General features: G+C 40.4%; 4 protein-coding genes across 17 annotated transcripts in view; 1 reads left to right on the top strand and 3 right to left on the bottom strand.

Annotated features, from left to right (window-relative positions):
* The window catches only part of LRBA (LPS responsive beige-like anchor protein), a 409,424-nt gene extending 365,979 nt beyond the window's left edge, over positions 1-43,445 (bottom strand). For all 5 annotated transcript variants that reach the window (XM_071807989.1, XM_071807991.1, XM_071807990.1 and 2 more), the window contains exons 1-5: positions 43,230-43,445; positions 4,847-5,078; positions 4,613-4,713; positions 2,301-2,396; positions 90-211 (exon numbers count right to left, since the gene is read on the bottom strand). In XM_071807989.1, coding sequence (XP_071664090.1) covers positions 90-211; positions 2,301-2,396; positions 4,613-4,713; positions 4,847-5,078; positions 43,230-43,445 — 767 coding nt within the window. The remainder of the gene's footprint in view (positions 1-89; positions 212-2,300; positions 2,397-4,612; positions 4,714-4,846; positions 5,079-43,229) is intronic.
* Positions 43,446-63,013: 19,568 nt separating this feature from the next.
* LOC139827830 (uncharacterized) lies at positions 63,014-75,585 on the bottom strand. 3 transcript variants are annotated; one of them, XM_071807988.1, is made up of 3 exons: positions 75,451-75,585; positions 70,674-70,823; positions 63,014-68,055 (listed from the first exon to the last, which is right to left on the bottom strand). In XM_071807988.1, the coding sequence occupies exon 3, from the start codon at positions 66,702-66,704 to the stop codon at positions 64,716-64,718; it is 1,989 nt and encodes a 662-aa protein (XP_071664089.1). In that variant the 5' UTR covers positions 66,705-68,055; positions 70,674-70,823; positions 75,451-75,585; the 3' UTR covers positions 63,014-64,715. The 3 variants fall into 3 exon arrangements, with proteins under 3 accessions (XP_071664089.1, XP_071664087.1, XP_071664086.1); XM_071807986.1 differs by lacking the exon at positions 75,451-75,585 and having other exon boundaries at positions 63,014-69,839; positions 70,674-71,012; XM_071807985.1 differs by lacking the exon at positions 75,451-75,585 and having other exon boundaries at positions 70,674-71,012.
* Positions 75,586-78,459: 2,874 nt separating this feature from the next.
* Positions 78,460-97,675, top strand: PPM1K (protein phosphatase, Mg2+/Mn2+ dependent 1K). The gene is made up of 7 exons (XM_065836072.2): positions 78,460-78,577; positions 81,311-81,804; positions 82,357-82,457; positions 89,630-89,795; positions 90,313-90,457; positions 91,527-91,661; positions 92,120-97,675. Exons 2-7 carry the CDS (start codon positions 81,365-81,367, stop codon positions 92,249-92,251), a joined length of 1,119 nt encoding a protein of 372 aa, XP_065692144.1. The 5' UTR covers positions 78,460-78,577; positions 81,311-81,364; the 3' UTR covers positions 92,252-97,675.
* Positions 97,676-101,613: 3,938 nt separating this feature from the next.
* On the bottom strand, positions 101,614-270,075 carry WDFY3 (WD repeat and FYVE domain containing 3). Of its 8 annotated transcripts, none has more exons than XM_065837921.2 (67): positions 269,679-269,817; positions 238,901-238,995; positions 220,031-220,241; positions 213,987-214,110; positions 205,109-205,218; positions 203,902-204,063; positions 202,181-202,373; positions 199,193-199,379; positions 195,717-195,883; positions 192,511-192,978; positions 191,036-191,134; positions 186,936-187,129; positions 184,359-184,816; positions 182,673-182,756; positions 177,901-178,078; positions 176,604-176,818; positions 175,193-175,305; positions 172,950-173,181; positions 170,220-170,320; positions 168,860-169,078; positions 165,865-166,046; positions 164,270-164,501; positions 161,263-161,423; positions 160,126-160,237; positions 159,548-159,738; positions 157,957-158,109; positions 155,662-155,735; positions 155,398-155,559; positions 154,258-154,352; positions 152,653-152,773; positions 150,753-150,970; positions 148,133-148,368; positions 146,761-146,895; positions 144,630-144,809; positions 142,375-142,608; positions 140,296-140,395; positions 138,614-138,774; positions 137,836-138,065; positions 136,910-137,019; positions 135,908-136,090; positions 133,889-134,046; positions 132,443-132,520; positions 131,291-131,518; positions 130,425-130,478; positions 127,878-128,046; positions 127,473-127,636; positions 126,553-126,701; positions 126,177-126,297; positions 125,712-125,797; positions 125,275-125,355; positions 124,673-124,727; positions 124,198-124,317; positions 123,235-123,352; positions 121,951-122,057; positions 120,989-121,142; positions 119,119-119,210; positions 118,580-118,792; positions 115,378-115,525; positions 113,514-113,668; positions 112,905-113,063; positions 111,221-111,400; positions 109,928-110,110; positions 108,970-109,066; positions 107,591-107,920; positions 106,599-106,710; positions 106,053-106,250; positions 101,614-105,255 (listed from the first exon to the last, which is right to left on the bottom strand). In XM_065837921.2, exons 3-67 carry the CDS (start codon positions 220,208-220,210, stop codon positions 105,135-105,137), a joined length of 10,584 nt encoding a protein of 3,527 aa, XP_065693993.1. In that variant the 5' UTR covers positions 220,211-220,241; positions 238,901-238,995; positions 269,679-269,817; the 3' UTR covers positions 101,614-105,134. The 8 variants fall into 8 exon arrangements, with proteins under 8 accessions (XP_065693993.1, XP_071664084.1, XP_071664085.1 ...); XM_071807983.1 differs by lacking the exon at positions 269,679-269,817 and adding an exon at positions 269,016-269,083; XM_071807984.1 differs by lacking the exon at positions 238,901-238,995 and having other exon boundaries at positions 269,679-270,075.
* Positions 270,076-288,358: the final 18,283 nt, after the last annotated feature.

Raw genomic sequence — 288,358 nt, 5'->3', positions numbered from 1 at the left:
AAAATCAGCACATACACAGATGGAAACAGAAATCATTGAACAATTAAGAGAAACTGAGCATCAGAAATACTGTTTTACATAATACTCACCAATATAAGTAAGGCTTATCTTTATCCACATTGATATTATTTACAGGATCCAATCTTAGCCAAGTGTGGAAAGTAAATCCATTCTGGTAGGGCCACTTGGCTATAGGAGGTAAGGCAATAGCCTGAAGGAAGCAAAAAGATATTCATGTAGAAAGATCAAGATCACAATAATAAGAACATACAGCTTAAGATATACACTACAAATGTATACAGATGTACAGATACATACTACCAATGTGTACACTACAAGTGTGTACAGTTTCTCAGTCTATACTAAAAACAATCTGACCTAACCTCTATGCTTTTTTGTACTCCATCATTAAAATATTACATTAATCTAAATATTTAAAAACTGGACTTCATATCTCTAAGAATATTATTAATAGTAACATATACTCCAAAAATTAAATGCTTCAGTGGAAGCCTTACAGCATAAGCACTCAAAATGCAAATTCACATTGATTTGGTTTTGTGGTAACCTGACAGAATAATCAGATTTATAAACTTATTTTCATACAGTGCTGGCATTCAGGAAGAAAACTGACTATGAAAAAAAGCTGGCCACAAAAAAGAGAATCATACACATCCCACTTAACAGATTCTTTTCTCTATTTAAACTCACATCTATGTAGCTTTCCAGTTAGAATATGACAGACTTATAAACTTCCTTAAAGGAAAGGTATTAATTGCCACCAGCCAAAATCCTAATAACAAACACTGTGTTAATGTTAGTTTAAAAGCTCTTAAGTTATAAATTGTATGGTGGGGCCATTTGTTTCAAACAGTTGTGCTTTGTTATGTGGGTTTTTTGTTTGATTGTGTTTTGGTTTGTTTTGCTTTTTTTTTTTAACATTACTATCAACTTTCCACTATTTTGCTGCACAGATTTGCAATACTCCCGTAACCTCTGATCAAAGATTCTGTAAGGATGATCAATATCCAAAACCAAAAAACATCAAAGAACTTGAATGCCACCAGACTCCTCATTATATCCCCATGCTCCATTCAGCTATCCCTATCCAAACAAAACACTAAATCCTTCTCTATACCAATAACTATATAACTAATCAGTCTGCACGTCTTTGAGCCCAGCTTTCGGGAACTGGTAGCACTGTGATTTGGTTAAACTCACAATTGGTGTTGGAGAAATTACATCAAATACTTACTTTCCAACACTTAATTTAAAAATAAAGAATATTCACAGTGAGGTTAGTGACACACCACAATATCACATATGGTTCAAGCATTCAACACAATTATCAGAAGTTAAATCCAAACACAGCACACAAATAGCCAAAACACCTGTCTGTCTACTGCCAAGTTCTGTTGTATGTGATAAACATGCAAATGCAACGGTATTTTTCTAGTAGTTTGCGCTTTTCCGTCTCAAGTTTTCATTCCTAAAAAATACATTGTCATCAAGTTGGTCAAATTTAATCACCAAGGCAGAAAGGCAATGGGTTTATGTGAAAAAAACTGGAAAGAGTGATCTGATAAACCTTATTCTGAATTAAGCATGGAGTTTCAACATACTATTTCATCCTATGATTTTAGAAGCAAAATTGTTGATTTTTTAAAAAATTTCTACAGAAGATTCTGTGCAGCATTTGCCAACCAACTATTTAAATTCTTTTTCAGGTGACCACCACAGAAGTTAAAAATTAATCAAATAACCTAAACAATTATGAAAAGACTAGTCATTGATAAATTTAATGTTCTCTAAGTATTTGTCAACCTATACATGTCCAGAATACATATTTTCTCAGAGAATTCTTATAAACAATACATGTTATTCACATCATCTGATTATTAAAAGAACTAACAAATTGTAGAAGTATGGCCACTTTAGTTCAACACTTCCCATAGTTTCACTAGCAAAGGTTTCTAGATGCGAGGTGTTCTCACATATACTGGACACTAACACAAGCACCATTGGTATGAAAAATGGGAGATCTAACTAAAACAGTCTAAAAAAAACCCCCCAAAAGTCTCATTTATGTCTGTTCTTTATTTATTAGTATTCGTGCTTCCATTGCAACAATGCATGTTTATTATAAGCATGTTTTAGTCACAACACAGGTGTCAGAGAAAAAATTCTGTTGAAACTATGTCTATGACAATGGTAGATGAGACAAAAGAACACTACAAATTAAAATAACCAATGGTAGTAATAGAATAACAAACAAACAGAAACTTAAAATATCTACGTACTGCAGCACTTTTTCCTGGGAAGTTGAAGAAGGCATCAGGTCCATATTTCTGAGGCATGTGTTTTAACACAGACAATAACTTCCCAGCATGTGGTGGCTGCCAAAGAGAATTATTACACTTGTAAATAAATAAAACACACCTATACGAAAGAAAAGACTATATACACAATAAACAAATTTTGATACGTTTTAAAGCTTTGCACATGGTTGAGTAATACTCTGCTGAGACACTTAGCATTTTCAATAAACAACAAAGAGTCACACATCACACAGTAGGCACACTGAAATACAATTAACTGGGTAAGTAAATTAAGGACGTAAAGGCCACAACCACTTTCATCCAGCGTAAACTGAACTTATCCTGAATGCTGGTTCCTCCCTCTGTCTGTTCATTCCCATCAGTGTTACCGCTTGTGTGCATTTGCAGTGAGCTAAAGAAAACAAACTGATCCAGCTGAAAACTAACTTAGAAAACACAAAGGCAAACCAATTTTCAGTTACAGCAGGTTTGGATTGTAGCTGTGTGAAACCTGTGCCAGCACAAAGGAGATGGGGATTACCTAGCAAAACGGAGAGAGAGGACAGGGAAGACAGGACTGTTTTCATCAGGACTACAATCAAATACTAGATTAAAGTGTCTTTGGTTATATATATCCCTTCACAGAAGTCCACGCAGAAAGATTCAAGTCTTGAGGCCAATGTGGAGCCCCTAAATTGAGTGCTCTGTTAGTATGAATACTTAACACTTCCCCACCACCACCCTAATTCTCCATGTAATACTCAGCAACTATAAACTCCAAACCAAGTGCATGAGCTCACAACCACAGAAGTACTGCAAACAGTGGTCGTAGCAAAAGAACAATTTTGTGCGTCTTCTTTTACTCTATAACTTTCCTGTGGATATGTTCTTAAACTACAATTTTACACTTCTGATCTTTTCCTGAAAGTGCCTTTTTCCCCTTCTGTAAGCAGCCACCCTCTGAAAACTAAGCATGGTACGATATGTTACAAATATTTCAAATGTACCCACGTTATAGTCAGATAAACAGTGTTTCATGAATCTGAATTAAACTTGAGGAGGAAACACTGAGAACTGTTCAGATGTCTTCAGCACTATAGAATTCAACTAGGTAATCTGTGTTGTAGCCAAATACTTTGTATCTTTACAGCACTGCTGATTTTAAGATTTATGGAGCTGTGCAACTCCTTAGCAATGCAACTGTGGCATTTTTCTCTTCCTTTCCCCTATATTTAGTCCCTAATAAAGAAAGGAAATTAAATGCAAATAGCAGAGAGACAGGAAATGAGAAAGTTAATGTTACAGAGACAACTTTAATTCGTCTGTGCTTAAATATACTCTGTGTGTTCAATTATTAAGTTTAAACCCTAAATAGAATATTTTTATGTGAGCAATTTAAGACCTCCAAAGCTATTTAAGGGGTCTTTTAAAATTTGGTATATTGCTTGTGCATACTGGTTTTTATATTGAATACATTTTAAAAACTTATTTTAAGTCAATGAAGACACTGTGCTGGCTTTTCTCTACATTAGGCAGAGTATTTAGAGATAACAGAAGCTGAATTAAAATTCAAAGCAGGTAAAAAACAATTTTAAAAATAGTTCCCGATTCCACCAAAACAACAATTTTGTGTTAAAGAAAACTCATCTGCTGGCCTCTACATCATACCAAATTTTATTTCAGGGAAAGAAGTTCTCAACAGTAAACGGAGATCCTATTCTCCCCTTCTAGTTCACACAGGAACAGGGGAAACACATTACCATTTCTCAGCTGGAGCTTATTTCTTTCATTTCAATTTCTGCCACAAGTTCTCACTTCCCTAACTAGTTAATTTTATTCAGTCTTCAGGTAAAGAACAACACTGTGAAAACAAAAACACACTGAACTGCCTATGCAGACAATTTTTATTTATTTCTCTCGTCTGACTTCAAAAAAAAAAAAAAAAATTAATCCTTTTTCCTTTCATTTCCTATAACAGAAGCTACAAAATATAAAAATTTACATAAAAACACTTGGTTAGAGTCACCATATTATTCCCAGGTGTTCTAAAAGACCAATCCAGTCCACAGATCCAGGAGGACATCTAATTTTATCACTATTCTACTCTGTATTTCAGTTGCTTTCAAGTAAAAATATTCATTGATGTAATACTGGAAAGCATCCTGCATTTTTTGGTACATTTAGAATTTGTTTATCATAGAGACTATCAAACAGCCTTTAACTCGTGAACATTAGGAAAAATAAAAACATTTCAAAACATTATAAAATCGTTTCAGTTTTGTGTTTTCTTTTACCCATCTCCCTTTTTCTCCTTGAAGCTTGCTGAAGAATAACTTCAGCTCTCGAACTGTCAAGTTATAGCTAGCCAACACACCCAGCATATCCACCAAGAGATCTGAAAAGGAAAAGAACAACATAATTGCTTAATAAAATGCAATGACAGATTTCTATCCCTTAATTAATACATATTTCCATGAGATTTTACATAAAGGAACACAGTTTGAGTCACATACTAGGTGAAATCATACCTGCAATCATGTTGTCAGCTCTGTCAATCCTCTTGAGCACTTGTTCAACTAGCCCCACTTCTGTGCATGCTTGTAGATTGCGTATACTTTTCTTCAAGATTGCTGTAAACATGCTCCACACCTCAGCCTGACAGGTGACATCACACTTGTCCAGCAAGTCCACCATGCAGGTGATGCCCTCTACTTCTTGGATGATAAAGTTCATTTCCAAGTCAAACTGGCCTCCAACAAGCTTTCAGACAAAAGATTAAAAAAAACCTTAAGACAATTTTATCAAAGTACCATTTCACATTTAAAGTGATTCATTCTGCAAGAAGAAATCTATGAAAGACAAGCTAAAAAACCCATAACGAGGCAAATATCAGTATATCAAGTCCTATTATACCTCTGTTTCAAGATCTGTAACTTCAAAAAAGCTGCTTCTATGGTATAACCTACTATCAGAGAATTGCTGCAGAAGAATATTTGGGTATTTTAAGATACAGATGTCCTGAGCTGCCCCACAGGACCAAGTGAGTGTTCTGAGACAGGTGAGAGAGCCAAGTCAGCTAAGGTACCTTACATAGCCTGGAGTGGCCCTAAAAGCTTTCCTTTGCATGTGCTTAGCACTCCTCAAATAAGAGGGCAATTCTAGCCAAAAAAAGCTGATACACATCAGAAATATTGTAACTTATATACACATAAGAGTCATTCTTGAGATGCTGAATAAATCTGGTTAAGTATTAACTGCCAGTTTCACTAGTAGCCACAGGTACTAAAAGGAAGCAAAGGCTTGCTGTAATTGCATGAATGTGAAAGAGCAACACCATGAAGCCTTTGGCTGTGCTTTGGGTAAGACACTTAAAACCTGTAATATTTCAGGTCTCCTAGATGCAGGCTTTGTTTGAATGTACACCGAGTAACTAATCACATAACCGCCAAGGAGGTGGAGGCGGGAAGGAAATAACCTACTTTATTCTCATTTGTGTATTCAAAATAAAAATTCCAGTTCAAGGAAAGATGGATTGTACTAACCTAACTCCTCTACCTCAATTCCCATCTTCCACATTTTAAACTTCTCTTGGACTTTAGAACTGTATTAAACTTAAAAATGTGCCATTCTTTCCAAAACGCTGATTATGTATCAGCATACAAATAGAAATTCAGATAGCTTTGACTCAAATTATGAAAATGGACTCATGATCCAAAGTATTTCTGCTCATTCTCAGTTCTACAAGTTTTTCTAAAAGACACTATTTCTGTCCAACGCCATGTTCCTTTCACAGGTTTTGACCAGTAAGAGCTTCAGTACTGTCACTTGTTGGGAGTCATACCATGTCAAAACTGCCCCAAAATGCACATACTAACTTGTTTTCATATTAGCTCCAACAGCTTCTCTCCACAAGTCAGGATCTGAAGATAACCTTACCCAACAGAATGGAATATATGTTCTTCATTAACTACTGAAATTACCATACGTTTTCCTCAAGTGTCTAAATCTTGTCACTTTGAAGAAGCAATCTTTGGTCTTCTGGGCATAAATCAGTGACACCAGCCACCACAAGAAGCAGAGAAAGTTACTGCTTTTATGACAGAATAGACAATGTCTCATGGCAACTATTTCTAAACAGTAATTTACACTTTTCCATTTTCTCCACTCTTGGTCATGAAAAATAATTATGCAATTTAGTATCAGATGCTTCCTTAATATCTAGAGAACCTGCAGGAACTGAATGGAAAGACTTGAATTATATTCCCAGCTTCTCTATATCAACTCACGCTGTCAACTCAAACAAATCTATCAAATCATTATCATCCTCCAAGCCTCAGTTTTCCCCTTCCACAAGATGAAGCAGAGGGCTACCTTGAAAAAGCTCAGTAAGGTAAAATTCAAGGGATAACGCTGAGCAGAATGGAGTAATGTGGAATTATCACAAAACAAATGCAAAGAAAAAAGTACACCCTCCTTAAAAAAAAATTAACTAAACATTTGAAAACATAAAATACAGAACTAATATTACACTTTATTTTACACTAAATTTATCATCCTTTACAAAATGGAGGTATTCCTCAAGAAGCCTCCCCTCTTGCTCACCGTCAAGGTAAGAAACAAAGAAAATACTGCATTTCATGTACAGACAGAATAGCTGAAGGTTAAATTCTAGCCACAAAACACCTGCTAATTCTGAACAAGAAATTCAACTCTTCATGCATTTGGTTTTAACTAATCAGTCAACCATCAATTATCACACCAAAACCATATACGGTAACTAGAGGTGACCTTACCTTCACCCTATAGTCTACACCACCAATCTTTCATTTTTGGCTAGATACACCATTACCAGTAACCACCCATCCAGGAAGCTGTCAAATTAGGTTTCCAATCTAATCTGCAAACATACACATTTCAGCAAGTACCTTCTGGAAATACTATGCTCTGGTAGAAATAATTACTATTTTAACATTCCCTTTAAGGGGGACAAAAATTTTGACAGATAGAGCAATATACCGAAGGCACAGTGCAGCTGATGTACTATATATATGCATACCCATTAGATACACATAAGCACAGACACCCCCACAGTATGTCATATTAACCCTTTCTAATGGTGATTTGAAACTGATCAACCTTCAAAACACAAATTTGTTTCCAATGACAGGGATCATAATCCAGGTCCATGCACTGGTTAGTTATTATCTGAGCTGCAGTAATGGCTGTGCACAGCAAAATGTAATCTTCCCAAATGTCACAGTAAGTTATGAATATCTGAGCAGCTTAATGCACCTTACTAGCCATGAAGTGTGAGAATGTAATCTTATTACCTTTTTTATGGTTGTATTTTTTTGAATAATGTAGCCTTTGAACTGATGTATAGTCTTTCCTTGCACTTTAGCATGATTTGGTCTCCTATGACGCACAGTACATTTTTCAAAGTTCTCCAATTCAACGTATTTTAAGTCCTACACTGAGCTGCATAAACAATCTTTATAGCAACCTACAGGGTAGCATAACATTTTCTTTCTTCGGCATGTAGAATTAAGTATAAGCTTATAGGAATGGTTTTAAAGGGCAGTATTCAAAGTGTTCAAATATATCCTCACAAATTTTACATTTTGCCAGTTATATATACCTTTGAAAAATACATAAGCCAAAACAATAGTTCAGGCATTTTGGTAAAATGTTTCTACATTTAGTTGATAGAGAACAGGAAAATACTTTATCGCAGTTCTTAACTACACTTAGAGTGCGGGTTTTTTTTCTCTTAGAGAGTCAAACTAATGTGAAGCCACCGTAAGAGCTCTAATTCCAAGTATAAAATAGCACTGCATCACCTGAAAATCAAAACAAAAAGCCAATTTAAACATACGAAACCTCTCAATGAACATTTCACCTAACATAAAATGGGAGAAGTGATCCAAGACATAAGAGTTGGTGCACTCCTTTCTTGAGCAACTACCAAACCACAGTATACAGAAAACAGAACAAAGCGAAGCTCCGCTTTCCTGAAAGATCATGATCTAGATTATTAGTCTCATTTAAAGTCATTTCTCCCAGTGGCAGACAAAATATTTCAAAAGTTTGTAAGAAAATGTGAGGAAAAGATTTGGGAAGTATAAGAACTACAGTCTCTTTAGGGCAAGGATGTCACAAGATCACAAATGATCCCAAGCCAGTCAAATTCCCCGAAGGTACACAATAAACAGTAAAGGCAACACCGTGGTACACATCCTGGGTGTGATAAAAAGTTGGTTCTGATTTGGAAAGGCCCCTAAAGATCAGAAGAAAAAGATGAGGAAAAAGAATAACTCATACATACTAATTTGCAGGAATCCACTCTCTGCCCGCCACTTTTCCATGCAGTCTTTGCTACCACTAACACAACACTTGGAGGTGTGAACATATTAAAATATAAGTCCTAAGAGAAGATTTGGTAGGAAAACCTGTTGATAGTTTGGATAAGTACATCAAATAGTAACATTAGCACGAATGTCAAGTCAATGAAATCAGGACAAACAAGGCTCAGGCCCAGAGAGGTTATAGGGAGGTGAGAAAAGGACAGAGAAAGCCTGGATGTCAACCTTTTTGTCTTGCAACTGTATCAACCATAATGCAATCAGAAAAATTAGATGAAGCACAAAGAACTGTGAGAAGACCCACTTATGAAAGGCAGGGCCATAATATCGAGCAACATGCAGACATTTTAAAGCCATTTGCCAACTTAGTAGTAGCTCAAAATTTAAAGTAACATGAGATCACAAATACACAAGTGATCAGTGACTCTTCCACAGAAAGACTGACTTTACTCCACCCATCCAGCCTCTTCTGTAAGCACCTTCTTTAACCTTGCTCCAACTTTGGACTTGCCTTCTTCCATGTTTGAAAAACCCAAACAAACAAAACACACACACACAGACAAACAAAACAAAACAAACAAACAAAAAAAGACAAAGAGCAAACAGATATTTCTTGAGCAGAACACCACTAACATTTCCTGCTGGTTTCTCAGGCTGAAGTCATCAGTTTCCCCCCATCCAACACTACCCAACAGTGACACCACAAAAAAAGAGAATACTAACGGTACTCATCCCCTCTGCTTTCTAGGGAAAAAGGAGAGTAAGAAAAAAAAAAGTACACTTTCTTCTTAACTAGCTGTTTTCTCTCCTGTTGCCAAGTTCCTAACAAAGCCTACAGCTTCATTTACATGGCAGGTAAGAAAGGTCAGTTTTAAAGTAGTCATACAAATAGTGGCATTGCACAACAACATCACACCCACCCACTTCACCCTTGATGCTTTCACATGATTCTGTTCAATAGTGTTACTAATAATGATCAAAGCTGGATTATTCAGGAAAAATCATTCCCGTTGCTTTCCTTCCTAGGTATTTAACATGAATGTTCTGTATTAAATTTCTTCAGGTCTGTCTCTCATTTGGAAAGCTGCCTACAAGTAAATTTAACAAGCACTCATGAGGTGTTAGGAGTCTACTACTGCCACCTAATGTTGGATTTGAAACGGTTAGCCCGGCATTCCACATTTTTAATATAGTATCTCAGCACTGTATAATTCTCTTCCTCCACAAGGCAGCTTTATATCAGCAGCTTATACCTCATGCCCTGTCACAACAAAGAAGAAATATGTATCTCCAGGAAATAAAGACTGGATAAGATTTCAAATTAGCAGAAAAGTTTACATTTAAGTACTGGTTTATATATAATAAAACCAGATTTTATCCAACTTCACAATTGCTAACTACAGGAGGCATATATTTAACACAATTTACATAGGAAAGAGTAACAACCAGGTCTTATCCAGTTAATCTGAGACATAAACCAGTTCATTAAAACTTTTATTTAATAAGGCACCAAGCTACGTCTTTGTACCCATTAAAATGACTCTCTTAGTCGAAACAACAAACATTAAAAAAAGCACAATCCTTCTCCATGTAGGTACAACGCATCTGAAGCATCCTTACGGTGGTGACATTTACCCATAGGTTTCTCCTTCCCAACAGAATGGCAAGGGGTGGGGGAACAAAACAAACAAACCAAAAAACCACACCACCAGTTTTAAAAGATAACTATGTTGTAATCAATGACACCATATTTACCCTAGTAAACAATCTAATATTTTTACTCTGCTTGCAAGTCAAATTAGTTTACTACAACATTAGTCCAGTTCACAGTGTGTAGGTGCAGCCCGAGTGCAAAGAGAGCAATGTAGGAAACAATTAGCTGTACATAATGTTTTTAAACACTGGGGCAAGGGGGGCAGCACTATGACAGCACACAGACAAGTCCAATATTAGGAATTCTACCCTCATCCCAATCTTTACTGACCTATCAAGAGGTGGGACAACTGACAGAAAAAGGACCACCCAGAACATGACACAAAATAGGACTGTTAAGGGCCCAGGAAATCTGATACAGACCAAAGAGAGGATACACCCAGCAAACCTGTGGGCCTTTTGACAAGTTTGGCTACAACAGGTCTTTATCACTTTGGAGAAGAAAAGAAGAGACTGTGTAAAACTGATTCTCTACAGGCTTTTGCCTGAAGCACCACAGCGAGCACAGAGGTCTTTTGGTCCTGAGGAGGCTGTGCAACTGCAAGCTTTATTTCAAATCCCTGAGGAAACAAAGTGTATACTAAGCTGATTTTTTGAAAATCAAACAATTTCAAGACAAAACTGAATTTCAGCATACTTCAAATAGTGGCTAAAGGCATATGTAAAATAACTGGTGGTTTTCTGAGTTTAGCTTATACTACAGATCTTCATTGATATTAAAATAGATATAGATTCTATCTAAATCCAGAAGAAATTAATGTCTTTCCAGATTCTATATTAATAGCATTAAATTCTGCTTTTGTTTAAATTAACTTTTTTCAGTGTATCTTAACCTGTGATACCATTTAAGATATACAAGAAAGATAAAACTCCAGGAGATGGTTTAATAATATGCAAATTTGTAGCTCCATAGAGGAGATGAAGTATCTTAAATCTTTACATCACATCAGATTCATATCTGCATTGAAAGCAAATAAATCATTTAAACCATGATACAGAGAACCTTTTTAAATTTGCATTTATCCACAGTAAATACTGCCATGTTCTTTAATAGCTTGCTAGTGCAATCTTAGCAAACTAATGATTTATGGTTGTGACATTTTAAAAATCAGAAATCTGTCATTTTATGACAGCCAGTAGAAAGTCAGCTCGAGTTACAGTACTCTGGATTGAAACACAAATATGTGAAACACACAGAGCAAAGCACTGTACCACATTGTCCATTTCATTATCCCAGCACTTCCCTTCTTACCTACACTTCTAAAAGTTACCCAACATTTTCATTTGAATTTACAAGACTCTTTAAAAAAATAAAATAAAACAAAAACAACAACAACAAACGAACATGAAGCACCCCACATTTTTTCAGGATCCAGACACATGTAACTTTTCACCAAGTGCATAACTTTTTCTAGTCTGGAAATATCACGCATCAGCAAACAAAACCAATCTGCTGTACACTGAGAGAAATAGACTAACCAGCTGCACAGATCTGCACTCTGTCCTGGCTTAATCCTTCCCCTCAAGGAAGGAGCCCAAAGGAAATAATTTCTAATATGATATGAATCGCCAACAAGTCCAGAGTGAGGAACAAACCATACAGTCAGGATGACTTTACAGAAAATACCCTGCCTGACCCTACCTCCATCCATCAGGAGACTCACATTGTATGCCACAGACAGAAGCAAATTCATTCAGCCCATAGTCCAAATCAGAAACAAAAACAAAACCAACAACTACACAGCAGTAAAACCACACCCGAGCAAACATAATGGTAAGTGTACATACACTTAAAAATAAATGCCCACACAGAAGTTAGACAAGTAGGTTAAAATGAGCAAAGTAGATTGACTTCTACTGCCAGAGAACAAACACAATCCTCTCTTGCAACAAGTGAAAGAAAAAATATTCAAGTCTAAAAATACATTCAGATACTCCTAAAAAAATAAATCACTTATCTGAAACAGACTTTCTTGTCGTTACATTTTTTTTCTAATCTGCTAACTATAATAATAACAACAGCTAGTGCTTCTTTAAAGTTACTTAAAGATACAAGATTACCAAAAAAAATCTGTTTTCCTTCTAACTGGTGCGCAAAGACTGAAACAATGATTTAATAAGAAAACATTTTAAGACTCTTCCTTTAAACCTTTCGTTTTTGCAATTATTCATATAATTAATTATTGAATTTATTTCAATTTGACAAGGAATCACAGGTGTAGTAACCCCCTTCCAATTAGAAATTAGTACAAATAGTTACATGATTATTCTTATGTATACCACATATACTAAACAGGAATATTTCCAAAAATATATATACACCTACAACAGGTTACTAATGTACAGTAATATATTTGACCTTCTGAAAATTGCAGCTTCTTAAATTAATAAAACTCGTCAAAATTGTAAAGTACATAATTCTCAAAGTCTCCCAGTGCATCCAAAGCGAGGTACATGCACCCCAAGCGTACACAAGACAATCCTCTGGGGTGTGGAAAGAAAATATTTTTTGTATCATTAATAAATAGAACTAAAAATTAAAAATAGCTTTTATCTTTCACCCTTTTTAATTTCTATTTTCGTATGGTTTATAATGTGCACCATATTGATACATGCATATAATTTATCAATAAATAGTTATACATTTCTTGGGGGTGCACGCTCATTTTTTTTACTGATGGGGTGTGTAATCAAAAGTTTTTGAAGACCACTGCCTTAGATGATAGAGAACAGACAATATATCCTAGTATTTCTCTACAGAAACAACTGTCTGGTATTTTACAGTGGATTGAGGGGCGATGGAAAGGAAGCCAACACTATACAGAATCCAAAGTTTGCATTCTGAAAATCCTATACAAGCAATCTTTCACATAACTTTGTAACTTTTGACTTAAATTGGATGTCCACTTCATAATACTTGCAAAGTACGCTATTAAAAAATAGCATTAACCATGGAATTTTAGAGTAAAACAAGGTTATGAGTTTATTCTAGGAAACCTGTTTGAAAGTGTTTTGCAAGCTTGTAGAGACTAAAGGATAACACCTACAAGTAAGGGGAGAATTGTATAAGAATAGCAAAGAATGACCTTACAAGAGGACTAAAATGAAGCTCAAAAAGCCAAGAGAGAATACAAGATGAAGTTATCAGTTTACTTATAAAGCTCTGGCGGGTTTTATCAGATTTAGGAATCATAACGTTAAGTCTTTCCTCTCCGACTATAAGTTGCAGCCATCATATAGCACATGCTAGAAGCAAATGTGTGCCAGCTCCTCAACTGCCACATTTCATAGCTCAGCAGATTAACTGCAAAAAATGTCAGCACAGCTTAAGGCACCGGGTTACAAAGTCCAACAGAAACCAAGAACCAGCACATCTGTTGGTCATTTCTGACACTGCCTCGATCCAGAACAACTGGAAAACCCACACTTGCCTCCTCGGAATTGGCAGAGATTGCTGCCACAGCTGAAGCAGAGATGGTTAAGAGTTTGGATGTAAGAAATACTAAATGTCATCCTACAAGAAGGATAACACTCAGCTTTTCCTATTGCCAATTTTGATTTGCTATAGCTATGATCAACATGAGAAAACCATGCAGACAATCCTGGCTAGAAGAGTGCCCAGTATATGTAACAGCCCTTCATTTATTCTTACCAAGAAATTACTTACCTTTCACCTTCCAGTTCCACTCCCCTGCCCCTCCCAAATATGCCACTACATTGTTTATAGTTTATAAAACATATATTACTGGAAGTCAGTGTATTAAGTACATTAAAATAATAAGTATCTTAAAGAAGGAAGGCATGTGACTCAAGTGGTATATCAAAACGATTAAGAGACTAATTTTCTTACCAAACAGTAAATCTGTAAAACTTGAGTGAGCTCTAAGACCCAGTACCAGCACTGTTGCTCAGCTCCTCTTTTCGATCTAAGCCATATCCACACGCAAGAAGTCTTGCCAGCACATCCACACTGCTCACAAGGGCAATCCAACCTACTACAGTCACAAATATGCTCAGATGGCCTCCATCCACCTGAGCTTTTGTAACAAGAGTGCCAGTGCTAAACTGATTCTTCTAACTACACTACAAGAAAAAGTTGCCTTTGTGAGAACAGATACACCAGTAATGCCTCCGCTACTAGCACATTTTTTTCTTTTATTTATTTAAATTACCACAGCCATACTGAAAGCAAGGACACAAATGTGGGTTTGCTACTTACTGTTTGTTACAAGTGACTTACATTTCTGTTTGCAAATACTTTTTAAAGCATTTTTCTCTCCCTGATTTACCACAGCACTGTTTTCTGTTTGGCTGGAGTTTTTTTCCCCAGTGCAGAAGCTCCTACTATTACTCAAAGCCTCTGCCCTGCCTTGATTCGCATCTGTCCCTTTTCTCAGCATATAGGCAATGACTGAATGGAAATTGTCTCCAAGGTATAGTCACTACAGTAGACATTGGAGGGGAAAAGAAAAGAAAACAAAACAAAGATAAAAACCACACCAAAAAAAAACAACCAAACAAAAAAAAAACCACACACACACACCACACCAAGACAAAGACTACTAGTGTTGCATATACTATCACTATTCCCTACAAATATATCCTCTTGGTTTTCCACTTACATTGTCCCTGCTTTCCTCCCAGTATTTCTAATAAATTCCAGTTGTTCTTTTGATCACCCTGTATAGCAATTATTTTCCCCTTTCCACAGAAAACAATATAATTCTGACTTAGCTATGTATTTAGCTATACAACATCTGCCTATATGTTTAGCTAAGCAGCTCTACCCATCCAGTGCACACCATGGTTTCGCAATTCCTCGGAGAGAGCCACCTCCAACACAGGCTAGTCTGCAAACTGCTTACGCAACATGCCATATGCACAGAGGAGAATTATGTTATGGTCACACTCATTTTAACAGTTGAGCAGAGCTGCATTTGAAGTTAGACCCGAAAAGCCAAAAGCATCCTCAATTAATGCAATGGTAAACTAACCATTTAGCAACAACCAACTGTTAGACAAAAGGGTTTTGAATTACAGACTGAAATAAGCATTTAGCCAGTGAAGCCAGCATTTGCTAAGGCATGGCCTCTGATAGTCTTAAAATACTTTTTTAAACATCAAATTCAACCAATTTCTCAAAAACTCTGAGAAAAAAGCAGCACCAATGAAATTCTCGTTCCTTCATCATCAGTACTGTCATGTCATGTATTCAAACTTCTAAGGCAAAAAGGTTTGTTCTGAATTTACTACACCCATAAGGATTTATGACTTAGAAGGATGCTTAAACACCTTCCCTACACACAAATATGTGAATCAAAACTAAATTATTATCCATGAGTGATAATACACATAACCTGAAGAAAGCTACATTCAAATAACACCGGAGTATGTGAAATAGTGTTTCTTAAAACACTGTTTTCTCCATGAAAAATGTGACTAAGTGAACAACAAACCTTGCTTCAGTTAGACAGTGAAGGAAAGAACACCAGCCACTAGGAAAGGCTACTCAACACACAAAGAAAGTATCATTATAAAAGGAGAGGTTAATGTCATCAAAACAAAGAACAGTATAATCTTTTAGCAAAATCTTCTATTTCATTCCATATCCAAAATATTTTCCCTTTTTTCTTTAGTATTAACAGCCACTGTAGTCCTGCATAATTTATTTCAAATTCTGTCAGTAGTAAAAACCTACAATAAAAGAACAAGTAACCATCTTCCTAGTTTCTTAAAATTTGTCCGTCCTATAAAAATTACATTTATTTACTAAAATAGGTTTCAAAGCAAACACTTACTATAGTCATGGGTTCTGAGACTGAAAGGGTAAGTTCAGAACTCATAAATTAAAACATTTGGAAATGATAGAGCACTGCAATATTTTTCATCTAAAACAAATAGAAAAATATCTTCAGCTTATACATAAACCTTTTCATTTCAGTTCTAAACTTGGAGATTCAGTGAAGCCTCTAATAGAGGAGTTATTTTGTTTTCCTTCCTTGTACTGGTACATTTTATCTAGACATAAAAGTTTTGCAGAGCAACTTCAGCACTATGAAGAATCGCAGATGCACTCCTTCAACGTTTATCAAATCAAGGTCTTAGTAACAATATATTCTGTGGCCTTCCACACATGTAAATATTTACTTACAAAAGAAAGATATTTCCCAGCGCAACAACAGAAGTAATTACCACAAAAATCATGAGGCAAGAAACAAGTTTAAACTGTGGTCTCTTAGGTGTGAAGCCAAGGACTAGCACAAGTATCTCCATTAACTCACTGCAAATACCAGAATGTCTTGAAATTCATGAACACATGTGCCTTTAAGAGGACCAGAGGAAAGAAGGAAAACAAACAAAAAACACACCAACACACACCATACAAACACAAAACAGAGAACACAAGCCTTTAATCTTAAAGCTTTCTTTCCCTTTCAGTCTACACATTACCTTTTGTTCCCATTTAACAAAGCCAAAGGAGCATTAATTACTGTCTGCCCTAGTAAAAACACTGGTGTCTACCTACATACTCTTCTAAATAACTCAAGATACTTTTCCAAGTAGAAAGGCAACATCAAAATGGTAGCTGCAACTTCATTGTATTAAATTACCATTAGTTATACCAACTTTATCTAGACACTAAACTTAAGTGTTTTGGGGTTTTTTTGACAATCATTTAGACATATGGCACTGTTCCAAAACTCCAGAGTTGTTATAGCATGCACATTTCTGTGTAAGGCACATCCAAATCCACTAGGATTCTTTCACACTACACATTAGTCCAACTTAAAGTACATTTCTCTACTCCCCCTAATAGTGCAACAAAGTATACAGCTCACAGGAGCCGTAGTTTTTTCACTCCTCTGTTTCTGCACAGAAAATATATGCTGGGGGAAAGTCATTTGATCAGTACTATTTCTGTTGCAATTCTGGAATTAAGAAAATTCTTCCCAGAGCCAAGACAAATGCAAAAAGAAGCTTCCTGAAACTTACAATTCCACCTTTTTTTCCACCACTTTGGGAAGAAAACCCCAATTACAGGGGGGGAAACAATGTTGCTAACCGAAACTGATGCCATCATTGCCACATTTCCCGCTCATCACTGACTGAATTATGAACCTGTCCAAGAAAACAGCCCTGGTTTCCTGCCATAATACCCAGGAAACACCTGAAGACCCAACAGCTCTTGGACTCTTCAGCTCTGAAAGAGCTGCAACCCTTCTGAACTCCCAACCAGCTCCTCTGAAACCCACAATTCAGAACTGCGGATTGCCTGGGCTGGCACAAAATTATCAGTGGTAACCCTGTCAGGTTGTCATCACACACTTTCTCTAAATCGAAACATCTTTTTTTGTCAGAAAAGCCAATTCATCAATGGTTTGCTTTATTATAAGATTCCAAAGCAAAACAGTGAAAATAACACGAGAGGTTGTTGCATTATTTGAAGCTTAATTTCTATGCTGTAAAAGTGAAAGAATCCAGCGTCTCATCTCTAATACTACTGACAAAATTTAAAATACGTACAGCAGAAATCAGCTATTGCAGCAATCAATCTTTTTTCAAGCTACACAATATCCTGTTGTAGGGAGGTATTATCAAAAGTACTTGTTTTTACAAAGTAAGGATGGTTTAAGATGCTTAAAAAAACCAACCTACATCAAGCTTGAGAGATTCCACACACAAAATAAGCTGAAGTACAGCTATCCAGCTCTGCTACCAATGCTAGTTCTTTTGTACAAGTGATCAGCTCTAACTTTTATTTATGCAATTAAACTGCAATACAACAGCAACCTGAGTAACTGAAAAAAATAATCACTTTGTGCCATAAAGATTTAAAAGCGGAAATTAGCAAATTCCACGTAGTGTTCTCCCCCATCCCCACAATAACGGTAAGAAGCTTCATTCCATATCCAAATTCCTTTAAATTTTTAAGCAGAAGGTGTATGTGCCATTGTGTTTCAAACTTCTATTGCCAATACCAAGTTAGGTACATTTAATTACATATTCCCCTTCCTCTTTTTATAACATTCATCTTTTGACTTTCGTCATGTCTCGACACAGTGTTAATTTATTAATAGTAAATAAGAGAATTTAAAGGAGATATCAACAGATTATTAGTGGAGTGTCATGTGGTCAAATCCACAGAGACGTTTTTGGTCTTGTTTTGTTTTTAAATACTGATTAAAAAATACTGTACCAGCAAGGAGGAATACAAATTGCAGAAAATAAGTTTGAAGAAGAAAACATGAACCTGATTCATTTGCACACTGTTTGAGATGTAGGGAAAACCACAAGTTCTTTAAATAGGTTTTCTTAAAAAAGAGTCAGTTTAATTTATATAGATGACATAATCAGGATGTAGTACATGAACAATTGATACTACCAGCGCACTATGAACCTCTTTATACCCACATTTGTTTTCCCCTGTTATAAGAATTTATTCACAGTTTATCAGAAAAATATTTTTGGACTCTAAAAAGCACATTTGCTCCTATTTCATATATTTCTTAGAAGTCACAGTTACTCATGTCGCTTAACATCATGTATTTTAAACAGTCAGAAAATTCTGCCATTTGAGTTAAACTGATGAAAAACGTTATTTAATTGGTAGTGAAAGAGCTCCAATCACTTATTCCACACCTGCTTAACTTGATCCCTCCAAAAACTAGACAGGTTTGAAATCAAACCCGTAGATCAGATGTCTTCTCTAATTCTCAAAAAAAGAATTAATGCTGACAGATGAGTACAGGCATAGTGGTTGGAATAGCAAGTTAGCTGCTGTTTCGAAGAGTAACAAAACATTAAATTTCAGGACACTGCCTTCAAAAATTAGTTACTTTTAGTAATGTAATAATTCATTTTAAGTAGCTGATTAAGAAAAATCTTCTGTTGTAACTAGGATAACATGGTTTCACAAGTGGCAAACAGGATGGGACTGTTTAAAACCTACTTTCATCTCAACCACAACATAACATGTATTTTTTTCTTTCAAATGTTTGAATCAGAGAAAAAAGTAGTTTGCAGCATAAAGCAAAACCCACGCAGGTAATTCAGTAGTCATTTCAGTCCCTAGCAGTTATCTTAATGTACAATAAACAGAAAATGCAAATTAGGTATTCACAATCCCACAAAATATAAGACTTTGTCTTAAGTTTTATCCTTAGCAAATTTAAAACTTCTAGTGTCAGTTCAGTATTGATTACAGACCCAAAAGTTCATATACAAGCATTTTCTTAATTGTGAAACAAACAAGCATTGATGCAAGCAATCCTGTGTAAGCAGTGTTGCATTCTAAGTTGTGTAGTATTCCAAGCCATAAAACATTTATTTCCCCAGAAATACAATTACTGTCTTTCTAGAAGTGTTATATATTGCAAGACCTCTGGCTTTCTCTACACTCTCCTATGAAAATGAAAATACTGATTCCTGGGGAACTGCACTTCATTCTCTGCAAACATACTTTATTGAAATTGTTCAAGAGATTTGTACTTATCAAGAAATAGCATCTGATGGGAGATGAGTTTGGTTGTTCTGCGCTATGAAATAAAAATACTTTTTGGAATAAAAACAATTATTGTAATAGTCATTTTTAACAATGTCAAAGTTGTTTATCTTCAAAATTTGTGGGTTTACCATATGAATTGTAGGCCCACGTTGTCTTCACTCCTACTGGCCCTACTTCTAGCTGACCTGTCTTTTTCTGACACCAATACAATAATCTCCAGAATTTCTTTTGTAGTCTGTTTTGACTCATTCCATAATCAGCAACTTCCCTGAAGCCATGCAGCATTACTTCAAGTTAAATGAAACATTGCAAAACATAATATTTCAATTTAGTTTTCCCTAACAAAAATTTAATCAGAAATTTTCTAAACTTCCTTTCATAGGACTTTTTTTCCTCCACTTGAAATTGTCTGACCTAGAACTGGCACAGCTTGCCACAAACAAAAGCTAAAGTACTTACATAAAGTTGTTTGGTTTGGGGTTTGGTTTTGTTTTGGTTTTTTTTAAGAATTAGAAGTATAATGATATACAAGACTGAAGAGCTGGTAGACAGGAAAACTTGTCAAGAAGTGAAGGAGAAGACAAAATCAAGTCTGAAGACACAAAGAAAAAGGCATTATATTTAAAGGGAGAACAAATCAAATAAGAATTAGACTTTCATCTCAGTGAAACAATATGTTGAGAAGAATAAATGTGAAAGCAAACTCCCTAGGTTCCTCGGAGAGAAGGAAGGTGTGCAGGACACAAAAGGGTTTCAGGGAGCAATGCCGGAGTCAGAAGAGCAGAAATTAAGACTGTTCCTATGGAGAGTTATCTTCTGTTTGTACCTCTCCCTGGCTTCCTCTTCGTCATACACTGGTACTTACTACTCATAGCTTCAATCAGTTTTTCCATACATGTTCTTACAGCAGTAGTCTCCTTTTATAGGCCGGTTTGATCAGTGCCAAGTAAGATTGAAAAAATATTTCTTCTTACCCCTCCTTTTCTTCCTTAAATCATATCTAATCTTCAAACACCACTCATTCACATGCATTATAATCTCAATACAGATCATTTCAGCATCGATAAACAAATAATAAAGCTGCTTCTTTCACCATCAGCATTATCACCAAGTTGAAAATAGTCAGAAAGACCTCCTTGCTCACCTCTCCCAGCCTCCAGTAATTACTATGCAATGCATTGTCTTGGACTGTAATTTCGCATCATTCTAAACTCTTTGTCCTGGCCATTTCAGCATACCCAGAATATATGCAAATCCTTCTGTTCCAGGTGAAGTTAAACATTCCAAAATGATACCTTTTAATCCCATTTTTCCAAAGGAAATTCTGCCAGAACCCCCCCCTTTTTTTTCCCCCATTAAAAAAGAAAAAAAAAAAAAGGAAGAAAACCTAATTTTGAGTTGGTACTTGTGTTTAGTTTCCTCCAAGTACAATGCTGCATCCACTTCTGATTTTGACTCCATTTTCTGCCAAGGTGCTTTTCTCAAGCACTTTAATATCTTCTGTTCTATGCTGTCCTAATACTGCTTTCAGCAGTCAGTGACAGAACAGAACATACAAGCAATCATAAGCTGAGATTCTCATTTGGTCAAAGCTATAATGATGGTGGGGAGGGAAGTCTACAAAACACACAAAAGAAACATTGTTCATAGCGACATTCACAGAATTTGGAAGGCAAAAGAAGCTTCAAGAAGAAACAGATTTTCCCTGTGCTCTTGGTCTGATCTAATTGCAACAGCCTGTACAAAGACAATCTTTGTACACAGTAAATCTCTGGATATCTCTGCTAGATAAAATCATCAAGTTTAAATCTGTCCTCATTTTCAGAAGTCTGTAATCTCTACTAGTAATACTCCGCAGATACTTTATTTATGAGTTGTCTTAGTTCAGCCAACTACAACAGTGGTGCTAGCTACTTCATTCAACCAACTCTTGTTTTCACACCCATTTATCAATATTGGTAGCTCCTTCGTTGGGTGTTCAGCTATGTCAGTTGTGTCCTCTGCCAGATCTCCCCCATGCTCCCCCAGACCATTCAGTTTACTACACTCCAAAAACAAGAAAGAACAGTCTGAAACAGAACATAAAATAACACATCTGGCTTTACTGTGCTGCGGCCCACTATTTCTGTAACCTTACTTCAGAAAGACATTTACTCTAATCTCTTCCTCTTATTTTGCTTTTCTCCCCATCTTGCGTCTAAAATTACGCTGTGCACACTTGAAAAACAACACCAGAGCTTCTAACACTGTGATTCTAGCTCACAAGAAGGAATATCCTCCCTGCCTTAGTTAAAAAGAGTTCAATATTTCTCCCAAGGCCCATGGTTCTGTGTTGCTTGTTATATGCTGTATGCACAAATCAGGTGGAAAACATAAACAAATCAAACTAATGAAAATCCCACCGAAAGAAACTACTGAACAGAACACACCAATGTGGATTAGCAGCAGAATGCTTTCTATAAAGAAAACTTCCATAGATCTTTGAGAAAAGCAGAAGGAAATAAAGCAGCACAAATAGGATATATGTCTAAAATAATTTTTATCCTTTTTTTATTTAGAAAACTCATTTTTAAGAAACAAAAATTAAGTGGTGATCTATAATTTGTGTAAATTAGCATCAAATAAATCTTCCCAAAGATGAGCAGGGATATCAAGACTGTTTTCAAAGCACACTTAAAAATTGTATAGTATGTGTATTAATTCAAGATACTGTCAGTTGGTTTTTTGTTCTCTTTCTTAGACACACAGCAATGCTAACCACTGCATTCTTACTTATACAGCAGAGATCTGCTGCTGCACAAAAACAAGACTGATGAGCACCATCTCATGGGCATCTCAGGTAACAGATTTTGAATATAAAATAGAACTTTGTGAAGTCTTCAGTATATGGATGTGTCTTCCAAAATAAAGACATTGAAATTGAATGACACACAAGCATAATTTCAAAGTTTCAGATACTTAGATGTGTAAATACATGGTAAGTTAAGGACTTTTCTAAAAATCAGTCACTGCACATACATCTGACAGGAACTTTGTCACATCCACACAGAAAGAATTTTAGAAGTATTTAGACACCCAAAATAAGCATTTAGAAGTAGTTATGTTCATACAAATAAACCCCCCAGCCTGAAGAATCCACTGTCTTGCATAGGGAGTCTAAAACAAGTGTTTAAAAATAGGATGAGAACAGTACCCACAGAACTCTTTTTTTCTCTTTTAAGACCTCATGTAGTTGAACAAATAATTTTAAAAACACGACTGCATACTTCTTTTCAACTTCACCGTACTCTAACAGGTTGTTTACATTTGTTCCTGTAGATCCTAGGATGACTAAAACACAACTTCTTAGAAACAGTCTTATGCACCACATTACTTAGAATACTTGAAATCTGACAATACAGTTCCTCTGTGACCTGAAATTTTACCCAGTAATACTAATACCTCCAAGAGAACATCCCTATTCACTTGTCTACTGGTTCAGGTTACAAAGACCCTCCTGTTGTAGCACATATATTTTGTTCTTTCTTCAGTTAATCAAAAAGTTTAATACTGTAAACTTGCATTTACCAAATATTGGGATCAGTAAAACAAAACCAAATATATTAACCTTGTTAAGCACATTTATGATAGCTAAAAGTTTGGTCATTATGGTTTCTGTAAGATTTATTGGTAAAACATCTTGTAACAGTCACAGTCAAACTGGTTTTACTCCTTTGAGCACTAGTTTTCACCAGCCCTACACATCAAATGAAACTTTGATTATTGTTTTTTGTTTATTGGCTATGACTAGCAAACAACAAACAAAACAAACAAAATATTAATCACAGCATTTTAAGCATCACTGTGGAAATGAAATTAGAGTGAATGCATATTCTCTTAGCACATACGAGGCTGCTCCTGGCAAAGCACGCCACGACAAAAACTAGATCATTATTTCTTTATTTTTTCAAAGATATAAAGCACCATCGTGTCCCTCCCTGCCCTGAACACAATCTAATCTAGCTCTGGGAAAAGCATTAATTAGAACAGCATGGTCTGCAAGTAGAAGAGAAGGCCACATCTCTCCAGCCAGGCACTGTATTGTGTCACTTGTCTGCACCACCTTTGCAATCATTTCACAGCAGCGGAGGGTCAAAGCAGATCTAATATTTCAGATGCAGATCAGAATGACTCCATGTAATCCTGCTGAGCAAACCCTGCAACGTTTCCTTGGCTTCCTTCCAAAACTCACTACAGTGATCTCTATGCACAGCCTTCGCCAGACTGAAGCTCAGCCAACTCCCATTCACTATATATTACTAAATTAGCCAGTCCAGATCCTCTGAAAATGATACGAAGGAGGATAATGCGTTATAAATTCCTGTACCAAATTTGTCACCACATCATTCTCTGTGAAACTATCAGGATCAAAACAGATGCCTTTTCCCAAATTCACTTTGACCAGGACAAGTGTTTAAACTCTCAATCAGTTGAAATAATTATCTTAGTTATGACAGTAGCCAAGATATAGCAACCCACCTGCAGAAATTCACCTCAAAAAAACTACATTGGGTCATCAACCCTACTTATCAACAAGGGTTAAGTGCCTGGCAACAAATATTTCAGCTTCATCCCGAGATTCACATCTCATAAAAAAGTTAACAGTAGGGCAAGACATATTTTGTATGAAGAGCATAATTATCACAACCAAGACACTTTACAACATCTGTCTGCTCCTGATCCAGTCAGGTCCGTATCAGTTCAAATGTTATATCACCCAGGTTTCCTGGCAAAAATGAAAGATTACTGTAAGGCCAAACACACAAATTAAAGTTCCGTTCACTGTATCCAGCTAATTCTAACATCTTTGTTTGCAATCAAAGTTGATGCAATATTTTTTGTATTATTTCGCAAAACCTCAAAAGTCTAACAAAATAATACACTGGGTTTAAAAAGCAAAATTTAGTTAGTCTACAAGGTTGAGCTGCACTCCGTAAGACTCAATGGCACTTGAATTAGTAGTACATTTCCAAAATCTTCAGAAATCCAGCATTAAGAAAAAAGAAAACACAAACACCCTGCAACTGTTTCTGATAAGAGGTGTTAAGTTTTTGTATTGTTAACTTACTGTCACTCAAACCTAAATGACTGTGTGCTTATTGGCAATTGTTCTAAGCTGTCTCCCAATCTGCTTTATGAAAATTTATTATTTACACTTAGTCTGTAGACTAACTACATAAAATACTAGTTGGCCTTATAGATAACGTTATGCGGAAGGTCCCATTAGCAGATTGATTGCTTGACCTTATAATCTATACTTGACAGTCTTTCAAGTAAAGCTTTTATTGGCAACTGTAAATTTTTAAACACTATTCCAAGTTAAGCCTTTCACTATCTGAATTTTAAGAAGACTGTTGCTCTTCTCTCAAACACTTGTGTCTTGGGTTTTAGCACTTTACATATTTGACTGGTCAACTATTAAAACACACCACTTCCTGCCTCATATCTTTTTATTTCAACCACCACGATTATGTCACAAAATATTAATACTATGCTTCTAACTTGTACCATGCTGCTTCAATGGAAATCTAGTAACTGGTTTTGTGATACAATATCATAGTTCTCTTACACTTCTATGTACCATAAATAAAAAAATCCATAAGCATGCCTATAGACAGTATATGTGTGCAACACTAGAGAAAAAAAGACTGGCATCATATGCAAGAATAGTATTTTATAGAAGACCAAAAACTGAGACATGAATCAAAAGGACTAGAAAAACAGAACTGAGGTGACACTTCAGAAAAATGTAAAGAAACAAATCTGTGAGTGAACAATAAAAAAAATATACACAGAAGAGGTGAGAGGAACAGGAAGCCCAGCAATAACTCATGCAAAATTATCTAAGCAGAGAAATAGACATCAAAAGTATACAGCTCTGCATTCCTACATCTTTACAATGTAGCCTTCTCAAACTGAATTACAGGCTTTCGCTAACAAGGCAAGCTTAAACAAAAAGCTAAAAAATACCCACAAAACAAACTATATAAGTCTTTATCTTAAATTCATAAAGTTTGAAAATAAATACTTCCAAGTGTAAATTGGTTTGACTTATTGTGCACTAAGCACATTACAGATAGCGTTTATACACTCCACTGCAATCCTAACTCAAGCTGTTCTCTAAATGTAAACATCCCTATTGTGTTTTCCAGATTTAGTTAATATAAAACCTCTCATGTCCTCCTACTGGCATTACAGGTGAGCATACAATTTGTATTACAGAACACTTCACTTTTTGTAACTGCAAAATGAAGCAAGAAATACAAATATAGTTTTTGGCATAACCACCACATTATTTCAGCTCTGTCAACTGCTAAATGAAAAACAGCAAGGAAAAAACCCTGCCTTTATTTACTCAAACACTTGCAGTAAGTGCAACAAGGTCTTGAAAATCCAATTGAAACTTATAAACCCAAAATTTTCTGCAACACCCTTACAATGTTTGGAAAGTAAGGTATTTTCTGCCTAGCAAAGTCTCCATTTTCATTCTAAAATTTATGATATAGCTGACACTCCTAATTACTATTTATTTAAGACTGAACTATGCAGTGTGAGTGAAGCAGATTAGTATTTTATCCACAATAAGCCCTCTTCAAGGGAGTAAGTCTAAGGAGGCACGCGGTTGCCTCATGTATGACTATTTTGGCCATACAATTGTAGTGTTTTTATTTTATACGTTGACATCACTACTTGAGCATGTTTATATCGTAAAATTGTAGCATTACACACTTACTTTCAAAAATTCAGGTTGGTTTTGCTTTGGTTTTAACACACGTAAACTGAAACACTGAAGAAAGTCATCCCATTTCCAACATTGGGGAAATATGACAGTGGATGGAAGATGAGAGGAAAAATAAAAAGAAATCTCTACAGCCTTTTCTTTCAAGAGAATTATTTTTAATATCTATTTTCTTCAAGTATAATTTTCAAAAGGAGTGGAATTGTCTGTTTTCTGTTTATTATCGCACTTTTTCTCACAAAGCATTCAGCACAGAATACAACACTCCCTTAAGAAACAGTTCTTATTTCAAGATGAACCCAAAATTCATTTCATCCTTGTTGCCATTCACTCATTTTCTTTCATGTGCAGTGCTGTTTTGGGCAGAACTTCTACCTCAACACAGCCGGTCAATCACAGATCTGGAATACGAAAGGCTATTGTGATACAAATAAAGACACAATTATTCATAATTTTAAAAGTACTTCAATATAAAAATTTAAATGCTCTTCTTCCCTTCCTCACGCAAATTTTGAGTCAAGAGACACAAAAGGGACTTGTGGAACACATTTATCTTCAGCACAGTCACATCCTAATTTAACATTTAAGGAAACGTTCAGGAAGGAAAGTAAAAGTTATAGAAAGAAGAAATTCAAGTTACACTTATTTGTAGCCTTATCCAAGTATAAAGTCATACTATGACAAGCTACTATCAGTTTCTTACATTTGTACAACGCAATTTACAGACAAGCCAGAAAACTGCTTTCAGCATCTAGAAAAATACTAACAAATAAGTATTTGACTGTAACACTGACAAAAGAATATTAATAACTATTCTATTCCAGTGAATCCGATCAGCTCAGAGGTCTCTTTTTTATCAAGGGAAACAAAGCTTTATGAAGAAATCAAAATTACTTTAAATGTAATTGCCAATCTACTCCATTACTGAATCACAAGGATCTTGCTGAATGTCACCACCCTTCAAACTCAAAAGGTCACATTAAGCAAGGTTCTCTTTTTGTTTTAAACATTTCCCATTAAGACAACTAACTAGAGAGCTGAGTGCTATATTATTCACCTAGTTTCTTAAATAGTCTGTGTGTTGCTTGCAAAACTTTGGAGCTAATTAAGCAGTTTAACTGTGGAGACTGATAAAACTCCCGATGCCCCTGGAGTAAAGAACAATCATCACAGCAGTTCTCTCGCCTTCTGTAGGTGGGCACTCCTGGCAAAGAGGAGAGGCTGCAGCAAAGGAGAGCTAAAGCAACAACACAGCTCTTTACTGAGCAGAAAATACAGATAAAATAGACAGTAACAACGTTCTCTCAGAGAAAACTTACCAGTGGCAATCACTTCAGTGCCACCATTGTTCTGCACTGAGAACCAAAGAGGAAAGCAGAAGGTTATGGAAAATAAAGCTACAGATAAAAACCCCTCTCCATGCAAGTCTTGAATTCCTAAAATATTACCTACTCATTTGCTCAGCGAGCAGTTTTAATTTAACTGTGTTTATCCTCCACATCTATTATACTATAACTGTGTTACACACGGCACTACAGATGGTGCTAAATGACTCTAGGTAATCAGAAGAATGCTCTTGTGAGATAACAACATTTAGGAAGTGATAAAATTAGATTCCTTTTTCTTGTTATGTTCCAGTACCACTTCTCACTGTGTTTAATACAAAAGTGATTTCAGATTTACAGAGCAGTAGAACCCCAAAGTATGTGAAGTCAGTCATATAAAAAACAATAAAAGACTGTTAATAAACTGGGAGATGCATCCATTCAAGGGAGAATTTTAAAGAGTTTGATGAGGAGACAGGAGTAAATTTATCTGCTTACACATCCTATTACTCAAAAAATTAATAATAGTTTTTATTCATGCTGCATAAGACTGTCATATTTATGAAACAATCCAATTTACATATTTCAACATTTAACATACATTGGGTCTATGATTCACCCTACTAGCATTAGTTCTTTCCATCAAATGCAGAAGCAGATTCTCATAAACTTAAGGTCATTATCTCATGGGACAAGAGTTTTTAATTTTTTCAAATTACAAGCAATAGTCCAGTGACTAGTTTAAGGAGTTTTACACATTTGGGGCAATAATACAAAAGCTCTTGTTTCTAGCCTCAAGTGGTTGTTGGCGGTTACCATGCCATCTGCAGTGATGGCAGTGACAACAGCTGCACCCATAGCAAAGCAAGCCAGATACTTCAAATTGTAACACATCTGTGCTCCTTCAGGCATCATCTTTCACACTCGGTGTTTGCTGCACAAAACCAGGCAACTTATAGATTTGTCCACAACGGATCTCTGCCTCATGTAATGTGTAGGAACTTCAAAGAGCTTTAGCTGAAAATAACCATACATTTCTAACTTTAGATTTGGAAACCTGTCCTTAACAAGAATTTTCATTTCTATCTTGGGATCTTCCTCAATTCAAAGCTGCTTCTTCAGTACATACATTTCAGAGAACCAGCAGATAAAATAGCTAAGCAATTCCCACTGTTGTTTTTAAATAGGATCACCTCAGCATCTTCAACATGCTTTCTTTAGTTGTTCTTTGTATTGAAAAATAATTACTACTATTATTATTTCTACTGCTATGTGTTATTCTTCTTTTTTTTTTTTAAATAAAATATACGTGTTGCATTCATACACCTGCTATTATTTGGTTTCAAGCAAGTATTCCACTGAACTTCTAGCATTAATTGACTTCATGTTTCAGGACCCTGTGCTTCAGAACCTCTACTTGATCTCCAAGTAGCAAGCACAGTATAATGCACTGGGCTGAGAGTGGGAAACCCAATATGATTGTCCTCCCTTTCAAGCTCCCAACTCCATTTCCTGGGTACATGATCCCACCCAGCAGAAAACACACACCTGCTGCGGCTCTGAAAGTAGCAAGAGTCTGTGTGCCAGAAGAGTTTATTTGAACAAAGACTGAAGCCACATGTCCTTGGGGCACAGCAGCATACAGCAGCTGCAAAAAGTAAGTAGAACTTCAGAGAAAAGCATTTAAGATTGCTTAAAATGAAAGACATAAGGTAATCTTAATGTATAAATCACTGACTCTTGAGAATAACTTTTAAATTACTTTAACATCTTTTCTAGTTTTCATTTTTAAATCCTGAAATTTCATCTCAAGGAACTAAGCTGATTCTTCCTCATTTTCAGAGCTTAGTCCTGAAGGTTTGTAATTTAACCCAAGTGATACACTCCAGAAGAAGTAAAGATTCCATTGACTTACATCTGAACCAGTTCACAGGGAAAAGACAATGAACATAAAATATATTTATGATTATATCTCAAAGAGGAGTATGCTACAACTTTATAATACCAAACGCAATGACTGTATAAATACCTTACTGGTTCACAGCACGAGAACATGGAACCACATCAAACAGAGATCCTGACTACAGTATTGCCTATAACAAAGCATTGCCTGGGGTGGGGGGGGGGGTGGGGAAAAAAAAAAAAAAAGCAGCAGCAAAGCACTCAGGTAACTAATATTTAATTAATATAGTTACCATCCATACATTTCATTATTGTGTTTGCTTTGACACCACAGTTAACATAATCAAGAACAGTTGGCTTGCATGTCGGTAACAGACAATAGCTCCTCTTAGCCAAACTATTAACATTTTTAAACAAAGGCATCTTGGCCTTCAAAATTCTGGATTAAGTTTGAAGTTCAGGCATCTTTTATAGAGGAATTTGCACATACAGTTACTGCAATTGAGAAATCATTTCTGCTGCTTGGATCCCATCATTTTAGTGATCAATATCTGGTTTAAGAATCCATATGTGCTTTCAAGCATTATTTCCAACGCACACAGTAAGGTCACAAGCCAACAAACCCATGTAGAGGTATCCTTGAGGTACAAGACTCCTAGACAAAGTTGAGCTTCATATATGTAGGCAATAGATCTACAGGAAATACTAAAGTTGACTTAGAAGTTGTGAAATTGAGTACTCAGCTGGAACAAGAATATAAATAAGTATTTAGAGCTATTCACCTCCTTCTCCGTATACGTACCTTCAATGGGAAATTGAAGTGCCAGCGTCTGACTAGTCCTGTTGCGATTAATATGCAACATGACTACACTGAAATGCATGGAAATATTCTGTTCAGGATGATACTGAACTTCAACTACCAGAGCAGGGACTTAAATAGGAATGAGCCATGAAATTCTCATTAAACCCTACACATGAGTTAGTAACAGCTACAGGACTAATATATAGTGTCACACTTGAGAGTAAACAAAAACATAGATACTGAACAACACATGACAGCGACAGTACAAGTCAAAATACACTAAAAGAATTCTCCTTCCCCCTGCCTCCAAATGTAAGTTTAGCTTAAATTTCTGGTACTCTGTGTACTTCAGAGTGATACTTCCCATAGAAATTAACAAACAATCCAAAGATTTGACAGTCAGGATTTGATTTCAAGTTTGAATTTGAAACAAATGATTAAAGTGTTCATTTGTGATGCTATTTTAAAACAATTTCTTTGGGCAAAAATAAGTCACTACTCTAAAATTTTACCTCTACCTCCATCCACATGACTGGAATTGAAAGAAATCCCAACAACTCTTCGCAAATCTAATTAAAAACCCCTACAGCCATGCACATCTTTAAATTGCTAGGAACAGCAGCAAAGGCATCAAGATTAACTTCGTTCTCAAGTGATATGTATCCAGCTTTCCAGGCTTCTCAATTTAATACATAAAATGTAGCTAAGGGAAAGCCTGAACTGACAAGTTTCCTTGCTACAGTTATCTACATCATCTAACAATGTGAAAATTATTTTCTCCCCCCCCCCCTTTTTTTTTTTTTGCTTCTCTCAAGATAGGACACAGAGGTACTAAGCACACTCTTAAACCAAAATCTAGTTGGAAATGGAGGTATCCCTTTTCTACAAAATAACAGTACCGTGCAGAAGCAAAAAAACACAAGATTTTGTCATCTTTTGCCAGCCAGCTCTGGTGATCTTTGTCACCGGATGTTAAGGAAGCTTCTTTTCCCTAAGTTTCCCATAGTAGAGACGCAGGCACAGAATCTAGAAATTATTCTAAAATTCAACAGGCTAAGGCAGTCTATTCCGTAACACTGGACAAACCCCTCTATCTGAAGATAATTCACCTTCCAGGAAGGAAATCAGGATTCTGTACACCATACATAAAACTTGATTAAAGCCTTAACACATGAGCAAGAAATACACTGTTTTTCACCTCCAAACATTTCCTGTCATCTATAAGTGACTAGAGAACCTTATTCAAACACCTTAATGACAAGGTCTGAGACTTGCTCCCTTCTGTGCCTTCTCTCCATACCCATGAATCTGGCATTCTTTGATGCATATGAGCGGAGTCTTCACTGAGGACAAGTTGGAAATGTCCCCTTACAAGGCCCTTGTAACACCATGGCTATGCCCTCCTGACAAATGGCAATTTGAATCCTTTCCTATTAAGGATAGAAAGCAGGGTGACTTTCATTTCCTGCACAGGTGAGACTTTACTAAGCCAGCAAAATCCCCAAAGATCGATCAACATTTCACTTCAAAAGTAGTACACAGGAAGGGCACAAGTCTCAGATGAGTCATGGAATAAATATCTCCCCAAAGGCAATACCCCTGCCAATCAGCTGATCCACAGCCACGGGGGCATTCTCAGCTTGCCAGCCCATTGCAGAACCCAGACAGTGCTCGGGACTCACTCCTGCAGCCCTGGACAAAGGCAGCAGGTCATGGAAAAGGGCAGCGGGAGCACAGAAAAGACAAAGCAGTGTCCTGGTATAAGGTGAAACAGTAGACAATCTAGCACAGCACAAGGTCAGGACCTTACTTCTGAGGAAGAAATGGGCAAGAAAACAATGCAATCTTTTCCCCATGAGCATTTCCTAATTTGCATAAAGACGGGAAGCTGCTGAGACACTTGATAGTTGAGTTGGGCACCACTGCTAAATCAAGAAAATAATGTTAAGAACACCATAGCTCCAGAAGGTGACCCTTGGCTGGAGATCACTTTTTGCAATCCTGATTGAAATATCCATTCCCAGCATCTCAGTGTTCTCCCACTCTATAACATCAGCAATATATTAAACATACATAGCTTCCCATCTCACATTAGCTATTCTGAAATGCATCCAAAAAGCACAGTTAAAGTTGCTCAGTTTCATACTCTAGATACCTTAAAGTCAGGCACCTAAATTATACACTTCAACCAAAATCTACAGTACAACTAAACTCCCATTGCGGGGTGGGGAGTGAAGCTTGCAAGTTCTCTTCAGTCAACTTCACAACCAAAACTACAGACAAATCACATGCTTAGTTTCAAGAAAAACATTAGCAGAAGGCAGATGCTGACTGGACTGATAGTTTCCATTTGTTTACTTAACAGTCATGTACCATTACCAACATTAGTCATTTGGTTCCTATTCTCCCCCAACTGCATTGTTCTAAGGCTTATCAGCAATCCTACCTCTGTATCATTAGCCTTTTCTTTTAGCTTATATCTATGATTCTGCATAAAGGACCTTTTGTTTGTTTGCTTTGTTTTTAAGCACTACTTGCTTCCAAGGTCTACCTGAATCAATAATCTCGCAAGAAACAATTGTCCTTAGTAATGCAGTTTTAGCCCCAAGAAGTGCAAACAGCATAACTTAAAGATTTCTCTAATAATGGACTACTAAAACTTAGAAGTCACAGGTTCTGCAAAGCCTCTATTCAGCAATTTTACGGCAACAGGGTTTACCTTATTCTACCAAAGAGCTCCCCAGCCATCCCCATCCCAATCATATTTGGGAAAACAACCAGTGTAATTCCCACCAAAACTGGCACAATTTGATGAAGGAATAAATTTGTGAGACATCAAGCAACCATTCCACACCCTGGATTCCATAACTGCATGCTTCCCAATTCACTGTAGGTCACTACTGGTTTTCTTGCTGCTCTTTTATAAAGAAACTGATCTCCAGTTGCAGTGACCATCTCAGCTGCTCCTTACTGGTGCCTCTAGCCTTTTAGCATCCCCAAAAGAGAAAAAAAAATAAGCTACAGGTCACCCTACGCACTGTTACTGTTTTACAGGGCTAGTCCAGTATAAGACTATAAATTCAGACTATCTAAGTGGAGCAAACAGAACAGACTTTATTCATTTATTTCTGCAACTTCTGTCCACACCACAGAAAACAACTGCTGATGACAAAGCAGGGCAGGGGAGTAGACATGAATACACACAACACACCCCCTTAGAACAGATGGGTCCTAAGCAGTTACTCTGATTTCAGTTTTCAGTTACAAAGGAAAGTTAAGCCAGTAGCTCTACATGTTGCTTTTTTCAGTTGCCTCAACAAAATAGAACAGGTTTTTGCCTAAACAACTCACTCCCAACTTTTCAGTCACACCAAAACAAATCTATTTGAATTTGCTGTATAATGCATATGAAACTTTTTGGTTTGATGTATGTAGAATACAAAAACATCAAGAGAACTACTCATATGCAGGCTGTAGTAAAAACACTTGCAGCTCAAACTCACAGAGCACTTTACAGGAGGCAACACAGCACGTCCTATTCCCACTAGCTATTCTCACTTAAATATCAACTCAAGGCAGCTATTAACAAGAAAATCATGCCTGGGATGTAGCTCCTCCCAGATCCCCAGTTATTACTAGAGGAATCCAGTGCAATGGAAGGCATTAGGTTTTCTTCTCTACAAATCAGATTCTATTTAAAAACAACTTATGCCTACTTGTGAAGCTTTGGAATCTAAAGCATTGTAGAAATGCAAACCCTTCGCAAATTACAACAAGCTTCCAGTATCAGCACAAAGACTAGTGTCTCCGGAGAAGGTACAATTGCAACTGCTCATGCAGGATCATTATTTAGTGAATTTGATTACAGCAATTGTGCAAGGATGCATCTCGATTGCTATCTGCTCTAAAGATGGAGCACTGCATACTGGAAACTGCAGTCTCCACTGGCCAGACATGGAATTAAAAAAGCAGGTGGCAAGAGTATCCTGTTTTATGCAAATTAATTAGAGCCCTCAGATTCCTGGCAAATGGCCAGAGCTCAAAGACAAGGAAGTCTGAAGGCTTCCCAGAAAGGCGGGGCGGGGGGGGGAAGATAAGAAAAAAAAGGAAAAAAAACCACAAACAACAAACAAACAAACAAAACCCCCTAGGTTTCGAACAGGCAATAATACACTCTAGTACAATGCCAAGTTTAACAGAAAAATCCAGAATCAGTTAAAGCAGAAATGTAATCTAAATCAGGACATTAGTAATTAGGTCAAGCTAATACCAAAAACCATCATGCGAAACAGTATGAAGAGGCCAGCAAGGCCTCTAGGGGCTGGAGAAGACACTTGAATGGCTGAAAGTTAGCTAACTGTAATTAGTGATTATGAAAAAAAAAACTTTCTTCCATATTGACCTATTTAAAATAAATAGAAGTTCTTTAAAAAGATACGTGTAAATTTAATGCATGCAAAACTGAATTACACAGAAAAGATTCTTAAAGGGTTTTATACACAGAAACACTGAAGGCAGTAAGTAGCTATTTCACATCTAATGATTTAACTGTAGAGCTTATTTAATCTGTGCAACAGATTAAAGCTTCCTCCTTAAGGTTCATAAAGCATTTATAGCTTCTGTCTTTATGCAGTCCTTTAAGTTACCAATTTACCTAGTTAAAAAAAAAAAGTCAGAACACTATGTCAAGTGGGACACAGTTCAGCACCAGTGCAGGTTCCCCGACAGGTGGTAAAACAAATATACACATGGCAAAAAGAAACCACAGTGAAAGCCCATTGTTATCCTTCATCAGACTTGAAATCTCAACACACACACAAAAACAGTCACGCTTGACAATTCTCAGAAGACTGGGACATCTCAGCAAAATTAAGCATCTGACTGTGCAATTGACTAGCCACTAAGTAACGAACACCATACCAAACCAACACTGCCTTAAAAAAGAATTAAGTAACTTCCTCATCTCTAATTTTACTCAACCTCCAGTATTCATCCAATACAGCCACCTCAAAAACCTTCTCTTTACTCATACCCCTCTTAAATCTGTGCACTTTGATTCATTCCTCCCTTAATCTCTTTCAACACACATGAATAATTATCTATTTTTATCTCACTCTGCAGCAAAGTCCAGCCTCTATAACAACCTTAACATGCCACCCACCTACTTCTCTGATGCTTTTCACTAATTTCATTCTATTCCCTAATCCGCAAATGCTTTTACTGAGCCAGTCCATATGGCCATGACTTCACTGTGTGATCTGCACTGCTGGGTCAGGCCAGTGGTCCATCTAACCCAGTCCTGTCCGACAGAAATGGTACAAAGTACGATTTAAAATACTATTTAGAGAGAGCAAAGCAACCACAACAGATACCGGACTCTCCCTCCTTTGTTACAGGACATCAACTAGAAAAATCCATCATTGAACTGATGCATTCCTTTCTAAAGGGAAATTCTAAAGTATGCTACAAATACACGTTAAACAGGCTTACCTGTAGAACAGACTGCTAATTAAAAACTGTCTATCAAATATTGCATTATTAGGACACGATCAGTGTAAATGTCTGGTTCAGCCTTGCTTTCTCAGTTTTATTTTACATCTGTACAGAGCCTACTGATGGGAGCACAAAATGCCAACAGTTCTGAAAAACACAGCACATGTCATGCACAGACACTTGAAACTTTAGATTGGTCAGGCAAAGCTCTAAAAATTGGCAAGTTAGAGGAAGAGTGAGAAAAACTAAACACTATCCTGTGTGATCTTAAGATTTTGTCTTCCATATTTTGTCCTCCTACAGTTTGTTTTTTAAGTTGCAGTCACAGAAGTGAGTTGATACCATGGTCAAAGTACAAATTAGCTCTTCTTCAGAATCTAGACAATTTTCTTCTAAATCATCAGCATGTCTAATTCAAGACCGTCACCAACTCCTCACTTACTTCATTCCACGCATTTCTTAACTAACCACAAAAATTCCCTAAATCCTTACACTTACTATGCAGAGTGATATTTTATTTTCACTAGCTACAAAGTGATTTCCAAATTGCACCAATACCTGGAAAAAAACTACTACATATCACTTCAATAGTAAGTGTATCCATAACTACTCAGAATATATTTTAAGAAGATAGAGGTCTGTAATTCTGACTTTAAGTGAAGCACAAGTGACTCCCATTACTCAACAATTCTGAGCTAGGTAACATCTGGCGAAAGACATCTCTTAGCCTCACTTAGTCTGCTAAACTTACCAAAATAATCTTTTACTGTTACCAGATCCCAAAGTAGATGTCTTCAATGCATGAAGATGACTTGGAATCAAGGAATCTAAATTCATTCATCAAAATCGGCACAAGCCTCCCACTGCAAAGGGACCAGCAAGAAGTAAGTTTGCACCTGGTGCACTTTTCATAAAGGATGTTGAGGCAGACTGGGCAGCGTTACAGATCTTTTGCTGAATTCCACTTATTCACCATGAGTAAAACCATGCATGATCACTACGACAGCTGACTGTCCAATTTACTATGACTTTTTTTAAAAAGCTACGAGCTTGACCCAGCTAAAGCCACAGACTTACCTTATCATCTATATTGCAAATGGACAGAACTGACTGAACTGGGGTAACTGTAGCCAGAGGTGTACTTACTGGGAACCTACCAGGAAAGACTATATATTAAGAAATGCACAGTATTCTGTGATGCTCTAGAAATTATTTGGTTACTCTCACTTGCCATCAGCATTTATAAGTTTATATAGAAAGTAAATCCTAGCATTCTCTAGAAACATATAGTAAGGTAGTGAAAACTTTAACACTGCCTTATTACTACTGTAATACATGTAACTATATCTGCATTAGTTTTGAGGGTTTTCTACAAGAAGGTACATGCAAAAAAAAAAGCCTGTGACCAGAGACAAAAGAAAGAGGAATTTCTACTTCATAAAATCCATTATACTAGTGTTTCAGAAGCATTCATACCAAATTAGAAACCTGTTGTGTATCAGCAGGTGATGCCATTAGCTTTCAATATGAATAATTCTAAACAGTTTATGGAGCAGAAACCACGACAATGGAGAAATTAAAAAAAAGAGCAGAGGGCACACCAGCAGCAGGTAAACAATTGGTAGTCCTGACATCTTTCGCAGATTTGTTCTGTAAAAAACCTAAGTGGGGTTGAAGAAGAAGGGGAAGAAGAAAAAAGCAAACAGCATGAATTTTAAAAAGGTAAGATTATTTTTTTTTGTTTGTGGTCTTAATAAAGTCTGGCAAAAGTGAGAGAGATGACAAGTTTTAAAGTAATTTTAGTCTTTGCTCCTCTGATCTTGTTATTTTCTCTCCAACGGTGATAAAAAGTAAGATTTTGTTCTCATCTGCACTTTGTCACTAAGGAAACTTGGTGAGGACATCATAATCCATGGGCAGAATCAGAAGAAACAGCATATTCTCCTCACCAAAAAGACAGACAGAGCATTAAAAGAAAAGAAAAAAAAAAAAAAAAAAAAACAACAAACAAACAAAAAACCACAAATAAATAAAATAAAGTCTTTGCAACACAGACTGATAAAAAAAAATGGAACCAAAACAAATACACTAACCTATATTATAGTCAACAGAACAATTAGAAGTGCTAAAGCTTTTTAAAACAAAACTGGACTAGAGCAAAGCATAGCATTTCCTTAGAGCAGGAAGTCCAGAATATCTGTTGTCTCTATATACCAGTCAACTTGAGACCTGAGTAAATTCTGGTATGAAGTCTCCAAACTTAATTATACCAACACCACAGAAACAGACAGCAGTTGTACAGTCATCTGCTTGAAGCATAGCAGAGTTTTGCCAGAATATCCATTTCCCACTGCAAGCCTAAAGCAGCAGTTAACCCCTGCACATACAGCATCCATTATGGACAAAACACTTGTCAGTGACAGTCCCCTGCTACTGAAAGGCAAGGATATCCAGTGAGCTAAGTTTTATATATGAACAAGAAACTTGCAATAACTTGGAAAGAAGACAACCTTGACATATGACACAAGACAAGCCCATTTAGAACAGAGTAGACCAGAAGCTCCACCCAGAATTTTAATCTAGAAAAAATTCTGAACAGCCTCCTAAGTTTCCTGTGCAGGTTGCATAATCTTCAGAACAGAATTAATTCTCTACACCTGAAAACTTAAGATCCTAAAAACCTTCTCTGACCTTCGTAGCACAATACTGTAACCAATTATATATCTACATGTTTTTAAGTTTTGCCAATCGCTGAACTATTGCTACTACTCTAACCAAAAGTTTCTACATCAGTAGGACATTGACTTGTCTTACTGTTTTACCATGAAAAACATATAGCTATTTTAAATTAGTAACAGATACCACTGTAAAGAATTTATTTTTCCGTTCTACCATCTTCTCCTACTGGGAAGTTTCTTTTATTTTAATAAACTAAAGGGATGGGCGGAAGCAGATGTGAGGTCATGAACAGGGATCCACCTGATTTGTATACAAAGGAAATTAATGGAGTTATTACTGCCCAAAGACAATTAAAAGTATAATTCACAATGCATGACCCATAGTTTAGCTTACTGTCTCTCAGAAAAATAATGGAACAGATTAATACTTGAACTAGAAAGTGTTTTCAAAGTTTATCAGAGAATAAACTTATTTAAAGTCAGTATTTTCCTTCTCCATTTCAAGAAGTGCTGAAATACACAAAGCCTTTTCTAACATGGGCTGGAAAACTAGTTTTTCAGAGAATATTAACCAAAACCAAACACATCAGTCTGAGTATTTCTATGAGTAGAATTTCCAAAGACAATAAAGTGAGACTATTAGGTTTCTGCCACATGCTAGAAGCAAGCTCACTAAGTGCTCTGTTATACTGCTGGACAGAGAAGAATGTTACGGGTGGTTCTCAGCTCCAAGATACAACACTGCTGGACTGAACAAGTTATTTGCTCAAGTATCCAGGACTACAGAAGCTTTTATTTACTTAATAAGCAGGAGGTCAATTACTGTGCACTTTAGATTTTTGACTTTCTGGTCTTTCACATACAAAGCATGACTATCTCTTAAATCATTAAAGATGAGGAACATCAAGACGGCACCTTAGCTTTCTCTTTACTCTTCCTCACAAAGAAATTCACCATAACCTGCATATACTGCAGCAAGCTGGTACAGCATAATTAAAAACAACATGTTTGCTCAAGAAATAAAAATGAGGTCAGCTAACCTCTGTTTTCTAAGGAGAAACTTTTCACATTTGAGGGTGGTTATGCTATGAAGAATAAGCATCCTTTCTACACAGATCTGCCCAGCCCTTCTTCCACTGTGGTCTGAAGATGTCACACTTCAGCGATGAAAAATCCCCCAAATACCATACGTCTCCTCCTTTCAAAGTACAAGAAGTGAGCAAGCTGATTTCTGCTAACACTGCTGAAGTAGTGCAGTTATGAGTCACCAAACTGAATTAAACCCAATAGGAGAGGCTACACTGGGCTTAACCCCATTAGTAACAACATATCACAGCATGAATTTCATACATACATAAGTAAACTCGCTCCAAAAGCTATTGGGAAACAAACTATCACAAAAGCCATAGCCAAGAATTACTTTTTCATATAAAAGTTAAATCTTTCCTGCATGCACACACAGAAAAACAAGTACACCATTGCTAAACAATATTTCACACGCCTTAAATTCCAATCAGTGTGATTTCAGAGGTATTAATCGACAAAACAAACTACTGAATGGAGGCAGAACTCAATGCCAGACAGATGAGTATTGTTTGCAGGAACATCTTGTATCTCAGAAAACTATATTAAAAAGTCAGCTTAACAGTTTTCACACACACAAAAAAAAAAAAAAAAAAAAAAAAAAAACTCAAGAAAATAGATGCTTTTTGTAACAAAAACTGTTAGTTTTCTGGTTTGTTTGACTTTTTCAAGCATCCTAGTTTTAGTAAAACCACAGAACACCAAGGCATTACCTCCTTCCAAATTAGTCACCACTAGTTGATATGCTTTCCTGGGACTCAGAAAACCTAAGGGACTTATTTTTTTTTATATCGCTCAAAAATTTGGATTGTATTCTCACATAACCCAGGTAAAGTGTCTTGACTATCAAACTACTGGTTGTTTCATGATAGCTATCAACTGACTAGTTCTGCTTTCATTATGTGTGGTGTAAGACCATGAACTTTAGCATCCCACATCGCAGGCAGGTGTGCTGGAATGGTTGAGGAATCTTCTCAGACAGGTCAGGGATGTCATTTCACTTGCAGAAAAAGTGAAAACACAGTTTCAAGAATTTCTAGGGTCAGAAACTCTTCCCTGCTTCTAACCAGGAAGTGATGATCCAGGAGAATGCAGTCCACAGGTCAAATTCTTCAGACCTCTTAAATCTAAAATTGATGATTCTCTGAATCAAGTTGAATTTTTGATTCCTCTCTTGTCCAAAATGAAGCAAAAACGGAATCCCAGAATCAAGGAGCTTTTACAGTTTTAATTATTGTGCTGAACATACGTGCTGCTTTTGGATGGGGTAGAGTTAATTTTCTTCATAGTAGCTAGTAGGGGGCTACACTTTGGATTTGTGCTGGAAACAGTGTTTTAGTTACCACTGAGCAGCACTTACACAGATTCAAGGCCTCTTCTGCTTCTCGCACCTGTGAGGACACAGCTGTGACAGCTGACCCCAACTGACCAAAGGGATGTTCCATGCCATATGACACCATATGCAGCAACAGAAACGCCAGGGGAAAAAAGAAGGGGGGCCTTCAGAGTTACAGCACTTGTCTTCCCAAGTAACCATTACACCTGATGTAGTTCTGCTGTCCTGGAGATGGCTGAACACCTGCCTGCCCATGGGCTGTAGTGAATTAATCCCTTGGTTTGGTTTGCTTTGCCTGTGTGGCTTTCACTTTACCTGTTAAACTGTCTTTATCTCAACCCACGAGTTTGCTCACTTTTACCCTCCAGATTCTCTCCCCCAACCCACTGGAGAGAAGTGAGCGAGCAGCTGTGTGGGACTTAGTTACCAGTTAAACCACGACAACCTCTTTCCACTGCTGCCGTAAAATACACTTCCAGTACACCACTCAGAAGACCATGCTAGAAACAAAGTACAATTTAACACACTCATGAACAACTTCCCCTCACATAAGTGTCCTAAATCATAAACTATTTGCTGGAATTTCCTTTTGAACCTCACATGCACATATCTGAGCACTGGTTTTTGTTAAGGACAATTGTTGAGTGTGCTCTAAGTAACTTAAATCACTTTCTCATACTTGAAGCACCCATGAAAACTCTATTCTGCACTTCATTTTTGCCTGTACTGCAATTCCTCTCCATTGAGACTTCCATCCAAACAATTTAAAGCATTACATTCTGTTAATACAAAAATATTCCAAAAATAAACATTTCTCATTACCCAGGAAGATAGCATAAAAAAAATACTAAACAGACACAGCACACATAAACATTTAGTGACCAATAAAACTTGCATGTAGCAAAGAATGCTACTAAAAAAATAACTGAAATGCAAACAACATTTAAAAAGCAGTAAGTCTTTTGCACGGACTTTCCTTGTTATTGAGCTTCATATCATGACATGCTTTCACTTCCTGGTTTGTCAGAAACCACACTGTTTTAAAGTCAAAGGTGCTCACTAAAAGGAAGAAGGAGGAATGGTGAGTATTTTTAGAGATGTTTTGAGACCTCTGATAATAGCAGAGTGTCTTTGTAAACTTAAAGATAGTTTTTCTCCTAACGTTTGGTCTCCTTCAGCAAGCAAACACTAACAACTTGCCTGACTGTTTTAAATATGGCCCAAAAAGTTAAACAGTAAATATTATGCATGCAGCTTCAGCAGGAAAAGTTGCATCCTCAATTTTTAGTGAGATCTGTTATGAAGCATTGAATATATTCATACTGCATTCAAAAAAATAGTAGCTAACTACCTAATTCTTTAACAAAAAAGGACATTGAAACCAAGTTCTGCTCTTCTCAATAAGCAAAGTAAAGCATTTGAATGAACTGCTCACTGACACCCCCACTCCCAGCAGACAGAACATGGAAGTTCTGCCTATTTCCAAAGCAAATAAAAATAAAGGGACATAAACATCTCAACAGGAAAAGTTGTTTTGGCTTAAAACAACGTGTGTGCGTGTGTGTGTGTGTTTTGATGACAGTTTAAGTTACTAAATCGACAGTTAACTTTCTTGCTGTGTACACCTGTTGAATGTTTAAACATAACAATACACTTCTGAATTATAAATAAAGCAACAATTTCTCTGAGGCAAACTAAGGAGGATGCTGTTGAGAGCTGCTTCAAGTTTAAATAGATATATATGCATAAGCTCATATGCTATATCTTCAGCTTTTGTGATCCAAAAGTAAAAGGAACCTAGCTGAAATCAAGTGCAAAGTAAGTATAAACATGTAAAAAATACTGACAGTAAAATAACATTTAAAAAACCATGGGATTCTTCTGCACATATATGCTGGGTTTTCCTCTCATGCCCAAAAAAGCAGCCAGCTTACCAGATTAAATACAGTGTCAACTATGTCTTTGTTGGATACTTCTCCAACTTCCACCAGTCCCGTCAGCACCGCGAATTTCATCTTGATCCCTCGGATGGGCACTCCTGGATTCAAAGGCTGCCGCACACTTCCCCCTTCAGCAGTGTTTCCTTCTTTCCCTGCTCCTCCTCCATCATCACCTGTTGGCTGAACAACTTGTTTGCCTTCACTCGCCATGCTGAGCGCACTTCAGGTGACGGCCCGTAACGCCAGCAGGACGCTCCCCGCTCCGGGAAGAGGGTGAAGACTTGGGAAGGGCGCCGGCTGCCCACTCCTCCCCTTCGGTTCCCGAGGAAACCCGTGTCCGACGGGGGCGGGAGGACGCGCCCTCGGGAGTCCCAGCTCCGTCCTCGGCAGGAGGCGACTGTCAGCAGCTCTCTGCCCTCACGCAGGTATTCACAAGCCCTGAAGGACAACCGGAGATATTTTTGAACTCGCCGGGCGCTCCCCAACCAGCCCAGCCCGCGGGTCCCCGCTCCGGCCCGGCTCCTCATCCCCCGCGGAGCCGCCTCAGGGAGAGCCCCGCACCCCAGCGCGGCCCGGGGGGGTTCATTGTTAATTTTTTTTAATTATTTTTCTAAAGGCAATACGCTCCTCCTTCCCGAGCCGACTCCTTGTCTGCCGCCTCTCCGGCTCCTGCCCTTGTTCCGCCACCCCGGCTGCGGGCGCGGACAGGTGCAGCGACCCGCCGCCCCGCAAGTTCGCCACTCACCGCTGGCAGCCGCGGAGGGGGCGCGGGCTGCTCTGACGCCCAGCTCCGCGGTGGGGAAAGGCGCCCGCTCCGCCGCGCTCGCCGGCTGCGCAGCGCCCGACCGCCCCTCTCTCCGGAAGGCGCCTGAAGTTTCAGCCGCTTCACGCCGCGATCCTGATCAGCACCCTCTCTTCCTGCCGGCGCTGCCGCTCTCTGCCGCCATGACAGCGCTGAGCCCCCGGAGCGCTGCCGGCCGAGGAGCCGTGCGCCTGCGCGGACGGGGCGCGGGCGGGGCGGGTCCGCCGCCGCGCGGGGAAGGGGGGTGCGGGTGCGCCGCCGGCTCGCGCGCGCCCAGGTGCGCCCAGGTGAGCGGCGCGTGCGCGTGAGCGGGGCAAAGGCGGGAACGCCCTGTGCCCCTCGTCTCGCGCTCCGTCCTCCCTCCCGCGCATCGCGGAGCGGGCGGGCTGAGGCGGCCGGGGCCCGGCCGCGGGGTGCAGCTCACAGAGTCACAGAATCAATGTTGGGGGTCGGAAGGGACGTCGAAAGATCATCCAGTCCAATCCCCATGCCGAAGCAGGAGCACCTAGATGAGGCTACACAGGAAGGTGACTAGGTGGGTTTTGAATGTCCCCAGAGAAGGAGACTCCACAACCCCCCTGGGCAGCCTGTTCCAGTGTTCTGTCACCCGCACCATGAAAAAGTTTCCTCTCAAATTTAAGTGGAGCCTCCTGTGTTCCAGTTTGCACCCATTACCCCTGGTCCTATCATTGGTTGTCATCAAGAAGAGCCTGGCTCCATCCTCCTGACACCCACCCTTCACATATTTATAAACATTAATGAGGCCTCCCCTCAGTCTCCTCCAGATTGAAGAGACGGCTCCCTCAGCCTTTCCTCATAAGGTGGATACTCCACTCCCTTAATCATCTTCATTACTTTGTGCTGGACTCTCTCCGGCAGTTTCCTGTCTTTCTTGAACTGAGGGGCCCAGAACTGGACCCCTGCCTCCTCCAGTCCCCTCTTCCCGTGACCCTCATGGGACCTGCCGTTGAGGGGAACGAGTAACAGCCGGTCAGACTGCCAACGGAAACTCAAGTTGGATGCATGCTGTAGGGGAACGGGTCACTGGATGCAGGAGCTGTAACTGCTATTGCGTGCACACATTTGCATATGCAGATTGGTACCTAAATCTGCCATTAGCAACCTCCACATAAAACTACAGGTCCTGCTTCCTGGTAGCTGCAAAGCACAAGAATTGGTGCCCTTTCTGTGCTTCCTTTGAAGGTGACTTGAGCTACAACTACACGCGTAGATGTACGTTACCTCAGGCACAAAGAACCTTCTAAATGAACCCATTTCTCTGACATCAATCTGAATATCTGGTAATAAAGAATTTATCAGGGTCCACCCCTCGGAACTCTTCATTCACACAGTCTTGAACTCTGCACTTTTAACGAAGCTGCTGGTGTTGGTAAGGATTATACATCCTGCTGAAGGACTGCAGGGTCTTGGACCAGCAGGTTAACAGACACAAGTGCATGAGTTTTACTCACAAGATGTCACAAAAACATGACAGCATCAAAGATTTCCAAAGGAAGGATCGTTTCAGGGATGCAGGCATAACTTGCACATAGTTATATATAAATAATGTATATTTCAATGATTCACAAAAATGCTTAGCATCCTCTCTGATATAAAAAGCGGTTATTTAGCTAATTCTGTAGACAGAAAGGAGACTAATCTTTAAATGGGCAACAGTTTCTGTGTTTTGAAATCTGGCTCCAGTGAAAACTCCAAAAAGGCCAGTGGGTATTTTGTCTGGGAAATAAAAATTGCACCTTATTCTTGACACTGCACCATGTTTGGGACAGAATTGCTGGCATGTGCGCTGCCCTGGCAGTGTTTACACAAAAAAGGTACAAACAAAATCAAACCACAGTTTTTTTTTCTGGAAAATGGCTTTCTAAAGTCACATGCAATGTCCCTGATAAGCAAGAATTTAAAAGATTGTAATTATTAAAAATTATCTATTATTCTGACTGGATACATAATTATTAAATAATATTTTAGTTTGTCTGTGGACTGATTTGGGAATGCCACACTTTGTGCATCTTGGTATCTAATTTCCCGTAGTTTGGGGGCAAAAAATAAAAGCCACACTGGAACATGTTTCAATATAATGCTTGTTCCATTCGCTTCCCGTGTAATTTTCTTACACTGTGACATTTATCTATAGAATGTAAGTCAATACTAGAACAGTTCATAGCCACCTTCCTGCTTGAAATTCCAAGTCCTAAGAAAGGAATAAACTCTCTTTCTCTTTTCTTTCTTTCCCTGTCTCCCTTAGTTACACACATACATTATTAGGAAGAGATGATAATCTCTAATTTGAGTAGCAAACATTTGCAGTTTCTTGCTCAAAATTAGAAATGTTTAGAACTGTAATGCTGACATGTTCAGTCTCTATGAAGCCACAGCAAGTTTGTGTGGTTATAATCCTGATAATTTAATCTTTGAGTTTCCTGATGCCAGTGTTCTTATGCATGGCTTAGATTTCTCACACCTATTGCTTGGGCTTCCTTGTCTTTCTGTAAGTCACCTGTAGTTTCCTATTGTCTTCCCTCTTACAAGTAAGATATAATATTTTTTTGAGCCTTTAAACTGATAAAGTACACATGCTCTCCCATCAGTTTTACCTACCTGCTTTTAAGTATTCCCTGACTCTACAGTTGGCCTTCAAGCTCTTCATCAAGCTCTCTGCCACCAGGCAAAAGCAAAAACAAAATAATGTTTGGAATTTTTTCTGTACCTGGTGACTGGGAGCATGAGTTCTATTTGTAGGCTCTCCCATTATCTGTGCAGAATGCAACATTCATTGTTAATCTTCTATCTTCTTTTTTGTTTTAACATCACATTAGAAATCAAATAAATACAATAAAATGAATTGCTAAAATCCAGCTTAATGGATTTCAGATGTTTTCATCCAAACTTCATAAGCCAATAGCCAGAAAATCCAGTTTGCCACTGAGGACAGCACAGTCACAGTGAATCCTGTCAGATCTTCCTATATTTTCTTACAGATAAATAAATAGTAATGGACTAGTCTTGATTGTTAAAGGCAACGAGATAGGTGCATCCATCAACGTAGGTAACATTCGGCAGACATTCAGTTTAAAGTTCCAAAAACAAGTGTTTTAATTTGATTTTTTTCAGCCCAATAAGAGAAACAGTAAATTCTCCAGGTGATCTGTTCTGCATTTAGGCTGATTTTATGTTCAAGTAACCATGGTAGTTGTCAAAAACCCAATACACAGGGTTCGGAGAAATAGACTACATTAAATGAAAAGTTACTTAAAGTGTATCTGAAAATTGGGAGTAAACCTTGTCTTAAGCCTTTGCCCTGAGCTTCCCAAGAGTGACTACAAATCTAAAACTGATTCTGCCTTCCCCAGCCAAAGGTGAAGAGTTGACCTAAGGGAATAAAAAAAGACAGCTTTTTCTTTAAAAAAAAACACCCAAAGGAAGATCAAAAAGCATGGATTAAAAAATTAATTTAAACCCAAGATGGGAAATGAACTCAATAAAATTTTATGGAAAGTACCACTAACGTAATTCCTACAGGATAAGAAAGCAAGTGTCCATAATAATTCATAACTTCCTTCTGCTTACATAGTCTGGCTAAATTGATGTGTTCAGTTCTGTTTGGGTTTTGGGGGACCTCGTGACACCCAGCAATGTCAGAAAATGTTTTTAATGAAGTACATCTTTAGCAATAAAATCCTCTGCCTTTAAGCAAAAAGCAGAAAGAAATAATATATCCTTTTATAACTTCTTATGACAAAATGCTCCTTGATCTTGAGCACTGGATGAGAGCAAACAGCCTCAGGTTATGCCAGTGGAGCTTTACATTGGATATTAGGAAAAATTTCTTCATGGAAAGGGTTGTTGGGCATTGGAACAGGCTGCCCAGGGAAGTGGCTGAGTCACCATCCCTGGAGGTGTTTAAAAGATGTGGCACTGAGGGACTTGGTTCAATGGTAGACTTAACAGTGTTACGTTAGCAGCTGGACTCGATGAACTTAAAGGTCTTTTCCAACCAAAATGATGCTATAATTCTATGAATAACAGCTCTTTAAAAATCCTTGGCTAGAAATTAAAACTCAAATAAAAGAACTGCTTATAAATACTGTTGACCTTAAATATGAGAGGTCCTCTCTTTCTACAGAGAACATAATACAGGGTTGCTCTTCAACAAGAGCAACACAAAGCAGCAGTGATTTCAAATTGGATCCATCCTTTTGAAACACCCTGTACTTAAAGAGAGCAGTGTAATCCCAAAAGAAAGATTAGCCTTACCTAAAGAGGAAGTTTTCTTTTGATTAGGTGTGAAGGTTTTTGCGGTATGTATTAGATGGTATTTTTTATATATATATATATATATATATATATATATTCGCACTTCAGTGCATTTTTATAATGTAGAATTTTACATTTTTAGAATGTATTTTTTTAAACGCATATGGTGAATTTTACTTCTGCTTGGAAGTGTAATTAGTGTCTCTCTTCATTTTTCTGCATCGCTTCTTCTTGATTGGTGGATTGCTGCTAGCATTGTTTTTAAAAGCAGTGAGTTAACAAATTCATGCTTAATGTGTCTCAGCTAGGTGGCATTAGAAAATGCATTTCCATTCTCTAAGGAAATTATTCTGATACTGAGCCAAATAAGCTGGTTTAGCTCATTTCTTTTGTTCCTTTAGCTTAGAAAGGATCTTCAAAATGTCATTATAATTCCTTACAATACCCAAGCCATGTCAGGAAATATCTCATCCCCATTAAAGGAAATACGAACTTTTACCAGAGAAAATTCTGAATAAACTTAGGAAACAACTCATTATGCACTATTTTTAATAAGCACTCCTTACTTTTCCTTTTGAGTCATACAGCCTTAGTGTGTTAGCCTTTTTTTCCACTCCCTCGTTTGTACTAAAAGATGTAACTGTTGATGTGGAAGTCCTCACAAGAATCCAGTTTCTCGCAGCACTGTAAGACACATTTACTTTGTTTTCTGCTTTGCTAATAAACCCTATGCTGTGTCAGTTTGGGCAAAACAAAGGTGGATGACACAAGCGTACAGAAGACAAAACGGACCATGTTTCTTCACAAAAGTCTTATTCACCAAAATCCAAATTCAATGCCATATTCAGGTACCTGTAGTCTTGCAGAGCGTGCTGGAGAGAGGTGGCTGTCAGCCTGCACTTGCTGTGAGCTTTTGGAAGCAACTGTGCCCATCCACCTCCTTATACCCAGCTTGCGCTGCTGTCAGTTCTCGCCTGCGCTTCAAACTAAGCAGCCAAACCTGGGTTTACTATTTAAAACACAGGAGTTGAATGCACAAAGTCCAAAAGAAGCAAAAGACTTCAAAATAACTGCATGTTAGAGTTCTGAGTGGGATTATGAGAGGTTTTCTGCGTAAAACTCTAGCATGATCTCAGAGGATGTTTTGAAATCCCCACAAATCACTTCTCACAGAGGCTAGATTAAGACGCGTGGAGTAAATGCAGTTATGGGCCTGTGATACATCACATAAAGGAATGAGTAACAAAAACTTGAAACACCATCATCTCTGAGAATTCATACTGTGTTGGTTTTCCTTCTTTTTAAATAGCTTTTCTAGATTTTGGATGTTGTATTAATTTTGGCTCACCTGAAACTTTCATAACTACTAACTAATCAACTTTTTTGGTTTTTATTATCTCATTTTCTTTTCAGTATAGCTCCCCATGAAGAGATATTTGTGTGGGATACAAACGGAGGAGACTTTGTTAGAAGGAAAAAATATTCATAGGGGCCTGTGTGTAAGAGAATGAGCAGGAAAAGGAAGAGGAGGTGATCCTCATGTTGCAAAAGGAAGGAGAGGGGTTGTATGAAAACAGTGAGGTGAATTAACAGAGAGCTGAACAGCAGAAAGTGAAAGAAATGGGTCCTAAGCAACCGTTTTAATAGAATCAAGGCTCAGTGGCAAGCACTCCATAAAGAGCAGTTAAGAATCAAGGGAATCAGTGAGTTTTAGGAACAGAATGAAAACAGATAGTAAAGAATTAGAAGGTTGCAGCCCTTACCAGGCTTTTCCAAACTGCAGCATCTTTCATCAGAATATTATAATAGCCTTGTACTGAGGAACATCCTGTTACTTATTCGCTCACTTTAAGAAATCACAATAGACTGAGGTGACCAAGGACTGTCTGAATAGATTAGCTGTACTGTTTTGTGTATCAAGACACTCAAACCAACTACTTTGCAAGGCAGTCAGGTTCTGGAAGGCAATTGCTTACTCTTAAGGCAATGTGCGAGTTAGTGTTTCCTGAAGATCCAACTCTTCTGCCTAATCCTTTCTGTATTATCCCCTACATCCTATTCCCACTACATCTATGAAACCCGAGATCCACTACTGATCGAATTACTCCAATTAGCACCAACTGAAACAAAAAAATAATCATAACTCCACCTTAAAATGTTGAACAACTAACTGACTCTGGGGAAAATACGAGCTTCAGAGAAAATCTGGAATCTGGCAGCAGACGTTGGCCCTATATTAGTACGTGGTAAAACTTTGACTGAACTTATGAAATAAATTGAGGAAAGGGAGATCTAAATAATCTCCACCACATTATGTCCATCTTGGTTTGGTAACTCTTGACCAGATGGTCATACATTCGTAAGCGGTGCTACTGATGTTATAGCAATTAATTCATTGGAAATGCCAATATGGAACACAAAGCCAGTCACCACTATTACTTAGATGAATACTCTCTGTGAAATTTATTTTCTTTATGTTAATAAGAGGTGAATTGTGGGACAAGTCAATTGAGCTGTGTAGTGACTTAAACTTGATGTCAAATTTTCACCCCAAACTGTTGATAGTAACGTTACTAATAAAAGCTAGAACTTTACACCTCTGCAGCTGCCAGCCACCTACTCACCTAAGAGATAAACTGACCTGTTTCTGCTGATGAGGATTAGCCACCATTATGGAAACTATTGATTTGCATATGTACAGATAAATTAAATTAAACTTGTAATATGCTATTGTACTTTATTTAAAAAAAAAAAAATCAGCAGCATATTAGCACCTGGAAAGCTTGCAAAACTACATCAGCCAATTCCCTCAGGACTCTGGGCTGCATCTCATCAGGTCCCATAGATTTATACATGTTCTGTTCCTTGGGTGGTCACGAAGTTGATCTTGTCTTTCATTTGGGAGAGACAGTACCTGTTTTGCAGTTCATCCACTCGAGAGGTGTGGGAAGAGAGCTTGCCAGTGAAGACTGAGGCAAAAAAGTAGCTGAGCACCTCAGCCATCTTCTTATCTGTTGTTACCAGTTTGCTAGTCTTGTTCATGAGTGGAGAGGGGTGGATATGCTTTCTTTGACCTTCCTTTTCTGACTGAAACACCTGTAGGAGTCCTTCTAATTATTCTTCGCATCCTTTGCAGAGTTCAGCTCCAGCCACACCTTGGCCTTCCTGACCCCATCCCTGCACAAGTGGGCAGTGTCCCTGTACTCTTCCCAGAACATTTGTCTCTGCTTCCACCACCTGTGTGTTTCCTTCTTGCCCGTCAGTTTGACCAGCAGGCAGTGACTAAGCCATGCTGATCTCTTGCCTTCCTTTCTTGATTTCTTACATGTGGGGACTGGGAACTGTTGTACTCTATGGAAAGCATCCCTAAACATCTGGCAGCTCTGTTCTGCTCCCTTGTTCCCAAGGGCAGTTTCCCAGGGGATCCTATTGACTAACTCCTTGAAGAGCTGGAATTTTGCTTTCCTAAAATTCATGGTCCTGACTTCACACTTTGCCTCACCCACATCCCTCAGGACTGAGAACTCCACCAGTGCATGACTGCTGCAGCCCAGGCTGCCTCCAGTCTTGATGTCGCTGACTGGCTCACTTGCACTGGTGCCCGTCAGGTCCAGTATTGGGTGCCAGAGCACTGGCACAGGCTGCCCAGAGAGGTTGTGGAGTCTCCTTCCCTGGAGACATTCAAAATAGAATAGAATTTTCAATACTCAGAGATGCAGAGAGAACCATTCACAAAACCTCTACGCTGGACTTCCGGAGGGCAGATTTTTGCCTATTCAGAAGTCTAGTTCAGAGCATACCCTGGGAAACAATGCTTAAAAACAAGGGGGCCCAGGAGGGTTGGATATGCTTCAAGCAGTAGGTTTTGAGTGCACAGGAACAGGCTATACCAGTGTGCCGAAAGGCTAGCCGGCGGGGAAGACAACCAGCTTGGCTAAACAGGGAGATTCTGAAGGAAATCAGAAATAAAAAGAGACTTTACTGACTGTGGAAAAAAGGGCTGGCTACTTATGAAGAATTTATGGAAATAGCTAGATCATGCAGAAAAAAAAATCAGGGAAGCAAAAGTGCAATTTGAAGTTAATTTGGCCAGTTCTGTCAGGGATAATAAAAAGTCCTTCTTCAAATATGTTAATAACAAAAGGAGGGGCAAGGAAAACCTCCATTCTCTGTTGGACTTTGAGGGAAATGCAGTTAACAAAGATGAGGAGAAAGCTGAGGTACTTAATACCTACTTTGCCTCAGTTTTTACCGGTAAGACAGGTGGCCCTCCGGACAACTGATCTCTGGAGGTGGTTGACAGAGATAGGAAGCCAAATAGACCCCTTGTATTCCAGGAGGAAATAGTTGGTGACTTACTGAGCCATCTGGATCCTCACAAGTCTATGGGACCAGGTGGGATCCATCCTAGGGTGATGAGGGAGCTAGCAGAAGAGCTCGCCAAGCCGCTCTCCATCATCTTCCAACAGTCCTGGCTCACTGGGGAGGTCCCATATGACTGGAAATTGGCCAGTGTTACCCCAATCCACAAAAAGGGCTGCAAAGCTGACCCTGGCAACTACAGGCCTATCAGCCTGACCTCGGTACCTGACAGGGTTATGGAGCAGATCATCCTGAATGGAATCACACAACACCTTCAGGATGGACAAGGGATCAGACCCAGCCAGCATGGGTTTAGGAGGGGCAGGTCCTGTCTGACCAACCTGATCTCCTTTTATGATCAGGTTACCCACCTGACGGATGAGGGGAAAGCCGTGAATGTGGTCTATCTGGACTTCAGCAAAGCCTTTGACACTGTCTCCCATAATATACTCCTGCAAAAGCTGGTAGCCCGTGGCTTGGACATGTGTACTTTCTGCTGGGTTAAGAACTGGCTGGAGGGCTGGGTCCAGAGAGTGCTGGTGAATGGGGCTGCATGCAGCTGGTGGCCAGTCACTAGTGGTGTCCCTCAGGGGTCAGTGTTGGGTCCAGTCCTGTTTAACATCTTTATTGACGATTTAGATGAGGGGATTGAGACCATCATCAGCAAATTTGCTGATGACACCAAGTTGGGAGGGAGTGTTGACCTGCGGGAAGGCAGGAGGGCTCTGCAGAGGGATCTGGATAGACTGGAAAAATGGGCTGATTCCAATGGGATGAAGTTCAGCAAGGCCAAGTGCCGGGTGCTGCACTTAGGCCACAACAACCCCCTGCAGCGCTCCAGGCTGGGCACAGAGTGGCTGGAGAGCAGTCAGGCAGAAAGGGACCTGGGGGTACTGATTGACAGGAAGCTCAACATGAGCCAACAGTGTGCCCAGGTGGCCAAGAAGGCCAATGGTATCCCGTCCTGTATCAAAAATAGCGTGGTCAGCAGGACAAGGGAAGTGATCCTTCCCCTGTACTCTGCATTGGTGAGGCCACACCTGGAGTACTGTGTTCAGTTCTGGGCCCCTCAGTTCAGGAAAGATATTGAAGTGCTGGAGTGGGTCCAGAGAAGAGCAACACGACTGGTGAAGGGACTTGAACATAAGACCTATGGGGAGAGGCTGAGGGAGCTGGGGTTGTTTAGTCTGGAGAAGAGGAAGCTTAGAGGTGACCTCATCACTCTCTATAACTACCTGAAGGGAAGTGATAGCCAGGTGGGGATTGGTCTCTTCTCCCAGGCAGTTAGCAATAGGACAAGGGGGCATGGGCTTAAACTCTGCCAGGGGAAATTTAGGCTGGATATTTGAAAGAAATTCTTTCCAGAGAGAGTGGTCAGGCATTGGAATGGCCTGCCCAGGGAGGTGGTGGACTCGCTGTCCCTGGAGGTTTTTAAACTGAGATTGGACATGGCACTTAGTGCCATGCTCTAGTAAACGGACTAGAGTTGGGCCAAGGGTTGGACTCGATGATCTCCGAGGTCTTTTCCAACCCAGTCGATTCTGTGATTCTGTGATTCAGTGAAAAGCCACCTGGACACATTCCTGTGCAATCTGCTCTGTGACCCTGCTTTAGCAGATGGGTGGGACTAGATGATCTCCAGAGGTTCCTTCCAACCCCAGCCATTCTGTGATTCTATGAAAAATTCCAAGCCAGACTCTGATATGCTGCAGCCACATTGTCCCAATTGAGTATCTAAAATTATCCTTCGTTACTGTTATCTACTGCAGAGTTTCACATATGTACTTGAAGATCGTTTCGCTGCACTGGTACTACAATCCTGATAAATTCAAAAAGACCTCAAAGACCCAGAGTTTTTTCATCTAGTGCTTCTCATAAATCCTAAATTCACAGACAAATTTTCAAGTGAAAACATAGCTGGGAGACTTTGTTTTTAAAATTCTTGTCTGGAAGGCTAGAAAGTTCTTCAGTAGGATTGTTTTAATCAAGGATCTGCATCACATGAAGCTGTACACTTCAGCGAAAAATGCAAAGGAGGTGGTAGTGCAATCGAAGGAGGAAAAAAACAGTAGGGGGTTAGCAAGGCACATGTTATTTTCTTTATTTCTAGTCCATTTAGGCATGGCCATTTTTCATACAGGAGAAGAGAGATACGAGAATGTTGCAGAAATTATTGCACAACTATGATTATTTTAACAGCCGGGTAGGCACTGGAAATCTTTAGGTGGAGCTCCACAATTGGTGGCATATGGCAGTGGTGGCACACGGACCATTGCCGAGCAGACGCCATCCAGAAGAGAGCCAAGAGCTGCTGCTGCTGTGATGGTGCTTTTCCACAGCAACTTCAGCTGTTGCGCTTCCTCCTCCTTGGGCCTGGCCAGGCTCCCCAGAGCTCACTGCCAGAGCTCTGTGCAGGTATGTGCTGAATCCTCCTTCCCTTATCATCGCCTGGGTGATCCGCTTCCAGATACCTCCTGTATCCAAGGGAAAACTAAAAATCTAGACCATTCCAAATGCCGTACCTTGGTAATTCTGGGGTAAAATCATTATGCCCAAGGTGAGTTTTTTTCCAAGTATAGTTAATGTTGCACTATGATAATATTTTTTATTATTCTTAATTGAGACTCTTGCCTGTTTTGAATTATAATTTTTTTAAATTACTCTATCAAATTCACCACTCCTGGGTAGCCTTTATCATAAAAAAGCTAGCTTTCTTCTTCATGTTTCCATTCCTTTGTTATGTTCTTATGAGCCTGCAAATCTGTAAGCACTTTTCGCCATTTGCAGCCCAATGTGGGGAGGGCAGGATGTTTATAAGTACCTGGAATTCCAAAGAATTCATTTTATATTTTAGTTCTTATTATTACCACTTAAGCATAACGACAACATCCATCCAGTTAAAAGTTCAGTTTCATTAGAAATGGCGCTTTTTTTTCAGTGAACCATTGCTAATCAAAAAATGTATGAGCAATGCTTTCATAAGTAAAAAAAAATATACTCTCCTAAGTAAAACAAAATAAAAAATGGAGAGTGAACAACTTTCTGTTCTAACGTGGCCATCTGTCATTTATAAAGACATCACCCCATTAACCTGTCTAATCAACTCCATTCTTTTTTCAAAGTTTGTTCAGTAAGTTTATGAGGAGACATGGACGTTCTCTTGATTAAATCTGTTGTAAAACGGCCTCCCTGGTGTTCTGCTTTGTGTGCGTTTACACATATAAAGGTAATTACAAGTACGTATCACTACTGTAAATTCCATGCTTGTCATATTACAGTATGTGACATTTTCATTTCCTCCTGGTGAAAAAGAAATCTGATATTTTCTGTTCGAGCAATAGTGACCAATTAGAACTTGTTATTATTAATGTTTGTCCTACAGTGCTCCAAGTCAAGAGGTGGTTTCCTTCTAGGTAGTTGAATTTATAATGTGGAAAAAAGGGGCTTGACACGTTGCTATACCACCTTCAACCATTCCCTCTCAAGCCTGGTTATTCCTCAATGAACTGGGACATCCCCATGGAAAACCCACAATGTAGGGAAGAAAATTACTGAGTTCAGGTTTGAAGTGGAGAATTCAAATAACTGATTATCCTCAGCAGAAATTTTTGAGTTCTGTGTCTGACCTTTCTTCCCTGACATTTTCCTTTTAACGCAGGGATCAGAGCCTAGTGCTCTCATGAGCGAACGCAGCTCTGCAGAAGTCAGAGTCAGTTAAGTTGCACCAGTTCTTACACAATGTGGTCAGCTGTCATCACTGGGATTTCTTCAGTGCCTCCCCCAGTAACGGGGAAACTGTGGGAGACTGACCATCTGAAGAACTGCCCAGGAATTAATTCAAATAACTGCGCTGGACCTTGGAACCACAATAGCAAACTCTTAATCATACACAAAGTTTATCTAAGTAGTTGAAATACTGAATATGTGTTAAATGCTTCCCCAGTCACTTACCTAAGCTCCGCATAGGTTATATTTGATAAAATGCCAGTTTTATCAATGCCAATTCAGCATTTGGATAAATGTTTTGTTGCCTGATTCTTCTTTTATTTAAAATAAAATACATACCCTCCAATCCTGAGGACTAGATTTACACACATGGAGATTTTTTTCTAAAGGCCCTTTGATGATGATGGGAAGGATGTTTAGAGGATGACTGACCACTTGGTTTGAGAACCAAATCTCTTTACATGCTGTTACACACTGCCGAGAGAGGCTGTGGAGTCCCAGGCCTTGAAAATTTAAAAAACTTGAATGTGTAAGATCCTAAAGGACCTGACTGAACGTTGAGACTAGATGTACTTCAAACAGGAAGCTGAAGGAGATGACCTCTTTAGGTCCTTTCCAACCTAAATTACTCAGTGCCTGTATATTCTTCACAAAATCACAAGTCATACAGGCCAACCTGGGCCAGTCTGCTCAGGGCACTGTCCTTCTGAGTTTTTAGTATCTCTACAGAAACACAACTTGCAATTTTAACTTAGACATATGCATTCAACCTAATTTAAACTTAATCCCTGCTGTTTCCTTTCTGGCAGTCTCTCTTTTTGAATTGTGTGAAAGTTACATACCATTATGTGGGTTTCTTTCTTTGAGGAGATGTCAAAAGCATGGATGTAGTCAAAGCAGAATCTGCATTGTCATGAGGATTTTAAAGAAAGAATCAATTAACAGATTAATTTAATGTGGGCTAAAATTGTTTTTCTAACAGACGAGAGGCTACCTTTCAGTTGTTTCATTTTATATGTATATGCAGCTTATAAAAGTATAATGTGATATTTTGAAATGAGAGATACATCTGGATATTGTTAAAAATGGTCTCATTTTGAACACCGATACTTATAAAAAAAGAGGTTTATAAATATTTCCTGATATCCAGTCACATCAAGGGAAAAAACTCCTGTGTGTCAGCATAATGGAAAACACATAATATGATAATAAGAGAGATTTTCTACAATATTCACTGCACTTTTTGTTCAACAAGTTATATCAATGGATCTAAAAATATACTCAGGCAACGGAGGTGAGGACTTCTTGATGGTACTTCCTGTAAAATATTTCTGTAATTTCCTTGTTAGGGTAACACTTTATTGTAGACTTGAGCCCAGGCCTATTGAAATGGACTGAGGTATCTTTAGTTAGAACATGGTATTTAGCTGAGACCGATTCAAAGCAGAAGGGCTAGATACAGAAATAAAGGTTTACATGTTCTAGCAGTGCAGCTGGACTGGTTTTGATGACAATGCCATGGATGTTTTTTTGCCCTCTTTTCTTTTTGAGTACACTTCCAGTAGAATAGAAAGGGTACTTACTGATTTCAGAAGGATGTCTCTTTTTCAACTTAATTTGGTATCTTAAAAATATACAAAATTAGAATACATTATACCATTTAGTTGCATATAACCTCATTGTTTGGATTTATAAATATTGTAAATCAGAGTCTTGCTTAAAGAAGAGAGCAAAAACTGAATAAAGGGTTGGGGATTCAGCTGTAGAAAATAATGGTAAGTATCCACACATTTTAGAGGCTTGAATCCCAGTGTTACAAGAGCATGAATGTTGTTTGGGACTAGATATGGTCTAATTCTAGTAATAAGTAATAATTTTCTGCTTTTTGAAAAAGACTTTTCCACTAAGATTATGACTGCCAGATTTCCTACACCATTTGCTACCCCCAAATATTTCAGAGGCTCCCATCATCTTAATACAAGTTGTAAAAGGGATGACTTGGCCCTGGGACCACATATGCACCAGTTACTATGACACTTCCGACAGCTGGTAGTCTGAAGATCACAATTTGGAAACCCTTACGTGAAGCAAATAACTGTTCATTTAACTGGCAACATTGTAAAATTATACAGCAAGACATTCATGATCCTGGAGATGAAACTTGTTACTCTTTAAATAATGCTTTACACTGAAATATTTATTCCTTGGAGGGGGGAAAAAATCACAAAAATATTTTTATTTAACTGTGGTATCTATCTTCCGTATTTTCAACATATCCGCCTAGTACAACTGATGATTGGGTAAACAGAAATTCAGCCATATGCCTTTCAGACAAAAACTTTTAAAGTCACATTTCCTTAATTTTAAATGGGTGATGGATAAAACACATGACAAAAGTCAGGTTTTTCTGCCAAATACAGCATAGTGGAAACCCACTTGTATAATGAAGTGTTAACTATGTCATGCTTTTGCAGAATGATTTAAAGTGTGATTCCACCATCAAGAGACTGAAAAAAATAAAAAAAGGAAAACAGGGCTCCACAGTGTCTCAGTAATTTCAGCACAAGACATGCTGAGTTTGCAAAGAAAAAAGGTGGGAATGTTTGGTTTGGGAATTTTCCCCCTCCTAGTTTCCAGTCCTGCAAGCTCCCCCTTTGGGCTTTTTACATCTCATGCATCACAAGCTGGAATAAATTATCATCAGATTAAATTGCATGATTAACAATAACTGAGTTGGCAGCAGAGGAAGAGAGACTTTAACCTGCACCATAGGCAAATTTGGTTGGAAATATAATAATTGATAAAGAAAACAGCCAATCACCTCACTAAGGCACTTCTACAAAATAAACTTGTATAGAAGAATCAGAGCTTTAAGAAAAGCAAAATAATGAGATAAATCAAGCTTGTATAAAAACACTCATGATATCCCAGCTTCAGGAAAACTTACTACAGTCAGAAAATTACCATTTTTATGGATAAATTTCAGGCTGTTTTCTATAGCACCAGGAAAAAATCAAGATAATTGAGAAACACATAAATAAAATTTTGTTAATCAATTACTTGCTTAACAAAAAAAAGAGAATAGGGAATTTAAACAAACAGCTTGTGGTTTACTTTCCCGGTAAGGTAGGATCAAAGGGAAATTTGCAAATAGTGTGTATGACATGTGCTTTATGGCAACTAAAATAAAAGGGAAGATTGCTTTTTCACATCTAGAAAGAATAATTTTCCTAATTTAGATGCTAAGTAAGATGGGATAATTCCTTCCTCAAACTTGACTACATAAATAAGTTATACAAGAATAGTTATTTTGTTACACAGTATATTCATAAATATTAAACAGACAAAAAAAAATCTCAGTTACAGAAAGCAACAAAAGCTAGTGAGGTCTCTTGACTTTTCCTTTTATTAAAATAAATCAGTTGTCTTGCTTGGCCTCTTACAAATAATTTCTGTCCAGCAGTTGAACATGTTTAAAGAAATTGACTACATAGATCTTCCAAAGAAAGGGAGGTCCAACATTGCAGTCAATTTTTTTTGAGAAAGTATATTGGTTTTAATCTGGTAGGTTAAAAAGTGTATGCTAAATAAAGCATGGTTTCTGTTGGTTACTTGATAATAGTTTGTATGGTCTTTGTATATATATATAAAGCAGATTCTATAAAAGAGTCTGTTTTGGTAGGAACTGGTAATTTCCACTGGTGGTTTAAAAAAAAAAAAAGGTAACCTAAGATTAAATTTCTTAGGATCACTTAAAAATCTTTGACACATGTAGCAAGAAGAAAATGTTGTTAAAAGGACTATAACTGACATAGAATTAAAATAAATCCATTTTGTTTTGACTGGAAAACTGAAAGGACAAGACCGAGCAAGACTCTCATGCCTTTTTTTGAAATCAAATGGTCATATCCTGAAGAGTTGACTGAGCTGTAGACTATCAGCTCTTCTTTACTTTACAAGTGCCCTTCATTCCATCTGCACTGTGTGATAAGGATAGTGACTTCTCCTTTCTTTTAACCTGTAGAAAGATCCCTGGACTGATTTGATTTAGGGAAGCTGAGAACAGGCAAGTTTCTGATACTTATACTGTCCTTATCGTATGTAAAAATCAGTAGAAAATAGTATTACAGAATCCCTTCATGTTGAGAAAACTGATTGCAAAGGCCAGTAATGTTGAGTGGTAGAGACAAAAATCTCGAAACTGAAGTAGTTTCTTGGGAAATGGAGAAAGCTAGAGAAGACAGGAGATGTTGTATCCTCTACATTTCCAAAGATTTACAGGGAGTCTCAGAAAGTGTCCTGGCTCCTAAATTATGAAAACACATTTATTACTCAGTGGGAATTGCAATCCCTTACATAAGGAGGCAAATACTCCCTTGTCCCACAAAGCCTTCCTGCTGCAAATAGAGGTGCCAGACCTGCATAATTAAAGGCTTTCCACATGTCTTTTAAATCCAGTTCTAGTATGGACGGACATGTCTTTCATAACCAGTTCTGGCCACAGGAGATTATTTTGTTTTACACGGTGGATGTGTAAACCACGTTGCACAGCTCCCCACCTCCTCTTCTGACTCCTGCCAGTTGCCAGGCATCTCCCTCGGGGGCCAGTGTGACGGGATAGTGGACAGAAACTTAAAGCGTCTGGTGAAGGCACCTTGCTTGGGCTGGTAGCAAAGTCTAGTGATCCCCTCTCCTCAGCACTGGTGAGGCCACACCTGGAAAACCGTGGTTCAGCTTTGGCCAGAGGTGGGTCTGTCTGGCAGCTGCTGGAACTGGCTCCATCCCACATGGGGCAGCTCTTGGTGTCTTCTCACCGCCGCCACCCCTGCAGTACCGCCTCTACCAAAACCTGGACACTTATACCCGGTACGGAAACACGGAAAGATAATTTAAAAATCGAGAGGGTACAAGAAACACATGCACGAATTAAAAAATAAGGACATTGAACCGGATGGAGAGGTAGAAAGAAATTTTAAAATGTGACAGGCACAAACGCGGAGCGGGAGGAATTTAAACAATCGGACAGGAGCCGCCGGACAAGCCAGATGCTGCGGTGCAGCCCCTCGGCCACCAGGAGGCGGCAGCAGCGCGCACCGCTCGGGCGGCGCTTGCCCGGGAGCGGCCCGGGCGCCGCCGCCGTTCCGCGCTGTGCCCGCCCCACGCCGGCCGCCAGCACCGGCCCTCTCCGCGCACCCGGGCCGGCAGCAGCCTGTCCTACCGGACAGCAAGCACCGTCGCCTTTCCGGGCGGAGGCACCGCCAGGGCTCGGTCGCCAGACGGCAGCACTGAGCGGCGCAGTCTCTCTCGGGGCGCTGCCGCGCCGTTTTCCGCGGGCAGAGGCGCGGCGAGGAGCCCACGGAAATCCACACGGAACCGGCGGCGAAAATGCATCTCGCCCCGCGGCGGCAGCAAACACTGCGCCTGGCCGCCCGGTATCTAAGTCCACGAAAACGGTACGTCCCGGCAGGCAGCATGGCCGCCCCAAGGACTACAGCTCCCGGCACGTCGCGGGCCGCAGCCTCTCCCGCGACCGAGCCGCCGCGACTCCGGCTCCCCGCCCGCCACCACCGCCGCCGGAAGCCCCGCCGAGCCCCGAGCGCAGCTCAGCACGGCGAAGGAGCGCCTCGGCACCCCTGCTCGAGAGCGGAGGAGAGGATTGGACACGGGTCCTTAATGGCAACAAGTTAAACTGCGAGAGGCCCCAGACTATCCTCCTTAAGCCTTGTTTAAACCTTCATTTGGGGAAGTGCGTTGTTAATGAGAACTGAGGTGCGGAGCCAGCTCCAGCGCCCACAATGTATGACGTTAAATGACAATTGATGCTATTTCGTCACCTCCTCGTGGCAGGGAAAACTTCCAGGAGCCCGAGGCCTAGATAGGAGGAGAGAGGAACAAAGTGTCTGCAGTCACAGGTGTCACAGTGGTGGCATAGTTCAGGTGCACCACTGGTATCTCTGCTGGGCAGCATTAAGTAAATGCAGCCTGATCTCTTGGGAAGAAAGATGCTGGGTTTTGTCCTGCGCTAGTGCGTTACAGAGGAAGCTTGCTGTGGCAGAGCAGGGAGGCACTGCAGAAAAGCAGCATCATGACTATTCATTCTTTACCTAAGCAAGACAGACAAGCATTACATAGCTAAATGTAGTTCTTACATGGTAATTACTCTGACATATTTAAGTCAACTTACTATTACAGTGTTAGTCCTCTTCCCATCTAAGGCATTGAAAAACCCCTGTTGCTACTACAGTGTAATCAAATGCTTTACAAACTGGTGCTTGCTACAGAAGCACACCACACCACTGCAGGAACAGCACAGTGTTGTTCCCATCCGGTTATTTTACTCACTGGGGGGTTCTGTTCACCTTTCTTCCATAAAAGCAGCCAGTGTGCTGTCCAAGCCACTTTTTGGGGCTTACTACAGCTCTCTTGCCTTCATGAGCCAGCTGTGTTGCGATGTGGTGTTTGCTTTTGCAGGGTCTTTTCAATAAAAGGAAAATACTTTTTAATACAAGTTGGTGCAACAGAGATTGCAATGCGACTTATTTAACTGGCATGTATGTCACATTACACGACTGTCGCTTTATCCATGCGAGCCACGGAACCTGACACACCAATATGATGTTCACAGAGTTCGCTTTATTGTCGGACCGGGTTAGGTTGTAACTCGTGTTATACAATAACATGATAGGCTGCATGTACTGTCCACGGGCTCTGCACGCATGTGTCCGGCGATTGCTCACTCATTATTACCTTCTAATGGTGCTCCTTTAGTCTCTTTTGTCTCTGGCTTCACCTCTCAGCCAGGCTGGTGACAACCCCATCCCCCTGGGGCGGGGGGGGGCTCTGCCACTACATCTCCCCCTCTTTTATTTAATATTAACAATACGCCGTATCATGCTTTAAATACAGTGTGAAATACAGGGTAAGAACATTAAGGCTAATACAATTACAATTAACAAGAACAAACCTGTTTTCAATATTCCTTTTAACCAAACAAGGCATTCACCCCAAAAAACCCAATATCTTCTGTTATTTTCTTGTTCTGCAAATCTTCTGTCAAGTTCAAACAACACATACAATCAAACTCTTCATAACTGTGAACATGTCCAATAACAAAAAATTAATTGCTGCTCTGTTTTACAAAGTGGTATTCTCAACATTGGCTACATTCGTTGCTTAAAGTGATAACATGTCTGAGGTTAAGGGTTGTCATCACTGCAATCGGTTTCTTCTCTTGTTAGCTAGCCAAGGTCTCACCCACTTTGCTGGGATACATGAATTTTTGTGGTTACCTGTAGAAACACAAGCATATCCCCTTCCCCAGGTTATTAGTGACATAGGACCTTCCCATTGTTGTGTTGTCGGATTAAACACACTAACCTTAGGCACATTTTCGGAAAAATCTTTGACATTTTTGATATGGTGCATAACAACCGGTTCCATTTCAGTTTCACTTTTAGGATTAAGCCAGTTCAGCACATACAATGCCTTCATCAATACCTCTTCTGGGCTCACACCAATTCCCCCTTGTTTTTTCAAAACAGACAAAAGATTTTTTAATGCACGGTGTGCACGCTCAATAATTGCTTGGCCAGTAGAATTATAAGGGATTCCAAACAGGTGTTGTACCTTCCACTGGGTCAGGAAGGCTGCAAGTCTGTCAGAGTGGTATGCAGGACCATTATCTGTTTTGATTTGTGTAGGGACACCCATGACAGCAAAGGCTTGTAGTAAATGATGTTTTACTGCCTTTGCATTTGCTGAGGTCAAGGCTGTAGCCCACAGCAGTCTTGAACAGGTATCTATGGAGACATGAATGTACTTTTGTCTGCCAAATGGTGCAAATTCAGTAATATCAGTTTGCCATAACTGACCTGGCTGCAAGCCCCGAGGATTTACTCCCTTTTGTTGGAGAGGGACTATGCGGGCACAATCAGGACAAGCTGCAATAATGGCTCGAGCTTGTTCCTTTGTAATTGTAAACTGCTTTCAGAGTGCTGCTGAGGATTGATGAAAGAATTCGTGAGCTTGTCTGACTTGTTCAAAAGGGGATATATCTGCTACTGCCACAAGTTTGTCTATAATGCTGTTTCCCTCTACTAGACCACCTGGTATGTTAGTATGGCTTTTTATATGCATGATAAATACTGGTGCTGTCCTATAATCTAATACGTTCCACAAATCTAACAATGCTTCAAACAATAAGGAATTGGAAACTCGCTGCAAAAGTGCTCTATGTATTCTTTGTACAATTCCCACAACATAAAGAGAATCTGTTACCAGATTAACTGGAGAGTTATGCCATTTTTGCAATGCTGCTAAGCATATTGAGGGCAGTTTCTTTTAATATGTCCTGTCTGTTTGCAAGTAAAACATGCTAGGCCACAAGAAGAAGGGCTTCCACCTTTCATTGCAGGCTTACGTGCTGCAGCCAAGGCCGCAGCGTGGGCTTGAGCATGTATTTTTGCTTTTTCTACCTCCTGTTGCATAATTGGTACCTGTGTGCAAGCTTCCACCATCTCTGCTAAAGAAGCAGTTTTTCCCAAACCGGCTAATATCTGTTGGCATTGGGTGTTTGCATTCATCATAGCCAAATCTTTCCCCACAGCAGCTTTTGCCTCTGGAGTCACGTTAGGAGAGGCATCTATCACTTCTTTTAAACGATCCACAAATGTCATATATGGTTCCCCAGGATCCCACTCTATTGTAGAATAGGGTGGCACAGGGTTACCTCTATTTGGCAATTCTTTCACTGCCGCCAAGGCAAGCCCTTGCGTTTGCTGCAAAATCCTTGGATGAAGTGCTGCCTGAGTAGCACCATCCGCATATTGCCCACGACCCAGTAACTGGTCCATGCTAGCTAACCGCAACGGATCATCAGCTGGTAAACGAACATTTTCTAATACTGCCAATTCCACTTTCCCCTGCCACGTGTCCAAGAACAGCAAATACCCCGTTGGAGGAAGCAATAACTCTATCAATGCCCTAATATCTGTTTGAGTTAGTACTTGCCCCTTGAAAAATGAATTGATTAGCTGCATCACATGCTTATTATCCATACCATATTGCATAACTGCACTTTGCAACTGCTTAACCGTTTTCCAATCAAAAGGCGACCACTGCCTTTGTCCTCTATTATCTATGTGCACTGGCATTGCTGTAATACTACCAGGTGACATGATCCCTTCAATAGTTGCATCTCTGATTACCCCTTGCCAACGTTGCCCTGCATTATAAGAATGATCTCGAGGAATATCTCTACCCTGATGCACAGGGGCAGCACCCAAATTATCATTATTATCACTGCTATACAATTCCCTTGTGTTTCCCTGTGGATCAGTAAGTCGACGCATATTTGCAAACCGATCTACTAACCCAGTCTCCAGCCCTTTTCCATATCGCACTCTCAAATATTCATCTGCTTCTCTTACAGACCACATCCCATCTTCAACACATTGTCTAGCCCATTTTTGTATTTGCTCCCTTTTGATACGGAGCTCCTCGGGAGCGAGGTCTAATTCCACCCCCTCCCTTTCCTGTTTTCCCCGTTTTTCACATTCCCTGCCAATTGCCTCCAGCCCGTCCTTAATTGCATCTGACGCCTTTTTATATGCTATTAACCGCGAAGTTTTACTGTTACCGCCATCTAGTCGTTTCATAGCTTCTAGAACTTCTTGCATCTGGCTCTCCTGCCGTCTCAGTAAGTCCTTCAGGCTCTGCACGTGGCTCTCCTCCTGGAAGTCAGGGCGATTCTGCGATGCTCCGTCCTGGTGTTCCATCGGGTCCTCCGGCAAAGGCACGTCGGCTGGATTAACTTGTCCTGGCTTGTTGAAACTTGCCGGTTGCTGCCATTCGTCGTCGGAGCCAGGCAATGGCTCAACGGGCGCAGAGGGTAGAATTTGCTCTCCGCCCCAGAACTCCAGATCTGACACGGGACATACCAGCGGTGTTGATTCTTCGGAGTTCTCGGAGGATGGGCAGCTCGCAGCGGGCGGCTCCGAGGGGACGGCACACAGCTCCGGCTCCTCTGAGACTTCCTGCATTAGCTGCCTGACCTCCCGCCAGGGTCCGGCGAGATCGCAAGCCTCGCGGCTCCCCCTTGTAACCGCTTCCCATAGTTCGGTCCCTATGTCCTCCCATGTACCGGGAGAAAAAAATTCGTCCGTCGAACGGACACAGCCCTTACGCTGGGCGAATAGTGAAAGGCGCTCCACCGCGTCTTTTTCCAAAATTCTTCCTGTTCTTCCAGCCAGCTGCAGAATACTTCTTACTGTTATTTTTTCTTCCACAGATGCCGTGTTTCCCATGCCACCTGCTTCCCCGTAGGCCTACTTTCCGCTATGATTGAGCGCCGGGCTGGTGTCGCCCCCAGGTGGCATCCTCGCGTCTTCACTTCCGGCGATCTTGCTTCGATAGGAAGTATCACGTCGGGGTCACCAAAGTGTTGCTTTATCCATGCGAGCCACGGAACCTGACACACCAATGTGATGTTCACAGAGTTCGCTTTATTGTCGGACCGGGCTAGCTTTATAGCAAAGCTGCCCTGTCCACGCGCCTTACAACAATGTGATTGGTTGTAACTCGTGTTATACAATAACATGATAGGCTGCATGTACTGTCCACGCGCTCTGCACGCATGTGTCCGGCGATTGCTCACTCATTATTACCTTCTAATGGTGCTCCTTTAGTCTCTTTTGTCTCTGGCTTCACCTCTCAGCCAGGCTGGTGACAACCCCATCCCCCTGGGGCGGGGGGGGGGCTCTGCCACTACACACGACTTATTTCTGTACCAGAGTCCAAGGTTGTATTTAATGCACCTTTTGGATTCTTGCTGGGAATAAGGAAGGGACACGAGCAGATACATGTCTTAGAAGAACTGCTGTTTTCAGAGCCAGTCCCAATGACTAGCAACAAGATATGAAAGTATTTTTGTCAGTGTCATTTGCAAAAATATTGCATTTCCAACAGAGCAGGTGACGACTCCCCTGTACGGACAAGGGCACAAAGGAGGAGAGCTCTGTGCAGACACAGACTGTTGCCCTTCTGATGACCGAGAGAAAAGGCATTAAAATAACTTTGCAGCCCATCTGCCATCTCACCCCCAGCTTTTGCTATAGCCCGGGGTGTGTACAAGCTGCAAATAATCAGATACACTTTCATGTAGCCTTTTGGTAGTTTTCTGCTTTCTTCCTTGTCAAGGCACTTTTGTCTTCAAACAGTCTTCACATAAGATACTTCCAATAAACTGGAATGTTGATTGCAGTGCATTTCAAGAGGTGGGCAGTGAGCTGGTGTTGTCCAAAGGCCTGAAGCAGTGCAGGAGCAGTGCAGTGCAGGCTGTGGCAGTGCTTTGCCCTCAGACCACAGATAAACCTGGCAGGCTCATTTTGCTGAAGTGCCAGTGACTGGACCAGCCTTCACACTAGCCAGGGAGCGCTTGCTGAATGGGAAGAGGGGCACATGATGAAAAGCTGACTTGATGCCACCATGGTCCTGGATTTGTAATTCTGTGCCCGGTTCTATGAAAGACACCAATTCTTAAGAGCAAGGTGCAAGGATGTCCCCTAACTGCAACATCCCAAACAAACCTGCTCTCCTTTAACACCCAAGAAGAGACACACTGTGAGAACCAAAAGGCAACATCTTCATCCATCAAGCCTGTAAATAAAGCCAAATGGGTAAGTTACCTGAAAAACTCTCCAGCGATCTAGACATTCCAGATAAACACCTCCACAGCACAAAAGACAGGTTTTCTTGATGTTGGACAATTAAATCTCTATCAAGCTATAAATCAAAACACCAGCTTACATTTCATTATTATAAAATGTTGCTGGAGGTTATGTTTCCCTTATTTTTCCTCTCTACAGTTTACTAGGATTGAGTCTTTCTGGAATATGCTCTCTTACATTTGTCAGAGAGCAAGTCAGAAATTGAATTCAGGTATAATCTTGGAAATAATATTGCGAACATTTGTTGAAGCTGCTTGTACATTCATTGGTTGGATATTATATTCACTTGAATCTGTTCATGTTATTATATAGGTGTATGCACAGAGACAAAACTATCAGATGTGTTACAGCTACTCATTGCATTTGTTTTCAAAGCATCTGAAGCTGTTAGCATCCTGTCAGCTGAATTGTCCACTTGTAACTGACACCCCCGCCCCCAATTTATACATGTTGGGAAAGTGCCCAACAAGGAGCTAGGCCATCTGCAACAGGTGTCTCCTGGCTTGATTTCTTACTGTCATAGACTGAGGTCTGTGAAATTCAACTTTGCAGCACTACAGAGTTACTTAAGTCCATTATCTTGGCCATTGAGACAAACAAATTAAATTTGCTGCTGGTGCATATTGTGTTATCCTAGGCACTGTGCCTTTCTTTTATTCAAGCCTTACAACATCAAAGCGCTCCCTGAAAGAAGATGGTATCATACTGTCTGCATTAAGTGATATTTTACCGTTCAGGTCACACTGAAGTCCTGTTAATTTTCATCTCCCCTATGTTGTTTCTAGTTGGATGGTTTAGACATTCCAGTAAGAAATAGGTATCATATTTTGAATGGCTTTGTCAAATATTTTGATTGTAGTTTACGCAAAGGTCAAGTCTTCCTACATGGCCAACAAATGATAAACAACATTTCATAATGTGCCATTTAAAATCAGTTAGTTAAGAAAGAGACAGTCTAACACTACTGCTTTTCCAAAGGCTTACACAGTAACACCCTGAATTCAGGACCGCTGTGACTGCTGTGACAAGTGAAGGCCTCAGACAGCGCAGAGGCCAAGTACAAAGAGACAAGAGGCACCCGTGAAGGAGAGGAGGTATAAATCTTGCAGAAACAGTAGACAGTAGAGTCAAGAATTAGAGAGTCATTCTTCATTGTTGTTTTCATCCATACTTATTGTCGTATGTGCAACTCTCTTCAAAACTGACTTCTGATTTACCACCTACTTGGTCTTGAAAATATTCAAATAGTATTATTCCTAAATATCATCCTATTTAGTTAATCCTGCTCAGGTGAATAGATGCAAGTAGAGTAAGCATAGCATGACATTTAACACTGTAACCATGGCATCTCCACTCCTTGAAGGAAGCTAAATTCAAATATTATCTCTTTCCTCTCTCTGTATTCCGTTGCTCTGAAGACTAAACAGGCCTTTTCCATCAAATGCTGACAATATCGTTCCTTTCTTCGTGCTGAAGAGATTAGGTGAAAAGGCAGAAGCAGGATTAATTTACTGCTGAGGTAAGGGGATGGAATCCTGTTGATTTCAGCAGAGTTGTGCTCTCTTGCTTCAGTGAGGGATTTGGATGTGAAGCTGAAAACACGTTTTTGAAGAAGAAACTGATCTTTCTGAAAATGGTGAAGTGTGTCCGTAGAAAAGTAACTAACTGCATGGGGTGTGATGATTTGGCCTAGCCACCAGCAAATCCTTCAAGCTGCAAAACATTTTCATTAATTTATTTGCCCATAAACCATCATTGTTACTACCACAATTACTGTAGCACATAAGAGACCTGGAAGACCAGTGTTTAAGGCACTGCACAGAAGGCTGCTTGAAGTAAGTCCCAAGCTAATGCCTGCTCGCTGTCATCTGTCAAGATGAGAGCAGCTCCTTTTTGTCTGTTTTTTCCAGGTGACACTAAGCCTTTCTAACAGCAGAGGGTTGCCTGCCTGGCCATGGCTGGAGAGGGACAGTTTTTTGTCAGTGGTTACTAGGGAAGGATCAGCATAAAAGCTGGTGCTCCAGTCTGTCTGTGCTGGCCACCCAAACAGAGGGCAGCCATACACATTGGAGCACTCCTGTAATCCTCCTCAGTTCTTCAAGAAAACTGACAGTGGCAAGAAAGGTACCCCCACATTTCCACAAAACCTTCATATTACCTATGCACAACACTGACAACACACAGAGTTACAGGAGATGCAGCAGCGAGCTGGCTGCTCTGCCTTATGCTACTTGTGGACCAGTACCTCCTCTTGGCAGGCAGCCCAGGAGCTAGTCCAGCCTCTGCTGCCACCATGCTGAACTCACCAGCTGCTCCTGTGGTCACCCTCACCACACTCCCACTGAAGCCGGGAAGTCCTCCTGCCCCCACTTTGCAAATGAGAAGCAGAGATAAAGTCATGACTACAAAGTGAAGCGAGGACTCAGACACAGGCTTGAGTCTTCTTGCTGCAAGAGCTTTAAATTAATGTTTCATACCTCTGATATTCTATAAAAAGAGCTCATAATTGCAACTGAACTGATGAAATAACCAGTTTATGCATCTTACCTCTATCAGTAGAAGGCGCAATTCACCAGAAATATTCTCTCAGCGGCAGACCCAGTTCTGGTTGTTCTCACCATCCTTACTCCAGCTGTTTGTCCTTACCATCCACATTGTCTCCCAGGGATAATCATCCAGTTCATGCAATAAACTGATCTGATTTTTAAAATAACCAAAAATGGCAGAAGATGTCAGCAGCAGATATCTGCAAGTATAGAATCACAGCAACTACACTGTACCCCAGATTCCTTGTAGCTGTAATGGGCCCATTCAGAGGCCAAGGAGGCAAAGATCACACACTGAATGCAGCTGTGTGTTGCTTACACACGGTGTTTCTATGCAGTGCTCTCATGCCAAAACCAAACAAAGATTACATGCTGCTGAAGCTTTGTTCAGTGCTGGACGTGATTTTGAGCACGTCATCTTCCTGTGGACGCACTGCAGTCCGTGCTAAGTCAACATGATGTTTCTCTGAAGTTTCCATATGCTTTGGGCTAGACTTCGTAAGCTGACAGGTTCACTTGCAAATATAAGATTTCATTAAATCATGTACATTACAAAATGATGCTACAAGACTTGTGCTTTTTTGGTTTTTTTTTTTGCAAACATGTATTTTAACTTCAATATCACCTCAGTTTTTGTCTTACAGAAGAGGCACGGATTTATAATGCTGAATGCCAATTATCCTTTTCTTCCTATTTGCTGTTAGGACGAAGTAGCAACCCCTTCCATAGTAGCAGGCAGTGGTTGTATTAACAGCAACTAAGCAAAAATAAGTACAGCATCAATGGGAAATAAAAATAGCTATTAGGTACAATAATGCCACAGAGTGGGTAATGCACAAGCAGATTTCTGCATGATTTCTACCTTCTGAAATTTCTGCTGATTTCTACCTTCAAAACCACAAATACAGAGAAAAAGTAGCAAACACTGTCAAACAGCACACTCTCTTTTTCTGTGTAAGTTCTGGAAAAGGTGTTCTCTTGAGAATTACAGAAAGAAAAGCATGGCTAAGCAAGAAGATACTCCTACTGATATGCAGAGCAGGCTTACGTAAAGAAATACAAGTATCAGAATATTCTTACTCCTTAAGGATGCTTGTCAGGGATTACTGCACTTCCTCACCCTATTTTCCAAGTTGCCCAAAAAAGACCCCCACAGCCAGCTCTGAAGGACAACAGATGTGGCCTATTTCAGACTAATAGTGCTGTGACTCAGAGACATGGGCACTGGCAATCCCTCTTCTTCCCTCTTGAATACCTGCTCCAATTTTAGCTCTGGCACAGAAGCCAAAGAAACTGCCTGTCTCTCAAAACAACACCCTGGTTAATTCATTTTGGAGCCTATCCATAGGACTTGGCATTTCTCACCACACACAGAAGCCCAGACGTCCTGGGTGCCAGGGCAGAGCGAAAGAACTCACCGTACTCAGCACTGTACGTGCTGAGGGCACAGTGGGCAGCTATCATGTACTACACGAGGTCTGTCTCAGAACAGTTTTAGAGAGAAGCCTCACACAGAGGCTTTGCAGCATGGTAACAAAGGCACCAGGTGTGAAAGCACCAGGAAAAATGATTCTTACTCCTCCTTACTCTGTGGCAGCAGTAACAAGCTCTGCCTTGCCAGCTAGAAGCAGAGAGAAGCGTGCCTGGAAAGACACCAGCACTGCCAGGACATCCGAATAGGCTCTCACAAGGCTGATGACAAACCCCAGGCAAATGCCCTGCGTTAGGATCACTGTTAAACACATTTCCCCTGAGCAGCATTTGTTTTCTTTAAAATACTCAGGTCAGCTTCGCTAAAGCTGCCTTAAATCCCAGTTGTCCATAGCAAATAGGGAAGGCAATTCGAATCAGAATAAATAAATAATGGTAAAGATTTGCAGGAGGAAAGAAGACAGGCTTCTTTATATTAATGACACCTCCTGGATTCTCTACCATTAACCCTGCTAATGGCTTTGTGTTCCTGTTGATCATAAACACTGAATACGGGATTGAAGGCTAAATTATCTGACGCCCTAAACACTTGAGATAAAGGACAAAAACAAACAAAAAAACCCACGAGCGGTGCTTAGTTAAGAGCTCTTCTTGATTTCTCTTTAAAAGGGAATTGCAAGTCACTAGCATTTTCTTGGGGTGGAAGGATAAATGAATAAGAAATGAATAAGAAATGAAAAAGCCCGTTCCTTGCAGTCGCTGGCTGAGAGAGGAGCCAATAGTGCGGGGGGCCAGCTCCTCCACCCATCAGGGCGCCTATGGGAGCTCACCGCCGAGAGGTGTGTCCTTGCAGGGCTGGGGAAAGGCTGGCGGGCGGCGAGCTTTCCTCCGCGCTCGGGAGCGGCTGGGCAGCACGGAACTGCGCATGAGCTGACAGTGTTCTAAACGAGTGTCTTTAATATTGCAAAGCTGATCCAAACCCAGCATGGTACTTAATAGCACGCGTCGATCTCTAATGAAGGGTGGTTGCTAAGGAAACCACTTGAAAACCTCCTCTAAATGTTTGCCACGTATTCAAAAGCCAGGATAACTTCTTGCTGTTAAATTACAAGAGCTCTTCAAAGGTCATTAGGAATATTCTTTAATCGTTCAGTTAGAAATACACTTGTAGTTCCTCTCAGCAGACAGAGGACTGAATTCAGACCAGGGACATTATCTTTGTTTAACTGAAGTCACGCCACTGAAACTATATCAGCTGTGCTACTGTGCAGCCATTCCAGAGATCAGATTTTTCAACTACATATTTCAATACAAAGTTACCATGACTGACATCACAATGTTTTAAAGTATCACAACGTCTAACTTACAATACTTCACAATAGCTCAAGTTCAAGGACAAATTCAATTTGTACAACTAAAATGCTATAAATGAAGAATGCCAAAGGTACAATGTGAAGGGGTAGGAATGTTCTGTTCTAACTCGCTTATTTCTGCATTTAAACAGGGCACAAACAGCTCAGGAAAAATCTTTTTCTGTTTCCAAATAAACTGCTCAAACACTCAAATACCATTTAAAGTTCCAGGATCAACAAAACAACTCCTTTTTTCCCCTTTTTTTAATGTGTATTTGGTCTGGCTGGGATGGACTTAACTTTCCCCACACGAGTCCTCATTGTGCTGTGCATTGTATTGTATTTGTAGCTAGAGCTGTGCTGAAAACACGAGCGTTCTGGCCAGGGCTGAGCAGTGCCAGCACAGCATCAAGGCTGTCCCTCCAGCTCCCTCCTCCCCCAAAAGCTAGAAAGCTGGAGGTGGGCAAGATGTTGGGAGGGGACAAGGTGGGGACAGCTTATCCAAACTGATGAAAGAGCTATTCCATACCATATGATGTGCTCGGCAATAAAAGCTAAGAGAAAGGGGGTTGGGGAGGGGGCACAACCACTATGGGTACTGAGGCCCTATATCTGAGAAAGTAGCTGGACATCACTTGCTGATATGAAGTAGGGAATACATTTTTTTTTCCTTTGCTTCCATGCGTGGTCTTTGCTTTTCCTTGTTAAACTGCCTTTATCTTGGCCCACAAGTTTTTCATCTTATTTTCTCTCCCTGCGTCACTGCAGAGGGGGAGTGATAGAGCAGCTTGGTGGGTACTTGGCATCCAGCCAGGGTCAACTCATCACACATGGGATCACTAAGTACAGGAATCTGACTTTCTTTTTAATGACTACAGCTAATCCTCTAGGCATGCTTCTGGTCTGACCTTCCCAGAAAGCATAGTGTTTAGATACAGTTTATTTTCCATCTGTACTGGGACAGAAACAAGCCACATCATCTGAACTGAGAGGAACCCTGTGGCAACAGATGTGCAGCTGACTCCCATCTTTCCCACGAATGAGAACTGGTTTAGAGCCAGGAGTTTGATCTGGGCACTCCTGTGCATCTGCTCAAGTTGCACCATAACTTTCCTGTTTCAGAATGTCTTCTCTTTCTGTGTAAGTCATGAGTCCCAAATGAGACAGAACCTTGTTGAGTACGATAAACAGAGGAAACAAGACTATAATATCCTAAAGTCTAAGCACACAAGGGATGTCACATCACCTGTCAAAGTGTAGAGCATGAGTTTGAGAATTAGACATTACAGTGCCAAAAATAACACAGTTACACTTTTCTAGTTCTTGTTTCTAATCAGAACGCTTACTAGCTTTCTTAGTCATGTTTGGATATTAACACTATTATTATTTGCGCAAAGGCAATGCCTGGTAAGAGTGCCACAAAGCACATTTCACTGGAAGAAGGAAGCTGCTTGTCACCCACACCCTGAGGACTGTGTGCAGTCTTTGTCAACAAGGAGGAACGTGGCTGATCCGCCAGGGCAGGCCAGTTTGGGATAAGGGGGGTGGCGAGGCAGGTGGGGACCTCACTGACAGCCCCACAGCACCCAAACAAGGAGAGCCAGGCTAGCTGGTGACATCAACAAGGGTCAGCCACAGTCCAAGGACCACCAAGCCTGACAACAGACAACACGGGTTTAAGGTCAAGCCATGAAGTTACATCAGCCACGGAAGGACAGGATCAGTGGAGGTGCACAGCCAGGCACGGGCATATTTACAGCACAGTTCGGGCAAAGAGTGATGGGCAAGGGCCTGAGCTTAGATTTGGCTCTCAAACCAAGGGACAGAGATCCCAAATAAAGCTTCCTGCAGCTCCTTTGCCAGCACTGAGGTCTGTGCCAGGGCTGGTTGTGAGCATGGGCAGCCAAAGCCCCTGGCAGGGGCAGAGCTTGAGGAGTTTCTCAGCACAGTTAGGGTCTGACAGCAGCTGTGCATCCCCTTCCCACATTAGCTCACCTGGTTTTGAAGGGCTTCCTTTGAGAAGTGCCATGAAGAATGATAGAGTTGCCAATTAATTGGAGGTCAGTGTTAAGGTAGCTACTTCCTTTCACCACAGCCATGGAATGATTTCTGGTCTCTTCTGATCTGCTAGCAAACCTAGAGAGTACAGAAGGATAATTAACTAGGAGTGTACCACAGGGAATGATTCTTCACTTAGGAGCATAGAAAGCATGGTGAAAAGAGTTGTTCTTCCACTTGTAATGTCAGGCATTGCAGAGCACATTGTGCTGGTGAGAAAATAACGGTGTTCAGAATCGGTTTGCTCTGCATTTCTAGCTTGATGTGAGATCTAATACACAGAAATTACAATGGACACTTATTTACCAGCCACCCAAGAATCACAGCCGCTGTATGTTCAGTCACAGCGCTGGGTGGGACAGCATGCTAGCACACTGGCAACCAAACTCCCCCTGCCCTCAGTAGTTTGGTTTGTTTCCCAGTCACATGAGACAGTCAGTCAAGTTTTTAGAATCTAAAGATGGAAGCATGCAGGAAAGAAGGATGAGTAAAAAAGGAAAGAGAGATTGCAGGAGAGAAAATCACAGAAAACTGTATGTAAATTGTGAAGGAAAATGAGAACAAAATAAAGCAGAATAAGTGGTGGGGGAGAGGGAAAAGTCAGGAATATGATGGAGAAGAAAAACCAGAGGCAGTAAGACAAAAAAGAGTGAGAAAATACTGCAGGAGCAGAAATTCCTTGTTAGGAGACATGAAATCTAGAAAACTTCACTCATCCTTTAGGAAAAAAAAAAAATGGAAGGGGAAAGTCCAAAGTAACTGTTGGCAGTCAAAAACAAATGCTACATATTACAAGTTCTGGCCTCTTCTGGTCCTGAGTCTTTTTGCCTCCTGTCCTCTGAGTGCTGTCAGAGGCCACTGAAAGTACCAAGTGCTGTGCTGTAGCCTATTGCCCCCTGTCCCCACCTATTCCCCTATGGATCCTTGCCATTGTGCCCTGGCCTCAGCTTCAGGCCTGCTGCCTTCTCACAAAGCTCTTCTTCTGCCTGCTGCCCCTTCCGCCGCCTCCCATGTAACTTCCAAAATCTTGTAAATATTAAGAGTAGTTCCACTGCACACAAAGGGTCAGTGTGAAAGATTTATCATTTCCATGCTGGCTTTCACTGCAAAGGATCAAGGGCAGAAATTGTCTCTCAGCACTCGTGTCTAATATCATGTAAGTCCCCAACGTTTCTGTGAAGTGGCACCTGCTGGTACCACTCTGTAACTAGCAATACCTATTTTACAGGGTAACATCCTGTTTTCATTCTCAATAAATCACTGTGCTAGTTTGAGTACACTTCTGTATGGGTCACTGCTGCTCAGGAGAACTGCTGCTCTGTGCCTGATGCCAGAACTGGTTTCCACAGAGTGTTCTTTCTCCTTTGTCTCACTGAGGACAAACTGGAACCAGTGAACAACATGCAGCAACAGATGACAGTGCTGCTATTCCCAAAAGACTCACAATTGGATTCTAAATGCTGAGTGGGACACACCACACATCTGGAAACCAGAACAATCTGGTAGGTGCTGCCATCCTTATTTAGCCCCTTCCACAAGCAGACCAGTACAGTGAGAGCTGTTTCCTTGCTACTTTTCTGTTGCTGGGAAGCCAGAAGCTGACAGATTTTGCAGTCAAGGCACGTGGTGTAGCAGCCACTAGGACTGCTTAGCTGTCCCCTACATAATACAGATGTCATCTTGTGTTCTTGATGTCAGCTTTGCTCAGAATACAATAAATATGACATTGCAGTAGGTGATAAAGGACATGACAAATGATAAATGACATAATAAATGACAAATGGCAGCTTTGACATATTAAGGATGCCATTTAAAAGTAGCACTAGATGTAGATACACAGGTCCAAGTTTTTAAGAATCTGTACTAATAGCCAGACCTACAAAGAATCTGGTTTCCTGAAATACTGGTTCTTTGTGAGGTCCATAGTTAAGAAATTGAAAGCAGTCAGTCTGTAAACCTACAGGTCCAGTATCACATTTAAAAGAGCCATTTATAAGGCATTGTCAGAGTCAATCACAAAGAAAAGTTAGAGGAGATAATGCCCTTGAAATAAACACACCCCCCACAAACCTACCTTACCTCACAAATGTCTGGGATAAACTGGGTAGCGACCTTCTTAGGCTCCTACAGAAACTACATCAGCTCATATTTTTCTCTCCAGATTTCTGTCTTCAAGTCCTTGTCTCCAGCGGGCAGTGTGAGGTCAATGGGAAGGTGTTTCAAAGGCTTTTGCAACTGAGAGTCATTGGATTTGCAAAGTTGTGTCAAAGATCAAAGACTGTCTCAGTAGCACAATGCCACGCAAATGATCTCTTTAAACTGCCATTCGGACACGGGTCAAATGAGAAGGCAGCAGGAGTGTGTGTTTTTCTCATAGTGACAGGCGCCTTGGAGCAGCACACTCGACTGTATTTTAACTGTACCGCCATATTTTTCCTTAACAACACAAACATTTTTGCCCCAAACCCTCTTGAACAGCCCATGTGCAGCGGCTGCAGAACACAGCCTGCATGCCCTTGCAGCCGGGCTTCCCACCTGCCCGGGAGCGGCTTGGCGGGGTGCGGGCAGCCGCAGAGCGCAAACAGGGGGCTGTGAGGGGACACGGCCGGGACAGCGCGGCGGGCCCGACACCTTCGCCTCGGCCAGGGCCATACCAGTCTCCCACTCCAGCGGCCCCTCGGGGCGGCCATAACGCCACCCTCGCGCCTCCTGCCTGGCCCAGGGCCCCTACCCCGCCAGGCACCCCGGCAGCGGGCGGCTCCCAACGGCCAACGGCTGGGCGCGCGGCGGGCGGGGCGGGGGCGGCGGGGGGGGCTCGGCCGCGGCGGCGGCCGCCATTGGGGGCGGCGGGGATCAGGACAAAGCCCATTGGCTCGGCGGGGGGAAGGGCAAAGCCCATTGGCTCGGCGGGCTCCGGCTCGCCGGAGGGGGCGGGGTCAGGGGAAAGGCAGTGGGTGGGAGCGGGGTCCGGTGCTGCCGGCGCAGCGATTCTCGGAGGAGCCGCTGCTCTCGCACCGCTGGGGCGCAGCTCCCGCCGCCGCCAGCTGTCCGGGCGCGGAAGGAGGTGAGGGCGGACTGGCTCGATATCTGGGGCCTGGGGTGGAGGGGGAAGGGGTAGGGGTAGGGATGGGGGTGGGAGGGCGCCGCGGAGCGGCCGGGCTCGGGGGTCGGAAACTTCTTCCTCCGCTCGGCCGTTCCGGTGAGGAGAAGCGAGGAGCGGGCTGGGCAGCAGCAACGAGCCGCTCCCGGGGAGGAGGCGCGCTCCGCTCCCGTTTACCGGCAGCGTTCCCCTTCCGGCGGCGGCAGCTCCAGTCTCGGGAGCATTGGGCGGGAGAGAGGAGACGGGCACCATCGGTCTCCCGGCCAGCTGCTCCGCGGGGCTGGGGCTGACTTGGTTTTCTCGCTTCTCTTCCGTCTTCTCCGGTCTCTACGTGGGGTTCCCGCTCTCCGGCCGGGCACAAAGGCGGCAGCGGAGAAGCGAGGAGCCGCCTCCGCCCTGCCCCGCACATCGCTCTGCCCAGCCCGGCACCGGGGAGGAAAGGACTTAAGCGGAGACACCGCTCCCGTCATGGAAGGGCTTGCATTAAAGAACAGATCTCCGCTGGTCGCGTTAGACTTTCCCTCAGGGGCTCGCACGACACTATCTAACCTACGACACAGCTTTTATGTGCGTAGAAAAAACCCGTCCTAGCTCAGTCAGTTGTGTACTAATTCGTAATTAGTAAATTGCTGCCGAAACCTCTTTTAAGTTGCTACTCTGTGTGCAGTTTATTATCCAGGCAAGGAGTGACATTACAGTCGTAGATGCAAAAAAACCTATAGCACTGCCCACACCTATGCGGTTTGGAAAGTATGGAAGGCAAGTGCACTTACTCATGTTCAGAGTTTTAAATTCCTTTTAAAATATGTTTAATCCCCTGGGGCAGCAGGCATGCCTTCTTTTTCTTCTGGGTTCCTTTTTTTTTTTTTCCTTCTCACAGTCTGGAAAATTTTCATCAGCCAAAAAGCAGCCAGCCTGTAAAAGGAGCACCATAAAAGCTGAACTCCACTTTAATCGTTGACTTCATGCACTTTAAGTGCTGTATTTCCGTGTCTATGTACAGCAACTGTTTCTTTAAATGTGTACAGATTAACAGGATCAGATGGAGCACCTCAAAACAGATTTCTCTCTGCAACTGTCTATCTTGGACTGTGGCTTTAGCACCAGTACCATCCTTTCCAATACCTTGTTTTGCCCAGATAGGCTTGCCCTTGTTTTTGCAAACATCTGAGTTAGGAAAGAACAGACTGTTACATGTCCCACTGAAAGCACAACTGTTTACATCACAGAAACTAAAGATTAGTTTCCCATTCCTGACTTGCAAAGTCACTTAAAAAGCAAAACCATCATTAGTATTTATACCTACCTGGAAAAAAAAAAAAAGGACTTTTGAGAGCTGAATTTGATGGGGCACATGCACATTAATTAACTAGGGATTTTGGATTAATCCTCTAATTCATACTTGGATACTGGGAAAGCTAAATATAGCTAACATTTCATGTTCTTCCTTCAAGCTGACGGAAGTGAAATGAAGTGTCAGTTTTGTAAATTGGCACAATTTCAATTTTGTTGTGCTGAGTTTAACAGAAGGATATTAAAGAGACTCTTGTTATGAGTCAAGGATAACAGAAAAGCAATTCAAGAAGGTACATCCGTTTTAAAATACCTATAAGTATACTGAAATAAGGATGTGATATTGCTGTCACCCAGCAATAAAATTGAAAAAATCTTAAAATTCCAGATGGTTGGTTCCACTCACGTGCTGCTCCAGCCCACATTTGTCTGATGCAATGACAGCAGTTCCCAGCATGTTTGACCCTTTATCAAGTCGACAGTTACTCTTTAAGTGCTAAGTAAAGAAACCTTTCTTCATCTGAGAATTGCATGAAAGGTAAACCAAGAGCATCTAAAGCAACATGCTTTGAGCTGTGAATGGCAAGTTTAGTGTTGGCCTCCAGAAGGCTAATGCCACAGCCTTTTTCTACTAAAGCAACCATTCAAGTGACCTTTGACTGTATGTTTTTGGGAACGGCTGGATTTTTGTCTAGTAATTCTAAAAAGTAGTTTTAACAAATACTTCAGATCTACAGATGCAGTTGTGATTGGCATGTGGATGATGGCAAGGCACTCCAGCCCAAAATTACAGCGTCTCTGGGGTACATGTGTTGCTCTTTGCTGCTCAATTATGTCAGACCACTGTGCTGTCTTTTTGTTTGTTTGTTTGTTTGTTTGTTTTTTCCCTCTGGCATTCAGGAATATCATGTTTCCTTTGCAAATGAAAAAATCTCTAAAATCCGAGCAAGTATATTTCTCCCCTCTTCCCCCCGCCCCGAAAGCCACAGTGCAGATGTTTCAGCAATTGTTTGAAGAGTGTGCACGATAAAGTCATTTTCACAACCTTACTTCATATTTTTACAAATTCATGTTTTAGCTGATGTGCAGCAAAGTCATTATCACTCTCATTTTCTCCATTACAACCTCTTCAACCTCTGAAAATTCAGGTTATCGTTGTGCAGGTGGCCAGCAGAAATGCCTTACCTTGATCTGCCTGCAGTACTCCCCCTCAGATGTGGGCTGATCTGTGTAGGATTGTTTCTCTGTGAGTCATGCAGATCTCTCTGCAGTTTCTTCTCGGCAGCGCTATGCTGTGCATGATTAGTGGGCTCAGATTGTGACATGGTTTCCCGAATGATGTAACTGAAAATTCCTCTTCCCGTGCTTCTTGTTTCCTGATCAGTTTTCTCTTTGTTCTCCAAGGCATTCCAACAGCTGTGTGTCTTTTATTCCTACGAATCTCTGCAAAGACAAGTTATGTCAACAGCTGCTCTAATTAATTTGGTACGAAATGGAGGGTATCAAGTAAGAAGGAGAGCTGTGCTGACGTCCCGCCTCTTGCAAGACGAGAAGCGTCCGACAGCTGCATGCTACAGCTTCACCTCCGAGCGCCGGGCTTCCCGCTTCGATTCAGATGGGAGCGGGCGACCAACCACATGGGACACTTTTGGCATCTGGGACAACCGCATTGACGAACCTATTCTCCTCCCACCAAGCATAAAGTATGGCAAGCCGATTCCAAAAGTCAGCCTGGACAAGGTGGGCTGCGCTACCCACATCGGGAAGCGGAAGGAAAACGAAGACCGGTTTGGTTACGCTCAGCTGACGGAGGATGTCCTGTACTTTGCTGTATACGACGGACATGGTGGGGCAGCAGCAGCGGACTTCTGTGATAAGTACATGGAAAAATATATTAAGTAAGTGTGCATCAACTGAATGCATGTCAAAATAATTACAGCAGACTTTCCTTAGGACTGAAAGGGAATGTTGTCACTAATCCTCCTAGGTTTTATGGCCACCTAGCCCAGTGGGACAGCAGGAACACTGGCCTGGAACAGTCCTTGTTTTAACAGATATGCTATGAATTACTGATTCTGTATGGTCCCTGCCCCAGGGAGAAAGCCCACAAAGGCAAGAGAGGAAAATGTGATTGTACCCACCTTCCAGGAAAGGGCTGGGAACACAGAGAGCGTGAACTGATTGTTTCAGAGTCACTGTGAGCGCTGACCTGCAGCTTGGTTACGCTCTTCTGTGTCACATCCCTGCATGTTGGAAGAGGAATTTTATCTATTTGCAAAATTACAGGATTATGCTTCCAGTGCAGGTCATTAGTAAAATCTTATTGGCTTTTCACTGAAATCCAGCATTATTCATGCATGCAGGGAGGAAATAAGGCTATGGAAAAGACTCATCAAGATGTATATTTATTGGAAAGAAGTTTAATTTTTTGTTTGCTTGTTTGTTTCCAGAGAATTTCTTGCTCAGGAGGAGAACTTGGAAGATGTTTTGAACAAAGCTTTTATAGAAATAAACAAAGCATATGAAAGACATGCTCAGCTGGCTGCTGATGGTAGGTGAAAAACTATTCTGCTCATATGGGTGGGGGGAATAAGGTTTTGCTTATTTGCTCACTAGTTTTGTAGTAAAATGTCCAGAAAAACACTTGAAAATAGTTTTACTTAACATAGGATTTTGCTCAGCAAATGAAAAAAAAATGCTTTACCTCCTTAAAATGAAAAATTTATAAAAAGTGTCAAGTTAGCAAAGAGGGATTTAGATTTGCAAGGAGCATAACCTCACTGTGTGAGAACCCTGGAGGAGGGGGTTGGTTTGAGTATTTTGGGGGGGGGTGTTGGTGGTAGCTTGTTTTTTATTGTTGTCTTTGTTTCTTGAAAAGCTGTTATTTCTATGGGTTAAAAGCATCAATGTCAAAAGTTCTCCTTTCTGACTTGGCTGCTGCACCTGAGGAGGAATGTAAGCCAAAATTAATACAATTGATATTGTTTCTGCACAAACAGTCACATGAGTAGCTGGGTGTGAAAGGGGAAGACAAGCAGTGAAGAGGATAACAAGGTTGGCTGTGATGAAGGTGGCACTAGCTGTTTTAGGCTCCTCAGTCCTGACTGTTGGTCAAGTTCTTGTATATCTCTCTAGAGCCTAAATGCATCTGAAATTCCAGTTCTAGCAAATGGAGCTTAAGGAGAATAATTTGGGAAGGAAGATGGAGGTCCCCATCCCAGTTCTGTCAGAGGAGTTTACTCAGCCATGAGATACAATTCTGAGAGTCAGTTCAGCCAGTCTTAAATAAATAAAACAAAACAAATGCAGCAACAACAACGGCAAAATCCTCAAGAGAAGGCTTGTCCCAGTGCTGGTGCAGGAAACACAACTAAGGTTGTTGCAGAATAACAGAAACTGTAAACATTTTCTCTTCAAGACAGACTTCAAACCAACAAGCCCTCTAGGGACTGAAGTGAAACTGCTCTGGAGGTCCTTTTCTTAAGCGATGAATGAATACAATCAAGTAATGGAACATCTTCCTGTGCTTAAACTGCTGAATGAATCTAGATAGATTAAAATATTTCCTGGCAGGACAGCTAGCCTGACTGCTGAAGTACCATGAGGGATACACACCTTTCCTCTTACCTGCTACAAATTAAGGTATCAGGAAAAAAGGTCTTAAGTTATGAAATCTAGCCCCTAAAAAAAAGGGGATTGAATCTATAAAACTAATTTCATAAATATATCCTTTAAAAAAAATATATATATATTGAAAACCTTTTAAAAATAATGATGTGGTAAAAAGGTCCAGAGTCACTTTTGTCCTATGGGGTCAGTTTATAAGTGAGCTCATGAAAGATACATCAGTAGAGCTGACATGCTTTGTATCCAAGAGCCTCCTTGCAGATATGTTTTCTTAAAAGCCCAGATTCAAGGAAGCGTCTGAATACAGGCTTATGCACATCCCTGGATCAGGACTTTTCATTTTCACTGACTTGTAGTTCTGTTATATTTGTGTCCCTCCCCCCCCGCCCCTTTTTTAGTATGACAACTCTTGGTTGGGCTCATTGCAGTGACCTCTGTTAAGTCTCAGAGCACCTCCTCAAGGAGAAGGATGGGGAACCACACCTGGTGTTTTATTTTGTTATTCTGAAAGTGGTTTCTGATTGTAACATTTTGTACACGAGACTTACAGAACTGGATAACAACAATATTTGACAGGCAAGTTGTGCGGCAAGCTGAGCGTTTAGGAGCTGCTTATAGGATTTTTTCCATATAATTTAACTAATTTGCACCGCTTAATGAAACATAAATGCAAATACCAGGAGATTTATGAAACAGTTACCAAGACACTGGACAAACACTCCTCATTAAAAAAGTTTGAGGTTGAGCGAAATAGAGGGCAAAAGCATCTTCAGACATCCATGGGGCCACACTCTGCCATGTACTCAGTGTTCCTCAGATAGGCTGAGGACCTGCAAGCTCTCACAGGAGCCAGTGGGATCTGAAAGTGCCCAGTGCTGCTCTGGACTGGTTGCCCAGCTGAGAAATGAAGCTACAAGGGAAAGAGTGGGGTAACAGGTGCAAAGACAAGTGCAGATTTCCGAACAAATGAAACTTTTTGTGTAATTTGTTGTTAAAATAATTCAATAATGTTGCTTAGTGTGAATATTTTTTGTTGCTGCTGCTGTTCTGAAAATGTCAATGCTTGGCATGTATCCTTGTTAGAAGCCGATTTCCAAACTGATTCAGTTTGCCAGCAAAATAGTTCTGATTAATTTTGGCTATTCCAGATGTGACAGTCAAGACTGTTGCTGAAGTATCTTGAAAATGTTGGCTAGTTGTGTAACACTGGGTGTCTGTGATACGCTGGATGCTCCCTAGGGCTGACCTCCTTTTGAAACCTGGCCCTGGTTGAGAAGGTGGGAAATAATAGCTTAGTCTTTTCCCAGTACACGATCCTGCCAGGGTTGGCTCCTTTCACTGTACCCGCAAAAAAAACCATTGCCTGCCCAGGACTTTTCTAATACACAACCAGCTTTGAAAGTGTGTGCCTGGGTGTTCAAAAGAATGTGACTCCTGGGACAAATCCTTGTAGCCAAAATTGCATGGATTTTGTTTGATGCATTGTTTATAATGCTATTTAAGGGGCAAAAACCTTATATAATGGCACAAATTTAAGAGGGTTAGAGAGGTGACTTGTGGGAGCACCTATGTCTTCAAGGACATAGCCTTCTCTAGGTCACCTTACAGTTACAGAGTATTTGAAATTATAGTTGGGAGAACACATAGTGTAATACTTACTGTGAGCTTTCAGCCATAAAAAAGTGTATGTGCATGTTCCAGGTACTGCTACTGTGTCTGGCGTGCAGTTCAGTAGTGGAGTGCTGTACAGGCCTGGTATCGGCTCTCACAGTCATCTGTACCTATCATTTCACACAAAAGTATAAGAAACTTGCCATAGGCAGATCTGGGATAATCTGTCCTCCACCTAAATCCTTTTTAATCATTAACAGCCTAGAAAAATGCCTGGGCCTTGAAATACGGTGTTTGCTATCTCTTCATAAACACACTTTCCTTCACTTTCACACATTTAAACATATCCAGTAACTTTTAAATCACTACTAAACTTAGGTATGGGACACAAGGAAGCTCACATCCAACAAATATGTCATTATTCATGGGACGACCATGAACACAGATGGACAGAATTTTCTGATGTTTTTGACCAGTCTTAAAAATGTTAATGTAAAGGCTGAATTGCCTTGCTATTCAGCACAGAAATAGGGAAGAGAATCATGTTCTTGAGGAAATCTGAGCATCTCTCTGAGAAATGTGTCCTGGCCTCATGCAGTTCCTCCAGAGTACAGCTTCTATTCACTGCAGGCGTGATCCACTGCTCAGGGAAAAAAACGGAGTTTTTCCATCAACCTCCATGTTCAGTGCATCCAACTCTAATCACATTGGCCACTCACTTCTGGAATAGCCATCTTATTAAAACATAGCTAGATACTAATTATGTATCTATGTTCGAAGGACACTCCTGGAATCTTATTATGCTGAGCAAACAGCAGAAGTTATTTAAAATAAATACATTTTAAAAGTAGTGGGTTTTGGTTTTGTTGGTTTTTTTTAAAGTTGCCTTTCAAACATATCGATTTTTATTTCTTTGAATATGTCAACCTGCAACACTGAGGAAAAGGGAGGGCTGCAGAAATTGTACTTAACTATTTCATCAATCCATCAACATTACAAAGACAGCCTTTTAATCCAAAGGCTCTGAATATTACCTAATCAAGTTGGAAGATACTAATTATAATACTAAAGGGGTGTTTATTAGTCATATACTTATATTCAGTGCGTTTAAGATAGCCCCATTTTAGTTGTCACTGATTTGAACTCCCCATTTTTTATGCTATATATATGTATAAAAATAAATAAATTACCTTAAGGAAAAGGATTGGGCCATACTCCATACTGAAGATGTTCTTCAGAGTGGATACTCTTGCCATATACGAGGCAACTGGCGCCCTGGCATTGATACAGTTCTTGAGTTGATTTCTTGGTTGGTTACATGCCTCCAAAGGGAAAAAAAAAAAAAATGCAGCTTTTATTTTGGCTGAATTTAAGCTGGTTTTGTCATGCAGTTTTAGCAAGAAGGCGGTAACGCTGGCAGTTCCCCCAAAATGCCAAGGCTAATTTACCTGTGGCCAAAGGTGCACGTGTAAGCCTCAAGGACTGCCACACTGGACGTTACACAGCTCAGGACGGCCTCCTATACCACCTGCAAAAGACAGTACAGGCAAAGCCAAGAGTGACTACTTCCCCTGTTCTGCAGCCCTTATTCTTTCATCTCCAGTGTTGCAGGTTTATTTGAACAAATTCCCTGGGTGAATTTCCTATTTGCCTCTGTGTGCGTGTTATTTGTGGCAGACACTGTACCTGGTCAGCAGCTCTAGAACTGGAGGCCCTGGACACTATATGCTGGGCTTCAGTGGAAAGAGAGATCTGCTTAATTTTGTCCCAGGTGAAGGAGTCCGGCGGTTCCTAGCCTGGACTACTGGAAGGTTCCCACATCCTCTTTGTCACATTAGTTGAGATGTCTTGCAGTAAAAATTGTCCAGTGAGTGTTAAGAACCTATTGAAAGATATTAGCTTTATAGTGATATTGTTGGGGAAAAAACCTCCGTAATTGTTAAAACCAATGTATGTGCTGATGCAATGTATTTTGACATTATTAAATAACCTAGTAGCAGTCGTAGTAAAACATAATAAATGTTATCCCATCATCATTCCTGTGTTTTGGAGCTGTGCTAGAAATTGCATAATGCATGAGGCTTAGCTAGACCCATGGTTTTGCACCCCTGCCCAGGTCATGAACAGGTTCCATGGAAGAGAGCATGAGCAGCATTTATTTTTCTGGGAGTTCTATGTAACTAATAAACAAATTTATAAAGCTCAAGTCACTATGACCATTACCACAGTTCTGGCCAATATCTTGACTTGTTCATTAGTACTGTCCCTTGGTTCTGTGATGGTGGCTCTTTTGGCTTTGAGAGTTTGCATCTTAAAGATGCAAATTGGCTTGAATGTCTAAATGTTTCCAGTCATTTATGAATTAAAGACTATGAATCTTAACCTTTTCAGAAACTGCTTCTGTTTTTCAGCATAGTTCCAAAACCAAGGAATGAAATGGGAAAGTAGCGGCAGTTCTGCATTAATATTAACGTCTAAAATGTATTTTCTCTGAAATAAAAATGTAGTTTTATGTAGGTTCTTTATTTCACTGCTTTTAACTATTGGCTAAAACAGGTATTTTACTGGTTCTACTAAAATATCTAATCACTCTGGTACTTGTTAGCATCTTATTTTCATAATGCGTGCCTCAAAGTGAGGCTGCACCATGCTAGCCCTTGCTTCAAATTAGAACTAGGATGTCAGTGCTCACCTGAGCAGTCAGAAGCTACTGGCATCTAAATAGTTTTGAATATCACAGCCTGCCTTGCAGCCATAACATAGCCCAAGATTTGACCTAAGTGACTATGGTTGATATTTGTTATTGACATGTTGGTTAAGTGTACAGCTAAACTAAGTCATCACTACAGTAATAATACCTGTTTTAAAATAATTACACAAGCTCAGTTTAGACTGTTTCGTGAGGTGTTTTTTTTTTTTTTGATTCATCAGCTCACTGCTTTCATTGCACAACAAGGCTCAGTGCATCTCTCGGGGCTCTGTGCACTTCAGTTTACACCCAATCCTGTTTTACATACGGGGTGCTGAGACCTCACAGAGTTGGGGAAGGAGGTCACCGAGATACCAGAACCACTCACCTTTCTGTTTCTGTAGTGTGGAGGGGGTTGTGCTGTGTGTATACTGTTAGTCATGTGAAAATGCAAATATAACTGGCAATTCTCATTCCTAAGTTAGCCCAAACCCCCTCTGTGGAATTGGCTTGCTTTTAAAACTGGGAAAAACTGAAAAGATCTCAGAAGACCTATTAGAGGACTTTTCAAGGGCATTTATTTGCATTGGCTGTGAATGCAGATGTGTTCCAGGGCAATAGCTTGTTCTGGTCAGAGGTTTTACTATAATGGCTCACGTGAGCAGGAGTTACAGCTTTCCAGGCACCTCTTCCTGGTTAACCCTTATGTAATTTGCAGGAAGGGAAGATAGGAGCTGTGAAAGGAGACTGCTCCTTTCAAAGAATAAACAAAATTGGAAAGCCGGGCGCTTCTCCTGGCATTTCCTTTACCACAGATAAAACTGGAGATCTTTTGTAAAATAGGCAGACTGGCATTCACCTTTTCAAGAATTTTATTGTTTTTTCCCCCAGAGCATTGTAGAAAGTGAAATGAGAAACCCTTAAATTTACTTGCACCAGTTAATCCAACCAGGTCCCTGAACACAGTCAGCTCATCTCAGCTCACTCCTTGAGCCTGGAAGAGGAGAAGCCACCAGCTCGGGCTCTGTTCTGCCCTCTGGGCAGTCAGCCTACACCCCTGTCAAGCCATCCATGAGTTTGCAGGCAGAAGGTGAGGCAGAATCCAGCTTCACACTTGCTCTGGGACCTCCAGCAAGCTGACAGGCTCTGAAGGGAGCAGTGTCCCTTTCTAAAAAAAACCTGTGGCTTGCTGGCTGCACCCTTCATCTGTTGGCAAAGCTGAGGGAAGCAGAGTGAGACTGTAAGAACTCTGATAGCAACTGGAGGGACCCTGCAGACTGGGGTGAGGGGTCAATCTAGTGTTTCTCTTCTGGTGAACTACATGGAGCTACAGTTACAATTACTCAGCAGCCCACTTCACTTCGTAACAGAAGGGAAGAACCGTCAGCTTTACAGTGGGTTACCCATACAGCCACTGTGGCCAGGAATAAGGGCGATAACCCTGTAATTTGAGGTGAGCTAGTGACACAGGAAAAATATTTGCTACAAGCTGAAACGAAGCCACTGTACCTGGCACAGCTTTTATTCCACTTGCCCTCTTTGCATGGAGCCATGTTGTTGCACAGAAATACTCATCCTTTCCACTGCCTCTCTCTCCCCAGTCCTACATGCATGCACGTTTGCTGTATTTTTGTGTTAATATATATATAGATTTAGTTTAAACTTAAAAGCAGTTGCTTAGTGATAATGTAGAGCAGAAGTTGTCAGTATTTTACCAGTTGAAACTTTTGCTGTTATAAATAGTCCTGCGCCTTGAGGCAGTACTAACACTTCTTTCTCCAATATGGCATTTATAGCAACTCTGATGAACGCTGGGAGCACGGCAACAGTGGCCCTGCTCCGGGACGGTATTGAGCTGGTTGTGGCAAGCGTGGGAGACAGTCGTGCTCTGCTGTGTCGAAAGGGAAAGGCCATGAAACTCACCATTGACCATACTCCCGAAAGAAAGGAGGAGAAGGAAAGGTACATGTTGGCTGATGATGTAGCTTCCTGGGGAAGGGCCTTGGTCAGGATGTGCTCGTGTTCTGCTGCTGTGTTGGGCTTGGCAAAAAGCAGAGAGTAGAACATAAAGCCCTGAGACCATCTCTGATCTGGCAGAAAGCAGCACAGCTCCAGTTAATTCATTTGATCTGTTTAGAGGACCAGAGATTTGGAAAGCCTCGCAGGAGCAGTAAGATCCCTATAGCTAGGACTTGGTACAGAGCCGTGACCACATGGTTCAGCCTTGTCCAAGACTGCCAAGTTAGAGCCAAGACCAGAGGAAATGGACTATGGTTCCCAGGTCAGGACTCAGCCCACCAAGCCACATCCCTTCTGTAGAGCTTTTCAAACAGCAAAAGCCAACCCTCAGTGTCCTAGCTTAGGTCCTCCATACCCCATGCAGCATCAGTTGCTAGTGACAGAAATGACACACAGAGACAGGAGTCAATGGTGTGAAGCAGTAACTCATATTTGCTTTTTCTCTTGTGCCCCTGGACAGGATTAGGAAGTGCGGTGGCTTCATTACCTGGAACAGTGTGGGACAACCTCATGTGAATGGTAGACTTGCAATGACACGGAGCATAGGAGATTTGGATCTTAAAAACAGTGGTGTGATAGCCCAACCAGAAACAAAAAGGGTTCAGGTAAAAGAAAGCCTGGTTAACCGGGACAGCAACATTCGGAATAAGGGGCATCATAGGTATTTGATGCAGTGGTGGTACCCACATGGCATGTGCCCAGGTGCAACCTAATGGCCAAGCATTGTTTTTTATTTGTGGCAAAATAACCATAGACCAATTCTAGTTAAGTAATTTCAGATTAATACTAACAGGACAGAGAAGAATCTGACCCTGATAGTAAATCCAACCAGATCAGCTTCCGAATCCTCTTTGTCACAATAGAATATAGGATGAGGGAAGAAAGATAGCATGTGATATCCATTACTGAAACACAAAGGTGTTTTAGTCTGTTTGGGGCCTGTGGTCAAATTAATAATTTCGAGGTTAATGCTGATATAAAACCATCCCTGAGAACTAGGCGGGATATGGATGAGCTAAGTTATTGAAAAAAGTAGAATACATAGAAGTTTGCATACTTGGGAGAAAGGGAGGAGAAAAGAGCAGTTTTATGCGTCTTAGCATAGCCCTGTAGTTATTTGGAAAACAGATTAACCACCCAGAAGGTATTCAGCAGAGTTACCTTTTCTTTTGTGTGAAGGCTCTCCTCTCAGCTCACACTCTGGTGGATACCTTTTCTCAATGCACCTTCCAGGGCCCGTGGAACTTATATTTAGTTAGCCCTGATTAAACACCACCGACTAGGCCTGAGGTGTTTAGGGAGATGACCACAGTGCTATCACTGAAATCCTCAGTTTAAGGAAGTATTTTGTTTACCATGTAACGTATGGATCTGGTCTTCTGGCCTCAGTGTATTCAGAAGGCTGCTTCCTAGAACTGGAAGCACCCTAAGATGTTCTCTGCCAGTACAGGGAACACAGTCTGTGTGGCTGATGGATCTGTTTGAGGATTCGAGGGGCAGCCTTTGGCTAGCCGGGGGTTTGGGGGCTCTAGTTAGTCCTCATGCAGAAAGTGGGAGAGCATGCAGCACCCCCAGAAAAAGTCCTTTGCGACAGAATGTAAAAAAGATGAAGGCAATTACTTTGCCTTGCAGTGTTTGCTCCATCGTTGTGCATACTCTGTGCCTTTATTGCAGTTACATCATGCAGACGACAGCTTTCTGGTCCTTACTACAGACGGTATTAACTTCATGGTAAACAGTCAGGAGATCTGCGACTTCGTGAACCAGTGCCATGATCCTACTGAAGCTGCCCACGTCGTTATTGAGCAGGTAATGCCAGGGCTTCTCTTGTTTTTTGTTTGGTTTGGTTTTAAAACAAAACAAATGTTCAGCCACACATTCAACAGTGAATTGAACTGTGCTGGCTGAGACATTCACTAGTCCCAACGGCTGTTCTTTTTCTTGCCCTGGGTCTCACCACATGCTTGCTGGGGATGTAGGGATGTCATTTCAGTTAACCTCCACTGAACTGTGTGGCACCATAGCTGCAGTTTACTCCCATGCTGAATATGTCATCAGCATAGACAGAAATGGCCAGTTTCCCACCAGAGTTCTGGACGGCAGCATGTCCTGTGCACAGCTCTGGGGCATACCAGAATCTGCAGTGTCAGGGCTGAGAAGGTGCAAGGACGTCTTTGGCCTCAAGGCATACTGTCTCATGTGGAGCCAGATGCTTGTTTCATTTTCCAAGCAAGATGATGATGCTGACAACTTGTTTCTTCTCTCAGGCAATACAGTTCGGCACCGAAGACAACAGCACGGTTGTCATAGTGCCATTTGGAGCATGGGGAAAATACAAAAGCGGTGAGATCAATTTCTCCTTCAGCCGCAGTTTTGCTTCCAGTGGGAGGTGGGCATGAAGACCTGCCACAGCTACCTTGTCCTCCTATAACCTGGACACAGCATGCTACAGGAGAACACATCCATCTGTTAATAGACTGACTCAGTGTCTTGTCCATCTCTTCTGTTCCCAGTGTTATAGAAGATGCCGCTGCTCCCTCAGTGTGTAGTGCCTCATTGCCTATGGCTGATTGCATTTTGCAGAGTTTATTTATTCCAGTCAGCATAGAGGCAGCTGTTTCTTTGGGTTTGTAGTCCCAGCAGCTCTATACATCACTTTGTTCACACAGACGAGGCTCTGCGGTTTCACCTAAGGCTGGAGGTTGTGCATGATTTTTTCATACCTACTTGTATTACCCAGGACCTGTGGTTACCTGGCAGCTGCATAAGTCTGAATCTCTGAGCCACATGCTGGCTTCTTCATACGTTAACGCATGGGAACAAACGCACAAGTGTTCTTAGGTAGACAAAAAGCAGGTTTCTTGTCTTCCTCTGCTATGCAGCCAGTCAAAACTCCCGTGCGCTTCAGGAGAAGCAGGTGAAAAATAAGGGGGAAGTTCCAGAAGAGTTTAGATGGTGATGCCAGTGGCATTTGGTGGAGCTGAACAGCCTCCTGAGACAGGGCTTTATGCTCTCACTGCCACCATCTGTGATCCTCTAGCTCCAAGGAGACGGAGCAGGCTGGAGGTATGTGCCGTTGGACAGATGGGAACATCTCTCCATTGGGTCCAAAGCCTGTGTGGTCTCTGTGGACCATTCAGCAGCCCCTTGCACCGTGTTCTCTTTGGTGTGCCAGTGCTTGACAGGAGCACAGAGCAGCAAAAAAGCTGCACTTTTTTGAAATCCAGAGACTCTCATCAACTTGAATTTTTTGTTTCTTTGTTTTTTGAAGGTAAGCCAAGTGATTAAAAATAGTTTACTAATTGAGATTCTTTGGACGTGTAAGACAAGAGAGTTTATTTCTTCATAACTATATGAAGATTTTCCTGCATTCTGCTGAGGGTTTCTTTCAGTTAGTCGTGATCTCCCGTGTCTGTGGTATACAGGGAGCTGTAAAATGCCCAAAGCAAGCAAGCTAGAGAAAAGAGACACATTATAATAACACAAGGTAATTTTTATAGATTTTGGGTATTATTTCTAGTAAGTGTCAGATATTCGGATACCAGAAGGTAGTTTTATACTTAAAGGAAGTGTTCCCACTTCCCTTTCCGGAGGGAGCCTGTGTCCACTGAGGCATGGGGGGACCAGAGCTCTGAGCCAGCTGAGGTCACTGCTGTGACACAGACTGCAGGTGACGTGTTGGGAGCAGGTGGAGATCAGTCCCAGTGTGCCTTATCCAGACCTCCTTCTGCCTCTGCTTCACATCAAGCGTGCAGCTCCTATGGCCTCCAGGTCACCCTGTTGCAACAAAATACAGGCAGAGAAGAACTGGACTCTTCTCAGGCTTGCCACAGTATTTTTCATTCTGTGGATGTTTCCAATAGCACAACTGTAAAAACACACAATCAAAAAGTGAAAGAAAAGTTGCTTGTTACTAAATGACCTTGGAATAAAGAACAATTCCTGAGATGCCTGGCCCAATTCTCATTTTCCAGCATTAAGTACACATCTTCATTACTTTTAACCCTTTCTTTTTAAGCCCAGGGCTACACCTTAGGCAGTCATTCCACATGTCTTTTCTTGCTTCTGGGCAAAGGCCTGGGAGCACCCTGCAGAGCCCAGTGTTGTACTGACAGCATGAAGTAGTGGGTGGTTAGAGAGTACGCTGGTTTTGTCCCGTCACTTGGTGTGTTACATGGTGTATACAACGTGCATATTTGGGTTAGAGGTACAAAGAGCTTGTGAATCAGTATTTGTAAATCTCTATTGTATTAGATGTTGTTGCCCAGGCCTCCCTAACAGTTTACTGTAATAATCCCGTCTTTCTCCCCAGATTTTCCCCAGGGTTGGGGTTCAGTCTTCATCTGAGGTCAAAACGTTTGCTGGTGGTGGTCCTGGGCTCAGCCTTGCTTACCTGAGGCAGAAGGGCACTTTTAGTTCCAGCCAGCAAGAGCAGGTTCTCAGTCTGCAGCAAGCTGAAAGGTTCACACAACCCTTTGTGGCAAAAAAATGGCAAAATGCAGCCTCTCCTGAGACCTTGGCCTAAGAGGTTCAGAGAGCTGTTCCAGGAACATGGCCGTGACCAGTTTGCACTGCAGTGTGCACAGCTGACAACATTTCTCTGGTGGAAGAAGTGACCTGCTAAAACCAACGAGTCCAATAGTTCCTAGCGAAGGGTTAACCATGATGTGCGGCAGTAGTCTGACTCTGGGCACAGGGAAGGGTTAGAGTTAAGCTCTGGACAGGGAGTTGCCATTGGGGGTGGCTTTGGTATGAGGTGTGAGACAGGCATGACCTGTGATGTAGGGCTTTGGACAAGCTCCATGACACCATCATATTCCAAATGCTGCTCATTTCAGCTTGGCCACCTATCCAGACACAAGATATCAAGGGCACTGAGGGTGTTGGTGACATGTACATGTTGATTTTTATTTTTGAGCAGCGCTGTATCCTTGCCAAGCTGAAGACACGGTATTCAATGTAGGCTGCTAATGAAAAACACTGCAAATGAATAACAGGTGGTCTGAGGAATAACCCAACAGTTAGCATAGCTTGTAACCATTGACCCAGATGTAACGTGAAGTGAGAGATTTCTTATCATTCAAGGTTTTGAGGCTTTTTTTTTTTTAATCCCTATCTGGTTGCCTGATGTCATAGATAACAGAAGTGGTTGGGGGCTTTTACTTCTTCTAACAGAGTTGTTATGCTATCAGAGGAAGGATCCATCCATAACTTGTTTTACATTTTATAAAGGAAGGGATAAGGCAAAGCTTTGCAAACCAGAAGACGGTTAGATAAAGATGTATTGGCGACTGTTATTAGTGCCTTTATACAATCACAGAAAAACTTGGGTTGGAAAGGACTTTGAGGTGTCATCTACCTTGGCCTCCTGCTCAAAGCTGAGCTAACTTCAGACTTGCTTACTGCACCAAAGGAATGTGCAGTGACTGAAAATGGATGGGAGAAAGACTTCTTAAAATTGCATTGAAGTTGAAAACTTACCAGTATTTGAAAAACAACAGGCACTTTGTACAGCTACCAATAAATTTCGCAAATAAATTGACATGTACTTAGAACTAACAGAGAGGAGCCATTTTGCTCAAAGCAAAGGTGGACCAGGAACTGACAGGAGGTTACAGAGATGCATTTCTTCACACACAGGCTATTCTCTGCCTGTCCACTCTAGTTTTCTGTACCTCATTCTGATGTAAACAAGCTACTGATGAAGATTAAATGCTTTGCAGTCTGCCTGTTCCTGCTGCCATTAAGAGCAGAGGCACATTCACACAGGTTTGTGTGGATTCCGCACTTCACGCTGCACAGGGCAAGACTGAGCGCCAGTTTGAGAAGAACAGCATTTTGTTGAGACACTCCGTTACCAGGCCCGTTGGCCTCTGCCTCCTGAACCACAGTAATGCTTTTTCCTACCATGATGACAGTGAACTCCCCTAAGATTTAGTGGTGACAGCACCAAACCCTGTTTTTCTCCAATAAGTTGGGAAAAATCTGCAATTTCCTGGGTGGATGGAGTTTTCATCATTTGACACTTCTCACTGAAGAGTCATTAGAACAAGTCACTGCCTTTGCATTTCAGTTTTGGGGCTGTTTTGACACTGACACTGTGTTGGCAGAGTGAGCTTTGCCGACACACACACGTGTTGAGTGGGACATGGGTGTACGGCACTGCATTTGGAGTGTGTGGACTGAGGTCAGTGGAGCAAAGCCACATTAGGGAAAGTGGAAGTGGTTTATCATAGTGGTACCGGGGGATCACATTAGCAGTGCCTTGGTAATGCCGGCCAGCAACCCTCTCGGCACAGGGTTCTCGACCAGAGCAAGGTACTGCCCTGATGTGATGAAGCTGTACTTACTTTTTTCCTCTCTAGTCCCTAAGTCTCCTGCCATCTACAGCAGCTCTGCAAGCAACCAGCTTTTCACCCCAGGAACCAGCAAAATTCTCTTGCCTAGCAGAGAGATCCTTTCAACTTGAGGACAAAAAAGCAAATTGTCCTAACGACAGCAGCCGCCTGTCAGAGAGGTTTATTCTGAAGGATCACTAGAGGTAGCTTACACTTTGAATGAAATGAAACAGAATCTCAGTTTGCTCTCTAGCTCCCCATCTTTCACATGCATCTGTTGTTTCAGCAATTTTTTTTTTTTTAATTTTTTTTATTTACAGACAATATTAAGGGTGACCTACTGAGCAAACCATAATAAGTGTTAGCTTTTCCTGTGCCTTTTAGGGATGGATTCAGAACTCTGATCAATCTGTTCAGAGTATTTTCTTGCCTGAACACTCCCCCTGGAGCAGTGGTATCTCTTGCTGTACAGACACTGCAGGAAGGTGGGCTCTGGGTGCAGAAAGGCAAAAAAAAATCCCACCAGATACTCGTTTTTACTGTGAGGATATGGAAGGCACAGGGAGCCTCATGTTGCTGGAGGATTTAATAGACGTGTTGAAACTGCGACTGGAGTTCCAGCTCGGTCTCTCCACCACCTGGCAAGCAGGCCTTTGCACTTTGTAGAGGGAGTTTGCTAAAATGTCATTTGCGGCCTTGACTTAGGAGAGCTGGTCTCTCTGCAAGGTGAACATAGTGCAAGAGATTGAAGTGGGGATGAGATGCAACAGTTTAACACTGAGTCCTTAGTACAATCAGTCCTTTCTGGTTGAAAAGCTTGAGAATAATCTTATTTGTGGTTGGGAGCAGGGGTGTGGAGAGAAATCAGCAACATCACTGCTTTTTATATACTTGGGGATCTGAAAATTGTGAGGAGCTTAGACTCACCGCGGGATTTCTGCTGACTTCCCCAAGATCAGGATATCAGATCACCTTTTCTGTCTGAGCAGGCAGGTGTGCTGCGGTCAAAGGCATTGGGATTTCTAGGTAAGGGAGAAGCACAAAAACCCCAGGTATTGGTGAAACCAGTTTAAATTTTTCTTATATAAATTCAGTTGGGCACTGCTAGGCCCATTCGTCACTCACCCAACAAGCTGAATGTTTGGTGTAACAACACTCTGGGTATTCCTTGGTTCTAAAGCTGCTGTTCTTAATGTGGTGACATCCACCAAGGTTTCCTCTTGACCCAGGATACCAATTGCTTGAGCAGACTTAAGTGCAATTGTATACATTTGTTACATAGTTTTCCTTAGGACTGTGTAGAATTACTGTGGTTTGATGTTTATGTTTGGTGTAATCAGTGTCCATTAATTCATCTTTTATAGACGTCTCCATTGTGCCTTTTTTTTTTTTTAATATTTGTTTTCATCAACTCAAAGCTACAGTGGAGCAGATCAGTCTATACTGGAATGCTTAAAAGATCTTTTAATAAAGAATTGGCTTCTAGAGTTGTGTCACTAGAAATGGAATTTTTTTCTTCTTCTACCACATTGCAAAGTACCAGAAAAATTTTTGCTTCCCAAACTGTGTCGTGATTGTCCCCTTAGCCCTGGGCCTCAGTCCCCGCCATGAAAAGCTTCTGATAACCGAGGCTTTGTCTACAAAGGAATTCATCCAGCAATAACCAGTGTAAAGTACCTCCTGTCTCCATGCTCTGTCAGCACCCACGTGCTTTGCTGCACCAGGGCCACATGTCCTGACTTGATATTTTTGTCTTTTATATTTTGATACCAAGAAATCTGAAAGCTCTAAAACAAATCCACCTACGATACCAAGTAATGGGAAAGATCTCCTTTTAAAACAAGTCTGTCTAAAGACAATAATTCTTTTGTGAAGAAGAAAGCAGCCTATGCAGTTGTCATGGTGAATGATTTCATCTTGAGACACAGTGGAAAGCAACAAATTGGGGCTCCTCAGTAAAGGAATATATTCTAGCTTCTGCATGGATTCAGGACTTTTCAGTTATCCTAGAAATGGTAAGGAGAAAATAACAGCTGAGGGTTTTAACTCATCCACAGAAGTAACCCTGAGACCACTGTTTTTAATGACTACGCTTTTACAGCTAAACTCAAACCTACCTCTACTCACTGTGCCTTGAAAGGAGCAGCCTTGACTTCAAGGAGGTGCTAGTAGTTTCCTGCAGCTAAGCCCCAGCCCTTCTATTTAGGGCTAAAGTGAGTCCTTTCCTGTTATCCTTTGTTGGTGACGCACTCCTCAGCTCAGTTCGGAGCTCAGCAGCTCTTAGATGTATGCACATACCACATATCGTAGTGACGGCATGAGTTTTTTGAATGTTAGGAAACTCACTGGATACGGTGGGTGTTGTATCCCATTACACAGGGTTTTCCTCACTGCTGTTGGGCAAGAGCCTCACTCTGCATGCACACGCACACGTAAACCATACATCAGTATTGACATTTGTAACCCTCTTGCCCAGAGGTCATCTGTGCTTTTGCTCAACACTGAAGTGCTTTAACCTCCCCACAGTTCTGCCCAGCAGAGCAGGGGCCACAGGGTGGAGTGGCACCGGAAGTGGGGAAGGGAGCAGTCCCTGCCCCCAGGGAGAGTGCTGCTGGGAAAACTGAAGGCTCAGCACCAGGAAAAGTGGCTGAATTTGAGCTATCACTGGCTCTCAGCAGCCAGGTTTTACCCTTTATTTATTTAATGGGGTTGTTTTTTTTGGTCATTCCCATCCATGGAATAATGATGTCACAGTTTTTCCTAGAGGTTCACACTTGGAAAAACTTAGTTGCATCTCCCACTGGCCTGTCTGCTTCATGGCACAGAGGGCCTCAGCGGTGGGCTCCTGAGCAGGAACGGAATAGAATAGTTTAGGTTGGAAGGGACCTTCAAAGGTCACGATTGCACTTATGCTAATCAGTTCAAGTTTTGGTCCCATTTCTTACAGATTTCTCTTCCTTTGAGGCCAGCCACACATCCAGCACAACGTCACCCAACTCCCCCACAAAAACAGGACAGGATTTGGCTCTCAACACATCAAAAAATTCAGTCACACACAGCAAATTGGACACAAGTTTGTTAATGACCAGCTGAGCTCTGGGACACTCACAGAACAAAATGGTGCACTTTTTTTTATAGAATGACAGAATCATGGAATTGTTTCGGTTGGAAGAGACCCTCAGGATCATCAAGTCCAACCATAACTGAACTTGAGCGCTAAACCATGTCCCTAAGAACCTCATCTAAACGCCTTCTAAACCCCTCCAGGGATGGTGACTCCACCACTTCCCTGGGCAGCCTGTTCCAATGCCCGACAGCCCTTTCCGTGAAGAATTTTTTCTTAATATCCAATCTAAACTCCCCCTGGAGCAACTTGAGGCCATTTCTTCTTGTCCTGTCACTTAGTACTTGGGAGAAGAGACCAACACCCTCCAGGCTCCGAGCTTCTTTCAGGTAGTTGTAGACAGCAATGATCTCTCCCCCTCCCAAACCCAGACAGCTACAGACCTTCTGTGAACACCAGGGCACACCCAGCAGCTGCATTTGAAGACCCAGCCATTTGTTTTAGCTGCTAAATTCAACACCTGGCCCCGAGAGGTGCTTCTGCACAGCGATAGCTCAAGTGCAGCCAGAGTGACACACTTGCGTCACCCACCAACTGCCTCCTTTCACTCCAGAGCTGGCTGCTGTGATGCCTGCTGGGGATTTTACAGCTCTAACACTGACATCAGAGCTGCCTTGAAAGGCTCCCCCCTTTTCCTTCTATTACCTTTCCTTAGTGGGGAGAGCAGGGGGGTTAATAGAGAGTATCAGCCACGGTTTTTCATCACCCTGCAATAAATGGTGACAGACACCCATCCCCTGGCTCCACAGCCCACTCCGAAAACTCAAAGAGTAATCAATTTTTTTGTTTGTTTGTTTCACCAAGCGGGGCTTCTCAGAGACCTGTGGAACGGAGTTTCTGGAATACGCCACAGGCTGGCAGAGGTGGAGAGGAGCACATGGACATTGGGGGTGCTGAGGGCACACGAGAGCCACAAAACCACCCCAAGGCTGGCGCACCTTCCCAAAGCCAAGCGATGCCCTTGGTCAGACTCCACGAGCGGTGCAGACCAGTGTACTCTATAGGCAGGACATGACGCTAATCCCGAGTTCTTAGCATTGTTCAAACTGCTGCACCTAGTTAAGCACAAGTTCGCTAACTTCACATGGCACAGATGAAAGAAGGCGACTAACTCATTTTTTTGCCAGGAAGAAAATAGAGGTTGAAATACCGAACAATGCAGCTGTACAGGCAGCCTGGAGCTCCTCTTAGGAGGACACCTCTCCCCACAAAGAGTGCACAGCAAGGCCAGATCCAAGACCCCACGCTCTGCGGGGTTCTACTGGCTCAAAGTGCTTCGACGAAGTTCATTTGTGACCTGCTCCATGATGGCAGAATAACATGCTGCCAAGTGTCTGCAGGTAGGCTGAGAAATACACTAATTCCCTCATAGCGGTTAAAGACAACAGTTTTTTCCGGTGTATGGAAAGATGTAAAATATGGAAATCCTTGAACCTATGAAAAGTGGATGTTACAAATACTATACAACCAAGATACGGCTTAGAAAGGCCATGAAAATTGCTTCTATTGATAAGTACTGCTTGAGAGCACACTTAAATATAGCTACAAACCCCAAAGAGTTCATGGAAGGAGTTAAACACAGAAAGCACAGACAGTAAAGTTCATTGGTAGAAGTTCCTTTTCTTCTACAACCAGAGAAATAACTTACTGTCAAACACCAACAATGCAACATCAATTCTGGTGCTCATCAGCCAAGGAACATGGTAGGTAGAACATGGTATTTAGTAAAGAGATAAACTGTCACCTGCCAGTGTTAGCAAGTAATTAACTGCCAACATGAAAACCTACATTCTTCAGCATTGCCAGCTTCGAAAAGGGTATAAAAACAGATTGAAGAATTAGTAAAATATTTCAACAATTGGAGATCTGAGGCTGTTTCTCACCAGAAAAGGTCAAGTTCTGCTCTAGCAGTCATTCTCTCCTTGGGGAAGATGATTTAAACTGCATTTTGATACTTCCTCCTCTTCCACTGTCCCTACCAAGCATGACTTAAATCATTCTTTTCTGTCTGCTTTCTCTATATTGGCACAGCCTATTCTTCTACACACTGTCAAATTCTGCTGGCATCAAACTCTACCATGACACTTCTAAAAGAAAAGAGAATCAACAAAGAGAAGTGATTTCACACTGCCTCATGGTGGAGGAATATACTCATGTCCAGGAAGCAGGACCGTAACAAGTAACAGAAATTTACTCCTCTTAACAATATAGAAACATGTTACTCATTAGTCACCACTCCCATGTTAAAAATGTTTATTCAGCTGCAAATGTTGCATCTTTCCAACAAATGCAAAACAGCTTTTTGGTGGTAAATAGCAGGTATTTATTTGAAATGAAAAAAAATACTTCAGTACCTGAACTATTGCATTTAATCATGTATTGTTGTAATTGTGTTACTCTACCTTTTTGCATTGGAGACAAATATACATTGAACATTCAGATATCACAGATTGCACACTAGATAGTAAATCGTCAGGCCTTTTACGTAACCACCAAAAAACAGATATTGGATTCTGCAATATAGTACAAAATTCCACACTCCAGTCTTAGCCAGTTATCTTCAATTTACTCCTGATGCTGTACAAATAAATGGCCATTTAACTAGGGCTTACAAGTTAATAACAGGACAAAAAAATATACATTGTACTGACACAAAAAGTCAGCTGTGTTAATAGTCATGCAACAAGTAACCAAACTTGCTGAAATTAAAAATACTTTCTAAAAACAGTTTTAACTGCATAAATATTTTATACACAGTTCATTTACTGAAACAAAAGGAGTCTTTAAATGATACAAAGCAAATATAAGTTTCTACCAATTTTATACATAAGAAAGTGCAAAATAACTTATCTAAAGTGTTTTGCTATTGAACTGATGAATGTCAGCTGGGGGCAGCCAACCAACTCTCATAAGCATGACATTACAGTTGCACACTACATACGAATGTTAGGAGTACATGAATAAGTATACTACAAAGAACAAGGCAGGAGAAGACATGTGAGGTACTTGCAGAGAATACAGTCTATTAATGTTAGTGTACATGAGTATATTTTGCTCAACGGATTGTTACATGGAAAACAAAGCAGGTATTTGCATTAGAAGCGTGAACGAAATTAAAAAAAAAAAAAGGTAAACACTCCCAAGTGAACAAAACAGTTGCCCACAGCACCAGCTGCCAGAGGAAACATGAGCAGGTGTTTTCTTCCCTTCACCTCCTGCAAGCAAGAACGTGGTTTTTGGAGCAGCACAACTGAAGAATTAAGTCTGAGGGCTGTGGTGACCGGTTTGCAAAATGTAAATTTGGACTAACTTCTACACTGCAGAATTTGGAAGGAACAACAACCTTGAATTTTTTAGTATGCTGCCAAACATTGAAAGCATAGAACTACACCCATATGATGTGCTTCTGTAGCTGAACACAGTCACTGGCAGCCCACTGTCTTCATGACCCCGCATTAGTACTACATGCCAAACGTTTGCTTCAGTGTTCAGGTTATATCAGTGTTACTGTTATAAACCTTGTTTTTATTAGGGTTTAATTATGTGGCTGTACAAGTTCCAGTCTGTGGAAAAGAAGACTTCCTTAAATTTGGTTTTGGTTTGAAATCTGGAGGCAAGGGGAATAAAACTCTGTGGACTCAAAGGCATTTAAGAGTTGTTAAAACAGCCTTTTCTTCAAACCAAAAATGTTAAGGCCACTAGCCTGCCTTCTGAACTGTGCTGGTTTTGCATCATTTTGGGAAGGGTCAAGGCAACATTAGAGAAAACAGCTTGAACACAAATTCCAGTGCTCCACACATGCTTATCGAGGACCTCTTGTTTTTTTTGGGACATCTGTCAGGGTAGCCATAAGCTATCCACTCTTTGGATCCAAAGGGATCTATTTGGGTCAGCTAATCTCAACAAACCTGCATTTAGTCAACAGTGTGCAAGGGCTCTAAGAGAAGCCCTTCTGCTCATTTGGGGACCTAGTATACATACCGAAACGGGAATTAGTCTCATTTTACAGACCAGCACATACATAATAAACAAACATTTATCAAAATACATATTTAACCTTCAGTGCATAAACATGTGATATCAGGGTAAATAGTAGGTGGTCAGGATTAACAAATTATTCACTGCTAGAAGCTCAAATCAAGAGAAGATGGATGTGCCTCCTGCAGTGCCAAGGACCCTCTGGAAGGAGCTCACACCACCAAAGAGTATCTGGCATTTTTGATGGCACAATTCCAACAACTGTGTCCCTTTTAACCATTTGCTGTTCCAGGGCCAGAGTCTGCCCAAATCATTCCAAGGGACACTCACAGAAGTACTAGCAGAGCAAAAGTGGGGCCTCCTGTCTCCTCTTGGTTTGTGTTGTATCCTTACCATTATTTAAAAGAATCATTGTGAATATGCCTAGATCTAGATCAGTTTGTCAGCCATTTACAAAATATATACACATACATTAAAAAAACCAAACAAACACCAGCCCACCCCTCTCCCCCCTCCCTAACCAAAAACCCACTGGCAAGACCTCACTCATAAAATTAAGTCCATGGGCCTATTCCAATGTACGTCTTCCAATCCCAGTGGATATCAGTGTTTCTACTTCATCCCACATGTAGTGCAAAATTAATGACAGAGTAGTAAAAAAATACTGCAATTAAATTCATATTGGAACTTAAAAGTCATAATGGAAATCTGCTGTCCTCATGTTGATGTCAGGTGCTGAAGCATTTCTGACATGGCTAAAATCACCCTGTTCTAGAGCAATTCCTACGTTGTTCCAAAAGTTTTTTTGCAAACAAGCTACAGGACAACAGCGGTTACATTTTCTGCACAAGGAATTTGTTTTGTACCTATATGCAAGCCAATTGCTATTGACTAAAGAAGGTAAAAGCTGGTTCTTGCACTGCATGAATCAGCTGCTAATGAACATTAAGTAATTAACAAAACTGCAGCTCTGATATATGTATAAAAGAGGCCTTATTAAATACGAACAACACTGAGGTGGTAAATAGTTTGGTATAAAATGCAACACAAGCGTACAATTTAGTTCCTGGTTATCTTACAGCTAGAATAAAATACTCCAAGTCCTATTCTCAAAAATGTTTTCTTTTGAAAAAAATCCATGTAATTCTATGAATAGCCTTACATAAATTAAGATACTGTGGGCAACTGAAAGAACAAACATGCATAGATTGGATTTTTAACAGAAATATGCATAATGCCTTCGAGTTTTCTCCTTTTTTGTATTTTTTGTTGTTGGTTTTTTTTTTAAACATTCGTATTTAAATTGATAGATGAGATAAAGATGCCACACAAAGTATAGTGGTTAATCTGAAGTCCCATGTAACAGGCAGTTAAGTTCATATTGAGATAAAAAGGCCATTATACCTATTTACAATATACACAGTTGCTTGCGAAGAAGGCAGATTTACAACTATCTTCTAAAAAGCCTTCCCCTCCCCCTCCCCCCGATAAAGATGACTACCTCTACAAAAACAAGACAAGAACTGGTCTTTAGGATAAGTGAGGATTTTCTCTATAGCCACGTCAACATAGGTTTAGGTGTTGACAGTTCAATCTATTGAATTTGTTGTTATCAATCATATCTTCCTGGGCCTTGCTCTTCACTTAATTATGCTGTTAGCCTCATTTACCTTCCGTCGACACAAGGCAATGATCCCTTTTCACTTTTAGTGCTTAAAACTCAGTATAAACTTAAGTGTAAACAGACAATATTCCAATCCCTTCCAATCACTTCACAATACTCTCACTGGTTCTTGGAGTGATGGTGGGGCTGGACAGGGTCTCTGTTTGTCAGGACCCACATCAATTCCTGGGCCCCTCCTCTGAACCCCGCTCATGCTGCAGGTTGTAGAAGCAGTTCTGGCAGACTCTGACCGGTGATGAAATCTTTAGGCGCTTGATTTCGGACTGAAACCGACTGCACCTGTGGAGAAAAAACAAACATTGCTGTGAATACTGGTCCTCTCCCAACCCGGCCATTATCATCATGACTTCCAATCCTGGAAAATTTCCAAACTTACGACAGAGTCATGCAGTCTGGCAGAAACAGAATTTAACTGGTATGATCACCACAGATCCAATGCAATGACTGCATGAGAGGCAGCTTAAAAAGAGCTGTCATCACCAATTTAGACTCGAAGTATAGCCACAGAGATAAAACTAGAAACACCACCTCTGACACAGTGGACCAGAGAAGAGACTCCCACCTCAATTCCTGAGTAGGGGAGAGCTCACGTACACCCTCTCTGTCATACACATTCCTGTCTGAGGCTGCATGCTACTGGCTTCTAAATCAGCACCCTTACAGTCCTGCACACAGTTTACACTTTGACCAGGTTGCTTGTAGACTGACAAGAACAACTACTTGCAGAAGTTTCTTTTTGCTGTTTTTGATTTTTTTTTTCCTTTGCTAAATTCATTTGTCTAGAATTCAAGCATTTGTTTTCCCAGATGGGCGACGGGGAGGTTTCAAAACTGCAAGCATGTTTCATTCACTGCTGATACCTCTCTTGTCAACTGGATTTATACAGGGGCTGGTCTGTCTTTTCTAATTCCTCTCTGGAAATTTTGAGAGCACTGATGTTTTTTCTTCATCAGTTCTGTTTTGGCAAGGGAGTGGAAAACCTCAGTCTTTTAGCTGAGTTCTGTGGTATGGAACAGCTTTACCTAGCCTGAAATTCAGTATAGGAAAGAGCCCAAAGGAGAATGTTGCAGACTTACTTCTGGCAGAAGAGCTGTCCGCAGTTCCTGCAATGGTGACGCCTCTCAGTGAGCGAAAACCGGACTGCGCAGCCTGAACAGCTGTCTCCCCCCTCGTCCTTCACCCAGTGGTCAGCTGCAGATCGGCCAGGCTGATCGCTTACGGACCAGCTGAACACTCTGCCTCGGCCATCCCCGATAAGAATTCTGCTGTGATCTCTGCAAGAAAAAAAAGAAAAAAGCATTCCTGCAACAGCTCTGGCACATTAATGTACAGATATTGATGACTGATTTTACATGTCAGAACATGTTGTGATGTTATACTACTGGCATAGTAAGCAATGTGCAAATTAGGCTGGTCTGACTAAGAAATGGAGCTGTAACAACACTATACATAAACACAAGGCAGCTGAACAAGTCTACTTATTTTAGTATTTTTTAATCTCAGTCCTTGAACAAGGCTGCTCTGAACAGCATTATATATGCAAAGAACAACAGCTGGTTTGTACTGCATCCCACTGACAACACTGAAAAAATATTTTAAGCAATCGCTTGCAAGCTACTCACTTAGAGATGCCAAGTGCGGTGATTTCTGCTGGATGTGCGTTGTCTTTGCGATCAAACGCCGTGTGCATAGTTAGTTTGCTTCTAAACACCAACTGACGCTCCCATCTGTATCCTAGAAATAAGATGGAAGTCAGTGAAGGAAAAAAGCAAATTTACTTGTTCTCATTTTTGTTCCTTCCTCCCCTAACATATCTGTATGTGTGACTTGCTAAAAAGAAAAATCCTTATCTCCTTCCAGAGATAACTCTCTATGACTCACGTTTCACTCAGGTGCAAACACATTTTCAATTACTCCCCAATACATGTAAGAAAGGAGAGGATATAAAATAACACAAAGAGCCTCCAATTTCTCTCAGTCCAGCTGGGAGTTGCAGACAATGAAAGTAACAAACACCAGGAAGCCCTGTACCAAAGCCTGACAGGACTGGGATAGTTTTTTTTTTTTTTAAATTTTATTTTGTTTGTTTTTTGTTTTTAAAAAAAAGCTGGACAGCTGACTCAAACTGACCAAAGAGGTATTCCACACCATATAACATCTTGCTCAGCAATAACACTGAGAGGAGGGAGGGTTTTGGGGAAGGCAGCTGTCTGCTCAGAGACTGGTTGGTCATTAGTCTCCTTGCAGGAGGTGACGAGTGATGGCCTTTGCATCATCTGTGTTGTTTTGTCTTCCTCTTTCCTTCTATTCTATCCTTATCTTGACTCAGGAGTTCCCTTGCTTCTGCCCTTCCTATTATTTCCACCATCCCACTCCAGAGGGTTGTGGTGTTTGTGGCAAGCAAGTGGCTTAGCTACCAGCCAGGGTAAACCAATTACAGCTTCTCAGGAAACCTTGAACAACACGCAACCTTCGCACACAAATTTTTCTCTTCACTGACCATTTTGGAATTTATCAGCCAATCCTGCTCAAAGATGCAGAGACAGACTGCCTTATGGGTCAGTGCTGAGAGCACATTTATCTGACAAGGGGAAGCATGCCCAATGTCTTTTACCTGGTTTAAGCTTGCTGTAGTGCCGTGCTTCAGCATAGCTGGGGTGCGGATGGTTAACCTGAGCGTGGGGATGCATTTTGGCTTGTCCCTCAGAATAATTGACAAAGATGAAGCCATCTTTCTCATCCAAGCTGAGCTGGTCTGACCAACGCCTGGAGTCATCAGAGCCGCTGTCTGCCGACCATGCTGCCGTTGCTCTGTTCGATGATGACCTCGGCCTGTGGCTCGTGCTGCTCGGTTGACTCTGGCTCTCCTGCAGTTTTGTGTCCTGGCCTAAGCATGGATCATCTGCCTCAGAGTCACTGCTGTCCTCTTCGTGGGCTTCCTGCCCTGGATTCGTGCAACAGGAGAGAGGACATTGTGAGCAAGACTGCTTATAGCCTGAGTTTTTTTCCCCATTCTCCTGTGATACCTACAACCCAACAGGTACCACTAAAGCACGACCAGAGGGAAACCTGCATGTAGGCATCTCAAAGCCTTTGCAGAGATTCAGCTGCTGCCATTTTAAATACCAGCAGGAATCATACTGCTCTTCTTTTTTTTTTTTTTTTGCGCTGGTCCATCAGAAAACAGCACTCCTTAGCTACAATAGTCCGTCTTAGTAGGTTGTGATAGAAACAATGAGTAAAATTTTCAAAAACACTCAAGTTAGCAAAACCAAATCTTGCTGCCTTGTAGAAAAACTTGCACAAGTAAGCAGTCAGTGCTGTTGAAACACTGGCTGAGAAACATGATGCAGATTTGTTAATAACAGATTCTGTTAATATAAAAAAGCAACCGCTGAAGATATTTCTATTCCTAGTGAATCTGAAAAAATGAGCTGTTTTTATATAATAATTACTAATGAGTACCATGCGAGCCAGATCCAAGTCCAGATCATATCTTCAACATGAAGAGGGTGAGAGGAAGATGAGATGGCTAAAAGAACCAACCATCAGGCATGGGCCACATTCTTCTGACAGGGGAAAATTATGTGGCCAGCACTGCTTGTCGAAACAGCATGCTGTTCCATCAGTTTTCAAACTCTGCTGTTATGCTATAATTCAATTTCAAAATTAAAAAATATCTAGCCTTGGACAATAGTAGCATCCATCTGGTTCACCAACAACAGAAGCAATCACACACAGAAAAGTTCAGTCTTCACACAAAAGGAGCTATGACAGGCATGATTTTTCCCTACTCATAGCAATATGAAACTATCATCAGCACAGTGGCAAACAAAGCACTCAGATGCTCTATTTATTATGGCTATTGGATGTCTCTTGTATTTTGAGACAGAATCCCTGTCCATCCATCCATCCTGCACTGTATAGGATTTTACCTATGTATAGCGAAGATCAGGTAAAAGGCAAATACAAAGCACTTGTGAGGATACATACCTATTTGTGCTTCCTGACAATCCTCTTGCATTTCCAGCATCTCCACTGGCTCTGGAGCTGGTGTTTCTGGTACTTGCAAAAACTCCATCCGCCAGAACTGGAGGGACAAGGCATAAGCAAACTGGCACATACTGAACTCTTAAGCTTTCTTCTGAGCTAATTCTAGAGTTAAAATAACTTATTAGAACTGTACATCTGCACTGGTAGCATGAGAAGCAGGTCACATTTCAATTCTAACCCCTGTTTTCAGGGGCTATACACTATTAGAGTACATCTGTGTTCACACCTGAATCACAAGTGAACAAGTCTTGTGCTGTTATTTAACAACTTAGCTGTTGAAATGAAAAAAAATGCACTCCACATAGCAATCTGACCAGCAGACTCTGGTTAAGGCAGACCCAGGACTGCATGCAGCAGAGTACTGAAAATGAGGTTAGACTTGCAGTGACCAGACACGCCACTAAGTTCCTCTTTTCTGCCTAGGCAGCAAAATGAATTGCGTCAAGGTGCGTAGAACAAAAACGGCGTATGAAATCTACAGTCTCCAGGCATAAAAGCTGGTGACCGAAAAGGGACCAAAATAGAGCACGAAGGGAAACATATGCTGCTATTGCTAGTTACCACATCACAACGAGGGCATCAAAAAGAAGAAAGGAGAAAGACTGCACAGGAATGTCAGCTCACTGAAAGTGTTTTTCATGAATCTCCAGTGTCCGTTTAACTTGTGGACAGGGTACAGCACACCACCTTGTGCAGAAATGGCACAGCTGTCTCCAGCAGCAAAAGCAGTCTGTGGCATCTGCCCAACCTGGACTCCTCCCTGCAGGACTAATCGCACCCAAGTGTAGCAGGACTGCTTTTGGTACCAGGCAGGACACTGTGTTGGATAGATATGACCCGTTTAACTGCTGCTACTACAATGTACAATTTTTTCCAAGCAGCGATTCCTGGTACTTACCCGGACAACTCCATCAGAATGTCCCGTTACTATGACGTTCTGGGTATCCCACTCATTCATCTCTGACACAAAGCAACACATGATTTGCTGGCTCCGGCCAGTGAAAGTGTTCACGCTTGCGGTAGGGCTGCCATTAATGCTCCACACATGGATGTAAGTGCCAGCACACGATACAATATCCCCCTGCAAAGACAAATAACACCTTCATATTTCAATACAAACCTCGGGTTTCTTTAGCAAAAATATAAGGCAAGTTCATTCATAAACCAAGTTCAGCACTAAAGTTGGCACTTTTCAGGAATTCTATTCAAGCTGAGCTCGGCCAACTAAACAATTCTTGAGGATGATATGCATATTAAAAAATTGTCTATAGAAAACCAGACTTTGTAGTAACCTATTTGTTGTATTTAGGGCATACAATGAGTAGACCAATTCCTCTATTTCTCACAGCGTAACAATTCAACGTTTTTTTTTCAGTACTTTTTCTTCTCAGTTTTCAAAGACCGTGCTCACGTTGACCCTTTTTCACAAACATGTACCACCTTAAATTTCACATGCTTCCTTTTCAGGAAAAGAGCAAGAGATGGTCGAAACTGGTATAGAGAGGAAACAGGAGTTGCAATCTAAAACACTGGCAACACTACAACCACCAGACTACTGTCAGGTAGTAAACTGTGCCCCTTGCTACACGCTCCTTGCGTTACAGCCCTGCTTTGTCCTGGTTTCAACCACTACATCTGTTTCTGTTGCAACATGGTATATCCAGCCCTGATGGACTAATTACACGAAGTTTCAACTCAGATAAAATGCTTTGATGTGCATGGGAGCGGGATAAACGGCAACCTGTCTCTTACAGGACCACCAGGGACACAAGCTCTTAGGATTTGTTTGTTCCTGCTACAACTGTCACTACAGTTTTTCATCCAAGGTATTTTCTGCTCCCTTTAAATTAAGTGTAAGAGGACAGAAGTCACTCAAGGTCACACATCAAAATCTTTTCCCAGCTCCTGTGGCAGGCTTGACAGCCCACTATGAATACTGCACTAGCTACACTGCTGCCAGCACCTTTAATAAGCCCTTCTGAGCCCAAGCTCCTCTGCATGGAATAGACCCACGTGTATCTCTGGACAAAACATGCAAATTATTCCTTAACTAGCTAATTAGTTTTTTAGAATAATTATACAAGTTTTCCCAAACCAACAGAAGAGCTTAGTTTGCTTTCCTTCGGTTTAACAACTTCTGACTCTTGCTACTGTTCCCACAGCATGTTGGTGAGGGGTATTTGACTCTTACCGTTAATTCATTTATACACAGTGCTGAAACTGGAGCCCTGTGACCTCGAAGCTGTGTTAAAAAAGAGAGTTTATTCAAATCCCAGATGATACAGGTGCGATCCCGTGATCCACTCACAATTATGTGATAAGCAAGCGACGCTGTCAAGCATGTCACAGTGTCAGTATGACCCAGTAACGCCTGCAAAACGAAAGCGAGAAGGAAAAAGCTGCAATCAGGAGAGAGTACAAAAATCACTACATTAAACCTGCTTACCTGAAAAGATTCAGATAACGTAAACATGATTATCCTATATCAGAAGATGCAACTGACTTAGAGTATTCAGTTGGAAACTATTTACATAACTGAAAATGATGAGTAATATTTTTTCCATTTAAAATACTCTCACAAAACCACATTTCAAGGGTCTATGATATATAGCCTTCTACTCTAAAACAAACAAAAAACTAAAACCAAACAAAACCCCCAAAACCAATTAAACAAATTTCCAGCCCATTCTGCACCCTCCACCTGCATCAGTAGCCTATTCAGACTTCACCTGAAATTACATTCTGAAAACAGAAATATTTTGTACATATAAAATAGCTCCTATATAAACTTCTGTGGAGGTTTGAGAAATGCTATAAGAGACAAGAAACAGTTGTAACCAAAGAGGCAAAGTTAATTGGAAGGAGGAGAAATTTGCAAACATCTGTTTTTATTAAACCCTGCTTTTACATTTTGGGCTTAACCGAACCATTGGAACAGGAGTCTGGAATATAGTCAGATTACTGCATCTTACTCAGTTAGAAATCACTGACTAAAGTACAGTAAATGGCCCTCAATAAGCTAACCCTAAAATTCAAGATACAGTGTTTTATCTTGCACTGTTCTTAAATAAAACACTTTGGAAAACCAGCTTTGAATAGTTGTTGGAGACTGCAAAAGGGAAGTTATTGAATAATTCTCTGAATTTATTCTCTTAAGTTTGAGTTGAAGCTTAAAAAGTCCTGTTATTAAGATGCTAACAGGAACAGTCACACAACACAATTACCTACAACAATGACATATATTTCCAGAATATTCTGAGGTGGTGGTTGTTTTTTTTTTAATTTAACAAATGAGCAGAAACAAAAAGTTGGTGTTTTGAATTAAGAAAGCAAAAACAATGTAAGGTGATCCTGAAAAAGTATACTCTGCTCCACCAACATCACTGCCAGAAAGTGCAAAGTTTTATGCAGACGTGTGTGTGTGTGTGTGTGTGTGTGTGTGTACATATATATATATATATAAATACGAAACTTTTCAAGAAAAAAGTATTTTAAAAACTGAAAAAAGGAAAATGAACTTTTAAGACAGCCTCCTTCGCTGCCCTCCCTGACAGTTTTCAGATGGGGGTATTTTACACAGAACAATAAAGCAGATGATTTCACAAAACACATCTGTATAATTTTGTTAACATCACTACTAAATCTTCCATCACTCCAAAAAGCTCCTGGTGATCAACTATCCTAAAAAATTACGCAATTTTAAAGATGCATTTCACCTACTCTAGAAGTAGATCAGTACCTTGACTACCCAGTGCTCAAAAAAAGGTCTGCTGGACTCAAGGTTTCAAAACTTATTATGTGAGCAAATACCCCTTTCATAACTCCTTTGATCTTGGAACATAATTTACATAAAAGGCATCTTTATTGCATTTTACCTGTTTCAGTGTGAGGGCTTTAGCTTTTTCTTTGGAGAGGCCCATTTCCCACACACACACCGCTGTGCTCGTTCCTCCAGTGATCACTAGTTTTGGGTTGGGACAAATGGCACACAGTATCTGACCCCATTCTGACAAACATTCATAAACAATTACGGCCTAAAAATAAAGAGAACAAAGAAGAATTACTCACAGGATTAGTGTTTGGCAGGAGAAAAATAAAAACCTGAGTGCCACCCTGGATGCTGGACCATTAAGTAACTAAGATATTGCTGCTGCTATCCCTTAAGTACTTTTTCCTCAAACAGAAGCAACTCCAGCCTCTGCCATAGGATGCCTCCCAAGAGAACACGAGAGATGAGCTTTAGCTGCAGATACTTAATTGATTCATGCTTTGTGGACCTGGTAAAAAAAATTATTAATGGGTTTATGCAATCCTGCCAGCCTTCTGATGAAGACCACCAGATAGGGAGCAATAAAACATATGCAATACAAGCAAAGATTATTTAATTCACATGTGAAATAAATTTCAATTGCTAGATTTTTTCACTACTGCATACTAATTGCTTTTGTTAAATTCAGCACTGAAACAAATTTCAGATTACAAACCTTGTCTGACTCGTAGGTACCCAGTCTACAGCTGAGGTCTGCATAGCCCCAAGCAAAAGTTTTATTCCACGTAGGTGGGATGAGAACCTTATTCTGTTCAACTGCCAGAATGCCTTTATCAGTACAAACGATCTGTCCCACAGGCTCCTTGAGCTCTAGAAAAGAAGATGGGGTGATGTTTTATTGCCAGCACAGAAATACTATCTGATCCCTTGAAATACCTGAAGCTCTGCAAAAGCAGGATCTCTGTATTGGCTATGTTACACAAACCTTCTTTTAAACTGTGACGATGGCAACTTCTGCTACATACCCTAAGAAGTCCAAGATTAAGCACCAGTAGTGACAAAAACACTGTGAGGATCACAGACAGTTCTGATCCCACCTGTTACGCTGTGGTGTCCTCCAGACAAGATGTCTGTGGTCACAGAATCACAGAATGTTATTAGGGATTGGAAGGGAACTCTAAAGATCATCCAGTCCAATCCCCCTGTCTGAGCAGGAACACCTAGATGAGGCTACACAGGAATGTGTCCATGTGGGTTTTGAATGTCTCCAGAGTAGGAGACTCCACAACTCCCCTGGGCAGCCTGTTCCAGTGCTCTGTTACCCTCACTGAGAAGAAGTTTCTTCTCAAATTTAAGTGGAATTTCTTGTGTTCCTGTTTGTATCCCTTAACCCTTGTCCTGTCATTGGTTGTCACCGAGAAGAGCCCGGCTCCATCGTTGTGACACTCACTCTTTACATATTTATAAACATTAATGAGGTCACCCCTCAGTCTCCTCGTCTCCAAACTAAAGAGACCCAGCTCCCTCAGCCTTTCCTCATAAGGGAGATGCTCCACTCCCTTAATCATCTTTGTTGCCCTGCGCTGGACTCACCCCAGCAGTTCTCTGTGCTTCTTGAACTGAGGAGCCCAGAACTGGACACAATATTCCAGATGGGGTCTCACCAGGGCAGAGTAGAGGGGAAGGAGAACCTCTCTCAACCTACTGATCACCCCCCTTCTAATACATCGCAGGCTGCCATTTGCCTTCCTGGCCACAAGGGCACAGTGCTGGCTCATTAAAAGTGATTGTATCATTTTTGGAATAAATAAAAATAAATTTTTGGTATTGATTCCAACATCTTGGCCACACGTTCTCACAGACTTCATTCCTGACTACAACCTGTGGTGTCCTACCTGCTTTTCCCAAAGGTTTGCCAATATAGATTAGTGCTTTCAAATTTTCTGTCTTAGACTGTAGCCCTGCTGTGTCCTGTGTAATACTACGCCCTTCTTTCTGTATAGCAGGCAAGCACAGATTAATTTAATCAACTAGGAAATAAATCACTATGTATCATTTACGTGCTCCACAGACAATTAACTTTTGCTCAGCCCAATGTCAGATATGAACTCAAAAAATACATTTTTTTAATCTGAGTGTGGCTTCCAACACCACCTTTCCTGCCAACATTTCTCAGTATTTCTTGGCATTGTGATAAAGAATCTTTCTGCTACACAAATCACAAAAATTGAGGTCATCACAGACCCAGAAGCAAAGTACCCTGAATATTGTTCAGACACTTCTGAAACTTGCTTCAGACAATTTGTTAAATTAAAATTAAAGAGGTGCTTGGGCCTAATTTTATCCTCCTTTATAAAATGTTATGCTAGGCCAACACAGGTTTGGTGCTTCCCAAGTATGCTTTAAGGTAACTAAGAACATAATCTTACAGCATTAGGATATTTTATATTTGTCTTTCTCACAAAAGCACGGGCATTAAGAACACCAGAAGTAAACCAAACATGCAAAAATATGATCTTGCTGAAACCTGAATGCTCTGGCAAAGAAACAGGAATAATTACTGTAGTTCTACAGTTTACCTTTCACTGGGGCAAGGGATGGTCGTAGATTGTCCAAATGATGGAAAAAAATCTTGTCACTTGAGAAACCAGGGGGCACAGAGGTTCCCACAGCCTCTCCATTCAGTCGGCTTCTGACACGCTTTGGTGGGTGTGGTTTTTTAAAGAGCTGAAATTCATCAAGACATTAATTATCATCACAAAATTACAGGTTTACAAGAGCACAAGCTTTAAAAAGATCATCAATATGTTCAATTCACCTTCTAAAAATTCTGCATGACAGCAAACATAACTTAACTGTTCTCAGTGTTCTCTAATAACTTCTGGCAAACATTTCAATAAGACATCAAAAAACAATACGAAATCCAACAAGGATATAGCATGCAAAGTATCTTTAAAGCCACCTCCAGTTGCAAAAGCAGTTGAGGTAAAGCAAGCAAAAATCCCAAAGTTGATCTTGAATTCTAACCTAAGACAAACCAAAAGCTAATTTTTGGCCAGGCTACCAAAAACCAGAATAACGGCATGGGTGGTGCTTAATTGGGCTGCATATGACAGTCATGGACAAGAAACGCATCTTGGCACCTGATTATTTTCTGCCTGTCTTTTCATTACGAGTTATTTAATTTCCCTTTTACTGATTCACTGACCATTCCTGGTATCTCAGGCAGTGTTAAACCAACCAATCATTGCTTCTAATAAGCTGTGATCATCAATGACACACACTAAGGTTTATCACATGATACATTCATTATAAGCAATTTGGATGGTAGATGTTATGTATTATAATATCTAAATGACAAATATAAATATTGAGTGACGTTTTGTAAGATTTCAATTACTCTTTGGCAGAGAGGCTCTTATGGCACTGAAAGAAGAAATGGAATTCCAAGGCTGAAAGTTATTTTCCTTATAGCCCTTTGAGATGTGTTATCTGTTTGCAAAGGGAACATGCATAAGCCTGAGGTAGCTGAGCTATGAGCATGCACACACATTACTACTGCTCGCACCTACACTCTGGGTACGAAGGACAACAACAGGCCTACGTGCCGCAGCTCTCCCTGAACTACAGCATGCCTCGCATCTGGCTGGGCTACGAGAAGATGAAGAGAGAAGGCACATCACAGAGCACTCACATGGGCAACTGATCTCAAAAAACACCAGCTTCAGCAAGAAAAAAACACTGCCTTTCTCCTCTCAGTGACTGTCCCTCTTGCTTATTCATTCTGCTCTGCATTCCCAGGCTGTGGCATCTTGGGACCCTTGCAGAATCTGCAAGAGCCCTTGGTTTGTTCAGCCTGGAGGACACTGAGGGGAAACCTCATCATCATCTACAGCTTCCTCACAAGGGAAGGAGGAAGGGCAGGCACTGAACTCTTTAGCAACCGATGACAGAACCTGAGCGAATGACAGGAAGATGTGCCAGGGGAGGTTTAGGTTGGACATTAGGAAAAGGTTCTTCACCCAGAGGGTGGTGGAGCACTGGAACAGGATCCCCAGGGAGGTGTCACAGCCTCAAGCCTGACAGTGTTCAAGAAGAGACTGGACAATGCCCTCAGACACATGGTGTGAACTGTGGGGTTGTCATATGCAGGGACAGGAGCTGAACTCAATGATCCTTGTGGGTCCCTCCCAACTCCGGACATTCTGTGATTCTATGACTCCAAACATAGCACCGGTTCTGGAAGGTTTTACAGTACAACTTTTTAAAACAGGAAACAGAAATACCAGGGGCATTACCGGTGGAAGAGACAGGGTAAAGGCAATGGTCTCCGTGCTGTATCTCCATGCAGCAAAGGAGTGAAAAAGCGCATAGCACTTGCAACACTGAGATAGCCTGCCCTAGATCCCTCCTAGGAAATCACAGAAGATAATAACAAAACTCCACAGTTACGTAAAAATGTGCTCCAAAGTAATCAGCACCACCAAAAATGACTAAATGAAGGAGTTCTGAGTTTCCAAAATTTATTGTAGTCTGCCTATTTCATCTAGAAAAGCATCACACAATCTCTGGCAAGTCTCATCATAGGTTTATACCTAACAGGCATTGGAGGGTTCAGGCAGCCCTTTGAACTCAGCTGTGATGCTCTCCCACTGCCCTGCTCTCATCCCCAGCCTTTATCTGGCTTTAGCTGGGCCATGTCTGATTATCATCACTACCAGCGGACTGATATTACTTAAGAGGAGAAAACCCCACAGCCACTACGTACAATCTGGATTATCAAGAGAAAGAAAGGTAGGAAAAGGAGAAAAACAGCCACTGAGGAAAGGCAAGCAGTTCTTAGCCTTCCTTCCAAGCAATGAGACAGACAGCTGTCAATGGGTCCCCACAGGACATATCCTGTGGCTATCCTAACACATTCTGTCCTGCTGCAGTCTAGAGGTCCTGACACAGGGGTTGGGTTCCCAGGGAATTGCTGAAGGTATTTGTGGTTTCCACCAGATCTAGGTTTGGAAAAATTCACCGATGACATTTAAAAGTTTCACTGGACAGCAAAAAAAACAAGCCTAAAGAAATGCCTAATTAAAAAAAAAAAAAAAAAGAAGAAAAAAATCCTTGAGCCCTAAAAGCTAAGAAAGTAAAACTTCAGACTTAATATTACATTTAATAATTTGATGTAATCTCTTAAAGACAACTCAAACTTTAAAGCTGCAGCAAAGATGTGTCTGTGTTAAAAGCTCCTTAACTATAGCTGTCCCATAAGAGTCAATCTTCTTAATTTAATTTTTGAGTTTTTTTTTTTTTCAACAGATTCCTCAAATGAAAGAAGTGGCTAAGCCCTGCAGAACACCAAGAGACTGGTGTAGAAAAATGTGTAAGCTATCATAGAAATTACTTTATTACAGAGTAACTTAAAATACCTAAACAATAGGCATTACTTTGAAGTTGTACTTTCACTGCTCCTCTCTGACTTGAAGTGCTACACTTTGTGGCAGGACCATATTTTTTTGATGCTGATTTTTAAGTTGAACCACAAGGCATCTCACCTTCATTTTAAGGGTGCAAAAGGGGATAAAAAGACATTTCTAATCTCACAAGCAAAGATTAAAGTTGATTTTTGTTGCTTTTATGATGGAAATGCAACTGATTTCACATCACTGGAAGATTATTTATGGAAAAACGCTCCCAGGAAGTTTCGTTCCTAAAACACTTTCCCATTCTATATTAATACGTTTCAACCCGAGTGTCATCTGGCAAATAAGAATCCTACAAATGGTATACCTGCTTTGGTATCTGTCCAAAGTTATTAATGAATCCTATGGTAGCTGTCTCTTTTAATGGATCATTGATGTTATATATGTCCACTTGTCCCTCATAGAAGAGATGGTGAAAGACATTTACAGCTTCTACTGCAGCAGGACCTTGCTGTTTATAGCCAAAGATCAAGTCAATCCACTCATGCAGATGTGCACTCACAAAGTCGCATTCCAGAGCCTGAAATTCAAAGGGCATGCATTAAAACAAGCCGTATCAGTCATCAGTTGAGGTTACTATGCTTGCCGCAAAGAAAAATGCAGAATATATTTTGACATATGTTTTGATAAAGCTTTTCACTGAAGCAAGGCTTGCCTCAATGTACTCCCTAGCTAAACAGGAAGGGGAGGAAACACCAGTTCTGCAAACCTTTACAACAATTAGCTATCAACGCAGAACTCATGGACTGGCTTAGTGGCTGTGACTGCATGAATCCAGCTTAGACTAATATGTAGTGGAAAGTCCCAACTGACATTTTCTACTACCATTATTAAAAGGCAGATTACCTCCCGATGAACTCTGATAAATTCACGAGGATCTCCTTTTGCCCAGGGCGGGAGTATTACATCACCAAGTTTAGTGCCATTTTGTTTGCAACCTGAAAGAAAAAATAGGAGAGAAGCACTGAAACCTCACTACAGCAGTAAGAAAATAATAATAAATGCATAAAATATCAAATTATAATAGATTTCCTTTATAAAACAAGCTGTGGAATTTTAAAATGTCAAGCAGTCTCAACATGAAAAATTCTGTCTCAGTTGTTTATGTGAGATTGCTCACAGGATGAAGAATTCAAATATTCCTTGCTAAGAATTTGGAAGATGACAAAACTGTTTCAGCATGTGCTCTTCAGAACAAACATGACCCTTTTAGCTAGGAGGTGCTGATTACATCACTACTCCTCAATCTTTTCACAACTTCACAATGTACAGTCTAAAGTCAAAACCTTTATGTTTCCCCGCCAAAGTGCTCTTGGAACGTCAGTTTTTGTCTTAATATTTCTACTTCAGTTAATTTCTGCATCACAGGAAAGACACTGGGGTGCATGAAAGTTAATGAAAACAGCACCCAGTAAAAGACACTTTTGCCATCACTGCATGACCAGAATCTTGTTCTATAGGTTTGGCTCACACCAATGTAGCCAACCCTGCTACCAGAACTGCCACAGCAGCAGATCTCCATTCTGCAGCCAGAGGAAATCAGTGCAGGAAGCTTCATTCCCTTATCTCTTTTAAAATTATTCTTATGCTGTGAGGAAAACTGGAATAAACGTGCTACCCCCATTTAAGAGAGAACATAACTTCCTGTATTTGGCATCTGTTTAGTGGATATATATTATAGTAATGGCATGTCAACTGAGTACATTTTGAAGAAAATAAATCCCCATATGAAACAGTGTAACAGTAAACTATACTGAGAAACCTTAGTGGAACAGTATTTAATCCTAGGATTTATTTTCTTCACAATACAAACATTCTGTATCCAATGGTTGTTTTACTCAAGAGAATGCCTACACACCACAGGAATACAGGCTACATATGAATTTCTCATGTCCCTCTAGCTTCACACCCAAGGACATGGGTGATTTCCCTGCCCATGGTCTGGCCACATACATTCATTTGGGTCTCAGACAGCCCCCTTCGCACCCTGAACATTAAACAGCAGCATGTTGCAATTACTAAAAATGTACTTGTTAAGACTTCCCAGCTATATTCTTGTTTTGTCATTTGTTGCCAAGAACAATTCCAGACCTCCTATTAGCTCAGAGGAACACCAACAAATTTCCAAGTTTACAGGGGCGCACAAGTTCCAAGAACATTGTTCCAATAGAAACGTTACTTGCATCATCAGACTTCAGAGCTTTTCTTCTCTTTTTTATCTGGGGGGGAGGGGAACGGAAGAGCGAGGAACTGACACAATCAGAAGTATCACACAATGTTTGACAGTTGTTCTGAACAAAACTTTTGCTCCTGTTGTTCCAAAACCTCAATGAAGAGTTTTTAGGACTTTGATAGTCACAGTCCAAAATTATCGTCTATGGAGGCAAGTGGACAAGGCTTCAGTATTTTTCTGGTAACAGCCATTACCCTTCTGTGTGAAATAGACTTGGGAGAGGTTTTGTAAGGTGGGTTTTTTTGGTTTTGTAAGGTTGTGATTCCAACCTCTTACAATGCATTTTGAGTAAAGGATTTGAGGCTGTTAAAACCTACAACTTGCTTAATCTTTATTTGTTGCTATTAAGATGCACAACACAGAGCTCACAAAATAACATCTTAAAGCCACTGTTTAGGTGACATACTAAGTAGTATTTATGTCCTATGGCCAGCAGGGTGTGAAATTTGACTCCCATTGAATAATGACTCTCTTTCTGCATACCTAGGTCAAAGTTGTTAGAATTGAGGAGGAACTCGGGGAGGTAGAAGAACTCCGGGATGAGCTCCTTCACATCTGCCATATTGTGCTTCGAGGCAGAATACCAGGCCTCCCGCACGCTGTGAAACATTCGGTCAGCCAGGTCGAAGTGACCGCCCTGTGGGACACAGCAAGAAGCATCAGGGCATCAGCATATCTCTCAGCACAGCAGATTTTGGCAAGAAAGGAACCCCAAACACTCTCTGCCTAATAAAGAAACTACAGAACGTAGTATGTTTCTTCCTCTAACACTGCGGGTTTAAACAGCCGCGTTACTTTTTGGTGCACAATAATAGTAAATACAAAGCATTGAGATACAGATATAGAGAATTTTAAGAAGGGAGTCATCCAGCCCTGTTTCAAAGTTTAGTCTCTCCCAGAGAAACCCTACGGCAAAGAAAATAAATGTTTTTGCCTGATGGCTTCTGTCTAGGAAAATATTTTATAGGTAATGTTACAAACCCTGCTACTCATCAAAACTAACTAACAATTCTAGGTTCTGCAAACATTTATTTTAACACTCAGTACTAAAACGGCTCTTTGGAGAGACATATTGGTTTAAAATAACAATCTTCCAACACCTCCAGTACAGAATTAAACAATTGGCATATGATCCTCTCAACAACAGACAAATAAAGCATGATGAACGAAATAATTTTTTCACAAGAAAACATGGAGTTTTTTTTGTCTGCTAATATTTTGTTCTGCATACATTTAGAGAAATGTTAAAATTACGAGGAAAAAAAAATTTAACTCTATTGCATCTTTTACAAAGAAGCATCAAAACCTCCCAGGAACTAATCACTCTGCTAAAAATATTTCTTCTACCACATTTGACAAGAACAAAGGTGACCGACTGCATTTTTCATTTAGGTCTCAAATGTGCAGCAGGAAAGAAGCACAAAGTGAGGTGGTGTACTTCTTACCTGTAACCGTAAGAAAATTTGAGTAAAAGGCTCCATCCGGACAAGATAAGAAGCCACTATCATGGCCGATGAATAGTGGGTCCCATAGTGATAAGCTGGAGTTTCCCCTGGAGAAGATTAAAAATCATAAACATAGAACAAATAAAGCAGTTAGATACCAAAATCAATAGTACGTGACCTTAGAAACATTAAACATTGGAATTTATAATTTTCATTCTCATGAATCTGAAAGCTTTGTGTTTTGTCACGGTTACCCCTTGAGTTTTGGCTGCAGTCCAGTAGCCCTACTTCAACAGGTTTCTGCCCAGCAATATTGAATGGGTAGTAACTTTTAATTCTAACTAATTGAAATGTTGCAGCGCAGTTATGGTGTGATTTCTGCTGAAGAAACTTTTTTTTTAACTTTTAGTCTTATTGGTTACTGTGGAACCAAAAGCTTGCGCAGAAATGCATCTCAGAATTGTTGACTACAGATTTTTGTACAGCTTTTATTTTCCTAATCTTCTGGCAAAAATTCTGCATAAATACACTTAGAATATACTGATTCATTTCTAGAAATGAATTTCTTTGTCGCCTGCTGCTGTTTGATACAGAACAGCACTGCCATAGTTAAACAGGCTTGTTTTTTCAATGAAACCACACAACAAAAAACCTTTCATATAATAGCTGCCTTGCCAAACACCCAAGTTTTATTTTCAATATATGAGGAAGCTCTAAAACCGAGAATACGTAACTTAATTGCACCTCACTCTGAAGCATTCCAAATTTAAGAACCTATTAGTGCACAGTTTTTGTTGGGTTTGGTGGTGTTTTTTTTTTTTTCCTAGCTAAGAAAATGCTGTTTCCTTAGAAAAAATAAAAACACTAAAAAATGAAAAAGCTAGCACACTGCTAATGCAGAAGTATTCCCACTCCTTTGTACAACTTATTTTCTCGCAGCAGCACTCAAACTGTGTTAGTCAGAGAGCTGGTTGCATGCTTCATGTGTTTGCCTACTCCAGCGTTTAGTCAACATTCAAGTGCTCTGAATGTGCAACTGTTTTGTCTTTATTTTTACATATACACAAATGCTGTCATTTGGATTTAAAACAAACAAACCAATGCAACAAGTATGTGCCTTTGCTCTATTTTAGTATTTGTTGGAGAGTCACTAAAAACCATGGTAGAGTTCTGCATATCCACATCAACATCTCTTGACTCACATTACAAAAATCTATGACTGACTTCCACCATGTGAGAGGCACATGTCCCTCTGTTCTTCCCGCAGCATGTATCATTACTTACCATTGGGATCCTCCCAATCTTTGTATCGCTTCTTGTACTGGGCTAACCTGTCTTCTGTTTGAGCTCCCATGGGCTTGGCCAGGTTTCTGAATGTCTTGGGATTTGTAAGATCCAGTTCCTTCAAAAATAAAACAGACACCAGTTTTATTTAAAACAAACAAACACACACAACAACAAAAACAAACAGAAAACCCCCACAAAAAGGCCAAAACACACCCTTTGAATGCTGCTGATTACCATATTTAACACCACATACCTCCTAAGGCTGTCATCTTTGGTTTCTATGCACACAGCAGGTGCAATGTTGAATACTCTTAAACCAGTTCTTCAAATCTGATCTACGAGAGTCAGTGTTTTTTTGTTTTAAGTTACACCTGGTCTCTGGATAATTTTCACCCTGCTCACTTCATCCTGTTCCCCAGTTTACCCTAATTCTGTTCTTGAATACTTGGCATGCACCCTAACAATATTTTATGTTACGGTCCAGGTGGTAGCGATGGCTGACCACAAAAGCATTAACAGGATTCTTCAGCTTTTTCAAGGGCAAATTCTTCACTGCAGGGACAGATTTCATAGTGGCCTCTAGTAGAGTCTTCTGGAGAAGCATGCTTTCTCTGCAGGCAAAACATCCTCCAGGATATCCAGTAGAAAGCTAATGCAAAGACTTACAGGAACTGCTGCAACATAAAGGAGAGGCAACTGCCTTGGAAGCAGCTACACATCCTGGCCCTCACCTGTGCACAGTCCAACAAAATCTGTAAAATCAGCACAGGCAAGGACCTGTCCACACGGGACAGCCAAGAATCTCTAATATCCCAGGAACATTACAAAATAAGTTAAATTGAACAACTGGCAATAAAGATAAAACCTGGTTTTACCAAGGCAGTATGAGCCAGCTATAATATTTGCAAAACCTCCAACACATAGAAGATTCCTATTAGGCTGACAAGATATTTGATTTACCTCTGAATCGTAGTCTGCGAGGATCCAGGGAAAGACAGGGTACTGCATGAGATCGTTATAGGATCTGCCCGCCAGAGTATTCAAGTGCATCAGGTACTGGAAGTTACTGATTTCTCCTCTCTTAAGGGAAACAGATAACAGCACTGTGAAGTGTTCACTTTACAACAATCGAACGTCTGCGCTGCCAGACTGCCAAGGTGTTCAGCTCTCCCCAAACTTATGAAACTTACTTCAGTACTACAATGCTTACTCTACTTTTACTATAGTCCCTCCCTGTGCATTTTCAACAGTAAAACCATTTCCTATTTGATGATGATACAATGAAACATTAATACTATGAACTAAAACACTGAGATACAACAGTAGTATATTCCACCTGTTTGAAACAGAGGATGCAGCTTATGTGCACTAATTATGCATCACTACAAAATGTGGAATTTAATTAAAAAAAAAAATCCCAAAATTTCATACTTACTTCCCATCTTTGAGTAACAGACTTTTCTCCCACTAAAGTGCTAAGCAAGCCAGACCTAAAGGGAAGAAGCAAGTGTGTTTTCTGACTTAGCAGTAATATCTGGGTTATATCTTCACAAGAAAATCCAAAGTTTTAAAATGAAAACTTGTAAATTGTAACAATTAGAAAAACAGGGCTTGGTTCCTTTCTGCTTTAGCTGTGCCTTTTTTATTTCTAAACACAGACTGCTAGCGCTATACAAATTAACTGTGCAATTCAGTGCAAATACAAAGGTATTTAACAGGCTGCCAACAAGGAAAATATCTTTAACAACTTAGACTAACCTAATGCCTTTGGCATTCCAATTCCTTTTAGAATGTATCTGTATACTGATAATGTTAATCTTGATAACATACATTAATCACTAAGAAGATATACCACCGATGCCAATAGTATTAAGTTCAGTTAAATAACTGGAGCACAGCATCACTAGCTATTTACTTTCGTAATGCCCAATTTTAACCTGAGGTTGCAGTCCTCTCCAGTGAACCCTGACCTTAATGCAAGCAACATTTACTTTCAACTGATGAGCTACAGAGCTTGTGAGGAATCAAACCACGTACCCTTGCTCTACACTGGTGTTTGGCCTCTGTCCGGACACCGACTCAGAACTGTCAGTTAGAGATGGCACCACAGCCAAAAACCTGCATCAGCAGTCAAAAGGAAAATAACATTAGTATTTCTATCCTGGGTATGTTGTCTTTTTAGAAACAGAGTGCATTTATTACAATTACAAAGTTCATCTTAAGCAGCTCCATAACACCTTCAACAACACTGAATGACTCTTTTCTCACCGAACACACACCCCAAGTTTCACACGCAAGCATCAGCACTTCCAAGTGTTCCTTTTGTGCAGCACCAGGTTTGTTACCGGGTTGTCCACTGCCTGATGCGCATCACTCCTGCAATCTGCGTCTGGTTGTTATATGCTGTATGCTCAACAACAGGTATTTGGAAATATTCAAATTAAATGTTTTAAATTTAACTTATTTTACAATACCTTTGATAAACTTTGTTTCTAATCCCTTTTTGGAAAGCTAGAAGATAGTTCCGTCCGTCTCCTGAGAAAACTTCAATTGCAATTGGCTGAAAACAAAGAGGACAAATCCAAGTCAACACTAACATATTTGCTAGTCTCCTCTGAAGGTCAGACATAGAACAGAACAGTTAGTCAGACTATGCCACATCTGACACAAAATTATGGTGAAGCAGGCTTTGCTTTGTGCAGACAGCTGTTTTATTTTTGCAACACTAGAATTCGCTAATTCACCCAATAAACGAAACCACTGTAAGCAAAATGTTCAAACATAGGTGCCTGACTCAGGCAATTCAATTTCAACATAATGAACAGCTTCACTTTCCAAATACTGATATGTTATGTATTTATTTTGCTTTTGAAAAATGACTACATTGTTAACAAATTCCATAGTTGACTCCTCAATCGAAATACAGTTGTCTGAGTTACCTGCAAAAGGTATCTCCTTTTATGTACTTCCTTGATATCTTCATATGCAAAAATGCTGCATGTTCTTTTAAGTTGACTTGGACCTTGCCTTGCTCCCCTGGGTATGATTGGCTCATGCATCCTGCAAATGAGCATAAACAGGCAAAAGAAAAGGGATTAAAAAGAAGATAAATTAAAATAATTATTCTCTTAATTCACATGAGAGTCCAGTTACAGAAACAACCAATTTTGACAATATACCATATCACACAGAGGAAACTGCTCCTGAGGTCTTTATGAATCTGACATTATTTTGGAGTTGAACTCTCAAAAACCTCATTAAACAGTTCTTGTTCAGCTATTAAAGACTGATGAAGTTCTCTATTAATCGACTCACTTTGGAGGCAGTGTCTCAATATCTCTTATTTCTCTGGTGGCTGTCATTGTAAATCCATCAATGACATAGAAGTGCTCTTTCCCAAAGAGCAGCAGCCCTTCACTGGTGTCAAGGCCCTGAACCCGAGCACAGCGGTACATGTGCTGAATCTGTAACGAAAAGCAGACATTTGGCAAAAGCAGGTCAACAAGTTCAGGCCATCGCTTTGTTAGAACAAGCCCCAGACACTCTCATCACTTGTAGATACAGCCAACGTCTGCTATTTTTTCCCCTTAATCTGAGATATACCTAACATCTGCAATTAGCAATTGGGGAGGGAGTTAAAAAAAACCTCCTCCGTATAATACAGATTTACATATTTACCAACTTATCCACTCATTCCATGCTTCTTGAGTATATTTTGGAACCTGTAGCCCACTTGAATGTGATCACAAATTTACTGGTATACTTCAGACAAACTCTAGAATGCTTAAATATGCAGCATGGCAGTTCGACACTATTCTTGGGGACACAATACCAGTTCTCAAGTTTTTTTTTATCCTAACAAAGGGAAAAATTAATTATAGACAGTTTCCCAAGTTCAGTGTTTATATTTGCAAAATATACTTTCTGTCTGGATTCATTAAGCAGACAGGATAATAATCCAAGCATGGGATAACTTGCAGCTTTCATTTCGAGACAAGTTCTTTTTAACCTAGCAGGCAGAAGTAAAGAAAAAGAATGTTTCCAGCACAGGGTTTTCAGCTCAGGACCTCTTTGAACCAGAGCACACGTTTGGTTTCACAGAAGAAGCTGATGGAACATCAAGCAAATTCAGCTGTAGATCAGGGAATGTATTTTGGACATTTATTCAGGCCTCCAACATGTCATGCAGAAATTCCGATACAGTAAGTGCTTAGTGTGTTTGAAGTACACAGTACCTTCTCTCCTTCTTCGAGAAGTCGAAGTAAGGTTGTATTGTCAGTCTTCTCCTCTTCATCAATTGAGCTTCCCTCAGCAATCTGATCCTGCGATTGCTCCTGGTTCTCATCATCTCCTCCATCAGGGGCAGAGCGAGATCGTTTCAGGGGAGGCTTCACCAGGCCTGGAAAAGAAGAATAGAGATAGACAGATAGAGAGATAGATAGATAGATAGATACATACATACAAAGAAAGCCAGACACACAACAATTTCACTTTGCAAAACCTACTGAACTTTAAAATTGCTGATCCAATGCTTGGACAGAAAAATAGGAATCCTACAGGATCTTAATGCGAATGCATGAGAAGATACAAAGGCAGATAAATTTAAAGAAAACAGTTCAGGACAGAACAAATGATCTAACCTTTGACTCTTGCAATAGTGTCCTCCCCGTGTTCTGGCTCCTGCTGAGTCGTTTCACCCACTGTATGCTCTTCTATAGTGTCCTGGAAGACGGCAGCATTTCCAGAAGCCAAGCGCATGTAGTACTCCTTACTGTCGTAACTTATAGCTCTTCGGTAACGAGCAGGTTTCTTAGAAATAATTGAAGAAATGGCTTGGTCAGTCAACTCCTCACTCACGTCAGTGAACGTGTTTCAGGAATACTGTGTGCAGCACAGTGCATGCCCATCAAGTGTTTTGTGCGTGCTCAGATATACACCAACACAAACAGACACAGAGACTCTGCAGCAGATCTAATCTGCAGGCTCATTCCCTAATTCAGCCACGCAACTAATAATGGGGTTGCAGAAATGTCCGTAAATAAACTTACAACATGGGAAATAAGGAGCATGGCCAGTATGTTCTGAACTGTTACAAAAGGCTGGGATACTTGTGCTTCAGATTGACAGATCAGACAGCCATGTTATTGTTCTTCATAACTTCCTACAACACACACACAGCTTATTCATCAGCCAGCTGACCTCTTTACTAGGCAACAGTTCAAATAAAAAACTGCCTCAAGGAAAGATACAAATAGGTGAAAGTTGATATGAACCAAAGTCAGCCAGTGACTGCCTTTGAGGCTCAGAAATGATTAATTAATTCAGTTGTTTCTTGTTTAGTAAGGGTTCTGATGGTTTGCAGGCAGGAGACCAGTCCAAGAGGATCCATTGAACCAAAGTAATTCTTTCAGCACTCTTTGTACCTTTGGGTAACGACAACGGATTATGATACACTTCATTTTGGTGGTGGTGTTTTGTTTGACTGTTTGTTTTGGTTTTGGGAGGGATTTTTTTTGTTTGCATTTGTTTTCCTGAGGGTTTTTTTTGGTGTTTTTATTGTTGCTGTTTTGTTTCGTTTTGGCTGGTTGGTTTTTTTGTTTGTCCATCCTGCCCCCCACCACAGGCAATTCTTATGTTCCTCACTTGATTACGGAGGTAGAGTTTGAAATAGAAGTAAAAATTAAATGAGGACAAGAGATATATTAGAATGATCACAGGGGACACGAGTGAAGACAAAAGAGGTATTAAATAGGCAAAAACCTTTCCAAAATTAAAACATACTGATGCACTTGGATAGAAGAAAACCCATCGATTTCATACTGCAGCTGAAAATTTTCTTCTCTGACTACTGTTTAACCCCACCCTCAAATTCTAGAAAGCTCACTGTCAATGTGTTCAGTTCTCCAGCAGAAATAATTTTCTTTGTTTTTGTTTTGTAGCTTTATTCCCCATGCATGCTGAAATTAGATTGGGATATTTACAAAATATTATTATAAATCCAGTTCAATGCTTTAGATTTATGCAGAACTATATAATATCACCTGCCATTTCAGTCAAGATTTTCCCTTGTCCACTTTTGCAGTAATAACTGGAAATTAACAAAATGTGATATTTTGTTGTTGTTCATCTCTATGATAGTACAATGGGAAAATAAATGACCCATAAAATCAAATTAGCTTTATTACACATGGATGTTTGGGACAACTAAGAGATTAAGATCAGCAACACCAAGATTTATTATTTCAGGTCAAACTGGCTGCCCACAAAATCAAAAATTTAAGGCACTGTGATCTAATTTGCTCACTTATGCTCAAATAGGTCTTCACTCATCACCACAAAAATGTCACTTCTGTGACACTTCACACCTCTGTGAAAACAATTTAGGTACAGCCTACAAAGAAAAACCCAAACTAGCACTGCTACATGAAGAAACAAACACAGCAACAATTTATGATCTATTCTGTATAATTTAATGATTTTCATTCATATGTATTAGTTGTCATTGTCTTATGCAATTCAAAAGGAGAAAACACATTAAACACTGTACTTAGTGATTGGCAAGACTGCAAATGTAATTTAGCAGAGAAGCAGCATAACACTGAAATGGTCACAGAGCAGCCACTTCCAAATAAGTCTGTTATTTCCAAGGCAGGATTCCTGTTTTTTAAACAAACATGTACATTTCATGAATAGTAAAAGTGAATAGAAGAGTCAGGTAAGAAAACATTAACCTGGGCTCTAAGAAAAGTAGGCCTGTTCCAGCCCATTGTTGCCAAAAAGGAGAAAAACTGCTCAGCGGATCCTCTCTTAGAATGAAAGACCTTCCCAGTAAGTGCTTCCAAGTGACCGTGTTGCCCATTACTAAACATGTTACACAGACCATTAGTTCAGATCCCGAAGCCACAACACTTCCCACAGTGAGAACAGTGAGAGCAGAGCGCAACACAGCCGGTTAGTGTGCAAAGAAGTTAACGTCTACAAAGTTTTATTAGGTGAAGGTTGAGGAGAGCACAGTAACATCTTCTAACGTGATTACTCAAAAAAATCTTTAGGCCTGGAAAAATTTACTGAAAGAGCGAGTTGAAAGCCAGACGTAGAAGCTATGTTAAGGTTGCCTAACATGCAGGAGGAAAAAAAAAGGTTGTATTTATTTTACATTGTTTCAGTCAGTGTATTTGTTTCTTTACCTTTTGAGGAATGGTATCATCAGGTGTCTCGGGAAGTCTACTTGAGATGTCAGACTGAAAACAGGGCATCAATTATATAAACATCAGAAAAAGAACACTTCTGAGAAGAATGTACGATGGCACGTTTTCCACTTCATGTGAATTAGAATGTCACTACAGCTATTGTGTGTCAGATTGCAAGTAGACAACCATACCTAATAGTTTAAAATTGGTTGTATGCTATTTTTTGTTTGCTTGTTTTAAGTACTCTGACACTCATGCTTGATTTGAGGAAAGAACATCCACGCATGCCTAAAAAGACACAATAAAGACTGCTGCATTTCTTAAAAAACAGCAATCCAAAGTCAAGAGCAACTAACCGCCAAGCTTTCGAAGGCCACATGCATTTCTGCCACATAGCCCACATTCGTATTTGTGGATGGATGAAAGTACATTTCACAAATGCACTCAAAGCAAGGCCTGTAGTCTGTTTCATTTTTTTTTTCCAGATCACTGTTTACCACACCATCTAATATAAGGCCAAGAACTCAGCCTGAAACCTGCCATTGTTACAGAGCTTCTCGGCCTCCAGAGGCTTGTGAAGATGCCTCCATTGTTCACTGGCAGGATCACTTAGCTGATGCAAACATCCCTTATTTTACATTGCAATGCTAGTCTTCCAGTTCACTTCGTTTGGAGCCCAGTGGTTCAGTCCCTTCCCTGAATACACTATGAAGAACAAGACCTCACCAGCCATTTAGGACATACTAACAGAATACCAGATAATATCAACACAGTAAAGCACATTTCTTAAGAGAAACGTGTAAAGAAGTATGGATTTTACAACAGTGCAAAGAATTACTCACTGCAAAATTTTGTATGCTTACCAGCAAGTTTGTTTCTTGCTCAGCTTCGGGCATGTAGGGATACTGAACATAAAACATGTCGTTTCGCACCATCTTCTTCCTCATTCTGCAGGGACCCTCTGTCATCTCCAGCATCCACTTGTCAAGATGGGAGCCAATGGGGGGACCCCACAAACCTCGCTCTCGTAGTAACTCATATTCAATTTGAGACCACTCTTCCGTCACATATTTTAATGCATTCTGCTGACGCTGAATACAAAGACATTTGTACATTTGTCAAAAGTGATGTTGTTAAGCCTGCCTCTGATGTTAGCAAAGACAAAGATGCATAATAATTCGAAATTCTAGTAGCATTTTCTAGCATCTCTTAATGGTATTTTCAGTGTCAGTTACCATAAAAGCAGGGCTCATATTGTAATCTTCTCAACAGGAGAAAAAAAAAAAAAAAAAAGAAGGTAAAAGCTCCGGTTTTGGTTTTTATCTTTAATAATTGAATGCATTGATAGATGGCAAATATGCCAGAAATGTAACATTAACCCACAGATTTTGAAAAAGGATTTTAGGTACGAAAACAAAAATTGTTATGCAGGCCTCCCCTGCTTGTGCTTACACTGAAGAGAGAGGTTAATTAAGTTAAATGAAAAGTTAATCTAGTTTGAACCAAAGCACTTTGGGGCTGCTTCAAAGAAACAGCAGGGTACAGTTTTATTCTGGTAGAGCAGCCTCTTTCTGCTGCTGCATGATTTGGGAAAGGCACCACAAAATTATATCTGTATTACTATAAAAGTAGTGTTTGTACACAATGCTTCTACATCTCTTTTAAGTTTTTCTACAATGGTTTAGTAAGGCAGCATATCTAGCATACTTTCAATCCCTCTCTTTCTACCCCCTGTCCCTACTTCTAAGGAAAGGCTACTTAAGCTTCTTGGAGAAAAAAAAAAAGTTTTAACTTATGCAACATTGCTACAGGAGTTTTCATCTACAACCAAATCAGAATTAGCTTTCTGATTTCTTTGCATTAAAACATCCCTTAAAATAATATCTTTATCTAAATATACAAGAATTTTACCGATGACGACATAATATTTTACAAGCCCTGTACTGAGAAACAGGATCAGTATAATCTAACAGGTAAAAATATCAGTGTCAGGCAATCAATCCCCTGAACCATACCTCCTGATATTCCTTATACTGCATATCAACCAGGTCCCGTACCACTGCAATGTGAGTGAACATCCACTGGGAAATTTCCTAATACAAAGATAAAAGGACAGACAGAATGACACTTCATAAAAGCAGTTTGGATTGAACGAAAAGCCTATGAACACATCACCCTTGCTAACTCGTTCAAAAGTGACAGTTTCTTAAAAAAATTACTTAGATGATGAATTTAAAACTAATGCATGCAACTGTATTTAAGGTTTTGTTTGTGTTTTTATTATTTATATTTTTTTTAAAGGCAGTAAATTCATGCATGGGGATACCCTTTAAAAGAAACTGGCAAACATTTGAAAAATATTCTAAACATGTGACTAAAAGTTCAGAACAGTCCCAAACAGCTAAAGACTGGCACTAACTGACAAATATTACTACTTTTCCGTATTTCATTTTGAGTAACGTTCCATGGGTGCTGCCTAGTTTGTTGGAAATCCTGAAGCACTCCTCACTTCATGCCCCAATACACCTGTTTTCACTTCATGCTCCCTCTACTGACAACAGACAGAAATGGTTCCTTGTCGGCTCAGTTCATGAGTTTCTTCCTTTTTATTAATATTTTAATGTGTATGCCTGGCCACCAGGAAAATAACCTAGAACACCAGGAATTCCTTTTTTTTTTTTTTTTTTAAACAAAGCCACTGCATAATTTTCAGATCAATAAAAAGAACTGGAAACAGATTTTTTTTCACAGGTCACAATTAACTCCTGATTAAGTCATCAGGAGTTATAAATTACCTTGTGGCAGGAATCCACCTGCCCCCTTCAGCCCAACATCTCCCCACTGTTCCAAATGCTAATTACAGTAAGAACTCAATCCTTCAAAACTTTCAAACCCATCTTTCCTTTGTTTTCAATGCCTCAAATATTTTATACGAACTGCCTGCAATGCACTACCAGGTACTGTCCTACTGAGAGCACACAGCTCTATCACTGCTGTGCTACGCTGCTATCTTTTTTAATTTTTATTTTATTTTATTTTTAAGCAAGCAGGTTTCTAAAGTGAATGTCCAGTTCTACCAGTACATACTGTTTTGCTGAACTCCTCTCTGTCGTACAATAAAAACAGAGCAAAGTAGCCTTTGCTTAGTCATGATATGTAAAATGTTCATTTAAGGATTTTCGTGATTCATATAATCTTGGGTGTAGAATGAAAAAAAAGGACAAGCATTTGTCTCACAGCTTCCATTTCAGGGCGGTATTGCAATTTGAATTTAAGATCCAGACAGCAAAGCAATAAAGTATATATGTAACCAAAAACAACTGACCAGATGCACCAACAACAAAGAGCTTAACTCTTGGCTTAATCTTGCAGATATGCAGATGCTCCTGGGATATTTACTGCAAACCCTGCACATATATTGCTGGATTTTAGATTGCATGTTAGTAATTGATGAAAATTACCTGTGTAGAGAGGTTGTGTTTGTTGAGCCCACTCTCCTTGCGGTTTCTCCTGGAACCAGTCAGTTTAGAGAGGCCGAAGCCACTGCTAACTCGTGAAAGTTTTGACTGTGTGGCTGGAATCAAAGCCTCCCCTCTACTGATGCATTTCTTCTCATGAGCTGAAAATCAAAGATAAATTGTTAGGGGTGTTTTTTAGGGTTCCCCTCCCCATTCCCTCGCCTGTTTTTTTTTAGTAGAATAACCTTTTCTGCTGCTTCAAAAAGGTGGGTGTTTGGGAGCTGGGTTTTGTGTATATGTAGTTTTTTGGTTGGTCAGTTTTGGGGTTGGTTTGTGCCTTTTAACAGTGGTCAGCAGCATTCATGTTTATGTCAAACATTCATGACTTATGTGAAGAAAGATCTCCAGATGAAATTTGGGAATTGTTTGCATTTTGAAAACTTGTTACTCCTTCTGTCGATTATTAGGGCCCATGAGCTATGAATTCTCTCCTCATCTGAAGAGGTGAAAACCAGTTACGTATAATAAAATCATCACCTGGCCTCCCCTTCACTCCCACCAATTTTAATTTTGCTGAATTGCATCTCTTAAAGAAGGAGTGGGCATTCCCAAGACAGAAGACAGCATCTGGAGAAATAGTTATTTTTCTCAAAACAGTTACAAAGATAAAATTTATAAAACTTTTGTCATCAACAGTAGATAGTAGCACCTGCCCTCCCCAAACCAAAACAAATCAAACCAAACAACACCCCAAAACCCCACAAACAGCTGAGATGCAATCTCTGTACCCAAAAATGACCTAAAACATGACCCCACTAAACAATCTGGCAGCACAAGTATGCTGTTTTGAGCAGAGAAGCCAGGTGGGCCTACTGTGTCTTTCTGTGCACATACAGCCATCCTGGCTGATAGTCAAATCTGCAACACTGCTGTGCTTAATTCAAGACTGAAGTAAAAAAAAAAGTCATAGCTCAGTTCAACTCTTTCAACAGTTTGTCGTTCTCCCAATGTTCAGCTAATGAATCATACTGTGCATCAGTTACCTTTGAGTCAGAGAGTACATGCTCGCACTCCTCACTGTCTAATTCATTCCTTCTCTAAGCTTTCTATTTTTTTATAGCAATAATGTCTCCAAAGATCCTTCACTCTAGTAAAAACATTTCTGCAAATATACCAACTATCAGTGACATACTGGAAACTCAAACAAACATGAGAAACAGGGAGAAAGCAGATCTAGAAATACAGAAACCACAAAAACCAGTATTCCAAGTTTCTAAAAACGCTTTCTGTACATCCAGGTTAATCTCAATTCCTTCAGAGCCATGTAGTTGTCAAAGGAGTCATGTCCCTGGAGTTTTACATCTATTGTCTAAACTCTCACTAATTCAGTCCAGCAACAGCTGGCCTTTATTACATGGGCACACAGCTAACTCATGCTTAACTTGCTGTCCACTGGAATTCCCAGGCCCTTTTCCTGCAAAGCTGCTTCCTATGCTGAACAGGAAATTCCCCAGCAAAGAAGGAGAAGTCAGGGAGTCACTGCTGCTAGAGAAGGGCTGTTCAGTCACATTTGCAACCGGATCACCAGAATGAGTGTTTGCAGGTTGCACCCAGACATGTTCAGGAGGGGTTCCCCCCTCTCTGCCTGGCACATCCAATCCCAAGAAAGGTAATACAGGTCACCCTGAGCCAAGTGTTCATGGGAAGGTGCTAAATGGCTCCATCACCATAATCCACAATATGCTACTTGGTGCATGCTCATGCACACAGGACACTGCTGAGATCACTGACAGCACTGAATAAAGGCCCTGTGTGCAGCACAGTGTATGTATATCCTATGCACGGCACAGTGTACGTATATCCTATGCACAGGAGAGTTTCTGAATGAGATACGTTCAGTGCTGCCAGCTTAGAGTATTTACCGTCACACAAAAGCTCAGCCTGTATTAACACATCCAGTGCACATGGTTCACTTCAGGAAAATCTACCATTCAGGACAGATAAATCTTCAGTTACACTTACCCAAATGATTCTGCCAACACTTTAAACTTGCTTCCTCAATAAAAGGTCTCGCAACAGTTATATCCACTTGACCACGATCGTTGACAGGCAATGTCACTTTGAAAGCTTCTTCCAAAACCTGTTTTTTACTATGGATCAGCTCTGTCCACACTCTGTTTATGGCCTTTAAAAGAAGCTGGCGACCTGCATAAGTACAACATCACAAACAGCAAGGTCTCTAAGGTGCTTATAGAATCAGTATGTTTACAGTAGTGAACCGAAGAATTTCTGCCATTATACTCCAGGTTCTTGCTCTCTTGCATAATTTGTGAAATATCTTTTTGCCATTTATATGCTATCAGAAAGTATCAAACAGTTAATTTTGGTATGTTTTTCTCTGAATCTGAAACACTGGCTCTGATTACTTGTGATCCTTCTCCCACAACCATCTATCAACAAAATGAGATAAAAAAACTCTTATAGAAATATATGTCTATATACAAACATACTTCCATATATTATGCTTTAATATTTTACATAAGTACACACCCACATAAATATTTAATATATTTATATGTAAAAAACCCCATCACTGAATCCGTTCTTCCACAGCTAGTTCATAAATTTCCTTTGAGTGAAAGATCCTGAGGATGCCACTGAATAATAATTTTACACCTTATACCAATTATTTCATACCTATGCTCATGTAAGATCCAGCTGATACAAAAGTATGGTGCACACTTAAAATGACCCATTTCTATTGCATTCAACTCACTGCATATAAAGCAGTATTTCTAATTCTGGTGCAAGTCCAGAAAACAATGAAGAACGCTTTCTATTTTAATAAAACAGTAACTTGTCCTGGATATGTCTGTCTTGGAATTTTTAAGTGATTTTTATCTATTTTTTATCTATTTTAATATACACACACACAGTCCTAAGAATAACTGGGATAAAAGATTAGTGATGACAATACAGAAGTGACATTAGCAGACATCTGTGACTTTGTCACTCACAGATTACCTTCACTGACATCTTGATTGTAGACTCCATCTGGTTCTATATCAGAGGGGATCATTATGTGCCAAGTTGTCATCCTGGCTTCTGCTTCCAATCCAAACCCATCAACATTGCTACAAATACACAACAAATTAACAACAACCAGAAAAAAATACAAGGTAAAGTGTTTGATTCCCTGTGACAGTATCGCAAGGATTAATATGTGCCACTACAGCAACGTATCTTTACTTCTGTCCACTTGAGTTCTGGTAAACCTGCAGTCATAAGCTAAACTAAAGGCTTATGAAAAATCACATGTCATGGACACTGATGTCACTGGAGGAAGACAGTGGTACTTGCAGAAACACAAAACGGCTGAGGCCATAAACAGAGAACATGAGGAAGCATCAGCAGCAGAAACCCTAAGTGTCTTTGAATGAAACAAATCGTACATATTTTTTGAAAAATAAAACGAAAATGCCAGATGGGTGTTTGTAGCAATGCAAAAAAGTTGGTGTCTACAGCATTTGTCACTGGCATCTGATTAAATGCTTGACTGGACTTATTCAATGCTGTACATCCAAGTACTAAGCTACAGAATTTATACAAAATTATTCAATAGACAATAAATCTAGTGACAGATCCCTTTGATTATTAATTACTTAACACCAGTTTTTCTTTCTACCTTGAAAACATTTCAAATTACCAAAGCACAACAACAAAATGGTTAGATGAGCGCCCATGTCAGTATTTCAAAATACCTCTGCAAAAAGAGGTATGAAAATGTTCTCTGTATCTGGGCTCTTCAAACCTAGTTTTGTTTCAAAACAAATCACTTAAACTTGCTTGCATTTCACTGGATTTGCAAGCCGTCATTGCTGAGAGAGAACAGGTGATTTTAATACTTCATAGACCTGGTTCTGGAATGAACTTCCAGCTGAGATATTTACCTTCCCACGTGCAGATTAATCAAGCAGTGAGCTAGGCAGCTGATGAACTCTTGATCATGATTTCCAGGTCCCAAAATCAAGTTTCTGTTCACAGTAAGGACCCTCAGTGAATCAAGGAGAGCCACTTGCTGAGGAACCGTTTTGTGTGCCCTTGAGAACTGATACAAGATGGTCCTGTTCAGACAGTGGTAAATAGCATCCAGCGATAGTCCCTGAGATCTTCTTTTTGACTGATGTGAAGGAAAAAAAAAAAAGATCAGATAGTAGCGGAAAAATCAATTTACTGGCAGATAATCTTTCCCTGAACTGACCCATGCTCATTTTTCAAAGTTGGTAGTTTACTAAAAGCATCCATTCCAAGAATTTCAAGGGCTAAAATGACTTAAATACTCAATGATACATTTATAATTTTAACATCTATAAAGACATTGCTGATTATTAACAACAAAAGTCTTTTAATAATCTCCAATAAAAATGCATGAGGAAGCTTCCCAAAAACGTTAATGTAAATTTAGGTAGCTTCCAAAAAATCATGTGAGGTAATTTTCATTGTTTATTTTGGGGGATTTCTAAAAAATAGCATCATCTGAAAGCAGCTTTTACTGCTGACCAGATGTGCTAGGGAAGCTCAGTAAAAAGAGAGAAAGCCTGGGGAAGAAAAGCATCCTTCTATGCTGACCCAGCACGCAGGTGGCTTAGTGACTGACATCACTCCATGGATTTTAATGTAACCTGCAAAAATGTTTTGGCAAGCAGGCTAACAGAACAACACTGCTACCTGTGCAATGAGCTGGATTATGAAGTCCACCAGAAGTTTGGATTCTTTGTTGAACATGCCCTGCCAAAGCTTATCCACCACACGCTGTGTAAAATAAAACACGTTGTTCACCAGCACTTGGTAGCTTCCGCCACTCGTTATAGGCAGAGACGCATCTTCACCTAAATAACAGCAAAACACAGCTTTCTTCACTTACCAAAAAACATCTGTATAAATACAATCACATTAGTCTCTGTTTTCTAAACTTTTGTGAAAGAGAAAAAGACTCAAGTCAAACAAACAGCCAAAGCCTTGTGGCTTCCCTACAATGAACTTTGATAATTTGAACATTTGAAATTGGCAGTGACAAAGGCCACAAAAGGGGGGACTGGCAGGCTAACAGGCCAGAAGAAATGGTAGTTGGGTGACCCTGAAGCATCATGTTCATGTACAGTCCTTCCTTTCAACTGGAGCTGCATGAGAGTACAGCCATTTGTAGCTTTTTTAAATTAGTGTTTTGTTTTTCCAAACACCTTGAGATGACAAGTGACAGCAACCAGCATCACTTCTGCCTCTCTCTGCTTTGCATCAGCTGCACATGTCTGTTTGTACATCTGTCAGTCCAGCTGTATTAAGAGAAGCTTGAAAAGCGCAAGTGCTTCCATAACAAAACAAAACAAAAAAAAACCCTACCGCAACAACAAATCCAAAAAACATCAGTGGTGTTGATTTTGCTGGAAGTTCACCTACATTTATCGACTTGCTGCCCTGTCTGTATGTGAAGCAACTGATAGCACCATACCTGGAGGAAGCTGAACAGAACCTTGAAGAAAGAATGCCCAGAGAAAGCAAAGTTCTCCTCCTGGGCTGCACAGAAGCAAGGACAGGTGGCTCATCTGAGAACCTGATCCAAAGTTTCATATAACATGATTCTTGATTCATTTTATGAATGCACTACACCCAGAGAAAGACAAATCTTTGCTATGGCAAGAAGCAGGGAGACTTCTAAGCACATCTGAACAGAAACACATGCTGCTGTGACATCTGGGATGGGGACAGAGCAGACTGAGAGCTCCTGGGAAGTCCAGCAGGCCATCGTGAAATCCAGCTGGGCACCTGAGCAGTGATATTCCTACAGGCCATCTCTTAATCATCTAAACTCATGCTTCGGTGGGACAGCCCACCCCACTGACATCCAGGTTGCAAGCTTCTCATTCTTTTCCTGTCCATTTATTAACGGGATCAACAGAGTGCTAATCCCAGAGGCTTTTTCTGAGGTGCTGCATTCATAATAGAACTGCAGCAGAAGGAAATGGAAACAAAACTAACTTCTAAAAACCAAGTGCCCACCCATAATAAATTTACAAAAGCTCCACATCCTCTACCTATGTAATAATGGCAAAAGACGATGCAAGATCCGGTTTCAGTTCCTTCTGATGTGATCGCAATTTGTCTGGTTTACATATCCAAAACATTCATCCCATATACTTTTTTTAGTAACCTATTTAATAGCTTTGGCACAATTGAGACAGTAAGGGAAAGCGTGATAACAGCAACACCATTTACACATCAAAGGAAAGGGAAGGAAAAAAAGATAAAGACAATAAAATTGTAACAAAAGATGATGCTAATAAAGAAAAAGTTAAATAATCAAAATCTTTTGCTCAAATCAATAGATTGATAATTAAACTTCGCTGTATTACCCAATAAAACATCAGCTGCAAGTAAATGGTCCATCACTCCATCCAAAACGTATGTCTGAAACTCCTTCTGCTGTGTTCGTGTCGATCTTTCGGGGGAAGCCTGATAAAAGAAATACAATCTTAAGATAATGACTATCTCTGAGTTAGCAAAAAGGGGGTGGGAGGATGGTTTTCTAGCTGAATTTCTCTTTTTTCCGCTTTCATGAACTATATTTTTTCCTCTTAACATTCTACCTCCAGTAAAAAGCCTTGGTTTTATCTAAAAATTTAAGAGAATGCATGTCGAGTATACATCTTCACGCAGTCTTACAGATGACATTATCCCTATTTAAATCCAGTAAACCCATCTACTGCCATAATAGGCACTGGAAAATAACACATTCCAAAAAGGTGCACAAATCTCTAACTAAACATATGGTTAACCTGCGATGATCTCAGTCCACATGGTCACCTCTTTCCGTAAAAAACAAACAAACAAACAAACAAAAAAGTAAATGGGACAGGTCAAACACCGAAGTTGATCATCGCGTCTGTGTGGGGTTCTGCATACTACTACAACAGCCTTGGTATAGCAGTATAATAGATGGATGTGCTAAATCTTTCTAATTTCCTTTGTGCTTTGAAGGACTTTATCACCTTATGTTGTTCAATGGATACGTAATCATACCTAACTGATCCACTTGAACAGTCCTAGAAACTGACATAATGTGAAGTGAACCTGCTTTGTCTTCCCCCGCAGCAGTTTAGCAGTGCATACATATCCAGTCCTCTGATTACACTAAGGGGCCAGTAATTAATATTGATGAGTGATGACAGATTAAAACAGCAGTAAAGCAACTGCAACAAACTGAACACGGCCTCAAATATGTTTCCCAGTGTTTGCGTATAAAAGCATCTCTGGACAATACATTTTTTACTTTGTGACTGCAGAGAGGCCCAACTGCCCCAGGAAATTTATTAGGAAGTACACAAGCATGGTCCAAAATTCCTGCAGCTACTGAAGAAATGGAAGACTCTGCAACACGTAGATGAGGTAAGAAAGAGGTAGGTCAAGGGACAATGTGAATTGATGTGAACCGAACATTTCCAAACACATTGTGTGAAGAAGGTGTAGGCAGTTAAACAGCAGCTGAACTCCTCATACTCTGCCTCACAGTTAACAGAAGGATGCTTCCTTTGTCACAGACTTAAAAAAGATAACTTACAGGAAGATAACGTAGTTATTTTGTGATTTTTTTTTAATAGCAAATGTACCATATGTCCTGCTGCTTATTTTAATCTGCTGTAACTAAACCAGAAGCCTTAATATTTCTGAAGGGATTTGCAGGGATTTTATGTTTTCAACAAAACTAATATAGCTGTCATGGCCTGAAGGATGGTTAAGAAATAAATCACACTCCACAAAAATGAAACTTCAAGAAAGTCACAACTTCTCCTGCTGCACTGTTGAACATTGAGTGTTGTGATCCACTACCTGTGTTTCCAGACAAAAGCAAGTATTGGCTAAGGTGACAAAACAAGATTATGGCTACTCTAAAGCGAGAACTGAATAGAAATAAAACACAGACACAGCATGTTTAGCAACTAACAGAGCCATTTGGCTGGCCAAATGAAAGTTAAGGAGACCAAGAACAAAAGCAGTTGTAGGTCTGTGGTGTGGAGGGCAGAACAGAGCACAGCAAGAAAAAAAGCCAGTTAACCAGCATGCAGTCTGTCAGATCAGGCATCTGAGATGGTCACAGATACACACAAACGCTGGGGGGGGATGAGAGAGAAGTCGAGAAAACATTCTCAAAGAAAGGCTGAGACAAACCCTCTGCATGTGCTTTCTTAGGTCTTCCAAGCTGTTAAAGAAAGGTGAGCAAACTACTATTTACATGACACTAGTGTTGCTCTTTTTTTGTTTCTTATTTCACAACCATTTCCAGGATTCTACTGCATTCCCAGGCCATCATTCCTCTAACTTCAAAATGTAAATAGAGGAAACCATTCCAGAGTAAAAATGTGTCAGAATAAAGTTCAAATAAAATTTAAAAAATTAATAAAAAACCCAAACCCAAAAGCCTAAAGAAACTTTACCTCTAGCAGAAGATCTACCAATGGAGTCTGTTTGCTGGCTGGTGTGAGACACAAGTTATCAATAATCATCACACGCATGAAGTCAAACACAAACTTCTTGGCAGGATGGTTGGTTAGGTAAGTCTTGGTGCCAACATTGCAGTATTCTGATTGGCTCCTGTTCATGCCAGAATCAGCTGCAAAGGCTTTAAACTCTTCAGCTGGAGACCCAACTTCATCATCAAGATCAGTGACCTGTGAGAAACAGCATGTTAAAACTCTAGAGGTCAGCAAATTAACAAAGTCTTTTCACTACTCTATTTACTTACTTGTCTTTATAAAGCTATTCACTTCACATTTTACTACTTAAGAAGGCTCTCTGTAAGATTATTATGTTGAGGATCAATTCCCTAATCTACATCAGGAGAAACACCCAAATTCTAGTTTTGGATTCCCAAGGCAAAAATTAATCAGTGAACACTGGTGTGAGCTAGAGACCTCATTTCATATTCATTTAGATAGAAGAACGGCTAACGCAATTTCTACCTACTTTACAAAAATAAATTTTCTCATTGCAAAAAAAGAAAACTTTTTAAAACATTATCAACTAAGGCACTTGAAATACAATCAAGACAGAAGACAACTAAAAAGGATACCAAGCTTATGTGACAGAAAACAAAAAGGGAACTGAACCTTTTGTTTGTTTAATATGATACCTTATAGGTAAGCCACTTCCCCAAAATTTCTTAAAAAAAAAAAAAAAAAAATCTATATCTATCTCGCTATAGCTTTCCTATTTCTGACAAACAACAACCTTTGAGGGGCTTGCCCTTAAGAAGGACTGCAACAAAGCCACAAGCAGTAATGAAAACTGCCAAATCCAAAAGACTACAAGAGTGATTGTTTTTACATAACGTTCTCCTCCAAATGCAAGAGGAGCCAATATGACCACCCTCACCAGGCTTATCATGTCACCAAATCACATTTGAAGTAATCAAACGTTTTGAACATTTGGTCTGCTTCAGCAGAAGAGCTTTCCCAGGGAATGAAGAGAAACCCAAACATGTAGTCCTTCTGGTTTCAATTGCAATCTCAGAAGGGCCGATAGGTCAGTTAAGAATTTTCTCTCAAGGATGAATTTGGGCTACAGCGTTTTTATTTCAACAAGGGACTGATTAGTCCAACACACTTGGGCAGAGGGAAATGCTGGAGGAGCAAACAGATCTGGAGTCCAGAGAGCCCTCAAGTTGTCAAGGCAGTTATGCAAACTTTCAAGGGACCAAGTAGTTAAAGTAAAATCTGCTCAGAGACACAAGGTTCCTCTAAAAGCTCTATAGAGGTGAATGCCAAATCAGCATTACCAGTTTCTAAGCGGCACTTTTTTTTTTTTTTTTTTGTTTTGGTTTTTGGTTTTTTTTTGAGAGTGCTCCTAGCATCTACTTCAAGTGCAAGTTATACTTAAAAGCAAAAGAAATGACCTTCATAAGAGACTCATCAGCACACACCTTTAAAAAAATTGATCTACTTTTACTGATGACAAAAAGATGGCATGCCACCAGTAAGTATTTTCTGAAGTACTTTATCACACTCTGCCTAGTTCTATCATTTGCCAACCTGCAGCCTAATTATCCTTCCATGCTCTTAGTAAAATTACTTTTAGATGTTGGTTAACAATAACTGTTTCCCTTCCATTCATGTTCTAGAAACTGTGTAATTTGTAAATGACACTTAGCTCCAAGAATACTTCTAGCAACCAATGTCCTGCAATAGGTCTGGTTATGGCAGCAATGCAAGCAGAACTGAAGTTACAGCCTCTCCTGGCTTGAACTCAGTAGTTCGAGGTAATACAAGAACATTGTTTTGTGGTTAAGCCACAAAAGAAGAAACTGGGAAGTGGGAGGAAAAAGAAGTTTTAGATTTTATCACATCCTCCAGAGCAGACAGCTGAAAGCATCGGCTGGCTCAGTCTCTGTTGCTTTTGTAAATCTGAGCTAATGTTGTTCATATGAGTGAAAAAGTTGGTCCAGCAGCAAACAAATAAAGAGCGTACATTCCCCCTAAAATGATGTTTCAGATGTCATTGCATAGCAACTGCCCTTCAGTTGAACATGCACTTCCCTCAATTCCAAAACCCAAGCACAGAACATCCAGCCCAGTCTTTAGAACTATTATTTCTGCATGGTAAGTAGAGCTCTATCTTTGTATGACTATTAATTAAATCCTCAAAAATAACATTCAGGGTAAAAACAGAACAGCTAACGGGTTGGATTTCCTACCATCTCAGAGTAAGGTCGGATGTTGAAAGGAAACACTGTTGCTGCCAGCGCACAAAGGAACTCTGGACTCATCCACAAGGAAACAAGGTCCGGCACGTTGTGATACAAATACCGAAAGAACTGCATCAAAGTGACGGGATATTCTCGAAGCCAAGAGCCTTCTTCCTCCGACTGCCAAGGCTGGGTTGAAAAAACAAACAGTACATTAGCGCAGATGGCACTAATCGAAGAATGCTCATTTCAGAAAGAGGCTGCAGGAAGAGGAGCTGTAGGGTCAAATCTGCCAACACACACACTGTCAAGCATGCAGGGAAACATGTGATCGTGACAGGTGATCAAAGATTGCATCAAATGGGATCCACCATGTGAATAAGCACTTGCTCAAGCAGAGCAGAAATAAGCAACTGAATGTGGGGCCAATCACATGACCAAGTGTCAAAAAAACTCCAGAACATGTCAAATGTGTGTTGGAGCACTTGTCAGAACACATCACCAAACACATGTCAAGAATACATGACTGAAGACATGTTGTCCAAACATGACCTAATACCTGATCAAACAAGTAACAGAAAACGTGTTCAAGCAAGTCACCAGTGCGTGACAAACCTGGCCCAATGTGACAGAACACATCTCATCATGTCACCATACATTGAACACCTGATTCAACATGTGACCAAACACACGATTGACCTTTTCTCTGGAATGTATGAAAAATGAACAACCCACCAATTTTTAACAAACGCATAAACCACATGTCCAAACCATATGCCTGCAACAGGTAACAACAGAACGTGTCCAAGCCATCACAAACATGTGACTGCCACAACAGCATGTCACAATATTGTAAATGCATGAGTAGTCTGTGGCTGAACATGACAAATATGACAACAGGACATGTAATGATGAAACAGGCTGGTACAAATTGCAACCATGTGATTAAACGTAGATAGACATGACTGAACACTAACGAACCCACAGCAATGACACACAGCAGCCTAACGCGACAGTAACTTGTGCTCAGGCATGTCAAAAACAGGAGACCAACTATGTTTACAACACATGACAACACATAAGATAAAACGTGTTCTCAGGAACATGGTTTAGAGATCAGGCCAACGGATGGACTCTATGATCTTAAAGGTCTTTTCTGATCAAAATGATTCCACGATTCCCAACATGTGACAATTCAAAGCACATTGGTTATGACTAACTCACGTTAACCCAAAATGTGATAGCACATCTGAACATACACCTGCTGGTACAGCACAAGGCAGCCAGCACATACCTCTGAACATGTTACAAACATGTCCCAACAGGTGAGGACCAAACACAGGACACGTCACGAGCAAGAGACAGAACACATGACAACAGGAACACGTACCGCAGCAGGTCACAAACACGCGACCAGTACTCAGGTCTAGAAGACACCCCTGAACATGTTAACATGGAGGAAACATGCAACATATGCTTCCCAGAGCCTATCGCAAACACACGACAACCTAACAGGCAACAGCTGAACAGGTAATAGTTTTCAAGCGTTCCATGAGATCATTTTCAGCAGTTAACACGCTCTGTCTTCAAGGAAAAACAAAATTTACCCACTGAAAAAACAACTTTCACTGCTCCTGACATTAGATTCAAAGATGACAAGATGACACATTTCTTCTGGCTGTAAATAACTTCCTCCAGCATGTGTCTATTAATAGTCAGGGGACTTCTCTGCATGTGAAAGGTTCATGCATGAAATCTACAACTCGCATAGCTCTGAACAGATGGGATACAGAGTCTCAAACATTCCTTCACGTTTTTAATCAGGAAAGAAATTCAACGATCTCTGCCAAGGGCATTTTATCCTTCTGCTTTCTTGTTTTGTTTTAATTGCAGCAAAACATGAAGCCCAGGTTTTATGTGAAAAAGCAGTGCTAATTTTGTGGCTCCTAATATTTCTACAGATAATGAATAATAAATTAAGATACAATAACCCACTGACAATGATGGTTTTTACCCAAGTAGCATGAGCTTAACTCACAGCTGGGTTTGTCATGACACTGACAAAGCTTAACTTTTCCAACCACATAGCAAATTTGAACAATTCTGTACATTCAAATATGAACAAAATTTTGATGCTTACGGAATTCAGCATGCTCCTCAGCATTCCCAGTAACAGGAACGCAGCTTCTGTGCAAACACTGTGTATTGAAGAGGTAACGGTGCCACAGGAGGCAGGAACTCCAAATATGAATGTCCAAATAGAGTCTAAATCAAACTAAGAGGCAAAAGATAAGAAAGAAGACATGAAATAATCCCTTTCTTCTGTGCAATGTGATATTGCTTATTATTACACCTATGATACAGTATCTAAAAAAATGAATTTTTTTTTACATCCTTCAAATTTTATCCCTAAAAACTTCATATGAAGGTCATGTGTCAGGAGGCACAGAGAAAAATTCATTCTAACCACAGGCTAACATAACTCCAACTCTCACCCTCTCAAGGTATTTAACTATTTTGAAGCAAGAGGAGACCTGTCAGCACAAGTGCTGCACAATCACGCCAGCTCACTCACACCTAGCAACAAAACTCATACGGTGTCCCCCAGAAAAAAAACAAAATAAACAAACCAAGTTGTATTTACCAGCAAGTCAAAAAAACTAAATCAAATAAAAAATAAAAAATTAAAGTGCCCACCTCTATCACTGAGTCCTACTGCTAAATACTTGAACTAGTTGAATTTAATTTCAGCCTAACAGTGTCATACTTCAGTGGTGTAAGCAGGAGGTGAGATTCATGCCTCTACTTCAATATAGCACAGAGCTGAATGTGTTGTCAAGCCTCCCTCTTGAGAAAACAGGGAGACAGAATACCCTCCCATTTGCACCCATTTCTAATTGGCATTTTGTCAATCTGGAGTGTGGCTTATCTCCATAATGCACTATTGTAAGGTTTCCTAGGATTCTGTTGTAGACCATACAATATCTAATAATTTACATATAATTAAAACGAGTCCAAAATCAACCTGCTGAGAATGAGAACAACTGAGATTTCTCCCTACAAAACCACAGAGGCTTTCTGAAATAAAAGCTACTTTGTTTTGTCTGTAACCTTGTGAACACTCTTTAACTTGGGAACTCCCCACTCTTTAAAAAAAAAAAAAAAAAAAAATTAAAACCAAAACAAAACAACAAAGAAAGCAGGACCCCTTCAATGCCCACACCATACCAACTCAAGCCAGGAATTTGCTTCTTGGTAGGCTGGACTAGATGATCTCGAGAGGTCCCTTCCAACCCAACCATTCTGTGATTCTCATTTGACCCCAAAACAGACCAGAAAGCCATCACTGACAACTATAACAGGCTGGCTTCCACATACCCCCACAGCACCTTGCTCTTCCACCCCAAATTGCTCTGCACTAACACCACGTCATGACTGCTGAGACAGCTGGCTAATCCATTTTCTTTCATGACAGACAGAATGATATTTACATTTTACCAGATAATCCCTACCTGGCAACCCTGCTTACATCGGCTGCTGACGACAGGCGCACTGACCTGCAGGTTTTCAGGCAGTTCAGTGACCGGCTGCTGCAGGAATAGGGCCATGAGGAGGAAATAGAGCGCGGGGACGTTGGTGTGCTTTGGGAGAAGGGACTGCAGGACGGGGAAGCCAGGGAAGTGACAAGCATCCCGGTTAATCTCCCGGACTGTTGATCTGCCACCAGCACTCCTGCCGACATTGAACCCTGAGATGAGAAGAAATACAAAAAAACAACAATAGCCACAGGGAAATGCCCACAAAGCTCACTCTTACTCAAGTCGTAAAACTCGAGAGGTTACCTCCTCAGAAATTAATGCTGTAAATACGAATATGCGCATACAGGTTATCACACACATATTACACAATTCTGCTCCAGATGTGTAACTTTTTTTTTTAATCAATAAAAAAAAAAGGAAAAGGTTGCCTTCCCATATAACATAGGTGACACTGCTCCATACAGGCTGCCTAATGCTACTCCATACACACAGCGATGCATTTTCTGATTGTGATCACATTTTCAGACTTTCGAAACACCCAAACTTCTGAAAAAAAAACTTCCCTGGCCGAGGCAAGTCTCACCTTGAGAATCTCAAGTACAGATTTATATTACCAATCAGCAATTCTATGGCCGATTTAAGATGACAGGCTGCTAATTGGTTTTCAAAGATGTCTCACAGGCATCTTGCAGCTGGTACAAAGCATTAAATGTTCTTATTTTATTTTTAAGTGCTGCCAGAGGCACAAGGCTCACCTTTTGTGACCCTGCTTCTACCTAGGTACTTCGTTTTGGTATTTAAAAACAAAACCAAAACAAAACAACAAAGAAACCTCACTGGGGCTGCAGAAGCGTTTATTTCGAATTGAGGAAGGAGTTCAGTCTCTGCATCAGCACAGTGAGCAATTCTTCTGACACTGTCAGAAGATCAGGTTGTTTCTCTGAGGTTCTAATACAGATTTTCTTTCTACCAGAAACTGACTTTTTAAAAACACAAAATATCTACCAGGATTCACACTAATGAATTCTTCACTACAAAGCTGAAGGGATTCCATCAGCAGTCTTAAACAAAAATAGCTGGTATCTGGTTTCCTGAGAAATCTTTGAGCCAATGTGTCATAATTTATTAAAAAATACAAGGTATAAAAATAAGATAATCTCTGTCATTTGATGAGACACAAATTTAAAAATATCCGTTTCGTCACAGTCTAGTTTGGATTCAATTACAGTGATACTATAATAGGAAGATACGAAAACTCTACAGATGATTTCAGAAAACCTGTTTTCTTTAACCTTCCTAATTCATTAATAATGCAAAGAACCACCCTATGTCCCCAGTTGAATATCCAGAGGGATATATTATGGGAAACCACTGTAAATAGACACATTTCCCAGACAGTTTCATTTATGAAAAACATAACTAGACAGCATAAGATACTTTGATAGATTTCAAAGAGACAAAGCAGAAAAAAAAAAAATCAGACTTTATATTTTCATTTCAGGATAAGCCCTCTTCCTGAAGTACGATCACTTCAGCAACGCTTCACGATTACTTCCTTATAATAAACCAGTAAGGAAATTCTTTAGCACAGAAGCAGATCATAGACTGCTGCAACACAGAGAGGTGGCTCCTTGTACAGCAATTTTAGGAACAATTAAGTTGAAAAATACTGTTAATACTGCTGTCCTGAGCTAAAGCCTACCCAAGCTCATGAAAGATCTCCACAGACAGTCATCTCAAAAGCAGTATCTTAATTTGACTAAAAAAATCAGGCCTGTGGGAAATTGTTGCTACCCCTGTCTACACAGAATTGACATCTGTTATTTCAGACACTTGGAGATGCAATTCAGACAGGCTGGTGATGCTCAAAACGGGTTTTGTAGCACTGAAGTCTTATACACTGAATTTTAGATCATGCAGGGTAATGAAAAGGTCTGATAATCTGGATAAACGAGACTTTAAAAACTCACAAAGGATGTCTTTAATTAAAGAGTGTGCATGCATGGAGAAGGACACAGGAAAAGGAGAGTAAAAGAAAGGCTGAGATGATACCGTAAACACAGAAATTCCCAAGGTAGCAAAAAATCCAAACTGGTCAATCTATTTGGCACAGAACTCACCACACAAAGCAGCTCAGGCATAACACCACGTGTGTTCTAACTATTAAAAGCCAACAAATGAGTAAATTTTACTGCATCTTTATTAGCTTAAGCACCTTATGTACACAGCTGTGTTGCCTCTGCATCTAGCTCAGATGTGCCTGCCCACAGGACATACTTAACCTTAGCATGATGGCAACAGAAAAACCTGATTATCATTCAGCTACACCAGGCTTCACACAGATGATGAGGTAAGACTGAACTATAACAAATCCTTTATCGTGTCAACTGAAGGGCAGTTTTGTAAAAACGCTCCCTTGTGCTTAGGAAATTAATTTTTAGTTGTAAGCAAAACAAAGTATAAAGGTATCTGATTGCAGCCCAGACAACAGTAGCAGAAAGGAGGGGTGCTGGTGTTCACACAATAACTGTAACCCAAACGCACACATGCTCCCGCACAACCCTTCCATCGTGAGGGTGCCGACATGCTGTACCTAGCACAGTGCCGATCTTGTTGGTCAAGACAGAATCCGTCTGATCGAGCCAGCCGCCGCCACAGAGACCCTCCTTGAATTTGATAAGGATAGACTGATTACTCAACAGGACCACCAGAATCCGCATGGCTGCCGTGACCGTGGTGGAATGCAGATGTTCTTCCATAAACATCATAATCCAATCAAAACCCAGTGTCTTGACCAGTTCTTCACAAGCCCTAATTAAAGGGGAAAAAAATTAAAAAGTTGTTACGTTTTATAGCATTTAGTTTCTCTCTATTATAGATAACAAAAATCGGTGTCCTCCACTAGAGGGCAAACTCCAAGATACGCGAAAATCCACATCTATCAAAGAGTTAATTCTTAGGTAAGTCTACTACACAACAAGAACTGTTGTTCCCCAAATCTTGTTTAACGGAACACGTACAGTGTATTTCTTTAGCAGAAAAGGAAGACTAAATACAGATACTGAGACTAATTCCGTTGTACAAGATTTCTCTAATTGTTGCTTTTGACAACAAAAGTGGAATGCTAAACTGAAAACATTTGTCTACAAATTATAATTTCCAGATACATACTTATGAGCCATACATAAGTAGAAACCTTTAAGAAGTCCTTTTAATAACCTGATAGTAAAAAATGAAGCTTTTGTTTGTTTGTGGGGTTTCTTGGTCTGTTTGTGGTTGTGTGGGTTTTTTTGTTTTGTTTTGTTTGTTTTTTAATTAAGGGAAGAGTTGCTTAGGAATATTTGAAAGAATATGGTATTTTTTTTTTCTTTTTCTTTTTTTTAATCAAAGCAGTATTGTTGAAAAGCTCAAATAGGTCTGGGTTATATGTCAACCAACACTCATTCAATCACTACATTATCTACATGCACCATACATCCACAAAATGCCTCCAAGAGACTCAATGCATCCTACCAGGCAGCTGCTTGATAGTTATATTTTGTCAAGGTTTTACATTGTTGCAGTCTCTTCTCCAATTCACCATGTGAATCTAATGCCTCATAAAACTATAATATCATGTTCCCTCACATGCAGTTTTAAGGACTTAAGAGGCATTCCAGGGTCAATGATCCTAATGATCACTCATACTGAAGTTATTTGATCTTAACCAAATGAGAAAATGACTATCTCACTTCTATAAAGACTCAGGTTGTCTCTTTGACCAATTTAAATTTTTCTATAGCCACAAATGAAATTCTGAGAAAACAGCACAAAGTACTATGCAAGGAGAGTGAGGGTTAAAGACCTGGGCCTCCAGATAACAAAACTTAAAAAACCAACCAAACAAAAAACCCACTAAAAAAGCAACACACACAAAAACAACAACAACAAAAAACCAAAACGCAGACACACAAAACCCCAAACCAACAATCAAAGTAGCCAGATATCCATACTTGTTCCCACTGCATCCTACTCACTTGTGATCCTCCGTCCCTCAAAGTTTTAAAATTAACAATTTTACAGATGCTATTTTTCTACCATGAATTAACAATAAGAAGCAATCTCCCCCCAAAATCTACTATGTATTTTCTTCTCCTGCTGATATTTACTTCTGTTGTTCTTAACCTGAACCGTAAGTTTCCACTGTCAAACATGTTTTTTTTAAAAAAAATTTAAACCAAAAGCCTGTTAATGCAATAGCTGCTATGCGTTAGTTACACCAGCATCTGCTTAGCACTATAATTCTTGCTACCACAGCTGACAGCATACAACTGAATAATCATGCATTCCATTTCTGCTAGTATATCCAAAGCTTATTTAGTGACATCTGCATAAATCTTCAATAGTTCCTATGAAATTATGCAATGCAACTAGTAAATTGAATAGAGGCTGTATAATTCTGAAAAAAATAATATCCTTTCTCTATTTCAGTGGTTTTTTTTTTTTGTACTTACTGCAAATTAATAGTTGTCTTTTCCTTAGATGTATATAGAAGTTTCAGAAGGATATCTAAAAGTCTGTTCCGCAGTAGAATAAGATTAGCTGAAACAAGTCCTCCAAAATCATCCTCTGTTCCTAAATGTCAAGCACACATACACAACCAAAAAAAGGCAGAATTAGGGTTTTGGAACTTGGATATTTATAAGGTATTAATAAATTCCACACCTAAGTAAACTCAACCTGATGCCACTCAGATTAAGAGAAAGCTGTGCTAAAGTGCAGGTAGCCTGCTATATGCTGCTGACCAAACAAAAAAACCACACAGTAGCTAGATAAACATTTTGCATTATGAAATCTGTGGATGGAGGAAAAATCCCAAGGAAAAAAAAAAACTCCGATGCTTCCCAAATCCCTCCAGATCTATAAAAATAGAAAGAAAAATTAGTTTCCTTTTGTTTTGACAGATCCTCAAACTCATCATCAGTTGCTAAACAAGCCAATACACACAGCTTAGGACTAACCTTACAGTTATTTTCCGAATCCCTCTTATTCTACCTTATGCTGTCTAAGGACAACCAGGTTTTCGTATTATTTAAAAAAAAAAAAAAAAGACAACTGCAACTTGAGGCAACATGTGCAAAGATGAAGACAGATAAATGGACACACTATCTGGGCCATGGTTTTGTGCACAAGTCACAGACAAGAACACAAACCATTTTCTATGGCAGAATTTCTCCCCAGGGTTCTTCAGTACCCCAGGGAGGCAAAAAGCAGCTCAGGCTGTGGTTAGTCCGGAAAAAAAAACACAGCCAGTCCATAGTGGGAACACCAACCTCACTCTCCAAAACCCTCTCCTTTTTCACTAAAAAGTTTGAATTTAGTAACCTTTGCACTGCAAGAAATGAAAGTATTCAGAAGGAACAGGAGAGGTACAGAGGGATAACGATGAACGCGCAGACTGCCCAAATCTTGTTCTTCAGGAAACCAGACCAGCAAATCTAACCATGAAGCAGAAATGCTTTTATCTCACTTATCCCTGTGCACGAGAATAGTGCCAAGCGATGTAGAAACACAGAATCTTTGGGCACACCCTTCTATGTAGTTGTGTGACATCCACTGTGGGGCTAAAACATTTCTGTTCAGGGAGACTGACTGAAAACTGCATAAGCCTTTTTTCTTAGGGAAAAGGATAGAAATGGTCTTTAAAAAAATCAGTATAAACATTCTTGAAGGAAATAATAAAGAAACTTTTTTTTCCCCCTAAAAAAATAACAAGACTCTGTTAATTTTTTCATTTCCTCCACACCTAGATGGCAGATGCACCTAACAATTCGTTTTTATCTTTTTTTTCCCCCCAGAAAGAAACTGAGGTAGACAGCCAATTTGAAGGAATGAGTGGAAGAAACAGAACAAAGCCATGCAGTGTTAAATGAAGGAAAATAAAACAATGGTACAGAGGATTTGCACTGATTTGCACACAATAGGGAAATCTTCAGTACCACAGCTAAATGGCAGCTAGTTCCAACATTATTAATGACACTGTTTCTACATTTGAAGTATATCAGTGCAAAGAGACGCTAAAGTATTTCTCTTCTGCTTCTAGGCCATGCCATACTTACCACTGTCGAGCTTTTCTTCATTGTTTATTTCCATGACTACAAACTTCTCACAGACTGCAAATGTAGGTAAAGTGGAAGAGATGAACTGTCCAAACCTTGACATACACAGAGAAAACATCATTCATTGATATGACAGATGCACTCTCATCTATCACCAACTCACCTTAAATATAAAACCATAAAACTAGTGAGAGGCAGATAGCCAAAACCATGAACTTTCTCACATCTTTCCTCTGCAATTACCCTGAAGTGATCCCTAGCTAGTACAACTTTTCCCAAGTTACACGATATTTTTCCTTTTTATTTCCAGGAAGAACAACAAGGAACACTCAGGTAGGTCTTCTACCATCTGTTCCAAAAGAATTTAAGAATAAAATCAACAGGTTTATTCCTGAATAATTTTTTGTCCTGCCTAACTAAAACAAAGACAGGCAAGATATTCAGGTTGATGCTTCTGATTTCTTTAATTGTACTTGAAGTGAGAAGCCAAAAACATGACCACTCGTATGCAAAGAACCGCCAAGGCCTGCAATATTTTATCCATGTCCATTATAATGAAACAGAAGATGAAAAAAAAGAAGTTATGAAGGAGCTGAACTCATTTAAAAGCATTTGAAGTACTCCTGCATGTATGAATTCCAGTTATTAATGTAACTTTCAGCAGTCAAAATTAATAGTACCACATCTGACAGCCTTAAATATTTTTTCTACACAGTGATGATTAAGAAAAAATCTTGAACTAAACCTTTCTTGCAGGACAGTAATTGAAGCTGTATTTAAACCAGAAGTACCATTATATTCCATCTCAAGTAACATTAAATTGTATTTTAGAAAAATGCTCAGTGGTTCACATGAACAAGGGAGCTGCAGTACAGCAGCTTCACTTGTCACCTCTGGAATATTAAGTCAGTTTAATCATTCGGTCATACCTCTTTAGATACAAACTGAATTCCATATGTTAATCAAGGCATTAACAAAATTATTGCTTATGGCTAGTTCAGTAGCTTCTTAGAGGAAAAAAAACTCAGTGCACAACCATTTCATGTTACTTACTCCACAACAGTACTACCATGAAGTATTTTTAACCAAGATCGACACAATAAAAACACAACAGCCAGAATGATGAGAGGAGTGGGCTACCTGAGCAAGTCGTAGCTGCTGGGGAAGCCTTGAAGCAAAAAGCTCAGCACGTTACTGATCGCAGCAATGGTAGGCTGGGACAGAGACATATCTCGAAGAGTCAAGAGCAGTCTTGGGATGAGCTGGAACTCCCTCATTAACTTTGCATTCTTTGCCGCTTCACTGGAAGAAGAAAAGAAAGGAGGTGGTAATTTAAAATTGGAGCATCCTCTGTGTATTACCTAATCCTGTAAGTCTCATTACTGGGCTGGCATCGGCTTGTACCTGGACTCCGTGAGAAGTTCAATGAAGTGCTCAAATAATGACAGATGAAGTTCATAGGGTGCATGAAGCCAGACCTGTAACACAAAATAAACAATGATATGTTTTGTACACAAATCCACTTTAAGATTAAAAACTTATATTCAAGCTTAGTATACCAAAAGTCATGAAAGGCTTGAAGAGATTAAACTGTTCATCTACATGACTATTCACCTGGCCATTGTGCTCAAAAGCTCATTGCAAGGTCCGCAGTTGTTTATTCTTCAGCCTCAGATAAATATTAAATACATTAGCAAAGACTACAAAAACACACAGTGGTAGCCAACATATTCTCTGCAAGTGTATCATGCAGAAAAATTGAACAGTTCTAGACATAAAATTTATACATTATCTGGAATTCCTCTTTAAACAAATGGTGCAAGGACTCCAAAGCAGCTATTTTGGGTTTACAAGACTGATGTGAAATGCCAGGTTATTTGGCTTAAGTGAAGATTTTCTCTTTGTAAAATTAACTTACTGTCTTCTGCCAAGATTCAACTCAAGGTCTTCCCTGATTTTTTTTTTTTATTCTTTACCCAGCATTTCCCAAACACTGTTTTAAATTATTTAGATCCTCTACCAAAAACACAAACCAAAACAAAAAACCAAAAATCCTCAAACCAATTGTTCAATCAATAGATGCAATAAAAGACATAAAAGCCAGAAAGCTCACAATTATAGATGCAAAACTTAAAACTGACTTGCTATTGAACAAAGCATAATTAATACTTCTGCTCTGGTATATAAAACTGGCTTAAACAAAAAGCTTTCTAGCTTTTGCTTTTTACTCTTACAACCTAAAATGATCAGAACAAATTTTTTCATTTCCCTGTGTAGCGTAAGAGTAAGAACATTTAATTTATCCAATTTAAGTGAAATGTTTGGGTCACTGATTTCTGAATACAGAAATAAAGAAGTAAATAAATAACCCCAAGCTAAAACCAGAGGTGTTTGGAAAGTTTCTTCTTAGTGACTCATGGACCTATGACTTGGATATTTTATTTTCTTGGGTTTTTTTTAAGCCTCTTATGTGTATTCATTCTCCAGTTGTTCTTGGTCTTCAGGGAAAAAAAGACAGACCTGAACTAAAAACCATGAAATTGGATCTTTTATACAGTAGATGCTGTCTGAGTGACTATATACCATTTATGAAATTTCTCAGCAGATTACTTTATGAGGAAAAGGAAAAAAACAAGCGGAAAGAGTTTTCTTCAGCAGAATTCGGGCCTTACTGTAAAAGGAGCTGGGCTGTGATTCACACCCTTCTTTCTGGTAAACATTCATCTACCTTAAGAACTCTACCACAAATATGGCATCTTGCAGATGTTATAACTTCTATTAAGCCTGTGTTTAATTTTGTGAACACAAAGTAAGCATTATTGTAATTGAAAAGGTTTGATAAAGAATAACTAGTTACGTGATACTGAAGACTTAATGTTTAGACATGGCACACAGTTATTTCTAGTTTTAATGTTACATATCAAATAAGAAACAGGTAACTTTGGTAGGTGAGAAATTCCTTCTGTATTAGATCCCCACTAAGATTTAAAAAACCCATCAGGTCTGCCCGTCTGATCTCCTCTTTTTTTGTGCCATGATTATAGTGTATTGTTAATATTAGCAAGGGGTTTTTTTGGGGTGTGTTAAAGATCTTCAAGCTTTCAAAAAAAATGTTAACAAGGCCAGTTGATTTTATTAAAATAAAGGCTATAGTAAGCAACAAGAGTTTTTTCATAGACAAGACCCTTAAATAGTTTCCAGGAGTGCTCTGAAATACTAAAGGGACATCTAAAAAAAAGAAAATTGATAGCTTCATGAAGCCATTTGTACAAGATGGACTTGCATTATTAAGTCAGCATCTTATAGATGGATTATTGTTAGTGTTAGTATATTTATTTATTTTAGTATATGCCAATCAGAATACTTTTACTCAGTCTGTGTCAGGTACAGATATTACCAAAGGAACAAACAGTAAATGACAAGTTCTTTGCATTGTATAACACTGTTCATCAGCCTCTGCTGGATTAGCATTTCCTTCAGAACCTCTCTGCTTTCTTTAGTTCAACAAATAACAATTCAGTATCTCACAGGTTATCAATAATCTTGCTACTCAGCTGCTTTACCATGCTATATATAAAATAGTAAGTTCTCAGGATAACAGCCTAGTTTGCTGTTGTTCAATATTTAAGGTGTGCTATCAGCACCCGACTTAATCGCTATCTAGTATCATCATCACTTTTCTGAGCCACTTTAACATACTTCAAAATCACAGAGTAGGTCCTGGAAGGCAGCAGAGTTCGGAATAATGGAGGTCTCGTGCCCGCTATCGACAGTTCCCACCAAGGAAAAAGTCAGATGGAGAATGTGACTGTTCAGAAGGGACCGTTTCTTCTTTAGCAGCATTGCCAGCAACTTGAACAAATAAACAGAAAAGGAATTAGTAGCCTACAAACACACAGCAATGTTGTCCCAACACAAAGAAGCACGGATGAAATGTCTGTTTTCCTTTCTGATAGCTGAGACCCTTGGTGAAAAAGCTTGGAAGTGGCATTATGGTTAATTAGAAAAAGGGCACATGCAGGACACCTTCCGGCTCATGAAACCTCTGTTCTACACTGCACACAGTATCTAGGCCCCACGGATAAGGCACACACACACACCTCTCAACCATCAGCTTAAGACGGCACATGATACATTCTTGACACTTCCGTTCCTGGACAGCAAGCGTGGACACACAAATACAAGACTCCTAGAATACTGCATGCACAAATGAGAGGCACATTCTGGCAGAGAAGCAGTCATGACAGCATAAATCTGAATAAGCCTTTCTTTTTTCTTGCTACTCTTTGCTGCCCTAGTCGTGACCATACATGTCATCCTTTCAGTCCTCACTTCTTCTCCAGCTTCTTAAAACCTGGCTTGGGGAAGAACAGATTGCCAGATGTGCTATTGTTATTTCTTCTGATGGAAACTTGTCAAACTCTCAACATACTGGCCTGTTCAGCTTCATCATTCTCTTCGGAACATTACTAAGGAAACACAGATTTCTGGGAGTCCCTGTCCCTCTTAAAACATGTTATTTGGTGAGGTCAATACGAGTGGAATATAAGGTCATATGTGATGATCCCCCAATTGCTTATGGTACAAGGAAAAAACTGTCTAGAGTTGTTTGGTCAAAGTAAGCCAAACTCTGCAATAGGCTACATGGAATAACATGTTTCAACGTAACTATACTTGCCATCACCATCAAAAGATTTGCAAATATGCTACTGAAACTTCAGCTTGAACTTTCCATTTCAGTAAAGCCGTCTCCATGAGAAACATAAAATGCACTGATTATGTGAGGATCTTTTCAAGTCAGCCAACCAATCCTCCTGCATAACTGATTGTGTTTTTCCTGCCCCAATGGAGAATTAAGAAGTCTCCAGCTTGAAAGCAAACAGCATCACTAACTACAAGTTCTGTGCAGTCTCCTCAAAATGATAATTTTAGGAGCTCACTTGTTCAGTTTTCTTTGTGTACCCCTATCCTGCTCTCTTGCTGGCAGATCATGGAGACACATGCATCCTGGAGTGACTTCGCCATCACAGAAAAACAATCACCCAAGTCCCCTAGTTGTGCTCTTCCTTGCTGTTAATGAAGGGTTAGCTTCAGCAAAACACCTAAATGTACACAACTGCTTGGCAAAACTTTCCACTCTCTCCTTTAAAAGCCATCCTAAATCACTCATCTATGCTAAACTTAGGAGCAGAAAGTCAGGTTACTACAGCACAACAAGGAATTTTCAAAGCAACTGCTAGGACAGACAGTGAAATTCATCCTAGTCTGTTTTAAGGCATTTCTTACATACCTGATAACCTTTGATTCTTTCCATTTCTTTGCTGGCTAGGGGATTGCTCTTCACCACACAGACCAAAGCCTTCACAGCTGCATACAACCCTTCTACATCTGACGCCATGGCTACAAGCCCCAAAATAGCAGCAGCTCCACCAATGTACTGCAGTGTGGTGGCAACAGGCTTGGGGACAAATGTTCTTACTCCTGTGTCAAGGCAGCAAAAATAAATTCAAATAAAATAAAATTAATCCTTGTAGAAAAACACTGTGATTACATGCAAGTAATTCACTTCTTAGCATTGTTTGAATTAGAAAAAGAGTATCACTTGAAGAACCATGACATCTCGAAAGAGGAGATGAAAGAAATATTGCACTGGAAAATAGTTTGACATAAGGTAATTAAGTATATTTTCATAATGACACTCATATAAACTGAAGAAATGTCCATAAAATATAAAAATGTTAATTACATTTAACAATGTACCATTAATACCACATTAATCAATTACAGGATTTATTCTCTACACTTAAGTTCTAATTAACAAGTAACTAATCATGTTTAAACATAAAAATTCTCAAATACTCAACTCACCCAAATATCCTATCAAAGCTGCACCAATGGAGCGCGCCGGTCCGTTCAAATGCCCTGCTGAGTTATGTAGCAGCTTCACAGGGGTGGCGTTTTCATGAGAAGAAATCGCCAGCTGCATAAAACAAGAACAAATGCAGGGGCTAAAAGGAAGAGTTTTGCCTTTTTTTTTTTTTTTTTTTTTAATGTAAGATGTAAGCCTGAACATAACTTGTGTATTTTCCTCCTGCGATAAAGAGTGTGTAACATATAACGTGGTAGAACTCTGCTAGAGTCATTAGGACATTCTCTAAAGTAAAGACAAACCTCCAGTTTCCAAAGTTTAAGGAAGATTAATCTAACTTTGAAAATGATGCCACTGGATTCCAGAATAGTTTGGGTTGAAAGGGGCCTTTAGAGATCATCTAGCCCAACCCCTTTGCTGTAAGCAGTGACACCTTCCACTAAATGAGGTTGCTCAAAGCCTCATCCAATCTGATCTCGAACACTTAGAGGGATGGGGCACCCACTTCATCTCAGCAACTTCTTCCAGTGTGTCACCACCCTCATTGTAAAACGTTTCATCTTTATGTTCAACTTTAAGTCTACTCTCTTTCAGTTTAAACCTGTTGCGCCTTGTCCTGTCACTACAGGCCCTGATATGGAGTCTCCCTCTTTCTTATAAGCCCCTTGTACATTTTGAAAGGCTGCAAAAAGGTCTCCCCAGAGCTCTCTCTTCTCCAGGCTGAATAACCCTGGCTCTCTCAGCCTGTCCTCACAGATGGTCCTTTGTACCAATGATTCCTGAATTTTAACATATTTGAAGAAAAATGTAAATGGATATTCTGGTTTCCAAATCTGAATCACAGTCAGAGGACTAAGTTATCAGCTTTGTTCATCTGCAGATGAAGAAATATTGTTCAACAATAAAATCTTAACTGCCTTTCAACAAGATTACACTTGTCATCCACATTAAAAAGCCAAAATACCTCCAAAAGGTTCTAAGATACCAAGCTACTAGTAATTTCAAGAATGTGAATAAAATCTAGGAGTATGATCTCCCTCTATTTTACTTTATTTTATTTCAATTTTAAACTAGGAAGTAATTAGGGGCAACTTTTCTGACCAAGTACATATTAACCAACTAATTTCTCAACATACCTGTTTGGCAATGGCTTTACTATCCAACTTGTTGTAGACTTTCCTTATTTTTGCCACTGTAAATGAAGAAACTGAGAGTGCATAGAGACCAAAAGAGACCTTCTCTTCTGGTACCAAAGATACTGGAGATGAGTTGATTCCTTCAGACTTTGAATCTTTGCCTTAAAGACAAAATAAAAGTTCATTTCAGTAATACCATTGTTTTTCTTTTCACTTTTAAGAGTAAAATCTTAAGCAAATTATATTGCAGAAACATTTTACAAATAGCCAAGACGCGATATTGTCTTTGCATACTTGCTTGCTGCATCCAAGAGAAGTTCGATAACATGTGAGTCGTGGAATAAATCTGCTACTAAAAATAAAAGGGCAATACACAGGAAACATTTCCTTTCAAGAAGGTCTACTACATTAACCCCTAATGGCAACTGGCAGTCTGTGGCTTGGTCAAGCAAGACAAGATGTGGTGCTTCCTCATCTGAAATTTTGGAAGGTAACATTACCCCTATTCTCAATTTGTGTACAGCCAAAGGGCTGTTCACGTCCTTTCCCATCTGAAGAAAAGCAAATTAATCAAATAAGAGAGACGTGTTTGGTCCATCTGCATCTTTGCCGGTGACAAAAGCCTTTTTACTATTGTTTGCTACGAAACCTGCCTTAGAGAACAGTACAAGAAATGCAAGACTGAATAAAGAGCAAAAGGCCCAGGCACTGAAGACAATATACAATCATATCTTTAATATTTTGTATCCACTGTTGCAAAAGCAGATACTTCCAGTCAGAAACTGCAAACACGACAACTGACAGCTATTCACAAAGCTCAGGAGGAAGCGTGCAAAACTCAGCACCTGAAAACTTAAGGAGATTCACCTCTGCATCATCATTCCAGGTCAAAAAGTACCTGCAACTCTAGCAAAATACATTAATGAAATTTAAAAAGCATGAAGGCTCCTCGCCTAATGGCAAAACAAATGAGAAGCTAGACGGCTACATAATTTGTTGAATCAGGGTCAAGTCCCTGTCAAGTCTCACTTAAGAGTTTCAGAAATCCTGGTTTCTCCATAAATTCAATCCTCAATTGGATCCTCATCATTGGATGCCCTGAGAACATTCTTCCATTTCAGCGAACAGGCTAAGGAATTCCTTCTCCTGAACTAGTAACTGCTCTCTGAGGGGTCTTTCCAATGCTTGAAGAGTAACAGGTTTTTCATTTTGTTTAAACACAGGACAAATTCTCAGAAGATGGCAATCTTGCTCACTGAAAACAGGGACAAAACTTAGGAAAGAAGCATTGTGTAGGCAAGCAGCAGGTCAGACACGATTTCCCTACAAAGGACAGCAGCAGATAACTGCAAGGGTTCTTCCCTTCTCCAGGATTCCCACAAATAATCATTACACAAGCATTTTGGATAGAAAGGCCAAGATAAAAGGGTAAGGCGCAGAGCTTCATATTGCACGTCCTATCAAACCCCTTAGGGTTTGGCACGGTGCATATGACACAAACAGAAACTTAGCCCCAAACAGAAAAATGTCCTTTGCTCTGGAGCAGACAACTCCTGAAATAAAACAAACCAAGCAAAACTTGGGCAGGAGGAACACACTGCCACACTGAGAAAGTCAACATGTTAAGAAATGCAGAATTTTTCCAAGTTACTGTGGGCTTCCTGGTGAACATGGCCTTTGCATTAAGGCAGAAATACCTTTAATTCTTGGAAGCGAATGAACAAATTCACATTCACAGAAATTGCTTCAGCTAATTCAGTACTTAAAGCTTGCACTGCACAAGTCAAAATGCCTTCCAGGGGGAATTACAATTGACTAGCAGATAACTAAAGCCAGAGCTGCTTGCCAGGTTTGTTAGCTGTCAAAAAGTAAGTACATGACACAGATTTGTACATGACAAAACTCAACCCCTGAAGTTTTACACTCAAGACGCATAAGGCAAACTACCTTCTTTTTCATGACACTTCATTCTTTCACAGCCTGAACATCATTTACATTTTGGGGGGAGGATCTGTCACCATTCTAGGGGAAAGCTTTCATTAAGAAAAAGTCTCTGTGCACTCCCTGTACATACTTTTGATTTCCTACCACTCCCATCACTCACTGTCTCCTTCCCTGGAGATGGTGACAGTTTCTGTCCAGAAGAGCTGGAGAGCGTTATGGTCCTCATGCAGAAAGACAATGCAAGGACAAGATGACGTGATATGTTCTCCATTTTTATATATGTTTCACTGAAAAGCCCTGGACAGACAGCTAAAGCAATGATGTCAGTGAGGAGGTTCTCTAACTGCAGAGAAAGACAGGGAGCTCTATGGAACAGGAATATCTCGCTAGTGACAGCTCACCTTATCAGAGCTAATGAAGAATCTGTTGTCTGCACAGCTAAAACCAGGGCTACAAACACACATTTCTAACAAGGTTATTCACATCTTTTTGTGTTGCACTCCCTCAATTTCAAACAAGAACACTTAAAACATGTAATAGACTTGCCCAGATGTGTTTGCAACATGCTTAAAGACTATCTGCTGCACCACAGTCCCTCCCAGTTCGACTTTTTTTCTCAGCTGACCTATTTAGACCTTACAAACAATGACATTTCAAGACAGCTGCGTTTAAAGTACAGCATACATTGCAGGTCTGTTACTGAATGTTATCACTAGAAACTGACAAGTCACAAGGCCTTTCCAATTTCACTTTCTACAGGCAAATAAAATATACAGCACGAATAATGACAGCTTTAAGCATTTCTAATTGGTTTAAAAGTAGAGCAAGGAATACAAGTACTTCTATCATATCTCAGTACGAGAACTACCAGAATTACTTTAAAACAGTAATTTGGATTTCTATGATCTTCTTCAATAGTACCTACTAATCTTCTTCCTATGAACAATTAGCTTTTCGTCTCTGCTACTGCATACTCTCCTTCCTCACCCCTTCTCCCAACACACACACAAAAGATCGAACTACACCCCACCAAGTCACTTGCTGCCATTTGAATTGTACTCACATGGCACGTATACCGCTTGAAAGCTTCCGACATAATTTGGTCCCAGCTCATAAATGGTGCTAACACCCGGGGCAGGCAAAACTTCCTCCAGAAAATGCGTTGGGCCCAGACGCCATACTAATGACGAGAGCTGGCGCTGTGCAGGCGGCGTGCCAATATAGGCATAGACAGTGCTGACGACAGGTGGGTTGGCAGAACCAGACCCACTGGGACTGCTATGGATATAGTGAAGCTGTAAGGGGGAAAAAAAACATGGAGAAGTTATTGAGAGAGCATGGGTATAATGAAAAGAAAGCAGACAGGTAAGAGATTCAGGAAAATTATCTGCAAACTGGGGGACCTACCAAATGGCTTACACACGTCACTCACAGTATTCTGACACCATACAGCAAAAGTTAGTGAGGAATATTAACCAGACGGTAAACGCAAAGATCAGAAGTTAAATGGCTTTCAAAAGATGAAGGTGTGTATGGAAACACAGGATGAGAATGTGTATGTTCTGTGTTTAAAAATATTAAAGAACAAGGCTGCATCTTGATTGTAAAAATGTGGTACTTTATGGTGGTCATTATTTTTTGCAGAAGCAGTAAGACTATCTCATAACCTTGTGTTGTTCTCCTTCAGCCAGTGAAAACATGCCTTTGGTAATTACACAGTTTTGAGCTAAAGTGTGAATGTGATGAACTCAATTTGATAAGATTTTCATATAGCAGTAAAACAAATACACAGGTAAGATCCTGTCCTTTTATAACAGCAGCAACAATCTCACATACATTTCTATCTATCTTGTAAAAATTCTGTTACCAGCTATTGAATGTAGTCATGTACAGCGAGAGAAATGGCTAGATACATGCTTGTGCATTACAGATATCAGCATAACAAGTAAAGTTACTATAGTCCTCTTTCTGCAAAAGGAATACTGAAAGGGAAACTTTGAAAGTAAAAAAAATTATTTTACCTATGGCAGTACAGTAATACTAGCTAATCTGCATCCCACACCAGTATAAGCTTGCTCCCTTAAGGTCCACACATGTCAGGTGCCAAATACTCTTTGGTTATTAGTCACAGGTCAGAAATACTTTGTGCTGTGGGCAGGTCCACAGTGCACTTCACTGCTCTCTGCTTTTGGCCTCCCAGTTTCTTCCACCTAACAACAAAATATTGACCTTTACAACTAAATGTGTTTCGTCTACAATAAACTAATAAGAGCCCTGGACATCTCAGTGCCTATCACTGCCAAGGGGATGCGATTTCTGAGGTGGCAAGAGTGCTGCAAAAGTAACAAGATGGATAAACTGGCAAAGCTGTCTTACTCTGTAATCTCCCTATTATTCAAAATTACATCTGCTACATGGTCCTGGGATAAGTCGTCTTCAGCTTTTTACCATCCTTCTAATTAATCTATTCAGCAGTGTAGCCATGCCACACTTGCCTCACAGTCAGTGCAACATGTCCACTTCACTTTAGGACTTCGATATTTTTTTAGATATTATTTATACGCATATATATATATATATATATATATATACACATATGTGCAGACAGAGAGAAATCACTCCAACCAGTAAAAATGAGGATTTAAAGACCTATTTTACCTTAACAGTATTAACGAGCTGTCCATCAAGGTAGAGCGCAGCTGTGCTGTTCTTCAGCATGCCTTTACTCATGACCAGAACAAGGTGATGCCACTGGCCTTCCACAATGAGGTCACCACAGCGGAAACGGGCACAACAAGGAAGAATTTCATAAAATGACGATTCCTCACTGAAGTCATCGACTAAAGTGAAAGTGCCAGTTAGTGAGCACCAGTAGAAATGTTATTCGCCTGTTTTAAGCTTCTTATGACATTAGACTTTACCCAAAACCACCTATAGCAATACATTAAAGTCAAAACTTTAGAAAGCATGTAGTTAACGTGACCAAAAATACAGTTAACAAGATATTAATAAAGTTTCACCATTAACAGGAGAGGACTTTAGACTTTCAAATACAAGAATTGAAAGAATGAAATAAAGATTTTTGAGAATGTATTCAGACCAAATTGTCACAATTTGACAGGCTAAACTTCCTTAAATACTTGCACACTAACAAACTAGTATAGTTTTGGTAGTATCAACAATGGGTCTTCTTCCTCTGCCTTAATTCTCTAAGAAAACTCTCAGGATACTTTTGGACCTTTGACAATTACATTTTACTTTTCCTCTTCTACTTTTCCTTTGAGATTTTAATGGAATGAGTAGTTTGCTCGAGTTTTTGCTAACTTTCTCATGCCACCATGTGCGTCACAGAAAGATCTTTTGTTGTTTTGCTGAAAAAAACCCCTCTTTACAGCAGATAGTCAGCAAGAGATGTCTCTCTAAAAGCTACAGAGCTATTTTTCACCTTTCTCACACCGTGGAGAGAAAAGATACCCATGCTTTCTGCACTTTCTTCTCTCACTTCCCTGCAGGCCCCACTATCTGCTCCAGTGTGGTCTTCTCTGCTTTAGTGCTTGTCTGCCCTCCCCTCCTTCTGCTCTCACCTTGGTATCCCTCAGCGTGGTTTCTCTCACATTTTTTTTCCCCTTACTCCTCACTCCATGCAGTGTTTTGCCATTGCTTATAAGTGTTTTCCCAGAGGTGCCACCAGCTTGCCCTCTGGGCTCGGCCGTGTCCTCAGGGTGCCCGTGGTGGAGCCGGCTGGAACCAGGTATGTCTGACAAGAGGCAGCCCCATCTTCTTCCCACAAAATCCCTCTTTCTTCCCAAACAAACCTGGCCACAGACACTCAGGGGCTGGAAACCAGCAGTTGCTGACCACCCATCCCCAATTCGCACACCTACACATTCCAGCATTCCCCAGGACTTTCTTTCAGTAACGGGTGCTGTGGATGTTGAAACGTACTTTAGTTCTCAGTGCACAATTTTTTAGTTTTTCTAAAAGACATCCTTTGTTTTCATACTGGGGGCATGGTCAGTTTGCAGGTGCTCCAGCACGAAGCAGAATGACCCCCACTACATGAAAGCCAAAAAACAAAACGTGAAACTTGAAAATACTCCAACAGGGAACGCTTCAAGAGTAACAACAGCTTTTCAGATCTCTCTCCATTCTTCCATATTGAAGGAAAATAAACCACTAATTCGCTTACCCCAACAGCCACCTGTACAGGGAGAACACTCAGTTCTTTAGAAATAGTACAAGGAAAATGATTAAAACAGAGTACTTGGAACTAACTCCCAGATACAAAAATAATCTCCAATTCTTTTTCTCAGCCTTAGAGCACAATTCTTACTCAAAAAAAGGATCCTTAAACCACCCTATTTATTCTTACAACAGACTGTCAGCACTTCCAGTCCCTGCTTACAAACTAAAACCATAACATCTACAGCTCCAGTGTAGGCTAAAGCAATTAATATGAAGATAAACTTTTTTAATTATCTCTTACAAGAAATTAGTCTTCTGGGAAAGTAAACACTGTTGGTATCTTTTCAATTTAAGACTGGGTCTTCAGCCCTCAAGTTTCAGGTCTTGAGCCTGTCTTCTACTAAGAGAAACTACTGCAGTTAATGATGTGAATGTCTGCTTATCATGAAGATAAGCAATATTCTATAACAGCCTGCTTTGCTGTTGTTTGGTTTGTTTGTTTTTATTTGTTGTTGTTGCTGGTTTGGTTTTGGATAAAAACAGTTTTAAAAAAAAATCTTTAATAGTGCCTGCTACTCAAAAGGAAAGAACAGAAGCAGGAACAGATTTTTGATAACCACTTGCAGCCCAGCATGTGGGTCTCATAAAGAGTGAAGCCTGAGGTATGCAGAGAAGGCTGCCCTGCTCCTCTCAGCTCCTCTGCAGCCATGATGCACAAAAGGCCTGTCAAAACTGACCACACTTTTGGAGGCTCTGGTGGAGGACAAAGCAGGAGAAAGGAGACAGCTCAGCCTGAAGCCACCAACTGCACCAGTAGCTCTCCCTAGCGAATGCACCAGCCTCACCAGCTTTACTTAGATATTTACTGCACCTCCTGTAATTCCCTTGATCACAGATACCAAATGTAGCTACAAACTCTTTCTGAAAACTGAAGACAGCGTTAGAACACCAAGTGAATGAATGATTGCATTCAAATAGCCCTCCAGTATTGGGACTATCCAGATTGAAAAAGCCTTCACAACCTGTTAGTTTACTATTTCCAAACTTCAAAGCAAAGATAGTTAACATTTGCACCTCACGAGATGATGTCTAAAATGAACAAAACCAGATAAATAAAAGGCAAACACCTTCCAAAAACAATTATGCAATCCCTCCTTCAAAATTATAATACCCGGGGTTTTATGGAAAAAAAAAAACCCACAAAACAAATGCCAAAACCCAAACAACAACAACAAAAAAGTTTATATACAGATATCAAATCATCTTCAGAAATTACAAAATCTCCTTAATTTCTACGTGAATGTTTACATTTACAGATTTTCCATTGTCAAAACCCATCTGGAGCTGGTGAAGCTGCAACAGAAGTTCCATCATGCACAGTTCTCCTAGACATGAGATTCAAAATAAACTTGCTGTCACATCACCATAATATCATCAGGATTAGCTGACAACACAACACAACTCTTACCATAGTTTTGAAGCAATTCTTCTTTAGTTGAAACAATCAGTGACCGGTCTTTTGCTGAGAAGACAATGGCAAGGCATACATAATGTTGCTCCGAGGAGTTTGCACGCCGCACTACAGTAAGAAGTCTCACAGGATGGTTATTAGGAGGTGTACTACAATGTTCAATACAAAACCAAGTTGAGTAGCTTAAACCAGATGGCGGTGGGAAAAATCTTTCACCTAAAAACCAAACCAAAAGTCCATTATATAGTTGGAGTAGCTAGGACTTTGGATACCTACGCGTTCCTGACCCTTTTTTCGTATCACCTAAGTCACCAACTGATACCAGCTGAGCTGTGCTTTCTCAAACTTTCCCTTTGGACTTCAATGATAGTTCTTTCATTTCTGACTTAGCCTTGGAGGAAAATCCATACAAAGGCTAGCTCAGAGGGGTTTGTTTCAAAATGAAGGAAAGCATGAATTGTACACCATTCACTCCTATTCTAAAACCAAAAATCAACTCTGAAGCTGTGCTTATTAAGAACAGCCCAGTTTCAGCTCCCTAGACAAAAAAAAGTAGAAATGGATCAGGCCCTCAGAAACCACTAATATCACGATGAAATTGTTCTTCCATAGTGTGACTCGTTGAAGACACCTTTGCTGAATATCTACCATATACACCTGAGTTGCACTCCATCAAAGAAGATCTCTCTACTGCATACACCTGATTTCATTTCCTCTCCTGGGGTGCCCCACAGAATAACAGAGTTCAAAGACTTCAAGTACTGTCTAACATTAATTCTGTCTAACTGAAGTAAACCTTTAACTTAGTTTTTTGATTTAACACCTTTTTTAACTAAGTGATCACGTCCAATTAACCCTGCAGCTCACCAGGTTCCTGTAGGCTGAACAGCATACAGTGAACATGTGCAAGTGATGGCAAACCATTTAAATAGGATTTTGGTGATGATGTGCGTAACTACACCTGTAATAAAGTCCACCAAGAATTCAGCAGAACAAAGCCACAAGTACAGCATTATATTTCATCCCACGTTTCCTGTGCTCTGGCTGCCTCACACTACTACCTCAAATTGTTCTTAATGTATCCAGGTTCATTATTTACACACTCCTCTTGATTACAGTTTAACCTTCTGTGGAAAGCCCTGACTTTTAAAGCAACCACACATTTGTATTTTATATTGCTTTTCATTGACTTGGTGGCAAAACGCAACAGGAACACATACAAAGACAGAAAAAGTTCTCAATTACGAGTGTGCAACGTCTAACACTGTACTATCACTTCATGACTGACAAAGAAATATAAGAGAACTAAACACCATCAGATAAAAACCACTGCTAACAGTCACACTCAAGCACTTACCAGTTCCAATTCCACTGACAACTGCACCGTCAATAAGTCCTGTTGTAACAGCATTATTTGTAGGTGCATTATGGGGAGCCAAACTTGGCAAGAAGAGGCAGCTGTTAAACAGAAGACACATTAGAGTTTATGCAAGTCAATACAACCAGAGTTCAATATAAACAAAATGTAGCCTAGGAAAACATACCATAGGCACATCATCACTCTCCATGACTGTACATATTAATGAAAAATAGAAATGAATTCTCAAGATTTCTCCTTGTGAGGCTAAAGTATCTCCAGTGCAAAGATCTGACAGTATATGTCTTTGGTGCAAAGGCACAGAGACAGGCCCATGTAGCCCCAGAGCACGAGACACTCCTTGGTGAGCAACGATAACTCACTGCACCCTTTGAGATGTTCTGGACTCCTAAAGACACTGGATTAACTAAATATTCAAAGGATCTGGTAATTGCATACTATGGTGGTGTTATTTTAAGGATGATGTCATATTTCACCAAATTAGCTATGTTTGGTCCTTACAAGAGCCAGCAATGTTGTGTACACAAGGGCAACAGATATAAGGAGTAACTCCCTTAGGCAGTGAAAGATTTTAAGAGTCCAGACTATTTCAGTGACCAGCCTACCCAAGGTGGAGTGAATCTCCCCAGGAGCTCAGCTTCCAGTTTGCATAGATTGTCCTACTGAAGGCAAAATGACAGCTCTTCTGTTCACTGAAGAATAATGATTTTGTTGACATTTACACTTGAGCAGGCTTGTTTAAGTATACAGTACCTGAGTTGCCTGACAAAACTAGAAGTTATTTTGTTCTTATGTAAACTATAGTTTGAAAGCATCAGCAGTCCATGTTTCTGGTCACTATGATCTTCCTTTTGGTTAAGATTATCGCTACATACTTCTTCCTCCCTCTTGAAAATATTGTTCTCTGGGCAAATCCCCTGCGGTCAATGGTGTTACAAGCATGTTCTCTCTACGCAGATAACTTGCAAGAGTCTGTCAGCTGACTGTTAACTCTGAGTTCATGAAACACTGTGCCACTTTAAAATAGACTAAAAAGCTTCTACATTTTTTAATTGATTATGGTAGCCTTCTTAGATGACTTGTTGAAATTACAAGAAGTCACAGCTGCATTACATGAATTACTTTTGGCCACACCACCAGCACCTCCAAATCTCCTTGAGCAACCACAGTGACAAATTCATTTTGCTAGCCTATTTCAAGTCCTCCTTAGGTCCAAAACATTTTCTTTTGTCTTATGAATGATGTAGAACAGAGATTTGAGCAGCAATTGTTAACAAAGAAGTCTGTCCCTGACAACATTGGATGTGAAGGCCAGATGCAAAATGGGGACTGCATCCTTGCTCAGTAAAGCTGAAAAGTGCAGAGCTGTAGAGCTCCCGTATCTCCAGGCTGGACTGTGCTCTCAGACCAGGTACCCCAAATAAATTGGGACACAAACATGAAGATGCAAGTGATTCTGTCAAAGGCTACCTCAAAACAGAAATAGACTTAAAAAACACAGTAATACAAATACTAGGTCTGGAAAGAAAAGGTCAAGATGAGCAATTCTGTCAAGTGGAGCTGTTTCTGGTTTTATGAAATTGTGGTACAGCCCTGGACAACAAATCACTTCTACCTCTTCTCATATTTATTTTTTTTTAAAGAAGAGCACCCATTTCGTGAGAATTTGTCAGGCTTTTTTGGACTTCAGAGCAGTTGTCCTTTCCTGGGGTTTGTGTCACTAAAAACCTTTTAATAAGTCTTTTAGTCAAGATTTTTAAGCTTCTAATGAAGCTCCTGGGAAATTCTGAACAACTACTTATTATTCAAGCTGCCATTCACAGTTGTCTGACTTGTGTGTACATCGCAACACTGCCCCCTCTGAGGTACCGGTTTTCAGTCTATTTGCAAACCTCTGCCTATGGACCAGTGCCCGGGCAGTTGAAGAATACCTGTTCCTTTACCATTGGTCTGAATATTTACAGCAATTTTTGATATATTTTCCCCTTTACACAGGACAAAATGAATGCTTCATGACTGTTCTATTCCATTTTTATAACTGAAAAGACGTAACATTTTCCTTAAACAGATGCTGGGAATGGTGTCATTTTTGTGTCTTCTGAACAGCCAAGTGAAATGATATTACATGATCCTCATGAAGAACATCACTCAGCAGGTGTTTAATTAGAGAGAAAAACACAGTAAATGCAGGTGATACTGGGTGCTAAAAACACAAAATGAGTTAAGCGTTATATTCAGGCTATAGTTCCAGTTAACCAGCTTTTTCTAGTTATTTGGACTCAACATTGTTTCCTTCTCTGCTTTGCCTGTCTTTCCTATTAGCCCACTTCCTCATTTCCAAGTTCTTCAGCAAATTAAGCAGGCTGCAGAGCACTTGGACCATCCAAATGTTGCACACAACCCTAGTAACTAATGAGTTTCTGTAAGGGTATGTTTGCGTTCCTTCATTTTAAAAAGCACATGAAATCCAGAACTGAGAGGGTGCTGTCAACATTCACATGCATACTGACTTCTATGTTCACATGCAGCAAGCAAGCATTGGTTTCAAGTCATTAATGACTGAGTGGAAATTTCTGTGGCTCGAGGTATGTCTTTTTTTTCTTTAAAGAACTAATTTGTTTCTGGTTTGCAAACAGTCCCTTTATTTGAAAAGTGAAAGAAAACACTGTACTGTGCCCTATGCTATCTGAGAGCACTGTAGGACCTTACCCGAACCCTTCGAGGGATGTGTCAAACTCAATGAACGCCGGTGTAACCGATGATCCATGAAGCCTGATATCATGTGGGGTTGTCATGGAGACCAAGCACTTCACTCTCGTCAGGGGTACTGTGCTCCCTTCTGCTGGCTTGAGCAGGCTCTTGCTTATCCGATAGTGGGTGTCTTCATGCGAGCCGAAGACGCTGTCAGAACTCAGACCTTCTGTTGAGGTAACCATGCTATCTACAGTAGAAACCAAGAAACAACACAGCATTGGAGGCATTTTCAGGCTATTTATTCGGACTTTTCAAGTACTGCTTCCAGCACGACAGCTGAATTGTGAGTCATCATCAACTAGTTCAGCCTCTCAGTTAGAACATTATGGGTTGGGAAGTATTGGTCTTATCATAAAAAGGTTTGACTCGGGCAGAAAGATTAACATCTTGTACAAGGTACTACAGAAAAGGTGTGGAAAAGCTAAATAACCCGAGCCAAGAGGCCACCCAATTACCGAACATCAGGAAAGTGTCTCGTTGGCAGAGGCTCAAATTTCAGGCACATTCCTGCAACCTGACTTAACAGGTAGGAAAAACTCTGCTTCATGTTCTTCCAATACTGTAACTCTGAGTTAAAAGTCTCAGAGCTCTCAATGAGCAGAAAGACTCAGTAAGCTTAGCTTAGGAAGTTTAACATGATCACTTGCAGTATTCAGGAAGCCAGGTTTGCCTTACCTTTCCTACATTAAAAACCTTTCAGACTCACCTTTTCACTATTTTCATCATTTACTTTCCCCCATAATCATACTCTATTAAAAATAAATAAGTAAGAAAGCAAGCACTGGCCAAGAGGTAAGTTGAATCTCTCTAAATGTACTGAATTTGATCACATAACATGAAGCCAGTTATTAAATTACTGCTTCAAGGATAAAAGATTAAGTATGAAAGTTGTGTAGACAGTGAGAGGAAGGGATTTAATGCTTGTAATTCTGTATCATCCAGGATACTTTCTAGCTCCTTTTAAATAATTCAAACATTTCTACTAAAATATTTTTAACTATGTTTTATAATTGGTCATATGACTGAGCTGACACCTAGAAATTAGATTTATCAATAGTCTCTTTCTTTTACCATTTACTGAGACTCTCCTACACCACATGAACAGCTATTCCCAGGCTCTACAACTCGTGGTTAAAAACAGGAAAGAGTGTGTGTGGAAGAGAAGTTCGGATCAGCTGGAGGAATCAGACGGTTATTTCACACAAACGTATAATGAAAATTTCCACTGCGTCTGCATATGTATCTATAATCTAGGAATATCTGGTGGATATCTTATCAAAATACATTGTGAATACGTTCCCTCAGCATTAATTCCAGGACTGAAACTGAGTTCTTGTCTGCCCTCCACCTCTTTTATTTTTTTCTTAATTTATTTTTTTAAAGCTGCTGTAAGTCTATCCTTTTTCTTGGAAATTTTTAAGTTACAATGCATTCATAATTACACACATTCTAACCACATACTACTAAAGACCTTGATTTTAATATACTAGAAAAGTAAACATATTGAAATGAGCAATGAGTAAGACCATTGTAAATATTTATCATGAAAAAATCAATGAATGGTTAAAAAAGGGACTGCTGAACTTTAAATAATAAAGACTGGGTGTTCCAACTCAAGATTCTACCTGTTTTTAAGAGAAACAATTACTAGATTGAGATTCTGTCACATTAGGTAAGTTATACTTTTTTTTCCTTGCCATTACTAGTGGTGCTAATGATGATCCAGGTTCTTGAGTCTAGCTGAAATAAATGGAATAACGCTTTAGTGTAGGAATTTCAGTTATTTTATCGGACACCTTACTGAACCCATGAGACACATTACATAGATGTAATGACATATGATGTGCACATGAAAGTATCCGAAAAAAACATTTTTCCTTTTAGTGTTAAATAGCTACAAACTCAGGATCTTCTCAAGATTTAAAAGCAAACTACTGTCACTTTTAATAGCCACTGTTTATAAAATTAAAAAAAAAATATATAATTACCTCACTGGATATATATTAAATACAAGTACTACATTCCCTCTGCCTTTACAACTTTTTCCAGTCAAACTGTTCTGATGATTTCACATTCACACAAAGCAGGTGCAAACTTCGGTTTCTCTGGATTCTTATCTACAAATTTTACGTAAGTATGCAACTGGGGGATGTCACTGTAGCATTCCTTATGCAAGTTTCTAGCATTTCAGCACCTACTTCTCATTTCCGGTTCAAAACTCAGTGAGCTGGGTTTGTGCACCCGGTACTGTTTCAACAGCTTTTTGTCCCAAGCTCCGCAGTTCAAAGGATTTCCCAAGCGTAAAAATTCCCTAAGAAAGAGAACAAAAACTTACAAATCATTTTGTCTATTTATTTGCCTAGAACTGCTTCAAATCTAATACAGTTTTTTAAAAACACAGTAATTACTTATAATAAATATAAATTCTAGCTAAGAAAATAAATACAATAATGCATAATTACAAGAAACACATTTGATTCATTTGAAACTGTGTAAGTTTTGAACACATGCCCTTGGAAAGTTGATATTATTTCAACATCTCTATCTATAGAAAACTATAGTATATCTACAGCTACTTAGGCTATTAGTATCTCTGCTTAGGGAAGCTTGACCTCTGAAGACCATCTAATCCAAACCCTCTGTCACAGGCTGGGACATCTTTCACTACAGCAGGTTGCTCAAAATCTTGTCCAGTCTGACCTCAAACACCTCCAGGGCTGGGGCATCCACAGCTTTTCTAAGCAATCTCTTCCAGTATCTCACCACCCTCACTGTAAAAAGTTGTCTTTGTTATGTCCAATCTAAATCCACCCTCTTTCAGTTTAAAAGCCTTGCCCTTTGTCCTGCCACTACAGGCCCCAGGAATAAATTTCTCTGTGTTGCTCTTACAAGCCTTCTTTTTATATTGAAAGGTCGCAAGAAGGTCTCAGAATCTAGCAAGTGATCCAAAGCATCATACATTTGTGTGGCTATTTAACAAATGGTTCTAAAGATCCCCATAAACATTTCAAGGTCGGTCTTCTTGTGCAAGATGTACAAACCCACTTGCGTTAATTTGCAGAAGGATCAGCTTTTTAAAGCTATGCATCCCCAGGTTTTTCCAGACACCTATCGCATTCCCCGCATTTCCTTCACACAAACTAAAGCTCTAAATAGAACTGCTGGTATGAACCTTTTCCAATCTGAGGTATTTGAAATTGCATAGAAACATCAAGGAATCCATCCTCTTCTATGGCCGTGTTGCTTTTGAAACCATCGTGTTTCCTCTTTCTGAGGACCTAGCCAGGAAGGGCATTTTTGGTAGTCTCTCAAGATTTGCAGGAAGGAAGCAAGCACTCAACTTCAGCACAATCTACAAAGGAACACCAAATACATTTTCCCCCTCCATGCTACTTCCTCCTCCCCTGCCCCCCATGTCTCAGCATCTCCAGGGTTACATGCTGATGAACAGAAGCAAGACAGCCTATTTAACGAGAAATAAAACAGAATCCTGTGTGATCACTACTACCAGGTCACTTATTGCTCTCTACAAATCCAAGCCATTTACGGCCAGCAACAGCGCAGGCACCAAGGCTCATCTCAACCAGACTTCAACGCTGTCTGTCTGACCTTAACACCATGGGCTGCAGTGCCTGGGAGGCCAGCCTTTCAAACATCCTCTGGAGCGGTGGGTGCAGTGAGTGGTCCTCATCAGCGAGAGCAGTGCTACATCTCTGCAGAAGTCGTGCGTGGAGCCCGGCTTCGCACATGACTTGCTGGTTTCTCTCTGTGTGCACTAGAGATTGCAGGATATTGGCCACTGCCAGCTGGAGATCCAGTGCATGCTGGAAAAGAAAGAGCAGCGGGCAACTTGAGAAGACACAAACTGAGATGGCAAATACAAGAAAGCCCTTGTGCTCAATAATGAAAGAGAAACTACCATTAGCAGTAAACAGACAAAACGTCATATACTTAAATACACAAACATCCCATACTTAAATATATGTGCATGTGTGTGTGAAAAGACTCCTCCATCTCTTTATGAAAAAGAATGATAAGCTATATGAAGGATTACCACGGCCACTGTAAAGAAAAACAACTCATGTAGAGATGGTTAAACTTACCTCGCCTTTTAAACAGGAGTCAGTTTATAAGTTCTACATGCTTAGGGTGTACTAAGAATTACTATTTTTGTGACTGCTAAGTTATTCCTAACATCATCAACTCTGAAAGATTTAGGATATATATGCAACATAACTGCCAAATTAATGCCCTGAAGACAGAAAGTCGCCACACTCATCACTAGGAGAGGACACCGAAGAAGAATCAAGTCTAATTCTTGTAAGCTTTCGGAACTTTTCAAAAAGCAACCAAAAAACCCCACAAACAACAAACATTGTTCTTCAGCGAAGACATCTCAAAGAAAAAAAAAAAAATACACAAGCAACTTCAAAAAATGTCTAATAAATGCTTTATATACAAGCCTGCAGTAGAGGTTTTGGTTTGGGAATTATACACAGCAGGCAGTACAATTCTGGAACCAGAACATACTCCAGCTATTGCAAACAGCACACATACACCAAGGATAACATCCAGTCCTGTGTCCTCACTGTACTACAGGTTAACATCTGACACATCAGGGAAAACAAGAATTTGGAAACTTATCTGATAGCCATTTCAGATGTTTACATTTCTTTAAATTTACATTGTTGCCAGGAGCTCAAAAGAGGCAAAAAAACCCCAAAGCCTACAAAATAAAACAATTTCTATCAGACCTCCATCACCAGTCAACGTGTAAATGTGGTTAGTCTGTGAAATGTATTGGCTCCTCAGCATGAAACAAGAGGACAGAATCAGTTTTCTTATTTCCCACAGCCATCTTTTTTCTCGGTCATTCTCAAAGCTTAAGACAGATTTTTTTGCCTACCTCTGGGTGTGTAGCTGATCCAACAGAGGACAGAAGATCCAGCATCGCAAGCATAGCGCCAGGGTGGATAATGACCACATCAGAGCTTTGTACAGATGTAGGTCCTGCTTGGAGTTTCGCATCAGCTATGTTTTTCTGAGGGCAAACAGGAGGTGTTGAAACAGAATGATATGCGTGCCTGCAGGACAGAAAACATCCCACCGTTACAATACCCATCTATCATGAGCTCTGCATTTTCCAAATAGCTGTAAATTTGAACTGGCCTATGACATTATGCTGCTCTTTCTCTTCCCCCAATTAGACAAACTGAGCGCTTGCCTCTTCTCAAACCTGTTGGACACGTTTCCCCAAAGACAATATGGAAGGGTCGCAATTTCTCAACTACGCTTGAACTCAGTAATCTTTCCCCCAGGCGCTATGCAGTATGAATAACTTGAAGGTTGCCTTTATCACTTCCCCCTTTTCATTCCAGTTGCGGTGGCAGCACACAGTGACAGCAGCACGCAAGCTGCCGCTGCCCCATTCTGGGTGGCAAATTCAGATTTGAACATTTTTCTCCCCATTTGCTTTTCATGAACAACTGAATATAAAATGTGCTATCACAAAACTCTCAGCAATCTCTAATTAGCTTACACGAACAGAAAGTCGGTCTTGGTGTACACTTGTGCCACCAGCCTGGTTGCTCTCAATCTTTCTATGACCGCTGCAGTGATTTAGTTTTATATTAAGCTGCTTTAGTCTCACCCATGGAAAAGAGGCTTTGACACACTGAGTTAGAAGCAACCACTTGTGCCGAGAGCTATAGACATGTTTCTCATTGAAACTCCTAGAGGTATCAGCTTGAAGCTATCATTCTTTCAGCACGAGATTCAACACACAAACAGCATGAGCAGCTTACTGAGCATATGCTTTCAACATGCTACTTTAGAAGCAAAAGAGAGCTTGAAAGGCCCATGCCAACAACAGAAAAAATAAATTTAAAAAATATATACACATTCTCACAGTCTTTATCATATATGCTTAGTCTTAAGAAAATAAACAAACAAACTCTGTGTAACAATCTTCTCCAAGATCAAGTGTTGCTTGCCATTTTACAAGAAGTGAATGAAGCTAAAAACAGGTCTTATCCTATCAAACCAGTCAAAAGCGTCACTTCCTCTCTCCTGTTCCCAGTAATGGAAATTTACCTATAACCCTAACAAATAACACTCTGAGATTCACTGTGCCTCACCCATGAGGAAATGTTTTGTCCTGGGAAAACCAGGACATAGATGGGAGATGAGGAAGGCTGCAAGTATAATTTTGTCCTGAACACTTTGAAGGTTGCCTCTTGAATACATACACACCCACCCCAACAAGAAACATGTGGGGGAAGGCTGAGGTGCTGGATTATTTAGTCTAAGACAGGACACTGAGAAGTACAGCACAATCTTGTGCTGGCTGGAAAATGGGTTGGACAAAGGGTGGTTCGACAAAAGCATTCCTCCTGAAAAGGTTCATGTCAGATTAATCACTTGGTGCGCAGAACAATCCAAGAATATTTTTTAAAGAGAGTTTTTGAAGAAAGATGAAATTACTGATGCTTAGCTCATTCAGCTAATACTTACAGCAAACATGAAATAGTACGGCAATTCTGTTGTAACCAACCAATAAGAAAAAACTCTGCCAAAATAATTTTTTCTAGTGTTTTTACAAACTCTCTAGCCATCAATTTCTTGAACTCCTTTAGGAGACTCAAGGATTGAAACATCTGGCAGGTAAAGGAAGGCTTAGCTGTCTCTTAAGGTTAATGGAATTAAGAACAGTAAAACAACTGGTAATACAATCATAGAGAGACATCATCTCAGCCCTTTTCTCGGGCAATTGTTTCTAATGCATCCTACCAGCAGTGCTCTTCATCTGAAGAAAACCACTACCTTTTTCCAATGCCACCTTGAGCATCTCAACAGAAGTTTTACAGTTTAAAACCTCAACATCCATTTGTATTTAACAATCCTTTTCAGTCAAGTGAAACTCCACTCCCCAAGGCATTCTTGAAGAACAAGCTTCAGTCCACTTTTAAGCACAAATTTTCCTTCTAAGCATCCTGATGTGCACTATGACATTCACCTCGTTACATGAACCGTGAAGCTGTAACACAGTAGTACAGGGAGAGCCTAATAAAAACCTGAATCACTGCTCAGCACGATTCACAGACAAGCACATGATTCCGGCTTCAAACAGCCTGGACTTCAACATTACATACAACAAACTGCAAAGGGGATAGAGTCAAGACTGGGCAATTTGCTTCTCTTTTAGCAATTTAAGTAATAGTTATGTCCTTGAACCAAATATTATTAAGAGTGTTACACATAATTTTAAAATACCTTATCTATTAATATTTTTGTATGAGGAGTACTTGTATCAAAGCAACGACAACAACAAAACACTGTGCAAAAAGATTTCTGCAGGCAGGGAAAAGAAAATAGATGCAACAAAATCCTGCCCAAGCATTCATTAAATGTTCTAGGTCTATGAGTCAGTGCAGAACCTGCAATGAATTAATTTATCTGTGCTTATATATTCTTTATGTGATCCCACTAAGGGAGAAGAAAGGAAGAAACAAACAATGGAAAAAAGCACTTCATGGAAGACAACACATAGATGCATCTAATTTAACAAAAAATAAATTCAAACTCAAATTATGTTATTAAGTCCAAGTGTTGATGTTTATTACATCATCAGTTTCATCTGGAAAGAAGTAAAACTTACTGAAAATAAACTCTCTATGTATCATTCCCTGAGAGTTATCACCATCCAAACTTTGTAAAAGCAATTCACATCTTGATTTGTCCTGAACTGCTCTGGACTCCGTGCATCAAAACCAGAACTGTACTATTTTTGTTTATAGGAAATGTTTGTGTGCAGTGTCCACTTGTTGTTTTAGCCAAATAACTGAGGGCTCTCCCTCAAGCACCTGTCGTTGGAGTCAAAAGGCAGGAAACCAAGTCCCAGCAACAAGGAAGAACCCAGGGAAGCAAAGTAAAGGAGACAGGCAACGATAAGAGCAAACACTGCTCTCAGAAGAGTCAGCTTCAATAGAATCTGGCGGAATCTGACCAAACCTGACATTTAAATAGAGAAAAAAAAAGAACACAGTAAAATAATATTGGACTGCAAAACCCAAGTTTCTTATTTTTGAAAGGAGGAAGATCCCACATACTGGCACTGAATTCATCAAGGACAAACACAATGCTGAACAACCGCAAGAGAGCAGACAGCTGCTCAAACAGACTTTTGGAAAAGCCTAGCCCTGTCTATTTTTTTTACTTGAAAACATGTTTTTACAGAAAGGATCTGAATAGTCACGGAGGCCAGTACAATCACTCTTTTTGTCCAGTTTTACTTTGAATCTCACACAACTTCTTAGCACCCAAAGACCTTTTTTCTTCATAGAGATCCATGTCAAACACGCTCCTTTACCTCAGAGCATTTACTATACTGGTGCTGAATTGCCCAAAGCTCCCCACAGGGATACTGACTTTTAAAAATATCTAATATTTATGTTGCCTTCTACCACACAGTTTTCAACTAACTGCTTGTATTTTCACTACTGCAGAAAACAAATACAGGAAGCCTAACATATATATATATATGTGAATAGATTTTTTTTTTTTAATTAATTATCAGGCTGTCTCAAGTACCTATCTAGGACTCTCTTATTCATTATGCCCTGTAATCAGGAAAGAAAATGGTTTTTATTTACTAACCTGCTCGAGTAAAAAAAAAAATATCCTTTCAAAGCTCTTTGGTTGCTTCTCTTTGGAAAATATTTTATGTTCTAAACATAAAACTTGATGGCATATTTTAAGCTCAACACCATGCAAGAATCCATGTATGTTGCATACATGGCACCAGCACCTCAGATAACCCATCTTTCAAATGTCGTCCTTTTTCTTTCTTTTCCTTTTTTTATTAATGAGCAAATCTCTGCCTAACCTGCATCTTCAGATAATGAATGTCTGCCCCTGTTCCTAAAGGCTTTGGGAAAAAAAAAAAAAAAAATTCTCCTTTTCCTCATTTGCACAGGCTTGGAAGTCACACTATTGTTCAATCAGTAAACTTTGGGTGTTTTTCTTAAAAAATCTACCAGACACTAAGATGCACTAGAAAAGATGGTAGCTTGGGCTGGGAAACCAGTGCTAGGGTTTCTGAATTGTGTCATTTGTGCTTACTTTCCAAACCTTTTAATTTAGCATGCCTTTGTAACACTTTGTAATCAAGTACTGACAGGTTCATTCTTCAAAGTTTTGTTCTGTGAAGTTACTAACAAAGGAGCACCTTAACAAGCCATCAACCTCTGACTAAAAGTACCTTTTCTTCAAAAATTAGTCAAGAAAAAAAAAATAAATCCTGCTGCATTAACCGATCTGCTAGCACAGCCTGAACTTCTTTGAACTGCTCCTGACAGTATCATTTGTATCTCTCTTAGTTCATTTATTGTATTATACTAGACCTTATTTGTTTTTAATCATGAATTTAAGTGCTTCAGGAGTGTGGAGACACCTCTAATCTCATACATTAGCATCAGTACCTAGGGCTCACTATGAAACATACCTCTACATTTATCCAGCAAAAACACATGTGAAAATGCACACCTCCAAAAAAAAAAGCAACTTAAGAAAACAAACAAATAAACAAAAACTAAAACCAGAAAATACAGCCAACCAAGAACTAAGAAACATAAGAGAGATATCAGAAGCAAGAACAACTGCTCTTAAAAGGGTCGGTACCTTTTCCTGGACAAAGCTGGCGTACCCCAGGGAGAGGGGAGAGAAGTCTCATTTGTCAGGCAAGGAGGGATCTGTTCTGCACGACTACAGACAAAACAGAGGTAGGACTGAGAGATTAGAGAAGAAACCAAAGGCCATAAGCATGTTAGTTTTACAAAACCACCAATAAAATCATTACTAGGATCCATTCTTCAGAAACAACGTGGACGACAAAAGGACACCACTGAACGACATGCATCAGGTAAACACATCGACATGCGAAGTGTCTGCTTGTTTTACAGCGTAACTCTGCAGCGCTCTTTCTTCACTCCCCAGCGGTTTATTGAACTGACCCCGCTAGCAAAATAAAACATCTTTCAATGTTAAACAGCAGAAGCTGAGTAGAGAAAATATAGCCTGAGCAAATCAAGTACAACCAACATGGGTAAGAAATAAAATCAATGTAAGTTTTACAAAGAACGATGATCAGAAGATTTAAGAAAAAATGGAAAATGCAGTCACTGAAGACGACAGCAAAAAAATGAACTTAATGAGTTAGCTTCTGCAACACCACCATGGGATTTACTTACCCCACTAATTCCTCATACTCTACAGTTAGTCAGTGCTGTAATTTCAACAGTATGTGCAACACATTCTTAATATACACTTTCCTCACCCTCTCTGAATGTTTTGATAATATTTTAAGCTGACTTCTGTACTTGGCTTTGGTGTGGTTTTGTTTGGTTGGTTAGTTTTTTTTTTTTTCTTGGTTGGTTGGTTAAAAAACCCCAACACGTACACAAGAGAAAAGCATTAAGATTTGCTGCTTTGGAGGATAAAAAAAACTTCATTAACAAAACCATGAAGTTTATATTTTACTAGTCATGTGGTTTAAGAAAGCCTGACCAACCCACAGCTTGATTAATATCTCAACATCCACAGCCACACCAACACGTGGAAAATCAGACCCTGTGTTTGACTATCTCTAGGTGGCTCATCTTAGAAAAATAGGGCCGCATGCATTAAATACCTGGGGTGCAGCGGCTCCAAAGTCCCAGATACAAAGCTCAGGTTTGTGTTTTACTTTTTTGTACGTTAAAATTATGGGTGAGAACTACTTTCAGACATGCCAGTCTTCAACACATACTTCAGTAAGTTTTGTTGTTGTGAACCAACTTCAAGACAGATATTGCTGTTCATTTAAAGTATCAAGTAAAATTTAAATTCTAGTTGTTTAGGAGTGTCTCCTAAAACGAAATAAATTTGCCATGATACTATCTAATGACTTAAAGTCCTGTATCGGAGGGAACATGAAGTTAAAGTGTGACATTCAAAAACCAATTTTTCATTTGACTTAATAAAAGCATAAAAATCTAATAGTTCTGTATGATGATGCCTACCAACCAAGACATTGTTTCAACACATCAAATAAAACCATAAACCGACATCTCTATTTTAATTGCTGACATGACAAAACTGTTCAACAGCGAGAACTGCTGCATATCCTGGAGAACAACAGCAAGCTAAGTCAACATTTGGTCAGAGGTTGACACCTTATTCCACTGGAGTGAAGGAACGAAGACACAGAATAAAATAGAACTACAAAAGCTTGCAATGAACGTATTTGAAGAAAACTACTTTATGGAACACTGGGTGGGAGTGGGGGTGGGGGTGGGGGGGGGGCGGGACCAAAAGCAAAGTTCATACCTGTCAAAAGAATCTGTTGCTACCTTGTAGAGATAAATAAAAAGTTTGCTGCAGTGTCTTAGGGTAGGTGACACAGAATCCAGGGATATTAGGTCATCCTCCAAAAGTCTTTGAAATAGTTGTGTATTCGAAGGGAAGACATTCAAGGGACTTATTTTTCTTGAGTCTGAGAAGCAGCCAAGTAATCGAACAGCATCTGCCAGTTTTTCATACTGGATCTCTGTTTTGAAGAAATGAGAGTTGGCCGGCTCGTAGCGCATGGCTGCAGTCAATGTGCAGAACACAGTGTGGAGCAGTTCAAACACTTGATTCTGGTTTACTTTCTCCCAGCCGTTCTTAGGTGGAGAGCACAAAGATCTTTCCATAGCAACAAGCAAAGATGTGACGTACACAAACCCACCGACTTTTCTAAAAACGGTTCTTGTGCGGTGACTCTCTCTCAGCACCGAGAGGAGGGCCTATGGAAAAAAACAATCAATACAAAGAACTATTTAAAAAAAAAAAAAAAAGTGCAGTAGCACTACGAACAACTTTTTCTGGCAAAATCCTTATGTCATTTGTCAGAATTTGGTAATGCCTGAAGTCTCCAAAGATCAACTTTGTACTGCAAGAGTCCCTATCCTCAAGAGCTTACAAAATAAAAAGAGTAAGGGAAAAAGTAAGTTATTACCTCTGATCTAGAAATAAGAAATTAGATAAATGAACCTAACAACAGAAAAGGCTTGGTCAAGTCTAGAATGAAACCCCAAATCCCCAGGTAATTCCCTTGGTGATAAGGCACAAAATACAGCTGTTAGAAAAGAATCTACACTGCCATCATACTTCACAAACAACTTTAAACAAGAGTGGGCAAATAACAGCCTGTAGCAATGAAAAATCAAAATACTAAATACCCTGGAGTATCCTAACATAGGTTCCTCAGAAATCTACAATAAATAAGCACCTGGCAGCTACGAAGCCACAACAGTACTCAAAGATTACAGCAGCAGAGAATTAGACAAAAAACCCACTTAATTTTAGCCTTCCTCCATAATAAAATCCATAAATGCCTGAATTGAATGAAACTTCATTTTAAGAGCTGTTGTTCAAAAATACACCTGAGAAACAAATACGCATGAAATCCTACTGCTGAACAAGTACAAAGCCACAGTATAAGCAGTGGAAACAACAAAAATATAGGCACTAGCGAATACTACTCATATCTGTGAAATCAGGGGGTGAAGAAGCCCACTCACAATGAAAAACAAACAAAAAACCCTGTTTGTCATGGGAAGTTGGACCCACATATGAATATGGAATACACAAGAAAACCATCACAAACAACAGAAAAATGTTATTGATACAGAAAAAATAGGCTGGGGAGGTTGGAAAGGAATCTTTCATGACCAAGAGCTTACTTCTCCATAAAAATTTTTTTTTTTTTTTTTTTTTAAAAGCACTCAGAAGATGGATAATAAAATAGTTAAAACTGTCATTCCTTTGAAAGCTAACCTGGATAAATGGTAAGGGACACATCACTGCATCATTTTGAGCTGTCAGTTCCATAACTAAAGCTTCTGAAAACAGTATCAATTGAAGACAAATACAACCGGTCAGATGAAGACCACAGAGACCCTGACTTCGGATGTTAAATCCACTGGGGGACTGCAATATCCTTTCTCTCCCCTTAAGTATCATGGATGAGTATTTCCAAAAACTACTAGAGACTTTGATAGACAAAATATGTCAAATTAATAGTTTTATTACTAGCTTTCCTTTCTCTGTTTTGGAATAATATGATGCTGCTCATCTGCAAGAGAAATATTACAGTTCCTTTCAACAGAGATGAACCTAGACATCTCAGAGTTCCCTCCAGTAATGCTCATTTACCTATTACTACTTGCTTCATCTTTTCTACCCTAAAATAACAGTATTATGACAATTTACAAAAAGAACATTAGCTATTCTGAGAAGAAATTGTGGGTCTAGATTAGCAGCCAAAAAACCTAACATCATAGAGAACAGATGAGAGTCTTCTCTCTTCCTCCACTCACCACCTTGCTTTCCTGTCTTTCCACTATTACTTAAGCAAGCAAGTTCTTTGGCTTTATCTTCTACTGTGATCACTATGATTTCAATTAATATTAACTAATTCAACATTTATGACAAACAAATCAGTAAAATAAAGTAGGTCTACAACAACAACAACAACAAAATCACAACAAAACATGCAAGCCAGCACTAAAAATAAACCTGTGTTAGATGCTTGCTTTTTTTCTCACCATGTATTCTCATTGTTTTTAACTGAATAATACTTCGCCAGGGAAGATCAACATAACTGTGGAATGTCATTTCCTATCCACTAAGGCTGATTACGAGTGATGATGCTAAAAACACATACTCACTCATTAGCCTTCAGCTCTGATTCTGAAACCTGCCATAGACGGAAGGATGAAAATAAAAACCACACATCGAACGTACACATTTGAACTAGACAGACAATCTACATTCAGTAGTTTAATACTATCCACTCAATCCCCTTCTCAGCATTTTCGTTTTCAAAAAAATGGCATAGGAGCAAGACTGCTGAGCACTTACCCTTAAAATGTCTGTTTTCAGCTGCAGTTCCGTAGGCGGTGCTGAGTGCATCAGTCCCAACAAGGTGCCCATGTCGTCTTCTCCACTGGGCGACAACACCAGTTGCTGGATGATCATCAGGGCATGCTGGCGGCACTGGGGATACTTCACTATGTTGTGCACACACCTCGCACCACCAAACTCCCTAAAAATACCTACTCAGAAAGAGGAGGTGGGGGGGATAAGAGTACGAGGAGTATGAAAAATACAATCAGTAGTAAATAATGACAACAACAAAGCATGAAAGGTGTTAATTTTCACTTCTACAGATTTAATTGGAAGGGTTTTAGCCCTATGGATGTTTAATGACTTATTCGGGACTATTTGTCCTCTCTCACCACAAATAAAAATAGAACTTTAATTTCTGACAATATTTTTCACTAAAGGTTTTGAGTACAAGGATGCATGTCAGTTCCATGAATTCGGTCAATAATTCTGTTACTCCAACAATAGATATTCTTTACATGCTAGAGCACAAAGAGTTACAGAATGAAACAACAACAAAAATACAGCAAAACCTCTACCTTTAGTGAAGACTATATCCTGTTTTAGTTAAGGACAGTGCTTATGTTACATTTAGTTCATTGACAAAAATATAACTAGGCAGCTTCTGGACAACATGAGCCAACTAGGAGCAGTGTTTGAGAAGCGATTTGGTCCACCCACAAGATTTGTATGATTCTGCACAAGTTTTCTTGTGGCAAGACCTATCCCTGTAGAGATAAAGTTAAGTCAAATAATGGTTCCCAAGCTTACTGGATACTCAGAAAAACACAGGTGCAATATTAAGCGAAAATTAATTGAAAATTGTGTCTGGAGATATCATCAAAACCAAACTAGAATATATTACAGCACATACTGTCTTCAGTACAGTGTCAGCACCTACAGTACTGCCCCATATTAACTACTGAAGGTGAAAACAGGGTAAGGAAATGGACCAGTGCTGCATTACTGCCATCAAAAGGGATCCTTGTGACCAGGAACTAAAAGAGCTGTCTAAACAACCAAATTCAGGGTTAACAAGCTAGTCAGGACAACAGTTATTTCCCCTAATGTGCATATACAAACTTCAGTCCCACTGCCTGATTTCCTGCCTCCTACTTTCTCTGATATTCTTTGGATGAGATAAGAACTTGGACAAGGCAGAAGGAGAGGTCTCAAACCCTGAGACAGTGAAGCTGGTCACGCCCTTTTACAGGCAAGGCACATACCCTCAGTGATCAGGTCTCTTGTTTTCTGAGAGGTTGAGGTAACATTTTATGTACTACTTCTGCTCTCAGTCTGGATTCTTGACTATCCAGTGAACTTGTCTGGGACTGGACACCCAAATTTGTCTGAAATTCGGTTATCAATTATGCAATATTCAGGAAATCTTATCAGAGATAGTGGTTTAAGATGAGAAACTTTTCTGAAGCCTCACAAATGCAGTGGGAACCCTTCTTTTAATTTTGGCAGGAGGAAACGGCCTCAAGTTGCACCAAGGGAGGTTTAGATTGGATATTAGGGAAAAATTCTACACTGAAAGGGTTATCAAGCACTGGAAGAGGCTGCGCAGGGAGGTGATTTAGTCACCGTCCCTGGAGGTGTTTAAGAGAAGTGTAGTTGTAGTGCTTGGGGACATGGTTTAGTGGTGGACTTGGCACTGTGAGGTTAATGGTTAGATTTGATGATCTCAAAGGTCTTTTCCAACCTAGACAATTCTATAATTCTATGAACCATGCTTTGAGTGTGAGCTGAAGCATTGCGAGGCTGCACTACAGCTATTTGTGTCTCTCTGTCATGACCTGAAACCTCTGCTGACTGCCGCACACAGTACAACTGGGCTTGCAACCCAGTCATGCTGCATAGATAGCAACCACAACTTCTTTGCGAAATGGTTTCACTTCTCCTGTACAGTTCTCGTACTCCTGAGCTTGGAGAGCTACTGGTCAAAATTAGGCCCCTGAACTTCACAGGAATCCTTAAAAACAGCATCTGTGATGTCATTCCATAGTCCTGATGCATTTTACACCACTCTCTTTCATTTCTTTGGTGGATGCTCAGGGATTAAATCAGTACTGAGAAGTATCAATGAGGTACTGCTGACTGCTTGAGGTTTCCCAGATGAGGTCAGGAAAGCTGTTTAACAGCAGCCAAGGATTTGTTATAAGTCAGGAGGATGCTACCACAGTTAGATCATAATCCAGCCCCCACAGGAGCAAGGCTCGGGTACTGCAGACCCTGACAAACACACAGATACATGTAGTCCAGTCCGGCAAACCAAGAGTCACTGCTTTGAAAACATGAGGCAGTTCCAGTCCTTCAGAGCTGTTGTCACATACTTACACTACCTCTCCTCCTTTATCCTTAGAAATCAAACACTGAGCTTTTTTGTTTTGGGTTTCTCCTCCCAACCTCTCCCCTCCCCCCCATTTCTACTTATATGGAAGCCCCTGCATGTACTTTCGTGTCACTCCTTTCTCATTTGTTTCTAATTCTGCTGAGCAATACACGTGCAAGTGTGTAATTGATTCATGCAATTCACCTGTAACCTACACTAATTCCTCACTAAAACCTCCTTATTTCAGTCTAATTCACCTGCTTCTTGGTTCATCATTGAACAGATTAATATACTACATCAAAGATGATGTTTTTTCCTTGCCATTTGCAGGAGAAAGGGAAGTGGCAAAGGAGGGGCAGCTCAGCTTCAGCAAAGCTTCTGCCAGTGTCATCCACAGCTTTCTCATAAGCAATCTGACAAAATGGTCTAAATGCAATCATGACAGACTGAATGCATAACTAATTGAAACATCAGCTTGGAGTAACCTCCGCTTCTCTGCAATGCCTGTCTGTTTTGACAAAGGATATACCACTGGGGTTTATCTGGAATGCTGTGAATAAAGCCTTTCCTGATGGAATAAAGAACTTACCAAGTACATGGACAAAGCCAAGCATACAAACAAAAACGCTCAGTAGGTAGAATTCAAAAGCCATTCTTTGAAAGCGGTTCAAAACCACAAGCTGAAGTGCAACAGAACTTAAACAAGCACAACAGTGAAATTTCCCAACACCGGGCCTGAATTTAAACAAAGAAATCTGCCCAGGCAAAAGCAGGAAAACAACTACCACCACCAACAACCAAGTTACAAGCTTTATGCCATTAGTCCAGGAGCTGATGTTTCAAAAGTGAGCTGTCAATCAAGCTGGACAATTTTCAGGATTTCATTCTTAAGCATTTGTCAGAGTTTATCCTACTTAAATGAAAACAAAAGCAAAACCACAAATGAGAAAACCCTAGTTAGATTTGAGAAAAAAAAAACCTGCAGAAAGAAGGATGTTTCATAGCCTCCAAGGCCAGAAACTTCCCAGTTCCTCAGGGTGGTGTATGTTTCCCCCACCTTCTCGTTTTATTCTTTGTCTAACAGAACAGACAAAAACATTTTAAAAACAGTTATCACCCTTTCTCAAACTGTTAGTTCAAGCTCTCAAAGACAGCTTTAACTAATATGAAATAGACAGGATGTCTCTCTCAATGTCACTAGTTGCTGGTTAATGAAGCAGAACATAAAACCGCCTGATTTAGAAAAGGACACTCATGACAGAGCCCTATTTATACACACTGATTGGGAAGATGCCTTTAAAAATGGAAATCCATTTCTCACTAAAGGTGCAAGCCTCTTTAATCACATTTAAGTAGACATGACACTGTAAACAGCAAACTACAGGTATAATTATTTGCTTAAATTTTTCAATATACAACCTGTGTTACAAGCCCTACTACAAATTACTGTAGTACTGTTGGGGAGCGATGGGGTACAGTGGTTGTCTTCATGTAAATAATAACAAAGAAAATCAAGTTTAAAAAATAAAGCCAAACACCACACTATATTGTACTCCTTTATTTCATGCACTCTAGTTTATGCTGCCTATTCTCTCTTCTGGAAAAATCTGGCAAGAGAAAAATATATTTCATTGTGTTTGACTACTTGGCTGAAGACAGGAAGTCAAGACTACTTTGCTTTCAGGCATTATTTTCTGAGTTACATTTTTGTAAGTATTTTGCCACTGGGCTCTCTACTTACCTGCATTTGTGTTTGATCCTTGTAGTAGTACTGTCAAGGTCTCCATAACCAATAAAGCCAGCTGCTTTTGGTCCTCAAATGAACTGTTTCTTGAATCCCCTAAAAAATAAATTCAGAAGCCCAAGTTATAGTAGAAATCACTATTTTGTAAGATGCTTGATACTTTCCACCAACACTTTTATCTTCTTTGGTTCCCCAGACATCAAGCAGACGAAATGCATTCCAAAGAAAATTAATATTCAGTCTACACATGCAAGTGCTACGGTACACTTGAAAAGCTTTTGAGCACAGTGAGCTCAGTGGCTGACACTCCAGCTGTATGTGTAGTTTTATATTCCCTACTGTTGTTTCTTGAAGCCACAAAACCATACCATAGTTCAAGACTAACAGGATCTGTTCCAGTTCAGTATTCAGTACTTGAAAAGAGAAATTCCACACAAAGGCACCAAACTACAATCACATAATTACAGTAAATGTGCTGATGACTCAGCAGGTGTAACAGATGAACTAACACTGCAAGTGGCATCTTAAACACAGAGTAACACTCAAAAAATAAAATAAAAAAATTTAAATGACTCTACTAAAAAGAAAGTCACAATACAAGGGCTTATGCAATGAGGTAGCATCCTAATCAAATGACAGCTTGGCCCATTTATTTACAAGAATGTGAGAATTTCTGTTTTTCAATAGAGTTGCTGGTAACAAAGCTTTCTAACTCTAATCAACAGCTACAGCTCATTCATGAAGATTCAGACAACAAAACCAGGAGAAACATCCAACAACCACGATTGAAAAAAATACACACACTCAGTTGCAGCTTGAATAAAGAACGTTTAAAAAAAAAAAAAAAAGCTTGTGTGGTGCTGGTGTGTGTATGCACTTCCACATGGTTTTGTAGGCAAAGCAGCTATGTAGCCTATCTCCAAGATGTTCAATTCTGGAGATAACTAATTTATTTATTTATTTTAAATGGTCTTAGAAAAATGGCGAGTCAACCTACAAAAAAACTCTGCAAGCTTGAATACATACTCCTATTAAGAACTCATATATACACCCTATTTCTCAAAGCTGGGGCTAAACACAATTAAATGCCCACGTACACTTTGTGATGAAGAGCATAGATACTATGTGTTGCTCCTTCACTTGCTCTTTTCATGTTAAGTAAAGGATATCAAAGTAACACATTAAAAAAAAATTAAATAAAAAGGAAAAAATAAACTTCTAACTATTTTGTGTTCATACAGCATCCTTCACTAAAATTTGCCTTGCTTGCAGGACATAAAGAGAGGCAATTCCAGTGAGCTTTTAGGATGGCACAGCAGCTTCCAGCAGAATTCAGCTCTTGAAATACATGTTCAGACTCTCTTGTTCCTCCACTTAAATGCTAGATTACACCATCCCCAGCAAAAAAAATGACACGTAGTAGTAAATTAAATCAGTAAATTCTGTTAGTAAAAAAGAAGAGCATACACTACCTTGATCATTCAGTGCCTGAGTGGGATCTTTCAGAAGGGCTGCATATTTATGAAGAAGATTTACCATCACCTCCAGAAGTCCCACCTCCCTGAAAACATCCTTGAAGATGTAGTCATGACGGGTGAACTTAAGGAGTGTCTTCATGGCAATGATGCTACACTGAAAAGAAGTGCTGGACTTTAAAAGGATGCTCACACTGATCAGTTCTTTACAGGGTATGTAATTCAAGCTGAATACAACAAATTCCAGCATCTCAAAGTATTTGGTCTGCACTTCTGGAAGTTTAGGAATTTTCTCTGCAAACTGAGACAATGTGTGCTGCGATTCCAAAATGAAGTAGTTGGCATTGTCCGCCATGTAAATATTCATTATAGCATCAAGGATGATTTGTGCTAGATAGCTGGTTTTTGCTCTCAAAAATGCATTCTGGAGGACTGAAAATGCTTGAATATTCCTCACACTGTGACCTATATTGGGAAACAAAATGAGATGGGAAGAAAAAGGAAAGAGAAAATTCTTAATCGTAATAACAATGAGTACACTTACTAATAATGAACCATGTGTTTTAACAAGTGAGAATTAAAGAACAGTCTGTGTCACATATAATAAACATTTTTATTACAATTCTTTAAAAAAGCCTCTGCACGATCACTTACATTGCAGATCCTGTGATCTACTGTTCACTAAGACGGCACCTTCACCTTTGAAATTGTTTACATAAGCAGCTAAATGAAGGATAGTTTATTTAAAATAGGTAAGATGACCTATTGTTAAAACTTGCAATGAGATACAGTTCTAGAGACAAAACAAAGCCTGTGCATCATCTGCCCAGGCCATAAGAAAACTCATTACAGCAAAATATTCTGTATTCCATAGTACAGAACACAACTTTGTCCTTCGCAAGTATTTGGCAGGCTAAATTGAGGAAAACAGCCTTCTGCATCCCCTCACTCAACACAGCAACATGCAATGACAAATCCTCATCAGCTGGGTTCAAAGTTAGACAACATGTATGGCTGAAGTCTGGATGAACTGGTGTGAACAACTGGTATTGGGAGGTAGCACGAGGCTGGCTCTGGGAATCAGGCTTGGGAATAAGACAGCCCTGGCAGGGCCCAGTACTGTTAACAATTAGGGAATTAAAACAATGGGAAACAGTTACAAAGTCTAAGGTAGCTGTCATATCAGCACACCAAGACCTCACATCTTTAAAAGCTCCATCAAGCTTCTTCTTACTAGTACCTTCAGGTTGAAAAAAAATCTGACTCAACTAGCCAAATTCTTTATTTATGAGTGTTCCCTGTGGCCCCTAGAGTTATCTATGGGTGGACAGCATTCTTATTCTACTAAAAAGATGCCTAAGAGTCAAATTTTTAAACGTTTATAGGAACAGTACAAGTCACAGTGGACAAATATCATGATAAAAACCCCACCAACAACAAAACAACTAATGGTAAAAACATTAAAAAAAAAAAAAAAATCAAGAGTGAGACCTTCAAACACATTCTAAACAAGACAATTATGGTGTTCTAACAATAAAAATCTTTCAAACAAACTAAAAGCAAACCATCCACCTAATTTAAAATCCCTTTCATAAATAAAGAATACTGATTTATGACGTGTCCTCTGTGGAATGCTACTCTCTTCATTCTTTATAAACTAAGTTGTCCAATTTAGAAGTAAATTCAATTATCTTCATGTCTAGCCTCACTGCTTTCCCTGCCAGTATTTCTCCAGAAGACACAGGGAAACTTCCTTGAAAAATAACATGGAACAATTTCACATACTGGAAGAATATTGGTGTTACATTACAAATCACATTCACTTGTTTCTAAAAGCGTATTTTTTGCATGCTTTCTTTACAATTTAAAATGTTGAAAACAGGATTTAGAGTTCATTAAATGTGACAGTAACATCAGTAGTCACAGACACAACTATTTATATTCTAATGTAGTATCAACACTTTTTCCAGGCAATCAAGCAGGTTAATAAATTATCTTTCATTATTACAAGGACCCCTGAAGAAATCAAACCTTAACCAGCTCTTCAGGCTTCAGGAACTAAAAGGATTTAAACAGAAGCAACTAAGGAAATGGAGCTAATATGATCTTCATAAAAAGATGACTTGCCACCAGAATGAAAAAACTGAGATGTCCTGATAAATACTAGAAAATTAAATAAAATAATTCCTTTACAGATTTAATTGGCCATGGATCTTTCATGCTAATCTGTTAGAAAATACAATTAGCTTAAGCAAAAATTAGTATGTTGTTATCAGAACATTAACCTTTATCAGAAATTAACCTTTGAGTGTGACTATCACCTTCTTTCTCTATGTAGTGCAAAGGGAAAACAATTCCCTTGAACAATGAACTATCAGTATCAGAGAAAGGAAGTAATTGCCTAAGGAATCCAGATACACAAGAAAAATGGTGAAAGTAAATCCACTAGCCTATAAATGTTTAAAGTAACTCTCTTGCAACAATCTTCCAACTATCCTAAGTATTACTAAACCCCATAAAAAGTCCAAGTAGCAAACTAGCCCCATGGTTGCTACTAAAATTCTAAACTCCTTACTTACATACAAGACTTACCTGAATTCTAAGTTTATACACAAAATACAAAAAATAAGTTTATTTTTATAAAACCCTTTCCCCTCACACACCTCCTCAACCTTATCTCCATATCATAATTGACCATAGTTGCAAGCACACCACAGATTTCACCACTCTGTGAACACTGACTGGTCATGAAACAACAGACTTCAGCTCACAAGTTACACTTGCCTAAGCTGACAAAAGCTAACAGAAAGCAAATCTGGACACACACACACAAAATCAAACCAGCACATCAGCCTTCCACATCAGTTTAGTAAGAGCAGCTTTAAGTACCATAAATCAAATCAGTGCATCTCTCCATATTGACAATCTCTATAAAAGTCCACATAGAAACTGCCAGCTTTTTTGACCCAGCCTTCAGTCCTCTTAAGACAAAAGCCATAGACTTTCTTCTTTGAGTACCAACCCCAAAATAGCACAACCTTTGAGAACAACAGAGCTAAGTATCTGATATGCAATCTTTGTAAAAGAACCTATACTCAATTGCAAACAGTCTGTGTAGCATACAGCTTCTCTGTATTTTGTTGTTTACATTTAAAAAAAACCAAAAAAAAACAAACAGGGAGGAACAGAGAAATTACACTCACCTTTGCCTGCAGGCTGTGGGACTGCAAATCCAGGTAACAAGAAAGGTACCCCAGTGGTAACGCCAGCTGGCTTTAATTCATTGACACCATATGTTGTCAAGGAAGTTATCAAATTAACCAAGTCCTTCAAAGCATCCTTAGATTCAGCTTCTTTTGCCTGTTCTAATCTAAAGAAAATACAATAGATGACATTAGCGCTAGTTTATTTCAATGCAAGTCACTTTAATATCTCTTTCCATTTTACTCTATTAATTTAGAGACCACACTTTTACTGCCCTGTTCCTGCAATATTTTACATGTTCTCCATTCACATTTCATACCATTAAGTCATTCAAACATCACTGGATTTATGAAAGCATATAAGTATTTGTCATAGAAATTCACCTCGTAAATCTTGCCTTGAATTCAGTCTGCTAGAAAGGAGCACAGACATGAAAATTACTTTAAAAGTCTTCTTGAAAACATGAAGTTATTGGATGGGAAAATACCTAAATGGTCTGTCATTAAATAAAGCTGTAATTAAATTGCTAGATTACATTGGCTTCTTGAGAGTTAATCCTTTATGCTAACGAAACAGTACCTTGGTAGAAGCCTAACATGTAGATGCACACAATGAAGTATCTTCATTAGAACTAGAGAGACCACTTACTTTGAATGCAAGAGGATGGAAAGGATAAGGTCCCATTGCAACCATTGTCTCCTGCCAGCAACAGCCCATCAGACAAGCCCCCAGCAACTGAGCTCAGACCCTAGAAAAATCCTCATTCTGTCTTGATTCCCAACCCAAACCAGAAGAACTTAAATCATTCTTCCTCACTCGCATCAACTGCTTAGAAATGCCAAGCATTTCACCCACTTTCACTGTGTCAGGAGAAGGCCAAGGGAGACAGCAGGAGCAAATTGCCCTTGCTGCACTGATAAACACGGCACTCTGCCAGCGAGCTGCTGCCCAGTAATCATGGATAATATATCCCAAAGCTGGGGAGACAGGGCAGGAGAGGGCAGAGGGGAATGAGCAATGGCTGGAGACAGCAGCACAAAGCCCTCAGTTACATCCACAGAAATACATCTCTCTGTGGAGCTCAGCAGGAAACCAAATGAACAAAATGCTTTTTTTTTTTTTTCTTCCTCTAACAGTAAAGGCACTTGTACTTCACCAAAAACTAAACCACGTCTAATTACTTACTAACTCCATAGTCCCTATAGACCTTGGGAGAAAGCCAGGGACCACATTCTCCTGTTTGCTCATGCAATGCAAACTCCACGTTAGTTCTTGATTACAAGTGACCACGTGTGCTTTCAGAAGCAGTTCATTCTGCGTCCTCCATCTCGTCCTCAGTCAGACATGTGGCTGAACCTCCTTCAAAAAGCCATTACAGAAGCACTTGGCTCACCTTTTACCACCCTACTAATCCCTCCACACGCCCTGCCCTTGCACATCACACAGGTGAAATTACATACTTGTTCCTTTGGTCCTCACAGACCTCCTACAGTCTCTTACCAAGTCACCTTCTTCACGCCTCCTTCTGTACCACCAGTTCCATAGCCCTTCTTGTTTGCAGCTTGATGCCCAGGCTCCAGATGTCACACCCCCATGTGACAGTCACCCTCACAATAGTGCCACAGAGATGAATACGTCTCCATCAGTAGGTATGAGCCAAAACATGGCCAGGGAGAATACAGTACTATTGTTCATCATTGACCAACACACAGACTTGTCCAAGCTGATCACTTTTTCAAACAAACTGTGGCTTGATTTGAAGATCAAATAAACTGAATGTTCTGAGAAACCACAAGAGATATCGCCATCAAAATAGCAGTCAGATTTTGAACCACCTGCCACCTCTTCTGCAATACACAAATTGCTAAAAAATACACCACACTTTAAAGTGTAACTGCACACCTTATCCCAGGCATTTCTGCAAGCCTTAGGAAGTCTTCTAGAGCCACAAACAAAGCAAGGATAATGCATTCCTGTGCTTTAAACCTTTACTGATGCCAACTGAATGCTCTCCGACTGAGCTGTCTTCCTTACATCAGACAAACCTCTACTCTTCCCACGTCTCTCTCAGGAATCCTGTGTTCTTTGATTTAAAGGACAAGTAAACTTAGGAGAAAGTTTGTTTAAAACACTTGATCAACAGAGGATCACTTTTGTACCTGAAAATGAAATAATTAATGACAGCGACTTCGCTTCAAATTCCACCTAAACTCTGGGTGACAGTTTCTGGAACAGAGATGAGTTTTTCACATGTACTAACACATTCAATCAAAGCAATATAATTAGTTCTCAAAACCACCAATTACAGTACAAAAACAATCCCCTAACAGGTGTTTTAGCATTTTAGGCACAAAACACAATTTATGAATATTTCAACCTATGATTCAGAATTTCAAATGCCATGACTATGTCTAGTGTCCATTTAAAACAAGCAAACCCCCCCCCACCCCCCCAAACCATATGATATAGCAGAAAATTTAGTTCAAATATTTGGGTGCCAAAACCTAGCAGCCTAGCACCCAAAATGACTGGCTTGAAAGAGGGAAATAACAACATTAACACTTCTCATTAATGGCCATTACAGCTCTGTTTCTAAGCATCTTTGACTCCAGTGTACTCCATAAAGTGTACCCTCAAAGACATAATTTCCCAGTTTCTGTCTATGTATCTATTGCAATTAAGCATGCTTCTTCAGAACTTATTACAATACCCCAAAAACGCAACACAGACTGACCATAGATTTTACACAAGTGATGCAGTAGACACTAATTTGCTGACTGAGAAAGAAAACAATTAAGTTTCTTTCACGGAAAGAAAGAAAGTCATGTATGGATCATACATCCAAGTTTTGTTTGGGCAGACACTTCTATTACCATATTTTGTGATGCATAATTTAAACAACCAAACCAAACAAACAAACCCCACCAACCAACCAACAACAACAAAAACCACCTAAACAAAAACCACACAAATTTTTAAAAAAATTACTTCTATAGACTGATACTCTAGTAACGTAAGAGTCCTCTCCAGCTCTCTGGTACAACTTATGTACAAAACCATCTCTCCAAGACTAAGTAGCATGCACCACATTTACATACATGATTCTTCAGTACAATAGTACTTTAAAACAAATACAACGCAAACCCCAACCAAGCCAAAATCACTAACTGCAGTCAAAATTTTATTTTCTGAACTCTTTGTAAATTTTTAGTACTGGTTGTATTTAAGCATCTGCGTTCTTAGCGCATAAACATTTGATAATAAAGCTAGTATCAGTGAAGAAAACATTTAAAAATGTAGTTTCATAAATGGAGAGAAACACGTAACTTCATATTTTGGGCATAACACATTTTATAGCAACCTATAATCATGTATTTGTTCAAAACCTATTCACCTATTCTTTACTAAGAAATCTTTTTTGAGAAAAAGCTCACAATGATCTGTCTGCATTCTGTCTGTCAAGCTGTTTGCATACCTGAGGAGGAGGTCACAGAGGAAGTTGTATCCTTGCCATATCCTAAAATCATCCAACAACGTTTGTGATACATCACTGGAGTCTTTGAGAAAACAAGAAAGTCCAGCAAACATCTCAACTATTTCTAGGGGGGAAAGGTCGTCAGACTGCTGCATGTTCTGAACACACGTGGACAAACATTCTTTTTCTGAAAAGAATTGTAATTAAGAAATTTAGGATTTTACTGACAATAATTACAGCAAGAAGCATAACTAGTACAAGAAACAAGGCAATAAGGTAACTTAGTTAACTACCTTTTATCACGTAACATTTAATACCCCAGAGCACTTGGCGACGAGCAGGATTCTCACGTGGCTTCGGATCTGAACCCTACCCTCTTTTTGCCAACCCCTTCCTCCCTTTTATAATCTTCACCCTTATAAGGAGGAGACTGCAAATACTGGGTTTTACCTAAAAAGTCTGACCAGGTAACTCAGCAGAATAAAAAGACAAATATGGCAACTGTAAATGATTCTAAACCATTTTTTTCTTTTAAAACATAGAGTTATACAAATCACTGACTTCAGCTGTCACTGATTGTAGATAAAACCCTACACATAACCCTTCACACCATGTCTTCTTATTCCTACTCTGGTTTGCATTTCTTTGGCTGGCATATTTGCTTGCTTGATAAACCCTGATCAAAGAGAGACAGCTTGTCTTGTTCTGTATAACCTCTCACACTCTATCAGTTCACTGGTCAGTTCCAAACAGCTTTCCCAAAATCTACTGTCAGATTTTAGTTCGCACTCCTGTTTCAAAGACACTCCCTTCAATTTCCTGCCATTTTAACTTCACAGCATTCATAAGACAAGTGCAAATCTTTCTAGCTAGGCTGATAACAAAATTTACCAGAAGATCAAACCAAAGCATGAGAGTGAAAGGATGTTGCTTTGCATATGCTAAAAAGCCTTAACTTTTTTCTTGAATATGAGATACGCCTCTTGACAGATGTTGTTTTATCTTAAGTCAGTTTCATTTTTTATCAACTAGCAAGAGGCAATGCTGACCGGTTTTCTTTTTAAGATTTTATTTCATTTCTTTAAATTTAGAAGAACCTAGAATATCTTTTGATATGCCAACCTCGCTCATCTGTGGATCAAGCCCATTAAGAAGCAATGATGATAGTAGCTGCAATATGCCAAACAACAGTCAAAACTCAGTTGTTTTCTTTGTTGAGTTTCATAATGTTTTCACATGTACACAGAGACCTTCCTCACTCATCAGAGGCCCACCAAAAGGCTGTTACAGATGCAGGCAAAATGCCTATCACCTTTGAAGTCCTATCTGAAAATACTTAACTGATGACTACTCTGTGCTTCCAAGGGATATTGTACATTCACATCTTTCTGATGAGAATCAGAAGCATGCTGTTAGCACAAGATAAAACAGATAGAAATTTTCTGTGAAGGATGTGGGATCAGGGTGATGTATTTCATAAACTGCCAAAACGATTTTGTGGAGCCTTGCAACTACACGTTTTTCAGGGTGTGGGGAAATCGTGGTTTTCTTTTTTTCCAGTAGGTGTAGACTGTTAAAATGTGTGATGAGAATGTTCATGCACTTGAGCAGCTGTTCCAATTTAAAAACTACAAATGTTTCTAGATGGTCCTACTGTCTAAAAATCCTAAATATAATATTAGAAACCTATTTTACCCAATTTCCTATCTCAAGTGCTACATATACCTAAACACCCATGCAGTTTTAATTTAATACAAAACTGGTATTTCATATGCAACGCTGCTTCCAGGCCACTAATATCCTCTCCAATAGTAATTGTCATCTCACCTTCTTCTAGATATTCTTTGTCATGAACCAGCTTGGCAGGTGCCCTTGCTAAGCACACCATGGCCAGTCCCTTGTAAAGGTACACAATGAATAAAGCACCTCCTGTATTAGCTACCAAAAGCTGTAACCAGCTACACCTGTGCCCTTACAGTTCCCACGACTGAAACAGTCAGGACACTATTTGTCTCAAGCCCTGGGGACAATACCCTTGGGGTGGGGACGCTGCAGGGAAGCTGGGCTGGACCACAGAGGAGGAGGTCAGCTGGCTGTTCCAATGTGCCATCAACAAGCATTCAGAGGTCTGCGCTCAAGCGTTTCTGTGCCCATACCCTGTGCGCCCTCCAGCATTTCCCCGGTTTTGCTGTTATCAGGGTATTGCAGCCCCCAATACCCTGGATAATGGAGAGTACACTGCAAATCAGTGGTGGCTGTAACATTCTGATCCAGCCTCTCTCCACACAAGCAAGAAGTCTGGGCAAAAGAACCTTCTCACAGAACACTCAAATTAGCTCTCCTTGGTTTGCGTAAGGCACCACTGTTTACTACGAGGCAGCAGCTTTCATGGGCTTCTAATAGCTCAAACTGCGTCAGCATAACACATGGAGCCGGTTCCTCTTCCTGCGGCTTCCTCAGATGTCTCTACACTTTTATTGCCAGCTAAAGCGGTACCCAAACCGGCAGCTGTAAACAGGGCACTGCTAGCTCACCTCCCGCCTTGGCGAGGGGCTGCTGCTACTAATTCAAACACGGGACAGAAAACAACTAACTCTCATTAAGAATGAATGCTTGCAGCTAAAATGACAAAGCTACGCAACTTCCCAGTGACTACTTTTCAATACAGGCAGTTACTAAAGTTGCCAAAAGCCTTTCCTTTTGGTTTGCAGAAACTCTACACCAAAACGTTAGAGGAAACTGTCCTCCAATGTTAACATGATATATGGATGAGGCAGACTCAGCTACAAACACCTCTCTCACTACAGAGGTGCTCTGAAATTTTACCTCTATGTAAATACCTACATGTCCCCCTAAAAAAAAAAAAAAACACAAAAAACCCCAACAAAATGTAAGCTTTCCTTAATCTATTATTTTCATGCCAATTTCTTTAACTAAGAAAACTATGAAAGAAGAACAGAAAAAACCAAAATGAATAAAAACACATACCATGAATGTACTTCACTACATTGACACTAAGGCCATGACGAGATATGGTCATTAGTACTTCCCCTGCACTCTTCCTCCAAGGCAGATTATAGGGAGGGCACCATGAGGTTATTGCACTGAAGAGAAGCTGAAGATCATCCTTTTGAGCCAGTTCTTCCGCCGGGGACACAAAACTGCACAATTTCACTAGGATCTGAAATGATAAGTCATTAAACATCTAGCATTTATGACCCTGATGCTGCAGTGGGGCAGAGGCTCTGCGAAGCAAACTGTTGTATCCCTTCCTAATGCAGGAAGGTGGCTATCAGTGGGTTGTCGGCAGCATTTGTACCATCTTGGTCAAATGAAAATGGGCCAACAGTGTGGCAGGAAAGTCTACAACAACACTACAAATCTACCTGGATGTGACTGGCACCTGGGTCTGAATTTCCAGGTTACCTTAGATAAGACAAAACATGGCCAAAGTTACTGCGTTGCACTCCATTTTCTGCACATTTTGAGGACACCTGATGTCCATTTTGTGTCTTGTGCAGTTCTCTCTCAAAACTGCAGGAAGACTTTGCAAGGCTACCTGCAAGTGGAGGAGGAGGTTTGAAAGCTAAGTCAAAGCACAGCCTGGGAGCTTTCTGGAACCTCACCCTCTCCAGCCAGCTCATCCGAGAGCACCACTTTACAGCCTTTGAAGAGGGCCAGAAAAGAGCTGAGCAGTAGCATGTTGGGGGGTGCTCCATGTGTCAACATTGACCACTTATTAATTGCTGACTGAAACACAGCAAAGCAATTTCTGAAAGAAATTCACAGCACATTGTGATTTCTGCTTTGGAAGTCAGCCTAGAGGTAGTAGTCAGCCTAGAGTACCAAGTGACTTTTACTGGGCACACATTGTGGCTAGCAGTTGTGGGAATAAGGCACTCAGCTTTATTTTTGTAGTGCAGGTACCAAAATGCCTCTCAAATCTACTTCCAAATCTAAACGCTGTGATCAAATCCCTGAAGGACATGATTGTTGATACACCTCTATGATTTTGCATATGTGGCTACAATAACCCTACACAGAGATGCGTCCAATTTGTACATGGAAACCAGTAGCATGACCATCAAACCCCTTTCTAACAGTAACTCTCAGCTCCCTATAAAAGTTTCATTAGGAGAATGTACAGGAATTCCTTTGCAAGATCTCTAGTTGAAACTTCAGAAAGCAGGAGTGGGTCAGGTAGAGTTGCTGGTCTGCCTATTAAATGTGGGGGCCAACTGTAATAGCCACAAGCTCAGATGTTTCATTCCCACATGTAAACAGTTTGTTTCAATATTCACAGTTTATTTCCATAATTAAAGGAAAAATAACTAGTTCAATTAATTCACAGATTATCATCAATACTAATGGATTTTACTATGTCTATTTCAATCAGTAATGGCCAAAGGTACCAAAGACTAGAACCAGTAAGATTAAAACAGGATAATATTCAACATGTTGCTCCTTTTAAGCACCTCTGCGGAAGAACTGCATGCATTTTTGTGGAGGAGATTTTTGCTAAGGACAAAAAATCACAGGAGGAGTGGGAATTTATCTTCAACTCTTCAATCCATCTTACTCTGAGCCATCAGTTTGTGGAACATCAAGGAAGTGGAAAACCTGATTCAAGTGAGAAGTTTCTGGACATTTCTCACACAGAACTTTTCCGTTCCTCTTGCAAATTCCGTGACCTATTTTACCTTTCTTACCTGTACAAAGACTTTCTGTAGTAGCGCTCGGCGCTCTGCGAGAGGTAGTTCATTCTGTGCTCCTCCAACTACCTCAGGCACATGTGGAAGGTCAAAAAACAGATATAGACATTTAACAAGTGTGGAAGGCACTGACATTGTAGTCATGCAGTCCACAGTTTTCTGAGGAAACAAAAAAAAAACAACAGGAAAAAAACAGAGTTCAGCATGTTACTATATTCAAAAAGTCACACTCCTGTAATGCAGTCAACTCAAATGCTGTTTTTTCTCACACCTTTGGTAAGGTGTCCACAGGGCAGTACAGATTTACCATCTATCCTTGAATGCCTATCTAAACATTAAAAATAGGATCATAGTTCATTTACATGGCAATGGCATCTAACAGCCACAGTTCAGAGAAGCCACCACACAGGACAGAAACAAAAACTGACAGCCTCTGCCAACAGCAGCTCACAAGTTAATTACATGACCTTCAGGCAAGCCCTCATTAACACTCTGTTCTTTGTAGCAGTAGAAATGGCAGTGGGAGGAGTATTCAATTTATGCACCCACTTGGCAAGAAGGTATAAGCAGGCCTAAGGAGCAAGGTAGTAAAAAACATGAAAGCATCAGTGGGAAGAAAAGACAAATTGGGGTGGAGGCTGGTGACAGTACTAAACAGATAAGATGAGGTGCTGCATTACAAATGCAGATTAGAGCAGAAAGAACAAACCACACAGCTGTCCACTACACTGCCAGAGATCATCTCTCTGATGGGGAGGCAGAATCAAAAGCGGAGGCAGCAGAAGACTCATGATACCATACACTCACTGCTGCTGCTGGCTTTGCTTTTCACAACTGCTGCTGCTGTCCTTGAATGGGGAGCCCAAGTTCAAAGGCCAAGTGACTGAGGTGCTGTATGCAATACGCATCTTACAGGACACAAACGAGCAGCGTGCAAGAGAAGCCTTTGGGAAACAATAAAAGCTGCATGCATAATTCAAAAGAACATTATAAATTAAAAGTTCCAAACCAATGATTTTTAGGCAACTGAAACCACAGGGAGCTAAAAGCAGTTCTGTGGCAGTATAAGAGAAAAAGGATCTCAGCACAGAGAACAGGATATAGTTACAACATCTTTTAATGCTTGTTCATGCAGTTCATTATTTTATTGCTTTTGTCTCTACCATCCCGCAGTTTATTGTTAGCTTTGCTGTTTAAGACTAACCTGTCCTGACGAAGCTAGTAAATTGATTGTGGTGAGCAGCATCCAACCTCTACTTGCTTCTTCACTTTGATTGACCTCCAGAAACTGGACTATGGCACGACTTGCAGCCTCTGTAAGGGGGTAGTTAAAAAAAAAAAAAAAAAACAATAAGAATTCAATCCGATAGTCTGCAGAAGGGAACACGTCTCTTCAACAGTCCTGAGCACTGAGCATGAATTCACCTCTGCAGCACTACTTGAAAGAAGGACTAGGCTCAGGCCTGCACTCTCCAGACAAACATTCCAGTCTTCCGCACACACTTGGTTTTGACACTAGCAAGGCTGCAAAAAGTATGATTTTAGGCCACCTATCATCTTTTACACCAGCAGACAGATTCCGGTAACATGCAACAACTTTTGTCTGAGTATTTCAGCTTTACCAAACACAACATACTCTTTTCTGGAGATATGAATTCACCATCACTTATTAGCCTCAGTGGGAAAAGCTGATATTCAATTTCTGAAAAAAGAGCACTGCACTGAAACAACAGTATGGAGAATAAAAGCAAAATATTGGAGGGAGGTGCAGAAAGACAAAAGGAATATAAAACAGGACCAAAAAGTAAAATTAAGACTAAGACCAGCAATTACTACATCCTCATCCTCCATTTTTTGGAAAATTAAAATGCTAACAACTAAAGGCTAATCCTTATGATTCAGGGACTACTTCTGGAATCAGATGCTATTCTGTATCAGTCAGAGCCAAAGACAAATATTCAGCCTAGTAAACGAATTATCAGCCTCAATAAATAAATGAACAGAAAATGCAATCCCATCTTACTGGTGTCTGAACACACACTTACGTTAAGAAATCTATAACACCAGCCATGATGACTGTCCAATTTCCTTTAGGGAAATCTCAAACCATTTTCTCATTAATAACTGCATATCAATCACCTTCAATGATTTTGGTGTCAACTAGGACAGAAAAGGAAGGTGCATAATATTGCTAAAAAAAGGAATCACAAAGGAACTACTAAGAGAAGAATCAATCAGCAACTGAAGAAAACTCCAGTTTTAATCATTGTCTGCGTGCTTCATCTGCTGTCAAGATTCCCCAACATATACCTGTGAAGGAGTCTGTTCTAAGGTAAACACATTTTCTATGGCAAAGTACTTATCAAACTTCTAGCACTGACTACATCAAAAAGATAACTTTCTGGAGCACCAGAGCGTAAACTGAGCTGGACTATTCAGCCTAGAAAGCAGCTCATCCTGGAAGATGTCTACAGTTGTTTGCTTTACATTCCTAGCATTAACTTTTCCCAGGGGAGACTACTACCATACAGAGCCCAAGCCATCAGCCACTACATGTACCAGTGAATCAACGTATCAAAAACCAAGGTGTGAAGAAACATGTATCAGCAGGAGAACAGCTGGTAGATTACCCCCCTCCACACAGTGCTCATTAGATCACACCTGGAATGCTGCGCCCAGTTTCGGTCCCAGCCCAATACACAGAAGACAATGATCACCATGGAGTCCAGTGGAGGGACCTCCAGATGTTTGGGGGCTGGAGCACACACCCTGTGAGGAGAGGCTGAGGAACCAGGGCTTTGCTCAGCCAGGAGAGGCGACCACCTTCGGGGCACCAAACAGCAGCCCCTGTGTGGGGAGCTATCAAGAAGTTGGCGCTGAGCTCCTCACAGCACTGCAAGGCTGAAGAGCGAGAAAAAACAGGCTGAAATCAAGAGAGGTTCAAACGGTGTATAGGATGATATTTCTCCCTGACCCAGTGACAAAGAGGCACGGGTATGGGGCCCAGAGAGGCAGTGCTGTCTCTGGCCTTGGAGGCTTTCAACACACAACAGGATCAAGTCCTGTGGAACCTGGTCCCATCCCACAGGTGGTCCGGACATGAGACTTCCTGAGGTTTCTTTCAACCTGAATTATTCTGTGGTTTTCTCTCACACAGAAGAAAGTCTATTTGATGTCTCACTCAGAGGGGTTTCATGTCACCCATGCTGGGGTCAGTTTCATTCCTTCCTAGGACAAAGAGGATGTATTTTCCCCTAAAGCCCAGAAACACTTTTAGAGGCACAATTCTAGGAAAAAATAAACACACACAGATTTTAGGTAAAAATCCTGATTTGGTTCATTTTTGTAGTGGCTATTTCCCCATGTTTTTGTTTTGCAGCCTTATTTGTATAATAGGTTTTTGTACAAACCACTGGCTTTTACAGTTCTGGTGCTGAATTTAAAGGAAGGCACCTATGAAATCCCTACATGAGAGTGACCAAGATAAAACAAAGCTTGACACACCAAGGTGATAGGTAAAGCAATTTTTAACACACACAGACACACACACACACAGAGAAATGCAGACATGCAGTAACTTCCCAACATGCTGACCTCAAGTACCAGGTAGGCATTTTGTTTTCCAAAACCATCAGTACAAAACACTGGCCAGACAGTTGGGTGTATGATCAGGCCAACTTAGAATGCACCACAGCCTCAGGTCCTACACCGAAAGTATATGCAAAATGCCAGAATTCCTGGCAGAAGCCACTTTCCTTAATTCTGAGTGTTGAGCACATCTAAAGCAGGTGCTGCTTGTACAATGCCCACCAGCCCAGGTTAGGTGTGATTCAGCAGACCTGTACCTTTTCCAACTGCAGACAGAGATGGGCAATCAGTGTCTGTAAGCAGGTACCACTGGTACAGAACTGGGGGTGTGCAGCCTCCCTTCAGGCATAGTCTCCAAAAGCTGCCAGTGGAACAGGGTCTCTCCGAGTCATTTTTGAAAGTGAGACTCAGGGGTTAAGTACAGGCTTCTGAAAAAGTTGTCATGCTTTTGGCATCCTAAATGGCATAGCAGTTGAACACTATAAATAGCAGTTTCAAAACTGTCAGTCTTAATTAAGCACTACCTAAAACACAGACAGGAAGTGCAGGAAGAAGTCCTCTTGTCATCTGCTCTGAGCAAATTTGATAGCACTATCATTTAAGATTAATTTCTACCATCAGCACTAGTCTTAATTTATTTCTTCTACATTTTCTCTGGTTTTGAAGTGCTGAAGAAATCTTTTTCATGTAACATCCTCTATATGCCCCAACCAGACGGTCCTTAGCCCTTCAACATCTGCAGAACAAACCACTAAATCTAGGATTGGGATTTTACAGCTAGTAAAACCAGTAAAGGAGCAAAGAGAAAAACCTATAAAATAATATAGATGTGCACAAATCTTGACAACTGTGCAAGCATATATGCGTAAGTATGACCACAATTACACGGCTAATACATGAATTCAGTGTGTACAGTACAGAGGATTGGTAGAATAAAACACCAGAAGTTGTTTCACATGTAAGAGATAATACGAGTGCTTTGTGTCCCGGACTTCAGAAAAGCAGCAAATGGAAAGCAAAAGGATAAGACCCATTCAGATTTCTAGCAAAAAGCAGCATGGCATTACAAGCAACATTATTGCCTCTACCAACAGCAGTAAGGATAAATTTAGTATGCAAAGCTTTTTAGCTAGATGTTCTAGTACCATCAACAGCATATAATAGTGTCATCAGACTTTCATCTAGCTTATTCTTAGGAAATATTAGTGAAAAAAATATCTGTGCATAAACCAAAGGGAGCAACTTGAAGTCAGGGATCCCTCCTCTGATGGAGCCTGCAACAAGTCTCTACTACTGCTCATGGGGAAAGCCTGGAAACACAGTCGGACACCTAGAGTTAGAAAATACGAATCTTTCCAGTTGCCCAGATGGTAACAGAGAAATATCAACCCAAACAAAAATGGGAGGGCAAAAAGTCTTCCTTCAATCACCAGGACTGGCATGGTGCTGTCATCACAAGCCACAGATACAAACCGGTCGATGCTTTTGCAGTGCGCAGAAATAGGGAGCTGCTCAGCCGAAGATAAACAACTGCACCAGCATTAGGCCTCCCTAACCCAGCTGATAACAGAATGGGCTTTCTAGGGTTTCTTGGAAAGGTGCTATATTGCACTACACTTGCCTTGTAGAAGAACCAGTAAAGAATATAAAAAAACAAATGGAAGGTTAACCAAAAGCAACAAGATACAGTAGTTGTTGAGTAGAACTGACTCCTGATTAGCAGCTGACAGGACACTGCTCCCCTTTCAGAGCAATCTCAGTGAATTTAGAACAGAATCACCTTGTAGACCAAAGTCACCCACAGGACAGGGGAAAAAAAAAAGTATATATAATGAAAAAAAAAAAGACATGTAGTCACCACATGCAAGACCATTTCCAACATACTCTCTTCTCAACAGAAGTTAACTAACATACAAAAAAAGTCTGAAAGCAGCCCCTATGTTCACTTATTTTAACAAGAAATATCTCCAATTCTTAGAAAAGAAGCAGACACTACAAGAAACACTATCATTTGTAGAAGATAAGAAGCTTCCTTAAACCACCACCAGTAACTTATCCAAAATGCAAGATGCACTCGAACAAGTAAAGCTTTAACTCTTACATATCTAAGACAAACAAAGTTAGTTCTGATGATGTAATAGTGGTTAACTGCAATAAAAATGAACAATAAAAGCAGAGTTGGCAGATCAATGGAATGCTGAAAAGATCAAAATAAAGGCAGACATTATTGTCAGAGGCCAAATACAAACCAATGATGCGGTTTTCTGCAACAATTAAATATTATGATGATGAAAGTTTATCAATTTGGTCTCCCGAAGTGGTTTGAAGCTGAGATAATTGTAGTCTTTCAGCAGGTCTGTTAGAGAAATGCCTGAAGAGGCCGAACGCATTTTCACTGGTGAAACAGTTTGAGCAAATCAATGAAATTTCGGAGAAAAAGAAAGGCAGGGGGATCCCACAACATTGACAGGGCATAAATGGGAATTCTATTTTTTTTAATCTGGAGGCAGGAGATATTAGTTTAACAGTCTAAAGGTACAATAACAATAATTAATTTCACCATGAAATAGTAAATACTGAGACAAATACATAGAGAATGTTGCAAATGCAGAATGAAACACTGAGTGAAATCAACAAAGCAAGACAACTAAATTGAACTTAAAAGGTGCATATAACAGTGATGTACACAGACAAGCATACTTATGAAATAATTTAAAAAACCTTTTGAAATTGATCTTGAAAGGCAGCTGAAATGTTCCAGCCCTGTGACGAACCATTTTGCTTTCTCTTTCTTCAATTTTCCACCCTTCTGCACAGATTTCACAGATTGTCTGCACAACCACTTATTCATATTCTGACCAGGAAAGGACTTTCCAGATTGTGGGATTGTGCATCTTGAAGGGAATCACTATGAATCTCCCTATGACAACCAAGTGTTTATACATCCTAATGCATTAAACAACAGGAGCTGTCAGTATGTCACTTAGAATCATAGAATCATTTTGGTTGGAAAAGACCCTCAAGATCAAGTACAACTGTTAACCTCACACTGCCACTACACCATGTCCCTAAGAACCCCACATCTATACATCTGATGTGCCTGAGATGCAGACAACGTAGGGCTGAGTTAAAAAAATATTTTAGTAAACATGGAATAACTACCACAAGGTACCAAATTACAGGTCTGCACAGCCTCAGCTGCTGAAATGTGAGGAGCTGGTGAGAGTGAAAGAGAAAGGTGTATGCTGTTCTTGTCCTGTTTCTTGCTTTCTGTCTCTTAGTGACCACAGCCAGGAACCTGCCGCTCAGCTGTGTGTGTTTGATCCAGGCAGGACAGCTTTATGTACTCACCTTTAAGTTTCCAATGTGAAACTACTCAATAGTTGTGTTTTCTTATGTACTAGGTACAGCTACCCACTGAAACAATAACTCAAAAGGTCCCGGACTATTCAGCTCACATCACGTGTGGCACAGACAGTGTTCTCATGCCTACCTGCACGTCAGCCACCTCCACATGGGGGACTTTGGGGACCACTCCACCAAGCACTGACCCAGCTATATACCTCAAAATGCCACACAAGTCCTGCTGTCTGTACAAGAGGGATTGCCTGAACTAATTGTCCCTGCCGTGTGCCTATCTTTGCATCGGGTCCAAATTATGATGTTGTGCCAAACATTCTAGGAGATGTTGTTAAGCATTTGCAAAACCAGAGGAACCGTCTGCATTCAGAGTATGTCTTTTGCAAAAGAGATGATGCTTCCCCCGCCAAGCATCAGTATCCAAAATAGCCATTAGCAACTACATTTATTCTAACAAGATTCCAGCAATCCCTGTCCCTTTTTTTAAGAAGTCTTTCAGCCCTGAGCCAGATGCAGTTGCTCCCAATAGAAAGGTTCATTTCACAACTGATACTATGCTAGAAATAGATTTCTGACCATTCACTTTAGCATTTTACTACCACAACCTTTTGATTAATTCGGACATGAAACTGGACTTATTGAGGAAAATTTGTCAGCTCTATGCACTTGAGATTTGTAGTTATCTCAACCCTGAGCCCACCATCTTCTAAAGCAGGCTAGATATACCAGGGCAAGGGAAAACATGTGCTAATCCTCATAGATAGGGCCATTGCTGTCACCTGCAAATTGTCACTGTTGTACGGCAAAGACTTAAACATACAAGGTAATTTAGCTCAATTTTAACTGCTTCTTTTTTCAAACTCCAAGGTTACATACTAAAGAAACAAGACAGTTGAAAAATGTAGTTGAGCACATAAGTACAATGGCAAGGTTTAGAGACTATTTAAGATAGGGTGCTGGCACATTACTACTGAATCATGAAATGCTCTTCTGACAAAACTACTACAGTCTTCCAAGAATAATTGAAGCACGTTCACCGTGGCAGGCATCACTCACACAGCTATTAGCATAAATATTCAAAGGCCTGATGAAAAAATTGCCCTGTGCTCCATTATCAGGTGGGAGAGTAGAAGGGGAAGAACACACCAACACGTAAGATCTAATCATACCACGTTCCCAAACGTAAATTACAGTCAATGCATTTATCGTTTTATAGGCAAAGTTCTTAAAAAATTTCTGCCATTTCTTTAACTAGCTAAAGTTGACTTTTGATAATGTTTGTATGGAAAGCTTGTCTTTAAAACAAGGTCAGCAATTTTGTTGACTGAAATTAAGCACTTCACATTATCAGGAATTTGCACTCGGGTATTACCAGAGACATCTCCTGGACATAGTTGTTACTGAAGCTTTTCACTTTCAAAAACATAATAGCTATTAACAAGTATTTAGATCTCCTAGCAAGATAAGCTGTATCTTTTTGTTTGGTACACAAAATAATGCAAGTTCTAAAAAAACAAACAAAAACCCACCAAAAACGACAACAAAAAAACAAAACCAAACCAAACCAACAACACAACAACAAAAAATACCTGCAATAGCCTTCACAATCCATAAAACCCATTATGAATACAGTGCATTCTAAAACGCCAAGAATTTCTGTTTTCATTTCCAGTGTCACAGAGTTCAACACTGTCTGCAAAACTATAAGTTTTAACAGCTCATTAATTGGTCATTTCTGGAGAGCAAACTGCAACTCTTGGTCACAGTGGAAATACAGTGCATGGACCTGCCAGGTAGTCTTATGTGAGGTCTAAAAAGGGCTTAATGACCAAAGTAGCAGCAATCTCGATAACAGAGAAAAAATGCATACTTTCCTTTCAATTAAAAAAAAAAAAAAGTTATTATATTAAAGCTTATAAGAGTACCAAATTGCCTGTTAAGTCACTGTGGTTAAGTTTCTGAGTAGGGTAGGAAAAAAGAAAATCTTCCAAATCCAACAACAAAATCTACCTCCAACTTTCAAGCACGACGACCAGATTATCTTGAGGCAACAAACAGAAATATGGCTTCAGTAATAAACGCACAAAAATGGCCATTCTTAGTTGAATCCAATTGAATACCAGGCCTAACAGATGTTCCCCAGAAAAACAGGTCAAAGGAATACCACCATTCTGGCAGCATGGCTGTTGGACAATCATTTCCCCTAAATACCCAAGAAAAGACATTTTGCTCCTGTTTACATATGCAGAACAGGTTTTGTCTATGATAGTCTATGCTATCTGTTTAGCCATCTGGAATGTTTCACTGTTAGTCACTCTACTTAAAATGGAAAGAAATTTTAATTGGCACAGTTTGTGACTCCTGACTTAATGCGTAATAATTTGCACAGCCTTTTCCAGCTCGCTGTTTCCTTATTTACCACCTAATCCAAACTGAGAAGCCTGCATAGATCTTAAAATTATCTAGGAAACAAAAGCTTGATACTGCTTGGAAGTGATCTTCTTCAGAAGAGGGAGCCAAAGAGGAAGGCTAACAAAACATGCCTTCTTGGTGCCTTGTCCTCAGTTATGCAGCTCCCAATAAGTGGTCAGGTTCTGACACATTCAGGGTTCAACGGAACCAGATCTCACCCTGACATTTAATAAACAGAGAAAGAGGGAGCCACTAACATTTTCCTAGGGCTGTCAGTGCTGCTTCTAATGTGGGACTTGCTGTACTTTCACATCTTTTTAGCTTCTAGGCCAACACCTAATTTAAAATGCATGTTTTTGTAACGTTAACATACCCAAGGGACACCACACACCAACAAACAGGCACCTCGGGCAAGCTACAGCAGCTGTCCACATGCATGTTCTTGGTCATCTTCTAGTAGCAGGTGATGCAACTTAGCTCATTCCTCTCTCTATGATGTGCTGTCATGTTCGTGGAACTCAGCTGTCTCAACAACTCAGGGAGGAAAACTCTAGCTGCCTCCTCCTCTTTAGCGCAAAGAAACAGAAGACGATGCATTTTCACTGTGAATATTTCAATTTCTGAGCCTGCACAGTTGGTGTGGATGGCAGTTCATAGTGTTCTGACTGATCTGAAATTCATAATGCACATCTCAAAGCCCAAACTTGTGACCCGTGCAATACCTGTGGACTTATTTGATGCTCTCCGTCGAATCTCGGTCACCATCAATCGTGACACTTGAGTGGTAAACTGCAGGAGGTCAGAAAATTTTTCTGTCATTGTACTCGGAGGAGCATTTCCAAACACCTAAAATGGGAAAAAAAAAAACCACAACAAAAAACAGATGCATGAAAAGGTCATTCCACTTACAATGACTGCTATAAAATGCCACCTCCCTTCGTGAAGAAAGGTTATTACTATAGAAATTACAAGCTTTTGTTTTCCTGCTGCAGTATTAATTCCTGTACTGGTTTTCCAGTGCATGCTCTAACATATATTCATAGGTGGAATTATCATACAAGGAGGAAAAATCTGATGAATGAAGCTTAAAAAAGGAATCACGATTTTCCTTGCAAGGTGAAAAACCCACAGAGCCCTAGAAGGCTGACTGGACATAATGGGGGAAAGACTAGATACAAAAGTAAATTAAAAACAGAAGTCCTGTTGGAGAAGAGCAACTCCTTCACTATCTGCTGGACCAAAACATCCCACTGGAATGAACTGCACGTACAGAACGACATGTGCCATATTTCCTGGACGGGAATAGGAAGTAGAATTACCCAGTTAAGTTTTTCCTCAATAAACTGACGATACCAGGAAGCCTCTCGTGTTGCTGGCATCCCAAGGCCTTACTCTCCTTTCTTGAGATCCTCCTGAACATAACAGCAGTGATTACCGGGAATTTTAAAATAAACTGTCACTTAATTCTAGTAAGTTATTCTTCATTATTAAGCATTTATTTGATTATTAAATCATTTACTGAATCACATTTAAAAAGGAGAAATGTGTTAACTCTGTGGTACTGCACACAACATTATCGCAAAATGGATTAGCTAGTTGTTGAGGTAATTCACTTTCCGTGCAAGACTACACACTAACAAGGGTCTCCATCCACACATCCAATATAATCCTTCCACTAAAACAGCCCCAGTAAAACCATGATACTAGATACTAATTATCTAACAAAGCATGCAAACTGAATTCTGGCATCATCACTTGTGTCAGTGCTGAAAAAAGCAGAATAGCCTGCTCAACACCTGAATGGTCACAATACTTCTCTGCCCTTTTACATTTTTCTCCCTCTTGCCTACTTACATAACCTGCAGGAGTGTCACCAATGAGCCAGGAAACTTAACAGATTACAGTATTTTTCTAATAAAACTTTAGTTCAACATGTTTTATTTGCCTCTCAGAAAGAGGATGTGATCTACAGCAGTGCAACTGATTTGCACTCAGCAGCAGCTTCGATCTCATCTCCATTCCCTGGGTGACCCAGTTTGACTCTTACAGCTGAGCTGCTGACATGCCTGACTAGGTTACTCTTTAGTTTAAGGCCCTCCAGTGAAATCCACAATATTTCCAGCCAACAGGGATGCAAGATAATTGCAGTACCAACTTACCTTGGAACACCAAAATTACTGAAGAAAACTTAAAATGCCAAAGACAGAATAACCTTTGTCTAAGTTTCACTTCTCAACCCTTTCCCTTAGTATCTCTCGCTTTGGTACATTACAGAAAAGCCAAAAATGTTTTTTCCTGCCTACTTGCATTGCAAAGGTAAAATGAAACAGAGCCAGAAATACAACATTGAAATTGAACACTCTTTCCTCACAATAAAAATATTATTCACCAAAAACTTAAACATTTCTTATACAAGAAATTTCAAGCATCATTATCAATGAAGAAAGCAATAGGAGCCCAGACACTACAGGTAGATGACTGTTTTATGCAGATCAAGAAAAAGACCCCTTGTTTGGATTATGGAGTATGCAACATCCCCAGTATGGACAATCCAAATTTCCCCAAACCTTTCACAAGGCCTCCTTTTGCAGTTGTCTGCATCAGCCCCACAAAGCTATAAGAAGGGAAGAGGCCATCAAGACATCTGTGTTCACTGGTATAACCCAAGCAAGACTATCCAGACTAGAATGTGTGCTAGCAGAGCATCTTGCCATCATAAACTGTTTAAAGCTCTTTCACTCAGACCAAGGAAAAAGAAAAACTAACAGTCCTGTTACTGGTCCTAAGCTGCCTAGAATTGTCAGCAGATCCCAGGAAATATAGGGAGCTCAAAGTTACAGTAGAAAGCTAACTGGGGTGAGTTATTTTTGAATTAGTTGCCCCATAACCAAGCATGCAGTATGTAAAACAAGCATCGGCATTGGATATTGGTATAGTCTTTTAACTAAAGATGGTGGTAAAAACCAGCAATAGGATGTGAAACATTTTACCAGTAAATCATCATTGAAACTAATGGCTCTTTGAAGAAAGTTTGAAACTATTTACTTGGAAACCATTTGTTTAAAAACAGCTTCTTCCTTATTTTATCCCCTTTTTTTCATACACAGCAGCACAAGGCAGGACCCAGCCATGCTGCTTCTGCACACACACCAAACTCTGAAAGGTGCCTTTCGAGTGCTCCTCCAGAGGGCCAGGCTTTCGTGAATTATGCACCGATTTAGCTATTCACTACTATATGATTCAGCATTTCATAAGCCTCCCAGAACAACAAGGAAACAGAAATGGTCTGTAAACCCATTTGCTACCAGAACTAGCAAGATGGTTTAAACTACAGCATGTTTGAGACATACTATATCTATAAACGGAACTTAAGAATGCTTTAGTTCCTCTGGATGTACTGATTAATAATCCTCAAAATTTCAGGAAAAAAAAAAATCAAACTGTATTTCACACAAAACTTCAGATACATCTAAAGACAGGGAAAAACAAAACAAAACACAACACACACAGACACATACACTGACTGCTTCCAGCCAAATAACAGCAGTTCCTACTTCCAACAGTGCACTACTCTGTGCAAGAGACATTTTGAACTGCACACCACGGTGTAGTCCGAAACCTTTCATATGAGCGCCACAATTTATGTGGGATTTTCTCCTCCTAACACAAATATCCCAATCTTGTAACAGATAACGCTTCTACCGTACACCACCATGGACTTCACTTAAGGCAATCTCACATAAACTTGTTCAACAGAACATAGATCACTGTGCAAAGTAGCTAATTCAGAGTCTGAATTCAAAATAAGTTATTAACTGACAGCTTAAAACACTTGCAGTTAAGGACTATATTTGAGAAATGAGAAAATTTCTAAAAGGATCTTCTAGTAGTGTTTTAGTGTTTGCTGTCAGCAAAAGCAGGTCTCAGAGGAAAGCCATCTCAGAATTGAGAGTGAACCAAGATTCACCATCTCTCCCACTGAAAATCTCATATAGAATGCTTGAGAAAAGAAAACATTCTTCCTTTTTAATTTTTTAATTCCAATCAGCTTCAGTTCAGAGTTTGTCTTACTCTGACTCAGAGTTACTAAACCAGCAGAATCGTTCCAAAAGAAGCTGTAATACAGACAGTTGAGGCTCCAGAAGACGAGACTAGATAAGCCAAGGAAGCCACAGCAGACCCTATACATAAGCCTAAAGAGAAGAAGGTGGCATTAATAAGGAACCTATAAAAAGATAAACTGGAAGCAGAAATAAATAGATGACATTGCAACTTCTCAGCCTCCTGAACGCAGGACAACAAGAACATGTTTACGTGAAAGGAAAGGAAAAAAAAAAAATCCCCAGTTATAGGGACAGATGAGACCTGACCAACCAAGAAAAATCAGTTTTGTTTGTGCTACACTACCAGTCTGTTGATAACTGATAAATGCCAGCCTACAAATCAGATTTTACAGAGTTTGGAAACCAAAGTGACAACACCTGGCAACAGCCTGTATTTGTGGCAAGAAGGATGAGTCCAAGAAGGTCACAGACTAAAACCAGCCTGAGTTTGATGATGGAGATGTTGAAACCAAATGAGGAAATGAGCAAAGAGGAAGAGCGACAACCACAGGTAGAAGCCAAAAGCAAAATATTTGGCAAGGAGAGAAAAATGCATGTCTTCAGCATTAAGTTCACCTGAGGCAAGAAGGGAACAAAAGAGTCTCTAGAATTTAGTGAAGGAAAAGAGCTCATCCAGAAAGTCACATGTATTCTGTGAAGAAAAGAGACATGGCAAATCTGAGGAAGGAAACAACTGAACAAGGCGGATAAACAAAGGGAAAAATGGGAGACACAAGTAGCCAAGATGTATTTGTACAAATGGAAATTGCAGAAACCATGCATCTTTTCAATAAATCTCAATAGTATTCAAGACTAGCTAGGCAAGAGCTGATTTTGATGGAGTAAGAAAACTTGCAGTTACTGATTCATTATTTCAGAATGCTTCAACACACGAGCTGAATGAAGGACAGTGTAAGAGAATCAATGGTGCAAAGACATGAGGCAACTACAGCTAGGCTTCAACAGAGTCAAGTGGAGCAACTGAAAATAAGGGCAAAGCCAGCAAGTGGTGTAAAGGAGAGAGAATAAAAATGTAGTAAGAAAGAATGGAAGGAAAAAGAAAAGGGAGAAACAAAGCAATTAAAACGTAACTGTTGCTCTTCATTTCTCAGGTCTAATCAAAGTCTATGGAAAGACTGCTGGTACAGAAATAGGATGTGCATAGCTGCACTGAATTTTCTTAAACCCAGTTATATCCCCAATTGCGATTTCCGTAGATACAACACCACTGTAAGTAGCTACCACAAGGGCCAGGAAAGAATTTATTCTCCACCTGCAGATTACAACTGAGTGCTGAAACAGCTGTAGTGGGTATGTTCCCTTTTTCAGAAACATCAGCCACCTGCAACCACCAGAGGGAGTTTTCCAAGCATAACTGCATCAAAATAACCTTCACGAGCTCAAGCCAATATTAAGATTCCATTGTGCTAATTTGTAAAAAACAATTAAGAAAGTCTATAACTAAAGGGCATACAATCCAAGCAGATAAATTCAAGAGGAAGCAGATGAAATGAGCTTACTTCTCCCAGACTCACACAACAGGTTACTAGTAGAACTAGGAATAAGACCTAAGGCAATGCATTGACATTTAGGGGACTTAACCACTAAAGCATGCTATCTAGTACAATGAAAATCCTATTAATACTATGTCTTAACTAGGATGAATTTTTCTACGCAGCATGTAAGCAGTTCAATCTCTAAGAGCATCATAAGCCATACTTTGAACAAAATATCAACCTAAAAAAAGAGAAAGCTGAGTTGATTCTCCTATCAAGCTTCTAGATGATTCCATTTCTCCACCATAGCATATATAAGCACAAATCCATCACCCAAGAAGAGCTTCAAGAGCAAGAGTTCACGTCTAAGAAAGCCAGATCTGTAACTGCTGCTCTTTCCAGACCCTAAAACTACTCTCAAAGTTGTTATTCACAATGAAGTGGCAGAGTAACTGAGTGGTACAAGGAGTCAGGAGGATTTAGCTCCCATTAGTTCCAGTGATAGTAGTCACAGTCCTGCTTGCAAACAAAAAACTCAGTGCCTGAGCACAAGGGAGTAGTGAAATACAAAGGGCACTGTACAACTGGCTATTACAGCTTCCCTACAGATTGCTTGTTCACAATCCCCCTTGTCCAAGAAGAAGGACTCAGGCTCATTAGATAGGAAGAGGGCTACAAGGACACAGAAAATACAGAGAGGAGACTAAAATCATTCAGCTTGTGTAGCCTAGCAAAACCAAGCCTGACAGGAGAGACAGTGATTATTATCTCTAACCATATATCAGTACAATAAATGCCAAGATGGAAGAATAGTTATTTAGACTCAACAAGCACAGTGCTGTTGCACAAACAAATAGGTATAAACTTGGTACAATAAAGTTTAGGTTGGAAATCACATGACTGTAATAACAGCAAGCTCTGCAGAAAAATCTCTGTGACAGTCAACATGCAACTGTGCATCGCACTTCAGAAAAAGCAATCACAGAAGGAAATCTCCAGGGTTGGGTTTATCCACTAGCACAGCACTGTGCAAGGAAAAGGGGAAAACTGAAAGGATGCCAACAGAAGAAAAGCTTCTGTTGTGCTAGAACCAAAGGTCTTGGGAATACAAAACATGAGCAATCAATTCAAATGAAGAAAACTCCTCTTGCAGATCCTCTAGCTTACCCTGTTAAAAACCGGCAACATCATGTAAAGTTTTTCTTCTTGTTCTTTCTGGGTCATGTGCCTTGGAGGATGACAGAGCTCTGTGAAGAGGCGACGTAGATGCATCAAGCCCAGCGCATTATCCTGGGGGCTACACTCCTCCTGCCGTGGCCGGCCCATGATCCTCTTCACCATATTCATCTTGACTGACTTCTGGAAGCTCCCTTGTATCCTGTTCAGAAAGGAAAACATACTTAGTACAACAGATTCAGGCATTATTCCATCAAAGCCTTAAAATACATAGCACTCTCTCTCACAGCACCACACTGCAGTTAAGAGCATTAGCTAATTTTACATGCCAGGCATTGATTAGTGCGTGCCTGGAGGATTTATAGCGAACAACCTGAAACAGGAAAACATCCAATACTCTTCAGCACAAAGTACAATTGACCAGGCTTCAAACACTGCAAAACACTTTGATACTTTTTATTAGATGACTTTCACAATTCTTTGATGCATCTTCTACAGCATTTACAGAAGTGTTACCTACATATTCCCAAAATAATTCTCGAATAAAAATCAGTACCAGTTATATACTTTAAAATCTAATTGAACAAGACCTTCAAACTTATTCAGAGATTTATTGGCTTTATCATACAGAGGCACGCTTAAATTTTTTCCTGACTTCCTTATGGCAAATAGACAGAATCACAGAGTGGTTCAAGTTGGAAGGGACCTCTGGAGGTCATCTGGTCCAACCCTCCTGCTCAAGCAGGGACACCAAGAGCTGGTTGCCGAGGACCACATCCAGATGGCTTTTGAGTATCTCCAAGACAAGGCTATCCAATGGAGCTACCATTCAACTCACACCTCAGCTGATAGGTCTGCAGAAGAACACACCTCTGTCTACTCCCTCCTGAAGCACCAGAAACTTGTTTTAGAATCACAGAGTTGTTTGGGTTGGAAGTGACACCTCTGAAGATCATCTTTTCCAGGTGATGGCAGGGTGGTTGAAGTCCCCAGCAAAATCAGGGCCTGCAAGTGTGATTTGGACCCCATCCCCCAAGCTCATTAGTTTAAAGAGTGATTCACTAAGTCAGCCAATCTGCCAGCCAAGATTCTCTTTCCTCTTCTAGGTAGGTAGATCCCATCTCTCCTCAATAATCTGTATTTATTGAAGAACATCCCTTGATCACAGAAACTAAAGCCGAGTTGATGACACCAGCCACAAAGCCAGGTGTTGATCTGCATGATGTGTCCACCTCTGCCTGCATTACCTGGGCCCTTGTTCCCTTCACTCATGGCCCCAGGGCTCTGAAGTCCTGCTTGATCTTGATCAGGTTCTGCTTTCCTGTGTCACTGGTGCCTACATGTTTTAAAACATCTCGCAGATATGACACAGAGTCTGTATTTAGCCCTGTGCTAGTCTCCACAACAACAAGGCGAAAGTATTTATGTCTATCAAGCAGGGCCTTGCACAAGACTTGAGAGGGTCAGAGCAGATAAATCCCTCAACACACATACCCAACTGGACACTGGCAAAAGATACTATTCTCATAACTACATTCAAGTAAGGGAAGGACTAAGGGAGAAACAGGGAAAGAGTCTGAGCTCCACATGTGAAGTTAGGGAGACCAACAATGAAACACACCATGGAATTGGAATACCTACCTACCTACCTCTCATTGCTTAAGGGCAGTTGAAAAACCAAAGGTCAGCAACAGCTATAAAAATCACTCAAAGGCAGAAAATGCTTCACAGGAAGAAACATTAAGAACTTAATCTATTTAAATTATTGAAAACAGAGGTTATCACGAAGGGTCAATCATTGAAAGAAGAAGTAATGATTCCGAAGGCACTATGATCAGAATAATGGAGGGAAAATACCCATTACTGAAGAACTTAAACCCAGAAATTAAGTTGTGAGGAAACACAGTACTTGGTTCCTAAGGCCAGGAAAATAACACCAGCTACAAACAAGGACTACACTTTTAAAACTGAAGATTATTACCCAGCAGTAAGAAGCATCAATATAAGAAACATATTCTCTCGTTAATCCAAAATTAAATATCCTGCTGGAATGTGTTCATAAAACAGCATTTAACTAACATGCAAGAAAAATTAGGAACTGATGTTAATGTTTTGGTACAACACAAAAAATCAATTTATGAAACAATATGTCAAAAAAAAGCTAAGCTCATGTACAAGTCAGCAGCTCAGCCCATGCTGAAAATCTGCACTGGCTGTTCACATTTGGAGAAAAAAAAAAAAAAAAAGGAAACAAAACTGGATGTCATCCTTGAGTGTATTATCTCTAAAAAATAAAACAGGTAACAGACTTGAAATCTGCATGTTTTATGCAGTTGAAAATGAAACAGCACAGTTTCTGGAGGCGTTTCCTCCATAAACTCACACCTTTTCCGAAACTCTTCTGCTTGGGAACTCCACTCTCACTGTAATAACATGTAAACTAACTGAAACACAAAGCAGAATACCACATTTGAGCTCAAAGAGCCAAAACTTCAACGTCTAAGCAGCAGAAAAAGAGTTTCTATTTTCTTTTTCATAATATCTTTTAAAGACCATATTTTAAATTTCTTATGATTCATGAAACACTGAGAACTCTAAATCCAATGCCCAAATTGCATGTTGTCCAGGTGTCCATCGCTGCTGCAGACTTTTGCTAGTGTAGCCAATGTTTTTTTTTAAATCCCATTGCTTTACTCAGCTTAAGCGCACTCCTACAATAGGCATTTGCAGTGTATCATCCACACAGTTGTAGTTCTAGATCTGACAATTTTCTTCTAGTTGGAGAAGTCCAAATAAATGCTACGTACTATTTTCCCAGTGTACTGGGAGCCTACTGGGATGGCTTCTCCAAAATGCCATCCATTAACCTCCTCTGGGGAAGTTTTAACCCAGAGGGATGACAAATGCAGAGAACAATTAAAGCAGTCCTCACTTTCTCAACATAGTCATGGTCTCTCCTGCCTGTTCCCCAGTACAACCACATATTCAACCTCAAAGTAAGAGATGGGGCAGAAAGGATGGAGGAATGGATGTAAAACATGTAAATAATACCCTCTTTTTTTTTTTCCTGAAGTAACCAAAAGACACTACAAAATTTATATATTCCACATGTATACTTGGTTCAGCACAAACACCAAAGAAAAGAGAAAAAAAAAAAAAGGAAAATAAAAGGAAAAAAAAAAAAAGCCAAACACTGCAGCACCACGAATTTTCAGATTTCTGTCCCAGAGATGTTCCTGCAATGCTCAGGAAAATCTTCCTAGAAGACACTGCTTCGGGAATATCCCTTACTGTGATGCATTAACTTCCTTGATGTTTTTCACAGGTTTGGAGTTCATGTGGCACTGGACAAAGTGAAGATGGGGCTAAGAGCACTGACATTTTCACATGAAGATCTTTGCAATATATCCTGCTTTTCTTCAATCCTGTTAACTGCCCTCTTGATCAGCTTTTTCTGGCAGTGTTTTCCACTCATTCTCAGTCCTCAAAATCTTGCAAAGTCCACCCTCAGTTTCACTGCAGATCAAGTCAAATGTACGCAGTATATTAATTTTAAGCAGTGTAGATACTACTCATGGAATTATTCCAGAGTTGAGTTCTGCTGTGTTTCTGTCCTATTAGAAAATAGACTGGGATGGGCTCCATGCAATATCATCCAAAATACTTTGTACATGAAATCTGAAAGAATTTCTGTGATTTTCTTTTTTTTTTTTTTTTTTTTTTGCCAGTCCAAAACCAGCGATATTTTGTCTTATTGCCATAGCACAAACTATCAGTGGAAATAAAAGGAAGAGAGCTGCGGGCTCTTGGAGCTCCAGTGTTAAGCCCAAATCTTAGGCAAGTGAGAAGGATTATCCATGGTTTACAGGAGGTAAAGCCTCCTCATTGTAAATCTCAGAACCAGAATTTACTTATCCTAAGAAAACATTGAGATGCTTAAGACCATGGGGGAAAAGAAACAACAACCAAACAGCAAACCAACAAACAAAAAGAACCCAAGACCACAAAAACAAACAAACCACCACCACAAACACAAACCAAAAACCACCACCAAATCTAAAATCTTTGGAGCAACAATACATGAGAAATACTACACTACTCCACTGACTGAAATGACAGTGGCATGTTGCTACTACGTACTGTATAAATATTTTGACTCACAAGTGACAGGCACATGGTTTACGAGAAGGGTTGAAGTAGCTGGACCCACTGCACCCATCTTCTGCTACTTCAGCTAAAAATGTGAATTAATGGCAGTTGCATATAATCATGCACTGTATGGACCAAAACTAAATAAGACACTTGACCAGTAAATTTCAAACATGCACAGACAGCAACAGTAAAAATGCTGCTCTTGTTTTCTCCTAGTGGTAGAAATAAAAAGTCTCCAAGCAAAGAGACATGAAGAAAGCCGGAAAGGCACAGCATGAGCATTCCTACCCGAACAACCCCTTCATTTTCTTTAACTGGCTGTAAGATAGTTGCACATTTTCACATTAGCATAAGCGGGGCTGACCCATTTGAGCAGCTCTGATACAAACCCATTCAGCAAGTTCTCCACTTCTCCATTAAATTTATACAGGAATCCGGCAAGAGGAACTAAGGGGATTCTCAAGATGTTTCACTGGAGTTAGTGCAAGAGGTAACTTCTACTGTTTAAGATAATATTTTGAAGTGTTTTCTACTGTTAGTGGAAACTGTTAGACAAATGGTCATGGACTACTTACAAAATACCAACAACTTACAAATCTCGAAAGACAGACACTGCAAGAAAAACATAACACACACATACAATCATAAACACAAGTTAGGCTGCAATAATGTACAAGTAAAACTATCAGAGCTATCAAAACATTTGTGAAGAAAAAAGTAGACAGAAGCTGCATGAAACACACTGATTTTCACAATAGCTATTATAGGTCCAAGCTGTGCATTTAGTTCCAAAAGGGTGTTATTTAAGCAGCTAGGCAATTAATCTGCTTCATAATTACAGTCACAAGTGTTTCTCCAGGCACCATCCTGGCATTGCATCAGTTGTTTAGCAGTGAAACAGGATACAATTTGTTTCTTTGCAGATTATAAAGGGACACCAGTGCACACCTCCACACCAGCTATGTTAGGAAAATGAAACTTAGGGGAAGTCTCACTGCTACAAGGAATCACAGAAATTCATTGCGATCAGTAAATTCCACACCTGTTATTTCTTTCCTGATTTTAAGGTTCCCTGCCCATGTAGTTTTAACTAACATTTCAAAGATGATCATATGCAGTATTTAAAAGGACTTTATTTGGCCTTCAAAAGAAACAATAAAGAGCTGTTACAGGGTAGATACACATCCATTTGTCCTTAGAACTGAACAGGAATAATAAATTCCCTTTGTAGGCAAAAACACCAGCGGGGCGGGGGGAAGTGAAGAAAACAACTACTGCCTCCCATTTCCTCTCCCCCCAACCAAAAAAGAAACCTGCTTGCACACAAAGAAAATCATGCACAAGGAAGCTGTGTTCCTGAAAAAGAAGCCATCAGCTCTCCCAGACAGACTTAACCAGCACGCGGTCATTTGGGGAATTTTGCCTGGTCCCTCTAAGTCAGGTCCAGGAGTAAAGCCAGCGTGCTGACTCAGTAATAAAAGCAACTGTTCCTGTATTAAGTTTTCCTCTTGTTAAACAGCTAGTCAGCTGGTTACAATAGGAAATGTTTCACTGAGAAATCCTCCCAAGAGGAAAATACCACCAACTCCCACTCCAATTTTGTATTACAAATTCTTATTAATTAAGGAAGGTGTGCAGGCAAGAATTAGTAAGGTTGCACTACTATTTCAGAAGTTGTTTTGGTTTTTGTGGGGTTGTTTTGTTGTCATGAGTTTTTCTTGTTTGGTTGTTTTTTTCCTATTTTTGTTTTCCTTTCACATTGAAACATTTTAAAACTTAGCTCAAGGAACCCTATGTTATCATCTGAAAGCTTAACCTTCTCTTCTTTAGATTAAGTGCAGAGATCAACATAATGAAATACTGTTTGTTTCTACATGTTGAAGAGATGCTTACAGAGTTGTCTCTCAGTGCACAGGAAGTATCCAAACTGGAGAATTCAATTTCTTTAACCTCTGGAGACAAAAAAAAAAAAAAAAAAGCAGCGTCTTGCTACCCTCATGTTTTCCCTGTTTGCTGAACTCAAATCAGACGAGCATTTAAGGATACAATTCCTTTGTCACTTGCAATGTTAGAAATGCTATTCTTATGCTTAGCCTGACATTGGTATCTTGGCATCACTGGAAACAAAAATTCTTAATACTCCAACAAATATGAAGAACTTAAGTAACCAGTTAGTGAGAAAGATACAGATATAAAGCACAGACTATCAGTCTTCTTTTCAGGTCCACTTTCCACAAATTATTCATGATAATGACACATAATAGCAAGTGCTGATAGAGTAGATTTCCTGTGGTTTGTACCTTCTTGAAGGTTAATGTTTTATATTCCATGAAAGAGAAAGACAACAATTAAATAACAGTGATACTTTTGCCCTATGCTGCAGGGATAGAGGAAAGCTGCCTCACTAAACAATGATAATGCATGTATTTCTTACTTAGCATTAAGTTAAATGAAAAGTAACTTCAGTTATATCAAGCTTTTGCACTTCATTTTGTTCAAATAAGACAGTGAAGTACTGTCTTTTACTTCTGCATATAGTCTGTTTTTTTCCAACTTACTAGTCTTATGTCTATTGTCGCATTTTCTAATTCTTTAATTAATAACCACAAAATCCTACTTCTCAAAATCCTACTTCCAGTACTTTAATAAAATATTCCCAAGCTACAAAGATTTCTTTCACCACCTCCATAAGTCCATAAAATAAAGTATTAAATCCTACCACAGCTGAAAACAGTATGCGGTACTTCTCCAAACCACAGTACCAAGTTGCATCAATTTTCTTCCCTTCTATTTCTGTACACAAAGAGCACAGACAATTTCAAGATCTAAGTGCAGGCCCACCATCCATTATGCCCTTGTGACTAAAGCACCTACTTCAGCTTTATTTTTAGTGCGATAGCACAGAACAACAGTTACCTAACAAGAAGGGCTACTGATGCACATCTGGAGGTAAAGGATGTGATTAAAGTCACAGACATTTAGGGATGGTGCCCAAATCTCCCAGCTTTAGTAAATGGCAAGGAGCTACAAGTCAGTTTTACAGAGAGCGAGGAAGGGACAGCGCATGAGGGAGCACACACAGGTGCTGTCTTTTCCTTGCAGGAGCAAAACTGTCCATGTAGCAGCTAGAATGATTTTTTTTGCTGGATGCTGGTAAAATTGCTTCCTGTATCTTTATTTAGCTTACATTAGGATGTGTCACCAGCACATACATAATTCTCAATACCACTTTTCTTCAAGCAAGTCTTTAGCAAGACTTAGGACTCCCATTTTTCAGCTCAGTAATAAATTACTAGTCAAGCTAAAGAACTGTAAATGCCCAGAAAGCAAATAGCAAGAAAGCTCAAATATAGGCTATTTAGAGTGACCACACATGCCCATTTAAGGTTTCTGCCTTTGCATTTTTCACTCCTTTCTAAACTGAAATGAAATATGAATTCTCATTTCATCTTGAACTACCATACACTACACCATGAGAAACAACAAGTAGTTCTGCATTTGTAAGCACTTGAATAGATACATCCACCACTTGTTTCAAAGTTGCTTTGGAAAAACACCAGGGAAATTTCACAATTCTCACATTTCAGAAGCCAAATAGCACATAATAAGTATTGTATCCATGCCCAAATAAGAGGTGCAGAAAACCTCATCTCCACTCCTAAAGCTACCTGAACTCCACATTTAATTGCTGGGTTCTACACAGCTTCACTTGTGATTTTCAATGCAAAGTCTTTAATCAGCTCATGTGCACATAAACATGAATTTGATCTCCAAAAACCAGTTTGGATTTGGTAGCCATAAAGGAAGTCAGAAATTCCATACCTCAAACTGTTTGCTCGACAGCACCTCATAAAGTTGGGGGAAAAAAAAAAAAAAAAGGTAGTATTTACACCTGAAGTTTTTTAACTATTTCTGCAGGCCAAATATATTGCCAATGCAGGGCTAAGGACCAAATAAAACTCTTCATGTGTCAAAGAAGCTTTTCTGCTTTAGAAGATGAGGAGTGGTTGCTCCAGAAAAAAAAAAAAAAAAAATCCTACCATGTTTCATTAACCCTAATCATCGGTTACAGCAAAGATCAAAGTAGTGGCTCTATATAAATATTATCTTAGAAAGCAGAGACTTGCGTTAACATGTTCAGCTTGGTTCATTCATAGACATTCAGGCTCTGAGAAGCTATTTGCTCATGCCTGTCCAATCACACCACTATGGCATTTGTTCCCCCGCTTTGACCTGTTCCAATAAGGTCTGAAGATGGCAATCCAGTCCTGACTGCAACAAAGTCCAAACTAGTTCTAGGCACAGAACTCATCCTCTCAAGACCTCAAAGAGTGCAAATGACATTTTTAATGAGAGAAATGTGGTAACTGAGGAGACAAAAATATGTGCAACACAAAAAACCTGGTAGGTGGAATGAAAATGTAAACTGGCTGGAGCACAGACAAAAGATAACAGCAAAAATATGAGACATTTCTCTACTGACAGGTATTTTTGGAACCCTCTCACTTATAGGAAAATTGTGCCCAGTAAATTAACAAGAATAACAGAGGATAAAAGATCTCTTTTTCATGTTTTCAATTTGGATAGATTATAAACACAGCAGATCACTTTTGGAAACTAAAATTTATGGGATCCGTGTTAACCTGTAATTTTGTAACCCGACACTCTTGAACGATTTGGAATGACCCCAATTCACACCTGCCAGCTGGCAAGGCAAGAGAAAAGCAAACTCACGTTATCCTGCAAACCTCACTTACTACTATTAAGACCTACAGCTGGAAAATGTATTGGAGGGAAGCAAACACTGAAACATCATTCTGGTTTAAACATGCACTGGAAGAACTGAAATGTCTCTGAAACATTTGCACCTCAGCAAAACCATCTGAAACAGAAGAATGCATAGATTATTTGGTATCAGAAATATTACACCAAAAGCTTATAAAGCAACTAAACCAGTTTAATTAACAATGCATACTATTAGTGCTCCCACTAACCAGATACCCAATTATGAAAAGAGTGAAGCCATGCAGTGTCAGAAGTTCTCTGAATGCTGTAGAATGCTATAAAGACAGGTAAAAACTGGCTAAAAAAGAGCTAATTAATGAGTTCTTACTACGTTCTGTGGTAAAATATCTTGAGCATCTTTGAATGCTGTTTCTTGGGGGTTTTGTTTGTTTTCAAAAGGCCTGAATAAACTGATTTGCATTAATTGGACAAACCAAATGCCAGTTACAGCCTGTCAGGAACAGAGCAGAACTGAAATTTTACTTTGCCAACCTGAACTGCATGGCAATGACTAAATCATGCCATTCAGGAGAGGAAATGCTGCTAAGAAGCCCCTAAAAAAGGGGGAGGGGGGAGGGGATAAAATTAACAAAAAAGCAATATAATCCGGGATCTGAAGATGAAGTGTGTACCCTTGACTGGCAGGCTGATATCAACAAAGCCATCGAGAAAAAACTGCTCCAGCAGGTGGCTCTTGCGTTAGCAGTAAACAAGCAAAGTAAGAAAGCCTTCCTAGAAAAGTTCTTCTCCTAGAATCAACAATGAGCCCTGTACTAAACACAATAGTTCCAAAGAGCATGTTCAGTAACGACAATAGCGAGCCTAGGCACAGTTCCGATCCAGTTAGCTGAAAAGGTCACCAGATCTTTTTCAAAGGAGAATGGTATTACACAAAGCAGGTCCATGCTTGTGGTGCTGGTGATTTTTTCTTCCCAACAACAATCTAAAGCATCAAGTTCCTCCATCCATATAAAACAGTCATTTATACTCTCAAACATTTCTTCTGCCTTCAGGAAATTTACATATGAAAGAGTAAGTAGAAGCCCATTACCTGTAAAATTTGTCTCCATAGAGCTGCCCTTGTTTCTAACAACCTAAATGAGAAAAACAACACAATGATCCTACCAGCACATGTTGGCTGATGTAATAAAATTCCTCTCTCTGCTACCATCTAGTCAGAGTGAAACAGCAGAGCATCATCATTAAACCTCTGGTCACAAATGCTTATTTTGAAAAATAACAGGGACTAAATAAAAGGTTGTGATCATTCACCCTTAAGTTGTGTGTCCATACTACTCCTAATTGCAAAATATAACAAAACAGCCCAAGACCTTGTAGTTAGCAACGCAGACCAGAGATGTACAGAAAAGCAGGAGAAACACTTGCATACACATCACTACTGTCTCTAAAAGACAATAAGGAATCTATACCAACTGCTGCATTATTCTGCTGGGTGTTCACAGCCAACAGGGAGCTGCTGAATTTGACCACCCCCTACACATCCCAGGTCAAGGCCTCTTCATAAACACCCATGGGCAATCTGGGCACCGTGGACAACAGCAGTGAAGGGACTACCCGTGAAGTGATGGAGTTGCCCTACACTGAAACTAGGACGGCACAAAGACATCATCACAAAGACATCCATTGAGCTCCACTGGAACCGAGTGCTGCCCACCACACAGCAGGCACATTGCCCCTGGGAAAAACAGTAAAGATCCCTCTGTTTCACCTAAGCAAATATTGTAAGGGTGGGGGGAAAACATTGTCCCTTCTTCACACCCTCCCTCTTCTGCTCCTCCTTTCTGTTGCCTGGCAAAGTCAACAGAAGATCCTCTCGGGATGACAGTCACAAATTGCAGACAAAGGAAACTTGACCCTTCTCAGTCTCCGGCTTTCAAACACCTGAGGACTTCAGGTGGAGCCAGACTTCACCTTGGGCTCCCAGCCCCATCTTTGGATACAGCCTCCCCACGTTGCACATGAAGATGCTTCTCAGGAGCCTGGCATGCAGTGAAGAGTAAAGACAGAACAGCTGATTGTGAATTCTTCCTCACAGAAACCAGCTCTAGCTCCTCATGCTGCTGCTCCCAGATGGCCAGGTAGAGTCTGTCAGCAGGTGACCAGGCTTGCAGGGGAAGGCTAGAGCAGAACCACGGCAGGATATTTAGGAGGACCCCATCACAGCCACAGAATTTCCTTCTCCCAGCAGCAAACATGTCAGACAAATGACTGAACAGAAGAAAAAAACCCACACCAAACAAAACCCCCACAAACACAAACCTACAAAGCAGATTAAAACTGTGGATTTTTAAAGCAATATTAACTGCTTGAGTAAAAGCATTCTTCCACATTTCCCTGGTTCTCCAAATGAAGTAATGAGCACTGCTGAAAGCCCTTCCTGGTGCTCGTTAGCACACTTGTTAAATGAACTAAGTGGGTGTAGATATTCTTGGACATTAAAGTTGGTGTTTCTCATACAGGGAGAAAGCTGAAACCTCTTCAAATATCCATGCTCATTCAGTTTACTTTTCATTGCCAGTAGTGGGGTTGGTGTATGTATCATTTACCAGAACTACATTCAAAACTATTTTTGTTTTCCTCTCCATTACTCATGTTATACTCCTGCTTGGCAACAATGCCAAAATGAAAGTTATATTTCACAGTGAATAAATGCTTTCTTGACGCAAGTTTATGCAGTGTACTACAAGATTAAATAAGATAGCTAGAAATCCTTCAAAGTGAGCTTCTCTTATTCAAAGAGAAAAAATGAAGCCTATAGCACTCAAGAGAGGCAAATTACTATTTTAATATTATGCTTTTTTCTTCAACTTTGTTTCATTTCCAAGAACATTTTCTAATATAAGCTGATAAGATGCTTGCTTCACAGCGGAACTACTGCACTTGAGAACAGGCTCATATTAGCTGTATTTTGAAAACTATGCATATGACAAACTAAAATAAAGTATTTTCTTCCTTAGGTGGAATGACAAATGTAATCTACCTATTTTTCACTTACTCTGCACGGTCAGCATCCTAAACACAGTAAATTATGCACAGTTACATTACTTACCTACATACCACTATTTTTTAACTAAATCTCAGCTCATCCTTCAGTCCAGTTTCTCTTTGTAACAACAAGTACAACTCCAGAAGAGGCTGACAACAAGTAGCACAACTTCACAGAAGCTAGTCATATAATTAAATGTTAGTCTGGGGGCAGGGGGGAAAGCATCATGCAAAGAAACATAAGTAGTTTTTATTTATTTAATTCTCATCCTACCTCGAATTCTTGAAGTTCAGGGCAAGCATCTTAGTTTTCAAATCCTCTCTCTGTAAGATACTACTAGCAGGAGACGGCAAGCTCCTCTGCCCACAAGCCGCTGCCAGCCTGTCGTTCGCAAACACCCTCCTGGCAGTCAGGCGACCTCCCGAGCTTTGCGCCGCCATCCCCGGTGCCGGCTGTACCAGTGCCCAGACTGGTTTGACTGTGCAGCCCAGCTGGTCCCTTCCACATGGACACAGGGCACGTTCGCTGCAGGAAGGGGAGGAACCGTGAAGCTGGAGGGAAAGGGTTCCTCTGCCTGCCTTATAACACCAAGGTCACAGTAACCACACAGATGCTTTTCAGAAAATAAATCAAAATCATACATGCAGCAGAGCAAGATGAAAAACTGTATGCTAGAGTAAAACGACATCTGGTCTGCAACACAGTCACTGCAAATGAGAATGATGCATCACAGCTTACAAATGAAGTTGCAGGGAAACATTTTTCCTGCTTTTCTTATCTCATAGAAAAGTAAATTTGTTTAAGTTTCAGTTACAACAGGCCTAATTAGTCTGGAAAAATAAAAGGTGTACAAGACACACTTCTTACTAGAATCTAGATCAGATGCAATGTGGGTTTTCCTACCTTTACATTTTCTGCCTTTTTTAAAGCAGTGTTTACTACTATAGTTTGCAATGCTATTTTCATGCCCAGAATCATACAATATAGAACAGCTGGATCAGATCAATACTGCCTGCTGTTTTGGTTTTTGTTTTGTTGTTGCAAGTTAGTTGGTTTTGTGTGTTTGCTTTGGTTTGTGTTTGGGGTTTCTGTGTGGCTGGTTTTTTGTTGTGTTGTTTGTTTTTTTTTTTTTTAATAACCACAACTATTCAGAAATGGTAGGATTTCCCAAGGAAATCTATTATCAATAACTATGGTTACTCACATGTTATGTCTCCCCACTATACTAGCCTATTTCTCCAGTAATAATCAAAAGGTACAGAAAACAAATTTGGACTGAAGCTGCAGCTCCTTGAAAAAAATTCTCCCAGTGCTACAGAAGGATGCTCAAATGACTACGGTGCTCACTGCTTTTTAACTAAATTTATCCCAGAAAATAGCCTGAACATTCACATAGTAAAAGCACAACTACTGAAGAAGAATTTATTCCCATTCTCCCCTTGATTCACCTACACATACACATGCCAAAGAAATATCCTTCCTTGCTGGAAGAAAGAACATCGACAAAAAGAAGAAAAGGAAAAAAGAAAAAAAAAAAGACAGTAATTGCATATCAAATGGGCTGCAATGTCATTTATGGCTACAGAAATCACTTACTAGTAATTTATTACAAGTCCTGGCAGGGTATCTGTGAATGTGCATGGACTCACTCAGCATCCTGCAGAGTGCTTGGCCATTCCTGCATGCAAAGAAGTTGGGGAGACAACTTGTTCTCCATAGGTGAGAAAACATGAGTCCTTCAACACCACCCTTGTTCTCCAGTTTTGTGTCCCTTTTAAGCTTTAACAGTAAGCAGTGCACAGAACGCGGATAACTACTCGTGTATTTTTAACACAAACACAATACAATAAACAGACTAAAACTCAGCAAGATGTTGCTAAACACATTCAAAATAGGTAAATAAATGCTCAATGCTAGGATTTAATTGCAACAGTACCACAGCAAAGGCTTCTTCTCTTTTACATCCATACACTACTTTACATCTTTACCATACATTCCTTTCTTTAATTTGCTTTTACTTCTCTGTCAGAAGTTGCAGATATTTCCTCAAGTATGCACTCCAGGTTGCTCCATCTGAGAACAAGGCCAAGCAAAAGAGGAAGGTGTGTTTGGGCTTTCTACATCAACTTGTTTGACAATAGCCATTATTTGAACAAAGAAAGGATGCTCTAAAAGCTGAGTAATTTACACAGAGCTCTAAGAGGAGTTTCAGGTACCTGAAGTAAAGGTTAAAGGTTCAAGCACTGTTACATATTACATAAAATGCATAAACACAGAGACACACATTCAGGATAGCAACAGCCTTCGGCACAAGAGTGTATTCCGCATGTTCAAAAGTAACCGTGCAGTCAGGGATGACTTCACACTTGCTACCGAGTGCAAGAGAGGGGCATCATTCAAAAGAGCAAATGGTTCCACTGACAAACTGTAGAGAGGCAACAAAGCCAACTTAGCAGCAAAGATGCATTTCAGTGTAAAGTACAGGGAATCATACAGCAGCTGTACATTTCCTATCAGAGGAAGTATTTATGCAAGGGTTCCAAATCAGAGGACTAAATAGAATACGTAGTAAGATACACATCTTTACCACAGGATAAAGTTCCATCATCCTGAACCATGGAGCAAAGCAGAGAGTAGTAGGCTTTTACTAGCACTTCTCTCGTGCAGGTATTACAGGGGTGACTTTCTTGTCTTCCCTTCTTTATTTTAATTAAAAAAAGGTGACCTTTTGGCAACACTGAAGAGCAAACAGTAATTCTAACAAATTCTCACTGCAATACAGCCAGATGGCAGCCCACCTCTCCATTGTTATTTCCTCACCTTTAAAAATTGCTGCACGTCAGTGCTTTATCTTCCAGCACTTTGAACAGTTATTCCTGCATCTACAGGAATATGCCTTTGAGATTTCTCCCAGGCAGCTTTTTGAAGGTGTAATCAAACACGAGAAAGGTTTACTGTGCCTCCAGTTTGTTCCAATTCATGGAATCTAGAATCTTTCCAAAGGACTGCCGAAGGCTCACCTTTCACAGGCTATCACTTATCAGTAGTAGCTCTTCCAATACCCTCTCTATTTGGGATACAAGATCGGGCATGAAGCATAATTAACAGCATTCCTGTTATTCCAATTACACCCCTGGTGCACCAGGTCTCTGTTGTTAAGGTGCACCTATTATCAACTTAATTTGTAGTTTTGCTAGAAAAATATTTACTAGGATACCAAAAAGCAAGAGCCATACTCCAAGATGTTGGGAAAACAGTGGCAGGGATTACAGAACCAGAGAGCAGCATCTCCACAGAATTCAACTCAATGGAGATAATTTTTCCCTCACTATGTTTGACATCTATAAGAGACGATTGCAGATGGGAACACATCAAAGGGAGTTTCAGGCATCCATCTATCACTAGCAAACGTTATTGACTTAATGTGAAATACTGGTGCTTACCTCCAAGAGAGCCAGCAAATTAATCTTACACAATTACCTGACAACTACGGAAAATGCATTGTGTACTCAAAAGCACAGTACACAAACATCCCTTTCTATCACAGGATAGCAGTATGTCAGACTTCTCTAACAGCATGCCAGACATCAATTATTCCTGTATTTCATATGTTATTCTACGAAAGCCCTTAAAAAAATATGGTCACTCTCCCCTGCTTGTGTCTTTTCTCTCTGTGGCAGACCAAAGAAACTGCTACCAACAAACAAACATTAGTGCAAAGTCCTGCAAGGAAAAAGGCTTGAGGTGCTGAGGGAAGCACTGGTAACGCCTCCAGCAACCTAGCAAAAAAAGATAGGGAAGTTTTTTCCTCGTGTATCTTCAATAAGCCAAACATAATGAACCCCTCAAGCACTGCTTCTTCTCCCCCCCCATGCTTCCACCCTTCCAGAACCTCAAGCAGAAAGCAGTGCAGGTTTCAGCCTGTGCACACAGAAACACAAAAGGAGAAGAGGGGCTACAGGAACCGCCTGTCCTCAGTTTCCAGGGTCCAGATAAGCTGCTTTAGCTGCATGATGGAGACCAAAGAGAGGGAGGCAACCCTGTTGTCAGCTGCCTAAATGGATCTGTTCCTATGCCAGCAATGTAAAGTCAGAGAGCTGGCACTGCCAGCAGCCTGCAAGAGCACCTGCCTGCTCCACAGTGCCCACCTCCTGCTCCCCTCCGGCACAAGAGGAAAATCCTGGGACTTCCCAAGAGCATTGCTAACCTTCCACATGTGTATCTTGGTTGTGTCCTAAGACCTCAAATCCAGATACACCATTTTCAACGATTAGAACCACCTGCATTGAAGCACGAGGTTTCAGTGCTGTAATTTACTAAAGGATAGAAAAGTACCACAGAAAAAAAAAAAAAAAAAAAGAGAGAGTTGGAAGAGGTCATCCGGCTCACCAAGCTCAATATACTAAGGTAATATACACTGAGTCACTGTGGTATAGCAAGCAAACAAACAACAGGTGACTCACGTCAACCAAACACACAAAAATACCGAGCCTACCACAATTACAAAGTCAAACACCTTAATATGCACCCTTTATGGTGCCCATACTGTCTGCTCCCAAACTGACATAATCTGCGCATGTTGTAAGCAGACTCTACTACATCATCTAAATCAGGGATGTGACTACTGATAAATCCAGGGACAGCAAGATAATACAGAAGTCTACTTCAAATGCTTTTCCAGGTGACCCCTACTCACTGTTAATTGCTCCACTGAACCATCTTTAATAAATTTTGCTCCTGCAGTACAGTGATTTAAGGACAATCCTATTGAAGAAAAAAACCAACAAGCTAACCACCACACAATACTACATGTATTACATTCCAAAGGATATTTTTCAAAACCTTATAAATTTCAAGTCTCATCACTTCAAGCCCTTCCCTCTCTTATGCAGTAATCCAATCCATTTGTCATAGAAGCAAATTAATCAGCTTGATACAATTTCCTCCCTGACAAATTCATGTTGGTTGGCTGTCTTCCCTTATCTCACTATCTTCTGTGTGTATATAAACTGCACCACAACTTTTACTATTAACCTTGTAGCTTCAGGTAAGTCATGCCACAGCTGGAAAGAAACTCAACACAGCCCCACAGAGCGCCCAACCAAATAAAACACAGCAGGTTCAGGTCGGAACAGAAGGTAACCACAGGAGCACTAAACCCAGGCTAATAACATCTACTAGTTCTTGCATGTTGTCAGAACTGGAAGAACAGGATACATACAACGCCAAGCAAGTACTACCATAAGTATCTGATGAGCAGATCATGATACTAACAAGACAGTCTTCTCAGATCCACAAAAGAGTATGTATTCAACAGTCTGCTTTAAACTGTTTTTATTAAGTCAAGAGGGAGACTAACAAGAGAGAAGATGAGCCTTTCATTTTTTTTTTTATTCTCCATAAAGTAGAATATATTAAAAAAAACCCTAAACACGACAGTTTGAAGTGAGCAAGTTATTTTTCTATGATGGTAGAAGAAGGCATATTTCTATCAAACTCACTTGTGGACAGTTTTTTTTTTTTTTTTTTAATGAATAAAACATAGACTAAAGAAGGAGCATAGAGCTAAAATGAAAGCATTGATGTTGAAACGCAGGATTTCATAGAGAAGGATGTCTTTTGGGGTTTTTAGAAGTGATACCTCCCTTGAACATTTTGCAACTCTCAGTTTCACATCAAATAAGATAAAGATGCTGAGAAAATACGAATAACTAAAGCTCTCCATAAGAAATGACACCACTTACAACAACAGTTGTTAAGCTCTATGTGCCTCAAAGAGTGACGCCAAGTAGCACTTTATTGCACTAACAGGTCTTTTTCCATTGGGTCACCTCATGACTTTCTGTCTCCATAGCATGCTACAGCATTTTTTTCTACGGTGAGTTTTTGTTTTGTTGTTTTTTGTTTGTTTGTTTGCTTTTTTCTCCAAAAGGGTCTATATGTTAAAGGGTGTACTAGCAAAGCTTGGGCATTAGTCTTCAGTAGCCACACTATATATAGCTGTGCATTTAGAGTAAGCTTACAAAGATCAGAAATTCTTTACAATACCAGACAGGTCTAAGAGATTTTTAGCTCAACTGCCCCTATAGAAATTCACTTCTTTGCCTAGGAGTACTTCAATATACCTACCTCATCCACCACCTCTTCATCCACTTTACTTGCTACATTCATTTTGTACCAGCAAAACAAAGCAATACTGAATTTAATAGTTATATGAGCTTTTTTGTCTTCACTAGTTAGGAAGAAACACACCAGGTGATATATCCACTTAACCCTCTTTAGCATAGCAAAAAAGGTAAAAGTAAATTAGACAATGTTCTACTTGCAAGAGGAGGCCTCTCGTAGCCCAGAATATTTGCAGCAGGACTATACAGCTATCAGAAAAAACACTCACAGCAAGTCCAGCTTGTACAAAATCCAAAGAAACTAGGATATAAAGCCAAAATACAGGTCACCTGAGGCAAAAGTAGAGATAACTACCTTTGTGTGGATACAGAATGGACCTCCTTGCAGCCTGTCATTCTACTGAAAAGTGGGAGTATTCTTCTCTCGAAGTAAAAATGAGACACATGAAGAGCTCAAAAAATAACCATACATTTCTGATAATTCTCGCTTTTTGTTTTTAAACCTACCAATTAAAACCCCTAAGATTATCTCAGCTTGACCCTTGAACATGCAGGGCATCACACAACTTTCTGTGATCACATAGCTCTCTATTTCTACAGCATCTACATGAATAAACAAAACTCTAAATTTTGTTTGAGTAGAGCAATTTTAAATTGACCGTGTTCTGGCGGTGCCTGAATAAACTCTCTGTGATGGGCAAATGAACTGCCTCACACAGACGCTACAGAGTGTGCCAATTACAAATAAAAAGGTAATTTCTACAAAAGCTCTTAGGTGTCCACGTCACTAACCTCTACAGCATTCCCGGCATCAGGGCAAACAGCTTCAAGAGAACAGGGCCCATTCCTTTCTGATGTTTCTCTTCAACACCAAAGCTGTTCTTTCACTAGGTAAAGTAAAAGAGAAAAAGGTTAGAATATAAATGTGACAATAAAACCACAGAGCTTTGCCATTTTGAAACAGAAGTCACTCCAACAACTGGACTTCTGAAACCTAAGAAATCTTTTCAGTAGCTCCTGGAAAAGGAGCTGTAGCAAACTAGAAATCAACACACAGCATTAAGCTTAAACAAGCATTATCTTCCCAATTAAATTACACTCATTGAAAGCACATGAACTGCTACAAGAGCTACTATAAAGTGCAAGCCTGGTAATTAAAGCACTGACAGCCTGTGATGAGCAAGAGCATCCCTCCAAGGAACTATGTGATTTCTCATCATTACAGCAGGGGAAAAAGAAATAATCTGTGTTGATCCCAACCCAGCTGAGCAACTGAGACGCTACTGAATGCGCCTGGTTTTCCCTGGCCTCTTCCCTAGTTTTTCTGCCTATTTTATCAGAGTTATAAATTGCTTACCTTAGAATTTACAATTGGATGCACACAAGCCAAAAAGGGGCAGTGAGTCTGAGCTCACTTGAGCACGACTCTATGAACCCATCACAAGAAGATTCTCCAGCTAACCCAAGTCAGGCAGCAGAGGCAGCAAACACAGTGCTATTCACTGTTGTGGCTGGCGAAATGCTGCACCTCAGTTAACCAGCCTTGAGATGGCTGGTTATTACCTTACCTCTGACTCCCAGTCTGCCCCATTCAGGACAAGTAGTTCAAGTGCTCCTGCACTATAGTGCACTACATGGAACAGACAAAAAGCAACCGGGAAAACTTTATAAGACAATTCACATCATTTGTTGTTTTATTATTTTGTACATAGGAGGAGCAGGGGAAATTTTAGTGGGGGAAAGCTACACAGGTTAAAAAGAAAGCAACACAGCCTGGAAAGGCTGTGTGAGATGGCAGTAATGTGACAAACCTTCTCAAAGAGATTTTGCAGCACTTAATAAAAACATTTTGCTACAACATTGTTGTATGCACTAAAAACTTAAGTAACTTGCTGGCAAGTGCAGGAATTGAGCATTGACAGTTAAAGCAAGAAGTCCTCTTTTAACTCCATCTTCTATGACCATAAAACCCTCTGACACTCCTAGAATGGGGCGGGGGGAAAGTCAATTAACAACATATGCCGTTCGGGATTCTCAAGAGTTTTTAAATTGCGTTTATTTTGTTGTAAGACTCAGGGCCCTTGCTTGTTGAATAAGCCCTACTTTTACAAGGAACACTTTTATTTTAATCTAGGAAACTGGAAAAGGCATCTACACAGCAAACTAGAAAATATACCGACGTCCATCCAGCACACAGGAGGAGGGGCTAACAAGTTCAATTTCCAGAGGGATCCATCCACTCGGGTGCTTCATTTGGTCACCCCACTTGCGTTCTCAACAGCATGTTCAGTATTTCAGCTCCTGGCCTCTGCTGCCCACAAGCCATGCAGCTCCTACTTACAATTATTTTCTCAGATTACTTGCAGGAACCCACCTGCAGTGATCATCGTAACTAAAATAAACTAGATAAACTGAGAGCAGCAGATATCCCAGAATCCAGCCTCACTTGGGTTGCTGCATCCATGCCCATGATTTAAGTGATATCTTACACACTTCCCTGCCAGAACCAAAATTTCACATCAGGCCTGGGTGGCCCACACTGCAATGAAGAATCATCAAGCCCCGAGAACCACCTGCTGGTGTCCTCTCTTTATTCAACACAACGTCCCTCTGGCCCTGCCTATGAAAAGCCTTCAGCCTCTGCTTCTACCCACCCCATCTCCCCTTACCTTCATGACACCATCACACAACTTTTTGTGTGAAAAAGTAAGGAGTGAGCAGCTGGTACCACATACTGTGTGTGTATGTGGTGTGTGAAGCCATAAAAATCACACTGCAACACACAGAAATGCAAGAAGTAGGATGAGTACTTTTATTTTTACCTCTACAGACACAAGTAAATATTTAAACTAAGAGGATAGACAAATAGACCTTATATTAGGAACAGCTCAGCACTACACCTCAACACAAGTAGAGAATTTTAGTTTCTGCTACCTTCAATTGCATTTCACTCTATTAAGAACTTTTTGTATCACCAGTCTCTCAGATTCAAAATGATAGATTTTTATTTTTAAATACAGACAATGGAAGTCTCACGTATGGGCTCCAAATCAGATCAGATTGTGATTAAGCCAAACTTAATTAACACTGTATTTGCAAAGCTCAAGTGACCAGTTATACCACAAGTACTCAAAACGCACAGACTTACTTCAGCAGAAATCAAAGGGTAGCACCAGCTTCTCCTCCAGCTATAACTGTAAAAACATCATTAGGAAGTGAAACCCTGACAACAGCTTGCAATCTTCTTTCAAACGTACTATTTACTTGGTCTAATAGAAACCAGGTGCAGTAAAAAGAATGAATGTTGTGGGAGCACCAAGGAACCATGCCTCCAAACCAGGTCCTTTAGGACCCAAACCATCTAGTTTATCTATATTCCCACAGAACACTTGGAACACCTTGTCTCTAAGTCCTGATTCCCTTACATTTATCCTACTTCCGTATTTTTGTTTTGTTAGGGTCACAACAGCTCGAGAAAGACTTCATCAAAAGTGTCAGCACAAAACGAGTTGGTTTGACTTGTAGTCTCAAAACCAGTTAACAACGGAGATGCTGTTTAAACACAGTTAACAAGAACTAATTGCCTTCCTTGGTGCCAAAAATAAACCACCCCTACTTTACTTCTATCAGCCAATGTCTAGCATTGCCCAAGCTCAAGTTCTTCCTGTGGTCATGAGCTGAGTTGCCAAAAGTGGCTGCAAAGTCAGCAGCATGCAAAAAACTTTTCAGCTTTTCAACCCTGAATATCCCAAAAGACTGAGATCATTCAAAGAAATGCAACTAAACTAAGCATCAAAATAGCTCAGTTTTGAACCCACTGATTGCAACAGCTAAACTCTGGAAGCAGCCAAGAAAGTTCAAGCTAATCCAGTGCCCTTGTGTCCCCCTGCCTAATGAAGGCTCAGAAGCATCCCATGACACGGGAAGCAGAAAGGGCAGCTAGCCTATGTCTTCCCGACTACGCTACACTTGGACAAAAAAGCTGCTGCAAGTTCTGAGAAAGGGGAACCCTTGCTGGAGAGTGCCAAGGGGGTGGCACAGCTTGGTTACCTCCCACTTAATCAAGTCTCTGCTCTAGAGGAGAAACTCCTCTGAGAAATACACTGGCATGTTAAACGCTGAAAACAAAACCTGTACCCTTAGTGCTCGATGAAAGGACTTATGTTTTCCAACAAATTAAGACTATCCAGAGGCTGCCAAAACCCCAAATCGAAGAGGAGCACAAACTACCAATTTCAGATTAGATGTCTCCTCACAACCATTTCAAAAGCTTATCGAGTGGCAATTACCTCATGAAAAAAATAAATGCCATGTAACAAACTTCACCTCCATGACCCACCACTGAACTCTGGCAGCAGCCACATCCATTATTCTCCAGAAACCAAGTGTCATTCAGCAAACAAATTTCAGTCACCAAAACCACCCCCACCCATGCCTTACGTAGCTCCCTGCTGCACTGAAGGGCTTTCTTTCCTTCAAAGAGTTAGAACATATCATCTGCAACTATGTTTTCAAAACATAATATCACGGTGGCCAACTTGAGCATGACCCATAAAAACACAAGAGGCACTTCACAGTAGTTACCATCCATCAAGTCCAGACATTTTCTTTTTCCTATCTACCAGCATTCCTTGAAGAGTTTATTTACGTAGTTTGTACAATTACATAAAATTATAAAAGTTTTTTTTTCATCAGATGAAGAAAAGCTATTTTTTTCAACTGGGTCAGCATATATTTTATAATATCTGCACTTTTTATTAGAAACATTTTAGTTTTGTTAAGATAAAGGATATAGCCAACTAAACTTTGACAACTACTACTAATCCAAACATTCTTATTCAGAATTGCTGCTGATAAGCTTAAATCCATTTCTAATAATACATTTGTATGATTTGAATAATTTCTCTTAACTGTCCTTCCTTTTTGGTTCTTCTCATTTAAACAATTTGCTTGCTGTAACATAAAACATTTGCACTCCTGCATCCCACTAAGTATTCCACCAGAAGTTTTAGTTATGACTCTATTTTTATTTCAGCTGAATACCTCAGTATTTCTAGGCATTGTTTCTAGAGTTTAACAAATCAAATAGAATTTGCTTGTTGCCCTCACTAGACATCCCACAAAAAGTGCTGAATAAACTCGCAGCAATCACAAACCACCTAGTCATTTTCTACCTGTTTCCATGTACCGAAAACCTGCAAAACTTACACGTTACATCTGAGAGGAGTTGAGGAAGACATCACATACAAACAAAACACACAGCAGTGGGAGCTGAACAAGGTACAGATGTTGAAGCCCAAATCAGTTATTGCTAGGAATTACAGTAATTCAGTGTTAGTACTTACTCCATGTCCAATAGATATAAAATCTTGCTTTCCAGCTGAAATAAATCAAATGCATCATGTTACATGAATCAAGACTAACTTCTGCCTTTTCCAGTACAGGTGTGTTTAGCACACATTCTCTAGATCACCTGTGCACTTTCAGATGCACTACAAGGGACATGAATACAAAGAGCATCTTTAGCCAGATGAAGCGAGAGGTCAGGATCATCTGAATTCTCATTAATGGTAGGAAATAAGTTAGGTAACAACATATATCTGCCGTACATAGATTTTGAGAAAAGGAATACAACTGTGGGCAACACCCCCTCTGTGTGCCTCCAGGTATTTTAATAGTGGCAGCAGGTTGAAAGAGTCAGGCATTTCCCACTGACAAAGACCTTAAAAGCCCACAGAAGCGTCAGTCTTGTTTGTAAAAGAAGCCCAGGTGGAGTACTTCAGTTTCTGGCTTTCTCCAAAGCCCTCTTTCTTTACTGTTTCTCATTCACTATTTCTGCTAAACCAAGCTCTAGCATCGTAAACCTGAATGCGTGGGGGCACATAAAGCTCCTATGCCTGCTTCCTTCACTGAAGTTCACAACTCCAGCAGCCTAACTACTTTCTTTTCCTCACAGGTATTACTGGATTCTTCTGCTTTTTATTTAAATCTACCTACTGGCATTCTTGACATACTTCCAAATGAAAACACACTTCCAAGTGAAGACTCCATTAACCTGCCCATGCTCAAGAAAGATGGTGGAAATGCATTAAGGCACACGCTTCACCTCCTCATAGATCAGCCCTAGAGGTTCATAACAGAAAACAGCAGAAGTGACACACCAAAGTCTAGCAATACTTGTCACTACAAAATGCTTAAAAAAATTTTCAACAACTATTACTTCATCCATCTCCAATACAATCATCCATAACTCAGTGTTCTTGCTGTCCCCAAGAGCAAATGTAACAGCTCAGAAAGCAGGCAATGCTGGAAAGGTTATACAAGCTGGAGAGGCGAAGGTAACACCACCATACCTTAAACACAACTTTTTGGGGGTGGAGGTAGAAGATCTTCAATGTTGTGATTTAAACTACATCTCTGTTTTATGACTATTTAGGAAATCATGATTCAGGGCACAAAATTCTGCGGATGATGTTCTGTCTCCAAGCTCCAGAAATGCAGGTAAGAGCAGATAAGCATTGTAACCAGATGAAACCTCTGCTTCTCACACATAATGACAGAAACACTGTTTGAGCAGGCAATTCCAATGATTACCAGGCTGAAATAACATGAAGACCTCAGCTTATATTCCACTCTGTTAAGACAACCTGCCAAGTCCCACACCAGCACTCCAAATGTAGACATATGCACACACAGACACGTTCACACTTGACAGCAAAGGGGAGGACCCCCACGAAAGGGGTCATAATCATTACAGCTACCCTACTAGATATAATACAACTCTTAAATGCTGCTCCTTGCTGCTGAAGTCATCCAAGAGCTAAAAGCAATTGAACTGCAGATGATACTTCAGGCACCGTGCACTCCTATGGCTTTCAGACAACAGTCCCTTCCTACCTGAAAAATTCTAGTCTTTAATGAGTTGTATTTCAGCCATATTCTTCTCAACAAAACAAGGCACTGATAGATGCAAAGTGCCAACCAGGTAAAATAAAAGGAGACATGACCCTAGAGAAACTGCATGAGTTGCAGCTGCATCCATGTCTCCTCCAGAAGCATCCTATACACAGTCAGAACACCAAAAAAGAACTTCAACAATTGGGCACTGAATAGACTTAAAAGAGCAACTGAAGTTAAACACCAACAACCCAAGTTATTTTTAAAGCAAGACAATGAAAGTAAAGGAGATAAACCCAGTCTCATTTACTGCAAAAAGGTCAGTAGGACTCACTATAACCCCTGATTTCTATGCCACTGGAAAGAAGTGCTCCATAAACTGCACATTTATGTTAAGTCAAGGCCAAAATTAGACTGAAAAAGGAACAAGAAAATTGTCATACACGTCTGATGTTACTTCGCTCTTTAATCACTTCCTAATTAAATTTGCATGCTCTGATAACATCTACTATTATAAGTTGATGCTCCAAATGGAAATAAATGCTAATTTCACCTCCAAATGAACCATCAAACTCACGCACATTTAAATAGATTAGTAAAATTTATTTCAAGCTGTCTTCAGAATATTCTCATCTACTGTACTCAATCCTCAATTTACAAAAGTCTTCGCCAAGGAGGCATTAATCTACAATCACCCACAAGCAGTCATCTTCTCTTAATAGTAAAGAAATGCACTTCTTGTAGAAATAAATCAGAATCTGTCAGCCTTAAACTCAAGATGTTCTCAATACAGATATGCTGAAATGACTTACAGGTCACCCGTGACACAAAATTTCATTAAATTGCTTGATAAGAAGCACTATAATTTTACATAGACGTTTTCAAATTAAGTAATTACGTTTTAATGTTTCAGCACTATGATTCCTAACATAGAAATACCGGATGTTGACAGAATGATACAGACTGGAAGGCATCTATGAAGGCCATATGGCCTTACCTTTGCCCAGAGGGTCAGCTTAGATCAGGTTGCTCAGAGGTCTAGGTGAGTTCTGAGCATCTCCATGGGTGGAAATCCCATTACCCCTTTGAGAAGCCAACTCCGGTGTTTGACTACCCTCATCGTGCAAATTTTTATCCTAGTTGTAATTTACCGTTTTGCAGCTTGCATCCAGTACCTCTCATCTTATCACTGAGCAACTCCAAGAGGACAAGGACAGTTGAGCTTTCTACAGTGGTCATCTCTTCTAAAAATAAAGATTAGTGACCACGTACACACTTTATTAGTTGGTCAAATATCAAAAGAAAGGGCCCTTAATCAGATCAGCCAAATACACAAATAGTGAATCTGTATTGTTTGTACAAGCTACTATTTTATTTATGAAAGACTAAAATAAGCCCTCGTGAATACGCATAACATTTTACTTCATCAAATCAGAAACAAAAAGTAGAAAAATAGAGAGGGCTCCTCTGTTTATTTCAGGAAGCTAATACCTTGCTAATCCTTTAGCTTTCCACAGGAATGAATACAAAGCCTCTGGATACAGAGACAAGCCCTGATTGTTTAAATCACTGGTATCTAAAATTCTGAAATCCAAAGGTCAGATACCTCCCCAGCGGACAGACGCTTTGCCACTCCTAAGAACAGATCAGCTACTTTGATGATATTCGGAGACCTGTAACATGATTTTAAGTACTATGTTCAATTGCCTTGGTGGTGTGGGGACAGCTATTTGTTTCTTTTACTAAGAGAAGTGTCTAAGTTGTTTCAAATAATACATTCAAAAGTAAACAAAGATTTTTCCCCTCTTAATTAGTGTCCAAATGCTAGCTTGCTCAAATATAGCTACACTCACATTGCATAATATAATCTATCACTATTCTATGCCAGACATATTCATTTTTACTTATTTGAATTAATCACAAAGTTACAATTTCCCAACAAAGACTGAAGGCTGATCTATACTAAGAGGTGCCACAGGCTATTGGCAAACCCAAGACAAAGTGAGGCTTGTCACAGCACTACATGGTGAGAGGACATGAAATAACACGCATACATCGATACAAGAGAGGTTCAGACTGTATGTCAGAACAAGCCTTTTTTTCCCCAAAGACAGAGCAGCACCAGAACGGAGCCCACAGAGGCAGAGCTGTCTCCAGCCTTGAGGTTTTCCAAGATACAACAGGATCAAGCCCGGAGCAACTTGGTCCCACTTCACAGCTGGTCCAGCTGTGAGCAGCAGATTGGACTACAGGCCTGAAGAGGTTTCTTCCAACCTGAGATGTTATTTTCCCCACTGCCACGTATATAGCAAGTCTTAATCCCAGCATTCCATTCTAACATTTAACGTGCAAAGTCAGTCAATTTAACTGCTCTCCTTTCCCAAATCTCTTGCCTGTACAGATTCTTTTAACCCCTATCAACAGCCTTTGGCTTCCTGCCCATTCTGCTACTTTACAACATGGAGGGTTACCTCTCCACCAGCAGACACACTTTTCTCTCCAGGTGGATGCTTGAGGGCCAGAACAACAGTCATTAAGTCTGCAGCAGATGAAAAACAGGAGTAAGATAGCAGAAAGCAGACATACCATAGGATATGTTGGGCAGAGGATGGGCCCTTTCAAGCATCCAGACCTCCTGCCTAGCAGACTCTTGTATTTGACTCACATCGAGCCCTGGAAGATCCAAGTAGGTTTCTCAAGAGCCATCCCAGCTGCCATGTCCTGCAGCACATGAGCCCTGTGACAAGTTTTTCTCCAGCATTCCCAGTGAGGGGGCAACATTTTGACCTGTGCTAACAACCATTCCCTAACAAGGATCATGGAGAACTGTGGGATGGCAACATTTCAGTGGTCCTACCTGGAGTCAAGTCCAGGGTATCGCCCAAAAGCAGCTGCCCTGGTGGGCTGCCTTTCACAACAGCACAGCTATTTGCATGGTGCTGCACCTCAGATAACATTTGTATAAGGGCCTCCTTATAAAAGCCCTCCTGCTCTGGGCTAAACACGCAGTTTTCAGGCTGCATGCTGCACAGTTTGTGTCCAGGTATTCCCAGCGGTCAGAAGAAACAGATTTGCAGAGGAGGTTTCATTTCTGGGTTGCCAGCTGGCTATTTCTGTTCTACAAGAACGCCTGTCTGGTCAGCGACTTTGGATCTGAAAAGCTGAAGTGCATGTGTTCTGAGAAATCATTTCCTCACTGCTAAATTAAATGTTACTGTTCTCGGAAGGTCTCTGGGACACACCTCTTTTTGCTGGAAAGTTTTGCCAGCTCGGAGTTAAGGCAACAAGCAGCTTGACCACCAAAGGTACAGATCGGTATATATTCAAATGTTTATATGTATCCTAAAGATTTAGTTCAACACTGCCTCACAGCACTAAGTGGAGAAATATTGCTGTAAGTGAACAACTCAAAGGTGATGATACACATAAATCCTAACAAAGGTTTACTTATTTATTCTATGCCACACCAAAAACCTCCAGCTCCCATATTCCATTTCCAAAGCACATGTATGGCTATAAAATGTTTCTATAGCTGTTGGGACATTGGCCATCTCACCTCTATTCACTGACTTTCACCTCTCAAAGTGCTGCAGAATTCTGATCCTCATCAAGCAGAAGGCTTTTTACTCAGCTCCTCAAACTCCCATCTGTAACCAGTCATTTGTACTCCGGGAGTTTGCAAGACTAGCATATACTCAGACAGCTCCTGCCAAGTCCAAGTCATTTCTAACTTAACTGAGGTAATGAGGTATCTTAGAAAAGGAACATTAAGACAACAATTTTCACAAATATCTACCTCACTGCACAGTTTACCTGCATCTGACAGTAAATTACATAATGCCTCCACTCCAGTAGTTAGGCGCAAAATAAAGAAAACCACTGAACTGCTACCATCATCCTGATGGAGAAGAGACCGCCTGAATATTGTCAAAGATTATTTATTATGTTCCTGGGGCTCAGGCTCCACAGGAGCGCTCATTCTGCAGACTGCCTGCAAAGTCCTCCCAGCTTTGGCTTCTGCCTTCTTGACAGCTGTCAAGGATCTTATTTTGAATCTGATGTTTTCCTGTCTTATTCAGCTTCATACAAATGTTAGAAAGGAAGAAAAAAAATCCCAACAATCACCAACAGACTAAAACAATACTGAATACCTCAATAACTCTTTCAGCCTGCAATGTGAAATCAGAGAGTATCCAAAGTAAAAACTCATCTTTTCATTTAGCGACCCCCAAGCTGAACAGAAGACAAACTCCCACAGCCATTGGGGCGGGGGGGGCGGAAGGATGTCAGACCTCCTCATGTGGCTTATCACTGGCACTTTTCCTTTTTCTTGTACCGAAGGGAAACTACAGTACTGTAGACCAAGTCTTAAAAAGAAATAATTGTCTAAATGGAGTCACTCTTAAAAGTCATCTACAAAAACTATGACTACGTGCTTCTTCCTCCTTTTCCAGAAAGTAGCACTCAGCACTTGAAAGATGGTGGTCTAAGTTTCTCAAAAGGACTTGGATTTGCAACTAGGAGAGTTCAACACCACACTCAGCTCATGGGCTTTCATTTGCTCAGGCACTGCAGCTAAATTTTCATTATGTGCATATTTAAAAATATTTCCGCAGAGTGGACTGCATGCTGTTAACTTCACATTCAAAATTCAAATCAACTTTCCTTAGTGTCTCCCCAGACAATCCCTTCATTCCTCAGTTAATTCAGTGCTTTTTCCTTTCCTTTCTTCTGAGATGCTAGATCCAAGACAAAGATCCCAGACCAACAAAGATAACTCATAATACACACTCATAATCTTTATTAACTTGGATCAGATTCAAAATACCAAATAATACCCATTTTTATCCTCCAATTAACAGTGTAACTTGGTGTACTGCCTAGCAATCCTAAGAAGTTGAAAGCAGAACAATGCATAAAACAGATTTAGTTTTCAGTGTTTTCTGTCCAACCATGTATTTCACACAAAGAGAACTTGTCCTGCCAAGACTTCATACATGTATTACACAACAAAACATAGGTAAATTAAAGCCTTCCCTTTGAAGCATTAGATCTGCAAAAAGATTTAGTAGGAAGCAAGTTTCAGATCCAAACCATTTCAAATGGGGAGGGGGGGCGGAATATTAAAAACACTGAATGACTTAAGGAAATGTCACTTGTCAACATGAAATTGCAATTTCTTCTTCAGTGATTCAGTAACTTTGCTATTTGTGTGGTCTGTATGGTCAACCACAAAGAAATATCTTAAGAGAAAAGTATCAACAGATCATCATTTTAACTCATTCTCCATGATATCCAGTTCTTCCTGTTACCATGGGCACAGAATCACATCATTATTAGCAAATATTTCTAACACATTTGTAGTTATTTGGTTTGCATATGTGTGAATTTTGAGTTTCCATCTGGACCTCTGCCTGGGGATGGGGAGTGTCTCTTGATTTGGTTTTGGAGGTTTTTGCTGATGAAGGGAAAGGGGACGACGGTTAGGAAGAGGAATATAGCAGCTACTTGATGATACAGCTTGATGCTTCCTTCCCCTTAACATATTCTTACTCAACTTCCTCCAAATACAGTTTGAAGAACCTCTTCTTGCTTTGCTTGTGAGCAATCAATAGTATGATTCTTTTACAATTTATTTCTCTCTGTCTGGAGTATTCACCAAAGGAAGAAAACCTACAACTCTTCTACTAAATGCAATCCAAGTTGGTCATGATTATTTTTCCTATTGTGAAGTTAAACTACTTGAAAATTCTGCACTAAAAATACCAGAGTAAATCAGAAAAACATGATCCTGGCTAAAATTATTTGTGCCACAACCAAACCATAAAAAAAAAGATATCCATAGTAAAAGAAAAAAAAAATCACTAACATTCTACAACAAGAGAAGTGAGTGAACATAAAGTAAAAGAAAGCTAAAAACTGGTGAGGTTTAAAAGCTGTCTTTTAACACTATTTCACTATTTAAACTGTTGTTTTTTTCTGTTTGTATTTATTTGTGACAAAAAAAAAAGTGTCCTTACAGTTAGTTTGATAAATATCATTACAAACTGTAGTTAATCATAATTTGATGACTGTAGATTCCTACCAATTCTGTAAACAAATATCATGTTTGGCTTGCTGTCCACATCACTTAAACAATTGCAACAGAACAAACTTTATGTGGCATTCTTTCAAAGGAATCGAATTTTCACAACAAAATCAGAAGTCTTTAGGCTTGCTGTGACAAAAAAAGGAGCGCTGCTAAACATTGCAAGGTACCAGAATAATCACGTTTACAGACTATGAGTTATTTAAACAGAGCTCAAGAAAGGTGTCAAGAAAACACCAAACAAGACAAGTCATTAGGCTTATTGATGTCACGACCTTCCCAGTTTATAGGGATGTCACACTTTTTTTTTTAAGCTTAACCAAGATACTTGATCTCCAAGCTTTTCAACTTCCCAACACCACAGATTTTCATATCACAATCCAGATCTGTCAGGAGATCAGTTGGAATTACTTCATTTAAAACACATCAATTTAGGCGGTAACATTGTGCCTTCTTCACAAAGAAACATCACCACCTTGGTTCTCTTCCTGATCAAGATTTTAAGCATAAACAGTCTTTAAAAAGCATGATCAAGTACCACTCTCAATTAAAATTTTTCTCATGTCTCTCCTTACCTAGTAACACAAGTGAGATTTACAAGAGTAAAGGTGTGATTGACACATTAATTTGAACTCTCTTTTAAGAAGGTTAACATTTCATGTATATGTCCTTAATAGTTAGTTATGTAGAAAATCCAAACAGCACTTAATAGGAGAGACATTACAGACTGACCAACAAATTCAAGAATATTACTGAACCTGGAATAAGCTGCTGTTCATTCCATGTGTGCTCCTAACAAAACTGCAAACTGGTACAGATTCTTATCTGCAACTTGTTAGAAACGCATGTAGAATCTTCACCTTCCATTGCCTTCAACAGAAAATAAACTCCCAAACCAGTATTATTCAATATATTCATCAACAACTTGGATGAGGGAATAGAGTGCATTGTCAGCAAGTTTGCTGATGACACCAAGCTGGGAGGAGTGGCTGACACGCCAGAAGGCTGTGCTGCTGTCCAGCGAGACCTGGACAGGCTGGAGAGTTGGGTGGGGGAAAATTTAATGAAATATAACAAGGCCAAGTGTAGAGTCTTGCATCAGGGCAAGAACAACCCCAGGTTCCAGGATAAGTTGGATAGTGACCTATTATAGAGCAGTGTAGGGGAAAGGGACCTGGGGGTCCTGGTGGACAGCAGGATGACCATGAGCCAGCACTGTCCCTTTGTGGCCAGGAAGGCCAATGGCATTAGAAGGGGGGTGGTTAGTAGGTCGAGAGAGGTTCTCCTTCCCCCTCTACTCTGTCGTGGTGAGACCACATCTGGAATATTGTGTCCAGTTCTGGGCCCCTCAGTTCAAGAAGGGCTGGGAACTGCTGGAGAGAGTCCAGAGCAGGGCAACAAAGATGATTAAGGGAGCGGAGCATCTCCCTTATGAGGAAAGGCTGAGGGAGCTGGGTCTCTTTAGCTTGGAGAAGTGGAGACTGAGCGGTGACCTCATTAATGTTTATAAATATGTGAAGGGTGAGTGTCAGGAGAACGGAGCCAGGCTCTTTTCGGTGGCAACCAATGATAGGACAAGGGGCAACAGGTACGAACTGGAGGCTCCACTTAAATATGAGAAGAAAGTTCTTCACAGTGAGGGTAACGGAACACTGGAACAGGCTGTCCAGAGAGTCTGTGGAGTCTCCTCTGGAGACATTCAAAACCCTCCTGGACACATTCCTGTGTAGCCTCATCGAGGTGTTCTTGCTCCAGCAGGGGGATTGGACTAGATGATCTTTCTAGGTCCCTTCCAATCCCCAACATTCTGTCATTCTGTGATAACCAAACTAAAGAGTGCACTAAGGCTCAAAGCCAAAAATTTAGGCAACTGTAACTTGGAAAAGAAACCACCAGATTTAAAGGCGGGGGGGGGAAGTATATTTTCTCTGAAGTAGCAAGAAACATCTTCCTCCTAAATTATTCCATTTCTAAGATTTCTGACTCAACTGCTGACTAATTTGGAACTCAGTAATGAGAAAAAAAACCCAAACTTGCAAGTCACTAATCCATACTAGACATTGTCAAACACACTGCCACAACCAGAGAGTCATGTGTTAAGTTATGCACATATTCACTGAAACTGCTAAAAAGCAGTTAAACTCTTCCTGAGGATTGTATTGCTTAATGCCAGATGAATCAATTGCAGGAACCACATGTGCAAAGCAGAGACATGAAGGCAAACAATAAAAAGTCCAGGAACACACTGATAAAACAGTCACCTTTTTTCCTGCAGCAGACAGGACAGACATAGACTCCTTACAAACCACTATGTTTTTAAAGAATCGGTATTTTTTTTTAATTCAAATAAGTTCTTGGGCAAATTCCTGAATTAACAGGTTTGTATTTCAAAAAGCATCTGACATGCTTCTCAGTCCAGATTAAACCATGTGTATTGACTTCCATTTCACTGTCCTTCAAAGTGTTTGTTTTGGTGCCTGGAAATATTGCATACACAAATGTAACTCAAAGATGCTTTGTGCAGGATCATACAATGATGTTTTCCAAAGCGTTTTGAGGCAGGTCTTCTCTAATCTTTACCAGCTTGCTAGCAAGTTACAGAATGAGTTCTAAATTCATTCCACTACTTTATCTAAAACAAACAAACAAAATGAAAAATTTCATGGCCAAAGATGACAGTTCCCAAAAGCCACAGAAATCCAGTTTGAAGTCCTGAGGAGAACTCTGGGATGAGGACCACAGAACAACTCAGCCAAAAAGGTCTGAAGAGCAATTTCAAAATCCTCCATGAAGTTATAGCCCTTACACAAGCATTACTTTGGGGAACTCTCCATTAGACCAGGGCATCCCTATCACCGTGGTTACAAAGAGCTAGCTGTGATATCCAGCTGTTTTGCTGGGTTAGGTTGGTTGGATGTAGGGTATTTTTCCAGAAAAAACATGTTGTAATCCTTATATCCTCATCATTACTTTGTGGGTTTCCCCAGTATCAGGAGCTCCAATAAAGTCCAGCTGCATTTGTAGTGCCAGAACTGTGGGGCTGAGGTATGAACTCTGCAGAGTCTTCACCAACAATAGAAATAATCAAACAACCAGTGACAAATGTAACCATCAAAACTTGACTGAACATGCATAGCTGTGCAAGGCTATACTTGAGAAACACAATATATAAGCCAGAACTCAAGGTTCCTGGGTGAGAATTTCGGGATGGGGGGGTGAGGTGATGTATAAGTGGACTAGATTGAAGAATACATGTTATGTATCCAGTCTTTCAGTTGCAGGAGAATATCTTCTGTGCATCTGGTCCCTCTAAAGCAGGCCAAGGCATACTGCCACCAAAGGAAAAGAAATTCCAACAAAAAGTAGCTCAGACCAAAAGAACCACAATTTCTTACAAATGACAGTACTTTTACAGCTCCTAAGCCAACCTGTCATCTCTCCAAATATCTGATCTATAGTACTGACACCACAAGTAAAAAAATGTACCCTTAGCATTCCCTGTAACTTGTTTAGCTTACAAACTAAATAAAGACCTTAAATTCACATCCTCAATTTATTTCCTGATATAGGACACGAAGCACCAGAGCCTATTTATGACTGATACAGATCCCATTCAACGTGGAAAACGCAAGCAATGTAGACAACGGTGTGGTATCACAGATCAACCATTATTTCTCATCTACCAGGACTGTATGTGGAATATTCTATTCATGTGTAAGCAGAGACCAGCGTTACAGTCTGAAAGTCTACCGTCTCTTGTCTCATCACCCAGTGTTGTACAGGCAGGTTTCCAAGTGTTTATCACAGGTCAAAATAGCCTGTCTATGGTCACTTAAGCTCACAGGAAGTCATGTAATCTGAAACGGAAACAGCATGACATAAAAACTGTGAACTGTAAATGTACTGTGCATAGGGTAAAATATACAGTATTTTGAAAATACATCAACTGCTTTCATTATACTGCAGTGAGATCACTTGGCTGTAAAAGCATGAGATTTACAACTACCTCATCTTACACACAAGAGTATTGTATTTTATTTGGCAATTCCCAAGGCAGTGGGAGAGAACTAAAATTTCTCTCAGGCCCACCCTTCGAAGGAAAGTGGAAAACAAACCAACCAACCAACATCAAACAGCACACACACAACAAAAAACAGCCATTTATACACTTCTAATATCATGAAAACATGAACTTGTAACTTTTGACCTTAGCTTAGACAAAGGTCATTTGTAATAACATTTTAGATCCAAGCAAATGCCTTTTGTTACATACCTATAAAATGTAAAGCAATTCTGGTTCTCATGAAAAAAATCATTCCTCTATACATTTCTTATATACAAGGTCAGTTACATTTTGCAGCATACTACATCGGATAAACGCAAACATGATGCTGTCTCACTGACACTGGAAAGAGAAGGAAACAGCAACACAGGAAAAAAAGAGACTTGTTCTCAAAAGAAATGGGGGCGTAGAGTAGAAGAGAGGGAAAAAAAAAAAAAAGGCAGCATCCAGGACACAAGTAGCTGGCGCTCAGGGACTAGGAAGGACTTCAGCTCCACAACAACAGCATCAGTTGCATAATCGCTGCTGCCTGAGAAGTTATACAATGTCTGCCCTTCTCCTCATTACGAAAACAAATAAGCAACTAGAAAGTCCTTTTAGTGCACAGCAGCTAATTAATTTATTACAACATGTTAAATCCTACTTAATAGAAGGTCCTCTGTAGTTTCAAACATTACTTTTCAGCTTACTGGAACGTGAAACATTAAATTCTATGTCAACTCTTTTAAAAACACTTATTTCCCCTAAAAGCAACATGTCCTAACACCAGTGCCAAGCCACAAGAATTTACCACCTGGCTTTTCCAGCCATGCTCTGAGAAGACATGTTCACATGGGAGAAAGCTGTCCTAAGGCTAAGTCCCATGAACCATGACCTCTCCTGTTGCTGCAGGACTTGGTGAATTCTGTGGCTATCAAGACATTTGATGCAGAATCACAAAATACCGAAAAAAAATTCCAAAGGCTAACACAATTCTAATTCTATAATGGGGTATTTTGCAGATACTTACAGCAGAAGCAGTAAAATATTCATAAGAGAAACAAGGACAAATCAACCTTTGAGGAACACCACATCACTGAAGAACAAGCAGGACAAAGGTTTTCCTGAGTGGCTGCGTACCGGGCAGACCTGTGCGCTGTGGCATTGCACAAAGAGTGAAAGTGAGGTTTGATTCAAGCGCAAGAGATACCGCAAGCTGATTAAGAGGGAGATGAATTTTAGCTTGCCAGCACTGAGTCCATAAAGATAATTCTAACCTAATTATAGCTCCCTTATTAAGGACTTGGACCAAAAGAATAAGAGTTTTATCGCCTCATCTAAAATTTGCATTTCTTTGTGATTATCTCTTTTCTGCTGTAAGTCTTGTCCATTTGGTTCTTCTTACCTCTGGGTCAGAAGTTTTATATCTTCCCACCATGATTTGGGCTCCCAGCCCAATGCTGCTGCATTGCAGAGTCAGCAAAGACATGATGCAGCAATATTCCTGAATTTCTGGGATGTGGAAGTACATGTCAGTGATGCCAAACCCTGAAAGCCATCTGGATAAAACTCAGAGGACCCATGGCACTTCAGAAAAAAAAGAAAAAAAAAAAAAAAAAACAAACACACAAAACAAAACAAAAAAACATGACAATGATGTCAAGATGGCTGTCTTGGCCATTTTATGCCCTGTTGTTATCTTATAGCTAGTGTCGAGAACATTGCAAAAATCAACTGTTTCTGCAAAGACAGAACAACCATTCGCTGTTCTCCTCATCCCAACAAATCCAAGCATCACCTCCTGTGCTCAGCACAGACCACTTCCAGCAACAAATCGCAGGAATCGGTGGCTCCTCTTGAAGGAAGTGGAAATACCAGGATCTGTGTTTCAGTGGATGCACAGATCAGATGAAAAAGAAAGAGATACCCAGCGTGGACTGCCCACAAGCCACCATCCCAGACTGCCAACTCCTGGATAAGTAGGCAGATGAGAACGGAACCATCTCCAGCGAAGGGAAAGAGAAGCTGCTGACCTGAAAGCTTGCAGATCCCTGCAGGAATGAACATGCTGGTCTCAATACACATTGATGCTGTATATCCAAGATATTCACGGACCAGCAATTACAAAAAGGCCCACTCTGTTTAACTCACCAGCCCTGAACTTGCCTTGGGACAGGAAAGTAGCAGATTTCAAACTCTTTTTTTTTTTTTTCTTATTGGGGTTTGCTGCAGATGGCAATAATCCAATCCTTAAAGCCCCTTATTGTGAATATGCTGCAATGCATGACGGCTGTATCCCTAATGTCTCAGCTCTGAATTAAATAAGCCACTTACCTTTGCTAATCCTTCTGCAACAACTCAGAATTTTGATTAATGACCTGCTCTGCACCAAGTGCCCCTTTCACCAACTTCATCAGCAGTGCCCTGCCTCCCCTCCCGGCTCTCTGGCAAATGCTGGGAACAACTCCAACATTCAGGACTCGGGCAGGAGTCAGAAGAGACATTTTTCCAATAAAGCAATTCCAGCCTACTTTTAAGATACTACCGTAGATTCATCCTAGTGCACTGGAACAGCTATTGTGGATTAAGAGCGTGATGCCCTTGTGGATCAGACAGGAAGATCTGACAATCACACCCATTCCCCCATTCTATTTGGGTTTGGTGCTCAGGAAAGAGGAAAAGGAGAAATGCCACAACCATAAGGTGCTCCAGGACTCCAACATTCAAAATTTGGCACTGTTTGTAAATTTACTTAAGAGACAGATACCTAAATGCTAAAACCTAAGTAAATCAGAAAGCTCACAGCTAAGCTACCAATCCTACTAACTGTGCTACTCACTTTCTAAAGCACAGGCTTACATAAAAATATGTGTCTTCTTAATAATTTTATACATCTAAAAGATAATCAACTTATGTGACTCAGTTTCTAGGTGTCTAGGGCTGCTTTATAGTTGATGATTTCCGATTAAACAGCTCTCTGGGAGCATGATCTCAAAACCAGCATCTATGGGAACAGAAACCAAGTACCTGCAGAAAGCAACTGGTTTCTCCCAAGGCTACAAGGGCATGTCTCTTGGTTTTGGACAGCTGGGTCCACACACTTAGGAGAGTGAACTCCACCCTCTGTGTGGCTTAGCTGATGAGCAGTTTCTTTTAACTCAGCCACCATCAGCTATCAAATACCTCAAGTCTGTAATGACCATTTTTAAAAAATTAATAATGAACAAGAAACTAACTTAAACTCACTGCAAACCCTCTCCTAAGCCACTAAGCTTTTTACATCCAGGTAATTTGCCTTTAGGCTTTGCAAAGATAATTAAGACTCATTCTGGCTCCCCAAAAAAATCTTCTCAATTAAATTAGAAAGATCTCTTTCTTCAAAAGTGTAAGAAAGAAAGAAACAAACTAGAAGCAAAGACAAAAAGAAAGGGAAAAAAGGCAGAGTAATGATAAGCAAAGTAATTATCAATGACGTAGAAAAAATGACAAGACTGAGTGGGTGAGTTCTGGATGCAGAAGAAAAATAAAAAAGGGGATATATCCAGAAGACAGGAAGCAGATGCAAAATGGAAGACAGATTACAGTTTTGTGGACACACAAGTCCTGAAAACCTATTTACTTAAACCACTAGAAGCTAAAAGGCACATGTGTTCAGTGTATTCTCCCTTTGATTTTTAGTGATAATTAACTAGATCTCCATATTAAAAAAAATGAAGGGAAGAAAAAAAAGGAGGCATAAGTTTTGAAAAGGGCCTGTATTTATCAGCCCCATGTCCTATCTGTGGTTTCTCCCATGAAGCATCTCCAGGAGAATACTGAAGGAATTCTCTGTAGCAATCTTTTTCCAAGCGATATTTTGGCATAAATCCAAAACATTTGTTTTAAAACTGACGTGCAGACGACTATCGGCAATGGATCTCTCCAAAGTCCACAAAATGGTTTTGATAGAAGAATTTTCTCTCAAAGGCAGATCAGGAAGGGCACATACTATGACACTCAAAAAAAGACACCCCTAAAAAACCCAAAACAGCAGAAAGCATAAATGAATACTCTGGCAAACCAAAACAAAAACACACAGTTTCCGTTGCTCACTCTCAGTCTCATTAGCAGCGATTTTTGCAAGAGTAGAATATCAAAACAACCCAAAAAAGGCAAGTGAAATGATGCATTTGTTTCATTTAAAGCATTCCCAGGAGCAACTGTAGCACATACGCCAGACTTAAAGGAACAGCCACTGCCAGAGAAATTCTAACCGGAAACAGAGACCAGTCACTAACCTGGGTTCTCTTCCTTGTGAGAAGCCGACACATTCCTTCTGTCTGCCTGTCCAGACTTGCCAGCACACCACTGAGAAGCAGCCAAAAAACTCAGAATGATGTTGATAGTGTAGAATGAATATCAGACAGCACCTCCTATCAACTGGTGGCGACACCCAAAGGAAAAACAATTATATCCAGCAAGAGATGCCAGGGAAGGAAGAAAATAAAAGTAGGAATAAAAACTCAGGGTGACTGAAAAGCAAACAGCATCAGAGGTGGAAAACACACAAATATTCTCTCCCCAAGTCCCCATATTTTTTCCTCCAATTAAAAATCAGGGGCAAAAACTCAGTCTAAGTCAAACTGGGACCAACTACTACTATATCCTAAACTGAAAAAGGATGAGAAAAGAGTATTGCCTAGGGACTGCAGCAGAGTTTTCTCAGGCTTGCAGATCCACTAAGTTTCTCTGGAAAGCTCAGAACAGAAATGGTCTTCCAAGAACTACTGTGGCACAAAAGGCACTGTTTTGTCTTCACCTCCCTGTCCTGTTGACAACACAACCAGCATAGTGGAAGCCAAAAAGAAACAAGCTGGTTTAGTACTGGGAGGATCTCATGCTGAAACCATCTGGCTTGCTCAAACTATTAAAAAACATACCAAAACCCCCTCTACCCCAACAACAAAATACACCACCATGAAGAAAAACCACACAGCAAAACAAACTCTCAAAACCCAAACATCCTCAAGTCCTTGCCTATTGGGTAATGAAAGTTCTACCTTTCTGAGACTGAATGGTAGGTGACTATGGTCCTATCATTTAGACAAGCTATTTTAGTTCAGATTTTCCAGACATCTTTCTCAAAGACATTTATATTCACCATCTCACCCACATTATTAAATTGATCATTTTGAGATAAATGTGGCGTCCTCACACAAATTTACTCATTCACTACGAAAGCTGGCATGTGCTGCTCAGCATCATTAAACTGATACCTTCAGCTCAGCAACTTTGCTTTAATCACATTAAAGGTACACCAGCTCACATAACCAATATACTAACAGAAGCCATTAATTTATGCACCTAGATGAACACACAGGAGGCATATGTGGTAGCCGACTGACATCATTATTTGGATCATTTTGTAAACAAGGCATCTTCTAACCTCATCCATTTTAGTACAGTCAAATGCACAGTTACATGCTAGGAACCAGAGTGGGAAGAAGGAATCAGAGTGCATAAACCACAAATTCCAAAAGGAAAACCAACAAGCCCACAGCAACGTGGGTGACATGACCCTTGGATGTAGCAGGAGACAGCCCCCAAGCTGGGGGAAATGGGTGGGGAAGAAGGGAGGGTTTCAAAGCAGGCAAGAAATAGACTACCCTAAGACATCCAAAAGTCGCTGCTTTTAAAGTACCTTAAGCTCCAGAGGGCAACTAGAATACAAATAATGACTAGCAATCACTTAAATATGTTTTATTTATCACTGAAAGCTAAATTTATTACTGAAGGTCAAGAGAAAGTTATAAAGAGACTGGCTCATCTTCTCTGGGCAGACTGTATTTACGTAGCAGAGGGTTCTTTAACCTGGCAAATTATTACAGCATGCACTGAAGGCAAATAAATTCACTTTCAGTCTGGAAATAAGAACCTCTTAGGAGAGTGATAACTGGCCAGGCGAACTGATTACTGACCATGTAAGATTTCCCCCTAACTCAGAGACTATACAAGGCACATCTTCCTAAAAGAGACATTTCCATTCAACTAAAATATATTGCAACCAATGCAGTGACGTGTCACTGCTTATGTGGAAGGATACCCATTTCTTACTGTACAAACCTTACAATCGCCCAAAGATCCACTGCAATATCAGATCCTTCAAGACACAGTCATTTTTAACTAAGAAAGAACACTACAGAGAGTGAAAATACGTCAGGCACTGTAATTATACTGGTCCAGTACACACATTTTTCAGATCCTGCTCTGAAAGGTTTATGTCCTTGGTCCCTTCCTCTTTCTCTCCTCCTCATTTTCCACGCCTTTTTACTGAAAAACACTTAATTTATACCAAGCTAGCTATTCTTCAAGATGAATCAACAAGACCTTGCACAATAAACAGCAGAAAATAAGAATAACTTATTAAGAGGTATAAATTTTGAGGCTACTGTAATTTTAGTACAAGCCCTGGCTCACAATGAAGTTCTACCGTCTTCTCACCAGTCCTGTTCAAAATACTCTGTTAAGTCTTGGGAATCCCATCTCAGGAACACTCATTACAGATGGTATTATATGAAGAAGAGTGAGAAGCTTACTAACATCAAAATACGTAAGTGTAACAATGAAAAAAGAAAGCAGGGGTGAGAACCCCACTTTCTTTCCATAAGAGCGAAATAAGGAGCAACATTAATGCAGCAGGTGTCCTACCATTTATTGTAAGTTCATTAATAAAAAAAAAGGGGGGGGGAAGACACTGCAAACAGGAAGCAGAAAGCTGGAAGGATAAATCAGAAGAAATGGGGGAGGCAGTGAGCAGCTGTGTGGGGTTTAGCTGCCAGCTGGGGTTAAATCACAACATAAGGGCATTCCAGACAGAGCTCCACAAGTCTTCATTTGCCACTTAAAGCAAATCAAAAGCTCATCCCACTCCCATCATCACCAACATCCACCTCTGCCTGTAACAAGCCAGGCCTCCAAATGCCATGTTCCCCAGAAAAACATCCTAGCCAAGTGTCCTGCTTCAAGCAGGTCCTATTATTCTCATCAGCTTACAGCGAGAGCACGCTTCTCTCCTATTCCAAAGTCGGAACACTAAAGCCCACCCTCTCCCATTCAATGGGGATTCAAAAGCTTCCAGCATTAAAACAAACACATGCCAGAAAACCCAAAGTCCAGTAAGTTTCTTCCACCATCAGAACAGCAAGGTCCTGATTCAACAACAACACAACTTTGACAGGTACCTGAAAGAGCTGGGAATTCTCTGTTCTTGGTTCTCATTACCCTTTTGGCTCCCCCGCCCCCATCCCGCAATAAGAATGATTTCTGAGCATGCTGCAGTAATTTCACACAACGCTTCTTCCCTCCTCTCTACAGTTGGGGTGCAGGAACTGCTTAAATTAGTATTGCTTCCACTACTACAGTCCACCTACTATGAACAACTCAAGCCCAGTACTTCACACCACCCTAATAAATCTCAGACAGAAGCTCGGGCTGATTACACCAAGCACACTTCCATCTGATTAACCTAAAATATCTTTACCCTCCATAATACACTCTGAACGGTTTTCCTCCCTTTTGGGACTGTCCATCATCCAAGCACTTGAAAACTCTTCTAAAAGTTTTGTTACCAAGCCATGTTGATATTTTGTCATATTTTAATGGAAAAGCACATGCATTCTCTCTGTGTGCATTTTTATTTCTTATTCTCTTTTTTCAAACAGCGCGTCTTCTGGACACTCTAAGCATTTTTCTAGCCCTGCAATTTCTCTTTCTATTCCTCTAATGTCAAATTATGCAAAAAAAGGCCATACTTACAGTGCCAAGTACTCAAACTTTAGGAAATCCCCCTCTTCCTAATACAGCCCGTTTGTAAGTTATGATTTTGGTTCTCAGCAAGATGTAGGGACAGCAACATTACTTATCATCCTACTGTTCACATACAGTCCATTTTCTGAAGCAAGACCCCATCAGCTACTAGTTTACACAAACCAAATCACCCTGCTTTCAAGTATACTGAGATTTTTACCATGTCTTCATTTGAAATAAATACATCACCTCATAATATTAGAACGTAAAACGTGGTTTACTTGCACGCATACTCCACCTGGCAGAACAATATGGAGAAAAGTATCAGCAAGACAACCCAGGTAGAGCTTCCTTCTCATACCCAATGCATGGCAACACCTCTGACAAAACCAGCAGGAAACCAGATGAACATTTCTCTCTGAAAGTCCTGATCCACACTCTCACTGAAGCCACTGTTGCAAAAATGAAGTACCCTAAAAAAAACCACCAACATTTAGGTAACATGCAGTAATATCTTCCCTTTCTAACTATGTATCTATCTCTACCAAATTATCAGCTCTGAAGGTTTTGCCATTCTCCATTTGTTTATTTGACACAACTGCTTTAAGTATCAATTTTGCTAACTCTCTCCCTACTCTGAAACCCTTCACCACAAAGCCTCACACCCACATCCAAAACCAGAATCTGCATTAGAAAGAAAATCGATTATTCAAGAGAGGGAGTAACTTCTTTCACCAACTAGGAAATAAGAAGAACAGGGTACTGGAAAAAAGTAGGCAAAAGACAACTATAAAGGGTCAGACTTCTCTAAGATAGGTATCTTGGTGAAGCAATTAGAATAAGAAGCTTAAGTTCAGCACGCAACTGTTGAATATCCACTCAAGCAGAAAAATTACAAGTTTAACTCTTACATACTTTCAGTGTAATAAGCAATTTCTCTAGAATAAGAAAGAAAGAGATTAAATAGGCCATCTGGGAAAACCCACTTCTTCCATGTGTTTTCAAATTTATTCTTGTCTGTACACTGTTAGTGAAAGTTATGCCGCTCAAAACTTTTCCTTGTAGTATTGTAATAAAATGCACAACATGGAAATAATATTATAATACTTGTGAATGCATAAGAACTAAACATTCTTTTAAAGCATATCTGATTGTTTACAACTTATCTTTCCCCTACATTTCTTAATGTTTACCAAAAAATATGAAGCTATGTGCCTTCACACCACTCAACATCCCTTCTTGTTGATTTCTTCTATGCAATTCCGTCTTTCCTAGCATAGCACTGTTCTGTTACTTTTGAAACTTTAGAAGATACCTTTTTACATGTGCTACAATAAGTTCTGCAATTTTGTTTCTATTCTGCAATATGACAGAAGCATTAGAGGACACGTGCTTAAGACAGTCACAGGACATTGATGGAACACCAAAAGCAGCAAAGCAATCAAAACGATTTTCTGTTAAAAGGGAAAGGTCCTAGAATGTAACATGTAGCTCTCACTGGAACAATACAATTCCAAAGAAACACTAAACAATATTTTTACAAATCCCAATACAGACAGTTCTACTTCCACACTCATAGCTTTGTTCAAAAGGTGAGGAGAGACAAAAGGAAAAAGAAAAAAAAAAAAAAAGGCAAAAGTCAAAGAGATTCCCTGTCATTGTTCAAAATTCTAAAAACATCACCACAAGCATCAAAAACTATGTCAATTGCACATTTCCACACAGTATAGAAATCAGAAAAATTTCCCCTGGAGCTGTTCACAGGGAAAAAAAAAATAGGTATGTCATCTTCACTCACAGAAGACAGGAAGGAAGGAACAATCACCAATCTCCAGCACATTTAGACCAGAGCAAATAGAAGAGGAACAAGACCTATTCTTCTTTCTTTGCAGCTACTGGACAAAGCTGTGCTTAGCACCTTTCCTGGAAGCCTCCGTACTGGCCAAGAGCTCCTGTGAAGTGAAAGCCAGTCCCTCCAACAGTGACACCAGCACTTGAGACCCAAGCTATGGCCTCTTCACCAGGCTGCTGTTATTTAGTCCTCACAGCAGTCATCAAGTCCCTCTTTGTAGCAGCTTCTAGAGAGAGGAAGAAAAAGGTGCCCAATGTGTGAAAGCCTATTTCATTAAAAGTAATTAGCGATCTTTGGTACCTTCTGACTAAAAATGCCTCATGAAAAAGGATGTATGTTGAGCTGAGCAAGGGGATATATATAATAACCAACAACTTCCCAATACCCTTCAGCTACCTTAAACACCAAGTAGAAAAGCTGAGTTCATGCAAACCTTACAGTCACGTATTTAAACGCCTTACGGACATCTATACTACAATCAAATTAGCTGAAGATTGTTCCCCCTTCACCATTCATACAAAAAAAATCCTTTTAATTACAGGTGAGTATCAAATCAACATAGAGGGTTTAAACAAGCACTCTGAGTCAGAAAATGCTACACCATACTAACCCAACAGTTTTATACAGTATTTCCTATTCCTCCTTCAGCTGTTAAGCTCTGAGACAGTATTAGCACAGATATTGAGCAAGATATACAACAACTGTGCTACATATCATCTAGCTTTTCTTAAATAATCATGCCCATCATCCGACAGGTGACCCACACACCAGGAGTCTGTAGGTGCTGTATTATCTTTCACTGCCAAAACAAGGAAGGTGCTATACACATTCACCAGCAATATCACAGAAGAACAGGGGATGCAACCAACACACAAAAGCTTGCAATATTACATCGCAAACACGGGTTGCTTGCCAAACAGATGTTCTCAAGGCTGGATGGCCAATAACACATATTCAGTCTTGCAAAGTCTGCAGCGCTGTCACCCAAGTCAAGATGCAGCTCTCACATCTGCCCCAAAGACCTCACTTAAAATGCTACAAGCCACTAGTGGAATTTCATACATAACATCTGAAACTTTGGCAACCAGAGTCCAAATTGGAATACAGAATACAACAACACTTTCTATACTGTCTGTGGACAGCTGGTTAAAACAAATGTGCATTGGGACCTTACAATTGTGTCCTGTCTTCTACCCAGCCTGGTCAAGGTATAAATAACCCAGCAGCAGGATGTAAAGCCTCCAACAAAAAGTAACAGAACCATACGAGAGCAAAACTGTTTATTACAAGATGAAAACTATAAACCAAATTACAAAGTTAGAGAAGCGAACTGTTCCAGGAGACATGCCAATCTTACATCAGCGTGCCTCAGTCCCTTCATGGAAGGGTGCGCAAAGGCTTACAGTTATAACTCAAGTTGTAGGTCCCTCGGGATACATACATAACAAAAAAAGTATTTTTCAAAACAATCAGCATTGCCAACAACTCAAAGACACATAGTCTAGGTATTTGTCACAAGTTGGACGTTAAATGCTGTACTATTGCAATTCTCAACACCAACAAAAACAAAAAAAATCAAGGAGGAAACCAATTAAGTTAAAAGCTCAAGTATTAAAGCCATATAAAAATAATTTGTTTCCCCCTAACACACATACCCCAAAACTGTACAATGGACCAACAAAATATTCCATTTCCCATTTTGAAATGTATGTTTTGTTCTAGTAACATAAGAATAAAGTTCTGCAGTTCTAATTATCAGAAAGGCAAGCACCAGGGGGTAAATTATGACTAAGATGCATGGTTTCTCACAGTACACCACATCCGCCCTTTCCAAATCTGTTTATTTTGGACAAATGATACAAGACTTCCTTATAGCAGGAAGTCCTGCAAGCCAAAGGCCACTGCTGAAACAGTTTTTCCACTATTTTGTAATAGGAACTTAAAATCACTCACAAACACAAATGAAACTGCTAATCAACATCAGCAGATTTGTCCTTCAGTAACTTAACCATCAGAGAGGGAACTACTGGCTTTTCTTTGTGTTATTCAGCTCAGCACATATTCAGAAACTTAAGTAAATCTCCATGACCCAATACTACAAAACAGTTAACATCAACATTTGGGAAGTGAAACACCATGTTCCAACACCAAAATTTCCAAACAATCTTATGACAGTCCTGAGCATTTCAAACAGTAAACTGCCAACAATCGCCACATCCTCTGCACATTAAACATCCTACAAGTTTTCCATATGCTAAAAAATCCAACTGAACATTTGCAGAAAACTATGAAATAGTTAAAAGTAAAACTGGTAGATGTTAAATTTTTTGTTGAATTCCCCTAACAGCAACACGTCAGTATATCCTGAAAACCTGTTTGCTTTGTATACTACTTCTGGCAGTTTACCTCCAGTAACCCAGAGCTGAATATCAAGGCTTTCATAGGTACCCAGATGGCTGTTCGCATACCTTGTCAGATGATTCATGTAGCATGATACAAGAAGCTAATGCAACCTTCTGAATTAAATTTGTTATTTCCAGGTTGAAAATATTAAGAATTATAATAATTTTGCTACTTAGCATCTTTCTGTTACTGTTCTGAAAGCAAGAAATGGGAGTTTCTTTCCCATAATACTGATACCACACAATACTATCACTATCATTCCTGATGCACCAAACTGCAAATAAAGAAACAATCAATTAGACATACTCTCTTAAGACAGACTTTAAGATTTGGTATAGAAATGCTCTTATACATTTTTAAATGGGTGGCACAGCAGTATTGTGCTTAACTTTGCTTCAAATTGAGTCGAACAGATAATCAGCTTGCTAACATACATTTTTGTTTCAAGTCTAGCAGTCTAAAACTTTCCTGTGAACTGGGAACACAAACACTTCCAGTTCCTAGCAAACACATACCAAACTGAAGAATACCATTCACCGATCTCTAGTCTGCCACTACTTATATACCAGGCATTCTTCTACCCAAATCATATTGTTGGCAATGGTGCTGAGTATTCCAGAGCTGGCTCCACTTGAGCTCGACAGACCCATACCACATAGCATGGAGGTATACATTAATGGTCCAAATATGCAGCCAAAGTTGGATTACCAGCACTTTTTAAGCAGGATCGTGGAGGAAAGGCACAATGCCATGTTAGCATGGATGCATATTTCCAGTACCCAAGCTAGGATATCTGCAATGCATTCTGCTTTACAAACATGCCTGCCTATAACCTAAAAACATAGAGGATTTGGCTGGCTTACTACAATTGAGCAACTCATGCAGCAGTAAGTTTCACATTTGCAAATGCTGTGAGTCTCTACTGACATTGCACAGGAGAGGCAAAATACTGCAGAACCATCAGTTCACACAAACTGCACAGTTTGTTCACATAGCCCGCTTCAATATACCACTAGCTTGTCACCAAAATGTGCCAAGGATGCAATCAAGTTGGCTCTCTGCAAAACCAGGCTGGATCCACTGGAGTCTGTAAGCTCAGGAACATCATTCAGCTGTAACTGGGTATAGGTGCACCCACAGGCACCAGGATGCAGCACAGCTCTGGCACAGTTTTTGGCTTAGCTCATTATTTCTATTTGCTACAATATAGAAAATTTACTTTTCTTAGTCTCCATTTTCCACAGTCCATCTTCATGGTCCAGTATGTGGACATGGGCATGCACAGATCCTGTCACAATCCTACAGTGCCAAGTAACCAAAATTTAATCATCAAAATAAGGCTAGGACTCGCAGGTCTATACTGAAATCCTTTGGAGTTACTCTGGTTAGTAAAGAAATTTCAGTTAGATCATTTGTGAAACTACAGCTCAAAATACAAAAAATTGAGTCCTCTGCACTATTTCTTCCATAAGCCTCTCTCTGTGCAGACATACATAAGCACAGCTACAAATTATAGTCCTAATCTTTCAAGGTGAACATCACGCAGGGACTCAGAACCCAGCACTACTGACTGGCCTCTACGCAAACCCCTCCATCTGTGCGGATCACCAGCAGGTTGAAAACGAGCAGCAGGTACCTCAGCACCTCCACAAATCCCCCCGGACCACGCTCCGCACCCCCTGGGAGTCACAACCTCTCCATCCCTAGAGACGCCCGCCGGGTACTTTCAACTTTAACGTCCCCACCGCACCACGGGGCCGACAGCTCTTTCACTGTCGCCAAAATAAATAACTACATTTAAAAAAATAAAAAACAAAATTAAGAGAAAAGAGCAACCCACCTCCAAGACGGGCCCACTGCCCGCGCTGGCCCGGGGCGGCAAGTGCCCCTACTCGCGGCTCGGCTCCCCACAAACCCACCCTGCACCCAGCGCCTGGGGCCGGCGGGCCGCCCCCTGCATCCCCGCCGGGACTCCCCCGGGAAAACCGACCTCCCCGGCCACAACAAAGGCCGCCGGGGCGGCCCAGTGCCGCCGCAGCACCCGCGGGGCTTCGCCGCTCCCACACCAGGCCGGGACCCGGCACAGCCCCCGCCCGCCCTCCTCAGCTCTGCAGGGCCGAGCTGTGCGCCCCGCGGGCAGCCCTGCCCCGGGGACCGCGGCCGCTGAAATAAAGCATTAAACTGGGGGGGTGGAGGGAGAAGGGTGCCCGCGCAGTGACAATGATCCATCATCCGAGGCACCTGCGCCACCGCCCCCTACTCCCAGCGGAGGGAGGCGGCTGCCCGTACAGCATCCCCGGGGAGTGGGGCGGCCACTGCGGCCTGTGGCCGGGCCGAGACAAGCCAAGCGGAGCCGGCAGCCTGGCAGGGCCGGGGGCCGCAGCCCGCCGCGCCGGGCCCGCGGGGCGGCGGCGGGTCCCCCCGCGGCGCGGCCGGGCTCGCAGGGCGGTGCAACAAAGCGGCGGGGCCCGGGAAGCGGCAGGCAGCGCCGCCAGGCACTCACCGGGGGGCGGCGGGGGGTCTCTGTCGGTGCCGCTGTGCCCGACCCGGCCCGCCGGGCCGGGGAGGGGGCAGCGGGCGGTCTCTCGTCTCCCGCTTCCTCTCGTCTCTCCGCTGCTTTCCACGGGCACGGCTCGCCGCGGGGGAGGGGGCAGTTAGGCGAGGAGGTGGCCGCAGCCAGGCGGTCCGGGCCGGGCTGGGAGAGCAGCTCCCCCGCTGCGGCCCAGGCGGGCTCCGGCGGGAGGCGCCGCTGCAGCGTCCGAGCGCTGGGGTCGTTCCGGCCCCATCAAGGCCGGGCCGGGCCGAGGGGGCCGCGCAAGGCGGGGCGGAGGGAGTGGGGCCGCTCCCCGCGGCGGCTGGTGGCCATCTTAGTCCTCCTCCTCCGCGGCGCCGAGTGCCCCCTCCCCGCCCGGCTGCCAGCGCTGCCTCCTCCTCCCTCCGCTCCTCCTCCTCTTCCCGGCTGGCTGCGGTGGCCGCCGCTCCCGCGGCCCGGCGAGGCCGGCTGAGGAGAGCTGGTGCGTAATGGCGGGCGGCGGCAACAGACCCTCAGGTGCCGGCCCGCCGCCCCTTCCCCTTAGCGGGAAGGCAGCACCCCGGGGGGCTCCTCTCCTCACCCGCACCGGGCCGGCTCGACCGACACGCAAGCGCCCTTCTTAGCTCGTTTTTAAATTTATTTTACAATTATCTTAATTCTTAAAGTTCAGATTTGGTTTCTCCGCTTTCTCTGGCAGAAATCCCCCCCCTCTAGCACCGAAAGCCGGTGTCCTAGCCCATACATCCACAGCAAAAGCTGCCCCAGCGAGGAGCCGGTGTGAGGGCTGAGGGGAAGGAAACGCAGATCAGTGCAGGAGTGAAGAAGCCACGTTGCAGCTGAGGTGCTTTTCCTTAGTTTTCCATCAAGGAAACTCTGCTGGATATACCTAGCATCGAACATAAAGAGAATTTGAACAACAGTGCTGGACAGACAATCTCATCCATATGGTCCAAGTATCTAAATGCTACTCTTTTCCCAATTAAGCCAGAAGCTCAGTTGAATTCCCAACAGCGAAAGGATTCCTTGTCAGCTGGACAAACTGGGGACAGAGCACAGGGTTCACTGCAACCCTGGGGCAAGATTCATCTGTTCAGATCCTCCTGGGAAGGGTGCAAAGGTCTGTCCACACACGTGTGACCAGATACCCTTCTGCCTTCTTCCAGTCACTTATAAACTCACCTCCTTCAATACATCAGCTGCTAACAGTCACTTATGCCCTAGCAGTTGTGAGGTATTTTTTCATTTACAAAACGCCATCTGAAGTCTTCACCAAGAGGACTAAATACCAGTTTGGAGAATCTGGCTGCAGGGGTGAAAACTGCAAGAAACAACGCACAGACCATCCAAGACCTTTGTGTTTCATGGACAAATTATCACAAGTGCCAGGAACCAGGACCATTACCTCTGCTAGAGGGTGCCTTATTAAATGAAGCTGTGTACTTTGTTGTACTTGAGGACAAACGGAGTAAATGCTGTTTATCCAATCTTCCTTCTCTGGCAGTTAGCATCAAACATGTAAACCTCTGTAACTCTTTTACTGGCTGATACCACTCTTCAGCTGGCAGTGGAAATCATCTCATTTAGGTGGAAGAGGCCTCTGCCTAAGACTCATGGATGCCTGGGGTGAGGCTGACTCTAATTCAGCCACTAAGGAGTGCTGAGAGAAGACTAAAGTGCAACTCCAAACAAACCAACCTTATTTCTACCAACTGAAAAATGAAATCAGCAAGGACAAGTTTATAACCTCCTTGCTGACACAATGCAATGCAAAGCAATGCTGACTTGACTTATTACAGGCTTCTTCTGAGTCCCCAAATTCAGTGTATTGACAGGACCAAGATTTAGTCCAACTCAGGAGGACAGCCTGAGCTGTAATTTGAGCTGGAACAGGGCTGACAGGCCCTTTGCAATGCCTATATTTTCTTCTGTGCAGCATAACCAGTGAAGAATAGGCACCAAGAGAAAACAGATGCACTGTATGTCCCATACTTCTATCACAGCAACTGTAATATGATCAGTGGCAGAAGTGCTTAAATGGTTGGTATTCTTGTGTACCTGGAAAAAAATCTTATGCCGTGGGTATCTTGTTTTGTCTCTCCTAACTAAATGCCTGCTTTTCCCCACTTTTTGGACACAAAGCATTTTAACCTCTTTCCCAACCACTGTCTACTGAACTGCTCTTCACAACCTCCTCTTCCGACGTCATATACTAAGAGAAATAATTGTTGTTGTCTGCTATGGAAAAAACAAAACAAAACAAAACACAGCACCTAGGGTTGTCCATGGCTGAGGCTGTATGAGAAATGTTACAGAACAGAAAGGGAAAATGAGGAGGGTCAAAACATGACACTATAGATTTGCTTACAAGGGATGCCTTTTGAGGGCGCTCACCATGCATTGTATACATCACAGAAAAACGCACGCACAGAAAGAAAAGTCTGTATTGAGTTATATTCTGTCACATATCAGACTGAAATAATTGGTACCTGGAATGAAGGCTGAACTCGAAGTCAATGGAGAGTCTTTGCTGCGAAACCACCCAGGTCTGTACCTCAGTCCGTTCAAAGGTAATGTGCACATTTCCTTGCACGCCTCAATTTTTACAAGCACGTTCTCCTCAGTTACTGCACCATGCCAGTCTAGAAGCAAAAACACGATACATGCTACCAGGCAGAATTTGGCCCTGTGAATGATATAGAACAGTTATACTCCACAAAACAAACAAATCTCTCTGCAATTTACGTGTAGGAGGATACTTGCATCTTTCATATGTAAAGGATTAACAAGATTTATCTCAGCCAGCTCTACTGAGTAAGAAAGCTTACGAAGATCGTGCTGTTCCTAATTCTTTATTGGCAGAGGTAAACTTAGTGGGAAGTCACAAAAATCCTCCAGGATGGCAGTGGGAGTTGCAGGGACAGCTGTACACCAGATACAAGTTTGTGGCATGCCAAGTTATATTGCTTTTTTCTTCCTGCTCAGTTGATGCTCATAGCATTCCTATTTATAGTCCCCATGTTTCGGTCAGTTGTCACAGTTCCAAAATAAATAATGGCAAGCTGTAACAATCCATGCTGAGTGACACCACACACTTTTTTTATGTTCTCAACATCTCCTCTCTTGCAAAGCTCATCACGGATAACTGCTTATCTTTCTCAGAGAAGGTGCTAGTTAGTAATTACAGTGCTATAATTAGACAAAAGAAAGTATTTACAGTTAATTTTTCTTCCACTTCACAAAGCAACTGTGCACAAGGGATTGCATCAATCATTAAAAACCGTGGAGATATATTTAAAATTCTTTGCCTCCTTTATTAGGAGGTAAGACGAAACCAATACAGTTGTCTTTCAGTGGTGGAATGCCACTCAGCTTTCAGGTGAGATACTAGCACAGTTCCATTGCATTTATTTAATAAATCCGGGGCAGTAAAGCCACATCTGTTCTGTTTGCACGTATTAGCTAGTACCATAGTGCAGGAAAATCCTGAACTGGAAAGAAATTGCTGCAAGAAAGTGAAAGAAAATGGAGGGAATTTTAGCCTTTTTTAAAAATTATAATATTTTTAACAAAAGAAGAGCACTGTTTTCTAAATTTGCACAGCATAACATTTTCATCATACAAAATTCTTATGACTTCCTTTGAGAAATGTGCTTGCCTCCCTCCTTCCTGCTTGTTTATAACTTTTGGTATTAAATAAGAGGAAGGGTGGAGTTGTGGAGGGTCTAGTGTCCCTGTCCTGTGACACTTGTGTTGAATTTGGCTGAAATTTGCCAATTTATTTAAAAAAAAAATCTCTTTGTTGCATATGTTCTTTAGCAAAATAGACTGCTTGTCAAAAGTTAATAAATTAAACAATCCACAAATAGTCCACCATTGAGCTCATAGCATTTGTAAAGCATTAACAGAATCACCGCAGTAGAAACACTAGCAGCCAGATGGAATGACAGTCAGAGAAAGCAGCAGCCAGGGCTGCTACTCCTTCACCCCCTGGGGCCCAGCAATCCAGCCCCATTTTGGATAAATAGCCTTTCTTCTGCTGTCTGTTGATGTTAGTCACATAGCTTAAGCATATAAACATTTGCATCCCTGTGCTACAGGTCCAGAGTTCAGAGACGGATGATTTATGAGTAGTTTGCTACAGCTGAACACAATGTGTTTTGGTTTTGTTTTTTCATCTAGGACAAAAACACTGATAAAGCAGCCTTCAATTTAGGAACAAGAACACGAGGATGAGGGGAAGAAGGAGGACAGAGGGTGGTGTGACAACAACATTCCCAGCCCACATCTATAGCTGTAAAAGAAAATACAGCTTGAAAATTTAAGTTCTCAAGGTAATTCCCCTCCCTGCTTTGGACTGTTTGTGCAAAACAGAGTTCTTGCTGCAGAGGTTACAAGCCTAGTCACACATAACTAGTCATATTTAAGAGGTGTACGATGCAATATTATTACATGATTTGAAGAATAAAGCATTGATATAAAAGAACACATGCAAAACTGGTTGTAAACAAGCATTACATTGTGCATGCATGTATATGGGAAAGAGCAGATAGTTAAAAAGAAAATCAAGTAAACTGCATGCTACTTAATATTTAGAGGACATGAAAAATTTACAGCTCGCAGCCATATTCACTAAGTCTAAATTTTTAAGTGCCTGTATGCTAATAATTCTTATGGACTGTCAGACAAACAAAGGGCAAACAAGCAAAGGGCAAACAACAATTTCAGGGCCTCGATTGAGTTCAGACCACCTGAATGTGACCCTGCACACACAGTGAAAGCAGGAAAGGGAGCAGGTGGCGAAAAAAAAGGTCCAGTTCAGTTGAGGTCATGATGGTTTATGCGGCCTCAGAGTCCCCTGTGATCCCAGGAGTGAGTCTGAGAGGATGAGATCACACTCGGAGTGAGGGAAAATGCTGCCATCTGGTGCCCCTGGAGAAATATTAAAAAAAAAAAAAAAAATCTTGGTGGTGTGCTTCATCTGCAGAGGTGTCACTGCTAGCAGTTCAGTTCTACGGACCTCCAGTTGTCCTTTTGTTGTTCGAACGTGTTACCGTTCTGCGTGGCACATCAAAGATTACCTTGTAAAGGCATAGGTTGAATCTCAAAACAAACAGGCTGGGAAAGTGCATTTTCTGGTGGTCTGCACAGAAGAAAAATATCATTAAACATTAATGCAGTCTTTAAGGTGATGAATTTAGGAAAAATGGTTTTAGACAAAGTCCCTTAGGTCTGAGAATAACATACATATTGTTTATTTTTATGAAGTTCTGCGTATTCACACTAAGAGATTGCAAAATTCACTTTTACCACAAATGCTTTATGTACTTATTTTGCTGTTGTGTGTCAGAAGAAATTTAGAATCTGTACAGAACATCTGAAAAGGAACCAAAAGCTGCTCTTTGCTATGAGGTTTTGTGAAAAAAAATAACAGGGATTTAATGCATTTCTTTTGCAGAACTGACTTTTACCTTGACAGTCACTGAACAGCCTCTAATGCCTGCTATTTTATCATATGAGCATTTCAGAATATATTTCAGTCAGTATAAGGCAGGAGCCTCAGAGGGTACAGGACAAGACACTAAACACACTTCATTTTTATGACTCGACTTTTACAGCAGCCTATTTCAGACTGTTGTTGATACAGCCTCAGAGGATGTGCCAACTATGTGCTGAGACGCTCCACAGTGTTAGAATGAGGGAGTGTTATTTTTGCCTAAGATATTTTTATTTTTACAGAAAGCCATAATGGTAACTTGGAGAGACTGCAATGACCGATCAAATAAAAACCCACTCATTTCTCTATTTTAGATGTAGCAGTGATAAAGATAGCTCTTTCTGTGAACTTACAGTTGTTTGTCCCTTGAACAAGGCATGGGGAAAAAAAAAAAAAAAAATCTGGAGCCTGCAGGTCAGCTTCCCACTGGAAGAAAACTGAGTGAAGTGGGTTGCATATCTCGTTTATTTATAAACACATCATTTTTGGAACAAAGCAGTCACAAAACCTCAGGCATGCAATCCACTCTTGCAGATAAGCCAGGTCCCATGCCACCATCGATCTCCCAGGATACTCTTATCCAAGAATGCCATCAAGTTCACCCAATAATCTAAGGATCATACAGTCTGCCAGAGAGTCCTCTGAAGGGTTCCTTTGCTGCAGAGCATCAAAGAGAAGAAACATGTTTACTAGCAAAGTGATTTGCAAAGCCATAACTAAAGGGGCTTTCTCATAAGTGCCTTAACATGTACTTTTCCACTTCAACTAAAGCATCTAGATGAAAATTCAGTGCTGATATTCTCTCTTCCAGTGAGCAACTGATGCAACCAAACAAAACTTCTGCAGCACGGGTTCATGTTATGCATACCTGCAGACAACCCAAGTCTGTCATGGCACAGACTTCAGTAGGCACAGAAAACCATGAGACCAAATAAATTTAGAAGACTCTCATTACCTACATCATTAGGGGACTGCTTTTATTCCAGCTAATTAACAACGAACATATTAGCTACAAATATTTATTGGTGCTTACTATTTATTATTTACCATGCCCTTTGAAAAAAAAAAAACACAAGCCAGGTTAAACCTTTATCTAAATTACTTGAGTTCTGTGAAGAAAGGAAGAGTTACTAGATGAGCGATATGAAGCTTGGTGTTGCTTCTGAAAGGCTGTTCCAAAAACCTTACTGTTTCCATGGTAAGATACTTCTTCCATTTAAATCCTACCCTTAAGGTATTTACAGCCACTTTATCCACATCCGTTCCTAAAAACCTAGGTTTCTGTTCAAAATGGAGCTAGATCCTCTTACGACTAGTGTTGCACTGAAAGAACTCTGCGTTCCTTCTTTTCAACATCATTTAAATTGCTTGCAGGTACATGGAGGATGTCTGGAGCTTTTAAATGCATATATAGCTTAGTACAGAGAAGGAGTAATTTCTTTGACAGGCCTTTACCCATGAACAAATTAGGCAACTCAAAGCCCTTCTAATATTATTAACCATGTCATATAAAACTAGTTTTAAGAAACAACAAGAAAATCTTGTCGGTGCCCTTGTTAACAGATATTTAAATCATCAATCTCCAAGTTACAGTCTAGAAGTTGCACTTTTTTTCAAACATACAGGCATTTTCTGTGCATCCTCTGTCTCCAAGTAGAGTAACTGTATCACATTCGCTAGGTGATTGAAAGACATGTCTAATTAACCAAAGTTTTGAGTATTCCAAAAGCAATGATGGTAACTTTGTGAAGGAGATTGCTGGGTGTCTAAAGGCTACTTCTGAGCACACCATGTGAAAGATGACTAGAAGGAGCCCATGCCTTGTCAGTAGGCTTAAACCCAGTATACAGAGTCTACATCTCCACTGGATCATTCTTAGGTGTCTGCATATTGAGAAAAGTGGAAAAATACCAGCTTAAAATAAGCGTGACATCCAGTGTCCAGAGGTGAAATTGTAACAGAGTTAAGCTACAGCCTTGGTATTTTTGTGTGGTCTTGAGGATACCAAAACACAGCTCGTATCTATAATCAGAAGTTACCTGGTGCTTTTCAAATGGGAAATATGTTAGTCTCCGGGCCCATGTTACCACAATACCATGCAAGTTTCTTAGAATATTCTACCTATTGGCCTACAATCATCACTCAGGGTGTTTGTGCATTGAAAACCTCTATTGCAGGACTGATAAATAGTCTTAGCTTTTTGATGATTTATGCAGACTGGTACTGATAATTATCAGTCAGCAACACTGTAAATTAGCATATGCTACTTTGAGCATCTAAAAAAAAATGACACTTTCTTGAGTCACAGAAGGAAAGAAGCAACTCCTGGCTTTGTACAGTCTCATCATTTTGGTCAACCAGCTTTTGAAAAAAAGCTTTTTTAACAGGCGAAAATGAACGCTTAACCAAAAGTTCTGGAAGAAACCATGTACACGTCCTATGGCAAAACTACCACCAGCTCATTACTTGGCTGTCAGCTTCCTTTTGCTTTTTATTTATGTTTTTCATACCTAAATATTGCCTAAAAAAACATGTAGTTCTCTCAACACCCAATTGCAACTGTCAGATGTAAAAATACAGGCTTCTGAAAACGAACTCAAGACCCAGCCACAGAGTCCATAACAGCATCTCTTGAGGCTGAAGAAGTGGTTGCAGCTTCACGTAACCCACTTCTGAAATTCAAACCAGCCACGCATGATGATCAGACAGAACCAGGTTTGAACACTACCTCGCCAGATGTGTATTCACCCCAATGATGTTTGTAGCTAACACATGGATTTATTTTATTGCTAATGGATAACATGTCTAAAAATAAGATGTGGGTATGAAAGGCAGCAGTTTCCCTGCATGATTTTAAGCTTACTTTTTTTTTTTATCAGCTGATCAAAAAGCACACAAGCGAGCTTGCATATTCATTTTAATCCCCTCATCTGTTCCCTCACCTTCTTTTCTTCCATCATGTGATCCTTCCACAAAACACCAGATAGTTTTGTGCATTGTCAGCATTAAGAAACCAAGTGCAGGACTCTCTGGAAATCGATGGGCCTCTGACAGAAGACAGTCCTGAGTGTTCCTACATACTCACTGGCATTGCCTGAGACACCCTCCTCTCTCAAAACATCCAGTGAAGGCTTCTGGAAAATAGTCCTGTCCCACAAACTCCTCCTGCTGGTGTTCCCTCATTTGGAGCACAAATTTTTCCTCTTTCCAGATTAACTTTCTCTCCCTGTCGATTCCTCATCCCCTCTGAAAACAGAAACTGCAAGCCTTGCCAGTGATTTTTTTTTTCCACTGCCAGTCAGGCATGGATCAGAAAGGTGTGGGGATATGCTCTTTGTCAGTTATCAGCAGGAGAAAATGCTATCACAGCTGAGCAAGGAGAGGGAAGTTGCTGCAAAATCTGTGTTCTAGAAAGTGGCCAGAGTTTGAAAAAACACTCTTTGCTGGGTAATAGGAATATTCACTACTTTTGTCTAAACCATGACATTTTCCAGCAGATTCTACAGGAAGTACATCAAGTTAGAGGAGGAAAATAATGAACATCATACTTAATTGCTTTGGAAGGTTACAGAGATGGACCTGTGCAGACAACACTTCAGCTGTTCTTCTCCACATCACCTAATGAGAGGTCATGCAAGATTTTTCTTCCATATTTGAAGGAAAGCCAAACACCACTTTTTTAGGAGAAGAGGACTGCCCTGCTTAGCTCTTCTTGTCAAAGCCAAAGAAGTGATGCTTGCAGAAATAGTTCCCACAGTAATTCCGTTCTCCAGCATTTTCAAGAGGTGCTGATCTTTTGGCTACCCAAAGCCTCAGTCATCCCGCATAGGGGGAGTTCTTTGATCTAGCCTTTTCTGTGAGTTGTGACACAATACTGAATTGTCACCAAAATAACTCACCTTTGGTCAGAGATAAGGACTGCAGGAAAAAATGTGCCAGACTGCAGCCTCTGTGATACAGACTTGCCAGTGATAGATGCTTATCTTCTGATTCCCCTCACCTGGGGATCACAGCTGGTTCTCAAACACACCTGTTACAGTGTTGAGGATAAGACTTCAATGGAAGTGGTCTTTGGCCCAGATTTCACTGCAAAAACAAGTACAAAGGAAAAACAGAAGCAAACTTAAACAAATATTAGGACTAAAGCACAGAATGTCCTGAATTCACAGCAGGATTCATACTAAGAACTGAATTTGTGGCAGACTGGCAGTATTGGATTAATTTAGTTGACTTTAACCTTTATAAATGATGCAACCTTAAACAAGAAACTAGTTAACTGGAAAAAGAAAATCAACATAATTTTAATTTACAGTATTTGTCTTTTCCTTCATGACTGTCTAAAGACTGGGTGAAAACAAAACAAAAAAGCTTAATGTTGGCTCACAAGAAGCTGCATTTCTCTGACAATTTTCCAGTAGTATAATGGCTTCTAAATTCAAGATGAGATCGTTTTGTCAGCAGGACTCAATGGTATAGCTGTACCTGTTATAGAGGATTGTATTATGTGACCTCTGAAAGCTATTCCATTCCCATTTCTCTGTTGCACAAACTGCCCATCAGATTCCTAAAACTGAAAGGTGACTCAATCTTCCTACCCAGAAATAACTTTGATATTTTTCGCATGAGTGTAAGCTCTGGCTTGCCCTGTGATGATAAACTCCTTCCTGAGACACCCAAGGAAGATCTCTACCATGTAGGAGTTTCCATCCCTGTTCCTAGAGGCTCACTGAGCAATTCACATGCTTCCCACGTACCACATTTTCCACCATCTGCAGCTTTCACGTGGTTTCCAGATGTCCTGTTGCCACCAGCAGCCATTTGTAACGCAGCCTCCAGAGTGCAGCTTTCTCATTGGTGCCAGGACAATGCCAACACGGCCACATCGTACCCCAGCACACCAAAACATCATCTTCAACCTCAGCAGCACCTCAGCACCTTCTCACCACCAGCCACAAGGCTAAACTGAGGCCAGACTCACCTTGCTTTAACTGCACAAAGCCACTAAGTTTCTGGCTTAGGGTCAGAGCCTGCGTTTCTGCCTTGTGCCAGTCCATTTTGCAAATTCCGACTTTCAGAGCTAATGTCTGCCCTAGTCCCCCAACAACCACACGTGCAGCACCTGGAGAGACTTTCCTTAATTGCCCTCCAGTCTCCCACAGGGATAGTAGTGGTGGGAGCACCCTGCTGCTGTACACCCATTCCAGCTCCCAGCTTTTCCACAGAGGAGAAGTAAAACAATAGTTCATCTCAACTCTAAAAGTACACTAGAGCCACAGTCTGAGCAAATGTAGCAGTATTAACCCAACTGCATTCCCACTTAGGTCAAGTTAATTAAGACTCAATTCAAACAGTCATATCACATCCCTGGTAAAGAGCAAGTTAAAACCCCCCCTTGCACCAAACACGATCATGTTCCCAAGAGTTCCAGTGTTAGCTCAAGTTAATTATGTTTAAAGTATTTCCTTTGGTGCACTGATGTAAAGATCATCATCTGACCCTATAGAACAAGGGCAGCAAATTAAAGCTTTCCACCACTTAGAGCGAAGCCTGCCTTACTATTGCACCCTCCTGGGGGAGTTTGCCTGCCTTAAATTTTAATACAGAAAGACTAAATGGGGAAAAAAAAATCCAAAACCACACAAAAAAACTCCACTGCACCAAACCCACAAAACAGAACACTGCCACACACACTACTGCTCACAGTTAATTTTGCTTCCTACCTCTTAAAACTTATTCCAGGGAGGTTTTTAAAATCCTCACCTTTCAAATACCTGTGTCTGGCAATGGAATGAAAACAAATAAACAAAAAACAAACAAAATCCACCACCAACAAAAAACCCACAACAAAACAACATGAACAAAAGCTCCCTGCAGCCTTCCTTTATGCCCTCACTCATGGCTCATCACACTGAACTTAAAAGCAGCTGCAAGTCCTCAAGCTGTTAAATCTAGAAAACACATGGGTTGTGTTGCTAGCTCTCCCCAAAGATCCTGACAATTTGCAGTCACTACTTGTTTGAACTTAACTGGTGTAACAGCAGCAAGCTGAAAGGCAGCAGCAAATGTCAGTTTTCCTCACTGCCCTGATGGACATAAGTGCAGACTGGGTGTCCAGTGAGCAGTCACATGTGTGCATCACAACTGCAACTGAACACAAATGCTCACCTGTGGATGTTTTCAGACATAGAAGTGTGTAAATTTGGTAGAGCCCAGTTAAAGACATAATTCCTAAGTGAGGCAATTAAGAAAAAAACCCCAGCATTTCTTGAACAGTTTTCCTTTTTGTTTGTTTTTAAATGAGCCTTTCAAAAAGGGAAGGGGCAGGAGTGGAAGAGGCTGGACAAAATTTCTCTCGATTAAATCTGTTTTGCAAAGAAGCCTTCAAAGATTTTAGCCTAGGAGCATTCAAATTATCAGGCAATCGGGACCTTTTCCACACACTGGGAGCATACAGATCCTCCAGCCGCAAAACCAAACCAAACAATCATGAACCAGAAGAATTTGTCTTAGGTTAGCGTTATTGAATCACTGTAAATAAGTAATCCTTCTGTTGTGACATGCCAGATCTCTATACATATTAAAAAGCAGCATGAAGTACACAAAAGGACCTTGTCTGAGTCTGACAAATGCTCTTTTCTGAACTTGTCCAGTATGTGACTTTCTACAGACTGTAAATTAAAAAAAGCCTTTGAAGCTTTCTCCTAGATATTTACAATTTGTGATCTGGTGGCTAGAGATGATGCCAACTGCAGCAGACAGGCTGTTGTGTTCTGCTGCATGCAGGTCTTCACAGAAGAAAGCCCGTAAGCAGTACAAGACTACAAGCTATTTATTTTCTTACAGCCTCTGTTCAAAAGGGCTGGTGTTATAACACATTCACTCTGTATCAGATGAGATAAGTATGATAAGCTTGATGCTGACAAATTATTTAGAATAATGTAGAACACAAATACCATGTTGTTTTCTAGCCAAAGCCTTGCAGGACATTGTCCTCAGTTTGAAGTAAGGTCAAATACACCAACACCTCCAGCCTAGCACTTGTTTTTGGTACCACCCTCACAGAAGCAACATTATCTACCAAGTCTTACAGTGATTTATTAGATTAGCAAAGATCTTTTAGTTCAATGGTTAGTGTAACAGAGGCTTGTGTTCACAATCAGCAACATTTTTGGCCTTAAGAGCTGCTATGAATGTCAGTCTCTGGTCTCATGCCTTCTGTTTCTCTTGGGATAGGAAGTGTTTGTAAACATGTATTTTTGCAATGTGAAATTACGTGGGTTGCGTAATGACTATCATTTGTTAGTTTACAACAGAGCAGGCTGAGGTCAAATTTACAGTCTCCTTTTGAAAGTTCACCTGGCATTAGAAGAGGCGAGGATGCTGCTAACTGAAGGAAAAGCTTCCCCTCACCTCCATTCACTTTGCTGAACAACCTGCCTGGTTTTTGTTTTGAGGCTGAAATCAGCTAGCTGGGGACTGGTTTGGAAATTTATCTTGGCTAGAGAGAGAGGGTCATTCATGCATGGGAAAAGCTGTTTGGTAACAAAGCATCAGATGGCTTTGAGCCCAAGTTGAAAACCTAAACTTTTCCTTTCTGTTTACTAAGTGTATTTAGCCTTGAAGTTCTGTCAATTACATGGGGGCAATTTGGTCACTTCGCTCAAGTGTCTGAGTATAAAAGCCCATAGGAGAAAAATCCATCAAGGTAAACCAAAGCCTTTCAGATCAACATGGTGTGTTCTAATTTAGCCTATTCCAGTTAATGTGAAAGCCGGAGTCAGCAGTCTTTACTGCATCTTTGGGAAGCTGTATCCTCAAAATGCATTTGAGGTTACTTTTGCTCAGACACACAGAAAGGTTGTGAGGGATTTAAATAACAAAATCCAGATTTGTGCTTTCCAGGATTCCCACTTGGCTGCTAACTAACCTGAAGGTTTATTGAAAACATAAATGCCTATGCACTTTCAAATCAAAGCTCCCCAGGTTCACAAATTTCTGTTTCTGGGTCTCCCTCAACCTGAGGATTAACCTCCAACTCTGTGCTCATCCCAAAAACACCAAGCCCAAATGCACAGCCTTTTGTGTCCCCTCCTCTGGAGGAGCTATGCATGCAGCATCTGCTGATGCTAACTTTTTCCAGAAGGCAGTAGAAAAGCATGTTTGCTGTGTGTTTCCTGTTTTCTGTGCCCAGCACAGAAATGGCACTGGGTGCTGGGACTGAGACCTACAGCTTTGCAGGTGAATGCCTTATGGTCTTTAGGATAACTAGACATATGCTTTCCTTCTCAGTCAATCTCTGCATTGAAGGTTTCTGCTACAAACAGCCACCAAAGGAGATAAGGAGGGTCTCATTCCTGACATGCACAGAGGCACAGCTGAAGGACAGCAAGGAAATCGAGCTCTGAGGTAAGCAACTACTTTCCCACTCAGGTACACTGGAGTAGACACAGTGGGGTGATGGCTACACCCCTGCTCCTCTCCCAGGACGGAGGAATGATGGCCTTCACTTGGCTCCTTTGAGATAGGAATTTATTCTCTCTCACCAGCAGCAGTTACCTCACTATAAACCGCAGTGTCAAAAGACACTATTCTGACCAGAAATGTATGGGTTTCTGAGATGTAAATAGAGTTTTCTGCAGCCAGCTTCACCGTCCTCTCATTCTGAAACACCTACTTCTTCCAAGCATTTAAAAAAATAACCTGATGCTGAGATTATCTAAAACTCCCCAAATACATCTGGACATCCAGCTTTCTGGTGGTGAAGCTGGGAGCCTGCTGAGGCAAAACTGGTTTAGGGCTTCTAGCACTGGTAGGCAATGGCTCCAGCACATGATGTACAGAAGAAGGGTGTGAGGAAGAGAGATTGCAGTAGAATAGAAATATCAATCTAAGGATACCTGCTAATGCACAGATGGTCAGCATCACCTCTTCTCAGATAACGGCAATGGATTGAGATGCTAGAGACTTCTGACTAGCTTGTAGTAGATTACTCTGCACTACTGAATTAGGGCTTCTGGAACACTGCCTATTTTAGCAGCGTTCCTTGCTTTTGTGGGTTTTTCCAGAAGCCTCCAGGAAACTTAGAGCCCAAACCCAGAAAAAAAATAAATGATAGAAGGACATGCTGTTGCAAACACATTCAATCTCTTGACTAAAGAGGTAATAAATCAGGAAGAAAATGTGGAGTAGAATAAAATCCCAAGTTACTCAGGGCAAGCTTTGCAATAGGCAGCACCAAGCATCAGCTAGAGCGCTCAGTCCCGTGCTCCTAATCGGCTGCAGCTAGCTGACCGTGTGGTCCTTCCTCCTGTTGGTATTAAGAAGAGACTGGCTGGGATAACAGATGCCAGTGCTTTCCAGACTCTTACAACATCTCTATTTTTAGACTGGTTCTATCAGGGTGTTTTTTTCCATCAGGGTGATCACAATCTAAGATGGCCTCAGCTGAGAGGCTGTTGCTATCTTCAGCACTGAGCAGCAGGAGGGAACAGCATCTTTAAGGCCACCCAGGTCATGCAGTCCCAGGCATTTCCATGTCCCCAGGCAGGGAAGGGTGCCACTGCTGCCTGGGAGCCCTGCAGAGCTGGCTCACATGTGGCATATTCTCCCTTGTGTTCACCAGCTGCAGATGGCTTCAGCACAATAAATCACCTTTTTTTTGTGACCACAACATCACCACTTCACCTACTAGAAATGTAAATTATATCAAAGCCTGATGAGGAAGCTGCTTGCCAGGCAGTGAAGTGCTCTCTGCAAGGGGTCAGTGCTCTGCAGCAGTTTCTCTGCAGAGCTGCTCCTTGCAGGTGTGCCCATTTCCAAGGAGGCTGAAGGTGGAGGCTGAAGGCAGGGTGTGGAGGAGGAAGAGGAGCAGGAAAAGAAAAGGGTGTCTAGAAGCTTAATGGGGTGTAGTGTTTCTTGTGTCAGTCATTCTTGGAGTTACCTGCAGAGGTACTAATTTGTGCCTTGTAAAATCCCATGGGGGATATCAGTAGAATGGATCATGTTCCTGAAATCTTCACATTTATGTTAGCAACCTCTGCATTTAGCCCCTGTCAAGTTGAATATGTCCTTTCTGGAAGAGCACAAGCATTTAGGCTTACAGAGTTAATAAACACCCCGCTGTGTGACCACAAACATTGTTTGAGAAGTTGCCCACTGAAGCCCCGGTGCAGACATAGCAAAGGTGTTGGTTTTACTGTACCTGGGAAGGCACTCCCTGCCAGCTCCAGCCCTCCTGCTGCTGTGTTGCTCACCAAAGCTGCTGTCGTGGTCCAGGCTGGCCAGTCCTTTTTCCGAAGTGTGACTGCATGACTGTTTTAGCTGGGGTGGCAGTCTTGTCCTAGCTAGTCGCATCCCTTCTCATCTCATACCTTCCTCTTCATAATGGCCTTTTACTGATTTCTCATTTGTGTCCCCCTTTCAAGTCATGCCTCCCTCAGATTGATTCTGTTGGTCATCCCTTCTAGACCGCATGTTTAAACCTTCCTCTGGTCACTGTTTCCTTGAAAAAAATGCTCAGTTGAGTCCATGTGTTTTTTGCAGTACCATGCTTGAGAGTGGACTGGCCACTCCAAATGAGCCAAGTAGAGCAGAAGGGTTATTTTCTGCACCCTGCTCATTCCCTCCTGCATCTAGAAACCAGGCAGCCTGCTCTGCCCACCTGCAGCTGAAACAACCAAAACCAAACCAAAAAGCAAAAACCAGTACCACAATGTGAACTACATACAGCGAGCTGGTGATCCCACTGTCCCTCAGAAAAAGAGCAGGAGAAGCTGTTTTATGCCACCCACACCCCGCTCGTGTGATTCCTCCTCATTGCTGAACTGTCCCAAATAACTTGTGCATCATGCCAGCTTTTGTGCTGATGTTGTTTGCAGATGCAGTGATGCTGCACTCCTGTCACTCCGCTGTGACCAAGCCTGGTCCCTGCCAGCTGCTGGGAAATGTGCCTGGCTACAAGACCTTTCCTCCCTTAAAGCCTCCTGTCTCCCAGGCTGGAGCAGGACCTGCAAGCCCAAGGGTGGTGCGAGGACGGGGGTCCCTGTGTGGGATGTGGCAGACAGCAAGTGACTTCTGGTGGCACACTGGGGCCTGCAACAGGACTACATCGAGCCCAGGTGTGATTTGAGGTCCTGCTGTTCCACAGAGGTGCTTGGTGAAAATGGTTGTGGAAAAACTATGTTTCTTTGGGCCATATGGGTTGCTTCATTTAAAAGAGAGGGAAAAAACATGTTCAGTGAGAGCCATGTCCATGTATGGCAGGAGGAGTGCTGGCTGCAAACCTGTGCAGGTATCCTGACCCTGTTAGGGGTGTTGGAGTCTTGCAAACTGATCCTAAAAAGGGAGAACAGCAGTTAGACAGGAAAAGAAAGGTCAATGATAGAAAGGGTCTGACCAGAGATTCACCTGAGTGGCCTGTGTCCAACACTGACCATGACAACAAAAGCATAAGGCCAAAGCAGGTATTGAAGATGCTCCAAGTACTCTTCTGGCCTTATGTAATTTTCAGCTCATTCTAGGCCACGTACCAGTGTTATCTATTTAACAAACCTCAGTGTTGGCCAGACTTGCCTCAAACCCAGGTAAATATTATGGTTTGCTGTCAGCTGGCTGAGAAGGCATCACCTTGAGAGACTCACTGCTTGGCCATGCAGCATGGAGACCTCAGTTCACGTCTGCTCAGCCCAAGCCATCCCCTCCCATGCATTCAGGGTCCCCCTGCCCAGGTCCTGGCAAGGACTTGCTCTGGAACAGCAGCTCCCCCCACTCCACTTTCTGCTTATGTGTCTCTCACAGTATCTCCCTCTGGCTGTGTTTGAGATAAACACATTTTTTCTCCTCCAGTATGTGTAATTTGTCCTGTGCATTCTACGAGCTCCCTGGGAGCAACAGTTACAGGAAAAAAAAAAAAAGATAGTTCTATGTGTCTTGACTAGAAGCCTGAGATCTAGCCATGTTTCGAGCCTGGTCACTTATCCAGGTGGGGCTTAGGAAGATGTGTACCAAGAGAAAGCCCTGACTCTCCAGTGACCCAGCACAGGCAGGTGTTTCGTGATCAGACCCACACTGAGACGAGGCTTCTGCAAGACAGGCAGTGAGATGGATCAGGCCTCCCCTGCCAGGCCTTAAATGTTCTGGGGCAGGTGTCTGAAGTAACCAGGCAGCAGGTATGACGCTGTCTGCTGGGCTCAGCTAGAATGCAGGTGGATTGCAATGTGGCAGATGAGATGATTCAAAGCGTTGCTAGTGCCAGTTGTGCAAGGGTTAAAAGTTAGCTTGAAAGACGCTGTACAAAGAAGAGGTTGTGCATGATTAGGCGCAGTAATTAATTGCAGACATGTTGGTTTTCATGTTGTTTTTCTTCTCCAAAACAGATATGAGTCAACTGGCCAGAGACTTGCCTGCATCTTTTGTTGCTGCAGTAAGAAGGGACCTGACCTGTAGTTTTACAGAGCTTCCATCTGAATTTGAAGTCAGAAACTTGTTTCAGTGCAGCTGGACACAGTACGGGCTCTGGCCCAGTTTACTTCTCAGTGTCTTTGGATAGCCTACATTTAATGGGTATGATAGTTTGTCACACCAGAAACAAGGTTAAAGTACACAGAGCTACACACACCCTTTAAGTACATACAAATCCCAATGATTTGCTGTGGTTAGATAGTTAATATAAGCCACTATTGGGCAATTGGAGCTCTTGCTATGTTTTCTTTAGAGGTGTGCATGATTCCTGACCGATAGCACAAGTATTTTATTTCCTGTGATCAAAGAGCAGGGTCTCAACAGCAGAAGTGAAAATGTATCCTCTTGCTGAGAGGAAAACTGCGCCTGGGATTAACTCAAAGCTTGAGTCCCTGCCCAGGCGGGAGCAGCAATCGCTTGAGGCAGAAAACCGTGGCTGTTGTCCAGCCTCGGCTTAGGTGGGAGCAGTTAAACGGGACTGAAACTTTACAGTTTGGCTTCCCTATGAGAATGTGTTGCCTTTTCATATTTGCTTGCAAAGGTTGTGTCTGTGCTAATGAAATCCTAATAATACCAGTCTTTCTCACCTCTTCCTTTAGAGATCAAAATGTGCCCTGTAATTCACATAACAAGCAACAGTAGTGGGAAGTCTGGGTGTGATACGTATGCAGTGGACAATCGTCATGTCTGTAGTATT

This window comes from Patagioenas fasciata, chromosome 4 (genome assembly GCF_037038585.1).
Source record: "Patagioenas fasciata isolate bPatFas1 chromosome 4, bPatFas1.hap1, whole genome shotgun sequence".
Classification (NCBI taxonomy): Eukaryota; Metazoa; Chordata; class Aves; order Columbiformes; family Columbidae; genus Patagioenas; species Patagioenas fasciata.
The sequence above is the reverse complement of the archived record's forward strand: the minus strand, read 5'-3'. Positions and strand labels throughout refer to the sequence as shown.

Excerpts from the sequence above, each read along its gene's own strand:
- LOC139827830 (XM_071807988.1), bottom strand. The coding sequence starts at position 66,704 with ATGGGAAACACGGCATCTGTGGAAGAAAAAATAACAGTAAGAAGTATT.
- PPM1K (XM_065836072.2), top strand. The coding sequence starts at position 81,365 with ATGTCAACAGCTGCTCTAATTAATTTGGTACGAAATGGAGGGTATCAA. Across the intron at positions 81,805-82,356 it reads TACATGGAAAAATATATTAA|AGAATTTCTTGCTCAGGAGG; the intron begins GTAAGTGTGCAT and ends GTTTGTTTCCAG. Across the intron at positions 82,458-89,629 it reads TGCTCAGCTGGCTGCTGATG|CAACTCTGATGAACGCTGGG; the intron begins GTAGGTGAAAAA and ends TGGCATTTATAG.
- WDFY3 (XM_071807984.1), bottom strand. The coding sequence starts at position 220,210 with ATGAATATGGTGAAGAGGATCATGGGCCGGCCACGGCAGGAGGAGTGT. Across the intron at positions 152,774-154,257 it reads TGAAGAAAAGCTCGACAGTG|GAACAGAGGATGATTTTGGA; the intron begins GTAAGTATGGCA and ends CTTGACATTTAG. Across the intron at positions 124,728-125,274 it reads AACACCAGTGTAGAGCAAGG|GTCTGGCTTGCTTAGCACTT; the intron begins GTACGTGGTTTG and ends TCTTCCCTTTAG.